Source organism: Henckelia pumila, unplaced genomic scaffold, assembly GCF_033568475.1.
Source record: "Henckelia pumila isolate YLH828 unplaced genomic scaffold, ASM3356847v2 CTG_80:::fragment_1, whole genome shotgun sequence".
NCBI classification, from domain to species: Eukaryota; Viridiplantae; Streptophyta; class Magnoliopsida; order Lamiales; family Gesneriaceae; genus Henckelia; species Henckelia pumila.
In genome coordinates this window covers 1022948-1299475 of record NW_027331883.1, presented here as the reverse complement: position 1 = coordinate 1299475, position 276528 = coordinate 1022948, and the positions used below count along the sequence as shown (strand labels likewise).

General features: G+C 36.5%; 30 protein-coding genes across 47 annotated transcripts; 14 read left to right on the top strand and 16 right to left on the bottom strand.

Annotated features, from left to right (window-relative positions):
* Positions 1 to 7867: 7867 nt before the first annotated feature.
* LOC140873654 (uncharacterized) lies at positions 7868 to 11621 on the top strand. Its single transcript, XM_073276855.1, has 5 exons — positions 7868 to 8282; positions 9038 to 9116; positions 9426 to 9494; positions 10683 to 10854; positions 11026 to 11621. Exons 1-4 carry the CDS (start codon positions 7963 to 7965, stop codon positions 10788 to 10790), a joined length of 576 nt encoding a protein of 191 aa, XP_073132956.1. The 5' UTR covers positions 7868 to 7962; the 3' UTR covers positions 10791 to 10854; positions 11026 to 11621.
* Positions 11622 to 11694: 73 nt separating this feature from the next.
* On the bottom strand, positions 11695 to 17076 carry LOC140873653 (uncharacterized). 2 transcript variants are annotated; one of them, XM_073276853.1, is made up of 14 exons: positions 16579 to 17076; positions 15718 to 15792; positions 15503 to 15610; positions 15194 to 15226; positions 15003 to 15095; positions 14747 to 14872; positions 14492 to 14635; positions 13972 to 14388; positions 13754 to 13888; positions 13388 to 13606; positions 13042 to 13317; positions 12744 to 12881; positions 12322 to 12627; positions 11695 to 12200 (listed from the first exon to the last, which is right to left on the bottom strand). In XM_073276853.1, exons 1-14 carry the CDS (start codon positions 16765 to 16767, stop codon positions 11976 to 11978), a joined length of 2484 nt encoding a protein of 827 aa, XP_073132954.1. In that variant the 5' UTR covers positions 16768 to 17076; the 3' UTR covers positions 11695 to 11975. The 2 variants fall into 2 exon arrangements, with proteins under 2 accessions (XP_073132954.1, XP_073132955.1); XM_073276854.1 differs by lacking the exons at positions 15718 to 15792; positions 16579 to 17076 and having other exon boundaries at positions 15011 to 15095; positions 15503 to 15606.
* Positions 17077 to 18098: 1022 nt separating this feature from the next.
* On the bottom strand, positions 18099 to 19935 carry LOC140873630 (AT-hook motif nuclear-localized protein 22-like). Its single transcript, XM_073276819.1, has one exon. It carries the CDS (start codon positions 19516 to 19518, stop codon positions 18670 to 18672), a length of 849 nt encoding a protein of 282 aa, XP_073132920.1. The 5' UTR covers positions 19519 to 19935; the 3' UTR covers positions 18099 to 18669.
* A 9131-nt stretch (positions 19936 to 29066) lies between these two features.
* LOC140873709 (PGR5-like protein 1A, chloroplastic) lies at positions 29067 to 32363 on the top strand. Of its 2 annotated transcripts, none has more exons than XM_073276927.1 (11): positions 29067 to 29371; positions 29868 to 29983; positions 30063 to 30159; positions 30261 to 30361; positions 30673 to 30729; positions 30831 to 30907; positions 31209 to 31260; positions 31473 to 31583; positions 31662 to 31759; positions 31919 to 31994; positions 32119 to 32363. In XM_073276927.1, the coding sequence occupies exons 1-10, from the start codon at positions 29179 to 29181 to the stop codon at positions 31986 to 31988; spliced, it is 972 nt and encodes a 323-aa protein (XP_073133028.1). In that variant the 5' UTR covers positions 29067 to 29178; the 3' UTR covers positions 31989 to 31994; positions 32119 to 32363. The 2 variants fall into 2 exon arrangements, with proteins under 2 accessions (XP_073133028.1, XP_073133029.1); XM_073276928.1 differs by having other exon boundaries at positions 32100 to 32363.
* Positions 32364 to 33013: 650 nt separating this feature from the next.
* Positions 33014 to 34295, top strand: LOC140873770 (expansin-A18-like). Its single transcript, XM_073277013.1, has 3 exons — positions 33014 to 33164; positions 33462 to 33771; positions 33983 to 34295. The coding sequence occupies exons 1-3, from the start codon at positions 33014 to 33016 to the stop codon at positions 34293 to 34295; spliced, it is 774 nt and encodes a 257-aa protein (XP_073133114.1).
* Positions 34296 to 35474: 1179 nt separating this feature from the next.
* Positions 35475 to 38774, top strand: LOC140873661 (B-type cell cycle switch protein ccs52A). The gene is made up of 10 exons (XM_073276863.1): positions 35475 to 36125; positions 36594 to 36716; positions 36794 to 36898; positions 37076 to 37255; positions 37352 to 37414; positions 37524 to 37718; positions 37988 to 38089; positions 38182 to 38244; positions 38343 to 38411; positions 38512 to 38774. The coding sequence occupies exons 1-10, from the start codon at positions 35607 to 35609 to the stop codon at positions 38563 to 38565; spliced, it is 1473 nt and encodes a 490-aa protein (XP_073132964.1). The 5' UTR covers positions 35475 to 35606; the 3' UTR covers positions 38566 to 38774.
* Positions 38775 to 40677: 1903 nt separating this feature from the next.
* LOC140873671 (protein STAY-GREEN homolog, chloroplastic-like) lies at positions 40678 to 42592 on the bottom strand. Of its 3 annotated transcripts, XM_073276879.1 has the most exons (5): positions 42246 to 42592; positions 41959 to 42135; positions 41702 to 41869; positions 41013 to 41218; positions 40678 to 40902 (listed from the first exon to the last, which is right to left on the bottom strand). In XM_073276879.1, the coding sequence occupies exons 1-4, from the start codon at positions 42375 to 42377 to the stop codon at positions 41060 to 41062; spliced, it is 636 nt and encodes a 211-aa protein (XP_073132980.1). In that variant the 5' UTR covers positions 42378 to 42592; the 3' UTR covers positions 40678 to 40902; positions 41013 to 41059. The 3 variants fall into 3 exon arrangements, with proteins under 3 accessions (XP_073132980.1, XP_073132979.1, XP_073132978.1); XM_073276878.1 differs by having other exon boundaries at positions 40678 to 41218; XM_073276877.1 differs by lacking the exon at positions 40678 to 40902 and having other exon boundaries at positions 41077 to 41549.
* A 1446-nt stretch (positions 42593 to 44038) lies between these two features.
* On the bottom strand, positions 44039 to 49191 carry LOC140873670 (uncharacterized). Its single transcript, XM_073276876.1, has 13 exons — positions 48983 to 49191; positions 48751 to 48865; positions 48574 to 48652; positions 48359 to 48434; positions 48002 to 48085; positions 47795 to 47899; positions 47323 to 47403; positions 47128 to 47192; positions 46037 to 46106; positions 45882 to 45959; positions 45343 to 45440; positions 45068 to 45203; positions 44039 to 44550 (listed from the first exon to the last, which is right to left on the bottom strand). The coding sequence occupies exons 1-13, from the start codon at positions 49040 to 49042 to the stop codon at positions 44404 to 44406; spliced, it is 1194 nt and encodes a 397-aa protein (XP_073132977.1). The 5' UTR covers positions 49043 to 49191; the 3' UTR covers positions 44039 to 44403.
* Positions 49192 to 95369: 46178 nt separating this feature from the next.
* On the top strand, positions 95370 to 101252 carry LOC140873604 (probable trehalose-phosphate phosphatase F). Its single transcript, XM_073276785.1, has 12 exons — positions 95370 to 98089; positions 98538 to 99043; positions 99144 to 99284; positions 99372 to 99443; positions 99566 to 99691; positions 99785 to 99841; positions 99948 to 100049; positions 100146 to 100223; positions 100393 to 100462; positions 100537 to 100607; positions 100709 to 100801; positions 100981 to 101252. The coding sequence occupies exons 2-12, from the start codon at positions 98777 to 98779 to the stop codon at positions 101032 to 101034; spliced, it is 1131 nt and encodes a 376-aa protein (XP_073132886.1). The 5' UTR covers positions 95370 to 98089; positions 98538 to 98776; the 3' UTR covers positions 101035 to 101252.
* Positions 101253 to 101410: 158 nt separating this feature from the next.
* LOC140873651 (flavin-containing monooxygenase FMO GS-OX-like 4) lies at positions 101411 to 105215 on the bottom strand. The gene is made up of 7 exons (XM_073276851.1): positions 104468 to 105215; positions 103722 to 103792; positions 102721 to 102873; positions 102535 to 102617; positions 102309 to 102444; positions 102052 to 102225; positions 101411 to 101764 (listed from the first exon to the last, which is right to left on the bottom strand). Exons 1-7 carry the CDS (start codon positions 105057 to 105059, stop codon positions 101564 to 101566), a joined length of 1410 nt encoding a protein of 469 aa, XP_073132952.1. The 5' UTR covers positions 105060 to 105215; the 3' UTR covers positions 101411 to 101563.
* Positions 105216 to 106013: 798 nt separating this feature from the next.
* Positions 106014 to 109185, top strand: LOC140873747 (cation/H(+) antiporter 15). Its single transcript, XM_073276984.1, has 3 exons — positions 106014 to 106311; positions 106650 to 107645; positions 107742 to 109185. Exons 1-3 carry the CDS (start codon positions 106087 to 106089, stop codon positions 109023 to 109025), a joined length of 2505 nt encoding a protein of 834 aa, XP_073133085.1. The 5' UTR covers positions 106014 to 106086; the 3' UTR covers positions 109026 to 109185.
* A 93-nt stretch (positions 109186 to 109278) lies between these two features.
* Positions 109279 to 111939, top strand: LOC140873748 (uncharacterized). The gene is made up of 5 exons (XM_073276985.1): positions 109279 to 109658; positions 109914 to 109991; positions 110098 to 110182; positions 110932 to 111020; positions 111484 to 111939. Exons 1-5 carry the CDS (start codon positions 109308 to 109310, stop codon positions 111625 to 111627), a joined length of 747 nt encoding a protein of 248 aa, XP_073133086.1. The 5' UTR covers positions 109279 to 109307; the 3' UTR covers positions 111628 to 111939.
* A 398-nt stretch (positions 111940 to 112337) lies between these two features.
* Positions 112338 to 114506, bottom strand: LOC140873664 (autophagy-related protein 8f-like). 2 transcript variants are annotated; one of them, XM_073276866.1, is made up of 6 exons: positions 114409 to 114506; positions 114031 to 114082; positions 113884 to 113939; positions 113181 to 113233; positions 112633 to 112751; positions 112338 to 112478 (listed from the first exon to the last, which is right to left on the bottom strand). In XM_073276866.1, the coding sequence occupies exons 2-6, from the start codon at positions 114065 to 114067 to the stop codon at positions 112369 to 112371; spliced, it is 375 nt and encodes a 124-aa protein (XP_073132967.1). In that variant the 5' UTR covers positions 114068 to 114082; positions 114409 to 114506; the 3' UTR covers positions 112338 to 112368. The 2 variants fall into 2 exon arrangements, with proteins under 2 accessions (XP_073132967.1, XP_073132968.1); XM_073276867.1 differs by having other exon boundaries at positions 114031 to 114072; positions 114409 to 114505.
* A 560-nt stretch (positions 114507 to 115066) lies between these two features.
* On the bottom strand, positions 115067 to 117678 carry LOC140873715 (uncharacterized). The gene has a single exon (XM_073276936.1). It carries the CDS (start codon positions 117552 to 117554, stop codon positions 115281 to 115283), a length of 2274 nt encoding a protein of 757 aa, XP_073133037.1. The 5' UTR covers positions 117555 to 117678; the 3' UTR covers positions 115067 to 115280.
* Positions 117679 to 118207: 529 nt separating this feature from the next.
* On the bottom strand, positions 118208 to 120300 carry LOC140873771 (uncharacterized). 2 transcript variants are annotated; one of them, XM_073277016.1, is made up of 2 exons: positions 119481 to 120300; positions 118208 to 118901 (listed from the first exon to the last, which is right to left on the bottom strand). In XM_073277016.1, exon 1 carries the CDS (start codon positions 120220 to 120222, stop codon positions 119503 to 119505), a length of 720 nt encoding a protein of 239 aa, XP_073133117.1. In that variant the 5' UTR covers positions 120223 to 120300; the 3' UTR covers positions 118208 to 118901; positions 119481 to 119502. The 2 variants fall into 2 exon arrangements, with proteins under 2 accessions (XP_073133117.1, XP_073133115.1); XM_073277014.1 differs by lacking the exon at positions 118208 to 118901 and adding an exon at positions 118985 to 119270.
* Positions 120301 to 121639: 1339 nt separating this feature from the next.
* LOC140873631 (protein arginine N-methyltransferase 1.6) lies at positions 121640 to 127209 on the top strand. Its single transcript, XM_073276820.1, is given in 15 exon segments — positions 121640 to 121900; positions 122087 to 122157; positions 122160 to 122323; positions 122614 to 122739; positions 122923 to 123087; positions 123208 to 123326; positions 123407 to 123507; positions 123910 to 124181; positions 124962 to 125198; positions 125275 to 125348; positions 125746 to 125839; positions 125917 to 126066; positions 126154 to 126228; positions 126329 to 126428; positions 126529 to 127209. Coding segments are annotated over 15 exon segments (2100 nt in total). The 5' UTR covers positions 121640 to 121685; the 3' UTR covers positions 126666 to 127209.
* A 948-nt stretch (positions 127210 to 128157) lies between these two features.
* Positions 128158 to 131567, top strand: LOC140873776 (probable pectinesterase 68). Its single transcript, XM_073277023.1, is given in 6 exon segments — positions 128158 to 128776; positions 129133 to 129190; positions 129193 to 129327; positions 130107 to 130313; positions 130620 to 130855; positions 131229 to 131567. Coding segments are annotated over 6 exon segments (1101 nt in total). The 5' UTR covers positions 128158 to 128468; the 3' UTR covers positions 131386 to 131567.
* A 1544-nt stretch (positions 131568 to 133111) lies between these two features.
* Positions 133112 to 142739, top strand: LOC140873619 (asparagine--tRNA ligase, chloroplastic/mitochondrial). Its single transcript, XM_073276807.1, has 15 exons — positions 133112 to 133529; positions 133645 to 133713; positions 135361 to 135471; positions 136263 to 136367; positions 136887 to 137024; positions 137885 to 137965; positions 139236 to 139313; positions 139429 to 139497; positions 139676 to 139750; positions 139863 to 139946; positions 140138 to 140224; positions 140875 to 140970; positions 141057 to 141131; positions 142103 to 142229; positions 142443 to 142739. Exons 1-15 carry the CDS (start codon positions 133164 to 133166, stop codon positions 142556 to 142558), a joined length of 1677 nt encoding a protein of 558 aa, XP_073132908.1. The 5' UTR covers positions 133112 to 133163; the 3' UTR covers positions 142559 to 142739.
* Positions 142740 to 143596: 857 nt separating this feature from the next.
* Positions 143597 to 151527, bottom strand: LOC140873609 (protein transport protein SEC16B homolog). Of its 4 annotated transcripts, none has more exons than XM_073276795.1 (14): positions 149206 to 151527; positions 148811 to 149128; positions 147810 to 147938; positions 147604 to 147726; positions 147310 to 147480; positions 146931 to 147056; positions 146693 to 146827; positions 146002 to 146129; positions 145816 to 145924; positions 145616 to 145745; positions 145431 to 145540; positions 145168 to 145320; positions 144761 to 145059; positions 143597 to 144489 (listed from the first exon to the last, which is right to left on the bottom strand). In XM_073276795.1, the coding sequence occupies exons 1-14, from the start codon at positions 151108 to 151110 to the stop codon at positions 143961 to 143963; spliced, it is 4365 nt and encodes a 1454-aa protein (XP_073132896.1). In that variant the 5' UTR covers positions 151111 to 151527; the 3' UTR covers positions 143597 to 143960. The 4 variants fall into 4 exon arrangements, with proteins under 4 accessions (XP_073132896.1, XP_073132894.1, XP_073132893.1 ...); XM_073276793.1 differs by having other exon boundaries at positions 145431 to 145745; positions 149206 to 151278; positions 151387 to 151514; XM_073276792.1 differs by having other exon boundaries at positions 145431 to 145745.
* Positions 151528 to 153134: 1607 nt separating this feature from the next.
* Positions 153135 to 154025, bottom strand: LOC140873694 (zinc finger protein ZAT6-like). The gene has a single exon (XM_073276899.1). The coding sequence runs from the start codon at positions 154023 to 154025 to the stop codon at positions 153135 to 153137; it is 891 nt and encodes a 296-aa protein (XP_073133000.1).
* Positions 154026 to 155210: 1185 nt separating this feature from the next.
* On the bottom strand, positions 155211 to 157644 carry LOC140873721 (protein NONRESPONDING TO OXYLIPINS 2, mitochondrial-like). Of its 5 annotated transcripts, XR_012148090.1 has the most exons (5): positions 157422 to 157644; positions 157137 to 157255; positions 156549 to 156595; positions 155823 to 155856; positions 155211 to 155492 (listed from the first exon to the last, which is right to left on the bottom strand). XR_012148090.1 is itself a non-coding variant. In XM_073276945.1 (4 exons), exons 1-3 carry the CDS (start codon positions 157580 to 157582, stop codon positions 156588 to 156590), a joined length of 288 nt encoding a protein of 95 aa, XP_073133046.1. In that variant the 5' UTR covers positions 157583 to 157644; the 3' UTR covers positions 155212 to 155492; positions 156549 to 156587. The 5 variants fall into 5 exon arrangements, 4 of the variants coding, with proteins under 4 accessions (XP_073133046.1, XP_073133044.1, XP_073133045.1 ...); XM_073276945.1 differs by lacking the exon at positions 155823 to 155856 and having other exon boundaries at positions 155212 to 155492; XM_073276944.1 differs by lacking the exon at positions 155211 to 155492 and having other exon boundaries at positions 155518 to 155856.
* Positions 157645 to 160215: 2571 nt separating this feature from the next.
* On the top strand, positions 160216 to 166839 carry LOC140873616 (O-fucosyltransferase 29). Its single transcript, XM_073276803.1, has 9 exons — positions 160216 to 160731; positions 161703 to 161793; positions 162466 to 162542; positions 162734 to 162822; positions 162958 to 163147; positions 163714 to 163895; positions 165107 to 165209; positions 165406 to 165734; positions 166239 to 166839. Exons 1-9 carry the CDS (start codon positions 160465 to 160467, stop codon positions 166600 to 166602), a joined length of 1692 nt encoding a protein of 563 aa, XP_073132904.1. The 5' UTR covers positions 160216 to 160464; the 3' UTR covers positions 166603 to 166839.
* Positions 166840 to 167996: 1157 nt separating this feature from the next.
* On the bottom strand, positions 167997 to 171440 carry LOC140873796 (uncharacterized). Of its 4 annotated transcripts, none has more exons than XR_012148092.1 (3): positions 171362 to 171440; positions 168294 to 171278; positions 167997 to 168212 (listed from the first exon to the last, which is right to left on the bottom strand). XR_012148092.1 is itself a non-coding variant. In XM_073277051.1 (3 exons), exon 3 carries the CDS (start codon positions 171092 to 171094, stop codon positions 169106 to 169108), a length of 1989 nt encoding a protein of 662 aa, XP_073133152.1. In that variant the 5' UTR covers positions 171095 to 171120; positions 171224 to 171278; positions 171362 to 171419; the 3' UTR covers positions 167997 to 169105. The 4 variants fall into 4 exon arrangements, 3 of the variants coding, with proteins under 3 accessions (XP_073133152.1, XP_073133153.1, XP_073133154.1); XM_073277051.1 differs by having other exon boundaries at positions 167997 to 171120; positions 171224 to 171278; positions 171362 to 171419; XM_073277052.1 differs by having other exon boundaries at positions 167997 to 171098; positions 171224 to 171278; positions 171362 to 171419.
* A 1226-nt stretch (positions 171441 to 172666) lies between these two features.
* Positions 172667 to 176691, bottom strand: LOC140873795 (pentatricopeptide repeat-containing protein At4g39952, mitochondrial-like). The gene is given in 3 exon segments (XM_073277050.1): positions 172667 to 173484; positions 173588 to 174717; positions 174720 to 176691. Coding segments are annotated over 2 exon segments (2364 nt in total). The 5' UTR covers positions 176140 to 176691; the 3' UTR covers positions 172667 to 173484; positions 173588 to 173773.
* Positions 176692 to 178919: 2228 nt separating this feature from the next.
* LOC140873751 (uncharacterized) lies at positions 178920 to 188687 on the bottom strand. Of its 2 annotated transcripts, none has more exons than XM_073276990.1 (11): positions 188511 to 188687; positions 187477 to 187552; positions 187286 to 187387; positions 185997 to 186113; positions 184119 to 184466; positions 182829 to 183136; positions 181860 to 181959; positions 181708 to 181767; positions 180042 to 180128; positions 179775 to 179915; positions 178920 to 179470 (listed from the first exon to the last, which is right to left on the bottom strand). In XM_073276990.1, the coding sequence occupies exons 4-11, from the start codon at positions 186072 to 186074 to the stop codon at positions 179141 to 179143; spliced, it is 1452 nt and encodes a 483-aa protein (XP_073133091.1). In that variant the 5' UTR covers positions 186075 to 186113; positions 187286 to 187387; positions 187477 to 187552; positions 188511 to 188687; the 3' UTR covers positions 178920 to 179140. The 2 variants fall into 2 exon arrangements, with proteins under 2 accessions (XP_073133091.1, XP_073133090.1); XM_073276989.1 differs by lacking the exon at positions 188511 to 188687 and adding an exon at positions 188054 to 188429.
* Positions 188688 to 189594: 907 nt separating this feature from the next.
* On the top strand, positions 189595 to 194712 carry LOC140873707 (protein GET4). Its single transcript, XM_073276925.1, has 12 exons — positions 189595 to 189866; positions 190047 to 190126; positions 190270 to 190348; positions 190589 to 190670; positions 191387 to 191543; positions 191998 to 192088; positions 192333 to 192416; positions 192659 to 192705; positions 193500 to 193628; positions 193796 to 193880; positions 193974 to 194054; positions 194500 to 194712. The coding sequence occupies exons 1-12, from the start codon at positions 189819 to 189821 to the stop codon at positions 194515 to 194517; spliced, it is 981 nt and encodes a 326-aa protein (XP_073133026.1). The 5' UTR covers positions 189595 to 189818; the 3' UTR covers positions 194518 to 194712.
* Positions 194713 to 195230: 518 nt separating this feature from the next.
* Positions 195231 to 198557, bottom strand: LOC140873712 (probable methyltransferase PMT18). The gene is made up of 6 exons (XM_073276931.1): positions 198299 to 198557; positions 197039 to 197734; positions 196730 to 196940; positions 196337 to 196634; positions 195767 to 196234; positions 195231 to 195653 (listed from the first exon to the last, which is right to left on the bottom strand). The coding sequence occupies exons 2-6, from the start codon at positions 197726 to 197728 to the stop codon at positions 195428 to 195430; spliced, it is 1893 nt and encodes a 630-aa protein (XP_073133032.1). The 5' UTR covers positions 197729 to 197734; positions 198299 to 198557; the 3' UTR covers positions 195231 to 195427.
* A 1656-nt stretch (positions 198558 to 200213) lies between these two features.
* Positions 200214 to 201661, top strand: LOC140873792 (uncharacterized). Its single transcript, XM_073277047.1, has 2 exons — positions 200214 to 200493; positions 200949 to 201661. The coding sequence occupies exons 1-2, from the start codon at positions 200278 to 200280 to the stop codon at positions 201189 to 201191; spliced, it is 459 nt and encodes a 152-aa protein (XP_073133148.1). The 5' UTR covers positions 200214 to 200277; the 3' UTR covers positions 201192 to 201661.
* A 521-nt stretch (positions 201662 to 202182) lies between these two features.
* Positions 202183 to 214065, bottom strand: LOC140873663 (nuclear pore complex protein NUP98A-like). The gene is given in 14 exon segments (XM_073276865.1): positions 202183 to 203116; positions 204312 to 204371; positions 205116 to 205296; positions 205406 to 205525; positions 205907 to 206045; positions 206926 to 206986; positions 207102 to 207189; positions 208394 to 209082; positions 209172 to 209399; positions 209534 to 210112; positions 211715 to 211879; positions 211882 to 212013; positions 213490 to 213558; positions 213980 to 214065. Coding segments are annotated over 13 exon segments (3159 nt in total). The 5' UTR covers positions 213506 to 213558; positions 213980 to 214065; the 3' UTR covers positions 202183 to 202415.
* A 16464-nt stretch (positions 214066 to 230529) lies between these two features.
* LOC140873693 (uncharacterized) lies at positions 230530 to 232556 on the top strand. Its single transcript, XM_073276898.1, has 2 exons — positions 230530 to 232143; positions 232224 to 232556. Exons 1-2 carry the CDS (start codon positions 230530 to 230532, stop codon positions 232554 to 232556), a joined length of 1947 nt encoding a protein of 648 aa, XP_073132999.1.
* The last annotated feature ends 43972 nt before the right edge of the window (positions 232557 to 276528 follow it).

Here is a 276528-nt window from a genome sequence, read left to right as displayed (position 1 = left end):
AGTGACAAACTGTCGAGTATAGAGCTGACCGGCTCTATAATCAGGTATAACAAGGTATAGGCTCAACGTGTATATGCACATGACATATGAGTATAGAAAGCGGTAAATCATATATCATGCCATATAATAATGCCAAATAAATGCAACATATAAACATGTATACTCGCTGGCAATCTCAGTCAATGTGTACGTACCTCTAGGCTAGTTCAAGTATAGTAGATCCTAGGTTCCAAGCTTATATTCAAAAGTTCACCGTATCACTACACCAGTTCTATAAGCCTTAACTAAGCTAATAAGTACTCCCAAACTTAAATAGATTCCCGGACCATACCTTCGTCCGTAGATAGCCCTTTGGAGTTGCTAGCCCCGGATGACTATAACCATACCTTGGTTATTTCAGAACCTCTATTATAACCGATAGGGCCCTCAAGTGTATAACTCACTCTATATAACTGATCGAAGAAGGAAACTCGGAATTCGTATTTGAAAATGAACTCCGGAGACCCCTATTTATAGCCAAAATTTCCGGACACGAACGTTGCGTCCATTTGGGTTCGTTGCGTCCGTTCCTGCAAGTTTGACACTTGTCAAAACTCGTAGCTTAGTCATCAAGCCACTTCATGCCTGCCTGTATCTCAAGAAACGTTGCGTCCGTTGAGGAACGTTGCGTCCGTTCTGCCCCTCCATCGTTGCGTCCGATGGCCAACGGAAGCTCCGTTCGTCAAATCATCTTTCTAGTTTATTAAGCGCCAAAATTGGTTAATTACTAATCCTTAATCATGTTTAACATATTATTACCTTAAAATGGGTTCTGGGTTACTATATTCTCCCCACCTTTAGACATTTCGTCCGCAAAATAAAATCTAAATAAAAATCAAGATAACAATATAAAACATCAAACCATGTTTTATTACAACAACTGTAATTACATCTTCACATGGTAATCAAAAGTATAAGACAAACAACTCAGGATATTCTGCTCGCATATGGCTCTCGGTTTCCCAAGTTGCTTCCTCAACGCCTCGGCGCTGCTACTGTACCATCACAAATGGTATAGTCTTATTTCGAAGAACTTTTTCCTTCCTGTCTAGGATACGGAGTGGTCGTTCAACATACGACAGATCTGGCTTTAGTTGAATATCAGTAGACTGAATCACATGTGATTCATCAGCTATGTACTGTCGTAGTAACGACACATGAAAAACATTATGTATATTGGAAAGAGATGGCGGTAACGCCAAACGATAAGCAACATCTCCAATCTTCTCCAGTATCGGGAAAGTCCCAATGAAACGAGGTGATAACTTGCCTTTCACACCGAATCTCATCACCTTCGTGAAAGGTGATACTCGTAGAAACACATATTCACCATGCTCAAACTGAAGTGGCCTACGGTGAATATTAGCATAACTGGCTTGCCGATCTTGAGCAACTTTGATCCTTTGTTTGATCAAATCTACCTTGTCTACAATCTGCTGCACCAACTCAGGACCCTCGACTTGTCGTTCCCCGACTTCATCCCAGAATAACGGAGTACGACACCGTCGACCGTACAATGCCTCGAAAGGTGTCATATCAATACTACGATGATAACTGTTATTGTAGGCAAATTCGATCAAAGGTAACTGATTCTGCCAAGATAAGCCAAAGTCCATGATAGAAGAACGTAGCATATCTTCCAATGTACGAATCGTCCGCTCTGACTGCCCGTCAGTCTCTGGATGATATGCAGTGCTCAAACTCAGAGTGGTACCCAACGCTTGCTGAAAACTACCCCAAAAACGTGAGGTAAATCGCGGGTCTCTATCACTAACTATGCTCACTGGAATCCCATGCAATCGCACTATCTCCTGGATGTATAAGTGTGTCATGCGATCATAAGAATACTCCCGGTTGTAAGGAATGAAATGTGCTGATTTTGTCAAACGGTCAACAATGACCCAGATAGCATCACACTGACATGAAGTCATAGGCAAGTGAGTGACAAAAACCATAGTCACGTGCTCCCACTTCTATTCGGGAATCTCAAGATTCTGCAGTAATCTATCTGGTCGTCGGTGTTCAGCCTTGACCTGTTGACAAACCAAACATCTCGAAATAAATTGATAAACACTCTGTTTCATCCCTTTCCACCAGAATCTGGTTCGCAAGTCCTTATACATTTTCATACTTCCAGAATGAATAGATAATCGACTCATGTGAGCTTGAGAAAGAATATCGTTTTTGAGCTCTGCAATATCAGGTACCACCACCCGATTCGATAAGCACAATAAACCATCTGCCTGATAATGGAATCCAGATGTATTAACTCCATTGGCTAGACGTGTCAAACGCCGAGTCTTAACGTCATATATCTGAGCATCTTTGATCCAAGAATACAATGATGGCTCAGATAGAATAATATACAATCGAATCTCACTTCTTCCTTTCTAGTGCTTGAGCGTAAAACTCAATGAACAGCACTCTTGAATCATATGAGATACTTTACTAGTCTGAAGTGCAGAAAGTCTCACCTGCCGACTCAAGGCATCAGCTGTAAAATTAGCAGAATCTGGATGATATTTGATTTCACAATCATAATCCTTCAAGAGATCCATCCAGCGTCTCTGTCGCATATTCAACTCCGCCTGAGTGAATAAATATTTCAGACTCTTGTGGTCCGTGAATATCTCAAATTTCTCGCCATAAAGATAATGCCTCCATACAATGGCGGCTAACTCGAGATCATATACTGGATAATTATTCTCATGCATCTTCAACTGTCGAGAAGCATAGGCAATAACATGTCCATGCTGTGTAAGAACACATCCTAACCCCTGACCAGAGGCATCAGTATAGACAACATAACCTCCTGATCCAGAAGGTAGCACAGGTGCAGTAGTAAGACGTCCACACAGTTCGTGAAATGACTCCTCACAATTCGATGACCATATGAAGAAAACATCTTTCCGAGTAAGCTATGTCAAAGGCCTCGCCAACTGTGAAAAATTCTCGATGAACCGACGGTAATAACCAGCTAGACCCAAGAAACTACGAATCTCAGAAACCGTCGTCGGACGAGACCAGTTCAACACTGCCTCTATCTTACTAGGATCAACAGATATCCCTCCACTAGAAATCACATGACCGAGAAACACTACCCGATCAAGCCAGAATTCACACTTGCTCAATTTCGCATACAGCTGCTTATCTCGTAACGTCTGTAAAATAATCCTCAGATGCTGTGCATGCTCATTCTTGTCATGAGAATAGACAAGAATATCATCAATGAATACGATGACAAATATATCCAGATATTTTCGAAATACCTTATTCATCAGATTCATAAAGACTGCCGGTGTATTCGTCAAACCAAATGACATAACCAGAAATTCATAATGCCCGTATCTGGTCCTAAAAGCAGTCGTAGAAATATTTGAGTCTCGTACCCGCATCTGATGGTATCCAGATCTCAGATCTATTTTAGAGTAGACAAAAGTACCCTGTAATTGATCGAACAGATCATCAATCCGCGGCAAAGGATACTTATTCTTGATGGTGACACGATTCAGCTGCCTGTAATCAATACATAATCGTATCGATCCATCATTCTTCTTGACGAACAAAATAGGTGCTCCCCACGGAGAAACACTCGGACGAATATATCCCTTATCAAGCAGATCCTGCAACTGCTGTTTCAATTCTCTAATCTCTAACGGTGCCAGACGATAAGGTGCTCGGGATATAGGTGTAGTTTCTGGTACTAGATCAATACCAAATTCAACCTCTCGAACCGGAGGAAAACCAGGAATCTCATCAGGGAATACATCAGGAAACTCGCTGACAACCGATAGCTGATCAATACCTGGACTACTCGTGGACATATCAATTGCATAAATGAGGTAGCCCTCCACACCTGACTCCAAGACATGACATGCCTTCAGAGCCGAAACAAGTGGCACCGGAGGTCGTGCACCCTCACCATAAAAGTACCAGCTATCACCCTCATCAAACTGTACCAGACGCTGATAACAATCCACAGTAGCGTGATACAAAGTCAGCATATCTATTCTCAAAATACAATCAAAATCTGTCATCGCTAATATCATCAAATTACCCGATAACACATGACCCTCAAACTCTAGAAGACAATCCATCACTAGACGCTTAGTTACTACCTCCTGCTCCAGCGGAGTAGATACAACTAAATCCATATCTAATGATACATAAGGTAATCTATGTCTCTTAACAAAACGGCTAGAAATAAAGGAATGCGATGATCCAGTATCAATTAAAACAAGTGCAGGAATACCACATAACAAAAAGGTACCTGCCAACATGCGATCGCTTTCCTCAGTAGCCTGATCCTGAGACAGAGCCTGCCCTTGTGACTGTGGACGGTAACCAGAAGAAATCTGTGGTGCTGGCTGCTGACGTGGAAAAGTAGAAGTCTGAGATCCAACCTGTAATCCCGATCCACTAGCAGAACCCATACGGTGAGGACAATCTCTCCGCAGATGTCTCTGCTCACCACAAATATAACAAGCACCAGTAGCCTTTTGACATGAAGCTGCAGGATGCTTCCCACCACAGTGACTGTAAAACTCCTCCTTCTTCTTCTTTTTCCTGAAACGGAATATATACCTCGTGAACCACGAGAACCAGATGAAGTAGTAGTAGTAGAATAAGAAATAGGTTCAGATTGCATAACAGATTGAGCCCTAGGCTCAAAAGATCCACTAGGCTGTCCTGGCATCATCAACAGTGCCCGCCTATTGCTGTTCTCCACTTGACGACAACGGTTCACCAAAATCTCATAAGATGTCGGATCATCACAGACAAAAACTTGTGAGTAGATATCTTGATTCAAGCCTTGCAGAAAGATATCATACTTGGATGCATCACTGTCATTAATATGAGGACTAAAAGGTAGCATATCAAGAAATCGTTGCTGATATCGATCAATAGTCATTGATCCTTGCCTCAGAGTTAGCAACTCCATGGATCGTGTTTAACGAACAGCTGGAGGAAAATACAGTTTCTGAAACTGCTGACAAAAATTCCCCCAAGTCACCTGTCCTCTCTCAGTACGTGTCTGAGTAGCTTTGGCATCCCACCATAAGCATGCTCGATCCTCTAGAACGAATTCTAGAACTTCCAATTTCTGCTCTTCAGTACACTCGAAAGCTCGAAACGCACTCTCGAGTTTAGACATCCAGCCTCTTGCCTGTTCCGAATTCTCGCCTCCTACCAAAGGTTTCGGTCCTACATGCATGAACTTATTGATATTGTAGAAGCGTCTACCCTCATGAGGACGATACTGATCATCATGATGACGATGATGATGATGATGACCACCTCCCTGGCCAACACTACCGTGACTCTCGTTAGCCATATCATGAAAAAAATTGCACATTAAAATCTCAAATGCGCAATAATTACTCAAGACTAATTCTAAATCCCAAGTACTAATTCCCAAAATCTATGCATGCTCTGATACCAAAAATGTAGTGACCCTGCATGGAATCACCTACTAACTGGCAACTAATAGCATGCATTAAACTTAATACAGCAAAATACTTAACAGAGTAAAACGTGCGGAAACATAATCCATAACTTATATATCAGCTTAGTAAAATATATCCAGGCTTAATATTGTAGTGATACAACCATATCGAAAAAAACTTAAAAGTAAACATTATACAGCTATATCGAATCCTGCTGTATAATAAACTCCTCAAGGCTCCTGTTCCCTAGTCCTGCCTTGAACTACCAGCTCCGTCCATCATGCGACATGCCCCGTGGAATAGGGTGTCCAAGATAACAACTAGGACGTGAGCGCTAACGCTCAGTACATAAACATGAGTAAACATATGTATATAGTGCATGCAACATGATGACTGGTAAAGAGTCATCTGAAAAGTCATGCTCAGTACCGGCGCCACATGAGTGCTGCCATCGCACGGATCAACCTCTGGGTGCAACCACACTCGTCTAGTACACCAGAGTAGTCAGACATACATGTCCCCACCGTCGCGGTACTCTCAGTGACAGACTGTCGAGTATAGAGCTGAGCGGCTCTATAATCAGGTATAACAAGGTATAGACTCAACGTGTATATGCACATGACATATGAGTATAAAAAGCGATAAATCATATATCATGCCATATAATAATGTCAAATAAATGCAACATATAAACATGTATACTCGCTGGCAATCTCAGTCAATGTGTACGTACCTCTAGGCTAGTTCAAGTATAGTAGATCCTAGGTTCCAAGCCTATATTCAAAAGTTCATCGTATCACTATACCAGTTCTATAAGCCTTAACTAAGCTAATAAGTACTCCCAAACTTAAATAGATTTCCGGACCATACCTTTGTCCGTAGATAGCCCTTTGGAGTTGCTAGTCCCGGATGACTATAACCACACCTTGGTTATTTCAGAACCTCTATTATAACCGATAGAGCCCTCAAGTGTATAACTCACTCTATATAACTGATCGAAGAAGGAAACTCGGAATTCGTATTTGAAAATGAACTCCGGAGACCCCTATTTATAGCCAAAATTTTCGGACACGAACGTTGCGTCTGTTTGGGTTCGTTGCGTCCGTTCCTGCATGTTTGACACTTGTCAAAACTCGTAGCTTAGTCATCAAGCCACCTCATGCCTGCCTGTATCTCAAGGAACGTTGCGTCCGTTGAGGAACGTTGCGTCCGTTCTGCCCCTCCATCGTTGCGTCCGATGGCCAACGAAAGCTCTGTTCGTCAAATCATCTTTCTAGTTTATTAAGCGTCGAAATTGGTTAATTACTAACCCTTAATCATCTTTAACATATTATTACCTTAAAATGGGTTCTGGGTTACTACACAAACGGTCCAGATATGGTGTTTATGGAAATTTTGAAAAAGTTGCAGGAAATTCTCAGTTCATTCACGACCAATTTTACACAAAAAGGGTACAAGATTAATTATTTCAAGATTTTTAGCAGAATCACTGCATTATCAATAAATTTATTGAAATTTTATGAATATTAAAAAGGATTGAATTATAATGGTATGATTAAAATTGACAAATACATATACCTCACATTAAGTAATATTAAATCATAAAATAAAATTTACAATCGCTATGCAACATTTCAAATTTGCATAATCTATCCTATTTTTTGGATGACGAGAGAATAGAAATGTTGCATAATCTATCCTATTTTTTGGATGACGAGAGAATCTGCAATCGCTATTTTTCAAAGATACGCTGAGCAAAGTGTGAACAGAGACCCCTGCTTAAACTTGTTTAGAATATTGCTTTTGAGCCCTCAAACTTAGCACAGTGATCAGAAAATTGTATTATCGAGTCTATGTTTTAATGATAGCACGAGAGAGTAAATTTAATTAGATTTGTGTTTTTTAGTTGATAGATTTTAAATCCATAAATTTTATTATAGTTTTATTGTTTCGATGAAATTGTATATAAACAATAAATCAAAATACTACTTTACACATTAGTGATATCAAGATAGACTGAATTTTAAATGACAATATTATTTGGTCAACTTAAAACACATTTTAGTCAACATGAAATATTATATAAACACGTTATCTTAACGATAAAATAGAATTAAAATTATCGAATTTGAAATATAACCATTCAAACGTAACCTTACATCGTTTTTATTTATTAAATTAATATTATCGTATTGATTTGTTTTTGTCAAATTGCATTAAATTATCGGATGACATAACATAACGTACTAAATTCAATATTATATTATGTTCTCAAAAAATAAAATAAAATCAACATTATAATACAATACCGGGCCACATATTCGTAAATTTCCCTCGAACTTCCTAAAATATCCAAATTCGCCAAACCATTTTCAGCTCAGTCCCTTTTCAAGTCTCATCATCTCTCGTTCGTTTCAGTGTATGGTGCTCGCCCTTCACTATTTCGGAAATCGAAAATTTATAAACCGAAAGAAAGATGGAAATTCTTGACTGTCTTCATCTCCCCAAAACGATGAACTTCCAAAAATTCAAGCAAGCCCACGTCTCGTCTCATGCAATTTCACCCAAATTTGACAAATTTGCTGCCAAAAGAACTCAACACACAACTCCAAGTCCCATCTGTGCGCACTTTGAGCAGAGGCCGAACGCCAGGGCCCTTTGTATAGGAGCTGCTGGAATTGCTTTGATTTCCCTCGTGGGACCCTCAAATGCTGTGGAGTCGCCATTTTTAAGTGAACCTTCCAATGCACTTTCTTTGCCCACCTGGGCTATTCATGTTTCCAGTGTTGCTGAATGGTAATGATGTTTCAGTTTGTAAAGAATCGATTTTTTTACAGTTACCTTTCGTTGCGCATTTCGCCTTGGCTCTACGCCAAAATGTGGGCAGGCTAACTAAGCTTGAGCTTTCTTTGAGTTCTCTTGATGGGGCCTCACATTGCTATTGGTGGTGTCTAAGAGCCGAGTAGCGGGAGCCCTAGAACATTAGTTTTATGTCGAGAATTTGGTCCTTTATAATATTTCAAGCTAGATTAAGTTGCATATTTTGATAACTGGTAACTGAGGAAAGCAGTGGACTTCCGCTAACATTTACTTACTCAATTTGTGGGTGGTGTTGTTCTATACGGGATCCATAATAAAATTTGGGCTGACTTTTAGCTCGAGGGTCTCTCCCACTAGAAAGCTTCGTTTTTGGCTGAGCTCTCATTTCGGACCAATGGTCTAACACCTTTACTTGTGAAAGTAAAATTTTCAAGACGTTGATTTGTTGTCTCAGTGAAATAATTTATAGTCATATGTAATGCCGGACGTACTTGAAGTGTTTCTGTGCTGTCTTGTTTCTGTTTACCGGTTTATTTCAACCTACCTTTACACGCATTATCCCCATGATAGATCTAAGGGTCCTCATTTATCAATACATGCGGGTCCACTAAAAAATAATGGACCTCACATTTATTGTTAAATGTCCACCGTTAGATCTACCTCAAGGCAGTGCCTGGTAGAATCTAACTTACCCTGTTTACCATATGACATGAATTTTCTTTCCATAAAAGGGTCACTGCGATGGTTTTGGTATGGCAATACGGGGAGAAATCTGGGTTTGAATCTTGGAAGGGTCTCTCTTGGGGAATGGTGAATTATGCTTCCCTTTCTTGTAAATTTAATTTTGTTTGTGTGGAGATTCATGCATAGTATATCTTCAATTGTATTTTGTGCCTTAGATCTGTAATTTTGAAGCCTTTGGTTGCATTTGGACCCAATTCTTAGTCTATTGCACTGGTGAAGTTCGATTTTCTGATAAAGATATATAATTTATTGTTGTCCTCCAAGAAAAATATGTTTTCGGATAAAATAGTAGGTTTGTTGGCAATGTGTTTTGGTTTGAATGATGTTTGAATTTGTTATTACAGATTTTGACGTGCATTTTACCTATTTTGTTAGGTACCCCTATTAGGTGGTGCCTTCTGCGCCTGTACATGGCATTTCTTTTATAACTCAGAGTCACTTGAGGTAAAAATTTTGCATTGGCTTTTAAAAGAAGTTACATAGCATCTGTTGACTACATGAAAGATTGCTGAATGAAGGTTTATACTTACTAGTTGCTATCCATCATTATACTTGATCAGTTACATGAAGTTCGACTGAGTGCTTCCAACAGTTTTTAGGTTACGAGAAAGAGAGAAGTAATGAAATTACAAATGTAGAGGTTAAAGATCTTTTCAGTGATGTTTGCAAATATTAGAAATTAGATTTCTACAAGAGCTAAAAGATTGGCCTTATAAGATTAAACTTCAGAACAATTGCTTATTAACATCTGGAAAATGAGAATTCTAGCAATCCTCCATATCTCTCTTGTATATTTTTTCTTCTCGTTTGGTTTAAGCATATGATGATTATGAATGAAACAGTTGTGTTTTCTACTGTTGGTCCCACAGCTAGACTTCTTCCATAACATCAACTACTCAGTCTACTCTTTCAGTGATTCCTGAATCATCTGATCAAGGTTTTGGCTGCATAACCAAAGCTTTTTCGCATCTTGATGGTGCTTGGAGGCTTCAGGACCAAGTTTAGGAATCTCAAGTTGCTTCTTCAAAGTTTGTGCTGGCATAATGTCCCTAAGAATATTTCCACGACTAATATGATTCATAGTTCGGTGTCATTGATCTAGTAACTAGTAAAAGTGTGCTACATTTGATGACTGGCGTAGGGGTTCTATGTGTTGCCAGAACTGATATGCATCGGAAAAACAAAATATTGTGACGTTCATGGGGGCAATCAATTGCTTTAAAAACAATTCTTACTATGTTTAGTAAATCATACACAACGAATCGGATTATTGCCTAACAATGTATGCCATGGGATGGTGCACAGAAAGTATCACGAACCAATGAGCATTATTAAATATTGATGCTGTGCATTCCTTCAACTCCAATATTGGTTTGATTCAGTTAACTTTCCAGGCCTACAAACCAAGAGGGATCATGTCCTAATTGTGGAGTTACCCCGCTCAGGCCTTCACTATGTGTTGGACAGAGACAGTTGCTTGTTTATAATCTAGTTAATATTTACATGATCAGTACTCTGCATTCTAGACCCCTTTACTTTTGTTGTTGGATATTTATATACCAATGTTCTCATTGTGAAATCCCTTTCGTCAATGGGTACTTAAAATTGTGAAATGTCTTCTACGTTTTACAGATCTTGGTAGCACTTCAAGCGGCTTTGACTGTCATTGGTAATGTGACAATGTCCATTGCTGCATACAGAATCTACATCTCATCACAAGAAAGCTCCAAGAACTCCTGAAACCAGTAATTTCTACTTACAGATGCAACTACAGAGCCATTATTCCGATCTTGGAGTCTCGATGGTAATTCCTCTTTTTGGATGACACGGCTCACGTTCAGGGTTGCATGAAACTACCAGCAACTAGCCGGCATGTTATTCAGAATATTGTTACTCTTTGATCGTTAGGTTGTGAAGATAATTTCTCTTTTTCTGCGTTTTTCGGAAGATGCATGACAATGATTTCCATTTCTAGGAAGCTATCTCATGGAGAGGCCGGAAAATTCTTTGCCATTTGAATGCCAATGAAGGTTAAGCTGTGCTCACAGAAACAGAGTTCCTACACAGTGGTTGCTGGTGAGTTAGCCAATCAAGTCAATATATTTATTTCCAGTCTTTGGAGAAAAGTTTTGCTGTAAGATTATTAGTTTGACAAATGGACTTAACTCTAGTTGTCATAATTTGGATTTGGAACTCAAGAAATTGGCGAAGATGGTCATTTACATTGCTAATTCCATGTAACTTCACATGGAAATGTTATTGGAAATATATTTTGGGTGTCATGTAACTTCATATCATCTCCAATGCTAGAAAAAAATAAGCCTGACCCTTGCCTCGTTTTCTCGCAGTACTCTGCTGTTTCTTTCGTGTCCTACTAGATTAGTCATCCTACTATATATCTGGTCTTCTTAATCCACTGGCTTATCATCCGTCAGTGGTGAAAAATGTATTTTTTACGCATCGGAGAACATGATATGAAGTTACATGATTGGTATAAGTTTTCTTTTGAATTTAAGAATGGATAATAGCTGATTATTGATGAAGACCATGATATTATGTTGTAAAGGCAGTTACTAAGACTGCGATTGAATAGCCAATTATTATTTAATTCTCTTTCAATTCCATTATGTGCAAAACAATATGATACACGCAATAACATAAATTGCAGTCACTCAAAAATGATATAACCTTTAGGACGTTTTTCCTTGGCCATTTATCACGTATGATTACAAAGGTTTCAAGATTTGTACATTCAATCACAAGTTTACACAAATTTGTGCAAGAAAAACCCATATTTTTTACAAGGTTTTTATTAACATTTCATATGCTTGCACAACAATTCGTATACATCTTTTTACTATATTGATATTGACTAGATATCGATCAATAAATCGAGTTGACGACATTGCGCGTGATTCCTCGGTTCTACCAAGGAAGAGTAGCCCCTCTTCTCAATGGAGGCGATGAGTTAAAAATTTCTTGTCCAAGCTCCCTGACCTTCCCGATTAGTATTGTTTGCTCCGACTCAAGTTGAACCATGTACTCTTCTTGAGTATCATGAAGAGTTTCAAGCTCGCTCAACGATTTGGATACTCCTTCGAGATCGTTCTTGTTGATCAGAGATTGAACCTTGATCATCATTTGTTTCATCTGATCACACCCAAGAGACATACAAATTCTTTCATGTAAGTAGTGAGTATCCTAAGTTCTTGGCATGAAATACTACAAGAAAATGGATGAAAGTTGGAGATGAAATACTAATGGTTTCAACCTGCATGGAAATTTCACGATGCAGATTAGTTGGGGACAGCGCAGAATCAATGCTTGATCTCTTCTCTGATTCGGGTAATTTTCTTGTAATTTGAACATGGATTTCTCCCCTTTTCACTCCTTGAAGAGGTATCCATTTTTCAGCCATCTGGTTGGGAGACAACATCTGGTATTCAACGACGCAATCTCCTATACTGGATCTTGGTAAAAGAGTGTTGTGATCTTTCACGTGCAACACGAGGGGGCTACCATCATCAAGGAATTCGAACGTCTGATGCCATTTTGGATTCAGTGTTTTGTACATAACCTGCAAAAAGAGAAATGCCAGAGAGCATGAAACCAAGACTTGGCCTTCCGCAAAAAGATTACCCCACATGAATCTTCAAAAAAACGAGCTATCTGAAAACAGGGCAGAAGAGGGACCTTAGTACGTCGTTTTATGTTCCCGAAGTGGATCCTCACATAGGGATCACTGGTTCCCCGGAGATCGGCAGCGACAAGATCTCTTGCTTCGATAAGAACCAGTTCGATCAAACCATTGGCTAAAGTTGCCTGTGAACCCTGAAGAACATCAAGAAAATACAGTTCAAATCAAACTTCCAGTAGAATTCATGGCCTGCTAATCAGCTCACTACTGGAGAAGATAGCTTCAACCTCAAATCTAACGTTCTTTTCATATATCTTGTTTCATTCGCAGGCAAGAATGAATGTCCACAAGTACCTTGGAATTTTCGTTATCTTCCACTTTAACTGCCTCTATCTGAAGCTGTAGCTCTCCCGATTTCACTTTCTCGAGGGGTATACACACATCTCTCGTACACCCTTCTACAAGTCCTTCCAAGTTCACCCGAGCACTGCCAATGCTCTCATCACTAAATGTCTCTTCAGTATAGCATTTGATTTTCAGACACTCCCCACCTACTAACTCGTCAAACTCAAACTTCTGATTCCAAATGGGGTTGGAAGTGTGCGAGACGGTTCTTGTTCTTTGAGTAGCCTAGAGATCAATAATTCGTTACATTGAAAACAATCGTGTGATCGAGGTTAAACGTTCATCTCAAAATTACCTTCCCATACTGCAATTTAACATAAGGATCAGATTTCCCAATTTTGTCCTTCACAAGAAGGTCCTTGCCCTCTAGAACGGTGATGTAAATTCTCTTCCCAGTTTTGTATAAATAGTTTGGAGTCCTATATAGTGGTGGATGAGAGCTTGAGCTGAGACTAGACAAGCTATGTGAGCCATCGGAAAACTGCCACTCTTTAAGTACAATCTTCACCGTAAGCTGCAAGGTGTTTAGAATATCATTAGCAAAGTATGGCTAACGGGATGCACTCGAACGAAAGAAATGGTTGAAGAGGAGCCAAGAATAGGCTATTTATGACAGTATCACTATGCAGTTGGGTGGCAAGAAAATGTGATAGAAACATACGCCTCCAATATTACTACCCTCAAATGGGACTGTCATTTGGATTTCTTTCCCACATAGCTCAGCGTGCTTGGCAATCACAGAGGAATCAGAACCAATGGCCCAAAAGATAGTCGAATCGTCTGGCACATGTCTCATCTGCATCGATTGGGAGAAAAAAGGCCGTATAAAAGAGTGCCCCACCGAGTGAAATCAACAAGAGATTCAAGACAAAGGTATACCTTTACTTCACAGCTTGTAAGGTAGTCATATTTTACACTTCCTGGAGTGCATTCATAAAGGTTGAATTTGATGACTCCTGCATTATCATGTAGAATCAGGTTAAATGTCGAGCCCCACATAGGATTAGATCCCACCCTCGTATCCGTTTTCCTTGTTAGTTCATCCAGTTCAATCTCAATAAACGTCTGAAGCTCTTTGTTGGATCGATCCTCCACATGGGCATCTATTGAAGAGCTTGTTTGTTTTGCGGAAGAGCTGCTCCTCCAATTACTCCTAGAAAGTTTACTTGCAGAGACCACTGTTACATATAATACACCACCTACTGCTTTCTTTTGTAAATCTACGGCTGACAAAGCAAGACATTGACGTCGAGGTTCAACCATCCGTTTATTCAATGTATCTGTAGCAGTTTTAATCTGTAAAGTAAACAACACGACTAATTTCGTGCACGTGGGAAGGATGTAAGAAGAAAAAAGTTCTAAATTACATTATGACAATGATAGTTGTTAAAAGTCATACCAGCCACGAAGAAACGCCTGGTAGCTCTGTTGCTGGAAGAGACTGGCTTACACCACTCCCAAAGGCAACACCTATTCTTACATCAGGAGTTGATACAAATGAGTATACAATGGCTTTCCCTTCTAAAATGGGCACCAAAAGAAGCTGCATATTCAAAGTAAAATAAGCGAAAAAGTTTGAACGAATAAGGCCGCCTGGGAAATGAACATTCTTATTTAATCAACAAGAAAACAAGATGATAAATTTGTCACTTACATCACCCTTAATGTGGATGCTATTCACGATTATTCGAGCTGTTCCTTTAAGTGGCTTTGCCAACTTGGCAGACATCAAGATATTTACATCAGTTGTGTCCCAGTTGAAACCCAAATGCATGACTCGCTGTTTCACAAGACAGTGTCTGTTATGCTTCAATTCTTGCATCAGAAGAGCAAAGGAAAGATTCCAAGAGGATTCTTTCAAGTTTTCACCAAATATACAAACCAAATTGAAGCTTGAAAATAAATCAAACCTGATCACCTGAAGTTGTTGCCCATCGGATTCCATTCAGTCCGAGTACTGGAGGACAAGAACCAAGTGAAAATTCTTGCAACTCAATCTTTTCCTACGAAGTAGAAGCATGTTGTCAGGCATGATTTTGCACAATATAGAATCATAATCAACGAGTTCTTCATATGATGAGAATGGAAAATCAGAACTCACAAATAGCCTTGATTTTCGATGCTTCAAGCGTCGCTGCACAATTAATAGAGGATTAGCATACGCAAATATCGAAAAGCTAAGACACCGATTTTAATCTTTCTGGCAAATATTTTCATTGTCAAGTCAATACATATTTCTGGCAAATATTTTCATTGTCAAGTCAATACATAAACGACTAAGGAAAAAGATAATGTTCAAAACAAAACCAAGTAAAATTTTTTTTTTCTTCAACACGATCATGAACGGATATGCTTGTGAAAAAAAGAAGTTACAGTGACCTTAACTGCTATGAAGCACAGAATAGTTTACCTCAATAATAGATGAAAATCGCGTAGAAAGCTTGGGATCTATATAGTTCGACCATACATCAGTTAACAGCTTGTTCAACCATTCACATTGTTGTAAAGGCGTTGCTGGCTGAACAGATACAAAAAATAGAAGCCTCAATGTAAATGTGGAAAAGTAAATAAGCATGTATAAATAAAAGCTAGATGTTTGTAGAGGGAAATTAAGAAGATAGTTACCGAAGTCTGCAAAGTTAATTGCATCCATTTCTTATTCAAGTCCTCCTCTAATATTCGGCGTCGATAGCTTCCATACTGCAAAAGACAAGACGAAGCTCTAAACATTCAGAAACAATTTGAAACCCAAAGGAGTTGAGTGACTAAGACTTGATGCATTTCATTACAAGTGATTCACATTACTCTGCTGTGAAATTAGTATTACTTCTAGAAATGCAATATTCATAAAGGGCAGTGAAATTAGTACATCATCTAAGTAGCATTCTGCTGTTAACTTACCTTTGTTATGAATAGTGTGTTTGTTTGGAAATATTATTTGTTTTGTTTAATGTACTGAAATAGAACTAAATGGAAGTGAAAAAGAGCATGACCCAATCCATAAAATGAATCTTTCTCCCTAATGCTTCTTCCCCACCTCTGACACATATCTCCTACCATATTCTTACAATTCTAGAGTTCGGATTTCCTCTAGTTAACCATTAACAATTTATGTCACGAGGGCAAGGGCTGATGACTGATCCAGAGTGGGCATAGGAACCTAAATCGGATGATTTTTTCAATTTCAACAATCTTTTTATAAAGTAAAGTTTCTCCACCACTAGATCTTCATCTAATCCACACTGTTAATTCGCCACAAACCCAATTATTTGCATTCAGCATAAGTGAACAATTCGGGTCAATGGATCTTGAGATGTTACAAAACAGCACAGTATGGTTGACCAAAATCAATTTCCTTTTTTCCAAAATTTCGGAAACAGTGTATTGCAAAGTAATAAATATTTCTATGGAAAAACCGACAACAAGTAACCATATATCACGTGGAAAATCAATCAGATTAAAGAAAAAAAAGGTAATGGAAATGACCTGAATTGTAGCCCAGACAGCCAGAGCAAGAGCAAGCCAAGTGAAAAGAGAGAAAAGCCACTTCTCAAATGCCCAAAGAAGAAGCAACAAAGGAACCATGAGCAGAACTGGAGGCTTTTCATCCATCATCTTGATCAAGATTTCCTCTGCCTCAAACCAGCCAAAAGATCTCATTTTTACTCTGCCCATCTGCTTATAATAACTCAAAAATCCGCGTAACTGGAAAATTCGCTAAAATTTTATCGTCTCTCGAAAATTGATCATAGTCTCGAAGGCCAAAAGGGATGCCTAAATCTCAAAGAAGGAAGCACAAACGATACAGTTTACTTCATGCAACCATTAATTAGAGCCGGTAGGCGTTACGGTTGGTTGATAATGAAGAAAAGGGGACTTCAAACATTTACTCATTGTTTGCGCGTTATCAAGTCGGCCAAAATACCGGACAGGTTAAGAAACCATCGTGATCAAAAAAATCTCAAGGATCTTTTATCCCAGGACGATTTTTTGACGCAGCGAAATCGTCTCACAAAAATTTTTATGATTTTTCTATCGAAATATATTTTTACTTATTCAGCTGTTAGTACATGACGACGTTTGCTATTATTTTGTCTTAACTTATAGTTGAGATTATTGTAAAATTGTTTTGGGTTGACCACAACACATTTACTATAATTTTGTCTTAACTTATGGTTAAGATTATTATAGAATTGATTTGGGTTGACTCAAGCTTGATTTGATCTGATCCCATTTTAACTTAATAGGTTTTTTTTTCCATAATGATGTAAGAATTAAACTTTTTATTTTTTAGTGTCCACTAGATAAAGGAAAATGCTACGTGTATATGGAAGATTACACAGTGGATTACCAATAACATTTGAAATTACAAAATTATTCCTTCATTTTATTTGAAAAAAAAAAACTTTTCAAAAATATAAATCACCTGTTAATAGATAAACCACCGAGCTTATTATGCACGACAGACTTGCACGAGAAAATGTTGTTATGAGAAATGGAATCTCACAATTTGTCAAAAAGTAATTTTTTTGGGAAAAAAAAATTAGATATAATACTAATAACTACAACCGCTATAAATGAAAAGTCTGGTCAACAACAAAGAAAAGTTCAAAGGCGACCAACTTTACTCAATTCCACCATCGCATTCGCACCTCTATAATTTACCAAATTTATATTTTTTCATTGTTTTTTAGGTTGATGAGATCATAACATACAGATATGTATTTAATTTAAGTGTATGAAATCAATATATTTTTATGACTCCAAATGTTTAAATTTATTTGAAACCATTAGACGTTGCATTAAGATATCACTCTTTATGTTAGTTTAAACCGATCCGTTCTCATATTTATTGAAACTATAGCCAACCATGTCTTGATATTCTCATTGACGATTACTTTTCGCAAATACAAGAAGTTTTGGTCCAATAATCCATCTCTTTACTTCGTATGAACGAATATAAAGATTTGTCAAACATGACCAGAGTACTTACTGGCTTTGTTCTTTATCTATTTATTTTTTTCCAAAAAGAAAACAATTAATTTGAACAATACTACAACTTATTTATCCGAATTATTGATAGCATCACACTGAATACATGTCTTGCACGTTGCATGTACTGTGATTGACTGGAGTCGATATATAGAAAATCACACATATATGTTGATGTTCACGAACAGTCAATCGAGAGTCAATAATGCAATGTTTTTACAAACTACAATTTATCATGAAAATGTTTGAGGAGTAAAAATGATCCGATCACCAAAGAAATTTACTAAATGTAAACAATCTTCTTGTTGAAAAGAATGAACCACAAGAAATTAACCTCCACAAGTTCATAAACACTAAGTTCATGTACATAGTGTTTGGGAGTCCTCAACTTTTTCATAACAAAATATTGAAATTTTGTAAAAAACAAAAGCTAATAAATGGTTTTTAGAAAATCTCCCAACCATTATCATGATGTGCTAAGTTTTGCTAGAATCGACAAATTCTTGATAATACGTACCAAATTAATGGTTAAACAAGCTACAAAATGAAGCCAACAAATTAATGTCAACTTTGGATGAATTAGAGCTAAAACGGTGAGTGGCCGGAAGCCCAAAATGGCTCGTTCGGAATCTGATCGGAGGTCAGAAGATTTGGTGGCATACCTTGAAACAAAGAAGGGTCAGCCGAAATTTGGCGCTGCCGATTCTGTGGCGGCGCCGCCGCCACCTGCACACCGAAGCTCGCCTGCGGCGGAGAGGTTCCTTTCACTTGAACAGCATTATCTTCTTCTTCTTCTTCATCATCATCAAGCGGCAATCTTTCGTACGCAGCATTGCTGAATGAAGCAGCCATTACAATAACCGGCCCCGACGCAAGCAGCGGCCCCACCACGCTGCCGCCCACCACCTGCCCCTGCCCGCCGGATAAATACACGGTGAGCCCGGTGGCTGCAGGCGGAGCAGGCGGCGGCAGAAACGACCCCGTCAACGACAAGATCTCGAACCGACCCTGTAGAGTCACCACCGACCTCGGGGAGGCCGGCTGCTTCACGGTCACGTTCACCACGTACCCACTTCCGCTCATAATGCAAACACCCTTCTGGCGGCGGTGCGCGAACTTGGAGACACTGTCGATGATGTCGCAGCCGTCGGATATCTCCATGACATGGTTCCGCAGCGCGTTGCCGCCGTCGCGGGTGACGATCACCGGCGCCTTTGGTTTGTTTTTCGAACCGGCCGGTCGTCCCCGAGGCCTTCTTGATCCGGACACGTCTCCTCCTCCTCCTCCGCCGCCGCCGCCGTACTTCCCGGCGGAATCAGTGTTTCCCTCCTCGCGACTCCGCTTCTGTCCCATGTTCAGGCCGCTGGTTTCGCTCTGCTCGTCTTCGGAGTTCTGGCTGTGGCGGTGGAAACGATGCTGGAAAAAGTTATCCATTGTTTTCTCACTTTGCTAGCGACTCGATCTTAACCAAAAAGCTACAAATATATTCTACACAAGCGACTCCGATAAATGAATTCGATTCGAAGCTCGAAAATTCAAAGAAAACACAACCCAAAAAAAAAAAAAAAGCTAAGCAGACTTTGGCTTCTTCCTCTCTTTGCCTACTAATTGAAACTTTTGTTGATTTCTTTTGACTTGGATGAATCCACACAAATCGAAAAGAAAATGGAGCTAGCTATATCTTTAGGTGTCACCCACCAAATTCTAATCTAGATTTTCAAACATTTAATTCCGATCAAAGTGGACTTTAATTCCTCTCTCTCTCACACACACACACATACCATGTGTACGTCTCGTCTATCTATTCAAACCTCTCAACTACAAGCGCCCCAACTTGCATGGTTTTTCGTCCGTATGTTTGACAAATGTCTCCACCTCCTCAAACAACTCACACATTTCCTTTTGTCTGCCGTGAGTTTTAAGCTTCTAATTTCTCTTTAGCTCGGTTTGCCAAGCTTGTTCACACTGATGCGTCCAAAACACAAAAATTCTCGTGAAACGATATCAATTTTATAGTTTGGTTGATATTATCTTAAGAGTGTTTTCAAAGTAATTTCAATGGATCAGAGCACAACAGCATATCAAATGATTTGATCTGTCGTGCGATATGGCCCGTCCAAATCAAGTGGGTAGCATAAACTGATCCCAATTTTAGTTATCGGTTGGATTTCTAACCTAATCCAATTATTTAAAAAGTTCACTTTCTATTTTAAAAATATTATTTTTTTAGTGTAATTATATAGACCAAATTAATCCGTAGATTGAGAAACAGGATTTAATAAAGTTAGTAGAGGGAAGATTGCAATTTACGAATTATTGTTTAAAAAAATTAAATAACATAATATAATCTATTGACTAAAAATATCATTTAAAACTACGTCTATCAACCAAGTTGATTAAAAATCTTCAACCCAAGACAATGGAGAAGGGTGACAAAGAGCAAACAATTCACGAATCTTATATGCCTTGTGTCTCTATTATGTAAATCATCCTTGTCGTTTGTTCCAAATATACAGATATGTATCTAAATTTAACAATATTTATTCTATTTGTTTTTAATATATTATAATTACCAAACTATCGGAAAGAGAACAAAATTTATACAAGTTGTCAAGTACTCATTCATATATATAAGCATCTCAATAATATTGAAAATTTTACAGAAATTATCAATTTTTTTTTAAAAAAGTATTGGTTTAAAATTGAAATTTGATGGTTTAGATTATTAAAATTGCGGAGAAACAAATATACAAAACTAAAATTATAATTTTTCTAGTTACTGTAATAGTCAAGAAACTTGCTTTAAACATTTATGTTTTTTTTTTCCGTGTAATTAGAAACAGCCTCTATATCTACAGTCGAGTTGGATGAGCTGCACTCGGAATGGGAATAAGTATAACAGCAAAAGGGAAATTTTCAACGGTATAATAAGGTGAAAATATGGCAAACACAACACGTTTTCCACCTAAAAACACACCACAATTTACGACTTACTTATGACAATTCAATTTATATTTGTTTTTTGAGCGTGAAATAAACTTTAATTCAAATGATCCTCAACCAGTTTTAGGACAATTCAATTTATAATTATATGACTGATGCCAAATGTCTTGCACGATAATAAATCTAAAATTTAATTTTTACACCTACGGTATACATTTTTTCATATAATAATAATCTATAAGTTAAAGTAAAAATAATGATGGACAGAGTAATTTTTCAATCAAATATTTGAGTTTGAGTTTTTTTATTACTTACATGTTTATTTTCCTTATAAACATAAAAGAAATTATTTTTTTTTCATATATTTTTGCTTCCTAACAATCTATGTTCATTGCGTTGTCGAAATTCAGTTTCAATCATAAAATATATATGATGAGATAGAAGCTTAATATGTTAATTAATAAATAAATCCAAATTTGTGAGGCTTAAGATACAAGGGTCCAAGCCCACAAAACACTCCTAAAACATCTATAAACAGATGTGCATCTCTTATATCAAAGGTACATTCTCATTTTTGCACATTCTCATTTTTGCTCTCTAACTTAAGCTCTCTTATTTTTGGAGATTATCATTGTGTTCTTTGCTGACTTGAGCGTCGGAGTGCCTACGCCGAAAAACCACCTCCGACGAATGTTCGTGACGCATGTGACGATCTACGAAGTTACAACTTACAAGTCCACGCTTACGAAGGTTCAGCTTACTGACCCCACGCTTGCAAGGTCCAGCTTACGCACCTTACGCTTGCAAGGTTCAGCTTACGCACCTTACCCTTGCAAGCTTCATCTTACGCATCTTACGCTTGCAAGCTTACGGACCCTACGCTTACGAGATTTCGCTAACAAACCAGTTGGATAACTTGGATTTCATACTTTGATTTACGTAATTTGAGTACTTGTATTTTTTGGCTACATCAATATATATATATAATATATATATATATATATATATATAACTAACTGATAAGGATATTGTATGCATTAATATACTATAGATAGCAAGTTTGTGTAATTGTGTATATATCTATGTATATAATTTACAAATAAGTTCATGACAATTTTATATAAAATATGCGATTGGAAACACGATAAAGAAAATACAACCACCATTTTCCCCATCTAACTCTCGCACAGAGGGGTGGGAAACAATACCGAATTTCAGTATATATATGTTATCATATCGAAAAATTATCGAATTTATCGAATTTTCGGTACGATACGGTAAGGATATGAAATTGAAAATTTTTGGTATATACCGATACACCGAAATATTATATAAAAATTTAAAAACATATAATATTTTTAAACAATAAAGTTATAAATTTTAAAAAATATGAGTTTATTTTTGTATAAAACGTTATATACCGATATCGTCTTGGTATATCCTAAAATTTCGGCATAATCGACATTCTAGTTATAAGTACTGAAATTTTGAATACGATATTGGTATTATAAAATTTTCTCATACCATAATTTTTTGTACCATACTATGTGTCACACCCTTCTCACGCATTGCTTTGATACAAAACTACTTCAAATTTACTCAAATGTCCATTTTTAAATTGTCAATGGACCTAATAATTGTGATTTACCCTAATTTCAAATCGTGGGCTTGATTACTTTTAGGCCGATCTGGCCAAGTCTATAAAAAAAACCTCATTTCTACAATAAAAAAGCCATAAATACTTAATTTATTGGCTTCACAATGTGTCAATCAATAAATAAATTGGGACCAAAGTTTAGAATGGATAAGATAACGAAGTCGTCCAACTACACAATGATAATTATTCCGTGACAACAAAGAGCTAGAAAAGGTGGCAAAACTAAATTAGGTTTGCGCATATGACTTACAAGTACACATCTGACATCAAATCTTCAAATTCGAAACGAGTTATTTTGAATACGAGATTCAATATTAACAATATCGTTTTTCAATAGAAAATTGTTTCGGAATTGCCCCAATTAGACTTATCTTCTAAATGAAATCCAACGTAGAGGGGAGTAGCCACATGTCTTCTTGCCCGCGATCCGTGGTTGTATTCAATGAAGCTTATCTTTTTACTTGATAATAATTAATGGTCTCCACACCACAATATTAATTGATGTAGTTGGTTCCTAGCTCCAAGAAATTAATTGTATCAGTTAATAAATAATTTGTCTGTTCAATCCCAGCTGCATTGATGTTGAGTCGACGGAACTTAAGCTAATTGGATCCTACAAAAGCTAGCTAGAAGTATGTGTATATATCGAGATAGCAATTTATGCATAGAGGAAACATATATATATATAATCACAACTATTTTATAAAAAGTATTTGGTTTCTTTGATTACACCAATGTAATATTTCATTTTTAACCACAAAAAATACTCTAGATTTCCAACTATTGTTGGGCAAAGAAGACAAAGTACCTTACCCCCTATTTTTTCTGGATTCCCTACCATGTTTCGTCATAAAAACCTGTTTTTCCCCGAGTACAACAATCTATCGACTTCCATTCCACGAAATCGCGATTATTATATAATTATATAATACTGTATTAACCCTCAGAATAACTATTTTAGTAATTTTATTATAAGGATACATGTTTTCGTTTTTCTTTCAATAAAAAATATTATAAAAATAACTAATTAGTGATTTTCAAATAAAATAATAATAATAATTTAAAATTTTTAAGAATTATTAATTAAGTTATAAATAATAACCCGACATATACATAGAAATGTCAAAATGGATCGACTTGACTCAACCCGTTCCGATCAACCTTAGTCGGTCATCAAACGGGGTGATCAGACGGCCAGACCATCACTGTGTGTATGAGTTGGAAAACCTCAAATATTTGATGAAATTTACTATTCATTTCACTAAAAAATCTGAGCATATATACGTACCAAATGATATATCAAACACTATTATTAAAAAAATTAACACTCACAAATCTATTTTTTTTAATTTAAATATTAGTGAGGATAATTATTATTTTTAAAAAAAAACTTAAAAAGTTATATATTTTTTTAAATTTTCCCACAATAACGATAAATCTTAAATTATATTATTTTTCTTAACGATAAATCTTAATTATATTATTTCCCTTATATCAAACAATCAACTATTTTATTTAAATACTTTTAGCGTTCCTACTTTGATTTCGAAATTATTAGAGACAAAACTAATAAGCTACAAAACTACTTATAAGCTGTTTTGTGGAGCTTATAAGCTTAGCCAAACACGCTATATATAAGCTTCTAGAGCTTAAAAGATGTTTTATGAGTTTATAAACAGTTAAACTTATTTTAAAAATAAGTTGTTAAAGTGTTTGGGTAAAATTATTTTAAACAACTTAAATATATTGATATGTTTGATATTATAATATCTGTTTATTGTAAAATTACCAAAAATGATGTAATATTGTTATGAAGATGATGTTTCGAGTTATACATATACGCAAATAGTTTTAGAATAAACTTATATTAAAAAAATAAATAATATTTTAATTTAGAAAATTTTATGTGATTTGGAATTTTTTTAAAAAAATAATATTTAATATTTAATGTGTGGAGGATATGATGTGAATTTATGAAAAATATTCAAGTATATTTTTGGAGATATATAATGATAAAATAAGATCTTTTTTAACAAATTAAGGTCACCCTTACTTTTTTAGAATGATAAAATAAGATTCTTTCAAAAAAATTAAGGTCACACTTACTTTTTTTAAAAACAGCTTATAAATGTTAAACAATTTAATTTGACAGCTTATAAGCTGTTTGAAAAAAATTTTACCAAACAAAATTTAAAAGCTTATAAGAGCTGTTTTGTAGAGCTTATAACTCAGCCAAATACCCTTTTAATTTAATCACACATATAATCTTACTACATATGCATAATACAATATTTCAAATTTCACACCATCGCGTACGAATTAAATCAAATGTTACAAATAATTATTTAACAAGTAAACGAGTAATAGAAAATTTTGATTTTTTTAATAAGTGGATGGCTAACCCAAAACGAACCACCTGGTGTATTCATTGGAGAGACTTAATGACTTTTTTAAGATAATAGACTTTTGTGAAGTTGATTGATTTTTATTGACTTTTATAGAATTCTACAGAGTTATGAAAGATTTTCATAGATTTTTGTGAATTTACTTTGAAAGACTTTTACAGACATTTGTAAAGTTTTTAACAGATTTCAATGGAATTTATAATGAAAATAAATAAGTTTTACCTAAACATAAAAAATTAATTAATTAAAATACATATAATTAAAATCATTCAAATTTGTTCCATATAATTATCCTTTATATGTGTGTGTATATACGCATTTTTGTGTGCCAGTGTGTGTTGATCATGTATATAGTTTCGTAAATTTTTAAAAATACATTAAAATTTTATTAAAGCACAACAAGCATACACATATATAAATTTTAATGTTCAATAAGCGAATAAAAAACCAAATTTGATTATTAAAAATAATTTATTATTACTTTCAACTGTTTAAAAAATAAACAATGTTGTAACTTTTTTTTACTTTTATTATAATTTAAATTAATGGTATAATTGAAATTTTTAAACAAATATGAGCGAAATTTTACTAAACTTTACTAATTGTTATAATTAAAAATCTGTAATGGTATTAAAAAATCATTTCCAAAATTTATGTCGGTCAAAATTCAAAAAAAAAAATGAAATTTATGGATTTTAAAATTTTTAATTTTGATTTTAAATTTTAAAAAGTTTCGAAGGAAATTTATATGGAGTGAAAAAAAAATTGAAGGGAAATGAAATTAGAAATCCATCCAAATCTTTGGGTACAAGCAAAGATAATTCTTAACATTTTATGATTGTACTTTATCTTTTAAGGTTTGTACTTTAATGACTTTCATGGAGTCATTAAAAGTCTATCTAAAATTTGAATACCTATGGACTTTTATAGAGTTTTTAAAAGTCAATGTTGAATACCACATGACTTTTTAAAACTCCATGAAAGTTTATTTTGAATACCTCTAGATTTTCATAGAGTTTGTAAAAGTCTAAATTGAATACCTCTTGACTTTTAAATTCCACAAAACTCTTTAAAAGTCTTTATTTCTCCAACTTTGAATACACCCCACTTATAAACTAATAATCATAATCTAGCTCATCTCTTTTCTAAAAGAATTGGGTCGACGAGGCTGATCGAACCCAAATTGACTCATGTCAATACCATTCACAACGACTTTATTGGACTATAACACGTCAATTTATATGGATATCATATATTATTTGATATATCTCAAAAATATTTTTTTGTTCTTTGATTAGGCAATTTCAAAAAATAGATTTTTTCAAATATTAGTTTTGAATTGTTTTTTCACTTCCATGCAAGCCAAATTAACCAAAGCACGATCACAAATGCGAACTATACACGTGCCACGACTTTGGAAGACACAATAAAGCCAAAAATTCACGTGACAAGCACGTGAAATGGCTATTATCATCTATGGTCTACATGCCCCCACTAAAGACGATACTAGAAGTCTAGAACTTTCACAAACCGAATTTCGATATAATATAGATATATACACACACGTACACACATATAGAAAGCGTATATTTCTCATGTGCTTTGTAAAGTGTATAAAAAAAATTGTAGATATCATATGTATTGTTAAATATATATTTTTAAATGCATTCGTATCGAGATTAAAGCTAAATGTGAAGTTCAATTAAAGAAGTAGTATTTAATAGAAAAATAGATTGTAATATTTACTTTCTATTACTTTTGAATAGAGGTGAAATTAAGTCGGGATCCGTCCCGTAATTTTTCTACCTAATTTTTGTCCCAAAAAGAATCGGGTAACTTTTTTCTCCGATCTCGTACCCGACATATTTCGGGACCTGAACATTCGGGATCCCGTCGAGTAGAGAGAAGAAATACCAAATTTTTTTTCATGTTTAATATTCGTTCAAAAAACAAAAAATAGTGATTATTTTATTTTAAAAAATACTATTTAGAAAATTATATTTCTAAATAACAAATAAATATTCAACTTATAACACATATATTAAAATAATTCGGATAATGTTTCAAGGTTTTGTTAAAAGAAGAACATCATATCATACTGTGCATCGGATAGTTATTAATAAAATGTTCGGATACAAATTACTAGATAATTTTGTAAATTAATATAATTATAAATATGAATTAATTAAATTATTAATTTATTTTAAAAAAATACACAAAAATAAAATGTCATTTCGTAATACTACAATTAGATCGTTCCAACTAGGGATGCAAATGAGCCGAGCTACTCGTGAGCCGATCGCGAGTAGCTCGGTCAAAAATCGACTCGAGCTTGGTTTGACCGAGCTCGAGCTCGAGTAGCTCGAATACACATCGAGCTCGAGCTCGAGCTTTCAATGTATATATATATATGTATATATATATATATTATAATATAATATAATATAAATATATAAATATAATATATATAATATTATATTAATTAATTTATTTATTTATTCATATATTATTTATTTAAATATTTATTTATTTATTTTTCGAGCTCGAGCTCGAGTAACTCGAACTATAGTCGAGTTCGAGTATAAAAATAATTACTCGATCGAGCTCGAGTTCGAGTAGTCAATTATGAGTCGAGCTCGAGCTCGAGTAGTATGATACTCGGCTCGGCTCGACTCGATTGCACCCCTAGTTCCAACAATAAACAATTATGTGAATTAAGTTCATAATTAATTGTTATATGGGTTGAAACCCAATAATATTCAGTTTAATTTATTAATAAAATATATTATAATATTATTTCGATACGGGTAGGGATTCCGTCGGGATAAGGTTTTATTCTCGATCCCTCGCACGATATTATTCGAGAGGGGAAAAATCCCCAAGAAAGTAATTCCATTTATTTTTTTCTAATTCAATTGTTTAGGGATTAAAATAATAAAGAATTCAATACTAGTTGCAAAACTACCCTCGATTAATCTTTTGTGATAAACTCGGTTTAATTTTATTGCATCTTAACGAATAAATTGTATTTTTTGGTCTCGATCCGTATTTTGGTCTTCGTTGGATAATTCACGATTTTAATCAACTTATTATTATTTTTTTAGTTCAATCTACTCTAATGAAATGCTAATGCGAGAATCACAGCGTTGTCCGGACTTGCAACTAACAAATGTTAGTTCTTTGTGTTCTGTAACAACGGGCCATTGGGATATGGATTTAATTAAGGAATGCCTTAAAGAGAGGGATCAACAATTGATTTTGTCTGTAACAAACCAGCAACTATTATATATCACTCGACACTTGATCTTCTCTCCCAGTGGCAAGCAGCGCATAATCTAGTTTTGAATCATTCCTGTACAAATAGACATCAACATCGGTTTTGTTGGCAGACTCCCATGGTATTTTCTAAAATGTAATGTCGATGCAACAATTTTTAATTGTAATGGGAACGCAAGTTATGAGTGTATTATCAGAAATAATGTTGGACCAATAGTAGTAGCAGCTATTCATGGTTGCTTGCCAGGAATTAGTAATCCTTCGATTGCGGAAGCTTTGGGGATTAGATAAACTCTTAGTTGGATTAAAGATTTGCGTCTGTCATCGATTATTGTTGAATCTGATGCTCTTTTGATAGTTGATGCTTTAAATTCTACCGTTTTTGATTCTTCTACAGTTGGTTTGATAGTTGAAGATTGTAATGTTCTTGCACGGAAAATTCAATCTATTTCTTTTGTTTTTCTAAAAGATCAGCACATACGACTCACAAATCAGCTAGAGTATTGTTTCTTTTAACGTAACCTCTTTTGATTCTAATTAATATATATCAGTTTGCTTCAAATAAAAAATTAGCAAAAATAAATAAATATATATGGAAATTTAAAAGGAAAAAAAATGTAAAAAAAAATTGAAATAGAAAGAAGCAACGAAATCACAAGATTTTATTTGGAATCACGACAATATCTTTGTTTCCGTCCACTCATTCTTCCATCGCCTTATCTTCTTCTACAATCAGCTTCCATTTGCTCGGATGCACTACTTATTTTCAGTCCCCTGCTCTCAATTCCGCTACTTCCGCCGCCGCCGCCGCAAATGGCTTCCAAACTTGGGTTCAGCGTGGCAAAGCCGAGATTTTTAATGGCCCACACTAGGAAACCATTCGTTTCTGTTTCTTCCTTACCGTCTTCTGCTCCGGGAGCTCACTCGATTCAGTTTGGTGCCGCCAAGTTGTTGCTTCGACGTAGACTACTGGATGTCTCCGCCAAGGCCACTACTGATAAGCCAGGTTAGGATTCTGATCTCGAGCCAATGACTTTCGTATTAGTTTCTATGCGTTGGTTTTTTAGAATTATTAATCGGAGAAGAATATGATGCCACTTATTGCTTGGTACCTGTATGATCTTTGTGAAAGAAAACAGCTGGTTTGTGAAAAAATAAATTAAGGCAAGAGATGAATTCAGTCATGGAGATGTGTGTATCCAGTATCCCAGCCTGAAGCACCATCTGTTGTTTAAAATCATAGGCTAGTAACCACTGAGCTTGAAAAGTTCTATTTGTTAAGTTTTATCAAAGAAGACACTTCCCATGTGCAGTTTGAACAAAGTGTTGTTCTTTCTGTTTCATTGGTCATCTTCAGGACTTGTATCGACAAAGCACTAGCATGTATATGAAAATATTTTTAGCAAGCCACAGACTTTTTCTTGATTTCTTATTCTGCTGGCAAGATTTGGACCTTGGAATGCTTGCGATATTTTGGTTATTGAATCCCATGTACCCTCCAGGTCAGGCCCAAGAAGATGATGTGGTTGACAGCAATGTCTTACCCTATTGCAGCATTGATAGACAACGAAAAAAGACTATCGGGGAGATGGAACAAGATTTTCTCCAGGCACTTCAGGTGATGATTGAAGTTCTTTTCCTCCTATTTTTACTTGTCGAATTTATATTGTGAATTCTGATCCGCTGCTTTATTGCAGGCATTTTATTATGAAGGAAAAGCCACCATGTCAAATGAGGAATTCGACAACCTCAAGGAAGAACTAATGTGGGAGGGGAGCAGTGTTGTGATGCTAAGTACACAACTTTTATCCCTTTCTTTTATTTTTACTTGCTATTTTGTCATGTTTGAATTTGAATCAGTTGTGTAATCTGTAAATGGATTTGTTGTGATGAAGGTGCCGATGAACAGAGGTTTTTGGAAGCTTCAATGGCATACGCATCTGGGAACAAAATTTTGTCAGACAAAGAGTTTGATGAACTTAAACAGAAACTTAAGGTTTGTTAAACTTAAGAATGAACTTCAGAAGTGAATAGTATATTTTAATCGGTGATGACAACAGTGCTTATTATTCGATTATTATTTCTTAAAAAATCATTTTATCTAGAAAGTAAAATATGTTCTTGCGTCATATCTTAGTACTTGAACGAGTCATCATCTTGAGATAACCTATATTGTTTAGCTTCCATCAAATTATATGACTATCCGGCATATCTTTTGAGCATTCAAGTGATGCTTTATAAAATCTCACTTTTTTCCTGACTTCCTTACGTTTCCTTCCATTTATCATGTCCATATACATCTTGTAGATAGATGGAAGTGAGATTGTGGTTGAAGGCCCTCGTTGCAGTCTTCGTAGTAGAAAGGTTAGTTATTTTGCCTTGCCTTCTTCTCTCCCACCCCCAACACCCCCCAACCCCTGGTATTTCCCCTGTATTTACCCTTAGTTTTCCACTTTATCTTGCAGGTTTATAGCGACCTTTCTGTTGACTACCTTAAAATGTTTCTTTTGAACGTACCGGCAGCGGTTGTCGCCTTGGGATTGTAAGTGACCAAACATTGGCATGAATGTTCATTTTATTTGCAAAATTGATTTTCATTGATCCAAAGGAAACTTTAATCAAGTAGTTTATGAATTACTAGATGATAGCTAGCATTGGCAAATAATTTTTGCTAACAACAATGGATGAAGTTTGAGAAGATGACTTTTTATTTACAGTGTTTTTAATCATTTTATTTGATATGCAACCAAGATCAACCTTTGTGTTGTGTCATTTGTTTTTTCTCTCCGTGAAGAACATAACATACTTGTTCTAACTGACTTATTCCATGCTGTCCTATTTAGGTTTTTCTTTCTTGACGATTTGACGGGATTCGAAATCACCTATCTTTTAGAGGTAATAAAAGTAAAATTTACTTATCCTTTTGTATTCTTGATCACAAAATTGTTAAACGGAAACAGCTCTTTCTGTCTGCATCTGACAGCATTGTACACTGTGTTCCTATTTGGCACAAAGATTCACTTGCTCAAACTGGAATATGAACTAAAACAAATTTTCAGATGCTTGGGAAAGCATAATTAACTCTAGAGCATTCATAATCTTTGCAGCTGCCAGAGCCATTCAGTTTCATTTTCACATGGTTTGCAGCTATCCCCTTGATAATATGGTTGTCTTTCACTCTCACAAACTTCATTGTGAAAGATTTCTTGATCTTGGTGGTAAGACTTTGAATAAAGATATGAAATTTGCAATCTCGCGCTGTAAATTCTTGAACCTATGAAACTTAAATATTTCAGGGCATCTGTCCAAACTGTGGCACAGAAAACAATTCATTCTTTGGTACCATATTGTCTGTATCAAGTGGGGGTGCAATCAACAAAGTAAAATGTTCGAAGTAAGTTCGATGATTCTACGCCTTTCTCTAGCTATGACAACATTTTTTTCATGTCTAATTTCACAGTTCAACTGAAAGTCTGGAACTGTGCTCGGGTCTAGTTTCGGACTTTAGCTAACTTGTTCCCTTTTCCCATTGTGACTGTGAAACATGGTTTAGTTGTGCGACGGAGATGTTGTATGACTCGAAGTCGCGGTTGATCACATTGCCTGAAGGAAGTGAGGCATGAGTTCTGGTACACTCCTGCTGCCTCTCTTGATTATGCTTTTTTTTTTCTTCAAATTTGAAACCTGCATGAGATTTTGTACGTGCTTCGTTCGATTTATCTAAATAACCGAAGATGTTTGAATTTTACGCAGAATACAGTGGGTTTGAAGTGTATCACATGGATGTGGAAGAGGAGAAAATGTACAAATTATGTATATGTGAGGATATATATTTAGAGAGGAGTTTTCAGCTCAAGAAAGATGAATAGTTTTGTGTGTTTATATGTAGCTGTATCTTTTGCGTATTCTCATAAAGAAGCAAATGAACTTAACTGAACCAATTGTTCGAGTTTTAACTTGAAGTTAATTAATTGTATTATTGGTTTACCATATATAAATGTCACAATCGAGTAACATTTTATAATATTATTTTAGTCAATAGCTCTTGGTTATTTTAGAGAACTTAAAAACATAATTTATTGGATTACGGTAGAATATTGAAATGGAGATTACTAATATTTAAAGATATTAATTCATGAGATTACTTTGTCGAAAATGAAAAGTTCAATTGAAAATAATGACGATTTTTTTTTTCCAAAGAAAGTAATTAATGTGACTGTATAATTTTCAAAATGAAACCAAATTAAATATCCGAGCAAAAGTTTAAAAATTGAAACCAAATATATAGCCATAATTATTGATAAATGGCTCTAAATTACGCATTTATGAAAATGGATAAAAAAATGTGAGCAAGCTACCCCAGTACCTGCCTGCACGTATGTTTCAATACTAATAAATTTGTCTAAACGGCGTCGTACACAATATTAAGACATTTCCTAATTATACTCTCCAAAGTCAATATTTACGTTTTTATATGTCACATAAAATATTTACTATTCTACTTTGACTTGAGCAGCGACATGTTCGTGCAGGTCACTAAGGTTGTACTTTCTTTTTTTTCTATTTTTGATACGTATAAATATTACATTTTCAACTCAATTTGGACAAGAGAAGAAGAACTGAGGAATTAATTAATTAATTAAAGACCATGGCTTCTTTGCTTCATACATGGCGTCTGTTTAGCTTCTTCTTGACGTTGGCCGCCGCCGCCGCCGGATACTCGACACCGGTTTTCCAACCCAGTGCTTGGAAACCTGCTTATGCTACATTTTATGGTGACAATTCCGGAAACGGAATGGGTGAGCTATTATTTTTCATTTATGTTATATAATTTTGTTCTCCTGCACACTGGTGTGCAGTAGATCATGACTATTATGTTATATACAGATATAAATGTGTGTGTTTGCATATATTAATATACGAAAAATACAATATATACATAGAAAATTACATTTTTGATTAACTTTTTAAAAAATACATTAAAAATAATGATGTAATTTCAAGTATTAATGTAGCATCACCGCAAAATTGGTGAAGTATTCTAGCTAGTATCTGTTTATTAAAATATTATTTTTTGATCGGGTTGGTCGGGATAGGCGGAGCCTGTGGTTACGGGAACGTGTACAGCAGCGGGTACGGGTCGCAGACGGCTGCGTTGAGTTCGGTGTTGTTCAACAACGGGTACGGTTGCGGGCAGTGTTTCCAGTTGATGTGCGTGAACTCCAAGTGGTGCTACAAGGGCTACACCACCATCACCGCCACCAATCTCTGCCCGCCCAACTGGGGGCTGCCCTCCAACAACGGTGGCTGGTGCAACCCGCCCCGCACCCACTTCGACATGTCCCCCGCCGCTTTCTTGAAGATCGCGCAGCCCAAAGCTGGCATCGTTCCTGTCACATACCGAAGGTAATATACATATATACAAAGTAATTTATACTCATCTCTTCCACACTTTATGCATTTGACATTCGCACGTTACATATGTATGTCATTTAATTTGTTTTTCATAGTATATATATAATATGGTCAAATTAATGGTTTAATATGCATGGGGGCCGGGTACTATTCAAATATTAATGAACTTCGTTTGTTTGTATATATATATATATATATATAGAGTGCCATGTGCCCGAAGAGGGGGGCTCCGATTCAACTTCCAAGGCAACGGGTACTGGCTGCTGGTGTACGTGATGAACGTGGCGGGAGGCGGCGACGTTTCGGGCATGGCGGTGAAGGGGAGCAAGACTGGTTGGATAAACATGAGCCACAACTGGGGAGCATCGTATCAAGCATTCGCAACACTTGGGGGCCAATCCCTTTCTTTCAAGATAACCTCGTACACTAACCATGAAACTGTGATCGCTTACAACGTCGCACCTGCAAATTGGCAAGCTGGGATGACTTACTCCACCTATGTCAATTTCCACTAATTTAAGTTGAGATTCAAAGTATAAAATTTGTGAATAAATTAAAATAGAGTCATATTTTCCTCGGCTTTAACTGAAGGAGACTTGAGATTATACAATTCGGAGGGATTGTACTTCTTGTCAAGGGTGGTAACTTAATATAAAATTTCCAAGAGTCAATTGTTGATTTGGATACTGGGAAATGCTTTTTCTTTTTATCCAATAACTTGTCCACTTTCTGGTTTTGGTATATTAAATTTTCAAAGTTTTGTTTTGGTATACTAATTTTTAATTTTCAGTGATTTTTGTTCAATTGTTGACGTGATACGTCATCATTTTTCGATGTCACATCAGCAGTTGGACCAAGATATCCGAAAACTAAAAGTTAGTGTATCAAAACCAAAATTTGAAAAGTTAATGGACAAAAATAAAATTTCAATTTTGTAATCATATTTAAATTCAACTATTGGATATATGCTCGTATATGACTATTAACTAAATTTAGCCTACGTTAGATTTTGTGGTGTATAAAATGTGAGTTATGTGACACCTTAATTAGGATTTCGCGAACTTGAATGGGATGTAACTTTGAACCTAAATTTGAACAGCATCCAAAATTTTTTTAGAACTTGATTAGTTAAGAAGCCTAGCTAGAAAATCGTAGGTTACTTGGAAATACTTGTTCTAATAAATTTTTAATACATATTAATTACTCAATCATGTATTTGCTTGATTTTATTTTATTTTCAAGAAAACTACGCACATATTTAAGCTGAAACAGATCGAAATGAATTTAATGTACCATATTTTATTTTCAAGACATACAATTTGGATTTGGTAAAACCGATTTTCATCCTTGCTGATTTTATTTTATTTTTTTAAAAAAATCTCAAGTAATATGAATATCGGTCTAATTGGATACCCAACAATAAACAAATAATTTAGTATTTTAAATATTTTATATTTGCATTATTTTATAATGTTGTGATCTTGAAATAATAAAATACTTTTTCGTTATTTATACACAAAAACTTTGTAAAAGTAAAGATATATATATATATATATTTTGTAAAGATATGTATTTTCTAATTGAAGCGCGTTCTGTTATTTTTCCCGGTAAACATTCTATTAATAAATATATTCTAGAAATAAAATTATTTGTATAGTTTAATAATGTAATTACCATTATTCGGTAATTTTCGCGCAAGTCTGAAGCGCGTTCTGTTATTTTTCCCGTAAACATTCTTTGCTCTGTCTCCAAGGCATCCCCCGACCCACCACCGCATCTCTTCCCAGCACCAGCGGCGCCGCCGTCGAAGGTGCCACTTCTCTCGAATGTCCCAGAAGAATATGGAAACCCCGAGCACAAGTACATCCTCCACAGACCCAAAAACTCCCATGAGAATCACCGCAGCGGAGCTTCTCAGCTCTTCCTATCATCGCCCCTCAACCTCCCGCACGATTTACAGTGACCGCTTCATCCCTAGCCGTTCCTCTTCCAACTTTGCCCTATTTAATCTTCCTAATTCCAATGCCGATGCTTCTTCTGACGATTCAAATTCTGCTTACACTACCCTTTTGAAGTCTGCCCTTTTCGGACCCGAATGTGCTGGTGTTGCTAACGGGATTCAGCCATCGACTCCGGAGAAATCTGGCCACACGGGTCGATTTGGTGCTAATAATAACGGTAACGTTTGGCAGATTAGTCCTCCTAATTGCAATATTTTCAAGTTCAAGACTGAGACTCGGAAATCGCTCCATTCTCTGTCGCCGTTTGGGTTTGATGATCAGCTTCCTGGGGTGTCTCATAGCCCTATTAAGGTTCCCAGAAAAGTTCCCAGGTCTCCCTACAAGGTTAGATTTTTATAATTCCTAGGGTTTTTTATTCTTGTTTTTCTTTTTCCAGATTTCTTGTTTATTAGAATCTCTTGATTTGGGAAAAAAAATCTCTTGATTTGATTTTTCTTAACGATTTGGGATTCGGAGTGTGGTGCTGCGATGAATTTATGGTTTCCTCCGCCAATGGGTTTGGGGTTTCGTTGAGGTGCAATAGCGTTTCTGTGTCTGTTTCCTTTACCTGAGGTCAACTGAATCTGGGGGGCGTAATTTACTGTTTCTTGTGAGATTTTAGCTTTCCGTGAGGTATTTTTCTCATGTAGCGATTCAATGCTAGCTTCTATGTATTGTTTTGACTATTTTAGTTGCTTTTGGAAGTTGACAACTTATGTTTTCCTTTTTAGAGTAGATTTTTGTTGGATACTATTGTTGGGGTGTCAACTTGAGCTGCTTAAAACTTATAGGTTGTATGAAATTTTGTTGTAGGTTTTGGATGCACCCGCACTGCAAGATGATTTTTATCTGAATCTCGTAGACTGGTCTTCACACAATGTGTTGGCCGTTGGGCTGGGAAACTGTGTTTACCTATGGCATGCTTCTAGCAGCAAGGTTAGACTTGTTCCTTCACTCTCTTTTTCTCGCCATTACACTCATGGAATGAAGGTTTTTAATCAATAATTGTGCAGGTTGTGAAGTTGTGTGACTTGGGAATTGATGACAGTGTCTGTTCTGTTGGATGGGCACAACGTGGTACCCACCTTGCAGTTGGCTCTAGCAATGGCAAAGTCCAGGTATGTGATGAACAATATCGTGTCTCTTGCTATATACTGTATAATCTTTTGCTCGGAATTGTTTTGCTTTGCATTGAATTAAAATGCCTTTTGAAAATCCAAAACCAGTCATTGTTGTTTTGTCTAGTATTTATTTCCACATTTCGATGATAACTGCAACAATATTATGCCATGCAGTTATGGGATGCTTCTCGTTGTAAGAGGATAAGAACTATGGAGGGACATCGGTTGCGAGTTGGTGCTCTTGCGTGGAGTTCGTCTCTGTTGTCATCAGGAAGCCGGGACAAATGTATTCTTCAGCGTGACATACGAACTCAGGACGACTATGTTAGTAAGCTAAGTGGACATAAATCAGAGGTCAGGCCCTTTATGAATTTACAACCTACTTTTAGAAGCCGTTTTATTCAATTATGACTAGCTGCACTAGTTTAACATCAATCTTTTGTGTTTTAGGTTTGTGGATTGAAGTGGTCCTATGACAACCGAGAATTAGCATCTGGTGGAAATGACAATCGAGTTAGTAGTCATCTTTCTTTGAATTTGAGTATCTTTTGTTCTGATTTTGCTTGGATTAATGTTTGTTGATCCGAATAATTCAGATTGGATTTACCATTTTCTTTTGTAGCTTTTAGTATGGAACCAACACTCAAGTCAGCCAATACTAAAATATTGTGAACACACTGCTGCTGTAAAGGCTATAGCATGGTCGCCTCACCTTCATGGGCTTCTTGCTTCTGGAGGTGGCACGGCAGATCGATGCATTCGTTTCTGGAACACAACTACAAATTCACACCTAAGTTGTGTGGATACGGGTAGTCAGGTAGTGTTTCCTGTATCTCCGAGTGAATTTGGTAGCCTATGAACTGTTTGATGACAATGTAATGTCCATAATTTATTAAATGATTGAAGAACTCCAATTTTAAGGGTTGGGTTATTTCTCAAATTTTCATTAATCTTTGTCGAATAAAAGAACAAGGGAAACTGAAATATTTGTATTTTCTTAATCTTGTTATTGTTTGTATTTTTTATTTTTTTTTATAGAAAAATGGAAGTTTTTGAAAATTTCTGCCATAAATGTAAATATTTCAGGTGTGCAACCTTGTGTGGTCCAAGAATGTGAATGAACTTGTTAGCACTCATGGTTACTCGCAGAATCAAATTATTGTGTGGAGATATCCTTCGATGTCAAAGGTAACCAAGCAAGAACTATATGGGATCTCAATTTTTGTACGTATCATATATTCTTAGAATAATTTGAATCATTTTTCCGAACAAAAATGCAGCTGGCAACTCTCACTGGCCATACATATAGGGTACTTTATCTTGCTCTCTCTCCAGATGGACAGGTATGCAAGTGAAACTGCTACTCCCTTTATCTTTTGTTTATATGATTTTCTAATGTACTACTCAGTGATAATTTTAATTCGCTGAGTTCACCTTGCAGACCATAGTAACTGGAGCAGGAGATGAAACACTTAGATTCTGGACTGTATTTCCTTCTCCCAAGTCTCAGGTGAGTTCTTTATTTCTCCCAAATAAATGTTATTCTACAAGCTTCCAAAATATCCCTTCTCTAGACACTAATGTTATGAAAATACTATACTATATTACAGAACACTGAGACCGAAATTGGAGCGTCATCTCTTGGAAGAACTCGGATTCGCTGATCCGACGGAACCCCTGATGGTACCCTAGCACAGGATTACTTATTCTTTATAAGCTCCATTCATGTCGCATTTTTTGCCGTGGAGAATGAAAAACAATATGGAGAATCAAACACCACCTGATTACACGAGTCGTGATTAAACAAAAAATTTGCTGAAGGTGGTGGCAAGATTGAGTCGATTGTTCTCACAATCAAGAAAGTTGGTAAATATGAATCAGACATTGTTGAATGAAAGGTGGTGATAAAATTTGTACAGTGATTTTTTTTTTTTTTTAGTATATTTTTTAAAATTTATTTTTGAGGGGTTAAAACAAAGGGAGTGTTATTTAAGGCTGAGAAATGACTTCTCCCTTCTAATGAGAGGCCACTGTGTTAGTATCAAATACATTTATCTGCCTCATTTGTAACATATTTTCGACTACTTTTTTAATAATGTTGATTATTTTTATTGCTCGATTCATATACTTATAAAAATGGTCGAAGTTGATTACTGTGAAATTTTGCTTTCCCTTTATTACAATCGAAGCAAAACAATTTGATACAAAAATGCTTCAACAAAGTACCAAAGAACGTGGATAAGTGATGAGGTATATAAATTAGAAAGGAAAAATAGTTTTTTTTGTTTCATTAACTTTTTCATTTTTTGGTTTTGGTTTGCGATGTTTTCATATTAAGTAGGTAAAGATTGAGTGGCTTTGATTTTGCAACGTTTTTTAAAACCATTGCAAATTTACGACTGAATTCCTACGGTTTAAATCGTAGCAATTTTTGCTACGGTTTAAAAAACCATAGCAAAAATTAGCTGCAGTTCTACTAAAACCGTTGCAATGTGTCTAGATTGATGATGAACATACACCTTGGCTTCCAACGGTTTTTAAAAAACCGTTGCAATAGTTGCAATGGTAGATTGAAATTGCTACATTGCTATGGTTTATTTCAAACCATTGCAAAAAGGTTTTTTTAAAAACCGTAGCATAATTTTGCTATCATAGAAGAAATTTGAGTTGTGTGAGTCTGCCGCAAGAGTGTATTGCGGCTCCGATGAAGCTAGTTTGTGTTGGGACTGTGATTCCATGGTTCACTCGGCAAATTTCATTGTATCCAAACACACAAGAACGCACGCACACACACACACTGAAACACACGCGCACACTGGCACGGATCTACATACACAGACACACACGAACAAACACCAAAAAAGGCGCTAAACACACTGCACACAAATACATACACACATATATGTATGTATATACACAATAAAGAGACCAACATATGGCAACATATATGAGAAAAGAAATAAATAACGTAATTTATTTAACTTCAAAAACTTACAAATCTGTCGAATCGTCGTTAAATTTGTCTAGAACAATGTTTCAACGAAAATCTGGGGAAAACAATAAACACATTACAAGAATAATGCGACGGTGTTTAAATAAGGGACCGTCCCAAATTAAAAGGTGGTTCAATTATTGATGATGTGACGTCGAAAAATAATTACGTGGCATCGTAAAATGATGATATGTTAAGCTGTTACGTCAGCAATTGAACCAAAATAATCGAAAAATTAAAAATTAGTTCACCAAAACCAAAATTTGAAAAATTAATGAATCAAAACCAAAAAATGGAAAATTCAATGGACCAAAAAATGGTTTTCCCAATTAGAAATTATAGAAATGATTTAAATTTGACTTCTGGTTTAAATGATGTCTTTATTAAGCTATTTTTTCATGAAAAATATATATACAATAAAAAATAAATTTGGCTACCCCGAACCCGGATCAAATGGGCAAGTCAGGCAAACATCAAACAATAACAACAATAATAATAATAATTTGTCACCTACAGGGCATAGGCGAGTTGGTAAGGCCTGAGGTGATGTGGGAAGAAATTCCCCAGCGTTGCAGGTTCGATCCTCCTCCTGGGTCCCCTTCGAAGTCAACCCTTTTAAAATAATAATAATAATTTGTCACTAAATGTTAAATATTATATCTGTATTTGTAATTTTTAAATTAGTAATTATTTCGTACTATTCAGTTTTGCGCTTTGTATCGTGCAGGAGAAAGTGAAAATATAAGCATGAAGATTGAAGCCAATCAAGAAAGCAGGTATAATATTATATAGAGTGAAATTAAAAAAAACTATGAATTTCGTTGTATAGTTGTGAAAATTAATATTTCAATATTTGAGGCGATCATCCATGTCATGACACCGTGACACACTGCTGCCAACCTATAAACAGGAGCTATACGAATTTTGCTTCCATGGAATCAGTCGAGCTGAAGGGAGTGAATGGCCGGCAGAAGCAATTTTCGATAGCCGCGCCGCCGCTACTTCCTTGCTATATAAGTTTAGCAAGTGATCAGCAAAAATTGCAGCAGATACATTTGCATATATATAGTTCACAATGTTAACTTGATGCATTATGTTATCTGAAGCTAAGTTGCTTACTCGACGTCCGACGAACCATCCCAAATACTAACAAACTGATCAGTGATTCATGAGCTATAGTTGAAGATATCCTTGAGTGAGCCCCAGCACTCCACCTTGTTGAATTTTGGCTTGTTTGAGTGGAAGTAAACCCAAACCAAAGCATCTTCAAGCTCTGGGTATTTCTTGAACAACCTCTTGTCTCCATGCACTAAAGCCTTCAACACCTACTCAGTTTTTAATTTGGGAAAAATTGCTTTTTTGGTCCGATATGTTTGTCACTTTGCGATTTCAGTCCTCTACATTTTCAGATTTCAATTTTAGTCCGGTATCTTTATTTTTTTGACAATTTTAGTCCTTTTTCCGATGTGCCGCTGATGTGGCACCAATGCAGTGCTGTTGTGAAGCTGACGTGTACAGTGTCACGTTAGCATTTTCGAAGAAAAATGACCGAAATTGCAAAAAATCAGAACATGCAGGACTAAAACTGAAATATAAAAACATAGAAGACCAAAATCGCAAAGTGACAAAGATACAAGACCAAAATTGCAGTTTTTCCTTTAATTTGTGAACAAAATTAGCCAAGAGCAACTTTAGTGCACTTAAGTGTCGTTGAATTTCTTTGCTGTGATTTAATTAGTTTTCGGTACATTACGATCTTTATTCTTGTATTGTGAAATCTAACAAAAGTACTATGTTGGTTTAGTTACCATGGGAAGTTCTTTGGAGAAAATGAAGTATCTGAGGCCAGCACAAAGATCCAGCAAAAAGTGGCCACCACTAATGTGACAATGGACATGAAGGGAAATGTCCCCTTCATTTTTTTTCCATTCGGCCACCACTTCATCTCTTTGAAATTTATTGTACCACCCTTGTAACTGCATGCAAACATTTTGATCAAAATCTTTGATTCTGTTTACCAAATTAATGCATACGTAATGACAATCGGCACATAGGTAATGCATACCTGGGAATTGTTGATGGCATGAGAAATGGTAAGAGTGAGTTTAGAAGTGATATCACTATGTGTAAGTGTGTAAATTCTTGGAAGTTCCAATGGGTGCTTCTCTTCTTCATCAACCCCTAGAAACAATACTTTCAGCTTAGATGCTTCAAATGTAGCTGGCCCAATTAATCTAGCAACCTGAAAATTGAGAAAAATAAATACATATTTGAGCAAGAAAACAGAAACAAAGAAAATCCCTTGATTCAATAATGATCAATAAACCCCAAAATGACTGAAGAGAAATTTACTGGGACAATGGAATACTGATTCATTTTGGCCCTCCTTGTTCTGTGGTACCGAAGGGAAGAGGGATTTTCCAGAGTGAAAGAAGAGGTTTTTAGCTTTGATGGGATGATTGAAGCACTTGTCAAAGTTGCCATTTTCTAATGAGAATTAAAGAACCAAAAACTGAAGAACATGAAAAGGGCTAGCTGATATATCTCTCTTGAAACTTAATGTTTGTTACTAATATATTAATCCCTCAAGTTTGAGCAAGACAAGAAAATAAATGAGGCTGGCTCTTAATTGGCTAGCTGCTTGATCAGCAACTTTATTGCTTTAGTACTATTTTTCTTTTCCTTGTTTGCTTTTTTTTTCTTTTTATTGCTTTGCTTAAACGCCTGAAATGTTTGGGAATCTTGGAAGAATGGCATTTTGTAATGGTCGCTTTTGTTTTGTATTGGTGTGACCTCCTCAAAGAAAGCGTGTGAGAGAGAGGAGCGAGGGAATGATATACACGAACATTATAAAGGGAAAGTTTGGTCCTTGTCATGAGGTTCTCCCACTTCTTTAATTATGGGGAAATTTTATGATTCGATGCACTCTTAGAACAATGTCACGAGGGTAACATCGAATTTATCTCGTGTCAATCCAACTAGCGGAAGAATTTGAATATATGGAGGTTAAGATCAAACTAGGAGAGCTCAAATAATATCTCGCCCCGGAGAAAATAAGTATTAAATATTTGATGAAATTTACCGATTCGACAATACAAAAAGTTGAAGATGGGGTAAAGGTTTTGAAGAATCTTGATGTATATATATTACTAGAAATAAGAAGGCCATTCTGCGCAATTCAGTTCGAAGTACCATATATGTTTTTCCTTGAAAATAGAAACTAGTCTATCAACTAATCATGCTTAGTAGCAAGGCTGTGTTGTTAAGAGCTTCCGATATTATTTGTTAAACTTGCCATTACCAATCTTGAAATTCAATTTAGTACAATTTGGGTTCATAAATTCAGTGCTAACCCATTTCTAATTTCTCATCTTAGAAATTTCAAAACAGTTAAAACACTAAAATGTGTTGATTCCGAATACGAGTTTTTCTTAGCTTGAACTATCATAACAAAAGAAAATTAAACACTTGTATCAGCTATAAATTTTCGTTGATTGACAAAGTTCTATACAAATCTCGAGAATTGGACTAAAGATTTATCAGCGGTGATTATTTTAAAATTCAAACAAAATACTGGATATATATAGTTCGAATGAACCAACGAAGCAGAGAGAGTGATTATGCTAATTATGGAACTTAGTCATTTTTTCCAAAATCTAATTTTCCATCAAAATTCAAAAAGTTAATCCACCAAAATAGATTTGTGACGACAAATATGAAATATAAAATCAAACTATTACCAGAGAAACTTGTCAAATAATAAACGAGTTTTGAATATAAAATCTAATTTGGAATAATAGATCCGTAGTGAATTGTATTGCAATATGTGTAAAGGTGAAATAAGATCTATCTTTTTAAAAATATATTTTATATATACAAGCCTATTTTTGGCACTGACAATGACCCTACGTGATTTCACCGGGATTGGTTATTTAATTACTAACATAAGTAGTATGGTAAGATTTTATATACTAAATATTATTATAAAACGAGTTTTGAATACTAACATCAGGTAGTATATAAAATCTTACCATACTACCTGATGTTAGTAATTAAATAACCAATCCCGGTGAAATCACGTAGGGTCATTTTCAGTGCCAAAAATAGGCTTGTATATATAAAATATATTTTTAAAAAATAGATCTTATTTCACCTTTACACATATTGCAATACAATTCACTACGGATCTATTATTCCAAATCATCCTACATTTTACTACAGTACATATACGGCCAGCAGCCATTTTATCATCATACATAATTTGTGCTTAAAAATCACGAATATACGAAAAAATGAATATAACTAACAAAGAAATTGCAATACATATTAGCTCAGATAACTTGAACCAAGCTAAGTACAATCAAGTCCCAAGAACACCAACAAAATTTAACTGCTGAGAGATCAGAAAGGATTACAACATCAGCAAACTGACTCTTATTTTATATATGGGCTGTTGGAGGATCTGGCGTAAGCGTCGGCACATTTATCATGAGTAACTCCGCGACATACCTTACACATTTGGAGGTGGCCATATCTTTCCAAATAATTCCTCCACTCGTTTCGATTGATCAGCATACCCATCCATTCCAGTAGCTAGAAGCCCCACCGCCGCAGGACCCATAGCTGAGGAGAAGCGATATTGGTCCCACTTAACAAGCTGAAAATTATTCAAGCATGACAGAATGAAATAGAGTCAAGTTATTTGATCAGGAGTAAAACTGTTTGATAAGGTCAAGGGCAATGCGTACTCAAAATTATAAACTTGAACAAGTTTAAATATTAATTTTGAGCTGAATTCAACCTCGAAGTATTTTGTTTGGTAGATCAAGAGCAGTCCATAAGTTTTAATATATTTATTTTCAGAATTTGAGCTAACGGACTCACAGCCAAATTTCAAGCATTTCTTTAATAGAACTCGAATTCTCGATAATCAAATTCAGTTCCGGACATTGAGTCGAGCAGAACCCAAGCCCAAATTCATTTACTTATGGAGCTTCGAGATGGCTTAAAGAAGTTGAGCTCAAACTCAAAGAGTAGAAAATAGTTAATATTTGGCCAAATTCGATTCATTTGCACCCTAGTTAAGAAGAATAAGAGAGGGAGGCGAGAAAATAAACACTACTCAATTGAGGCAATTTCTCATGGAAATTAAAAGATCAGAATATAAACCAAACCTCTTCATCACTGAAATTATACGAGGCAGCTGATTGTGGAGATAGCCGCCTTATGAGAGAATATTTCTCATCAGGAGGTGTCACAGAATCCTTTAGAGACTGCAATATCTTTAAAGGGGAAATAATGTAGTCAACCCTGCAAGCAAATACAAATGAATATATAACTCCGGAAACCAGAAATAATGTAATCAACCCTGCATGCAAATATACATGAATATATAACTTATGTATCCAGACCTCGAAAAAGAATGAAACATGGTCAAAAGAATAATTACCCTAAAAGGTTAAAGACATCCTGCTTGTTACGAATAGCTGCTGCCATCAATTTTGATTTATGTCCATATTTATGAATGTAATTGTAGGCCTTTGTCACCTAGATGGCGAAGGATATAAACCACACAAAGCATTAGCAACAGTTCATGTCCACTTTCTCTTTATAAGGAAAAAGAAAGAAAATACGAACATGATTTACCTTTCAGCAAGTTGAGAAAAGTAAGGTGAAAAATTAAGCAGATAGGTAAACTTAAACATGAATAAGCATGACAATGATTGACACATTATGCATTTTTATTTCATGGTTTGTTTAACGTTCAAGGCTTTAATTTTTGAACTGTATGCTGAGAAAAAAAAGGTAGAATGTGCTCTCTCCGTTTCTCAAATGTGAAGCATCCTTAAGGTTCTAGTCATTGGTTCAATGAATGCCATCGGCATTGCGGCAATCAACACAGTGAAATGCGGCAAACTTGATAGCATATAGAGTAGGGACCATTAGTACGTAAAAATTATACGCAAAGTAGCAGCTCATTCAACTGACCAAAGCCAACCCAGGATCTTCTCCTCTTCTAAGTGCATCTCCTACTTCCGGGTCACCAGCATGGTTCCGCGCCCAGTCCTAACACAATGTTATGACCACATCTTTATTATTAAGGTAAAAGATGTCAATGAGCACATTACAGAGAATGATATTACCCTAAGTCGACCAACAAAAATTTGAATAACAGAAGCTCCAGCTTGAGCTGCAGCTGCAGCTTGACAAAAGCTGCAGGTTCAGAACAAAGATAGCAGTAAAAATGTTTAGTCACCAGATTTACAGCACTTCAAAGAGGAAAATACTTCCAGGACCATTTTTCAATAGTATAGACCGAACTGGGAGTACTGACATGGTTTTTAAGATATAAATTTAAGCAGAGTTGGGGCATATTATTACCTTATAACAATCTAAATGTAGAACAAGACTTGGAAAAATTAGGAAGTCATATAAGCAACTGATAATCACAGATACTGCAGACTTTACAAAAGTATAACATAAGAAATGAATATTCTTAAAAACTCCTGGATGAACGTGTCGAGTAAGCGCAGAATTATTTTCAGTTTGGTGAATAGATAATTTATAATTACAAAAAGCAAGACGAGCTGAAACAGCAGTCTTGGATATTACCAATACCACAAATCAGAACCTCAGGACTAGGGAAATGATGCTGATATTCCCAGAAATAAGTTTGTGGACCTCTCATAAAAATTTTAATGTTCGCTTACTTTATAAATGAATACTACCATTCGCAGTGTACTTATCGTGGTTGGTGCACAAGTAAACAGTATTGTTTTACGTAGAAAAACCACCAAGCATTTCATAAAACAAGGAAATAAAGATCACCACCAACTCACAGCTAAGAGCTAATCAAGAGAGAAAGGACGACAAAGTAATTGAAGCTCCTTTCCAACTCAAGTTACAAACTTTGAGGCTGTTCTTAGCAATTGAAAAGAGGGTGCATTATCTCTGTCCAAGGAATTACCAACAAAAGTAAATGTTTTCTCCTAACCCATCCCCAACCCTCATAAGAACCAGAACAATAAATTCAAGGATAAACAAGTTAATAGGAGAAAGAGCAAAAGAATAACCAGATGGCAAAAAAAAAAGCATCAAGCATTGCGGACAATCCAGAAAATACATAACATCAAAAGACTACTGTAGTCATTTTTTCCATGTCATGCAATATCCAAAATCTTTCACCAAGACAATAAATTCTTTGAATAAAATAAGGTTAGAAGTCATGTCATACCTGTAGACAAAAGTCATATGAGTCTGTATGCCCTCTGCCTCCAGTAACCTTGATGCTTCAATCCCCTAGCAAAGAACAAACGGAATAGATACAAAGGTGAAGCAGCATGACTTGCAAGAAGGAAATGTTCATTGAGAACTCCTGCATTCTTCGTCAAAAGACAAATAATGTTGACCTATGTCCTATGACACTAACCTGCCAAGTTGAAGGAATTTTGAACAACAAACGTTCTGGAGGTACTTCAATTTCTTGATACAGTTTCAGAAGGTCGTGTACCTGAAAATTGATTTAAAAACAAAATAACTGATGAAAGGCGCTGGGACATCAATACACAAAGCATGGCAATGCATTCAAAAGTATTTGGCAGCTACATCAAAGGTGCCAGCCGGTCAATCCTACGTCAGTAGAAAGTAAATTTAGTGACAAAAGTTTCACCCCTCTCCGAAACTTGACAATCAAATATAGATGAATAAGGCAGTGACACCATGATGTCTCATGACATGGATCAAAAACAAATGCACTGATGATAACAGCATATAATATAAATTATTAGAGCCTCAGTAGAATTCATAAAATAAAAAAATTATGATGATTTAACTACATATACAAAATAAGAAAAATAGGAGGTATTAACAAAATCTGTTGAAATTTTCAAGAGTACAATCACCTTTCTAACTATTCCATTCGTATCATAGGCAAGACGAGCGTCTACTTCAGTAGACACACGACCAGGTACAAGCTTTGCAAGATCGCCCCCAACATTTACTAAAGCCTAATAATTCATATATCAATCTTTATGATCGTCCAATCAAATCTTCATTAAAGATAACAAGAGCATATCACTTTCATGAGATTCCAATTTATAGAAAACTACCTTGTTAAAGAAGCAAGACATGCGATCATCGGACTTTCCTGAGGCATAACAATGTGGATCTGCCAATGCAGAGTCAACTGCACTCTGGACATTATGACAACAACAAAGGAAAAAAAATTATAGAAATGTTTGTGTGCAAGTGGAATATACTTGCTCAGTATCAAAACCCTTTTTATATCACCCTTCAAAAAAACTAATATCTTACCAACATATACTACTACAATTGTCTACAATTTTAATCTAATCGAATACAACATAGACACAGTCGCCCATACACGACTCTTAGAAAATATGCTTCAGCCTTCAAGTTTGTTTGATTCATAGAAAAATAAAAACAAATATAAACGACATAATTACCCTGAACTTCGTGTCGGGAAGGCTGCAAATACCCAAAAGTAGCGAGGAACTGACAGTGGCAGCAGTCGGAGGAAACCTATGGCAGTATCGTTTTCAAATCATCACCTCGTTCAGATGAACAAACTCAGGATCATATCCCTTGGAATGACACAATCCCAAAGAAACTTGCACCCATAAAGAAAATTATATTTTTAAGAAATAATCAGAAATCTAGCCTCTCGAAATCATCGAATACGACTGTATCAGGAACGATCTCACTGAAACTGGTCACTGCATCCAACTCCGTGCTCAACCCTATAAGCATTACAAAAAAAAACAGCTCAACGATTCAATTTGCTACAAAAAAAATGCATAAAATCAGACGAAATGTAGATCAGATACTGGAATCTAACCAGTGTCAAGAGACGAAGATAAGTTAATAGAAGCTCGAATCAAAGGAAAAACACTCAGGGGCTTCAAATTGAGATTTGGTTTCGCCGGTTGAGCTGCTAATCGGAGTTTCCTCCCCTGTTCCGATCAACAAAAACAGTAAACAACAAAAAATGAGACGTTCACCAACAGAATACATACCTTTAACAATCCAAAGCCTGGAATTCAGGAATCAGGCACAAAAGCGAGATTTACCTTGAGAGAGGAAGAAGAAAGGAGAGCAGAGGACAGCGGAGATTGCAAAGTAGCTGACATTTTCAATTTGTTACTATGAAATGAAAATACCGAGGTGCGACTGTGCGAGTGAGAGGATTTTAATACGGAGCTTGAATATGATTTTTTTCGTTCAATTTCAAGAACAAATTATATAAATTAATTAAGCCAAAATGTGAAAGAACAATTTTGGGATCAGGGAAAAACACCAAAAAGTAGTATATAACTATATATCCTGCAATGATTGAAAAAGGACCAAATGATAAGTTATCATCTTATCTCCAATTAGTCAACAAAACCAAATATTTTTGTTGATTTAACTCATTTTAAACTATCTTAAAGTTCGTTTTGCATGAGATCGTGAATTCGTAAATTTAGGGTGTTTGATTTTTCAGATTCATGAAATTTAATTTAATTAAAAGAATCACACTTCCAATTTGACAAGATTTTAATTTGCTGGCATGAAAAAAGTGTCATTTCAACTTCCACGAAATTTGTAATTTGGATGGACATACAGGTTTATTATAAATGCATTCCAGTTTGAACAAAATAACACTGGAACATGAAAAGGAAGAAGAATTATTACGAGTAGAACAAATATTATACATCAAATCTTATTATAATCTCAACTATTCATCGCGTATATATATAAACTTTGCTAATCAAATAAAAATCGAACCATTATAATTAACCATGTTGTAAAAAAAAACTTTGCTAATCAAATAAAAATTCAATCAAGATGCGCGGAAACACATAAAAACCAACAAATCTGTATTAAAATTCTCAACTAACAGTATAATAAAATTAACCAACCAAAAAAAACCGAACTACTATCAAATCACGACAAAAATTAACGTAACTCAACCATAAATCTAATCTAACTATAAAACTAGAAAAAATTGTAGAAGTTCAAAAAATGCACGACGTCCCTTCCCTTAATAAGGGGAACGACATGCTAGCTCCAGGTAGTTGTACGAATTTAGCTTTGCGAAGGATAGATCTTTAATGTTAGGCATGCAGTCGTTTGTCAAGACGGCGAACCCGACACAACAGCCTGCTGCATCAGTCATGAACCCGGTGCTGGTGTTTTGTGGAACGAACTCTTTTTCTGCTTCTGAAGAATTGCTTGCATCAGAAACGGATGGTTTTTTTGGATTGCATGAATCATACAACACTGTGTCTATCAAACATGTCGAGGGACGAGAGCGATGGAACGGTGATGGTGATGGTGATGGTGTTGGAATATCTGGAGATGGTGATGGTGATGGAGATGGAGATGGAGATGAAGGTTTTGGTGATGGGGTTGGAACGTCTGGAGATGGTGCTGGGGTCGGAACATCAGGTGATGGGGCTGGAACGTCTGGGGACGGTGCTGGGGTTGGAACATATGGGGATGGGGTTGGGGTTGGGTTCGGACTTGGGATCGGAACATCAGGTGATGGGGCTGGAACGTCTGGGGACGGTGCTGGGGTCGGACTTGGGATCGGAACATATGGGGATGGGGATGGGGTTGGGGTCGGACTTGGGATCGGAACATCGGGTGATGGGGCTGGAACGTCTGGGGACGGTGCTGGGGTCGGACTTGGGATCGGAACATATGGAGATGGGGATGGGGTTGGGGTCGGACTTGGGATCGGAACATCGGGTGATGGGGTTGGAACGTCTGGGGACGGTGCTGGGGTCGGAACATATGGGGATGGGGATGGGGTTGGGGTTGGGATTGGTTTCGGACTTGGGGTCGGAACATCAGGTGATGGGGCTGGAACGTCTGGGGACGGTGCTGGGGTCGGACTTGGGGTCGGAACATATGGGGATGGGGATGGGGTTGGGGTTGGTTTCGGACTTGGGGTCGGAACATCGGGTGATGGGGCAGGAACGTCTGGGGACGGTGCTGGGGTCGGACTTGGGGTCGGAACATATGGGGATGGGGATAGGGATGGGGTTGGGGTTGGTTTCGGACTTGGGGTCGGAACATCAGGTGATGGGGCTGGAACGTCTGGGGACGGTGCTGGGGTCGGACTTGGGGTCGGAACATCTGGGGATGGGGATGGGGCTGGGGTTGGGGTCGGAACATCGGGTGATGGGGTTGGACTTGGGGTTGGAATGTTCGGGGATGGTGATGGGGTTGGGGTCGGAACATCTGGGGATGGGGTTGGGGTCGGAACATCGGGTGATGGGGTTGGAACATCTGGGGATGGTGCTGGAGTTGGACTTGGGGTTGGAACATCAGGCGATGGGGTTGGGGATGGTGTTGGGGTCGGACTTGGTGTCGGAACATCAGGTGATGGGGTTGGAACGTCTGGGGATGGTGCTGGGACTGGACTTGGGGTTGGAACATATGGAGATGGAGATGGAGATGGCGATGGCGATGACGGTAGGACTGACGGTTGTGGAGGCGGCAGAACATGACGATCATTGTTGCAAATATTCTTTGCGACTTGCAGCAGTTTACGTTCTGTGGGATCCAAGCTGTTAACAAAACAATGTTTCGTGATCTTTCTAACTTGCAAGCAACAGTACGCACGTCCATCGACGTGAAGTTCAGACACTCCACAAGTGTCCAACAGTTGAGTCACTGATTGACAGATTTGATGCGGCTTCGGGGGCCGGGAAGGGGGTTGAGCCGGTGGTTGTGTTGGTGGAGACACTGGTGGTGGTGGAGGAACATCAATCCACGAATCATCGCAGATTTTGGTGGCAGCCTTGATGAATTGTTGTTCACTTTTGCCCAATCCCGAGAGACAATCGCCTTGAATATTTCTAGCTTGCTCGCAACAATAAGGACGTGCTCGAACTTGAATTAAGCTTGATCCAAGGCTAGTCGCACAAAAATTGAGGAAATTATCCCTCGCTTCACATTGATCTGATCCATGGCTCTCTGCTTGAGAGAGTGACAGAAGAATAAACAACAAGAAGAAAATCATAATGCCTTTTGCCGCCATTCTTGTGATGCTTTTGAAACGGAGAATGAATATTGAACGAATGAATGATGGTGGGATTTATGACGCAAGTAATTAACGAAGATGGGAAAGAATGAGGGTGCATGGGATATATTTATAACGAAAGTATGTAGTAATTATTACATGTTAAAATTACTAATTTATATTTTTTGTTCTTCTTATTTTGATTTGATCAAGCTTGAAATTTGAATGATTTCAACTATATCACCAATGATCTTTTTGTTATTTGTGTCAAAGTAAATCGAATTAAGTTGTCTTTTATTTAATTTGGACTTATTTAAGTTGATAAAAGTAACTTCTTATACGTGTAATTAATTTGTACTTTTACATAATCTATGAAAAGTGTGTAATAATAATTATTATTACATGTTAAAATTACTAATTTATATTTTTTATTCTTCTTATTTTGATTTGATCAAGCTTGAAATTTGAATGATTTCAATTATATCACCAGTGATAATTTTGTGATTCGTATCAAAGTAAATCGAATTAAGTTGTGTTTTATTTAAATTGGACTTATTTAATAATTTTTCATAGATTATGTAAAGTACAAATTTATTACACGTATAAGAAGTTTATTTTTTATTATTATTATTAAAATATATTGACATTTCACTTTTTTAAAGTGCTATTATTAACTTATTGTGCGAAGATATATGCCATGATTGATATTATCAAAAATCTAATTTCAATCCGATGAGATAAACGGCCTTATGAAAATAATTCTACCAACAAATATTTAACTATTTGCTTCCTCCACGGATTGTGGTTAAATATAGTTCCAAATTTCAACGGCATTTGATAAAAAGTTTTTATTGGTGATTGAGAATTTGTGCTAATCCGTACAATTTTCAACTTCGTCTTCTCTCTCTTTTTTTTTTTTTTTTTTAAAGCAAAGAGATAATATTAAGAAGACAAATCCGGTACAATTACATACGAAATAATTGTATAATAAGAATCAAAACAAGAAAAAATTTAAAATGTAATCGCCAAGCATATTAATTTATTTATTTGACATTATAATATATAAATTTTTTCTACATATATAAATATCCTATATTTATGTCTATTTCTATATTTTTTGAAATTATATATCTATCTATATTTTACAACTATATAAATATAAATATATACAAAAACTCCAATGATACCGTTTCGTAATACAAACCTTTGATCCGATTACACCCATAAAAAAGTATTTCGTAACACTTCAAATATTGAATGGGTCGAGCCATCTCACATACTATAAAACCGTCTCACAAGATATATAATCATGAATATAGATTTTGAATTGTTAATTTACATAGATGTCTTTGTCTTCGTTAAATAATAAATAATGTTTGTGTACTTTTATAATTTATTTATTTTCAAAAAAATATTTAACTTATTTTTAACTTACAAAATCTGTTGTGAGGCGGTCTCACAGATCAATTTTGTGAGATTGATTTTTTATTTGGGTCACCCATGAAAAATTACTTTTTATGCCAAAAATATCACCTCTTATTTAAAATACAAGTAAGGTTCATGTGTCTCATTGATAAAGATGTGTGAGACCGTCTCACAAGAGACATACTATTTTTAACTTGTCTTCATTAAATAATAATTAATGTTTCCAAAAATAACTTGTCTGTTACATACTCCCTCCGTCCCATATATAATGTCTTCTTTGGATTTTCACACAGATTAAGAAAAATTTATTGGGAAATCAAATTTTATATAAACTTCCTATTTTATCCCTATTTAATGTATTAAAAAATGATTGCACAATTTTCAAGGTGTAGTTAATAGGGGTATGTTAGGAAATGAGTGTAAAAAAATATTACTAATTATGGTATATGACTATATATTTGGGACAAATAAAAAAGGAAACATGGACATTATAATTGGGACGGAGGGAGTATTAATTAACGTAATCTTAATTTAACTAATTTAGGAAACTCAAATATATATGAAGTTAGTTGTAGACAATCAAAATTTTAGTATTAAAATGAATACTAAATAATTTAGAGGAGATATATATAAAATTAACAATATAATTAATTTTCCATGCTTGGATTTGTCTTAAATATATGCTTAACCTATTTGTCTAGAATAAAAAATATTTATCAGTGTTGTTAAAAACACATATTACAAAATTTAACAGTAATATATAGCAAAATTTCATGGTATGACTGTATGTATGTATCTATTATATCAAAATTTTATATATATATATAGGGAGAATTATAATTTTGGTCCTATAATTTGCATATTTTTCATTTTTGGTCCTGTTAAAAATAATTTTGTAATTTTAGTTATGTAAGTTGCATTTTTATTTTCATTTTTGGTCCTATTAACATTAATTCGCATTTTTAGTCCTGTAACTTTCATTAATTTTTCACTTTAAGTCCTATTAACATTGAATTTATAATTTTAGTCCTGTAACTTGCATTTTTTTTCATTTTTGGTCATTTTTGCATTGAATTTTCACTTTTTTGTCTTGTAACTTCTATATATTTTTTCTTATTCATATTATCGATGAATTTATATTTTTAATTCCATAAATTTCTTACTTTTTTATATTTTTATTTATAATATATTATGATTTACATATTTTAAAGCTTTTAAAATTTAAATAAATTAAATAAAAAAAAATTCAACTAAAATTATTCAAAACAATTTAACACTAAATATCATCTTATAAAATACATAATATAAATAAACGTATTAATATAATGTGAATCATGTTTTTTTGGGTTTATTTTTGATATATAATATGAAATCAAAATTTTTTAATTCAAATTTTATATCCGACCAAAATTACAAATTACATGGTATAAAAATAAAAATTCTCTTTTAATATGACTAAAAATAAAAATTAAGTGTTAACAAGACCATTGAATTTCCCTTTAATATGATTAAAAATAAAATAAAATTATATGGTTCGATTTCATATTATATACAGAAAAACTAAACCGAAAAATGATTCATATTAAATTAATATTTTTATTTATATTTTGTATTTTATAAGATGATATTTAGTGTAAAAAATTTTCGAATAATTTTTAGTTCAATTTTTTTTTATTCATTTAAATTTTAAAAGTTTTAAAATATGTAAATCATTATATATTATGAATAAAAATATAAAAAAATATGAAATTTATTGAATTAAAAATATAAATTCATCTATAATATAACTAAAAATAAAAATATATGGAAGTTACAAGATAAAAAAATGAAAATTATATGTAAACTTGACTAAAAATGAAAAAGAATGCAAGTTACAGGACTAAAATTGTAAATTCGGTGTTAACAAGACTTAAAATAAAAATTCATGAAAGTTACAGGACTAAAAATGCGAATTCAATGTTAATAGGACCAAAAATGAAAAAATAATGCAAGTTACATGACTAAAATTACAAATTTACTTTTAACAGGACCAAAAATAAAAAATGTACAAATTAGAGGATCAAAAATGTACTTTTTCCTATATATATATATATAACTACCGTTTAGAATCAACGTTAAAATAACACAAAAATATCGATAAGTTGGAATTTTTTTTAAAATAAAATGAATTAATTACAATTATGGTATTTTTGAGTTTTTCTCCGCCTATGGTTGGTGGTAGGGATAATTCCTAAATATATCCCTGTATCTTTTCCATTTTCCGTATTATATCCCTTTCACCTTTCATGTTCCAAATATATCCCTGATTCATTAAATAGTTTCTTAAATTTGTCCTTAAAACTAAATAATGCTCATTCTACCCTTTATTTCCCTATTTAAAATTTAAATGTTTAATCTCATCATGCTTCCGTCAGTAAATTAAAGCAGAATACCTCTTTGACCACACTGTTGCCGGGTTATGTCCATCGGGTTTACAGGTTGTTCCTCACAACCAAACCACGCGATCGCAACCGATGGTTCCTGACACAGACTCCTTCAGCAGCAGCTAACACAACTCTATTTCGTTTCCTACCTTAGGGAGTATAGTAAAAGCTTAATTTTTTTTTTTAATAAAATAACATGATAGAGAAAAGCTTCGGAAATTTATTCAGACAACATATTATTACATAAATCAACCTCCTTTGAAGAGGAGGAGATAACTTGTTTAGCTACTCATAGTAGCCCTGTTCTTGAAATACATAAAAGTAAAAACTTAATACAATAGAAAGAGAAATATTACAATGTTTTATTTGTAAGAAAACTGACGAAAATGATCGATGTCTTCAACTTTCTTAAAATCCTGTATTTATAGCCGAAGTTCCACTCGTTTCACCGAGAAACTTCAGGGAATCTTACAGCTGTCTTGAATTCTTTGTGTCATTATTGATGGCATCTTTTGTTAGTGGGAGTCACATGCCCGATGACATATTTTACTAGTGAAGGAGTCACATGCTTGACTTTTTCTTTTGGATTTATTCTCCTCACATGCCTTCTTTATTGTTTTCGGGGCATATTTTGCTTTTGCAGTGGGCCCCTGGGAAAAAGCGGTTTTGGTGGTCTCTGTCCACCTTTGCTTGTCTCGGAAAAATCTTTTCGATTCGTTCGGAGTTTGAAGGTTTTTCCGAATTCTGGCTGCTTCTGGTTTGGACATTTTGGGCAGATATTCTCTGACCATCTTCCGATATGAGTCATGTTACAAAATTTTCGACGAGTTTTTTTACTCCCCGGCAGCTTGTTGTTCCACAAAAAGTTTCTCTTCTTTTCGAAGAGTTCTTCCGCAAAAGCCGTAGTTTTTCCTGTCATTGTGTTTAACAGGAATGATCCGTTCACAGAATTTTGATAAAATTTGAACAGAAACTTGACCTTATCCATCTCGGTGAGACTAACCCAAATACCCCATGCCCTTCTGGTTGAAATTTCATTTTCTCCAAATGTGGATTCCAATGGTATTTCTTCAGATATAGGATCCTTGATAAATCTTTGATTATTCATGTCAGGTCTCCTTAGCTTAATGAAATGAAAGGGCTCGTGTGATCCTTTCCCTGTTGGTTCTGGAGCTGTACTAAAGAAGTAATACTCGAGCACATCTCCTCTGGACAAATGATGATCATTATTTGCCCGTGTTTCTTGGACTGCTTCCTGAATCCATTGTGGTAGTTGTGATATTTCTTGGAAGCCTGGTGAAATTGTATAAACTGAGTCTAGAGCCCCAAATTCATACCATAGCTTTACATTCTTAGGATTGACATTGTTTTTTAGCCAAACCCTTGGATATATTCCTGCAACATCAACCCTGCAAGTGATCGGGTTGATTTCACTTCTTTTACTTAATTTCTCCCATCTTTGTTGATAAACCTGAAATGGAGAAATTATAGCTGGGTTAGTATCAATCTTAGATTTGCCCTTGTCAGTATGGGGCCTAATATTGATCTCTTCCTCTTTTACCCCAGATGCGGAGGGTTGACTTGATGAGTTATCCTCATCAATTGTTACTTTATCTAGATCATCAAAAGCTGATGATAGATTAGCGCTTGTTTCTTGAGTATTAGAATCCTCAACATATTGTTTTACAACTGGTGGCTGTATTTCTTGTTCTTGTAAAACCAATGGTTTTAACATTTCTTGTTTTTGAGAAACCAGTGGTTTTTCTATGGCACGCATAATTGGCCCTTGAATAGCAGCCCATAGTTGAGTTTGAGCTTGCATACATCCTGTGATTCGATTGGACACTTTGATCCGATTAGCTTGTTGTAACCTGCCCGCCATATCGGCACTTATGACAAGCTGGTTGAACTCGGTTTGAAGCAACCCAAGGTGTTCCCTGAGATGCCTCTGCATTTTCTTGATGAAATCTACGTCACTGCCTTCCATCTCTTGTTAAGAAATCTGCAAGAATATTTTCATGAGATTTAATAATAACAATATCAAAAATATAATTTTGACATAAAGCTTCTCATCTTAATAACCTAGCCTTCTCAGGTTTAGATTCAATCTTATTCCTTAGGAAAGCTTTTACCTGAGTGTTATCAACCTTTAAAGTGAATTTTTTAGCAAGTAAAAATAATGGCCATTTTTTGAAATCCCTTTTAACTGCATAAAATTTCTTTTCGTTGATATGTCATCCGATAGCCTCAGATTCTGAAAAAAGACCGCTACAGTATCTGCATGGTATTTCTCCATCCGGAGTTATCTTAGTAAGAACTGCTGCCCACCATTCGTCACTGGAATCTGTAAATAACACCAGATCATCTTCATCCACGGGTATAGACATTTTTGGTAGATTCTTACATATCTCCTTTAATTGGTTCACTCCTTTAGTATGTTCATCGGTCCATATAAACCTTGCATCTTTTTTTAACAAAGGACTAAACACCTTTCTATACACTGCCAGATTGTTTATGAACATCCCTGTAAAATTAACTACTCTTAGAAAACTTTGGAGTTGTTTTACATCTTTGAGTTTATCTGAAAAATTCTTTACATTTTCCTCAATATGGGGTTGTAGAATTATTCCAGTTTCATCAATCTCAATTCCAAGGAATTCAATTTTCCTTGTTGCTATGACTGCTTTCTTTTCAGATAAAACCAGTCCTTTTTGTGTACAAATTTTAGAGAAAATCTCTAAATGTTTAATATGTTCATCTATGTTTTTTGATGCTATAAGAATATCATCAATATAAACAAACATGAAGTTGAAATAATCTTTAAAAAGATTATCCATCTTTCTTTGAAATATTTGGGGTACATTAGCCAATCTCATAGGCACAACTTCCCAGATATAATATCTTTGTGGTGTAGAGAAGGCTGTGAATTTCTTACTGCCTTCTTCCATTCGAATCTGGTAAAATCCAGACTTACAATCAAATTTTGAGAACACTCTAGCATTTTGTACACAGCTGATTAGATGTTCTCTACTGGGTATGAAGTACCCATCAAACTCCAGGATTTTATTAATACCTTGGTAGTTAATAACTAACCTGGGTTTTCCTCTTTTATTTCACCATGATTTCTGACCAGAAAACCTGGGCTGCTATATGGTGAAACTCCTTCTTTGATTAGACCAAGGTCCAAATATTCCTTGATAATAATTCTTATATCCCTTTGATCTGTTATGTTGATTGGGATAGGCTTATATCTGACGAATTCATACTCTTTGCCTTCATTTAGAGTAAGAATGAATTTGAGTTGATTTCTATCCCATTATGCCAAAGGATGCTCGATGTAACTTTCTTTGAGCCTTTTTTTGACATCTTCAAGGGATACCTTATTTTTTAACTCTATATCTCTGTGATTTAGAGTTACTTTGAGAAGCTTCATATCCTCTGTTTGGAGTTCTTGTTATGTTGTTATTTTCAACATGGTTTCTCCAAACCTTCTTGGATCTTTCATTTTTGGGTGAAAAAATTGTCTTTTATCACCACACTGGCTGCGAAATATTATCCGTATTTGTCGATAAAAAGCAACCTTGAGTCGTTGAACGATAATTTTATGATCACAAATTGTAGTGAACATAAGTCTTCTCGACTCATTGTCTTGTGTGTACTTCTTAAACATTTGTAAGAAGTTATTTTCTAACAGGATATCAGCTCCTGTATCATGAAAATAGATTGGTGGTGTCTTTACCTTGTACCAAGGTGTTTGACCTGCTCCTCCTATAAGGATCTCTGCTTGTTTTATTTCTTTGCAAAGAATTAAAATTCTTCGAGAGAAATCTCGTCCAGCAATTTTTGGAAATTCTTCTTCACATTCTTCAGGAAAGACTCCTCTTTTTGCTGAACAAATTTCTGCTCCCGAGTCAATATAAGCTGCAAAGTATTCAGCCTTATATTGTTCATACAACATCCCTATTGGAATGTATATGGAGAAAGGACTTGTTGTCATTTTTTAAAGGGATTACTAAATTGCCCCGCCATTTTTAACAGACTGTGTTGTAACTCAGTAATCCGATTAAGACTATTCACCTTTAGTTTTCCCAAGGCCTCAGAAGGTAGAGTATAGTTACTCATTTCCACTTCTTCAATGTGTTCTAGTAAATCATGTTCATGACTTACTAATTTCAACAATTGCTTCTTCCTCTGTTTGTAAACAAAGTTTTCGAATCTGATTAAGAGATTGTTCCTTATCCAATTCTCTTGGTTTTCTATCTCGTAAAATTCTTATTGAATCCTCCAAGTCTTTTCTTTTGCCATAAACTCTATTCATTTTTCAAGGCGTTTCCATGGTTTATGGTCCCCAGAAACTCTAGGCCAAGAATGAGCTGATCCACTTCTTTTCCTGGAATTCCACAGATTTGAACTTTCAATTCTCTAATATTTATTAATCCTTGGTAAGTTTCTGTTACCTGCTGCTCTAAATAGTAAATCGAGTTACAAGAAAATTGGTTCCTGTGACTTGTAATTTTAAATACTATTTTGACTTCTTTCCATCCTTCTGAAGATCTAAGTTTTCCTATTATTGAAAACTCCTTTTCTTCTGGTGGAATTTCCTGAATAAGAGATTTTTCTCACCTTCGACTTATCATTCGATCACCTTGGAAAGATAACCTTTGGAGTTCTATTTTTAGATCTTTGTATAGAACCGGTTTATCTTGTATTTGAATGACTGTTTACTGAATTAAAGGAAACTTGATTCTTTTCGGGTATATTGCTTGAGCAACTTTTCCAAAGATTTCTGGAATTTCAATAAACTCATTTCTAATAAATAATTTAGAATGGTGCGTATTAGAAAGAGCATATGAAATTTGATAAGTAATAGAATATGGTCTATTACCTTCCTTCATTAATCTTTTTTCCTTGAAGTTTTGATGCAACATCAAGGCTCGACTAAAGTCTCTGTCAGCTAAATTGTAGGCTATTCTTGGATAAATAACTCCTACAATTTTTTTTGCACGTAGATTTCATGAGATCGTACCCAGAACAGCATCTTGGATATTCCACATTCTTTTATCACATACTACGATATCTATGGGTGAATCTATTCCTTCTTTAAAAGTTATCTTGATCATTATTTGGATTGCTCCAATATGAATCCAAGACATCGTTCTTGCTACCTCACATTTTAGCTTTTGCAATTCCTCTCTTACTTCTTCAAAAGGAATTAACTGCATCTCTATTTGATTACTTGTTAACTCCATCGGGATTGCCATTTCCCTTCTGGATATTTTGTTAATCAAATGATGTCTTCTTTGTCTTAGCCCTAGGTTGCCTAAGACTCTCTCTACTTGTCCTGCCGAAAATCCTTGGTACTTCTGTAATGTTGGATTTTCTCTCATAATCCTTTGGACCATATTATGAGATATCGTGGTTTGACTAAAAAATCCGACCAAACTCTCATGTGTTTCGTGTCGAAACACTTCTTTTTTATTCTGATTCTGATTCTAATTCATCTTCAGATTCATCTTGGCTAAACAATATCTCTTCTTCGTATATACTTTCATTTGAGGGGATATCTTTAAATTGATATACTTGGACTAGATTTGAAAGAATACCGCATCATCCATATCTGGTGTTGTTTCAAAGAGTTTAACTCCCTTTTTCTTGTTTTTTGGACAGTTTGTAGATATATGTCCTCTTGCTCCACATGTCCAGCAGTTGCAATCCTTGAAACTTTCACTTGCTCTCGTATGAGTTCTTATGAAAGTTCTTCTAGATGGTGTTCTTCCCCTGCCTTGTGATGAGTTTGTTGCTGGGGATGTTCTTGTAGGTCCACTTCTTCTACCTGATCTATAAGATCTGGCCTTTTGTTTGGACCAAAATGTTCTTGGTTTCCAAGAACTTTTTATTCTTTTATTGTAGGGATTATTTTTGAATTTTTTCCTTTTAAATCCCTGTTATTTATTCCCTATAACCGTAGGGAGATCATTTTCTCTACAACATAGAGGAGTATGCTTGTTAATACCCCTTATTTTCTTATAGTTCTTCTGTAATGCTGTCATATGACACCATTCCGCCAATTTTCCTTTCAAAAAAGAGGCGCGTCTTGCCAAAGTATCAAGATTACCTGGAGCGTATTCTTTTATCAGCATTTCTCTCCAGGGGCTTGACATTTTTGCGAAAAATAGCTGAATGGCTACATTTTCTTCAACTCCCGAATTCCATCTGTATTTGGTGAATAACATAATATATTCATCAACTAAACAGATATCATGTAACTCGAGGCTATACAGAGCTTGAGTATATCTTCTCTTTTTCTCTGTATCTTGATTATTGAAATAGTCTACCCCTATGAATTGTGCTTTAAAAAGGGTGGCCATTCTTCCTCCAATCTCGCCAAGTGATTCTCCTGCTAACATTGATTCCTTGGTTTCTAGCATGGTCATTTCCCAAGCTATCTTGACAGATCCCATTAGACTCATTTCCAGAAGTTTGATAAATCCTTCTTTATTGAGATCTAAAGTTCCTGCTGCTATTCTCATGGCTGATGTCCAATCATCTATGAGATCTTCTCTGTTTTTTAAGTCCAGAACATCTAGGTTTAACATAATCCCATAAGGATGTATCGGGTCTAAAACGGTTTTTTCATAAGGAGTTTGATGTATTGGTATATTACTTCTTCTTGATCTGGTTCCTGCTGGATGTGAATTTTCTCCAACATGGAACTCACTATGTGGTTCTACTGTTTTAACCACATATCTCGGGGGATTCCCTATGGGTTGTTCACCCTCAGAAAAATTCATTTTTAGATCTATTATTTTAAGATTCGAAAAAGAATCCGCAAGATCTTGTAGATCCTCGAGATTTAATCTTTTTAAAGTATTCATCAGATAGTGTTTTTCTCTGATATTGTCTTTATAAGATTAATCATCAATTCATCGTCAGTTAAAGGTTTTTGAACCATTTTGGTTTTACCTTTCTGATGTAACAGAGGTTCGGTACCAAACGAGAGTGGTAACCTTTCTCCTGTATTTCCCTTTCTAGAACCTGAAGTATGTTATAGATTTATAATTTTAGTTTGAAGATCCTTTAGAGTTACAAAAATTTCTTCTTGTTTTTTAAGGATTTCTCTAATCTGCCGAGGTATTTCATACAGCTGATTACTGTAATATTGTACCGTCTTTTGAATTTCTCTAAGATCTCCGGAGAGTTTAGAGGAATCTGGTGTGATCTCTAGAAATTGAGAATTAGAAATCATATTTCTTAATCTCTTCAGAGAGTATAAAAGACCTAAGTCTCTTTAAGTTCTGTTGTAAAGAATCTATTATAAATAGATTCACTTGTTTATGTGATTTCATATAAATGAAATCCTTCTGGTTCAAACTCTCGTTTGAATCCATGATTTGTTGAAAATCTCTTCCTCAACAAAGAAAAGTATGATTTAATGAAAAATATAAAGTCTGAATAAAATTACCTAGACTCTGATACTATTTTCTGAGCCCAGAGGAAATATTAATTATAATTGTTAGAATAAGGGTATTATAGGCAATTTTTAGTTTGAGGGACATATTAAGGAAACTATTTGTTAAATAAGGGACATAATTAGGAACGAATTAAGTGTTAGTATATTTTTGGGAAAGTTAGGAAACTTTAAGGACGTATTTGGGTTTTATCCCCGTTGGTAGTGTAAATTTTTGTGGTGTATAACTAGTAAGAGTAAGGTATTTTATGAGACGATTTCACGAATCTTTATTTATGAGATTAGTCAATTATATATTTATATTCATATTTGCAATAAAATTTAATATTTTGGACAAAAAAATAATATTTTTCATTATTGATCCAAATAGAATATTTGTTTCACAAAATTAACTCATAAAATCGTTTCACATATTTTTTGACGTATGAACGTATAATGCCGAAAATTTTCCAAGCAGGGATAAATAAAACTTAATTAATTGAAACATGCATCATATGAAACAATTCTCCATAAGTTTTAATTTGTTTAGTCGGTCCAATAAATTAAAAAAACTAAAAACTTTAACTAGCAATCATAATTATTTATAATACTATCTTTTGTGAATTCGTAATACGTGTCGATTTGATTAATAATATAAGACATAAAAAATAATAATTTTTATGAATAAAATAGTTTATCACACAAAATTGATCAGTAAATATGATAAGCGGTTTTGTTATTATTTAAATTGTCCTTTTATGAGGTAGGTGGAAGCTGAAAACTTGAGTAACGAGTCACACGTGAAAGAGCTAATCAGGAAGTCAAAAAGGACATGATTATAATATTTTTTTCCAGCGTAAAATAAGAAACATTCATGTGCTCCACGTCAGCTGCTTAGCACATGCCATCTTCAGCAGTTGAGCGCCACGTAAGCAAACCTAAGGGCATCCACAATAGCAAAGAGTCTCAGAGAGCTTTTTCGTGCTTCTCACTCCGCCACATCAACGCCACCTCAAAAACATAAAACCTCATTCAATTCTCCACTATAACAAAAAACTCAAACAATTTTTTTATGGACCCCACACTCAATTCAAAATTTTAAAATATCAATTTATTTTATATATTTATATATACTTAATTTATATAAATAGCTTATTTTTATAAATGATATTGTGTATTTTTTATCGTTAAAGAAAATAAATATAATTTTTATAAATATTTAATAATTGTACTTCATAAAAAAATAACTATAATTTTAATTCAATTTCAAAATTTTTGTAACGTTATACATATTTTTATTTTTTAAAAAAACAACTAACAATTTATTTTATACATTTATTTATTACAAATAATTAATATTATTCATAATATGATAGTGATATTGGAAATATTTAACATTGAAATTCATATTATTCAAAATATAATAGTGACAGTGGAAATATTTAGCATTGATAATAATTATTATTATTATTTCGATTACATAATATATTATTACATACTACGATACATGGAAATTAAAGAAATATTGAAAACAACCAAAACACAGATAATATATGCTTGTTTTACGGATTGATATCGTGGTGTGCCCATAGATGCTCAAAACCAAGTCTGCTCGAAGTTGATGATGCACTTGGCTATCACGTAACTCGCTATTTCTTCGAAGGTATTCTTGAAATTCTTGGGTAGATCCTTGAAATATCTGTGCTGGAGGATTTCCTTCATCGTCTAACCAATTGAGTGTTGCATCACCTTCATCTTCAATAATCATATTATGTAAAATAATGCATGTATATATTATATCCCTCAAATTATTCTTGTACCAAAATCGTCCCGGGCCTTTGATCATTGCCCAACGAGATTGCAGCACTCCAAATGCACGTTCAACAGCAGATTCCTGTCTTTCTTTGAACATCTTTCTTTTGGGATCCTCAGGACATGGAAAACTCTTGACAAAAGTTGCCCATTTCGGATAGATTCCGTCAGTTATATAGTATCTTTTTGTATATTGTGACTCATTCACCATGAAATTTACATGTGGTGCATTTCCCTGTAAGACATTATTGAACAAAGGTGATTCGTTAAGCACATTGATATCATTACGCGAACCTGCGATCCCAAAAAATGCATGCCATATCCACAAGCCCGCCAATGCAACCGCTTCAAGCACAATCGTTGGAATGCCATGATCGCCTCGAGTAAACTGGCCTTTCCAAGCAACTGGATGTTATGGATTATACCGAAGCGAACATGACGATAATAGAAATTGCGGAATAAAATAATCAATAAGAACACCAAAGATTTACGTGGTTCACCCAATATAAGCTACGTCTATGGAGCTGCTGCAAATCTTTATTACCGGAGAAATATTACAAGTGTATACAAAATACTATATCTCTCCACACCCAAGCCTCGAGTATTACCGAGAAAATATTTCTCTAAATCACACAAGAAATCACCGAAAAAAACAACTCTTTTTTCCTCTCTTTATTTTCTTCTCTAATGTCAATACAAAAGAGAAGAATGAGATACAATAACTGAAATAAGGGAGCTCTATTTATAGGAGGTCTTCTCATTCAGTTTTGATAATCTTTCGATGTGGGATTTTAATATGGGCCTCACCCTTAACAATTCTCCCACTTGAAGACTTGATTTCAATCATGGCTTCACACAGTCAATGCAGCAGCTCATGCCTCCTTGCTTATACTTGCAATCCAACTGAAGTCGAACATAACTTCAGTTTGTCAGTGGTCACCACCTTTGTGAACATATCAGCTGGATTTTTACTTCCAGGAATCTTTTCAAGCATCAAGATTCCATCTTCCAAAACTGATCTAATGAAATGGTATCGAACCTGTATATGTTTCGTCCTAGCATGATAAACAGGATTCTTTGCCAAATGAATAGCACTCTGAGTGTCACATTGTAATGTGCTATCCTCAAGCTTCTGACCCAATTCCTCAAGGAATGATCTCAACCAAATCATCTCTTTGCTCGCTTCCGTGACTGCAACGTACTCAGCTTCAGTAGTCGAAAGTGCAACAATCTTTTGCAACTTGGACATTCAACTTATTGCCGTACCACCTAATGTGAACACATATCCAGTAGTACTCTTTCTGCCATCTAGGTCACCACCCATGTCGGCATCGACATATCCTTGTAAGTCCTGATTAGTCCTCCTGAAGCATAGAGATAAACCAGCAGTACCTTTCAAGTATCTGAGAATCCACTTCACTGCTTCCTAATGTTGTTTTCCCGGATTGCTCACAAACCTGCTCACAACTCCCACTGCATGTGCTATGTCTGGTCTGGTTCATACCATTGCATACATGAGGCTTTCGACAGCAGAGACATAAGAAATCTTATTCATATAAGCATGCTCCTGCTCCGTCGATGATGATTGAGCTTTGGTTAGTTTAAAGTGACTAGCCAGAGGAGTACTCACAGCTTTAGCTTCATTCATGTTGAATCTGCTAAACACTTTTTTTCACGTACTCTGTCGGAGATAACTTCAAGACTCCGTTCACCCGATCTCTTGAGATCCTCATTTCAAGGATTTGCTTTGCAGCTCCCAAATCCTTCATTGCAAATTCTTTTGATAACTCTCTCTTGAGTTTATCAATCTCCTCCAGACACGATCCTGCTATCAACATGTCATCCACATATAGCAGTAGAATGATATAAAAACCATCAATCTTCTTCATATAACAACAGTGATCCGCCTCACACCTCAGAAAACCGTTGTTATTCATGAATCCATCAAACTTCTTGTACCACTGTCTTGGAGCTTGTTTGAGACCGTACAAGCTCTTCTGAAGTTTTCATACCATTTTCTCTTTCTCTCGTACTTCAAATCCATGTGGCTGCTTCATATAAATTTCTTCATCAATGTCACCATGAAAAAACGCCGTCTTTACATCCAACTGCTCCAGATGTAAGTCTTCCTTAGCCACTAGTCCAAGTACAGTTCTGATAGTTGTTAACTTCACCACTGGAGAGAAAATCTCGATATAATCAATGCCTTCCCGCCGTTGAAAGCCTTTCACAACAAGTCTCGCCTTGTACCGCTTGCTACTGTCAACTTCTTCTTTGATCCGGTACACCCACAAGTTGTGTAATGCCTTTTTGTCTTCCGAAAGTTCTGTTAACTCCCAAGTCTGACTGGATGATAGTGAATCCATCTAGTCTTTCATGACTAACTCCCACTTGATTGAATCATCATTTTGCATCGTTTCATCAAAAGTCTCTGGTTCACCTTTATCTATCAGCAAAATATAATGAAGTGCAGGGGAGTACTTATCATGTGGTCATATTATTCTCGAAGATCTCCTCAGTTCAATCACCGGAGTTTGTGGATCAGCTTCTTGTGCAGTTTCTTCTTCCTGGTTACTATCCTCCGATTCATTCATAGGAATATCTATCAATGACACTTCATTTGTTTTCTTGACTTCAGGACATTTATCTCCAGCTGGAATGTCTGATTTGTCTTTGTACAAAACTTGCTCATTGAAAGTGACATCTCTGCTCCGAATGATCTTTCGATTTTGGTCATCCCAAAACCGATAACCAAAATCATTATCTCCATAACCAATAAAGAGACATTTCTTTGATTTCGGATCAAGTTTCATTCTACTGGCTGAATCGATGTGAACATATGAGAGACAACCAAACACTTTCAAGAACGAAAGGTTTACTCCTTTGCCGCTCCAGACCTCCTCTAATATTCTGCAATCAAGTGGTACCGAAGGTCCTCTGTTGATCAAATACGCTGCAGTGTTAACTGCATCAGCCCAAAATGATTTCGGCTGTCCAGCGTGCAATTTCATGCTCCTGACACGTTCATTCAGAGTTCTGTTCATTCTTTCAGCCACACCATTCTGTTGAGGTGTAGCAGGAATGGTTTTCTCCATCTTGATCTCGTTTAGTGCACAATACTTCTTGAACTCAAAATCTTCATATTCTCCACCGTTACCAGAACGTAAACATTTTACTTTCAAGTTGGTCTCATTCTCCACCATGGCTTTCCACTTCTTAAATGTTTCGTAAACATCAGATTTATTTTTCAAAAAATAAACTCAAACTTTCCTGCTCGAATCATCGATAAATGTGACATAATATCGTGAGCCGCCAAGGGATGTCACAGGAGATGGCCCCCACATGTCAATATGAACCAACTCCAATTTTGATGCTTTTGGTTCCTTACCGCCTTTTGAAAAGCTCACTCTTTTTTGTTTTCCAAGAACACAACTTTCACACAGTTTGTGTTCGACAGTTTTTTAACTCCGGTAGCTTCCCTTTTGATATCAGCATCTTCATTCCCTTCTCACTCATATGTCCAAGTCTACAGTGCCATAGACTTGAGTTAGCTCCACAACTGCTAACATTTCTCTGCAACTGGAAGTCATATAAAGAGTTTCAGTTTTTGTTCCTCGAGCAACAATCATGGCTCCTTTGCTCACTTTCCAAGAGTCATCACCAAAGGTCACTTTATGGCCTTCGTCATCAAGTTGTCCTACTGAGATCAGATTCCGGGTCAACTTTGGTACATGCCTCATTTTGTTGAGCTTCCAGATAGATTCGTTTGACATTTTCAAACTGACATAACCCATGCCAGCTATTTCCAAAGGTTTTCCATCAGCCAGGAAAACTTTTTCGTAATTACCAACAGTGTAATTATTGAATAGCTCACGATCACCAGTGGTATGAAACGAAGCTCCCGAATCCATAACCCAAGAATCAACCGGGCTTTCCATGGATAGTACTAAGGCATCATATACATTCTCAGTAACAACATTTGCATTATTCTTGGGTGATTTGCAGTCCTTTTTCATGTGACCAGTTTCACCACAGCTCCAGCACTTCAATTTCTTTTCAAATGTATTTTTGTCTTTTCCAGTTCTTAATTTGGATCTGCCACACCATCGGTTAGAACCTTTTTCGCTACTCCTGCCCCTACTTCTGTTTTTGAGATTTAGGGCAGATCTCGATGATGTTGCTTCTCCCGAATCCATCCTGCGAACTTCTTCACCAAGGATTTGATCTCTGATATCATTAAATTGTAACTTTTATTTTCCAGCAGAATTGTTAACCGCTGCCCGCATCGGTTCCCAAACATTTGGTAAAGACGAAAAAAGAATAAGTGCTCGAATCTCCTCATCAAATTTGATTTCAACCGATGTTAGCTGGGAAACAATCGTGTTGAATTTATTTATGTGTGTCGCCACCGAAGCACCTTCCTCCATCTTCAAATTGAATAACTTTTTCATGAGGAACACTTTATTATTTGCTGATGGCTTCTCGTACATGTCCGACAAAATGGACATCATCTCCTCCGTAGTTTTTGCCTTCGCCACGTTGTGTGCCACGTTCTTTGTTATGGTCAATCGTATTACCCCTAACACCTAGAGATCAAGGAGCTCCCACTCATCATCCTCCATCTTTTCTAGCTTCACCTCGGATAGAGGTTGATGTAGCTTCTTGCTATACAAATAATCTTTAATCTGTAACCGCCAGAACGTGAAATCTGTACCGTCGAACTTATTGATTCCAGGTCCAGATCCGTCATTTTTGGCCATCGCTTCTCCTGCCTTAATAAAATTTCAAAAAATCTTTTTTGATGTGGAAAATTAGACAAAGCTGCAATGTAGTAGCTCAGTTCTAATTTACAAGATTAATTGGTTAATTATATTTTATTAACAAGAGCACAAGTTAAGATCAAGAACACATGACATGAGTAGCTCGGGTCGGTCATGGTTGTTCAACAATAGCTCGGGCATTGAACAATAGCTCGGGCTTGGAGCTAGGGCTCGGGAATGTGTTTGTGCTTGGCTCGGGTCGGGGCTTAGGGTGCTCAAGAAAGTGATGTGCAAGGCCAGGGTAGTGTTCGGTCATGGGAAGAACACATGGTATTCAGGTCGGGAATGGACACGTGGCTGGAACTAAAACACGATTAGTGTCCTGCTAGGTGTCATGCACTCGATTGACACCTGTCCCAGCTCATCCTCTATAAATAGGAGTTGAGAGTTCGGTCATTTTTACACCATTTCATCTCACTTCTTAGTTCTACTCGGATCAAAGAGTAGCTCGGGAGCTCGGGAAAGAGTAGCTCGGGAGTTCGGGAAGGAGTAGCTCGGGGCTTGACCAGGAGCAGTTCAGGTCGGGCTTGACCAGGAGTAGTTCAGGTTGGGCTTGAAGGGAGAGGTCAGGTCGGGTCAGTCTTGAGACCAGGTCGGGTCGGGACTTGGACCTAAGGCAGCTAGGGGTTGTCTTCTTCCAGCTTAATTCATACTTCGGTGTTAGGTACGATAGTACTGTTCGAGATATCCTGACTGAGTATGCATGTATTATGTGACTGCATGATTTATATGTCATTGATTTATGCTGCATTCATCTGCATATTGAGCTATCTCCTTAGAGATGTATATTAGTAGGGTTGTACCCTATCCTGTTAGTGGATGGACTTCCATCAATTTGGGTCCGGCAAATCCACTGGTATATTGGTATGGGAGCCACCTCCTGCAGCAATGGCACATCGTGCTACATACCAGCACCCGGTCTGTCTTTGTTATCTGATCTTTGACCTCGAGTTATAGGGAGTTCACTTTGCATGCATGTATACTCATACTCTCATACTGAGCGTTTTATGCTCACGTCTCGTACTTTGTGTTTCTGGACACCCTATTCCATGGGGCAGGTTTGCGATTGGACGAGGCGGGTGGTTCCAGGAGGGGCTAGGCAGCGGTTGGTCAGCTGGAGCTTTGCTTAGGTTTCTATTTCTGTTGTTATCGGATTGATACAGCTTTTCGTTATGGTTGTATAATCTAATTGGATTTTTATAAATTCCTTGCCTTGGGATTGTAGTATTTGTAATGTTTCCGCAGTTTATTCTGATATCTGTTTAATTAAGTTAATTGCATGCCTAAGTTCTGTTTAGTAGGTGATCCGGGTAAGGGTCACTACATTTATGGTATCAGAGCATGCATAGTTTTCTTGGGATTTAGATTCTGCATAAGATAACCGTGAGGTAATTTGTGTAGACGACAGATCATGACTATCAGAGCAGCCATGGCAGTGTAGGTGGATGCTGGGGAGACGATGACGGAGAGCGTCGTTGTGAGCGCCATCATCGTCGCCATGATGATCAGCATTTTAGCGTATGCCGATTTCTTCCAATGGGTCCTAAGCCCTTGGTTGGAGGTGAGTCTCCGGAGGATGCGGAGAACTGGTTAGACCGCATGGAGACGACTTTTCAGACGTTCCGTTGCACTGAGGAGCAGAAGATAGAGATGCTAGGATATCTTCTGGAAGGGCGAGCCCGAAAGTGGTGGAGGTTCATTTCTGCACCGTTCGTCACGGCGAGAGGGGTTGCTACTTGGGCTGAGTTCTGCACAGCTTTTCAGAAGCTGTATTTTCCTCCTGCACTCCGTCAGGCGAAGGCAGGTGAATTACTGAGTCTGCGACAGGGTGCCATGTCTATTGACGAGTACCATCAGAAGTTCTTTGATCTTCTATCCTATTGCCCTGAGATTGCTGACAGCTCGGGGATGAAGTATAACCTGTTCCTTCAGGGTCTCAAACCTGAGATTCATGACCGTGTGGAGGTTGGAGATGACATGTCCTACGAGGGTTTGGTGAGCCGTTGTCATCAGGCAGAGGACAGCATTCGGAGGAACCGATCTTTCTCTCAGTCCAGGCCTGCTAGTTCTTTGGGTCCCCGTGCTCAGTCTTTCAAGAAGTCTGGATCTACTTCTTCTTCCTCTGGTTCCGCTGGTGTTATTCGTTTTGGGAAGAAGGAGAAGTATGATCATTGTGGGAAGAACCATCCGTCAGACAAGTGCCGTAGAGCTTCTGGAACTTGTTTCCGTTATGGAGAGGTGGGTCATCTCCGAAGAGATTGTCCACTATCTGGGAGAGGAGGTTCTGGTTCTGGATCAGGTTCTCAAGCCATCGTTCAGCAGAGGTCGCAGGAACAGCCTGCTGGGAGTTCTCACTTGACGCCGCGGGCTTCTGGCCAGGTGTTTGCCTTGAGGCACGACCAGGCCATGGAGAAGAATGAGAAGGTCATCGCAGGTACATTTCTGTTATATGGTTTACCTGCTCTTGTACTCATTGACACTGGTGCATCTCATTCCTTCATTTTTGCACGTTTTGTTAAGAGGCATAAGTTACCTTACATTGCACTAGACGTAGTAGTTTCTGTTTCTACTCCGAAGGGTCAGTCTGCTTTGGCCAAGCGTCTAATGATGGGTTGCCCTTTAGAATTCGAGGGTAACATTCTGATTGCGAATTTCATGGTTCTTGCGATGGATGACTTTGATTGCATTATGAGAATAGATATGTTGACTACCTATCGAGCTTCAGTGGACTGCTATCAGAGATTAGTACGCTTTCATCCGGAGGGGAGTGATAGCTGGTTTTTCTATGGTGAGGGAGCGCGACCCCCGATGCCTTTGCTATCTGCTTTGAGAGCCTGTCGAGCTCTAGAGTCTGGCGGGAAAGGTTACCTCATCTATGCAGTTGATTTTTCCGTTGAAAGCGTAGGGATAGAGAGCATTCCGGTCGTGAATGAATTTCCAGATGTATTTCCAGATGAGATTCCGGGTTTACTTCCTGTTAGGGAAGTCGAGTTTGTCATAGAGTTGATGCCAGGTACTTTGCCTATTTCTTGAGCACCATATCGTCTGGCTCCGTCAGAGATGCGTGAGTTGAAGAATCAGCTACAGGATCTTTTGGACAAGGGGTACATTCGTCCTAGTGTATCTCCTTGGGGAGCTCCTGTTCTCTTCGTGAAGAAGAAGGATGGGTCGATGCGGCTGTGCATTGACTATCGTCAGTTGAACCGAGTTACTGTGAAGAACAAGTATCCTTTGCCTCGTATCGATGACTTGTTTGATCAGTTGCAGGGTACTTCAGTCTACTCCAAGATTGACTTGAGATTTGGGTATCATCAGATGAGAGTCCGAGATCAGGACGTAGCCAAGACAGCATTTCGTACTCGCTATGGGCATTACGAGTTTCTAGTGATGCCATTTGGTTTGACTAATGTGCCGGATATATTTATGGATCTGATGAACCGTGTATTCAGGGAGTACTTGGATAAGTTTGTCGTGGTCTTCATTGACGACATTCTGGTGTATTCGCGTAATGAGGACGAGCATGTTTCTTACTTACGGGTGGTACTGCAGACTCTTCGGGACGAGCAGTTGTACGCCAAGTTGAGTAAGTGCGAATTCTGGATGGATCGAGTGGTCTTTCTTGGCCATATCATATCCAGGGAAGGGATTTCTGTCGATCCGAGCAAGATTGAGGTTGTGCTTAATTGGTCACGTCCGACGACAGTTGCTGAGATCCGTAGTTTTCTAGGTCTAGCAGGGTATTATCGTCGTTTCATTCTGAATTTCTCTCAGTTAGCTCGACCTTTGACGCAGCTTACCCGCAAGGGTATGGATTTCGAGTGGTCCTCCGAGTGCGAGGAGAACTTCTGTGAGCTTCGACGACGGTTGACTTCTGCGCCGGTGTTGGCATTGCCGTCAGGATCTGGAGGGTATGTGATGTACACTTATGCTTCTCTTCAGGGGTTAGGTTGTGTCCTGTCTCAGAATGGGCATGTGATCGCATACGCTTCTAGACAGCTAAAGCTTCACGAGGATAATTATCCGGTTCATGATTTGGAGTTGGCAGCGATTGTGTTTGCTTTGAAGATCTGGCGTCATTATCTGTATGGCGAGAAATTTGAGATCTTCACCGACCACAAGAGTCTCAAGTATTTGTTCACTCAGGCAGAGTTGAACATGAGGCAGAGACGTTGGATGAACTTGCTTAAAGACTATGATTGCGAGATTAAGTATCATCCGGGAGCTGCTAATCTCACTGCTGATGTCTTGAGTCGCAAGGTGCGTCTTTCCGCACTGTAGACTTGTTCGATGTCTAGTGCAATCGAGGAGTGTTGTTCTTCAGGGTATACCTTCAAGCACAAGAAAGGTATGCAGTGTATCAAGATGTTTGCAATTTTATCTGAGCCAGCTTTGTATTCGTGAATTCGAGATGCTCAGATGTCTGATTCGAAGACCCAACGTTTGGCTCGCCTAGCCAACGAGGGTAGTACGTCTGGATTTCACTATCAGTCAGATGATTTTCTGTGTTTGTCTGGTAGGCTTGTGATTCCAGAGGATGAAGAGTTGCGAGATGATATTTTGTCTCAGGTGCATCGCACTAAGTTGAGTATTCATCCAGGGAGCAACAAGATGTACAAGGATCTACGTACTCATTTTTGGTGGAAAGGAATGAAACGCAGTATGTATCAGTATGTTTCGAGATGCTTGGTTGTCAGCAGGTCAAGGCAGAACACCGACGACCTGGAGGTTTGCTTCACAGTCTGCCTATTCCTGAGTGGAAATGGGAGTTGATCATGATGGATTTTGTGACCCATTTGCCAATGACCTCGAGGAACTGTGATGATATTTGGGTGGTGGTAGACCGACTCACCAAGTCAGCACATTTCATTGCCTATAGCCGAGAGTATTCTATGGATCGTATGGCGCGGTTGTACATTCAGGAGATCGTTCGAATTCATGGAGTGCCTGTGAGCATTGTCAGTGATCGAGACCCCAGGTTTACTTCTAGGTTCTGGGGTAGTGTTCAGAATATGATGGGTACTACTCTCAGTTTGAGTACTGCTTATCACCCGGATACAGATGGTCAGTCAGAGCGCACTATCCGTACTTTGGAGGATATGCTTCGAGCGTGCACTATGGACTTTGGTTCAGCCTGGCAAGATCATTTGCCTTTGATTGAGTTCGCGTACAACAACAGCTATCATACTAGTATTGGTATAGAACCTTTTGAGGCGTTGTACGGGCGACGTTATCGTACTCCACTCTTCTGGGAAGAAGTGGGGGAGAGACAGGCTGAGGGACCAGAGTTATTCCAACAGGCAGCGGATGTTGTTGATCAGATCAAGAAACGGATTAAGACTGCACAGGATCGTCAGACCAGCTATGCTAATACCAAGCGTAGGCCTTTGCAGTTCGATGTTGGGGAGAAATTATTTCTGAGAGTGTCACCTTTCCGCAGAATTCTCAGATTTGGCCTTAAGGGCAAGTTGTCTCCCAGATTTATCGATCCATTTGAGATTTTGGAGAGCATTGGCGATTTGGCTTATTGTCTAGCCTTGCCACCGTATCTGTCTAGTATCCACGACGTGTTCCACGTATCTTTGTTGCGACGGTATGTGGCGGATCAGTCTCATATTTTGCAACCGTCTGAGGTTCAGGTGGATACCGATTTGATTTACTTGGAGAGACCTATTTGTATCCTGGATCATAAGGATAGGGTCTTGCGTAATAAAGTCATTCCTTTGGTTTTAGTTCAGTGGCAGCGTCGAGGCCCTGAAGAAGCCACTTGGGAGCTTGAGAGCAGGATGCGTTCAAAACATCCTGAGTTGTTTTGATTCTATTGTATTCAGTTTTATCTTGTAAAATTTTCAGTTTGAATAAAGGAACGTTTGTATCTTGTTTTACATTCAATACTTAAGATCTTATTTCGAGAACGAAATATCTTAAGTGGAGGAGAATGTAGTAGCCCAGTTCCAATTTACAAGATTAATTGGTTAATTATATTTTATTAACAAGAGCACAAGTTAAGATCAAGAACACATGACATGAGTAGCTCGGGTCGGTCATGGTTGTTCAACAATAGCTCGGGCATTGATCTAGGGCTCGGGAATGTGTTTGTGCTTGGCTCGGGTCGGGGCTTAGGGTTCTCAAGAAAGTGATGTGCAAGGCCAGGGTAGTGTTCGGTCATGGGAAGAACACATGGTATTCAGGTCGGGAATGGACACGTGGCTGGAGCTAAAACACGATTAGTGTCCTGCTAGGTGTCATGCACTCGATTGACACCTGTCCCAGCTCATCCTCTATAAATAGGAGTTAAGAGTTCGGTCATTTGTACACCATTTCATCTCACTTCTTAGTTCTACTCGGATCAAAGAGTAGCTCGGGAGCTCGGGAAAGAGTAGCTTGGGAGTTTGGGAAGGAGTAGCTCGGGGCTTGACCAGGAGCAGTTCAGGTCGGGCTTGATCAGGAGCAGTTCAGGTCGGGCTTGAAGGGAGAGGTCAGTTCGGGTCAGTCTTGAGACCAGGTCGGGTCGGGACTTGGACCTAAGGCAGCTAGGGGTTGTCTTCTTCCAGCTTAGTTCAGACTTCGGTGTTAGGTACGATAGTACTGTTCGAGATATCCTGACTGAGTATGCATGTATTATGTGATTGCATGATTTATATGTCTTTGATTTATGTTGCATTCATCTGCATATTGAGCTATCTCCTTAGAGATGTATATTAGTAGGGTTGTACCCTATCCTGTTAGTGGATGAACTTTCATCGATTTGGGTCCGGCATATCCACTGGTATATTGGTATGGGAGCCACCTCCTGGAGAGATGGCACAACGTGCTACATACCAGGGCCCGGTCTGTCTCTGTTATCTGATCTTTGACCTCGAGTTATAGGGAGTTCACTTTGCATGCATGTATACTCATACTCTCGTACTGAGCATGTTATGCTCACGTCTCGTACTTTGTGTTTTTGGACACCCTATTCCATGGGGCAGGCTTGCGATTGGATGAGGCGGGTGGTTCCAGGAGGGGCTAGGCAGCGGTTGGTCAGCTGAAACTTTGCTTAGGTTTCTATTTCTGTTGTTATCGGATTGATACAGCTTTTCGTTATGGTTGTATAATCTAATTGGACTTTTACAGATTCCTTGCCTTGGGATTGTAGTATTTGTAATGTTTCCGCAGTTTATTCTGATATCTGTTTAATTAAGTTAATTGCATGCCTAAGTTCTGTTTAGTAGGTGATCCGGGTAAGGGTCGCTACATGCAAAGACAGAGCATACTCAGAATTTTAAGAAATTTTTCACCAAGGCTCCCGAACACCGTAACCTGGCTTTGATACCAGTTGTTATGGATTATACCGAAGCGAACTTGACGATAATAGAAATTGCGGAATAAAATAATCAACAAGAACACCAAAGATTTACGTGGTTCACCCAATATAGGCTACGTCCACAGAGCTGCTGCAAATCTTTATTACCGGAGAAATATTACAAGTGTATACAAAACACTATATCTCTCCACACCCAAGCCTCGAGTATTATCGAGAAAATATTTCTCTAACTCACACAAGAAATCACCGAAAAAAAAAACTCTTTTTTCCTCTCTTTATTTTCTTCTCTAATGTCAATACAAAAGAGAAGAATGAGATACAATAACTGAAATAAAGGAGCTCTATTTATAGGAGATCTTCTCATTCAGTTTTGATAATCTTCCGATGTGGGATTTTAATATGGGCCTCACCCTTAACACTGGACAATTCCTCCATTCCCAATACATACAATCAAGACTACCCAACATTCCGGGGAAACCATGTCTCTGTTCATGCATTTCAAGCAAACGTTGGATATCACTATTGTTGGGTCTTCTCAAATATGTGTCCCCAAATACTTCAATCACACATCGACAGAAGTTGAACAAACATTCTATGGCAGTTGTTTCGGCAACCCGTAAATACTCATCGTAATGGTCGGCAGGGGCTCCATATGCCAATTGACGGATAACTGCCGTACATTTTTGAAGTGGCGACAAGCCTTTTCTTCCTGTTGCATCTCTCCTCAGCTGAAAATATTCTGAATGATTTTGCAAAGCATTGACTATGCGAAGGAATAATTCTCTTCGCATTCAGAATCGCCGTCGAAATATATCATCGGGATATACTGGCTCATCAGAGAAGTAATCATGAAAGAGACGATCATGTCCGCTTTCACGTTCTCGGTTGAAATACCTTCTTCTTTGTGTTCCAGTGGAAGAACTTTCATGTAGCTGAAGCATCATTTCTTCATGCTCGAATAACATCAATGTCATTTGATCTAACTCATCTTTCGCATTTTCTTCCAATTAATTTTTCCAGAAATTGCACAAAATAGATCTCCTAGAGGAATTTGGATTTCGAGACATTTTTAATAAAAAATAAATTGTAAGATGAATGAGAAATAGAAGATTTCATGTGTATTTATAGAAAAACATGCAACGGCTAGTTTAATTAAAATATTGTAAAAACAAAAACTTGTAAAAAATTTCAATGGTAAAAACAAAATAAAGCAACGGTCTAAAAATTAAAACAAAAAAAGGCAAAACAAATATATATATATATATATATATAATATATATATATATAGAGTTTTTTTATGGTGCCCAACACTATATGCCCACTTCATGCCCACCATGTACAATAGATGAGTTGACTTGTACATGGTGGGCATGAAGTGGACATATAGTGTTGGGCACCATAAAAGAACTCTATATATATATATATGTATATACATATTAACGGTAATAATATATATTATTAAATAATAAAATAACTAATATATATAATATTTAATAATAAATAATATATATATAAAAAAGAAAGTAACAGATACATATGAATTGAAACAGAAAAAAGACAAAAAAGAAGAAGAAAGAAACGATAGAAGAAGAAAAGAGTGTGTTTGTATATATGAGAGCAACCAAATATAAAACTTCTCCCAGAACTCCACCCAAATAGGATGTACATATAGTAAATTTCACTTGAACTTCACCCAAAACTCAACCCAAATATAAAACTCTACCCAGAACTCAATTAAAAAAACCCAAATATAAAACTCTACCCAAAACTCAATTAAAAACCCAAATATAAAACTCTACCCAAAACATAAAACTCTACCCAAAACTCAACCCAAATATAAAACTCTACCCAGAACTCAATTAAACACTCAAATATAAAACTCTACCCAAAACTCAATTAAAAACCCAAATATAAAACTCTACCCAAAACTCAACCCAAATATAAAACTCTACCCAAAACTCAATTAAAAACCCAAATATAAAACTCTACCAAAAACTCAATCCAAATATAAAACTCTACCCAAAACTCAACCCAAATATTACAAATCAGTCTTAATATTTATTATATGATCGTGAACATATTCAACATTAATTAATAATTAAAATTATGATTACATAATGCTTTAGTAGATGATAAGAAATACATAAATTACAAACGATATTAAAAAGAATTAAAATACGTATACTCTATTCCATGCTTTCGTTTAAGCTTTGCGCATATTTTGAGATGTATGTAAAGTTGTTCCGGTGTCATGTCACTAGTATCTTTCATAAGAATTTCATAATCCTTATGAAGGGCCTCAGCCTCTCGGGTCGCTACCTTATTTTTTTGAAGTTCTATTTTCTCCATGTGAAGTTCTTCTAGCTTTTGCCACCTAAGGTCCATTTTCTCTTCCCATTTTTTGACATTTACAACTTTCATTTTGCCCTTCCTCTTTCCAGCTTTCTGCCCCATTGGACGAATACAAACTTCACAATCATCTACGTCAATGCTCGTATCCAGATTGGATGAGGTTGTATGTCCCTCCGACTCAGAGGTTAGAGCCTTCTTATTAGCATGATGATGTTGTGGAACATATTTTCACACTCTTTAAGAATTCTCCATACATGTTCATGCTTAAAAGGCTTAGTGTTATGATTTGTTTTCCAAATTTCATGAGCTTTCACAACTATATCCTCATCTCTCCATCCACTCGGACGATGATTGTATAAATTATTGTATACACCAGAAAACTCATTAAAAATGTGATTTTACCTTCTTCCAGTCTCTCCTTAGATCTGGTAGCGCGATGTTTGTTGTAGTAGTTTGTAATTCGTTTCCAAAATGCTTGATCCTTCTGGTCATTACCGATAATAGGATCGGTGCTAATAGTGACCCATGACCTTGCAAGAAGCTTGACTTCATCAACTGACCAAAGTGCTCATTTTCCATCCATCTCATTGTCTTTATAGAGAACAATGTTGTCGAGTCCTACTTGTGTTGAAAAAGTAGGAAATTGAGAACTTGGAATCGAGGATGGTGTTGCGGGTTCTTTGTATGAATCTGTAGTCCTTGATTCATTCGAAGGTATGACCGGTGGTGATTGTGGAGAAAATGAATAAGGGGGTGCTGCCATTGCAAATTGACTACCCATAGCTTGCCAATATTCAGGTGGACACACATAAAATGGAGCTTGAGGACGAACGTTGCTCGGAAAATTAGGCAAGCTTTGAGAGCCTTGAAAATTAAGCGGATATTGTGAAAGGTTTGGAAAATTGTGAGGTATTGTGTGGGAGCAATAAATTGGCTATTAGGACAACTCTGGGAATTTTCTGCTGTATTTTTTTCGATATTTTCGGAATGCAAATAGTTTCTAAAAGACCCGAAAAAGTTTTCATCCATTTCAAATAAATTGATGGAGTGATTCAGGTGATTTTGTGTGTGAAAGAATTGTAGCATGAAAAAATGAAAATGTACAGTGTATTTATAGGAAACTTTGAACGACTATTTTTAATTAAAAATATATATTTGCATATTTTTTTAACTTTACATGCAAATTGAAAATACAAACAAAAGGTAATACATGTGTCCTCATGACAGATATATATATATAATATTAAATTAAATAATAAAAATATTAATATATATAATATTTAATAATAAAAAATACTAAAAAAATTAAAGTAGCGAATACAATAAATTGAAAAAAAAAAGACGAAAAAGAATAAAAAAGAAACCGTGGAGGAAGAAAAGTGTGTATGTATATTTAATATATAATAACGGTTATATTTGTATATATTTAAGTAATAAAAAAATTATAAAAAAAATAAATAAAAGCAAAGGGCGCTCTTGCTGTCAAGAGCGTCCTTTTCCTGACAAAGGAATGGGAGAAGCTCTTTTCCTTGTCAGAAGTGGGGACAGTGGAGCTCCCACCGTGGATGCCATAAGACTTTAAGTCTTTTAACATAGTTTTTTTTAAGGCTAATAATAATATCTCGTCGCAAGGCTCATTTTGAGTTGTGGGTGTATGTCTTGATTTACAATGCAGTTAAGCCAAATTGGTATGTCACCAACAGACCAATCTAAGGTAGTGTTTTCAACTAAGGCTGACATATCGTATCGAAATAGCGGAATTTTGGCATATCGTATCGAAATTTTTTCGATATACAGACATTTTTTCGGTATACCAAATTTTTTTCGGTATTTATACGGTATCAATATGAGTTTTGTTCGTACCAAAGTTTCGGAATGTTACTATCGGTATCGGTATGAATTTTTTTCATACCAATATTTTTAGTAAGGTATACCGAAAAACCACTCCTATTTGCAACCTCTAAAAATAAGTGATTATGAAGATTATTTCATTAATTTGTGAAGAGAATCTTCATAATCAATTATTTTTAAAGATTGCAAACACTACCTAAATAAGAGGAAACTCAAAATAGTTAAAACACAATGTCTTAACATAGTTAAAAATATTTATATGTTAATTTTTTTTTTCATACGTGAATCATGAATAACAGATTATAATAAAAAATAACAGGACATATATAAATATAGAACCATACAACGCGTGTGTTTTTGGAAGCTGGCATTTAGAATTTTTTGGAATTTGATGAAGTCGATTTTTTACCTCGGGTTCGGTCTGGTAGAATGGATCCTCCAAATCCTTTAGAAAGTAGGTCGGGTCGGGTATGGCGGAACTGCACAAGCAACAGTTAGGTCAAAGGGACGCCGAAAGTGTTTTCGGCGTGACCCCTCCGATGCCTAAGTCAGTGTTTTGAAGGCAGAGGGTATGATTAATGCGAAAACTGAGAGATATGAGTGCGTGAATGTAGAAGTGAGTAATGAATAATGAATAATACAACCATAACAATACCTGTATTTATAGGAAAAATAGAGTAAGTTACCTAGTCGAATTATAACATGTCCTGTACTGGGACTCTTCATCCATTGGACCGCCTTCAAGTTTATCCCCATCTCATAAATATCTCGAGATGGTCAAACTTATCCACAATACATGTAAGAGAAGTCCATCCAGCCCATTAGGGGCCAGCCCTGGTCGGCCCATAAATAACAGCCCAGTTTAAGTAAAGCCCTAACAGGTGTAAAACTGGGCTGGACCTTACTTAATGATTATAATTCAATAATTGGGCCAACTCTCATAAACCCATAACGAACGGATTCGGGTTAAAATAATTTCACCGGGTATCAATAGTACCTCCCGAACTGGTCTAAAAGAAGAATGAGTTTAGACTAAGAATGGAGTCCGGTCCCCGCACTGTACATGTGTCCCTAGAACAGTCCAGCATTTTATTCATGAAATGTGTTTCTTTTGGACGATCCAAATCAGGATCCGCGTGATGTGTTTTTCATGAACGACTCAGATGTCCCCTAACGGTTCATTTATCGAAGCCAAAAACCTTGACTTGTCCCGTCCCAAGCCGTAGATCCAGTAAAAAATCAACGGTCCAGATCGATTCACCATCTCTATATATATGAATTGGTAAAATTTTGTTTGTTACTTTTTAATTTTGTACTGTTACACTGCAAGAATTTCGAGAGCCCTCCCGACCTGGACTGCGCAATCCCGAGCTGCCTTTACCGTTTGTATCAATCCCGGGCTACAACTCTCTCACCTGTAAGTCCTCCCGCTTTTACACTAGGTTGATTAACATGTCTTCCCCCGACGAAACTTCCGTTAAAGAAGTAGTATCTTTTATCGAAGCACCCAACTCTCCCTCTAACGACCCCGAGCCCTCTGATTCCAATAATCCAAGCTCCGAGCTGGATTTATCGGAGACTCGTATAGAAAAGTTAAAGCGACTACACAAACTTAGGTCGGATGAGGCCCGTTTATCTGCTAAGGGTAGACAATGGTATGAGGTCTTGGCCTCCCACCTGAGCCCTGACCTGGGTCTTAGTATTAGAGAGAGATCGGGAATGCCTGAGGGCTATGAGCTCATAATCCCGGGCCGTAAAGACCGAGCTCACAAACCACCTACTGGTTTTTTAAGTTTCAGCATAGATCAAGTAAGAATGGGTTTGAGATTCCCAATCCCGAGCTGCGTATCTCAGCTCTGTCAATATTTTTGTGTGTTCCCAAGTCAATTGTCCCCGAACTCGTTTAGTTCGATCTTACCCCTAGCTGTTCTATTTTGTTTTTTCAGAATTCCCTTAGACATAGGAAATTTTATTCAATTCCTTCAAATTAAGAAGACTGCCCCGGGCCATTTTTACATTTCCATGCGACCCGAATACCCCTTTTTAAGGGGAAAGCCGAGCTCTCACAAAGGTTGGACCAATAGATATTTCTATGTTAAGCCTACCCAGGCCTGGGAGTGTCGAGGTAACTGGGCTATGAATTTTAACACTCCTGACCCCCCGGCTCTACCATCCCATAATTTTACCAATTTTCTCAATACCATGTCTGTTCAAATTTTTGACATCGAGAACCTGATCGGGGATGATTTGCTCTGCCATTACGGCTTCAGTGGGAAAGGAGTAGAGATCGAAGAGGATGTAGGTAGTACCCCTGTTCCCGTACTACCAATATTTAGACTAATTGAGACACACAATTTATTTATTCATTGCACTTTTATTTGTTTAGACGACAGAATCAGATCCGCCACCATGCCTGCAAATTTCAGAGCTGCCTTGAAGAACCTGAAAAGGAAAAAATCAGAGGACGCGGAGGCTAGCTCGAAACCCGAGGCTGAACTGATTGCACCGCCTAAGAAAAAATCCTCCAAGGCTAAGGATCAAGGGCATACTACGGCTTCCGAACTGCCACCACCACCTTCCTCCTTATCATCCCGACCTCATGGCAAAAGCCCGGTAGAGGAGTTTGGATCTCTTCAGGACATGGAGCGCCGGGGTACGGCGGCTCAGCCCGGGCTACCTGACCTGTCCTTCTTCTCGAAGCCCGATCCCCAAGGGACCCTGGGCATAATGTAAAACTTGATCTCCCGAGGTGATGTAAAAATTCTACAAGCTGTAACTCATCTTGAGGCTGAACAAAACTTTGCTTTGGCCTTCATGCAGGTATGTTACTGTGTTTTAATTCCTAGCTTATACACCGAGCTAGTGTTCATCCTTTTATATTATCACAGGCTTTAGCTTGGGGCGGGGAGATCACCAGTCGAGCTTCCCAGGAACGAGAATACCATGCCCTGAATCAAGAAGCCTTCGTAGCTCGGATTTCCGAACTCACGCGAAAAACCCGTGAGATGAAAAAAGAGTATGAAGAGGAACAGCTCGGTCTTCGTGCTGAAGCTGAGTCCTGCCGCACAGCTCTGGAGGCTGTCAACACCAAATGTTCCGAGCTGGAGGTGGAGAAGATCGAGCTGGAGGTCCAAGTGCAGGCCTTGAACCAAGAACTGAAAGCTGCCAAGGAGCTTGGAAAAAAGGAGTTTTTGGACTCCGCGGACTTTGCTAATGCAGTAGCCGAGAAGGCGGCAACCTTTTTTGACGAGGGCTTCAAGGGATGTCTTGCCCAATTCAGGGCTAATGGATATTCCGAGGCCGAGCACCCCGCTTCTTTCCTGGATTGCTCCAAAGCTCTTGATGACATGCCCGAAGAGGATTCTGAGGAGGCTGAGCAAGAAAAACCCTCGGATCCCAAACAAAGCTCTAAGCCCTAAGACGCCCCCGCCCCCTGATTATTTCTGTAATACCTGTTTAAAACATGACCTATGTGGTAGACCCTGCGCGGTCATTTAGTTTTGTTGTTGCCCAGATCAGGCTGATACAATGTTATTCAATGAAATGTTTTTGCCCATCTCTGCTTGTTATGCATGTTTTTGCCCAACTCAGGTTTTTAATATGCTTGCTATGAATGCAAATAACAATTACGCCACGATTTTTTACCAAGTGTAAGAAGTTACACACCCGTCCTATATGTGACCGAACTGATTAAATGATGAAATCTTGAAGACATGACCTTCATGTGCCTGGACCGGGTTAAGAGCTTGGCGGGAACTCATGCAATATACTTTATTAAAATCCCGACCTCATACACCCGAACTGTCCAATATATATAAGAAACCATAAAATTGATTGAAAATTTTCAAGGGTCCAGGTACATTCCTGGAAATCAGAACCCCTATGAATTTTTTATCCGTGTTGTTTAACCAGTCCTGCTTGACCATTTAATAAGACTGATGAAGTTTGTATGACAACCCTGTTTGGGCTATGATTTCCCTTGATGTGGGCCCCTGAGGTGAACTTTGAGTGTCAGACCTGCCTGGGCCTTTAGTTCCACTGATGTGGTCCTTGCGTGCCACTGAAGTGGACTTTGAGTACCAGACCTGCCTGGGCTTTTAGTTCCACTGATGTGGTCCTTGCGTGCCACTGAAGTGGACTTTGAGTGCCAGACCTGCCTGGGCTTTTAGTTCCACTGATGTGGTCCTTGCGTGCCACTGAAGTGGACTTTGAGTGCCAGACCTGCCTGGGCTTTTAGTTCCACTGATGTGGTCTTTGCGTGCTTTAAGTGCCAGACCTGCCTGGGCTTTTAGTTCCACTTGATGTGGTCCTTGCGTGCCACTGAAGTGGACTTTGAGTGCCAGACCTGCCTGGGCTTTTAGTTCCACTTGATGTGGTCCTTGCGTGCCACTGAAGTGGACTTTGAGTGCCAGACCTGCCTGGGCTTTTAGTTCCACTGATGTGGTCCTTGCGTGCCACTGAAGTGGACTTTGAGTGCCAGACCTGCCTGGGATTTTAGTTCCACTGATATGGTCCTTGCGTGCCACTGAAGTGGACTTTGAGTGTCAGACCTGCCTGGGCTTTTAGTTCCACTGATGTGGTCCTTGCGTGCCACTGAAGTGGATTTTGAGTGTCATACCTGCCTGGGCTTTTAGTTCCACTGATGTGGTCCTTGCGTGCCACTGAAGTGGACTTTGAGTGCCAGACCTGCCTGGGCTTTTAGTTCCACTGATGTGGTCCTTGCGTGCCACTTACGTGGTCTTGGAGTGCCAGACCTGCCTGGGCTTTGTAAAAAATGTCTAAAAGTACTAATGCGTTATATAAGAAAAATTGGCTCTTACTGCGCGATTGTTTTTTTAAAAAAACAAAATTTACACAAAACAAGACTGACCCTGAGATAAATAAAAACAGGACTGAATTTCATAACGTAAAAAGAAAGAAGAAAAAAAAAACCCACTGGTTAAGGACCAGCTTGATGAGTTATAGATATTGTGGTGAACCCGGGCTGGCCTGCTTAGGGATAGTATTTTTTCAAGTGCTGAGCATTCCAGGGCCTTTTACCCTTCTTGCCTTGGGCATCTTCCAGATAATATGCCGCAATTCCAGCTTTTCCTATTACTTTGAATGGGCCTTCATATTTGGCCTCCAGCTTTCCTCTTTCCCCTGGATGTTGTATCTTGCGCATAACCAGATCTCCCTCCTGAAAAACTTTAGGGTATACTCTTTTGTTGTAAGCCTGGGTCATTCATTTACGATAGGCTACGAGCCTAAGTGCTGCGTGGGACCTGTGTTCTTCGAGTAAGTCCAAATCCATTGCTCATAGTGCTTGATTGTTTGCTCCATACGCCATTATCCTCGCACTCTCTTGTTCAATTTCTGCCGGGAGAACTGCTTCCGTCCCATAAACCATACTGAAAGGAGTTTCACCTGTACCAGATCGAGTTGTAGTTCGATAGGACCATAATACAGAAGGGAGTTCGTCTGCCCATTTACCCTTAGCTGCATCTAGCCGTGTTTTGAGAGCTTGGACAATCGTCCTGTTGGTAACCTCAACCTGTCCATTCCCTTGAGGGTATGCAACAGAGGTGAAAACTTGTTCAATCTTCATCTCTTGACACCATGCTCGAACTTTAGAACCACAGAACTGCCTCCCATTGTTCGAGGCCAACCTGCGAGGGATTCCGAAACGGCATACTATATTTTTCCACAGAAAATTGAGCACTTCATTTTCTGTAATTTTAGCTAGGGGCTCGGCCTCCACCCATTTAGAGAAATAGTCAACCGCGACCAATAAAAACTTTCTTTGCCCCGTGCTAACAGGAAATGGTCCTACAATATCCATTCCCCACTGATCAAAAGGACAAGCAGCTACTACTGCCTTCATGTATTCTGTAGGTCTCCACTGTAAGTTAGCATGTCTCTGACAATTATAACATGAATTAACCAGAGCTGATGAGTCTTTTCGTATGGTAGGCCAGAAGAATCCTGCCAGAAGTGCTTTTCGAGCTAGGGCAAGACTGCCCAGGTGACTGCCACAAGATCCCTCATGAATTTCTTGCAACACATAATTGGCCTCATCCGGGCCCAAGAATTTTAACAAAGGCTGAGAGAAGGATCGTTTGAACAGAATTTGATTGATCATAACAAAGCGGAGGGCCCTTCTTTTTACTTTCCTTGCTTTTTTATTATCACTTGGCAGTTCTTTTGTAGTTAGATATTTGTGTATATCATACCTCCAATCCCCTTCTGGTACTTGGGCTAGCATGTCATCCAAAGTTTCCAGCTGGAACACGAGCTCCCGACCCGTGACAATGGGATCCGGTCAATCGCTCAAAACGCTGGCTAAACGGGCCAAGTGGTCGGCCTTGATGTTCTCTGTTCGGGGAATTAACTCTAATTTCAGATCTGTGAATCCTTCTTTGGCCTTGTCCAATGCATTGGCATATTTTCTCATTTTATCGTCCTTGACTTCAAACTTTCCATTGCTCTGTTGAATAGCTAATTGGGAATCGGAATATAGGATAGCTCGGGAAACCCCCAAATTCCGCGCTGCCTTTAGTCCGAGTAACAAGGCCTCGTATTTTGCTTCATTATTGGAGGCTCTGAAGTCTAGTCTGATTGAAATTTTAGTCTCTTCACCCCAAGGTGAGATTATTACAATTCCTGCTCCACTCCCGGACTTGCATGATGACCCATCTACAAAGATCTTCCATAGTTCTTCTTGTTCTAGCTGAATTGTCTCTGCCAAGAAATCAGCTAGGGCTTGGGCTTTTATAGCTGTTCGAGCTTCATATTTGATATCGTACTCACTTAATTCTGTGATCCATCTGACCAGTCTACCCGATACATCCGGGTTAGCTGCGATCTTTCCCAAAGCACTATTGGTGAGTACAGTGATAGGATGTGAGAGAAAATAAGGCCTTAATTTTCTTGCTATGATGATCAAAGCTAGAGCAAGCTTTTCCTGAGTCAGGTAATTGAGCTCGGGTCCCCTCAGGGCGTGACTGACAAAATATACGGGCTGATGATTCATTCCGTCCTTTTTGACAAGGACCGAGCTGACTGCTCGGGGTGTAACTGCCAAATATAAGAACAATTCTTCCCCTTGGATAGGTTTATTCAATACGGGTAATTGTTTTAAGCCAGCCTTCAAGTCTTGGAATGCTTTCTCACTTTCTTCATTCCATTCAAAATTCTTCGTTTTCCTTAATTCTTTTAAGAAAGGGAGGCTTTGATCTGCCGATCTACTTATAAACCGGGCCAGTGCTGTAATTCTTCCCGTTAATCTCTGTACTTCCTGTATATTCTTAGGGGAGCTCATAGAAATGATAGCTTGAACTTTTTCAGGATTAGCTTATATTCCCCTTTGCGTGACCATATAACACAAAAACTTTCCAGCTCGGACTCTGAAAGTACACTTGTTAGGGTTTAGCTTAAGCTTGTAGCGCTTCAGGGTCTGAAAGGTTTGAGTTAAGTCGATAATAAACTGGTCCGTAGTTTGGGTCTTGACCAGAATATCATCTACATAGACTTCGATATTCTTCCCAATTTGTTGCTCGAATACTTTATCCATCAGCCTTTGATATGTGGTCCCAGCATTTTAGAGCCCAAATGGCATAACTACGTAACAATATGTTCCTGTTGACGTCACAAAACTTACTTTATCCTTGTCCTCTCTGGCTAATGGGATTTGATGATATCCTTGATAGGCGTCCAAGAAGCAGAGCAGCTCGTGTCCTGCTGTCGAATCGACAAGTTGATCAATTCTGGGTAACGGATAACAGTCCTTTGGACAAGCCTTGTTTAGATCCCGAAAATCCACGCACATGCGCCATTTTCCTGAGGACTTTGGCACCAGCACTATATTGGACAGCCAGGTCGGGAAGTAGATTTCCTCGATGTGTCCCGCTCTGAGTAATTCGTCCACTTGTTCCTTTAAACCGCATCTTTTTTGGGACCGAAGTGCCGTTTCTTTTGGATAATAGGGCGACAACTTTTTATTATATTGAGTTTGTGCTCTGCCACTTCCCGATGTACCCCTGTCAGGTCGGAAACCGACCATGCAAAAACATCCTTATTTTTTTCCAAGCATTCCAGTAACGGTTGCTTCAACCGTGTTTCCACGGTGTGAGCAATTTTCACCACTCCAGAGGGAGGTGATATCATGATTTCCTCAATTTCTTCTTCAGTGGTGACAGATGTGTCCTCTATCAAGTTGACTTTCTCCATCACAGAAAGTCCAGGTCTGCCAACATTATCAGTCCTGGCAACCTTTTGCTCTATTCTGACCTCCTCTACATAACATTTGCGAGCTATGATTTGGTCCCCTTCTACCTCACCAACCTCATTTCCCACCGAGAATTTTATTTTCTGATGCAGGGCTGATGCCACGGCCATGAAAGCGGTCATGGCAGGTCTGCCTAGTATGGCATTATAGGCAGACGGAGCGTCAACGATAATGAAACTCACAATCCTGGTTTTGCGGATACTGCTTTTACCCAGAGTTAAGGGTAAATGCACTAACCCCACAGGTCGAATGGCATGACCTGTGAAACCAAAGAGTGATGTTACGACTGGTTTTATCTTGTACTGCCCCAAATCCATTTGACTTATTGCTTCCTGAAATAGAACGTTGACAGAGCTGCCTGAATCCACAAATATCCGGGCTACATCATAATTTGCGATCATAGCTCTTATTACTAGTGCGTCATTATGGTTGCTAGCCACCCCTTTCATATCTTCCGGTCCAAAAGAGAGGTCGGGCCAGTATGGACAATCTGATTGTCAATCTCCATATTCATTAACTTTCTGCTGCTAGTCTTCCTAGCTCGGTTGGAATCACCATCAGTAGGACCTCCAAAAATCATGTTGATAATTCCTCGAGCGGGCGGGGCTGGTCTCTGATGAGCTCGGTCATCCCTGAGCTGTTCTTGATTGGGTTGGTTGAAATCTTCATAGGGAGGAGCAGTCCTGACTCTTTGTCTTAACCTTCCTCCCTGTCCCCTGTTCGGGCGATACCTTTCCTGACGGGTCAATATATTTTTTAATTCAGAGTGTTGTTGTTAGGAACCTTATTGCCCTTTGGACTTTTTGGTTGTTCCCTCTTCATAGCAGCTCTAGAAACCCGTATTTCTTCCATGTTGACATATTTCTCCGCTCGGGCGAGTAGTTCCTCGTATGTTTCCGCTGGTCTTTTTATTATGGATTTGAGAAAATCTTTTGTATCCAGCCCTTGCATGAAGACACTGATAAGCAGATCTGGTGTCGCAGTGGGTACCTCAAGAGCCAAGGCACTAAACCTGCGGATATATGCTCTCAAATTTTCATGCTCCCTTTGCTTGATTGCGAAGAGACTGAAAGTAGTGGTAGGATGCTTTTTGCTACTGGCGAAGTGGTGCACGAAGGATTTGCTAAAATCCTTGAATTCCTTGATCTCTCTGGGCATAACATATTGAACCATTGCTGGGCTGGTCCTATGAGAGTAGTAAGAAAAGCCCGACACTTAATCTGATCAGAATATTTATGCAACAGAGCTGCATTCTCGAAGCGCGCTAAATGGTCTTCAGGATCTCCCTTGCCATCATATTCTCCAACATGAGGCAATTGGAACTGCTTGGGGAGGTCGGCGTCCAATATCTCCTGAGTAAAAGGAATGTTTCTTGTTGTAGTAGCTAGGTACCCGGCCTGTTTTTTCCTTAGCTGCTCTATCTCCTCTTTCAGCTTTTTGATCTCATCGAGGTGGGCGTTGTGCTCAGGGTGCAGAGGATTGGCCTCTCCTCTTTCTGCCAAAGCCCTCTGAACATCCTGGGCTATTAATTCCTCTAAATTTGGGTGATCTCCATTCTGATTAGCCATCGAAACTCTTTTCCTTCAAATTCTCACAGACGGCGCCAATTGATGAAGTCGATTTTTTACCTCGGGTTCGGTCTGGTAGAATGGATCCTCCAAATCCTTTAGAAAGTAGGTCGGGTCGGGTATGGCGGAACTGCACAAGCAACAGTTAGGTCAAAGGGACGCCGAAAGTATTTTCGGCGTGACCTCTCCGATGCCTAAGTCAGTGTCTTGAAGGCAGAGGGTATGATTAATGCGAAAACTGAGAGATATGAGTGCTTGAATGTAGAAGTGAGTAATGAATAATGAATAATACAACCATAACAATACCTGTATTTATAGGAAAAATAGAGTAAGTTACCTAGTCGAATTATAACATGTCCTGTACTGGGACTCTTCATCCATTGGACCGCCTTCAAGTTTATCCCCATCTCATAAATATCTCGAGATGGTCAAACTTATCCACAATGCATGTAAGAGAAGTCCATCCAGCCCATTAGGGGCCAGTCCTGGTCGGCCCATAAATAACAGCCCAGTTTAAGTAAAGCCCTAACAGGTGTAAAACTGGGCTGGACCTTACCTAATGATTATAATTCAATAATTGGGTCAACCCTCATAAACCCATAACGAACGGATTCGGGTTAAAATAATTTCACGGGGTATCAGAATTGTTCCGGAAAATGTTAGTTGTAAACTTGCAATCAAAATTAAAAGTTAGAATAATAATTTATTTATTTATTTATTTTTGAGGAGGAAGTTAGAATAATAATTAATAACAAAAACATGGGTAAATATTAAAATGATTATAATAATACGAATATATGGCCCGTTTAATTTATTCAAATTCGTGTAGATAATTCAACAAATAATACCCAAGGTCGGCGATTAAAATGTATTTTTCACTTCTTGATCAAGTAAAATTTGAAATCAAATTAAATAAACAATAAACAATAAGATAAGAAGACAGAGAAATCGATGCCCCAATTACGTATATTTTTTTCAATAAAAAATTTTAGCTCATAAAAGATGCAAAAATTACAACTAACAACGATCGAAAAGCATAACAAATCGATAAATTAGCTACCAAGGCTCTGTTCGGCGTTGTAATCCTCCATTGATAATAACAAAGTTTGATTAATGGAGCGAAGTAAGTGAACATTTGGTTAACGATCATATGTTTTTCGATGCTTTTAAATTAAATTTTTTTTTTGGTAAGTCTACGCACAAAGTTTGTGCAATGCGGTATACCTTATTTGCAATATAACATATAAGTCCGAGAATTTACTTAATGTACACACAAAAATAGCTTTTAGGGATTGATTTCATCAACGTAAAAATGAAAATGACAAATTGAACGAGTCCTGAATTCTAGATAATCTATTCGAGTACTGACAATCTCCAATGGGTTGTTAACTTGTTATTTTGATTTTCTTTTCTTTTTTGGGTTAACAAAAAAATCTTCGAATTGATTTTGTGCCTATTTCAAAGTAAAGTACTCTGCGACACGCATTCAAGTATTGAGAACTAAAATATATGACGTTGACCCTGCATTTTTATTCCTACTTTGTCTCTGGAGTTCTAGTAATAGTACTTGCTTTGTTGACGAGATAGTGTGTGAAGTACTCTAGGATAACCTTTTTCTATGTTCCAACAAAGGTTTTATTTTGTCTTTTTCAATTTTTTGTTAGTAAAGATTAAATTTGATACACAATCTTTCTTAACGATAACAGTGGACGGGTTTGGTCTAAATCGAGACCATCCCGTCTTAGAACTCGATGAATTCAAAAATATTAGACTTATTAAATACGCTAAAAATTACGTTATTTTTATTTTAAATTTTTAGTCACTACACTATTAAAAAAATAAAAAAATATGAATTTACTTTCAACTTTATATTAATATTATTTAAGAATAATTAATTATCACAATTTAAAATATATCGATTTATAATAAACATGCAATAAAAAAATGATGATTATACGAAATATATTATAATAGGATAAAAATATTTTAATCATAAAATATCATAAATAAAAATTATATATTAAGTTGTTTACTTTAAATATAATAAAAAATATAGATATTTCAATAATATATATATATGCATATATGTGTATATATATATGTAATATTATTTAAATAAAGATATACATGGGGTGGGCCGATTCACTAAATTTCGAGACTCGCCCCGACCTGTGTATATATATATATATATGTAATATTATTTAAATAAAGATATATATAGGGTGGGACGGTTTACTAAATTTCGATACTCGCTTCGACCTGCTTGTAGACCCGCGGGTTTAAAATTTGTCTTTATTTTTTTAATTAAATGTTAAAACGATAAATGAATTTTTGTACTTGACTGTTTAGTTGGTTGTGCTGATCAAATTCCGACAGATTTATGATGAAAAACAACTTAGGTGTCTATTTGCCCTTGAGTAACACTCTTGTGAGACGATCTCATTCGTAAGACAGATCATTTTAGGTTTGTGCAGGTCTTTTTTGATAACGTCTCACGGGTCTATATCCGTGAGACGGATCGATCCGACTCATATTTAACATGAAAAATATACTTTGAATATAAAAAATAATATATATTTTTTCATTATTTGGGTCGGGTTGAGATCCTTCTCACGAAATTAACCCGTGAAACGATGTCCCGAGATTTTTTGTCTTTAGGTTTTACTTATTTTAAGGCATATATATACCTCTAAGAATCTTTAATATTTATGGAAAAAAATAATCCTGTAAATTAGTTTATATAATCCTTTGATCCTCTAATTGACTAAAAATGAAATATCCTCTATATATAATCCTTTGATCCTCTAATTGACTAAAAATGAAATCTCCTCTTAAAATTAGAAAAAAATGTGAAAAACCAAATGTCATAAAAAAAAACTATTGACTATGTAAGACCAGTAGATGAAAAAAAAAAAACCCTTGTATACACCATCTTAGAGCTCAGATGATTAAATAAATTTTTTTTCTACTATATAATAAAGTGTAGCGGTCTCTGAGAATTTCGCTTAGATATATACGCAATAAATTTATTATAATTATAATCTATTATGTGTGTATATTGCAATTACAAATGCGCGTGAGGGACCGGATATTGATATTATTTGGAAAATATACGGATGAAATCATTAATTCACGTGTATAGATTTTTCAATCTAAATTAATTATTATCTTAATTAAGCACAATTCATTCTACACTTCTACAAATACAAAAACTTTGTTAGTGATAGGGAGATATCATAACATATTTGGGAAGTGAGACTATCATATATTTTCTATAGTATATTATAATGCATAAATTTTGAGGCCATATAATTTAATTTTTTTTATAAATAAAACATATTTCCACAAGATTACAAATGTATTTCATCATCATTTAATTTAACAACAAAACAAAAACTTCTCTCAATATAATTTGTATTTATAGAAGCAAAAAAATATCTCCACAAGATTTCATCCATCCTCATATTTATTTTCCAAAATTATATCATAAAACAGTATCTTTATAGATTTTTAATTTATCTAGACTATGTCTCATTGTATCAATAAACAAACACTCTTTTTTCTTTATTTATATTTATATTTTTGAATTTCAACATTTTATCGTACACATAATCTCTATGTATTTCACAATAGATTATTAAATACTATTAAATTTTTTTAATATATATGTACGTATTGTGTGCCATGAACGCTAGCTATAACACTTTAGTCGATTGATAAATAGTATCGTACAAATCAAAGTATAGTATTTTTTTTTTTGAGGAAAGTGAATAATAATATATTATTATTATAGGAAAAAGACGTGGGGAAGACAAAATATAATAATTATAAAGTATTGGAGTATAATATAATAATATAAATGAAAAGGAAACATTATTATCATGGGAAAAGACGTGGGGACATAATTATAAAATCGCAATATTTTATTGAATTGTAATGTTTCCCAACTCAAGACCGGTGTTGCCTTGTTTTGCACGTCTTTTTTCTCAGCCATCCAATTCTATAAATTCTTGGCCTTTTCCACTTCCTTTTTTTCCCTTCTCTCCCTCTCCGTTGCTTTTTTCTGTTTTCTGTTACGATATTCAATTTTTTTTTTTTGGAAAAAAATAGTTTCTAGGGTTTCTCATAGACCAGCCCTTGGTTTTCTTTTACAGGTAAACACCATTTTCTCCTTTCTCTTGTTTTCTTCGTTTTTCGTGTCCCTTTTATTTATTTATTCAGATGGAATCTTTCGATTTGTTGGCGTCTCTTAAGGCTTGGAATCAGCTGTTGGGATCTTTTCTTTCTTTTTTTTTTTCTGGGTATTTCAGGTGTGGGATTTTTGAATATTCTATTGAATCCATATTTAACAAAATACATACACGTGTGTATATATGTATATGTGGGTTAGTGTGTATGTATGAAGTCTGCTTTATGTGATAAGTCTTGCAATGGGATCTGCTTTTGTGCAGTTTGGATTTGTTTCGTGTGGAATCATGCATCAGAAAGTGGTCAAATTTGCTTTTTTTTGTTTTTTTCTTTCTGGGTTTTCACCAGAATGGTTGATTAATTGATCTGGTTTGGCGATTATTTTTCTTGACTGATCTTTTCTGCGTAAGTTTGGGTACTCGGGGCCCATTACATCGTTTGCAGAATCGAAAACCTGGTCTTGAAAAAAAGCTACTTTTCGAGAGGTACTAGCTGTTTGGTGGTTATGTTGTCGGCTAATTGTGTGATTAGATGTCTTAATCAGTTTTTCTTGGTTTGATGGTGAAAGCATATTTGATTGTATGTGTCATTTTCATCCCATTTTCCGTTGTTTTCCATGTCAAAAAGAGATTGATCAATCGAGTTATTTTGATTAGTTTGTCTTTGGCATACATTTTCTGCCCCCTTTGAGATTTAAATCGCCGTTTCGATGTGTTCAATAAGCCTGGCTTTTTCTTGAAGGAACATGTTTTGGGCTACTTTCTTGCTAGCTTAATACTTTTTTATGCTTGGGGGTGGGTGGCATATGATGTTGACTGTTAATTCTTTGCTATACCTTAATCTGAATTGAGTTGAATAAAATTTTTTAGATGTATTTTAAGTTTTTTTTTTTAATATTTGAGAAGTTTCGTGATAGGCTCTTAATGTTCTTGTACAATATTTTTTTGGGATTATATATATTTCAAGAATTGTTATTGTATATTTTGTATGTGATGATATAACTAAGTCTCAGTGTCACAGTTGGCAGTTGATGGATATTTTTTTGGAAAAAAAAAATTAATTTCTCTAGCAAATGGACGTGAGAAAGAAGTAAGGGCCATCACTATGCATAGTCATGGAAAATTTTTATTTCACGGTGATGGGCCAACCTAAAATTATCATAGAGAGGGGGCACATATTGGCTGCTTTTTCTTCTTCTTTTCTTTCCTTTTTTAAAAAAAAAAAATGCGCGAGGCGTGTTTTTATAAGAAAATTAACCTACAGTTTTTTTAGTGACTGCGTTAGGCATGCGTTTATGGAACAACATAAAATCATACAAGGGAAGGGGTTCATATTAGCTTAGAGGAAATATATTTTCCATTAATAAATTATTATAGGGATTCGGGGGTTTATTTGTTTAGTTTAAATTCTACCATAAATGTCATGTTTCATCAGTATATGATACTATTTTAAGTTAAAATATATATTTTTGTTTTTAAAAATTTTATGATATAATGTATTGTTTTAGAATGAAATATTAATAATAGAATAATTTTGAAGCATAACAAAGATTAGATATGAAATGATGATTGTATCAAGGAATGTGGATGTAAGTTGAAAATATGTTTTTGGGAAAAAAATATTTCCGGAAAGATATCAAATATTGCCTTGATTTATCTTTGTGTGTGTGTGAGGCTTCTTTTTTTTTCTTTGGAATATCTTGGAGTAAACAACGTCAACTACTTTCTTGATCTGCCATGCATGATAGGTAGTTGTGGAGTCATTCATACCCTGGCGATAAGGTGGAAAGCACTTGAAAAATGAGTTTACTTCAATACTTGTTTTTATTTAGATAATTAGATTTTTTATATGATCTGCCAAAAGTCGTTTAAGATTTAGGAAGTTGATTCGCATATCGCAGGAGTTATACATTAAAATTTTATCCTTTTATGGGATCTTATGCAAGTTAAGAGACATATGAGCATTAATGAAAACGGTTATAATGATTCTCCTTATTGACAAAGGGATTTCTATTATGCCATTTAAGGAGAAAGTGAAGGTGTAGATATGTATAATCTAGTTTTCTTATGAAAGGAGATGGCCCTTTTTATCTTGGAGATTTTATAAAACAAATTTAATTTACTTTATTGTATATATATCTTAGAGATCTAAAATATACTTTCCTCTTCCTAAAATTGTGTGTCTTTGTTATCACATGTTTGGGAAGGTTCCAACTTCCACCTCTTATATATTAAATACTTTGAGAAGCAAAAAGGGATTTCTTTTTGTATCACTACTGTGATGAGACTGAAAAACTGTGAGACGAAGCTAACGTGACAATAGGAGTTTCTTTCATGTACGTTTCCTTTCTTCTTTTGTTTGAAAATTTTGAACATCGATACAAAATTAATTAATAGATCCGAGAGTCAGTTGTGAAGGACATAACGTAAGCGGTATTATAGTCAAGTCTATTCCGTCATCTTTGTGACCAAGGAGAGACCGACGCAAGCATTTCTTGTATCATGTGTGATGTTTGCTCTTACGTTTTTGTTTCAATAACTTTCGGACTCGGCAAAATTTGTTTTGTTCCTTAAGATCACGTGAACATATTATCTCGCAGATTGCTTTTCTCGTCTATAAATAAGGAGGGAGACTTGGCATAAATAAAACACACATTATAAGTTTGCAGTGATCAGTGGCAAGCAAGAGACTTTCAGAATATTGGCTGCAAGTATACATTTCACTAATCTTTGTTACAATTTCTTTGTTTTTCAATCTCTTTGGGCTTAGCTTGCTTTCGACAGAGATACTTGTATGTATCAACCAGAAATGCTGTTCTATATATTGTGTTTAGTTCTTCATATAAGCATATCGTTCTAATTTGTTCTTTCGGATTGAAATGAGTAAGATATGGTTAAAATTCATAGATTCAAGGTGAAATATGAATTATGATGTACACAAGATATCTGCCTTAATTACTTTCGCAACTTGTGTGAATCTGAACATTTATTGATTTAAATGAGAATCTTGACTAGTTATCTAGCATGATAGCATAATGTCAATTTTTATGTGTTCTTTGTGTTTTCAAGTGCTTGTGCTTTGCTGTCAATTTTGTGTTGATTGGTTCTGTCTTTATCCAGCAATAACTCACTGATAATTAGCAGCGGTTCACATTTCAGGAAAAGGTGTTCCATCCACATTACATCATTCTTGTATAATTTTTTTCAGAAAGATGATTGTTTTCCTCGTTTAAACGTGTGCCTGCTTTCAACTCCTATATGGACTGCTCCTCCCGCTCGCCTTGCATCAGTGACAAAAATACATTGAAGAGGTGGTTTTTCATTGATAAAACAATCTGATAAAAGAGAAATCAGAAGTCATTTTTTGCCAACTCAAGTGGAAAGTATATAAAAACCTGATGGATTTGAAGTCATCAAAAGCGTCTCCTGTTCTTGCTGATCCTACACCAGTGAACAAATCGAGGTTGGGGATCCATTCCAGTCTCTTGCCATCATTCTCGACTAGTGTCCCTGCAGTTCCAAGAAAAAAGCCCGGAAAGCTAGATGATGTCCGATCTAACGGCTGGCTCGATGCAATGATATCTTCATCCCCTCCTCGTAAAAAGGCTGTCAAAGATTTCAACAGTTCATCAGATGAAGCGGATATTGCTTACTTGTCTTGGATGGTTTTGCTTCTTATTCTTCTAAATTAATGATGTAGCGATTATTATTTATCATTTCGGAATATTTATTGATGCAATTTACCGCATCCTTTTCTTCTGGCAGATTAGATATCCATCGGCTCTCAACTCCTTCCAACTAATAAAGGATGTTGCGAGGAATAGGAAATTAGTGATATTCTTGGACTATGATGGAACTCTTTCCCCCATCGTCGACGACCCTGATCAAGCTTTTATGTCTGAAGAAGTAAAGAAGTTCTCAGCTTTCAAACATTGTTAACTTAGTGAATTTCTGTCCATTTTCTTATATAAAATAAAACAATCTTATTTTCAGATGCGTCTAGCTGTAAAAAATGTCGCACATCATTTTCCAACAGCCATCATCAGTGGGAGAAGCCGGGATAAGGTTCATATATACAGAAATTACTCTGTACAAGCAGTTAAATTTAGTAGTTTTAGTCACATATATGTTTCATACTAGTGAAGGTGTTGATTCAAGATATTATCCTAATTCAAATATTTTTTCAGGTTTATGAATTAGTAGGACTTACAGAACTCTATTACGCCGGTAGTCATGGCATGGACATCATGTTCCCGGCCAAAGACACGGTGTCTGGCAACGATTTAAACTGTGTCAAGGGTACTGATATGGAGGTTTGAATTTGATAGCCATCGCTCCCACTTCTCTTTTTTCCCTTGTTCTATGACAGACTACCTATACATCTTTTCGATTTACACGTTCTACAGGGCAAGGAGGTAAATCTGTTCCAGCCCGCGAGTGAATTCTTGCCCATGATCAATGAGGTAAATTTGTGCTTTGTCTGATTAACAGTGCTATGTTAAAAAAAAATAGTAATGTTTTAACCAATGAATATATTGTGTCCCATATTTTTCATCTGCTGTTTTCCAGGTGTATACATCCCTTGTTGAGATAACTAAAGACATTAAAGGTTCCAAAGTGGAAAACCATAAATTTTGTGTCTCTGTACATTATCGTAATGTAGATGAAAATGTAAGCATTTGTTTGAGCACAATTCTTGATGTTATAGAACTTCAACGCTCTGTGAATCATTGTTTTTATTAAAATATTTCGAATTTGACCTTGCAGAGTTGGCCAGTAATTGCACAGTATGTTCATGACATTTTGAAAGAACATCCTAGATTAAGACTAACGCATGGACGAAAGGTATTTTACGTCGTAGCCTTCTATAATTTTTTTGAAACGTAAATCTTACCTTCAAAATTTGTGGAATTGTTCCCCTATACACGCCCCAGACCGATTCTTTGTTTCTGAAGAGAATTCACTTCGAATTTTTTTTTTTTAAAGAATCAATTTTTATTTTCTGCTTTGATAGGTATTAGAGGTTCGTCCGGTGATCGAGTGGGATAAAGGGAAAGCTGTGGAGTTTCTTCTGAAATCGTTAGGTTGGTAACTTCAAAATGATATACAACAAAATTGTGATCATAGATTAGTAAATTTACTCCAAAAGTTCTTACAGGATTTAGCAATCATAGAGATGTGCTTCCAATATATATTGGAGATGACCGAACCGATGAAGATGCTTTCAAGGTAACTCCCTACTTTGACAATGGTTTTGAGGATATACCATCTTTGATGCTCATCACTCCCTGAGATTCGACACTGATTTAATACTATGATTTACTTCTTAGGTACTGAGGAAGGAATATCGAGGACACGGGATTCTTGTGTCTGCTGTCCCAAAAGAAAGCAACGCTTTCTTCTCTCTGAAGGACACTTCAGAGGTGAGATTTTAGATCAATGTCTTTACCAGCAGTTCTTTTAAGTTTAAGCAACTGGAAAATCTTCTGATCTTATGCTTAAATTATCATGCAAACAAATAAGTAATGCTCTAAATTTGTATCTCTTCGTTCCCTCTTAAATTACTCGTGTCTTGACTGCAAGAACTTGAAACCACGTGCAGGTTCAGTATTTCCTTGAATCCCTCGTCAGAACGATGCAACAAGATGATGCATAGAAACAAGGCGAGAGCATAGAGCCATCTTCGTATGATGCATGTTTAGTATATCTTCGAAGTTTTTTCCAGTTTATGTTACTAGTGCTTGTGTTACATGTCCTAGGCTTTCGGTAGTTTCTTTAATTTATTACTCTAGAACTGGTTGGTATAAGGGATTTTCTTTCGCTATTGTAAAATGCTTTCTTGGATGAAGACATAAAGTATGACTATATATTTTGGCAGCAATGAATTTACATTGTCAACCCAATTATTATTTTATTCTGAATTACAATATTTTTTGTTTCTCTCTCTAATTGTCAAGATAGAAAGTTTATGGATGCCATCTTTTTTCCCCCCCTTTTTTTGGTGAGCAAAACAAGTTTAAGAACCACACAAACATGACTTTTCCAAGTATAGTATTTATTTACAATGCAAAAACATCAACCATATAATTTTAGAGGAAACGCGATAAATAAATAAAGACGGAAAAACCCAAATGGGGGTGTCCGAATCAGAATACGCAAATAAATCATAGGGAAACAAGATGTAGCTAAAAAGAGATATGGAAATGGGAAATGTATTTTTCGAAATCCTGATGAGCTAGTGAGATCAAATCTTCGTCTTCCCACTCGTCACGGTACGTCTCAGGTGCACTTCTCTTTTTCCTGCTAGCCGCCAAATACATTGGCTCTCTCCATTCTTCTGTTGGAGGAGAACCACTCTGGCCGGCTAACCAGTCATTATACTCGAACTACAATCAAGAATTGATATGTTAACGAGGGGCACACAGAGGAAAGACATTTTGATATTCTAAACCTGGGATACGATGGTTAGCTATGATGATTAATAAAATCTTCAACCATAAAGCGCTGTGGGTTGTACACAGCCAGAGTCCTGGTACCGGGAAAATTTCAAAATCTTGCATACAAGAGGCTTATTTGAAAAGCATCTGTGTTTGATGCATGGACCGATCAATAGAGAATTTAGTTTGTACCATAAGACTGCGTCTAATATCTACTAGGTGTACGAGTAATTTACCTGAAGGTCACCGACTCTATGAGTGAACCGCTTAGCAATGCCAGATGCTTCCATCGATGAGTAAAAACCTTCAACATCAGCCAACATTTCGGTTATTGTTGGGAGGGGAATTTGACCTGATAAAACTCCAGCTATCCACTTGCATTGGTATTCAAACATGGGGAAAGGTACAACCTGAATCCGATTTAACCCCGAGGTTTAAAATTGTGAAAATACATGAATCTAGAAAACAAGGATAGCATAAGAAATTATCAAACCTTCCATGGCAAGCCAACAAATGAAAGCCATGGGGCTAATGCTGGTGGGAAAATGTGCTTGTACAGTGGACCGACACGATTGTCATCCACAGTCACAATTCCGTTTGTTTCAAGAAAAGGGAAGGTATATTTGTATCTGGAGGGGAAAAAACGAAAACTGGTTAAAACAGACCTTCTTCCGTCTCAGTTTTGAATTAGAATATCTTTTCCCATTTTCATGTCCCACCCTGTGCAGTGAAGGATAACATCGGCACACACTTCTTTTCCATCTTCAAAAGCCACAGTACCATCTTTACAGACATAGCTAATCTGCATCGTTTGACATGCCAAATTTCTTTGGTCAATTGAATACACACCATCATGAATTCAAAAGTCTTTTGTTACACATACGAGTGGGACACATTGATTGTACCATCGAATGGAGCCAAATATTTTCATGACCCGAAAGTTTTCCAAGTTCTTCAATTTGGACTGATCTGGATGCAATGTGAACTTCTTTAGCGACTTCAGCAATATCTCTGGAGATATCATTAGCACTTGCAGAACTCCCAATCAGCACCACAATCTGCAAAATAACAAGACAAATGAAACCCAATTTCTTCCCACGAGATGTCACACTGACAACCACCAAAAGCACCATTACTTAAAGGAAATAGGCAGTGCTATGGCTATCATCCTTATTTGTTAGTCACTCTTGTAGACTACAGATTTTTTTGGAAAAATATATATCCATCCTAGATACATACCTATTAGGCTATTTCATTTAGAACTCAAGGATAATCATATTTTAGCCTCTGATCTTAGCTCTATTTCAAATTCTATAGTTTTCAAATTTGGTCCCTTGACATTTCAAAATTTGAGCAGGTCTTTGTCATCAAAATCCGTCCAAAATTTGGCAGCCCTCCTAGAAGTTTGGCAAAATAATCTAATCTTTTGTCCCTGAGTTTTACCCTAAAAACAGATTCGTTAAAGCGCTTAATAGAATTGGTCCCTCGGCATTTTGAGTTCGAACAGTTATGGTCCTGAGGGTCAATTTTTTGTCAAATCATAACAGCCAACCTCTATGTGTTGCTTAAAGTTCACGAATTTCCAAAACGAACACTCTGTGTTCATCAACAGGAAAATCAAAGTTTAGAGCCTTTTCAATATACATCCTTGACCTGACTCGTTTGAAGAGTACAGGACTTTCTCTCATTTTCTGTAAATTTCGTGGAACCGACAGCAGATTTAAATAATCAAATCCACAGTTCGCTCAGCCTTCTTATAAATCTAGATATAGTTAAAAATCTTCCTATGATTCACTTGAATTAAGCAGTTAAGCTGTGGCTTCATCTATCTTAAAGTAACGGAAGAGAGGTAATGAAATATTACGGACAAATATTGTAAAAAGTAAAAAATGAACCTGGCACATACTTGATTGCGATAGGGCTCGGGAACACGATAATTGTGACTATGAATTTGTTTCCCTGGCCACCCATCAATCCCTGAATGTTTTAAAATGTGATTGACAGTCAAGATTCCAAGCTGAACTCAAACATTAAAGCATATCGAAAAGTGGGGGGAAAAAAATCTGAAACCACAATTGTATATTCATTCAAAAGCTTATTCGAAGTGAAAGAACGCCTGTGACTGCAATTACTTGTGACAAAATTTTTAAATCTCCTAATATTTTCTCTAAATCCACACAAATTGGTTCTCTCTGTTTCTAGCAAATTAATTTTCAGATATGTAGCAAAAAAATGTTTCCTTTAATTCTGATAAAATCAAGAACTAAAGATTAGAGAAGGTGAATATATGGAAAAGAGTTATATTATCATGCTGGTAGGGAAAATAAAGCACTGTTGAAAAAGCATACTCAAGTTTCAATTTTTTTTTTCACAGCTACACGTAACACAGCATTTAAACACCCAAGTCCTCCAATAATAGAATCTAAATAAACGCCATTATAAGAAGTTAAATAACGCACAAATATGCACTTGCAGCTGAACATATAAGAGTTCTAGTGCCCCACCAGCAAAGCAGATTCCTGGATTTTTACTAAGTTACTCAAAACTCTGAAAACAAGAACATCAATCAAATTAACAAGAATCAAGCAAGTGCATATACTGGAAAAAACATAATCATCAGTAAATATTTTATCTTGTGCTAAATGAATGTACCTGGTATTTCAGCAATCCGAGGCTCCGTATAATGTCCGTTGCAAATTACCACAGCATCATAAACTTTATCATCCTCATGACCATCACCAAATTCATTCCTCTTTCTTGATCTCACCATCCATTTGCGATCTTCCATCATCCTCACATGACACACCTCACTCCCAAACCTCACCATGTCCCGCAACCCAAACTCATCCGCGAAATCCCTCAAATACTCCAACACCTCCGCGTGGCCCGGGAACCTCCGAGCGTACCTCCCGGGCTTTTGGCTTGCCGAAAACGGGAAGGCCCTGAAACCCATTACTTCCCGGGGGAGGTTCGTGCGGAGGGATGCATAGAGGCTGGAATGGACGATTTGTCGCATCGGATCGAGTCCCATAAGGTCGGACTCCATCTCGGGCGTGTAAGCCCACGTGCCGCCGAGTTGGGTCTCCCGCTCGTAAACTACGACGCTATGGCCTTGGAGTACAAGCTCACGGGCCGCAGCAAGACCAGCGGCGCCGGCGCCAATCACAGCTACCGTTCTGGAGGCGATCACTGGCATTACCGGGAGGGAGAACGGGACCGTCGCGGTGGGGCTGTTTATTGTCATGAGCTGCTACTTTTTTACCCGATGGATGATGAGATTAAACAAGAAAATGCTCCTTCACTCCGATGATAATTTATGGCCATTCAGTGGTGAAGAATCGATCTACTCCACCACTCTCTTCTATATCTTATCTCAACGAACGATACATTGTATACTGTAGTTTCATATGATCGAATTGATTATCGAAACAATCCAATAATAGTTTATTAATAACTAAATAATTATTTAATTTGATTGGCTTGGTTATATTTTATTTTATTTTAATTTTTGATTTGTAAACCCGCGGCCGCTATTTTTAAGTGCACTCTGGGTAAACTTTCGAACTAACGCAATAGTCTGCAAACTACGTTAGTCAGATAAACCACACCAGGCTCTGGGTAAATCTCCGGACTAACGCAATATCCTACAAACTACGTTGATTAGGTAAACCACACTAGCAAGCCCTATGTGACAGGCTAGTCCAAGAAATTATTGGCAGGGGAATCGAACTCTTGACCTATGGCCAAAAGTTCACATATTCCATCAACTTGGACACCCTTGAGGGCGGCTTGGATATATTTTAGTTTGTACACAATCCCATATAACAGAAGACAAAAAATAGAATTTGTTTGCGTCAAAATCGTTATGGTACATTGTAAGCATAATAGTAGATTAAATTTGTCTAGAAAAGTATTGACCACACAAGAGTCAGTGCCCTCATTAATCGGGCCACCACTCGAATGAACCTAACATTTTTCAAACACCAAAACATGCAGCTTAAAGATTTTTTCGCAGTTTATGTTTCATTTTTCTTCTTTTCGTAATCTAAAATCTATTATTCCCAATCCGCATCTTCTTGGAGTGATGATGCACTAGTTCAGACAATACATTAACGTGAAATAAAGATTTGGCGACCGAGCTTTCGTTTTTGGACATATTTATGCAAGGTTAGATCTATCTATATGTATATCATATAAGGCCGGGATAGAAGAACAGCAAGAACAAGAGGAGGGAGAGGAGTGTTCAATTTTTTATATACAAATTTCGAAAAATGTCGTCGGATCCATTGGCGATAACCGTCAACAAAACGGAGGATTCGATAGTTTGCTATGCTCCGACCATGATAACCACCAACGGGATTTGGCAAGGCGATAACCCTTTGGATTATTCTTTGCCACTCTTCATATTGCAGTTGGCCCTCGTCGTCGTTGTAACTCGTATTCTTGTTTTCGCCTTGAAGCCATTTCGCCAGCCTCGTGTCATATCAGAGATTCTTGTAAGTCTAGCTGTTTTAACTTTGGTGTCATTTGCCTCGATCGTGTTTACTCAATTTCATCGATGTGAATGAATGGTTTCGTGGGATTGCGGATGTAATTGTCAATGCGAGTCTGTTGTGGTACTTGCGTAACGAACTCTCAAGAGTTTCCACATTACAATGAAATGTGAAAAAGAAAACGTATATGATAGGATTTTTTTTGTTTTTTTTGAAAGCGTATATGATAGGATTAATTTGACATATGAAAGAAAGTGAAGATAGTTAGACAAGTACTAGGGGATTTGACATCTTCCATTTCTAACAGAGATATTACATTGTTGTATTTCGAATTGTTGCAGGGAGGTGTGATCTTGGGTCCATCAGTGCTAGGACAAAGCACCAAATTCGCAAACACGATTTTTCCTTTAAGGAGTGTAATGGTTCTTGAAACTATGGCAAATGTAGGCCTTCTCTATTTCCTTTTTCTTGTCGGAGTAGAAATGGACATTGCTGTGATTCGGCGGAGTGGCAAGAAGGCTTTAGTCATTGCAGTAGCGGGCATGATCTTACCGTTTCTTGTTGGCTTGGCTTTCGCTATGATTCTGCATTCAGACACACATGTCCTAAAGATGGGCACTTTCGTGCTCTTCCTTGGAGTTTCGCTTTCTGTCACCGCTTTCCCTGTGCTTGCACGTATATTAGCAGAGCTTAAACTCCTCAACACGGACATAGGAAGAATCGCCATGTCTGCGGCTCTGATTAATGACATGTTTGCATGGATTCTCTTAGCATTTGCCATTGCCATGGCGGAGAATGAGGCAATGTCATTGGCTTCAGTTTGGGTGATACTGTCAAGCGTGGCCTTTGTTGTTTTCTGTATTTATGTGGTACGTCCGCTCATTGGATGGTTGATACGAAGGACCCCAGAAGGAGAATCCACCAGTGAATTCTACATCTGCCTTATACTCACCGGGGTCATGATATCCGGTTTCATCACAGATGCTATAGGAACACATTCTGTTTTTGGAGCTTTTGTTTTTGGCCTAGTGGTACCAAATGGACCTCTGGGTGTAACCCTCATCGAAAAGCTTGAAGACTTCGTTTCAGGGCTTCTGCTGCCGCTTTTCTTCGCCATCAGCGGCCTCAAAACGGATATTACTTTGATATCAGGAGTGAAAACATGGGCCACTTTAGGCCTTGTCATTGTTCTTGCATGTGCCGGTAAGATCGCGGGAACACTTCTCGTGGCTCTTTATTACAAGATGCCGTTCTACGAAGGGCTTACTCTAGGTTTTCTGATGAACACAAAAGGACTTATAGAGATTATTGTTCTTAACGTCGGCAAAGACCAAAAGGTATGAGATATGCAGCTAATATATCATCATAATAAAATCAATTTCTATGTAAAACCACTCCTTGCTGATTTCTGTGATGTTTCTACCATAATGCAGGTCTTGGATGATCAGGCTTTTTCTGTCATGGTAGTTGCAGCAGTGGTTATGACTTCGATAATCGCGCCAATTGTCATCAAGATCTACAGGCCGGCGAGAAAATTCATACCCTACAAAAGGAGAACGATTCAGAGAACGAAACGGGACGGTGAGTTTCGTGTCCTCGTGTGTGTTCACTCTCCAAGAAATGTCCCAACAGTCATCAACCTCCTGGAAGCCTCTCATCCTACCAAGAAATCCCCCATTGGGGTATACGTTCTGCACCTTGTCGAGCTCACTGGCCGTGCATCAGCCATGCTTATAGTGCACAACACTAGGAAATCAGGACGCCCAGCCCTCAACCGCACGCAAGCTCAATCCGATCACATCATCAACGCGTTTGAAAACTTTGAGCAACACGCTGGTTTCGTCTCTGTCAACCCCCTCACCGCCATATCCCCTTACTCAACCATGCACGAAGACATTTGCAGCGTCTCAGAGGACAAGCGAGTCGCCTTCATCGTAATCCCTTTCCATAAGCAACAAACGGTGGATGGAGGGATGGAAGCAACCAATCCTGCATTTCAAACAATTAACCAAAATGTATTAGCCAATGCTCCTTGCTCTGTTGGGATCCTTGTGGATAGAGGACTCAATGGATCAACAAGATTGGCTGCAAATCAAGTAGCTCACCATGTAGCAGTACTATTCTTTGGTGGAGCAGATGACAGAGAAGCATTAGCATATGCATGGAGAATGTGTGAGCATCCCAGGATCAGTCTCACAGTAATGCGTTTCCTTCCCGGAGAAAGCACAATGGAACCAACTCAGGAAGCTCGACTAAATCAAAGTGGCCGCCAAATCTTGACAGTAGTCACCGATATCGATAGAGAAAAACAGCTAGATGAGGACTACATAAACGAATTCCGGGCAAGAACTATGAATGATTCCTCAGTAGTCTACACTGAGAAAGTGGTGAATCATGGAGAAGAAACAGTATCAGCTATAAGATCAATAGACACAATCCATGATTTGTTTATAGTAGGTAGAGGACAGGGCACAACATCCTCGGTGACAGCTGGACTTACGGACTGGAGCGAGTGCCCCGAACTCGGGGCCATTGGAGATTTATTGGCTTCATCAGATTTTGCAGCCACATATTCAGTGCTTGTCGTGCAACAATATGTGGGGATGGAGGCCCATGGAGACGCCATAATCGCCACACCCGACAGCCCGAATCATCACCCAGATCAGTATAGTTTTACACCTCCAAGAAACCAGTCTGTGTTTCACCCACAACCCTGAAATACATGTACTGAAAGCAGTAGAGGATTAGAGATACATAGAAACTTCAACAAGTTCTTGCTTTGTTTCATTTCATTCATTCTTGATTTTGTGAATCTGTATAGATGTACAGAGTACTTTCATCAAGAAAGTTGCGCTTTACAACCTCCACATTCCTGCTTGTAATTTTTTGAATGTGACACAATATAATTCCAATCCAATTCATACTCAACAGAATAATTTATTTTTAATAAAAAAAAATTCAAAAAAATTAAATAAAGAAAAGATTTTTTTGGGTACAAAATGGTTAACTCAACCGTTGTTTTGGTTTCATCACCCCATCTAATGGAGGGTCTGGCGGAGCTAGAGAGAATCCAAACCCGGATCCTCCACCGGATATCGGACCTCGAACGCTCTCATTTACCCCAACAATTCTCCCAATCTCTCTCACTCGCTCCAGCCACCGCCCCCTCCGCCGCTGCAGCTGCCGATGCCACCACCGAAGACCGCCTCTCCGCCATACTCTGCGCCAACGGCGTTCGAGACTTCGCATTCAAACGCGTCCCCTCTGATTACTACAGTTGGCCTCTCGAAGCCCGCCGAGATGTCCTCTCTGCCGCCTCCATTCATCATCTTTGCAAGAGTATTGTTTTGGTACTTGCTTTTCCTGCATTCCTTTTGTTTCTTTTATTCCCCACTAATAAATCAGATACTTGGGCAAAGGCTATTCAATTGAAGTAACATGTATTTAGCTTTTTAATTTATTTCACAATCTCGTCATTTCTGGGCATGCTTCAGATTTTACAGACCTTTTTTCATGTAAATATGTAATGCAGTTTTGTAGCCTTTGTTCTTAGTGATTTCTTAGTAGTCTTTGTTGCGATTCAGTCGTGAATTTGTGTTGAACAGGTAAACACTCAAGCCCCTTCCAATGTTACTGATTGTAGTGATCGGAATTATTCCAAGTACTATGTAGTCGTTGTTCAGGTGACAAAACATATCCGGTGACCTTAATTTCTTGTGAGATCCATATCATGTTATGAACAACAAAACTCATGATATACGGACCCTTTGTGTTTCTCATTTGTTGCAGTATACTGCTCGATTTAATGCTGAGACTGTCAAGAACTTTTTGTACACACTCAACGATGGCAAGATTTCGAAAAAGAAAATCAATAGTAAGTTAACAAATCGCAGCAGCGTTTTGAAATGATGGTGTTTCAAATTGCTGTGCCATTGCACATCCGGAGTCGCTTTTTGTTTTGTATGTGTGTGTGTCTGGAGTGGAGAAGATCATGGACTCATAGTGTGGCGTGAGATTTTTTATTATGGCAAAAAATTGTGTTAGTTTTGTATCAGTGCGGATGCTTTAATAACTGTCCATGAAAGTTAATCTATTTGAAGAGGTTTTGTCAGGTTTGTGGGGTTCATCTAATGTCAACGCATTAGTTCCATTTTCTGCTTTATTGTGAGATTATTTTCTTTATCCTCATTTTTTTGCCTGGTTTCACTGACACAGCCAAAAAGTATGAATTTTTCTCCGTTGTCAACTTTTTGGAACTCATTCCATGACAGCAAAACAATTTTGAGCATTAAGACTTATCTGAATTGATTGGATTATGTTTTACCCCTCGATTCTTGCTTGTGTTCTTGTTTTTAAAAGATGTGTAGTTGTATGAAGTAACTTATGCCTAAACTGGAAACTGGGTGAGAAAACACATTTCTCCCATTATGGGCCCCTTGAAATTAGTTTTGTTGTGAAGATATCAATCTATTTGAGCTGTGACTTGTCAGACTTGACATATAGATGTGTGTCAATTTTTTTTTTTTGTGATTTGACCGCCTCAAAGTTATATGCACAAAAAAAGTTCTTGAAATTATTTTGTCAATCGATCTGGGAAACAAGATCACCTTCAAACTTTTGCAGTGAGGCTTGCTCCAGAAGAAGCATCGGCAAAGTTGACTGGTTATGAACACAATGGAGTGACCTGCATCGGCATGAAAACTGATATACCGGTTAGTAAAATTTTTGTTCTTGTTGTATGGAATTCAATATATTTGACAAGCATGTGAAAGTGGTCTATTTTTCTTTAACATGGTTGGTGGATTTTGTGACTGCATTCATTACAACTTTGGTATCTGTCCTGTGATGTTAGCTCTCTTTATGTGGTTGAGCAGAGCATAATAAAATGATTTGCTTGTATCTATAACCTTTTGATGTAATAATTATACTTAGAGAAATGAAGTTTATATATATACATGGTTTAACATTGCAAAAATGTACTGTTAATGGCTTTATGGTACCATTTACTGTTCATCGAATTTCGTGGCTAAATTTATACTCACAAGTGTATCCGAAACTTGAAATCATCAATAATTGCTTTGATGTAATAATTGTAATTGCAACAGAATGCATGTCTTTTACAACATCATGTTTTACTGTACGTCACTGTGGATTAACTTATTAAAATATGTTCAGGTGATTTTGGATGAAGCGATTGTGAAGCTCGAACCAGATTTCTTCTGGCTGGGAGGCGGAGAAATTGATCTTAAGTTGGGGATCAGGACTTCAGAATTCATTGATTTTGTAAAGCCATTTGTGGTCAACTGTAGCACTAGTTGAGAATTTCATCTGTTACTTCTTTGATGTCAGACAGTGCAACCTTTTTTGTTTCCATGGAAACAACACCGTCTGGTGTCCAATTTCCAGGTGTAGGAAAATGTCCGAGTTGGTATGATCGTTTCGTTCAGAGAATAACTGCAACTCGATAAATTTGCATGGCCATTCTTCTATTCAAGAAAATTTAATGGAATGGTTCAATGATTTTTGAGTACACGGATGTTACCAGGTTACCTTTATGTAGTTGTTTTGTTAACTCGGTCACTGTTCGATGTTACTAGGTTACCTTTATGTAGTTGTTTTGTTAACTCGTCACTGTTCGGCGTCCCAAAATCTGTTTTTATCTCGATGATCTTTTGTCATTTCACAAGCTTCAGATTGATGGTTTTTTGCTGCCTAGTTTATAATCAATCTCATTGAGCATCCGGATTGCATTCATTTTTAGCTATCAGCTTTCGTATTGCTACATAACCATCATGAAATTGAAGATCTGCATTGCTCTCCTAGACATTTGACAGCAAAGGGAAGTCCAATAGTTCCTTATCGAGAATTAAACAAGTAGAGTGAAAACAATATATCCATACTAGGAGAATCAGGATTACAGTCATCGTTCATGGTGACACTTGGAAACTATACACAGAGATACTTTATAGATATTATATGCAAAAGAACACGATTATCAGCGCAAATATGATAGCAGCATGTATAGTTAAATAAATCAAAGCTTGATGTAATCAACGGCAGCTATGGTAGAACTAGAATCTGGTCCCCAAATGTGTTCTCTCCGCTGTAGGTTACGTAAAGGAAACCATCTTCATCCTGCTTTTCCTCGTATACAGTTGACATTAGAGCACCTGAACAAGGAAAAAAACAAGCAGCACAACACCAGTAACGGACTTGAGCTATCATACACACCACTCAAGTCAAATTGCAACTGCCAACAGCCAAATATGTGTCGTGTGTGCGTGTGTATACGAATATATGTGTGTGTTTTACATAAAGGGCTACCTGTTGGCGGCAACACGTTGTCCATGAAAATGAAAATTGCCTTTTCTGCACTCAGTTTGATCCTTTTGCGTATCACATAGACAAACTGTCCAACAGTTAAGTCAGCTGGCACCAGATACCTGCATTGTCTCGATTATAAGCAAAAAAAGTTTACATGATTGAAATGAACTAAATAATCAGGAAACTAGAGGAAATGAATTGACTGGTATGCATGATATATTCACTAAGCCAATCAATCCAACAAATACAAATGAATAATGAGCTACCAAAAATAAAATGGATTCTTGATCGACAATGTCCTGGATTATATCAATCCTTGTGCCCTCCCAAACACACATCTATAAGCTCATCAGTGAAGCCACAAAATTCACTTAGGGGGCGAAACAAAAACGACAGAAATTTTGGAGGGAAGGGAAACACCATCGTGTGAACTATATTTTATTTCCAACAATTCTATGTACAACTCATCACCGTTTTAAGTTGAGAAATCTGAGTGAAAAGCAGAATCATAATTAAGAGTAATTGCAAAAGATAGAGCTGATGCTAACTTTTTCTTGTCAATAATGGGGATAGCACTGTTTTCTGCCTTTTCAACAATCACCTACATCATAAAAACACAAGTCATGGATCAAATGTTTAAAATTCTGCAGCTTCGTATATAGTTCTTTGATCTTTCAATGGCGCTTGAGTTTTCAGACTCTTGAAAAAAAACTCCAAAAATCTTGAAACATCACCATAAAAAGATATTAGAACCTACCATGCATTCCAATTTACAAACCAAGGTATACTTCACTCAAGTAAAGTTCCAGCTTGAACAGTCATACAGTAACCTGCAGCCCACCCCCATGGCGGAATCCTCATCGATTAAATCATATTTTATCTTGATCCCAGATACTGACTAGAGGTTACTTCACAATTACAAAATTTGTTTCCAACACATGCGATATTAATGATCGAATCATTTGTATATCAATCATTTGAAGTATGCTGGCTATAAGCATTTTGATCATTTATCTTTTCATATGCCTCAAACCCAATGAAACCCGAAAATATACTGTCAAAGGAAATCCCTTCCCCCTTAAAGCTTAGAACTCAACCTAGAGATTTGAAAAACTTGATAAGGTCCAAAACATACTCGTAATAGTGGAGAACTATAACATGATCGTGCATATAAAAAATTGATCCGAAGTTCCAAACAAGCAACCAAAGCTACAACTATCGGCATTTCAAAAAAATTGTCTGAATTCGCACCGGAATTCTATCTGGGTATTTCTCCCTGATTCTAGCAGCCTCAGCACGCCTTTTCGCTGAAACACAATTGGATTGAAAATTTATCACGCAAGAAAAAGAATGGGAAATCCAATCATAAAGTTGAAGAGACAAAATGAAAGCACAAACCAAGGTCATGCTCTTCCCTGAACGAACGCTTTGTCATCCCACCTGAATTTTACTGATCAAAATTTCAAATTTCACATTCTTAAATTCAACACAGTACAGCTCTTTGAGAATTAGCGGTGGAGTGCACCAAAATATAGAGACAAACAAACACACACTAGAAAACCCTTCAGCTAAATTCCATCAACCCATCTACAAATAACCAGTTAGAGATAAAAATATGCTTCAGAAGGAACCAAAAAAACCCAAGAAAGAATTTTTCAGGGTAAAAACAAAAGAAATCCAGAAAAAAAGAACATAAAAATTTAGCAGATTCAGAATTCAAATAGCATTCCAAGAAAATGAAACTCATACAATAGCAGATATGAGAAAAGGGAGAACCTTTTTTTCTCCGAAAGACGAAGGTTCGGAAGAGGAGAGAAGTGAAGAGCAAGTCTCGGAAGTGCTTGCTGAACACAGTTTTTAATGATAGATTTTGGCCTTTTACTGACCTTTTGTTTTTTAAGTGTTGAATTGTATTACCTTCGATATTGACATAATTTCGTTCCATATGGATAAATAATCGATCATTAATTATCAATAATCCGCTTTGTGTTTTTTTAAATCCAGATTTTGGATTAATTTCTGTTTAATTTAATTAAAATAATCCCACTATCATTGTTTATATATGTATATATGATTATTCACTAAAATATCGTAAATTGTGGTTTTTTTTAAAAATAAACTAACCACATATGTAAATAATAAATCAGTAAAATATCATAATTGTGGTTTTTTCTAAATAAATTAACCAAAAACAGATTCATTAAAAACGTCAAATGCCCAAATGTGGTGTGGTTTTACTTTTTAGTCAATAAAACCAAACTTGATTGCGTAATTGTGGTTTTTCTAGAATATCTGACAAGACAAACTCATAGAAAACATAACAGATTAATTGTGGTGCGTAATATTTTGGCATAGTCGGAGATCTATAAGAAAGGGTGATGTTATGTTGCACTTGAAATTACATAAATATTTTTAATGTATTTTGGAAAAATAATCAATGTGTACATATAGCATTTCCCATTACAAAATTAAATATATTGAATAATACCAGCATCCACACGAGTCTTATGCATGAACTAAGTAATGGTTCAAGTAGAAGTAACTAATGGAATAGTGATTATGATGGAGACCTATTCACAGCGCCTATACTCAACTCTATAGTTCTCTGGAAGAGCTAAACAAGAAGATAAGCCTAATATGGTAACATTTTACTCGATACGCAGGTACAAGTCTGGTGAAGTACTAAAATTCGAGTCACTACTCGTAGGAGTTGAACCACAAGACAGAGGATGATCTTTCTCTTTGATTGCTGCACGCCATTCGTTGATGCAAGCCAATCGTTCTGGATCTGAACTTGGAAGTGGTTGGCAACTAAGAATTTCTAGGATCTTTTCTGATTTACCAAGAAGAATAATACCCATGCGCACGATTTCCTCCCTTTCTTCGATGCCGCTGTGGTGACATTTTATCGATATGGCATGCTGCAGGTTCGTGAGACCAGCCCCTATGACGTCGGTGATCATGGCGGTGAGTCTTTCGAACATGGCTTTGCTGCACTCATTCGACTTGTGGCCAGCAGTTAGCAAAAGGGTTTGGCACACTCGATACATAGAATTCGCGGCCAAGAGCTTGCCTGGCCATTTTGATGGGCTGTCCTTGAAACAACCTATTATATCCATCTTTCTGTACTCTGAGAACTTGTTCTTAGCTATGTCCGAAAGTTCTGAGATAATGTCTCGAGGGGTTTTTCCTCCACGCGACATATCGCGGAGTTCCACATCAAGCCACTTGTAATGGAGCTCTAATTCGGCCCACAGGATTTGTGCTGTTTTCCTGATATGGACAAGGTCCCTTTTTATGTCGAGACTATTTTCCACTATTCCAATGTAGATGAGGCCTTCATGTACGCATTTTATCAGCTCTTTCACAGAACGAAAGTCGACGTTGTTAACTGCGACTGCAATGCTTGTTAGTGTCACCACGGGTAGAGCCCAGCTGTTGGGGGGTTCTTCAGTTTCGAGAGACGGAACCTGGTTGCTGTCAAAGTTATATACCCCCTCGAATCCTCGTGATGTGCCGAGTTTCTCTAAAAGTTGTATGAGATACCGCGGCTGCTTCTTTCTCCCCATTCTGATCCAATGTCCAGTAGCATCCCTATCACATCCCATCATCAAGTCCACAAGTTCTTCCTCTCCTTCGAGATGCAAAACATAGCGGCTGAGATCCAGCTTGCAACTGTTGTTAGTCTCTGATTCTGCATCAAAGTCCGGATTCGTGCCGGTGCATCTAAACAAGCTGACAAGTTTCTTGCAGCCGTGGTGGAAAATCAGTAACAAGAGCACAAAGTAGACGGACGTAAGCCGGACTGATTTGCTCGACACCACCACTGCTTTCTGAATCCAAATGCATACATCCAAAACATTGTTCTTCGTATTATGTGCTAGCTTTCGACCCTGCCGGCTGTAGATCCTCAGATCCAACGGACTCTCTTTCAGATGATGCAGCTTATTTATCCAGTATTTTTCCACCCATAAGCACTTCACCCCGCAGGCCCTCCTCGCTTTCTTGGGACACCTGAATTTGATGGCTGTGAACCATCTCATAGCCGGGGCCATCGTGCCCACCCCTACCGCAACAGCCTGAGTCGCAAGTATCAAAATACTGGACCACTTGTAATCCGACTCTCCATCACAAAATCTGAAGGACCGTGGCCTAAGGTAGCTACGAAGCATCGCTTCCGCCAAAATCAAGGCGCTCAGCAGGCAGAATGCTCCCGAGGCCGTGCACGTTGCCAACCGCCCCATCACGAACTGCGGATTACATGTATGAGCCATCACCCAATATCTTTCAAGATCATCTATCAGTCTCTGAGTTATGGTATCATTGGCATGGTTAATGGATTCTTTCTTAGCTATTTTGTACTTCTTATCATACTTAAGATCAAGATATAACTTAGTGGCAGGAATCGCCAAAGCCGAAGAAACCACTATCCCAAAAAGAACCACCATAAGAAACATTACCACAACATGTTCTATGAAGAAGACGTAAATCACTCCGGTACCCAATTGGATGCAAACATTAACAATAACAGTAACAACAAGAATCCCCAAAGCCACCACATTCATCATAAGTTCTTTATCTCGCATGCTTCCCAAAGAAGGCAAAGAATTACCCATCACTACGCACATGAAAACAGTGCTGCTAAGCTTGGTTAGCTGATCGTGGGAGCGGGGCATGGAGGTGTTAAGATCAACAGAGAGTTTCACTGCCACGGCGATGATAGTCAAAGTTGTGGCATTAAGGGCAAAGAATTTGCAAGGGAACCAGAATTTCCGGTACCTGAAGCCGTGGAAGGCGTCGATCGCCATGGCCACCGCGCAAGCTGCGGAGGCTGCCACCACATAGAGGCCGATCCATGGTATCGGCTCGTTGAACTTGGAGTCATCCAAGTTTCCATTGATGGTGCAGCCAATCTTCTCCATGTCCGTTCTGAACTTGGTGAGTCTACACTGATCTTGGTACTTGATGTCTCACCTTCTCCACCAGGCAACCTTCCATTTTTTACGACAAGATAAAGAGATATGTATGAAGTGGTCAAATTTTGTGCAGTCGTAGGATGCAAGAAAATTAAATTTTTGTTTTTTTAGAAATTATTTTCTGTAAGTTATTTTATTATTCGATTTTTTATTACTGAAATGGCTTTGGCATTATTCTATGATAGATTTAAGGGTATTCATTTATCAATACATGCGAAATCCACTAAAAAATAATGAAGCCAAAAAATAATGAACCTCACATTTATTGGTAAATGTCTATTGTTAAACCTATCTCAAAATAATGCATGTATAAGTAAGATCTAACTTATCCATTTTTACATAGAAGAGACGAAATCAATGGCATTGATTATAATCCAACCAAGGGCAGAAGACTTTTTGGTGGATGCGTAGCCATAAGTTATCTAATTAATTATTATTTTATTGGGAAAAGAAGGTGTCACGCATGACGCATTCGATTGTTAATTTTTAGGGATGAATTTGACCGCAACAAAGGCTAATTCTCGTGACTTTGACTTTGATTATGCTCATAAGTCATAATTGTATTATCATAAGTCATAATGGCTGATAGCTAGTGGCTCGGGCTCTAACTAAAACTCTGCCTACTTTTGATTCCGAGTTTAAGACCTCAATTTATACACGTCTTTTGAAATGGTTTGAAAATTACGAGTTTGAACATACGAATCCGCAATACATATGCGTCTTTCGTCGTTCATTGTCTTATATGAGTCATATTTTTTGGGCCTTCGACCCTCTGATTTTCTTGATTGTATTGGATTGAGGTGGCTATGGGAATGCAATATGCATAGCCGACGGCTCATACACCACAACGAGACCGGCCATACTCCTGGTTGGATTCTTGGGAGGCGGTGCCGCTGTAGTTGGATTCAAAGGGAGTGCAAGCCCAAGGCGTCAAAGCAGGTTTTCAGGCACCATCAGTCATGCTTTTGCAACACAAGACTTGTGTTTGATACCCAATACTTCATTCACACTCGATATTCTTCTTATATGCTTACTTCTGGTTATACCTCAAAGCATAGATGGTATGGCATTCATGACTCCCCATAAGCATGTTAGCAGCAGAGTAAGAACAAGAGGACTTACTCTAGATGATATAGTAACTAACATGCATGCATAGAACCAGGTGACCGTGACTCGTTAGTAATCAACAATAAACCTTCAATAGGACGAAGCTGATCCCGTGGTCAGAAGCTCAAGACTCGATGCTTAGCACGAAGCACAAGGTGAGGAGTCTTATGAAAGTGAAACCACCCCCTACGGAAAAGTATGATAAAATCTAAATATTCAAACAAAATTTCATACAGATTACCAAATATATACTATTGAACAACAATAAAACCAAAAACTTGTGTTTCTCTACATTCAGGTCATATTCTAAAAGCAACTAGAGCCTTTACATGGCACCAAAATTGGGGCTTCACATTTAAGGCGCGCCTCACCGAATGGCAGAGCGTTGGCTTATGTCAAGGGGCTAAACTGAACCTCGCTGAGTCTTGACACTGGGAGCACGCCTCGTAGGCTTAAACAATTATGATCCAGTTTATACCCACAAAAAAAGGAAGATCGTGTCCAAACACACAAAAGCGAAGTGGATTATCAATAAAGCTGTCTGTGATAACAATGCTGCATTGAAGAACAGACAGGATTCATTCATTATCAAAAAAAAAAAAAGGATTCGCTGAACAAGTGGGATAAAACCTATTTCATCAAGTTTCTGCACATGGAATTCAAGACATATTTCCTCATAACCAGTGTCACATTCAAGAGTGGTTCATCATCATATAAAAAAACCAATAATCCAACATTCAATACATATTAAAGTTTAGCACATACACTTCACTGCAAACAAATTAGCTCATCTCTTTCTGGAAGAAAACCCTCCATCTCTCCTTGACTTCTCTACAATCAACGCCTTCTCCCTCTCCTTCTCCGTGCTCTCTCTCTTCAACCTCTCCTCCCTCAACTCTTGCAAACTCTTCTTCCCACCATTACTCTTTCTGTTATCCTTCAATTTCAAATCATCTTCAAAGTCCTCTTCATTATCGAGATTTTTCTCATCGATGGCTCTTTTCTCCATATACCACGGCAATTTTACGCCTTTCCCTGCAACCCCATACCCCATCCTGTATTTCTCATCCTCCGGGCCAACCGCCCTGGGTTCCTCCTGCTTCTTGGCCTTCTTGTTACTGCTATTATCACTATCCCTCCAAAATTTGCCCTTTTTTACTTCACGTTTACCAGCACCAGCTTCAATCGGGTCGAAAATCCTGATCCCTTCAAACAAATTGATGTGCCTTGGATCAGACTCCGGTTCTTTTGGGAGCTCCGCAGGGATTTCGGTCGCGATGGAGGATGGCTTATCTATGTCAACTTGAGCTGATGAGCTGGATAAGCCGCGGGCTTGGCGGAGCTTCTCCAGCCGCAATTCCGCATCGCGTTTCCGGCTTTGCTCGCGCTTAAGCTGCTCTTCCTTGGCAGCCGCTTCCTCGTCGCGCCGGACTTTCTCTCGATTCTCGTAGTTGTAAACGTTCCACCGTTTTTGAGGCAGGATGTTTAAACCACCATGGCCTCCCATGATTTGAGGGAATGGAATTGAGAAGATCTAAAAATTGATCCTGAATATGAACCCTAATAATTTGATTGGGAATTTCTGGTAAATTGTAGCTTTATTTCTTTTCCCACAAAATAAATTCGAATTTTTTATAGACCTTGCCGGGTCTAACTCGGAACCATTGATGGTCAACAGATTTGACCCAAAACTGTGATCAGAATAATCATTAGATAGTTACGTTTTATGAGTGTCAAACCCGTCGACTCGTTGGGTGAAACGTTCGACTTGACAGGTCGGCCTTTTTTATTAAAAAAAAAATATATACATTGAATTCTTAATATATTATAATAGATAAACTCATTGGATAAACTACATTTGATCATTTTAATAGATTTTCAAATTTATCCTTATCATTTTTTCACATATTCAATAATTAAAAGACAAAAATAATTTATCATTCAAAAACTCTCGCTTTATCTTCTCACCATCTCATTATCTTAATTTATGTGCTTCGGTATATTAGTATAAATGAAGTGTGAGCGAATCTGATAAATATAATGAAAATTTAATAGATTTTTTTTATATAAAATGTTGAAAATTTAAATATTATATATTTTTTATTGAATAAATGACAAAAAAATAGTTTTTTCACATATTCAATAATTAAAAGACAAAAAAATAATTTATCATTCAAAAACTTCCGCATTATCTTCTCGCCATCTCATTATCTTAATTTATGTGCTTTGGTATACTAGTATAAATGAAGTGTGAGCGAATTTGATAAATATAATGAAAATTTAATAGATTTTTTTATATAAAATGTTGAAAATTTAAATATTATATATTTTTTATTGAATAAATGAAATAAATTTTTTATTTGGATAATGAAATATTTGATAAAGTTTGTATAAGTTGATTTGTGCAAAGTCTTATTTTTATAATTCATTTTTATTATTTAAAAATATTTTTTTTGAAAAATAAAAAAAATGATCTGGACCCGAAATCGATGGTTAATTAAACTTAAACCTGAATGATCGGTTCCACGAACCAAATCGTAACCGACCATGACCGGGCCGGTTAAAGGTTAGTCTTTTGTTGAATCGGACCCGGCCCATGGCTAGGTCTTGATAAGATTAGTAACCTGTAATCATTACTTTTTTTATGATTTTTTTTGTACATATAGACTAAAATCCGAACTAACTAACGGAATAATCTACAAATCATTTTAGTGAAATAAACCGGACTAACGGCCTAAGAAGATGTAGAGAAAATTGAACATCTGTTTATAAATAAGCGTTCATAAATTTCGGTAACTCGGTCGAGCTTTTTGGCCAAATAAGATTATATCATTATATCATTATATTATTATTATTATTATTTAATTAAATAAACCTTTTTAACCCGGAAAACTGGGGCAATACGTACAATGAGAGCTCCAGATTGACACTTGACCCAGGCTCATACAGACTGCTGGTTGGAGTGAAGCTATGTTCCAGCTGAAATTGAATCCACTCACTGGAGATTCTGAATGGGTCTTCATCGGAGAAGAAGAAGAAAACGACAGTGGAAATCAAACAACCCCGAAGGCCCTCCTCGCCACCACATCGTATCTCGACATGCTCAATGATACTCGCCGCAACAGAGCTTTCCGCCTCGCCATTGACAAGACCATCACCAGACCCTGTCACGTCCTTGATATTGGGTACCACTATGATTACAGTTATTAGCAGAAACTCGCTGAAGAACGATAATTCAACTATTTTATGCCTATAATCTTCTTCTTTCTTGCCCAGTGTTCAATATTTGCAGAATTTACTGATGGGTGTTTCTTATGAGGATTCTTGTTATCACATGGTCATTATTTTCATCTGGAAATGTGTTTGAACAGTGCTGGAACAGGATTGTTGTCGATGATGGCTGCTCGGGCCATGGGCCTTGCTGATTTAGAGGGCGGTGTTGGCTCTCTCTGGGTAAGGTGACAGCTTGTGAGTCTTACCTGCCTATGGTAAAATTGATGCGGAAGGTTCTCCGGGCCAATGGCATGGACGGGAAAATTCGTGTCATAAACAAGAGATCCGATGAACTGGAAGTTGGCATAGATATCCCATTCCGTGCAGATGTTCTTGTGAGTGGAATCATCTTTGGAAGTAAAAATTTTGAATTCCTTGAACTAAATATGAAGATACCCGTATTTTTTAATTATGGAACTGTTCCACAATGTTTCAGAACCACGTGGTTAGAGTGACTCCCTTTTCCACTTCCTATCACCGATTTTGAACCCATAGCTGTGCATCCATGAACCAAGTGTCTGTCCTAGTTACAAGCAACTTTTGAGAGTTCTTTGGAGTGTTTAATGTCTGGTTGAAGCAATGTTTTTCTTGCTTTATATCTTAGTCAATTTGATGTAATATGCAGGTCAGTGAGATCCTAGATTCAGAGTTATTGGGTGAAGGGTTAATTCCTTCTCTACAACATGCACATGAAAAACTCCTGGTTGAGAATCCAAAGACAGTACCTTATCGAGCAACAACTTATGGTCAGGTCAATCAAGCAACCATATCATATTGTTTGGGATCTTTTCTATGAATTATGTACCAACAAGTATATGTTACATACTCTGTTGTTTTAATGGCTAGTTTCATCATCAACCGGCTCTCCCTTACTGGTTCGTTTAAGTATTTACGTCTACTTACTTTGTTTTACAACTTTCTTGACTTCATTCAGCTAGTTGAGTGCTCATACTTATGGGAGAAGCATGGTCTAACTAATAGGGAGGCAAAAACTTCAGATGGCATTCATCTTGTTCCTAGCGGAATGGCTGACATTTTGTGTGTCAAGCAACAACAATTTGCAATGCACTGCAATTCAATTGAAGAAGAAATAAAGCTGGTAATCATTATGTGCAGTGTGCTGGCAAAAAAATCTATCTTTTTTTAAATCATATTCTTTTGTGTATTCTGTCCAGATTATATTCTCCTGCATTTTACTCAGTCTGGTATTTCCATATAGCTTTCAGAACCCTTTAAAATTTTTGATTTTGACTTTTGGAGAAGACCAGAAAGTTCTAGGGAAACTGAGTTGCGCATAAAGGCTTCTGCTGATGGTACAATTCATGCTATCATCTCATGGTACAGGATCTGGTTCATAGATGTTTGTCTTATTAGCATGTACTTTTCATGTTCAGTTATGAATAATTCTCTTCTGTCAGGTGGACACTTCAGCTTGACAAAAAGGGGACGATTTTTTATTCAACTGGCCCGAAATGGATAGGGTGTCCGGTCACAAAAGAGATACAGTCATCCTTTCTTGGTAAATAAAATTCAATGACTAGTCTTTGCATGTCACAAGTCCAATTTGGAAATATTATTCAAGTGAATTGATTTAAGTAGCAGTGAAGCTCAACCTAGGACGGAAGAAATCCAGAAACTTGATAGGATGCCTATGTGTTATAGTTAAAAGGTACATAATGATTTAAAATAGGCTAAATAGCCGAACCGTGCCTCAGCAACTTTGTGAATGGGGTAAAAAAAAAAGTGAAGAAAAAAAAAACTGGTTTTTTATTCAGTTGTTCTTGCCTCAACATTGTAATTCCTGATGTAATCCTGTCTTTAATGCTCATTATAATATTTCTTCAGAGATTGACTACTTGCGGTTGACGGTACAAAGTAATCATCTGATAAATGTTTCTTATCTGTATTTTGCTTATCTTAGGTTCTGAGAATTGGTGTGACCATTGGAAACAAAGTGTTTGGTTTGCCCCAAGTACTGGTGTTTCTGTATTGAGAGATGAAGAGGTTAAATTACATGCTGTTCACACTGAAACACATATCGCATATAAATTCATGACTTCACCCCACATGCAAGATGTGGAACGTCATGACTTTGATGCTCGAGATAGTCAGGTTCTTTTGTCACCGGAAAGATGTGCATTATATGGAGATAGCAGTTGGAGATGTTTGATGCTTAATGCTATTCGCAGAGCTGTAAGATTTTTTTTTTCTCTTGACTGGGTAAAAGCTTTAGTATGAACAGTTAAGACAATATAGCAATTTGATTCCTGAAAGCCAAATTTCTAGTGTGTCCACCAAATTTGGATAGTTTTCAAACAAGATTATTTTGCTTCTAGTTTTGGCTGTTACATTTAATAGTTTTCAAATTTTTGAATTGATCTCTACTCTTTGCTTTTTGAGTTTGGGTCATCCACAAGCACATTCATCATCATCCTATGTTTCATAGTTTTGGGCTGATTTCGAGACACTTGTATGAACATTAATTGCTCTTGTTTGAAAATTTTGTGATTAGCATTGATGCTAATAGAATAATTTTCCACTAAATTCTTTTTCGCTGTCATTTATAATGAAGGGCAATTTTTTGCATCTTAGCATGAAAGTACTGTACCTGGCTCACATTGTAACTTGTTCTGTTGCTTGAATTTTCCTAGCTTCCCCTCCATTTGGTGACCTTGACCTCTGACATCATTAGCTATACTTTAAGTGCGCACATTGTACTAGTTTTTCTATAGCAGTAAAGGTATAGCCAATAGTATAGATGTAACTCAAATATTTTATTAACAGCCAAAATGCCACATTTCATCCTTTATGTCGCATAGGGAACTACAAAGAACAACATGTGACAATCACTACTCCCTTTAAGTTGATTTTTGAAGCATATTAAACTATTGCATTCTATTTATGTTATTGAATTTCAAGATTAAGTTTTCATCTATACTTAACTTCAACTTTTTTTGTTTCCATTTTCTTTAGATGCAGCACAGGGTATTTTCCTTGTGTTTGGTTGCAGATGATAGCATTTTCTTGACAGTTGCTGTTGCCCATCTTTCTAAGAATTCAAATGTGATTCCATTGTTTCCTGGACTTGGGAAAAGGGGTTCCCAATATCTGCAAGCAGTTGCAAAGGCAAACGGTTACACAATGGATCGCATTGAAATTATTAAAAAAAAGGACTTGCAATTGACCCTGCATGAGCCTCATCAGAGAAAAGTAAACTTATAAACATGCATATCTCCAATGGCAGAATTATTGTTCCGGTTTACTTAGTGGCACAAATGTTGTTCAGGTTGACTTAATGGTTGCAGAGCCATTCTATTATGGAAACGACAGCATGCTTCCCTGGAATAATCTAAGATTTTGGTATGTCTTATGTTGATTTTTATATTTCCAGAAAAATGTGCCTTTGAAGCTTACAATTGATTTGGGGCCACCCTTTAGTCTATTGTTCTATGCAACTATTTTTTGGAAATCAGAGGAATAAAAAAGTGTTGTCTTTTACCTATCAAATAATTCTCTCTCCCTATCTTAGCTCCTCTATTTTACCATGAATCAATCATACTCTCTAGTGTCATCTTGGGTTACTTAAAAGCTATAGTTTGTGCATGAGATTGCTGGGCTAATTGAGCTCTAAATCAAGCGCAAGCTCTGCAAGGATTTGAGATTGAGCTTGAATCAGAGAATTTCTTTAGTTGGTATGGCTTTCTTTTAATTCTTCTTGGCTTGTGCTCACCCACTTTTTCTTGATTATTTTATCCAGGCAGGATAGAATGATGCTTGATCCCATTCTATCAACAGATGTGCTGATAATGCCATGCAGGGGTTTGTTGAAAGCTTGTGCGATGTACCTTCCTGTAAGTCGGTGATCAGAAGCCTTCAATATTTTCTCTTGTAAAATGAAAAATAATTGATACGAGTATAATGCTTTAAGGACCTCTGGCAAAGCCGCCGTTGCCTGCAAAAAATCGAAGGATTTGATCATTCAATGACCAACTCAGTATTGGGTGCATGTGGAGATTTACCTGCTTCAGAAGAGAGCCCTTTTCTACCTTTCTTTGTCTGGCAGTGTGGGAAGGTCAAGGTAGCCTCCCAATAATTCCCGATTATGGATCAGGATCTGTACTTTTAAGATAATGTGAAACGCTAATGTTTATTTTGATATTTTCAGACACTCAGCGAGATCGCTACTATATTGGAGTTTGATTTCTCAAAACCACTGAGTCCATGTTCAGGAAAAGCTCGGGTATCTTCTCTTCATATTTCTCATTGCACTAAAAATGGTTCCATAAAAGACCCCTTTTACGGAGCTGCTTTAAAATTAGCTAAAAAAGGTTTATTAATAGGTTCGATTTAAAGAGGCCGGGATGTGCCATGGATTCGTGGTTTGGATTGATTGGGTGATGGACGCAGAGGATAATGCATCAATTATATCAACAGGACCAGGTTTGTTCTAAGAAATTAGTTGATATCCCTGTCATTCATCTTCACATCGAACCGACACATCTTCTTCAACAAAATAAATCCTCACTTTCAAATGTACCAGATGAAAGACATTGGAAGCAAGCTGTGAAGCTTTTACATAAGCCCGTGGAGGTCAGCGGTGCTGATATTTTGACTGAAATCAAAGCATTCTTTGATCCAACTGATGGCGACCTTACGATACAGCATGTATTCTCATGAATCAGAGAGAACTTTTTTTGCTGGGTTTTTTACCGATTTGGTGGGCTTCTTTGATTCAGTCTTTCGCATACGTAAGCTTTGCTCAGTACAGGTATCCTCTCACAAAGGGAATCACTAATATGAATCTCGTCAAAATTTGCTTCCGTAGCAAAAGCTCGGTTTGTATTTGGACACAACTTTTGGTGAAGAATGATAGAACTTAGAAGCCTCAGTTGATTATGCTGCAGCTCCTTGAATTGTTTTTTCGACAACATCGCTCTCGAGAAATACAAAAAGCACATTCAAGTTGGGCTGAAAAGGAATACTTAGGCTTATATTTCATGAGCATTTCCAACTCAGATCAGAACAAGCATTAGTTTTCTCGGTTATTGGGGATTTTGTATCACCATAAGCCGTGTCTTTAGTATTACAACTCATGTTTTATTTTGGGGCATGGATTTGTATACTTAGATTTTGGGGGGTTCGACTTTGGTTCCCGTTTGCCCATTTCTTGACTCAAAACCGAACGATTCTGCTTTATTGGACTAGTTCGACGATTTTGATTTATGGTTGGAAATTTGAATCAAACCGTCATCTAATATGCCATTAATTAATAGAATCCAACCAATTTCGAGTTTCATGTCTCATTATTTTAGGGGTATTTTTTTTTTTGAATTTCGGTCAACCATTTTTTTTTTTAAATGACCTCTTTCAGTGTATTTCAAAAAAATGTTTGACCAACGTTAATTCCCCAATTTTTCCGTTATTATTTACTTAAATATTCACTCTTTTAAGTACCGTGAAAACACGATAAATTCAATATTCACATCTAATTAAATTTTGAGTTCTTTATGCAACGAACTAGTATGAGTTTATCGGTGATTTTCGTTCATTCGGTACTTGTAATGCTAAGGCTTCATCTAGCATATCATTTTAACTGGTTTTTTTTTTAGAACCGTCGCGTTACCCACAAAATGAAAATAACCCTGCCAATATTTTGTCTTATTGCACATCGCTCCCCATTTAACGTTCACAAAAAATGGCATTATTATATATACACAGCATTCAAATAAATATGAATAGGACCCATCCCATTGTTAGATGTGTGGTCACGTGATCTCAATGATACAATACAAAATTGCATTAGGCCATACAACTTTTTATCCAATACACACACAAAGCAGGCACATATTTATTTATTTTCTGAAATGCTACCCACTTAATTAGAAAAAGAAATCATATTTTAATGTTTACATGTCATTTTTCATTAGAAAATAAATTAGTTAGTTATAGCCCATTAGGCTTTAACCCAAGTAGCATCGTAGGTGTCACTTGTTGCCTGTTGATATCCACTGCAAGTTCAAGCCTAATCCCCTCATCTTCCACCCTCGTTAAACAAACAGTTGTATATATATAGTCTTGCTGTTTGGTGTGAATGATAAGACGTTGATGAATTAATAATATTTGTTTTGTTCAATGCTTGCTAAGTTCTATGAAAAATCAGTGTTATTAATTTATCATTATCTTATCCAAGTATTTTATGCATCATCTCGTCCACGAGCCAAACGATGCTTACAAGACTGACATAAAAAAATAAAATCTGGTAATGGGAGGGAACACAAAAATATGACCGTTGCCCGGACTGATCACCGCATATATATATATAAACAAGACTTTTGCACTTAAAATCAAGTCTTTCAATTCAACACATGCATTCATATATTCCTTCATCAATCCATTCTCATCTATACTACTAATTCTCCACTATATTATTATATCCTTTTTCTTTGGCAATTCAATACCGTATATTTGTTTTTAGTTCAAATGTCTCATTTTACACGATTTCTCTTTGCAAACTATAATTCTAGAATTACTATTATTTTCTTCATCTTCTTTGTTGCTTCTAATTTTTTATGTGTCATAACAGGCTCAAGCCTTGATAACGGCCACCGCACAACCAATTCTAACCGCCGTCGCCACCACCACCAATGGATAGGCCCGACCGGCCACCGCCTCATCACCGTCGATGTTAATGGGTTCGGTGACTTCCTGTCGGTTCAAGCGGCTGTAGATTCTGTCCCAGACAACAACCGAAAAAATGTCCTCATTCTTATCAGTGCTGGCTATTACATGTAAATCACACCTTAATTTAATTTATTTTTATTAATCTTGCTTTCATTTACTAACCATATATATATTAGTGACTTCATATATAGTAGTGCTTCTAAAAATTAGTCGATGAAACCCTATAATTATTTAGTGAAACGTATAAAAAAATTCCCAAAAGAGGTATTTAATTAGCTTATAATTACATTAATGTGTTTGAGACTCTAGCACATTATACATAACATAGGGAGTCTATATCAATGAATCCCTTTATAAAGTTTCCTAAATATTTTTCCATTTATTTTTTTATTTCTTGAAAAGGTTGTGCTAGATATATATAGTTTTGTGTGTTATTCATTGGTGGCAAATATTTATATGAAAGAGAGAAGGTGGTGGTTCCTGCGTCGAAACCTTACATAACGTTCGAAGGCGCGGGGCGAGACGTGACGTGACGGTAATAGAATGGCACGATCGAGCCAGTGACAAGGGACCCGATGGCCAGCAGCTCCGCACTTACCACACCGCTTCCGTAGCCATTTTTGCGCCATATTTCACGGCCAGAAACATCAGCTTCAAGGTATATACATATAAGTGCGTACGTGTAGATGATTTTTATAGAAGGTAGCTAGGGAAAATCATTTTTAAAATTAATACGGATTACTGCATTTGGCATGTACGTACCACAATAATATTACTATATATTTACTATATTTTAGAAGATTATTATCTTTGAAATTTAAATTTTGGATGTTGATAGGACCTATATATAGCTGAATCGACGCCATTTAGTTATATATATATAAAGAAATTGGAGGTGGAGTCCCAAGAAAATTAATTTGAACCAAGACTTTGGTTTCTTTTCTCGTGTTTTCGAAGTTTTGTCTTGACCGGAAATGAACTTTTCAGACATATATATAATATCTGGTTTTGGTTATTAATTTTATTTTTTTTGAATATATAAAGAGACTTTATCTTTTTAAAGAAGACAAGACAAATGTTTTCAGATTTTGTTTTATGTATTTAAGCTAGCTATATTTCAAAAACGTCCGAAACCCTCATCTCGTACATGTTCCACTCTGGAGGAGATATGTATGCATGTGACTCTTTGATAAGTCTCCATCTATCCATCCGTATATGTTTTTAACTTACCAGGCCCATTCATAAAAATACTTCCATCAGTAAAAGTGCAAACTTTTTATACAATTGCTTAAAAATCCTTTTTTTGTCTCATGCAATGAAGTAATTTAGCACAAACCACTTAATTATCAACAAGTACGTACTTAGTTAATTATTGTGACTTATAAATCTTGTGTATTATAATTATTTTTGTTGATGGATACACATAAATGAAAATAGAATACCGCACCGGCGCCGATGCCGGGCATGCAAGGATGGCAAGCAGTGGCGTTGCGAATATCGGGGGACAAAGCCTTCTTCTCCGGTTGTGCATTCTACGGCGCTCAGGACACTCTTTGCGACGACGCGGGTCGCCATTTCTTCAAGGACTGCTACATCGAGGGCTCCATAGACTTCATTTTTGGCAATGGAAGATCTATGTACAAAGTAAGTATTCCCCATTCGGACATGCATGCATTATTAGTTAAAACAGGTAGATTCAGTACTTTGGAATTATTATTATATACATATAATTTAATAATTCCTCAACAAGCTATCTAATTGAAATATTAATTATATTTTCGAAAAAAAAGTGGTCACGGAGAGAAGCCTTTTTGTCCCTCCTGAGTGTTCGATCTCTTTAATTTGCCCCTCCTGAGTGTTCTACAAAATTATGCGTGTTTTCTTATTTTTTTTTTTAAAAAAGGAAATCTGATTTAAATTGTTGATTATAGAAAAGTTTTGTTGGTGCAGAACTGTGAACTCCACTCCATAGCAACAAGATTTGGGTCCATTGCAGCCCAAGATAGAAACTCCCTGGATGAGAAAACTGGATTTGCTTTTGTGAACTGCAGTGTGACTGGTTCAGGCCCACTCTATGTGGGCCGGGCTATGGGCAAATACTCCAGAATAGTATTTTCATACACTTATTTCGACGACGTCGTTGCTCACGGGGGATGGGACGATTGGGACCATCAAGGCAACAACAAGTAAGCTACTATCAAATATCAATGTCATTGGTGTATCATACACCATGCATTTGTATTCTAATCAATAAAATTAGAGGTATTTTGAGATGTTCACATGAAAATTAGTCTAAAAAAATTAAATTTAATTTGACGTAATCTGGTCGAACCAAAATCGTTTTTATATATAGGATGCTGAATTTTAGTTAATTATATAGATAATTTATTTATTTTTCGTGATTAATCTGAAAAAAAGTTAGTAATGATTATATCGATATGGAACTTATTATTTAAGAGGTGAAAATAAAATTAAATAAATGTTATTTTTATATGATATTTTATTATTATTAGCAAACGCTCTCTCACATTTCCTTTTCCAATTCTACAAAATATTCAGGACTGCGTTTTTTGGAGTGTACAAATGCTATGGGCCTGGAGCTGCAGCAGTACGAGGAGTATCGTGGGCCAAAGAGCTTGATTTTGATACGGCCCATCCCTTTCTTGCCAAAAGCTTTGTCAATGGGAGGCATTGGATTTCTCCCTCGGATGCTTAGGCCCAAACTTTTTAATAACTCGAATTCTTTATTTTATTTTTTTATACATTTATTTTGATAGCTTCAACTGGATCTCCCGTTAGATGTTACACAAAAACGTAAATCTCATTTTATAATTTTATTACACTAGGATTTAAATATGTTTTTGTACCTGTGTATCAACCCATAAATTACAATGCCTGTTTCTTATTCTTTGTTATGCATTGATAGTTGATACTATCTCCCTCTTATATTTAATTGTTCGGTTCTCCCAAATCTACATTCTGAATTTTTAATTTGGTAATATTTGTTCTTGATTTCTTTTAAAATTAATATACATCTATTTTTTAACAAGTAGAGGAACAAATATTCAGGTTGCAAAGATTAACTCCAAAATGGTTTTTTTTTTAAATTTTGGAAGTTAACTCCAAAATGTTATATGCATGTGCGCGCGCTAAGACCATCTCCAGCAGCACACAAAAATAATGTGCTGCTGTAAATTAAAGTTGAAATCTGCTCCAGCAATTGACTGCATTTTGGTGTTTTTTTTGAAGTTGTGAACAGTGCAACTCCAAATTAACAGTATAATTTTTTTTTTCATTTTCTTTCCTTTTTGTTTTGCTATTTTATGGTTTATTTGTTTATATTATCATTATTTTCGTCATTTTTTTTGCTTTTTTAGAATCTTTATATTATTTATTTTTTAAAAACATTAATAATATTTTACATATTACTTTTAAAATAATTCGTAGCATATATGATAAAAAAAATTAACATAGGATAATTAATATTTTATAACAAAAGTACATAATAAAACGAATTTATATAACATAGGATAATTTTTAATTAAAATTACCACATTAATTTATGTAATAAAAATAAATTATAAAATATATTTAAAAATAAAGAATATCATGGAATATTCTTTTGGTGTAGAAATTTGGTGAAAACTGTTGGAGAAGAAATATTATTTGCACTAATTTTAACACAATAATTATGTAATATTGCACCATTTTAGTGCTAACTGATCTTAATATGATAAATTTTGTGTAGAATAACAAAGTCCTAAGCCTCTGGGCTCTACTTGGTGGCCTAATTTCACATGAAATTGGCGAACACGATGGATGAACATTTCTTAACATATCCATTTGAGTTTTGAACCTAATTTTTGTGTTTATTTATCGATTATAAAATAGTAAAAGTGGCCTAAAAAACAATGAAAACAAATAAAAAATTTCTTTGACTTTTTATTTTGGCATTGGGTTTCCAAAAATTATTTAATCATCAAATTAATTTATTATTCTATTTATCTTCCTATTAACTCTCCATACTCTTATATTATTATTATATATTATATTATTATATCCGTAATATTGTTAAATTGTGTTCGAATGGAATGATTTAATTATTTAAATTAGTGCCATTACAGATCTAAATCCATCGATCCAAATATACCTTGATTTATTGTAGTTTTCATTTAATTATTTTAAATTTATTTTACGGATGGAAATCATTAATACTCACAGAATTATATATATTTTTGGTATACGAGTTATGTTTATGCATAAAGTGTGTTTGATTTATTTGTTATTTTAGCTTAGAAAGAAGTATTTATTATTATTTATTTTTAAAATTGAATAGGGAGTAAAAGCACAATTTAAAGTTGTAACAGGGGCTAAACGGTAATTATGGATTTTTAGCCAATGAACTGGTCAGTGGTCACTGGCTCCAATAAAAAAGAACAAGATTATACATATGCATACGAACGGATTGTGCTCCACTCACGGTGAAAATAAAAGATGGCGGCTGCTTTCTCGCCGGCGGCCACCACTCTCCGCCTCCTCAATTCGCGTTTCTCCGCTGTGACTATCCCCTCTTTCGTTCACGGTCTCAATCTCACCCACATACTCTTCTCTTCCACCACCAACAGTGCCGTCCCCCGCCTCCGTCACCGTGGTAGCTTTTGCTCCGTAGTTGCTTCCGCCGTCTCCTCCCCTAAATCAGAGCCTTTGAAATTCGAGAGAATACGTGAATTTCGCAAGAAGTTCAAAATTATGGACATAAAAGCAGGACCTGACGAAGGCTTAAATAAGCTGGGGGATACTGTTGTGGTCATGGGATGGGTTAGAACCCTCAGGGTTCAGAGTAGTGTGACATTTATTGAGGTTAGACGTCTCATTCATTTCAATTTTTTTAATTTGTGGTTCATTTCCGAGTTATCTCTCTCTGTGGTTTTTGGTAGTCTACTTGTTTTATGAATGGGTTTTCTATAATGACCAGGTGAATGATGGCTCGTGTCTTTCAAATATGCAATGTGTGATGAGCTACGATTCCGAAGGGTATGATCAGGTAGTGTCATCATTTTCAAAAGTCTGACAATTGTTCATATTTCTGCTTGTACAGATTGTGCTGATAAATATATTGAAGTGATCAATATTCAGATTATGTTTTATGTGTTACTTGAAAAAGACTTTGAACTGACGCTTTGGTATTATTTAAATGTTATGATGCTGGTTTATTTTTTATCACACGAATATAATACATTGATTAGAGTTTTGCTTTGTTTGGAAGTCAAGTTTTACTCAACCATAGCATTTTCGGACAAGATTTTGCTTAAGTTCAAGAAAGTAATTTGACTTGTATCCTGAAAAGTTCCTCATGCAAAACTCTATACTTAGGCAGTTGTGGTTAACAAGAAAGGATCTTTTGTGAAAGCTGGAGCTGAAGTTGTTATTTGTTGAAAAAACATTGTTAACCTCATAAAAGATCTTGATTCTTCGTCAAGAATTACCCCAAAATGCCAACACATCGCTATTAGAATTTGTTTTCTGAAGAAAGAATGCGAGAGGAGTAGATTTCTTCCCCCCCATTGCTGTTTCTTGCTTGTTCATGACGGAAGATGAGAATTTAATGTTTTTAATTTTGGAAGCATCTATGGTCGTGACTCGTGCAAAATGGTGTTTGGGAAACCAGTTGTTCTTCCATAAAAACTCTTAGTTCTCATGACTGCGTGTTCCTTTTGAGTTCTCAAACGTATAAAAGTTAATGCTCTTTTGCGGTTTGTAATTACCAAATCCATTTAAGAAGTGAATGTTTATGTACTTTGAGGTGATCAATTGATGGAAGGGTGTCCCTTTTGGTTCGACAGTTGGGATCTGTCCCTCATTCGATATAATCACCATGGTGATTCTAGCATAACTGATGGTAACTCACGTCCATTGGAGTTCTACCTTGATTCACAATAGAAGATGTGGGTTGACTAGCGGGAGGGAGTACCTGTTGAGAGCTCTTCATATTGGTCCCTTGGTGATTGATTGACCCCACCCCTTTTTGTTTCTTTGCCTTCTTTAAATTTTAACTTGTGCCAGTTTGATTTGGTTAATTGCTATTAAAAGTTTCTTTTTATTGTGCTGCTTGCGTGATGCTACCTGTGAATTTAGGAACAATATTTTTTCTCTCCAAGACCATCCCATAACGAGTGTAGCATATCCAAAAGAGTTGGGAAATGGTATTGATGATTAGATCTTGGTATGCACTCTAAGTTATGCGTGGATTACTAGATGTCTTAAGAGTGTTTCTAGGTTGAGACCCATTGTGCAACTCTTTTATAGTTTTTGGAGAATATACTTTTCCCTTCCATTTTGACCTCTTGTTTTCTACAATACATTGTGATTTCAACCACAAACAATCTAGTGTCCTCTATCTGAAGATCTTTTTGGGGTGGTCAATAGACTAAAATTTACCACAAAATGTCAAAAACAAATAAAAATCATATCCAATGGAACTTTCTCATATGGAGCAGTCAGTTGACCATGTTGAAGACGAAGGTAAACATGTTACAGTGGGTAGGTATCTATAATCTATTGCTATATCTTCGTCTGTTGACCTAACTTCTTTCTCCCATTAATTTTGAATGTTCAATTCCCCTGTCTGAATGAGATGGATTTGTATCAGCTCTTGTCAATTCGTCATTCTGATTTGAAAACTTCTTACTAGGTGGAGAATGGTGTGATATCAACTGGTGCTTCAGTGTGGATACAAGGTACAATAGTAGGTAGTCAGGGATCAAAGCAAAAGGTGGAATTGAAGGTTGAGAAACTTGTAACGGTAAAAATTTATCTCAGTTAAATATTATTTTGCAATAATGTTTGCCTTGATGTCATGATTTTCGAACTAACTAACTAAGCCAACTCTTGTGTCTAGTGAACTTAATTATTAAATAAATATCGATATTATAAAAGTCCTTGCTAGAATGCATGTTCATGTCGGTGCCTTCGTTTACTGAACCAAGTTGGGATTGATTTGTTCATGTTTTCAGCTTTGTGCTTTCTTATGCATAGACCTGGGTTTGGTGCTGTTTATCCTTGCTGGTCTTAGAACCTGCAATCGGCTAGAATAGATTTGAAATTTTACAAATTACAATATATGTGTGAAAAATTAAATTTTCTTACAGTGTCGAAGACTCAAAGTATAAAATTTAATAATATAAACTTAAAAATTTGTGGCTTCAGAATATGTTCTATTCTTATGACGATGCTCTATTAGTAAAGGAGGAAGCTTTGATAGGGGTTAATCATAGGTTCTATTGAAAAAGATAAAGAGCAACTATTTTTAAATTTCTGTGAGAAAATTTTATGATTTTTTCCCAATACATTGCAACAATTTTAGGTAAAATGATCTCAAAATTTCTTCCAAATCCAAGATGATCCAAAAGCTACTTTAATTAATTGCCATACCAAGTGCACAACATGAAGGATGTCAAATGTAGATGCCAGACAACCAGTTTGAAGTAAAATACACGTGTTTCTACCTAGATGTTCTGCATATAGTTATGTATTTGTTTCATAAATATAACTATTCTTTTAACTTTTTTCTTCAATTCACCAATTTTTTTGCAGGTTGGTCAGAGCGATCCTTCTTTTCCCATCCAGAAGAAAAGGGTTAGCAGAGAGTTCTTAAGAACAAAGGCTCATCTTCGTCCAAGAACCAATACTTTTGGTGCGGTAGGACTCCTCATTTCTATTAAAGGGCAATTGTCCTTGTCTTATTTAATTCATTCCATAAAAATGAAATTTAGCGTTGCAAACATAGAATTTCTTTCTCTACCCATCAGATCGAGTGCGCTATTGTTATGTTTTCCTTGAAAACTTTCTCACCTCAACATGCATTGTGAAGACCATGAAAGGAGTGACTTGACCCTCAGGAGCATAGAATAATTATTTTTGTTGGTGTTAAATGATCTAGCCTTGATAATACAGTGTCAGCTGGTAATGAGTTTTCCTTTTGACCAACTTTTGCGACCCTCAATCTGTTTCCCTTCAAACCACATTAACGTCGCCTTTGTTCCATGTCATTTCCAGTTAAGAGCCATTTCATAATGGGCTGCATCTGTCTGTCTGTCAGGTGTATTCTTTTTGCGCTTATTTTCACGCTTCTTACATTGCGATGATCGGGACTATATGAATTTCAAGTTGTATAATTTCTTTCAGGTAGTAATATGAATTCATTTCCTATTGATTCAGGTTTCGAGGGTGAGGAATGCCTTGGCCTTTGCCACACACAAATTTTTTCAAGAAAATGGTTTTATTTGGCTCTCAAGTCCAATAATTACAGCTTCAGATTGTGAAGGAGCTGGTGAACAGTTTTGTGTAACGACCTTGGTATGCTGTTTCTACCATTACCATATGAGTTAAGAAGTTTTTTCTTACTCAAATTTCGCATTTTACGCTTATCTGTGAATGGCTTAAGTTGCCAATTTTTTTTTTTTTAATCAGAAACACAAATATTATTAATACTTAAAAAGATTAAAAATAAGTTGCCAATTTTGGATCTCCATAGTCCTCTGCTACCAGAACATGAGCAGTATTTTTCTGATATTTCTTAACTTTGTCTTGATATTGAATAAGGTTGTGGTCAGCAGATGGGATCACCACGTGTTCCAAAATGCAGCATGGATTTCATTGTTGCTGTTTAAATATTGTTAACTGCTGAATCTACTTCGTGGCCATTTTTCATCCTTTGCAATTAATAAACTTACTTTTCCACGGAAGTTCGTCTCTGTATTCCTTGTTTGTTTTTCCTATCATATGGTAAAAGAGATTATATTACTTGTTTGAGACATTTTTCTTTCTAGGTCTGTGGTCAGTTTCTTTATGCATAATAGCTTCGCGATTAAATATTGCTATTTAATTATTGTTAACTGCTGAATCTACTTCGTTGCCATTTTTCTTCCTTTGCAATTAATAGACTTACTTTTCCTACAGAAGTTCATCTCTGTATTCCTCATTTGTTTTTCCTATTATATGGTGAAAGAGATTATATTACTTGTTTTGAGACATTTTTCTTTCTAGGTCTGTGGTCAGTTTCTTTATGCATAATAGCTTCCTGATTAATAAAAATTGTGCCACAGAGTATCTTTGTCTTTTAGCAAGTCCACTTCTACTGGTTATTATTGTTTTCATGCGATGCATCTTTTTTTTTTTGCTTTTCGGGTAATAACTAATAATTGTTTCTTGAACAGGTTCCTAACTCCAGGGAAGGCACAGAATCTCCAGTGAGTGCAATCCCCACAACAAAAGATGGTTTAATTGATTGGTCACAGGTAAGTTTTAGTTGCTATTGTTTTTTCTTGTCCTCTGCTGAAGTTAAGAGTGGCCTTTAATTTGGACGATGACCACGACCATGGATAGTTATACTTTATGAACAACTATGACAGTCAAAGCTGTGTTTCTTGGGCGCTTAGCTATATTTCGATAATACAACGCAAAATGGCCCGAACTAAGGTGCATCATCCTGCATGTGCATATTTAGAAAGTACCACCTGTTAACTCACAATTTTTGGTGTTTGGATGTTGAGTTCAAACTACTGCCATGGGGATGGCTGTGATGTGAAGTATCATCAGTGATTCAGTGGCAGTGACGATATAAGAAAAGATTGTGACACTGGAACTCAGTGGTGGTAGTGAGGGTCCGCATTTCTTGAGGGAGAGCTTCTTTACCATCTTTGTCCCTCTCGATGTAAATTTCCATATCAAAAACCTTTATTCACCATCTTCTCGGACAAACCCATGAAAGATTTGCGCTCTGTAGGGGATGGGTGAAAGAAATAATATTTTAAAGAAAAAGAAAATATGTAATTAAAATAATTTATACGTGTGTTAAAATAATCCAAAGGTATTACAAATCTACAGCATTTTTGTAAAATCCAAATGATGTTTCATTTGCTCCTTTCAACTAAAAGTCTTCATATTATCCCACGTCATTACATAACCATCAGAATCATTTTACTTATCATTCCACGATCAATCACCCGTCAAACCATCAATCTAACGTGCAGTTCTTTATGTAATTCAACCATATACATCAAGCTAACTAATTCTCAGATGTTTATGCTTTAAACAATTGAATCAAACCTTTTTTTCTCTTAAGTGATGAATCGCTTTACTATTCTGTTAACCCAATAAAAAAACTGTCAAAATTATAAGCACGTGAATGTTAATTCTATTGTCCTATTGTTTTTGTTGTGTACTTAAACTTAGGCTTGATATTGGGCAGAACATGGTGCTAGAGTAATTTTTTTGTTTTTTATTCAATTGACGATATGTAATCAGGAAAAGTTGTCTCCCCTTTCCTGCAACATTTTACGAAGAACTTAGTCTTTTCTATTTTTTAACATTTACTTCTACCACAGAAAGTTAATATCATGCCCTACAGAACTAGTTCGCACTTCAATCTCTCAAATAAAGCAGCACATAAATTTCTTTTTCTGTATCTGATTCCTTGGGAACTAATTGATGTGATATAGAATTTTATAAAGCTTGTCTATTAGCCTTCTGCAACTGAAGTTGATTGATTATTATCTTGTTTGGCAGGACTTTTTTGGAAAACCAGCATTTTTGACAGTGTCTGGACAACTCAATGCCGAGACATATGCTACTGCTCTTTCTGATGTATTTTTCTTTTCTCGTCCTCAAGATCTAGAATTTTAATTATTTCTGGAAATTTTTGAAGGTAAATTCCCTTTTTGTTGTATTTCAAGTCTGAGATAGACTTGCTTTCGTCCAGGTGTATACTTTTGGTCCTACATTTAGAGCAGAAAATTCCAACACTTCTCGACACTTGGCTGAATTTTGGGTATAATTACAACTCACTTTTGTTAACTTGTCTGCGTATCTTTCGATATCCTTTTACTTTACTTTTTTTTTTTTCTAAATTTCGAAGTCGATTCTGAAAGGTAGCTGATTAAGGTTTACAGAGAGAGAGAGAGAGAGAGAGAACATTAAATTTTGTTGGCTTCTACTTTCTTTTATAGATGATAGAGCCAGAACTTGCATTTGCTGATCTAGAAGATGATATGGCCTGTGCAACTGCGTATCTCCAGTATGTAGTATGTTCTTACGACAACTACTTTAAATTTATTGTTTATTTAATTGTGGTTACCTTGCCTCTTGTTTCTCTTATGTTGGTGGACTAAATTAATTTTCAATACTACATCAAAGGTACAATACATTTTAGAGAACTGCAAGGAAGATATGGACTTCTTCAATACTTGGATTGAGAAAGGCATCATTGACAGACTAAGGGTATAAAATTTAAACTGACGTAGATATTAATCATATTGTAGTCAATTATCCTTCTTTTTTTTTGGGTTTTTGCTGAAATAAATATAAATTAATTAGATTTTATTGTTTTCAGGATGAATTTGCTACGCTCTAATTTTCGCACCATTTATGTTTGTGCATGTAACTGAATGTTGCTTCAATTTGCTGGACAGGATGTCGTTGAGAAAAACTTTGTGCAGTTGACTTACACTGAAGCTGTTGAGCTTCTCCAGAACTCGAAGAAGACATTTGAATTTCCGGTAACTATACAACCTTGGTACCATATCCGAGAAAGATAGTTCCTGTTGTACATATTGTTTCTTACACCAGGACATGGATTTCGTATGATTGTTGGTTGTTCTGCTATGATTCGTCTTAGTTCCTTTTTTTTAGTTTATGAGTTGAATGTGATTGATGTTAAAGTGAGTAGAGCATATAACCCTTTTTCCAAACAAAATTTTCACAGATGTAGTTCGGTAAAACAATTTTCTTGGATGACTTTGATTATTACCGCTAGAGAAAGGGAATGGCATACCATATATTTTGAAGTAATATAGGTCATTCGACTTCCCTATCTAATGAAAGGTTAGAACCATGTCACTGTTGATTTATTCTTGATTAAGATACTTGGCAAGACCTGTATAGTTTCCAATTTTTTAGTTTCTTAAGAGCATCTAAAATCAGTTCAAGAGTTGCGCACTGGTGCAGCTTTTTCAGCATATGAACCTTTCATTTCGTATATGTTGACATCATATTGCTTTTACCATACTTGTTAACACCACAGTATAGGTTAGTTGAAGTATTATTCATACTTTTTTCCATTTAGTCTCATGATTTTTATCACATGATATGCTGTGCATTGCTCCCTTTGGTGAGGACATGATTAAATGAACTCATTGTTTTTTATTAGGTAACGTGGGGATGTGATTTGCAAAGTGAACATGAACGCTATATCACCGAAGAGGCATTTGGTGGATGCCCTGTAATTTTACGAGATTATCCCAAGGCATGGATATTTTTCTCAATTACATTGATCTCTAGTATATATTTACATTGCTGATTAATGAATGGCTGTTTCTATATGACTATCAGGATATCAAGGCATTTTATATGCGGCAAAATGATGATGGAAAGACTGTTGCGGCCATGGATATGTTGGTTCCTCGGGTATATTTTCAATGGAAAATTTTCTTTCAACATTACATTTTGCATCTGAGCATGTAACATGTTGCATTATTTGAGTGAGATGTTATTTATGTATTTATCATTCTCCATTTCTTGCTGTGCATCATCTTGAAGGAGTTATTAACTTTGGTGTGGTAGATTAGCACTCATCCATTTTGTATTCATTAATAACTATGGCATACAAGGGACCTTCGTGGGTTTCTAAATCAGTTGGAAAGGTGTTGTTAACAACGTTCCATTATTTGGGCTATTTAGATCTAGGCCCAGGTCCGTAACAGAGTCCAAGGGAACATTAAAAAGTCACTGTCACACCAGTAGATTAGATTACAGTGATTGTGATTTGTCAATACAAGCAGGCACCCTATGAAAAACCTACAGACCGAGTGTTCCAAATATGAAATGAATGTATCTCAAAAGGAACTGTACTTTTTTGTGAAGATTATTCTTCATAAATATTAGACTATAAGTACAGAAGCACTTATTTATACAGATTTGGCTGGTTCTACACGTCCTTGGAGATATATTTCTGGATATCTTCCTCTGGACAGGAAACCTCTTCACTTGGAGGACCAAATAGTGTACAGTTTTTGCTAGCAGCACTGGGGCATAACTTTGGGCTGCTGGTCATGAGATTTGTTGAATGTTGTGGCTAGAGCTATAACTTGAATATAAGAATTAGACAAGTGGGCAGCAAAATATTTCCATGGAACAAATCATGTCATGGTTGATATCCGATTTATCAAGGAGAAGGTGGAAAACACTACTTGTGATTAACGTATGTGTATACTGGTGGTTAGGTGGCAAACTTATTTTTATCATCTCAGTTTGTGCCATTTTATGTTGATAGGATTTGGGCGTGGAATGGTTTCATTAAACAGTCCAATACACTCTTGTAATGTTGTTATCATTCTTTATTATGAAATGATGGGTGCTTGACATGCTTTCTTTGTCAGGTTGGTGAACTTATTGGTGGGAGCCAGAGAGAAGAGCGCCTTCCATATTTGGAACAACGGTTGGATGACCTGAAGCTCAACAAAGAGAGTTATTGGTGGTATCTTGATCTGCGACGATATGGTTCAGGTGAGAAATGTGTTTCCTAGGTTACAGTAATCTCTTGCCTCAGTTAAATTGCCCACGACATTTATTTACTATGGAAAGCCCGAAAACTTGAAATTTACAATAACTGTAAAAATTTTCTAGAAGACACTATCAAGAATGTTTGTGCTGCTTCCTTTGGGAGATTGAATTTCAATAAATTTAATCGAGTCATCTTTGATTTCTTTCTCTTTCCAGTACCCCATGCCGGATTTGGATTAGGCTTTGAAAGGCTTGTGCAATTTGCCACTGGAATAGATAATATAAGAGATGCAATACCTTTTCCTCGGGCACCTGGCTCTGCTGAGTTTTGAGGTCCCCTAATATATAGTTGCAAAGTGCAAAAATAGATTTTGATAATTTTTCCCTCATTGTAATATACTTTCGATTAAATTATTAAATGGATAGGAACCACAATTTGGATAAATGTCTCACTTGGTGGTTTTTAAATTTTTTTATTTGTCCTTGAGTTTCTATTGCATCACTGTTACTTGTTTTGTTTAATCTATGTATCAACATGTACAGTTCGAAATGTTATGAAAATTCCGATCAGGCAATATAGGAAAGTCCATTAGGTATGAGATCATGCATGAAATGTCCGTCCAGAATCTTGTTCCGCAACTTAGCATCATCTGCGTCTATGAGATCCTTTGGGCATGGCAGACATTTCGGAAAATGGACTTCGGAAACAATTAATTCTTGCGAGCTGTGCTGATTTATTAAATTGTTTTGAACTTTTGTGGTGATAAATTATGGTGTATTACATATTTTACCGTTGGTCGAACATTCGGAAGGGGTATAGTGCCTTGTGAAAGTAGAAAAGCTGAACATAGTTGGCAAGAGTGTTTAGATGAAGAAATTTACCTAATAAAAACTACTTCTCAATACAGATTCGTGAAATATGTGGAACTATTCTCGGTTTTAAAATGGAGACAATTTAATACGTAGGTCTCATCTTATTTTTAATTAAGTTAAAGAGACTCACTTTGTTTTATTGAAGTCAAACGGTCTCCACTTTAAGATAACAATATTGAAGATCGAGAGACCAATTCTCAGGAGAAGATGGCTCATGTGAGACAGCTTTTAAATTGTCTACTTACTCAGTAGACATTTTAAAGTAAGTTGACATTTTAAAAGTAAGTAGACATTTTAAAAATGTCAACTAAGGTCGATAGACATTACTAACGTACCGATCTTCAGTAGAGAATCTACTAATTTTCTTTACTAATTGAAAAGTAGAAAATTGTGTTCTCCAAGAACTGCATCTCAATCGATATTTAAAAAAAATCAGCCGTAACTTGTTTTAAAAACAAGTTTACATGAATAGGAAAAAAAATTGTTTGGAGAATACGAAGCAAAAGGGCTTTTGTCCATTCAACAATTTATGGCCAACAAACAAGTAAACTGTACAGTTAGCATAGTTTCTTTCCCACGTGCCAATTGTATAACGTTTAATTTTACAATCTTCTCTCGATAGGTACAGTAAACAGCTAGGTGAAAACTGACTTATAGCATACAACTGTAAAAAAAATAATAAAGAAAAAGGGAGGGGTAGAGAGAAGCCAAGAAAAGATAAAATTGACGGAAGTAAATGGGAGAAAAGAGAATTAAAGGGTAAACAAAATTCCATCTCCTTCGGACACTCCCACAATTTTTGACATCCGAGCAGCACAGCTGTTGTGTTGTATAACTTGAAACGATCTATCTCACAGGGCATTAGAGTTCCACTTCGTGAAGATCATCTCCAAAATTACCACCATGTTTTGACGAATGTACTATAGGAGGGTCACTTGGCATGAAAGAAGACGGGTCGATGCCCAATACCTCTGCCAGAGGTTTTACTTGAGGTTTTACTTCAGGCCTATACGGAGGACTGAACGAATCATTTAATCTTCCACTCCACGATGCTGTACGCCGTGAAGGTGTCGAAAAAGAACCATAATCGCTTGTACCATTGTTCGAGATGTTGTTCATGCTGGCAAATCTTGGAATGTTCATGGATGATGGAGGTGGTGCAGGTGAATGGAATGTATCGCTTGAAGGAGAGGTGGAAGGATGTTCATGAGTTGATGAATTGTCTTGCATGCCATTTACAGGAGCATCGACTGATGGGTCAAACGAGGTCACTGGCGTTGGCACAAAGAATTTTGGGTTGGGGCTGCTCGCTGGTTTGACGGAAGGAACAGCAGGCGCCTGGAATGAATTTCCCGTGTTCCCACCACCTTGGTTAAAGGTGTCGACATACCTGCCAGAGGACAGAGCACTCGTCAAGATGTCAAGTTGAAGCAGAGTAAATGCAGAATTTTGGCAGTTCACATGTAAATAATTTCATTCACGTTGCATATCTGCTCATTATCGCAAGGACACTAGATTAGCTGTTTAATTACCATATTCTTTCAATCTATGCGTCAAAGATGATCTAGTCTCGCACTATGCCTATTCACTAAATGTAATAAGTACTGTCAAAGACAACCTAGACTTGTGTTATGCTTCACCAAGCAACTTCCTGGATTTACCTAGATCGGACGCCCATCCTTCCTCGGGCAGAGTATTGATTGGAGGTTGGAGGAAGTGGTGGAATTCCTGAACTATTATCTGGAGGACTTGTGTTTCCATGTTCAGGATTTCTGTTCACATGAGAAATTTCATTTTGCAGGGCAGTCTTTAAGTTATAATCCGATGTTCCGTTCTGGAAAATTGCGGTAGTCGGTGGTGGTGGAAGGGTCTCTTCTTCTGCCGGAGGTGCAGCACCTTCCTCCACCCATCTCTTGAGTTTATCGTCATAATAAAACTTGTTCGTATCACCCAATTTAGCCTACAAGATATTGCAACAGTAGGAAATGACAAAAAAAAAACAATTTCAAGATATGAATTACCAGTCACCGGGCTTATTAATGTCAGCCAAAAGGCCTAAACTAATCACCTGGCGGCCTTGACGGTTGAGAACTAAACCTACGGTCTTCTGTAGTAGCTGGGTTCCAAAACCAAAACTACCAAATCGAGATCTCCTGCCTATTGCAGATACTTTTTCTTGCTCGCCAGCGGAATTTTCTTCCTTCAATGACTGAGCCTGATCCTACATGATGTAAAAATGTCAAAATACTTCAATCGCAAGACCCACAAGCCAGTAAATAAAGAACAGGTGTATCCATAGAAAAAGAGTGGTTACATATGATTGAAACAAACCTGCCTTGGACTTCTACCGAAGTCAGGTTCTGAAACACTTCTGGCATGCATTGACATCCTGTTGCTATCAGCTGCCCATTCACTAATAGGCTCCATGGATTGAGAAGGCACTAATGATGACATAGCCAATGTTGATTGACTAGTTGATACCCTAGGCCCGATTGTTTGATGATAATTCATGTTACCTTGAATAGAGCCACCAGCCGTTGGCGCAGGTGGTGGTAGACCCCCAACAACACGGTGGGCAGTACTATCAAAAAGGTTGAGCAATTTACCGACCAATTTTTTAGGGGCCAAGTTTGTGGAGAAACCTCCCTACATAAAAGAAATTTCGATTACAGGTATCCACAAACTATAAAAGAGAGAAACAAAAATGGCAAGAAACCTCTTGATGAGCTTTGATCCTCTCTTCCAAAGATGAAACTAAATGTCTAAGAGTCTCGACCTCTGGGTTTCGTCCTGTCTTAAGTGATTTTAGTACCGCTTGACAGTACCTATATTAACCACCAATCTCTGAGAAATAGAGGTAATAATTGATGAAAGATAACAGAGTTAAAAGCAGTGTAAGTACTTCAATGCATCAGATATCCTCCCAACTTCTGTCAACATGTAAGCATATACAAGCTTATATGGTTGAAATGGAAGTAGGACGAACTGGGAGTTCCCAAGTGTTTTTGAATACTCGTATACCTCTGTCCTCTGTACAAAGAAAAAAAATGCATGTGGGTCACAGCCAGTTAACTAAATAAACATGTATCATAGACTGCGCAACGTTCTGCCTCTGAAACCATATCCACAAGAAACTACAGGAAGTTGAAGGCTAAGGTTCAGTTCCAGTACTGCCCAACATAAACCAGTTTATCAAGTTTTTACTCAATTAGAAGTATTCACGTAAAATGAGTCAATACACTAACTAGAAGTATTCTCGTAAAATGAGTTAATCTTCTCCACCAAACGAATACACTAATTATAAGTGTTCTCATATACTGAGTCGCGGGGCCCTAGAACTGCTTCTGATAAATGTACAGAGAGTGCCAACAATAGTTGCTAATGAACTCAACAAAACAAGCTGTTGTGGAGTAACACACAAATAGAAATTCCTGAATCCAATTCTCCATGCTTCTATCAGATTCTGATCCATCATTTCTTTTATCTTTATTAAAGTAGAAATTCTGTCCGGGTAAGCCCAAAGTGTATTAGGCAGGGATAAAATGTTTTTAACTCTTGGAAAATGCATACTTTGTAAAAAAGTTGTTCCAAACCTGTATAGCCTCTGGACTGGCATACGTCCGTGGAAATTTCCAGTGATCTGCACCGACAAGACACAACCTTGCACTGTCTGAATATGGCTCAAAACTTGCTTCAGCAACTAGATAGCAAATGTGAGCAGCAATTATCTAAAAAACATTCAGAAGGTGAGCAACATAAAGTTAGAGGGAATTGAAGGAATTCTCAAGGTAGAGCAAAAAAGTGTGTTCCAAATGATAGACCAGAACATACATCACTTCTTTCCTTCCACAAACAATCTCCAAGATGAATGAGCACAAGTTCATCATCTTTTGTTCTATTTGCAGTTATCATTGCTAAATTGTCCTCCCAGTCATCCAGCATGCCATTCGCGAGAAACTGAGTATTGGCAAAAATCATCACAACACAATCAGTCACCTTAAGACTCAAGCTTAGGACAATTGCCTGTAAAACTTAAACTAAAGAAAGAAATTGAGAAACAAAGAACCGATTAAACAAGACATAAAAGTGAATATCCTGACATATATAACACCACAATAATCGCTTCACACAAAAAACCTTCCAAGAGGAAAAATATTGCAACAAAATGTAGCCACCCATAACTGTATTTAGCATAGAATAACGCATCTACCTGTGGTGGTTGCTGAGGCAAATTTGCCACACCAGCCATGCTACTAATGGCTGTGGTATCTGCAGAAAAGACATCAGCAGGTTGCCCAGCAATTAGCAGGCATAATGTCCGCAAAGGTGACCCTGCTACCAATTGTTGAAGTGCCATTTGCTTTACAGTTTCCCCGTAGAACTGCAGGGTTTGTTTTCAATTACAACGTTGAAAAGAAAAATGGAAATCAGCATACCAAGAGAAGATTCAATCTGTTACATTAACCCCAGTGAGAGAGAGATGAAACATGTTACATTGACAGACCTGATCACCAAGTTGTGCAGCAAGAACAAGCGCAGGGCCCCATAACTGACCCTCTTTTGCACATTGCAGAGCTTCTTTCTTTCTTCCGAAAACTAAAAGGCTTTGAACCTCAGCAGCAGTGGCCTGATTAATGAAGTGGTACTTATTAACAGATAGATGCATTGCCCCCAAAAAGTTATAAATATCATTGGTAGGCCATGTAATACCTGCATTTGTCCTTCCGATGGCATTTGCTGCAAGCACTGAGCAACAGCACCGTACTGACTACGCTGCATGTCGTTTCTCTTCGCAGATGCAAAAAGCTTGGCAACAGCTGATTCAGGACCATCACTTTCCTGTTACACCATTAAATTATAAAATACAGAGCCAAAAATTTATTATACCTAGGACAAGGAAGAAATGGATTATTAACTATTTTCATGAAAAGAATAATAGTGTTGCAGGAACTTGCGAAGGAGTGGCATGCACCCATCTAGCCACTAAGGCAGAATGCAGATAATTCACTAAATAGCTATAATCTACAAACCTATGGAGCATTGACATGTTCATATTATCAAATGGTTTAGAAATAACTCAGCATGCATAATTATTTAGCAAACGATTTGGCCATTTTGGACAGTTGATGTTTCAAAATGACCAGAGCATGTCAAAGAACAAAAATGGCAATATGGAAAATGACGAGACACCATGAGGTCCATGACCATTTTGAAACAACTCAATGTTCATGTTCTGTTCAGTTTTATCTAAAGGAAAAGTTTATTGTTAAGAAGCCCTTTCCAAGCATAAAGAGCACAGTCATAATAGAGAAATATAAAACCATAAAACATACTCGAGCACGATGTTCAATCTGGATCAATTACAAACGCCTTCCCAATTCAGAAAGTTACTGTGAACAACATTTCTTCAGAATTTGAGACACAAAAAAAATTTCATCATGTTTTCCCAAGAGATTTGATTGTGTATCAAGAGAGTAGCGTGAGATAAAAGGATTGATGAAAAAGAATTCTTAGTTTGAGTTCTCCACCTCCAAAGGGCTTGACCAATTTTTTATTTATTTTTTTTTTACAGAATCTTGACCAATTTTTGTTATGCCTGACTCTGAGTGATTGTATATCAAAGAACTGACTTCAGTTATCAGATAATTAAGCAAAATTAAATTAGTAACTCCTATAAACCAAGTTCAGTCGCTAAAGAATGAGCAATCTACCTTCGATACAGCATCTGTACCATATGGAGATCGAAGTTTTCCATAATATTGACAACCCAGTTTAAGCAGTGAGAGAAGTAACCTCAAATTTTCAGCCTTCCTATAGTCCATATCAGCAGATTCAGGGTTAGCTATTCTCTCGTCTACCCATTTGTTCAACTCCTTGATGCCAACATTTCCACCAGTAAGAGGACCCGGGGTAGCTTGCCTACAAAGAGCCTGGAAATAATAGCAAACACCCATTCCGTTGTTTGATGCATTGTTTTCATTCACGACTTCTTGTAAGCTGAGAACTGATATGGAACCAGTCGTAGTATTCTTCACAAAAATGGAAAAGTTTCAGCACAGAATATAAGTGAAGTTGCAGAAAAAAGAAGGAAAATTCAAAAACAGACCTGACTTCCATAGCTAAAGTTTCCGGTAGAACTATTATCTTTCATCACAATAAGCTTCCCACCAAAACCAAAAGTAACCAAAGCATGCGGAGGACGACCTGCAGAAGACCTTCCAGCAGCAGGAGCATATGAAGTTTGAGTACCCTGAATCATTTGCTGAGAAAAATTGATTGAATTCTGATTCATGGTGAAGTCACTTGGGGCACCATTTTGGCTATGTTGATTGATTCTAGAGTCATTGAACTGTTGACTTAAGTTTCTACCAGCAACAAAACCTTGTGACCCAAAACCCATGGAAAAGTCGTTTGGACCTTGTGCCCCATTCTCATAATATGAACCTGTTACTCCATGATTAAATGAATTCTGTGGGCTTCCGTGAGCAACTTGAGACAAATTCTGTGTGTAGCTATTTGTCATTTGTTCATTTCCGTACTGTGAAGTAGCTCCGATATTACTTACCGTTTCAGGCTGCCACATTTTTGAGCTTTGCTGATTGTAGTCGCTGAACGATCCAGACCCAGTCCAGCTATGTTCCTGACCTTGGCCACCAAATGCTTGATCTTGGTAATTATTACCTTGACTATGCGTACTATACATCCTCTGATCATTGTTCTGAGAAAATGTATTGGTTACTGCATATCCATCCTGATTCATCTGGTCCTGAACTTTGGTAGACGACTGAGTAGATGCTGTGTAGGACTCTAACGGGAACCATCCCTGAGCAATAGTATCATAATACCAGTCCGGATATTGGGGATCAAAAACCATATGAGGTGGGTAACCATTATTATCTTGAGAAGCCGGGTAAGAAACTCCTGAGGTATCACTACTTACTTGTGAAACCTGGTTCCAATTTGATGTGGTTTCTTTTGCATCACTCACCTGAGAAGCTTGATTCCAATCAGTAACATTCTCAATTTTACCACTCTCAGGCACAGTTCCAGCAACAGACTGAGCAGTTTGCTGGAAGTAAGAGATCTCAGCCTTTGCATTAGATAATCCCCAAGTAGAAGATAAATTAGAGTCAACATGAGCTTGTGCACTTGCACCAGTATCATAACCATCTACCTGATACCACTGTCCAGTGCTTGGTTCATACTTCCAACCAGGATACATACTCTCCCAGTGCTGACTGCTGTTTAAGTCCTGCACATCCGTACTTTGATTCGCACTTATACTAAAATCATTTTCCTCATTGTACTGCCCATAACTATTAGAATCTTCCATGTGAAAGGATTTATCATTCCCAATAGTAACATTTGGCCCAGGGTCCAAATTATCCCCCACATTGCCCCATGCATCACCAGCATTATCGCCACCTAATTCAGTAAAAAAATCTGAGTATGATCCAAAGCCAAAGCCATCGCCATCATTCTTATTTGAATCGGAATGAAAAGCACTCCAATCCATTTCCTTAACTCCTGGTGCCCCTGATTCACCGCTGCTCTTACTAACCACAGTTGCATCCGAAAGACGCTCGCCACTACTCTTACTCATGAATGTTGTATCAGATAAAACTTCAGTAATCTCGTCCTCAGTCTTTGGTTCACCTATCAAATTACCAAACTCAAATGAATTCTCCGACACTAATGGATTTCTACTATACTCCACAGCTCCCTCGTCTTCAATCTGTTTTGCTGTCTTTATTTCAGAGATTAAATTATCCACATTGTTACTGATACTATTGCTAGCATTATCATGTCTAACATCACAACTATTATCAAACTCATTGATATTCAAATTCGAAAAAGCCTTTGATTCATCAGATTCATTCCCATCCGATAAAACACGGTCTGCAGACGTGGAAGTGATCCCAAAATCCACGTCATCGTCATCATTCACTAATTTATCAAAAAAATCCTCGTCTGTATTATCCTCCACCAGAAATGGAGGATTTGAAGCCATTTACTCAAACCCTTACCTTTCGAATCTACAAAATTGCAGCTCCAAAAATCAAGACCCTAAATGATTCGAGCTAACATCACTCAGATCCACCGAAAAATCCACTAAATAAACCTTATCCAATCTGAATCAAGCAAGATCTAAGTTTTCCTCGTCACCCAAATTCATAAACTACGCAATGAAAAAAAAACCCTTAAAATTGGGTAAATTTCCGGTTCGATTCAATGAATAAAATCTAGAAGGGGAGAGGAAAATTCATCAGCAGAGAAATTGGCTTACAGATCAAACAGAGAACCCGGGAATCAGGAACAGACGTATAGATACATGTGTTTGTATGTATGCAGAGAGCGAAAATGGGGAGAGAGACGAGTCTGTGTGAAAATAAGAAGAGAATACAAGACAAGCCCTTGATTTGGCCAAGTTACCACCCACCCACCACCCCGCCTAAAAATAGTGGGTTTTTATTCCACGTAAATAATAATTAATTAAATTAACAATGTGATTATGTTTATGATTATGATATTATATATAATTTATTTACATAATTAAAATTTATGAATATAAATAAATGTAATCGAACGCATGCCCAATTACACAAGCAAAACTTATTTTCTTATAAAATAAAACCATTTTAAAAATTCAAAAGAAAATTGTTCCCCCAAAAATCCGATTACATTTTATACTTTAATTATCAAAAAGGTTGACTAGTGCATTTTGTAGGGGGAAAAAATTGATTTTTGACAAATTGGTTTAAATGCAACTATGATAGAAAGGACATCTTAAAATGCAATTCAAACACAATTCGGAAAAATTTTGCGAGACGGATTTTTGATCCAATTCAACCAGTAAAAAATATTAATTTTTACATTAAAATTATTACTTTCCACTGTAAGTGTGGAAAGAGTCGACTTTTCTTATAGTTATAGATAGGTGACATCACTGGAATTTGAAGTGATTTTCACTTTTCCATCTATGTATTCTATAATATTATTTTTTTTTAATCAAATACTTTAAAACATTTGGAATCATTTTTTTTAAGATTGAATGAACTTGAAAATTTAATCTTCACTTACATTCATGATAGATTGACTTAAGCTATACCTTTTCCCACTTTTTAAAAATAAGTAAATAAATAAAGGATGTAAGGTCACACAATTGATTGAATTAAAATTTAATATTGTCAAACTAAAATGAAATTATTCAATTAGAACATTCAACTCTATGAGTTGGGAAATTATTGGATTTGAATGGACTGTCGTGAATGCTTATTAGGTGGAGGTGGTGTGATGGATTTTGTGCACAATTAGGTGGCATCAATTCATGCACTATTTTATATTCTATTCTATTTTTACTCATTAGTTAATTTAATTTCCATCCGCTACCATATATCTCTTTCTAGAGATTTTGACCTAATTCATAGCATACCATTATTTTACATTTGGGTTATGGATATGGATTATTAAATTACTAATAAAACTTATATATGTATTTTATAATAATAATGAAAAATGTTACTTTTGGTATATAGTGAAAAATCGCATGACTAATAATGCAATAATATATAAACTAAGCTAGTTAGGTAAATCATATTGACAAATTTCGTTCAACAGACTCGTTTCGTTTGAAAGAAAGTGTTAACAAAGATGATCAAATTTTTTACAATTGATAAGTGTTCATTTAATCCACTAACTCGAATATCATCGTGAATTTATATTTTAGCCCGAGTTCTTGCACTCAACCAATGTTCTTTTTTTTTTTAATTGGTAAATAAAAAAAATATTACTATATTAGCACAAATACTTTGAAAAATTCCACACGAAATACATCAATCATCCATACAATATATAGAAGTACTATAGAACCGAAGCCAATGGAAGCAATTGTCTCCATCAATCTATCATAAATTTTCTTATATATCCGTATACATATATATATATCCAAAAATAACATCACCCTCTATAATTGTTTCAGTATCGACCCTCGTAGAAAAAAATGACTGGATTCATGTGCATATTTGCTAGCACATATCAGTACGTAAATGAAGCGATCCCCACCTGTAACCACCTATCCAACTTCACATCTCCTAATTCACTCAGCTTTCTTAGCTTCCTCTCAGTACATGATTCTTCTTCGTTCCGGGAATCCATAGCCTTGATTCTTTGTCCTTCGCATTTTGTTATATCGGCGTCGTTTCGTCGACCGAGCTGGGGAACTGGCAACTTAAGATTGAGATCGATAATGTGATCATTAGATGCTTTGTAAACTTGTTGGTCATGACCATACTCGAAATCATGGAGATTTGGGATGTTGAAAGAATTGTCCGATGAAATGGAAGTGAGCCAATGACACCGTTTGTGCCCGCCTAAGGCCTGTCCCGACGAGAAAACTCGACGGCAAATGGTGCATTCGTGCATCTTGAGAGTTTTTTTGGCGGAGGCGTTGGACGTTGGGGGAGCGACGGTCGTCGTCTCTGATTGCGTCGTCAAGAACTCGCAATCTTCTTGGATCGAATCTTGATCTACATTTTCTGGATCAGAATTGGATGCAAAACAGCCTTTAACTCTCTTATGACTCGCTCTATGTCCCCCCAATGCTTGGTGGGAGCTGAAGACTTTCTTGCAAGATTTGCACTGGAATGTGGCATTGATCTCCAATATTTCTTTGGCCTTGTTTTCATCTTTACCATCACTAGAAAAGGCAAAAGATTTGTTGGACGACAACATCACCAAACAATTTGCGAGATCTTCTTCTTCCCTATCCTTGTCCGAGGATGACATCTTGAAGTCATCTTCACTTGCTTTGTAGCACATCAAACGATTCGTTTTGGCTCGAAGGAAATACGAATGCTCGTTACCTTCATGTTTGATCTCGAAGTTTTGGTCTCCACTATGGGGTGGTGGATTACTTAGAACACTCATTTGTTGATTCTTTTACTCACTAGATTTTCCACCGTATGTTTTTACTACTAAAGAATGCCAAATCGATGAGGATTAGACGTGTATTTATATCATAGTATATAGATATCATATGTGTGAAGGTACTTAGAAGATAATATCGGTGTAAGTATATATCTTGAAAAGTTCTTGCATGCGCTAAATGGGGAAACATGTCCAAATGATGCCATGTAATAAAGGTTTGATGATATGGCAAAATCTTGACCATTGGTGTTTCACATTGGACTCTTACAAGTGAACATTTATTGCGTTTTTTTGTTCTTAAATGCATGTGAGAATAGATTGAGGGGAAGTCCTAGTTTATAGTTGAAGTTTGTTACTTGTGGATGAGACTGATGGACTCACAGAGTTGGTTTAAAAAGTGAGAGTGAGTAAATGTGTGACAAGTGGACATTAAGTTTATGTGGTCGAGAGATTATATCTATTAATTGTGGTTTTAGACTTTTAGTTCTCAAGGAGTTACTGTCACACACGCACACGTGCACACACACACAATATGTGTGTATCACTGTATCAGTGTGTGTATATAATTTGGCTTGTATCTTAAATTATTGTTTTATTTTTTTTAAACCTACAATGCTTATTTTTTGCAATTATTTTGATCCTTTAAGACAATTATCGCTTTTTGAAGAATATTTTTATCTTCAACATTTTATTTTTTTTTAATTTTGATATAGTTTCGAGGAGTATTTTTTTTTCCTGGAGACAAACATATAAATGTTAATTCTTTTCTTCGTTAAATTAATTCCCATAAACTGGTATCATCAACACTAAAACACACTCGTATTTATGCGAATTACGTGATTGGATAGTTCTGCGAGTATTTGACATATTAGCCAATATAGGAATTTATTCCACCACAACTCAATAGTGGTAGATAAAGTATCACTATTTGGCAAGTGCCAATAAAATTAAATTAAAAAATATTAAGTCAGAAGTTCGAGATCATTAAAGTTCAATAATGTCAAGTATTATTTCCTCAACTTATCATGAACATTTTTAACTCATTCAAGTATTGATTATCTCATTGAAATTGGAATTAATTTTAAAATGATTGAAAAGGTTTTTCTTTTTTAAAAAAAGGTTTATTTGATTAAAGAAAAATAATCTTATAACTTAATAAATATGATGCATTCGGGAGATGAAACTGAAACCCAACTTCGTGAAAAAGATGGAACTAAGATTTAAACCAAAAAAACGTGTGCTGCCACGCAGAAAACAAGATACCTCAAGCCATTCAAATGGGTGGAATTTATTAATTCTGAAAATAACTCAAAATCAACTATGTTGCCTTAGGGACTTAACCGATTGTTTAAAGATCAACTGCAAGTGTGTGCTGGAATTTAGAGAAGAACCGCCTTTTCCGATTCACACGAGAATAATCTCCGACAATTTGCCAACAAAGTTACCTTGGAACCGACAGACCTAGCTCTAAGACAAGAGGAAAACAAGGAACTAGTATCAGAAATTGGACAAACATTCCATTCGAATACGTAAACCATACAGATTCTTTATGAACTATATATGTATGTGTAAATCAATAATGAATGCGACTCAACAAATAACAATGATGTTTGTTAAACAAAAAAATAATAAAATTGGAACCGAGGAAACATAATCAGAAGATTCCAGTTAATTGACATATCGACCATATGATTGTATAAACGCTTGCTCCATTGACATCTTATCAAGTATAAAAGAAAATTATAGGTGTTGAAAATGTATCAAAAATCAACTTCACAAGAGATCACTGAGCCACACCTCTGGAAGTTTTATCACGTTCCATCAGTTTCATCTGGAGAAAGGAGAACTATTGTCACCACAACAATCAAGCCAACCAATGCATGATCACTCAAAGCAGAACATTATGAAACCAAATTCATGAGCCTGAATTTGGTGTATTACCTTACTAGTCTATTCGTGATCATTACTATATATTAAGGGCATCAAAACAGTCATAGAAAAATGAGGGAATTTCATAGCTTTCCAATTAACTATTTCGAAACTGTGAGAACCTATGAAGTAGGCACGAATGATAATAGGGAAATGTCACATGATGAGCACAGATGCAATACCTAAGGCAAAAACCATCCACCAAATTATTTTGCTCCGGAAATTCAAACTTCGTTACACATAATTGCGTGTGCTGTGATCAACTCCACACAAAAGAACATCTCCTCATATAATATCTACAAAATCCGAAATATAATTCTCTGGTAACAGAAGCTGGACATATGATAGATTTCTGCTGGTATAATGGATTTCAGATTGTTGAAATGCAATTTACAGCAAATCACCATAGAAATTCCATATTGACCGTAACAAGGGGGTATCTTAAAATCACAAAACCACAAAAATTCCACCAATACATACATTTTATGGAAACGGAAAATTTTATACTTAATAGTCTGAGTCATGTTTTTTTCCACAAGATCATTAACCAAGTGTCTTCACACAAGAATAGTGCATCAAATCATAAGTGAAGACCTTGTAAAAGTCTGGTATTTCTTTAAAGCATATGGTAACTCATGTGCCTGCAGCAACCAAACACTCCAGTCAGATAGCTGATCAGTGCCTTCCACTCAATAGAGATGCCCCAAACACATCGATAGGGTAGTTGTTGAAGAGATAGAGCAATACAAATATCAAAAAAAGGAAAAACAATCGAGCACTGCTAGTCTCGTTTTTCCATAAACTTAATATGATTTTGCAATAGTGAGCTTTATAAACTGAGGAAAAATTCTGAAAATCCATAATTCTAGAAAAATGTTTTCCTGCTATAAAGCTATTGGCTACTTGGACTAAAAACTTTAAACAACCGAAGAAAACAATGTTCGTCAACTACATCCGAAAAAAATAACCAATCTAAACTCCCGTGTGTGTTAAAAAACAGGCAAAGAATTTTGTTGCCCAATAGAAATTTATGAGAAATTTTAAACCATAAACACCGACACCTCTAAACCCAAATAATGATATTAAATACAATCAATAGAGCATAAATATAACAGTTTTCACAAACAGGCAGAAAAAAAAAAGAAACATACTAGAGATCTGGAGAAGTGCAGCAGAGTGTACCCTGTGATAAAGCCCTGCAACTCCGAGAAGATGAGCTCAGACATGACGTCATCCTAGCCACTGCTACAGCGCTGTGAAGAGGCAGCATTGATGCAACGCTCCCCAACTCCGCTGGTGACCTAATCCGAATTTCCAAATTTAGTGAAATGGAGTTGAAATTAGATTAAAATTCTTTTTTAAAAAAATGCGCACAAGAGATTTCTAATTGAAATGATAATGCTACAGTTCTCGGCAAGAGAAAAAATAACCATAATCTGACACACATAATGAAAAATATAGAAGGACCTGGAGAGAAAGAAGCGGCGAATGGGTGAGGATTCCGATTTTGAAGGGAGAGACGATTTTGAAAACGACGCCGGGGAAACTCCGAGTTTTGACTTCGAAATGGTGGATTTCATGGCAGAGATTGAAGATCTGTTGAAAATTCGGCTGCATTTCGTAGCCATTGCTGAACGAAGGGCTGCAGCAGGGGTTTAGGGCTTTGTAGATTTAGGTCAGCCAATTTCCATCCATGATCCAAGGGCTGTAAGAATATTTTCATCATATTCCAAATTTTAATAATTATGATTTAACAAAAAATAAAAAATAAATCTTATTTCTCTAGTACACTCATTTTTATACAATTTTTTTTTTTGTTTTTACAGTAGCAATAAAATAATTCTTCTATAATTAAGACTGATAGGATTGTTGATGTAGTTCTCAAACTATTGTCGTTTTATCTCATTCGCCTCAATTATAAGGAAGGCCCATTCATATAATATATTTAGTACGGGCTTGTTTGGTACAAGTATAAATAATAATTATATAATTTATCATGTTTATTCCGGTTTTGTTCATGGCGCCCGCAGGATACTATCCTGCGGGCGACGTGTAACCCCATGATTTGTTAAAATCAGTGGGTTTCATATGGGGTCCACTGATTTCAACCAATCAAAATTCGCCACGCCACCCATAGGGCACTACCCTGTGGGTGGCATCGACTTAACCGTCTAATCCTTCGTTCTTCTCGTCATACTATTTATCAATCTATTAATTATTTATTTTACATCAATCAAATAATTAATTATTTATCTTATATCAATCAAATCATTGAATTTAAGTTACTATATTACCCTTATAAACAATATTATTCATATTTTATTTATTTTTTAAAAGGACAAAATGATAATTTATCATTTTTATATAAAATTCAATCAGTCAAATCACATAAACTATAATCTATCAATCAAATCAAATACTATATCAAATATCATTTTTCATTTATTTTATTTTATATTACATGATATTACTTATCTAAGTACTATTTATCCTATCCTCGAACCAAACGGTACCTTAATGGAACAAATGTTAAATTTTGAATCTTTATTAAATTGGTTTGAAAATTTTGTCCAATATTATTTTGAGTAAGCCATTTTTTTTCAAATTTTCTTTTATAACGATAAGTCTCACTGTTGCTATTTTGTATATCTATAAATAAAAATTATTTTTTTATTTTTTTTTATCAATTTTCATCAAATCATAAAAACGACCCACCGAAGCATTGCTCGGAGTTGCGATTAGAATTGTGGTGAAAATTCCTCTGGTCTTTGTCGCTCCTTCCGAGAGTTAAGATATTTCTCTGGAGATCATCACATAACATAATTCTCTCGGGAGTAAATCTTATGTTCCACCACGTTTCAGTGACAGGTAGCTGCCAACTCTGTAGACATAGCTATGATTCCAAATGCCATGCGTTGTTTTGGTGTCCAAGTGTCAGGTTGTGTTGGAAAAGTGCGATTTTCAGGTCCTGTCTTAACTAGACCCGTAACTTGGAAACTCTGGATGTTTTACTATGGATGAAAAGAGCATTGAGTAGAGCAGACTTCGAGTTGTTTGCCATGAGAATGTGGGCGGTTTGGCAAGAGTGGTTGTGAGTAAAGCGTTCAAAAAACAGCATCACGGAGCAAATGGATGTGAACTGGAGCGAGACACTTTTACGGGATTTTCATTGTGCTATGGAATCATTAAAACCTGCCCACAACAGAGAGTCACATGGCAGCTCGCCACCATCCATTGATCTGCCGTCCAGCTCCTTGAGAGTCGAGGTAGACGCAGCAATGAACGTTGCTCAAGTGGATTATGCGATTGGTGGAGTGGTGCGAAACCATGAAGGCTACATCATTTTAGCCTTTGGGAAGCAGATTACCAAGCCGTCATCAGTGACATATGCGGAACTCGTGGCTATCAAAGATGGTTTGCAACTGATACATGATCTAAATGTGGAAGCTAATGAAGTGAACTCGAATTTTCTGTTGACAGTGCAAACAGTCATCAATCCAGAAGAGGATCTCAGCTCCATTGGTGCAATTGCTACAGAAATGAAAGAACTTCTAATGCGCCGACGTACAACAAAACTAGTGCATATAGTTGCACACAAACTTGATTCTTTTGTTATTTTTTCCCTTGATCCCTTTGTTTGGTCTCAAGAGAGTTTTCTTTTTTGATTGGTAAATTTTGTGACAGACGATTTCAATTAACTTAATAAAATTACAAGTTTTATCATAAAAAACAATAATGTAATAATGTGCATAGATAACTCGATCTGTGATGTGAATATAATTAGTTATTTGACAATTGTCATGAACTGATAGCCATATATTTGGTGGCGGATTGAGCACAAACACAACCAAATAGAATCAAACCAGAAAATCAGGATAATAATATTATTATCATTATCATTTGATATATATTATATATATATATATATATATATATATATATTTGAAAGAATATATATATATATTTGAAATTGAATAATTATTGGAATATTTCATCGTTCATTAAATTAAATATATACATAAAGTAGGTCGACATCTTGCATAGATCTATCGAGAGAGAGTTAAAACATTATTCCAAAATTTAAAATTGATCACCTGAATTAATTAATATTCATTCACTTCTTAATTATCCGAATTAATATTTGAAAATGATATTCATTCCGTTCTTAATTACCTGAATCAATTTGTCTTAACTTTCATCATTTAATTAATTATAGATATAGATTTTTGACCATCGTTTTCATCTGTACGCATCACAATTCATACATTCACTCACTCACACACACACACACACACACACACACACACATTGTCGCTCCGCTTCTCCCAAAATTTTCACTTTCTCATCTCACTGTAGAAAAGGGGGGAAATCACGATTAGGGTTTGTAGAAAGGTCCGAAATTTGTGTATATAATGCACGCTTAGACTGCATAACAGCATAAATCACCTTCACGGCGTGCTCTGTCCAGTGTGAAAATCTAATGTGTGTACTATGACAAAGGGAAGGAAGAATGGGCTTGGCTAATTATCTGGCCTCTGCAGTTCTGCAGCAGCAGCAGCTGCAGAAGCAAAATCAAAAGCAACACGGGTACTTTTCCCATTATTTCTGCCTCTGGAAATGGCGGCGACCTGCGGACGCGGTGGTGATGCCGTGGACGATGGTTTGCGGGCTTCTGCTTTTTGCGGTGGGTCTCATTTCGCTCTTCACAGGGCACGTGGCTTCTGATCTGGAGTGGTATTCTCAACGACTTGTTAAGCGGACGTGGTACTATAAGACGGTATGGACTGTGGATTGCTGTTTCGCTGTTTTTTTGTCCAATTATTGTTCTTTATTTGCTGTTTTTTGTGAATTTTGTTGTGTGTTAAACAGCTGAAGCGTGGTAAAAGTTGTTCCAACGTAGAAGATCTTAGTCGAACGGTTACATTTTGGAAAAAAACCCTTTACTTTGTCCATATCATAATTGTTTTATATGGTTTAACTTCTTTTAATTTAACTCTTCATGGTTGGGATGTCAATTACATGATTAGGAGCTAAAATGGAGAATTTTATGCATGAGTTGTCCTGGAAGTTGGCAACATATAGAAAAGGGAATTCCAGTTGATTCCATTATTTAATGAAGGGAATTCCAGCTCATTCCTTTTTTTTTTTTATGAAGTTCCTTGTTTCTGTTTCTCTAACTTGGTATATTTTTGTAGAGTACTTATTTGTGTAATGTGTTTATTTTTGGATATGGATTGAGTTTTTACTTCATTAAACAATCGAGGTTATGCATTTTTATCTTACTTTCTGTCACTGTGTTATTCAACTGGAAATTAAGGCTTAGAAAGATTGAAAAGGATGTTTGACAATTTTCTGTTCAATATGAATGGGAAGTGAAACTAATTTTTTCTGACTGTTCTACAATAATTACAAACACATTTCAAAAAAAATTTGTATGTTGTTCTTTGTTTTTCTCTGCAAATTCCGGTTGTCTTCTTTTTACTTGATAATTTGTGAAGGTTTATCTGCTAGCCACACCCCAGATGATATTATTTTCCTCCGTAATCAAATGATCTCATCAATTATTCTGTTGCATATTTCTGTCATTGGCATTGATAGATCTTTTGATATTGTCTTACCCTCCCTTGATGACTTAATCTAATTGTTCAAGAGCCAGCAGAAGCACAATCTTGTGATAACTAATGTCTTTGGGGTTGTTCAACAAAATAGCTGGCAAACTCAGAGCACTTATTGTTTCATGCAATGTAGGATAGTGATTATCGTGCCCCAATTGATATATGGAAATCAAAGTTTTCAAATTTCTATTATGGCTGCTGCGACAGAGGTCCTCATTTTGCAGGTTGGTTGACTATTTTTTCTGGTAATCTGCTTGTGCTGATCATTTTGCAGGTTGGTTGACTATTTTTTCTGGTAATCTGCTTGTGCTGATGCATTTTCTTGGTTGGTTCAAACCTGTAACCAAATCTGTTTTTTCAGTTATTATGCTGTTATCATCTCCCTTGAAGCAGGAATTATGTTGCTTTTAATGGTTCTTCTATCAGTTGTGGCAGTGGAATTCTGTTTATGAATTATGTTGTCACTTCTGTTGCTATAACAAAGTTGAGATGCACATTAATGTAAGAGTCAAAGAGAAAGCACTAAACGACGACAAAATGTGGAGTATCATCTATAAAAATACATTTGAGTAGTTCCAGCTTTGCTACAGTGCACTGGGCCGTTTTATTTTATTGTCTAAGAAAATTACTGTAAATCCTCCGTCGAATGCATGCTATTGCCATGGTCCCCTTGCACTGGGCTGTTTATGACATTTGTTTTGGCTAAGTCTTCTCTCCATTTCATGAAAGTGAAGGAATAACATTTCAAAGATCATACCCTTGAAATTCTTTAAGGCATCACAGAGCAACCATGGATGTGATTACTTTAATTTTCTGTTGTCGCCTTCAACTTGCTCTCTAGGTTACTTATTCTTATTGGAAGTAGTACCATTCAGGAACTAATTTTTTGTTTATAGCTGCTGTACGTGAACGACGTTCGAATGGTTACTTACTAATTGCTACCAGCGGAGGACTCAACCAACAAAGAACAGGAGTAAGTGTTTTCTTGTACTCGCTCGATATTTCTTTGATAAGCACCCACATTTATAAACAAGTACTGATATGCTTTCTTCTCATTTTTTTTGCATTTCAGTTATCTGACTTCTTATCCCGTGAAGTCATCCTGTTATATTGCCTTCAGTTATATGCATTTAAATCTAAACTTGTATTGCATTTTTTTTTCAGATAACTGATGCTGTAATTGTTGCAAGGATCTTGAATGCTACTTTGGTTTTGCCAGAATTGGATCATCATTCATACTGGAAGGATGAAAGGTTTGGTAAACTGAAATAATCTGGTCTCTGTTGCCTTTAAACCTATTATTACAGAACTTTAACCTAAACTTTAGCATGGCCTATGTTGGTTCAAGAACAATTTTTTCACTCATCCTAGTTTACCTTGGTATGCAGTGATTTCTTCCAGATTTTTGATGTTGACTGGTTTATCTCGTACCTCTCAAAGGATGTTCCGATTGTTAAAAGAGTGCCGGAGAAGTTCATGAGGTCAATGGAAAAACCACCATATACCATGCGAGTTCCTCGAAAGTCGGAACCTGAATATTATCTGGAACAAGTTTTGCCAATTCTTTTGAGGAGACGGGTAAGATGAAAACTATTTGAAAATTATTAACAAATCATTCTAATTCCTTGTTCTAATGTCCTTGGTATTTTATTGTTGTGCCCATAATAAAGATACACGTTTTTTTTTGGTTGAAGAATAGCCACTTGGATGTCTGGTTGCCAATGAATGAAACCAAAAAAAAGTGCTTTGTTTGTTTGCCTGCTATGCCTCTTAAAAAATTTTATTTTGTGATTAATTAATTTTATTTTGGAACATTGGAAATGTGTTTGGGAAAAGGAAATCAATCAGAGCCACAGGGTCTGAAAATGTGAGGGGAATTTTCTTCTTGCATATCAGCTATAGTATCGACTACGTTTTTGTATGGCTTACTGGGAAATTTTTTGGGTAAATAGTCGAGCTGTCTTTTGTAGTATAACTTCATAGTAAAAACTTCTTTGACATCTAAATTTTAGTACTAAATGAATCTTTACTAGCTCCACAAGTGTATTTAGAGTTTCTAGATATGTTAAAGTTGTGCCTCTTAAGCGGAGTGCAAGCTATTATTAGCGGATTTGGTTGGTTGGTGACCTGTAAAAATTTTGCAGGTGGTTCAGTTGACGAAGTTTGATTACAGGCTTGCTAATGAACTTGATGAAGACCTGCAAAAGTTGCGATGCCGGGTCAATTATCATGCCTTGAGATTTACCAAATCTATAAGGAATCTGGGCCAGAAGCTTGTTGTGCGAATGCGTAAGATGGCAAATCGTTTTATTGCTGTTCACTTGAGGTTTGCAATCTTTCTCTATTGTGACAATTTTGGTTGTGAAGTTTAAACTGCAAGATGGATTAAAAACTGCAAGTATTAGCGAGCTCTGTTTGTGGTCCTGAATTGTCTGTAAAGATTCAGGATTTATATTCAATCCACTGTCATCCTTCCATTGAAAATCTTGCGCATTCTCTATATGTTTAACCTGGTGATTCTGCTCTGTGTCATTAGAATCCTAAAATCGGTGTCGTTATGCCTTAAGAGAGCAAGAAATTATGTTTCTGCTCGGCACTTAAGTACCCGTCATAAGTCGAAAGCCATATTGTTAAGATGACAATAAGTAATTAAGAAATCAATGCACTAACTGTGTTGGGAGAACACCTATCTTCTCTTATAATATGGGGACCCTGAACATCTTCATTTCACCAACCATTATTTACAGCAAATTAGATTATGCTCAAATTTTGCAATATGTCATGTTGCATTCTTTAATATGACCGTAAACTGTAGAATGTATCCCATTAATTATGAATTCGGGCGTAGTTAATGAATTGTGTGCTGTGATCCTTAGTTTTTCTTGATTAGTATGTTAAGATATGCATATTAAAAATTCTTGCTTTTCACCTGTTGTGCTGTCATTAACTAGTTACACGAGGTAGTCTGTGCCAGTGAATTGAGGTGACAGTGCAATTCATATTAACTCCTTGGTGACTAACATTCTTGGCTGAACTTTGATCCCATTGTTGGAACTGTCTCTTAATCTTGTCATCTTTAGAAACACCATCTCCTCCGCTCTGGTGTACCCTATTGCTTTCCCCTAACTTGATTTCAGAATTAGAGAGGAAAGTGTTGTCAGTGAGAATCTTTTTCTCAGGTGATTTCGTGCCTGATACTGCTACATTGTTCAATTCGTTGGAGAACCACCTTCTTTTAGCTGTTAAATCTAAACATATTCCAGTCCGTGCAAATATTAATGTGTCTGCAGAGTGATATGGAAAGAAGGATCCAGAAAGGCCTTGGACTTTTTTGTCCTCAAAGGTTCCTCAGTGGTGGAAAGCTCAATAATAAATTACTTGAAATCTGCATATTGTGTGCTATCTCCTTGTCACCTTAATATGAAATATTATACTTCTCTAGATTCTATATGTCCACTCACTGCCCTTTATCGCTTATACCAGAATAGTTTGCTATCGTGTCAATTTTATTTTATCGGCTTGGTTTGTTACTTGCAGGTTTGAACCTGACATGTTAGCGTTTTCCGGGTGTTACTATGGTGGGGGTGATAAAGAAAGGCGTGAGCTGGGTGAGATAAGAAAGCGGTGGGAAACATTACCAGTAAGATTATGATTGATGTATATTCTTAAATCTTATGCTAGTTGCAAACGTGCAATGCAATAACAGATGCATTTTCCTGAATTACAATTGTTGGTGGTTGTCGGTATTTAATGATTATTGGATGTCAAAGCAAAAAAAATAATTTAGCATTCATTTTGATCGGGACATTTTAACAATGTTTCTGCTTTTTCTGTAGGAAATAAGCCCTGATGAAGAGAGAACACGAGGGAAGTGTCCTTTGACCCCACATGAGGTGGGTTTGTTGCTGAGGGCCCTTGGCTTCGAAAATAGTACCTACCTCTATATTGCATCTGGAGAGGTATACGGCGGAGAAGAAACTTTGAGGCCCCTTAAAGAGCTCTTTCCAAACTTCTATACGAAGGAAATGCTAGCTGGTGAAGAGCTGAGATCTTTTCTTCCCTTTTCTTCTCGTTTAGCGGCCATTGACTATACTGTCTGTGAAGACAGTGATGTCTTTGTCACCAATAATAATGGGAACATGGCAAAAATCCTAGCGGGTCGAAGGTAACAACATGGGAAAACTACTTTCTTTCAAGTTGGAAGTATGATATGCCCTTTCTGCGTTACTTTTAAATATTTGACACGTAACATGTTATTAACACCTTTACTCAAGTGAAACAAAAGGTAAAAATTTATTGAGCATGAAAAACTAAACTTGAACATTAATCTCAAAATTTATTAAACCGCAGCCACCTCTATCGATCTAGTGGCAGAACCCTCTTTGAACTGGGGATGTTAAAGCAAAAAAGCCCCACCCCCCAATGTAATAAAAAAAAATTATAAGCAGTTTAAACCAATTTCGCAGAGTAGACCCTTGCGTGGTGGTTTTAATATTTATTACTGGCTCATTAATGTATCCTGATAATATATATGCTAATGCAGCTAATCAAAACAACTTCTTGTTTAATGGGAGAAATCGTGTTAATCATCACCTCTGTGGGTTTTAGAAGTTATCTATATCTGTATTCTCCACGTAGTTGAAATTACTATCTTCTTTTCTTGTTGAAGGAGGTACATGGGTCACAAGAGGACCATCAGACCGAACACCAAAAGGCTTAGTACGCTGTTCGCTGCACGAGACAAAATGGACTGGAGTGTGTTTGCAAGAAAGGTCAAATCACGCCAAAGAGGATTCATGGGAGAGCCGGAAGAGATGAGACCTGGGCGAGGGGAGTTCCATGAATTTCCATCTGCTTGTGTGTGCCAGAAACAAAACTTGGATAGATTTGTCAATGTTTCCATGTCAGAGTTCATAGATAAAAAAAATGGTACCAGTGAAAGAAGTTTATCAAAAGGAGAAAAGGAAAGCACGAAAAATGGGTCCGTCTCAATTGCAGAGGAAAACGAGCACGATGATTTTTTATCTGATTAGACGAAACTTCAGAGAGGTCAGCTCACTGCTCTATTCCCTTTTCAGCAAGCATTGTAATGGCAGTATCATTTCCACTTGATCCGCATAACAGACAAATGAAATCAATCTTGCTGCTGGAATCTTTGGTTGGAATACTGGTTCTGAATGAAAAGCATGCATGTAAAGCTCACCTTTATCTTGTAGTTGTATAAACTCTAATGTTCCTTTATATATGTGTAATTGTTAAGTTGCTCTCAACTCTCGAGTTTGTGCTTTCACTTTTCCCTGTGATATTTATAGTTATATTTATTCGATATTAAGCAGGAGAAATTGAACCGAACTAACTGAACCCTATAAGAATAATTGATTTTTTTTAAAAAAATAAAAAGTATACATAGGCTTTTCAAGAATTTTAAAAATTAAGATTTTCCAAATATTTTGGTGATGTAATATTTTTTGGACAAGATGAATATGGACGAAAATTGTATGTTTTTTGTTTATCCAATTGGGACATAAGTATAACAAAGTTTAAAAAGAAGGCCGAAACAAACTTAATAATTCAGGTCCTAATAAATTTAATTTTTTTAATAAAAAACTAAATTGGTTTGATTGATTTTTGAAATCCAAAACCAAAATAAAACTGATTTTCTCAAAATAATAGATAATTTTTTTTGTTTTTTAAAAAAAGAACTTCCGAATTAGTCGAACCTAATTTTTGAATTGATTCGGTTTTATGAATTCGTTTGTTTGAAGCGAAAGTTTCGTTATGCGGCTATTACGGCGAAGAAGCAAAAACACTGATCAAAATCTTGATATCCAGAATATTTCCCTTCCGACAATTACTTTAAAAAAAAAAGATATAGATAAGCAATAAATACGAAAAATTTAATAACTCTTTAATATTTAAAATTTTATATGAATCTATTCTAAAAAAAAAAATTTATATGAATCGTTACTAGATTAGACATTCGTAGAAATACAAGTCAAGACAAAAAATAAAAAAAATCACTTCATTTTTTTTCCAAAATATCCACAGAATTATAATTATAATTCATAAAATGCACCACCTTAAAGATGATTTTAAATGGTGTCCGTGACACAGACTTTGCATGCGTAACGCAATATATACGAATATTCACAATATTTAAAAACAACGATTTCCTCATATATTTTAACTATATTCTACTGTAATTTATGTGAGTAATTATTTTTTTGGATAAGTTATAATTAACTAAAAATGAGGGTGATAAACCAAATTTTAAGTGGTGACACCAAAGCATGTACTTTAAAGTTTAAAGGCCTCACACTTTATAAGATAGCAATGAGATAATTATTGATAGATAAAACGATAAAATCTAAGGAGTAGAAGAAGAAATACGGATGAATAATATTTAAACACGAAACCTATACATCCAATCACATAAAACATGGTCTGAAAAGGACATTCATCGTCACAAACTACTGTAAAAAATGAAGGAAATGCTGCTGGAAATAAGTTACAATCACATACCATAATTTTTCCACGCTCAAAATTATACTATAAAGATGATCATTTTTGGCAAGGGAAAGGATTACCACATCACGGTAGTCGCAACAAAACTGGAGGATGATCCGAAATTTCGAACTCGAACCTGAAAATATGTTCATGTCATGGCTTATAAATTCCATGACAAATGAAATTGGTAAAATTTTTACTATGTATATTGTATTACATGACATTAGGTAGTTGTGAAGGAGCCTCGTTCCCAAGTCGAGAGCACATCATAATTGTCTGAGATTGACACAAATTCTAGATCGAATTGAAGCAAGATTCCAGCGTCGCACCATATTGCTACTCTCTATGATGATATTATCAGCAACTTGGAGTTGATGCTCTGAAGTTCCACTGCCCAATGCAAGCATGAGTCAAACAACTCGTTAAGAAGAGGCTGGCTGTACACAGTTCTTGTTGGCCTTGACAAGTCTCGATGATCACAAGGGAGAAACACTTGAATGAAGCTATTAAGCGCTGAAGAAGGATTTTCTGATGAAAGTCAGAAAAGATTATTTGAAAACTCCATCATCACCTCCCTATCATGGTAGTTATGCTCTTGTGACCTGTGGAAAGCAGGTGTATCACGCCTACAACAAACTAAAGAAAGGAAGACCTGGTGTGAAAACCGAGAAAGTTGATCACACGATTGAAACCTGCCAGGACATAAATTGTTAACTAGAAGACTGCCATAGAAATGTGGCGTCGCTGCTGCTGCCAACACTGAGACAAGCCCATTCAGCAAATAACAGATGGATTGCTTCACACTAACAGCTTCTACATCCTCAAATAATGACAATGACAGCCGCACATAAGAGAAATGTCTTCGACACTTTCAACCTCAGGATCACCATAAAGCCTAGGATTGTTAACTCTGTGTCTCAAATCATATGATAAGAAAGTAAACATATTTTCCTGTTTCCGTCCATGCCACAAATTGGTGCCCAGTAAGGATTTAACAATCAATTGATGAAAGAAGTCTACCTTTTCCCCTCAGAGGAATAATTGTGCCCAACAATTGTCAACGGTTGCTAGAATCTTCTTTGGTTTACAAAGTTCTACGATAACCTTTTCCCACGTGGATTCTTTAGGGTGAAGAAAAGTTTTAAGCATCACTTCTATAACTTTTGATGCTCCAACCATTCTTCGTCGTTTGTACAGCCTTAATACTAGCTCATCTAGAAACTCTCTGCAATCTTGCAATGGATAGCACTTCTCCTTCAAAGAGGTCAAGAAAATATTGCATGTAATTGAGTCAGGATCACACCCTTGATTTAGCATGTCAGTTAAAAGATCGATTGCATGGGAAATGCTACCTTGTTTGCATAAAGCCGTAAGAAGTATATTGTAGGTGACGACATCAGGTTTACAATTAGGTGCTTTGCACAGCATCTCATTGAATAAATTCAAACCCTGTTTTACTGATCCAGCAGCACAGAGACCATGAATCATTGAACTATAAGCAACAACATCAGGGGCAAATCCTTTAGCCAAAAATTGCTTCCATATCATCAGAGCCTGTTTCAAGTTCCCATTCTTGCATAGCCCATGAATAAGAACACTGTAACAAACTTCATTATCCATGTAATCCTTCTGAGCCATCTCTTTCCATACATGAATTGCCTTGTCGCAGCTTCCTACCTCAAAGAAACCCTTCATCAAGGAGCTGTAAGTGAAAGCATTTGGCATGCAACCCAAGTCAATCATCTCGTACAGAAAAAGTTCAGCTTCATATGGCTTTCCTTCTCGACATAACCCATCAATTAGAGCACTATAAACAACCGTATTGGGCTTACAACCCCGTTCTGTCATCTGCTTCCATAATTTAAATGCATCTTCAGATTTTCCTTCTTTAAAAAACCCACTAATAAGAGTTGAATAAACATACTCACTGGCCTTGTAACCCCTTTCCTCCATGGCCTTCAACACATGCACGCCATCAGAAGCTCTTCCCTGCTTAACAAACCCATTTATTATTGTTCCATAAGTAACATCATTTGGAATATGTTCATTTGACAACATTTGCGCCAAAAGACTGACTGCCTTGTCAAGCTTCCCTTTGATACATAACCCATGTATAAGTGTGTTGTAGGTCACTTCATTTGGTGTGCATCCTTTTAGAAACATATTCTCAACTAGCCTTCCAGCCCGGGTTAAGTCACCCTTTTTGCAAAGCCCATTAATCAAGACATTGAATGTCGCTGCACTTGGGTAACACCCTTCTACTTGCATCTCATCTAACAAAGCCACGGCATCATCAATTCTATCATCCTTGCACAAACCATCCATCAATGTGCAATATGTGTACACATCTGGCACACACCTTAAAAGAGGCATGTCCCTAAACACCTCTAACGCTTTACTGACGTTTTTTATTTTACACAGTGCTTTGATTACTAAATTAAATGTCAATACATTTGGAGAGATGTTCTTTTTATTGTTAATGACATAATAATAGAACTCAAGTGCACGCTGATACAGGCCCTCTTGAATAATCACAGTAAGGACGGAGTTAAAAGATTTAACTGTTTGGCTGCACTGAAATTCATCTACCATTCTATCAAACAACTCGGCAGCTTTAAGGGGCAAATGTGCTCTCCCATAAGCTCTAAACACAAAAATGAAATTCCTCTCAAGAAATGTTCTCTTTTCTCTTTTCATAAGTTCAAAAACCATCTCCAAGGACCTAAAATCACCAGACATGGCATGGTGTTCGATAAGCGAATAGAAAGTGGAGTCACCCTGCCTGTAAGAGCCGGATTTCCGCCCATGTTCGAATATTTTATGAGAAATGGGCGGGTCTACTCGAATATGAGAACCCAGTTCCTGGGTATGGGCAACACTACTACTAGGAATCTGTAGTTCAAATGAAAATTCAGGTGGGTTGGAGCAATCAGATTCAATGTCAACGGAGGAGCTCAGAGAGTTGGAGAGCTTCAAAGTAGGCCAATTTCTCCCTCTAAATCTAGAGACGTGTTGCATTCCTCTGTATCACCAAAACATACCAACTCCAGCCCACATATTTCGAGAATCAATAGGGTTATCAAGATAAGAGCGAAAACACACAAGCACAGACGATTTATAAACAAAGAAACTCTGGAGTGAACTGACCTCGAGTTTTTCAAGAGAAAGGCCGGGCCTTTGTAATGGTGGATGTGCTTTCATTCTACAGAATAACATGCGCTACGAATGATTATGAATACATGGGAGAAAATAATAAAGAACGAAAGATTTGGAGAGAAACCTGACCGTATGGAACAAAACTCATCGGTGAAAATCTTTGAAGTCCCTTTGAAGAGAAACCTGGTATGATCAATTTCAAGAGAAGAGGTTGTCCAATGGTCGTCTAAAATAATAATAATAATAGATTTAATAATTTTTTTCCTCTTTTATTAATATATAATCTTATTAACTACAATTTAAAAATTTTGTAATCATTTTTTGAATATATTAAATAAAAATAAAATAAGAAGTTTGTACATAATTTATTTTTCAATTATTTTTCTTAATATATGTAAAAAAAAGAAGTAAGATTATATAAGCATATATAACTAGATAAATTATACATTCAAATAAAATATATTTTAAACAAATTATAAATATATAATAAAATAATAATAATTTATCAATAATATAGTATTATAATTGTATTAAATTAAAATATAACTAAAATACGTTCTAACATATTGATAAAATATAATGAAATAAATATGTGTCGCCAAGTCAGATCATATTGTTATCGGACGATTAAAGTTAAACAACCCTAAAAATCATTTTATTTTTTAAAATCTGATATTAATACATTAATATAAATGGTGGATCATGAAAAACATTTCTGAAAACTAAACCGGTAGCCAATGAAGTATGATACATATATATCATAATAAATATATTTTTAATTTATTTTTAAAATTTTAATCGGTAAAATAATCTCCAAAAAAAAGTGTATATCTAATTGAATTTAAAAACAATTTAAATTAGGGATAAAAGTAAAACTGACTTTTTAGACCAATCATTTATCAATTAAGTCATTACCGATTCACAAATTTATTAATAGTTCGTATATCAAAATATTTTTTACTCCTTTTCTTTTTATATTAAGAGTAGATCTACATTTTAAAAAAAATTGATTTAAATCCATAATTTAAATGATTTGTTTTGACAAAATAATTTAAATGATTTTTAATCTGCAAACCTTCCATTGGATAAGAATTTTTACACCCCAATTATTCTTCTGTTATCAGGATGAAAAGAAAAGGGGCTAAACAGGCAATGAGTAAAAAAAATAAGGAAAAAGTTGGGTATTCCAATTTCCACATGCCTTCAAGTATAACTTGTTCTAAAATGTTGAGTAGGTTCAAAATTTAACACGCATACATAACTTGTTCCAAAATATATTATAACTTATAATATAACTTTTTTATACATTAAAGATCAACATATTACTTGTTACACTATTTTTCCTAACTTATGTCATGTCTGAGGTTCCATCATCTGCGCTGCATGAACTTCTGCAAAGTAAGTTCTAAAAAATAACGAGAGAGAGGATTTTTTTAATTATTTATTTTAATATAACAGACTTTTCAAAACTTCATTAAGCCCTAACATCGTTTAATACAATATCCTTTAACCACACAGAACCAGAATAGACACTCCACACAATCTCATGATCACAACCGAAGACAAACTATACAAACTTTCCTAGTGTATGAGCGGCCGAATTAGCTTGACATAGCATATGAGAAATATCGACAACAGCATCATCCGTAAGAAATCCTTTGATCTGAGCAATTGCAAGCACTTCTGGGATTGCCACCAAAGAGTCGGAGAAAACCCGAGTGAGGCCAATATCATATTGCTTACACAACTCAACCCACGAAAAAAAGCCATTAACACCCCTCCAAATGCAGAACCTGAACCACGAATATTCATTAACGTCGTGACAGCAACTATGCTTCCAAGATAGTTTCGAATAATAGCCCCTATTGAAAATTTTGGTTTTTCTCATCAACCCCGCATCAACATCAATCTAAATTGCCCCACAATTGGTTTCACCCACCTGCCCTGAACCACGTCACTACAAAGAGTACTCTGCGGCTTATAAGCAGATTGTGCATTATGAAATTCCTCAAGCAAAGAGGCCCATCTCACCTGTTGGAGGGGCTGAGAAATCATTGAAACATCATGCTTTCTACTATAAATCTCCCTCCAAACAGCCCAAGCGGTAAAACAAAACAACCCCAAAGCAAAGAGGATAATTCCAATGCTAGTGCCACTAAATAAAATAACCCTTTCTTTTGAGTGCTAAAAATATTACCCGTGACAGTTGGAGTATCTTTTGCAAGAGAAGCATGGAATGATTAGAATATATCCTGAGTGAAAATATCAGAGCAGATAATACAAAACATGATAAGGATATCAAATATCAGAGCCATGAAAATAGATGAGAGGTTAACAAAAAGAATAGAAAATTACCTGAACATCATCTCAATGCAACAGAACCATGGAAGTATGTTTGCTTCATGTTCTCTTTCTTAATATTATGCAGGCAGCTGTGTACCAAGATATTGGTGGCAGCCTGACAGAGAACTAGAGTAATGCATTTTGCAACCAAAGATCCTAGTCGAAATTCGTGACAAACATTTTGCAGTCATCTGTATGTTATAAAGTACTCCAACCTAGCGACTTTCTCAACCCTTTATCCTTGATCATCAATCTTGCTCTTTCTACCTCTTTCCACATCCCCAAAGAGCAATATAAGTCTGAGATTAATACGTAATACCCATCATTTTCTGGGTCAGTTTCAGTCGCTTGCTTGGCTATCTTTATACCCATATCTGTATTATTGTGCAGTTTGCAAGCAGTCAACAGAGAACCCCATATGACTCCATCTGGAGTGATAGGCATTGACAAGATGAGAGCTTCAGCCTCCTCCAAATTACCTGAACGTCCAAGAAGATCTACCATGCAGGCGTAGTGCTTCAGTGTTGGTATGAGGCTATGTTCTTTCATTTTGTGAAATAGTGCCTTTCCTTCGTAAGTCAATCCGGAATGAGCACAAGCGGAAAGAACTGCCAGAAATGTGAGCTCATTTGGTATAACATTTGATTGTTCCATCTCATCGAAAATCTCAATCGCAGATTTCCCCATTCCATGAATTCCATAACAGGAAATCATCACATTCCACGAAATAACATCTCTCTCATTCATTGAATCAAAGATTTCTCTTGCCATTTTTATCATCCCACATTTTGAATACATATCAACCAATGCCGTGGCAATAGTTGTATTGCACTCAAATCCTTGTTCATTGATGTAGTTGTGTATTTCTCTTCCTTTTTCTGCTGCTGCAATTCGGCCACAAGCAGATAATGAAGTTACTATTGTTGCTATATTAGGCTTCAGGCCTCCTGAAATCATTTTGTCAAAAAGAATTAAAGCCTCCGAAAAATGTTCATTATGAATATAAGACGAGATCAAACTATTCCATGAGGCAATATCCTTGTGAGATATGTTGAACAATGTAAAAGCCATGGCTAGTTTCCCACATTTTCCGTACATGCTAATAAGTGAATTTACAACTGTGATATTCCAAACATCAAATTTTTCATGATATGGCAATGAATAGATTGGCCCAAATGGATGGACTTCAATCTAGAGCAAGAACAAATCACAGATATTAGACTATTCAAATTAGATCCAATTCCTCGGTGCTGCATTTCAGTAAACAACTTTATGCAGCTACTTTCTAATCCCGCCTTTTCATAACCAACTATCATCAAGTTCCAAGAGTCATTTTCCTGATGATGACCTCTATTAAAGATCTTCTCAGCCATTGCCACGAGTCCAAACTTACAATACATTGATACTAATGCATTGTCAACAATGGAATCAAGTTCATAGTTTTTCCTCAAGACAAAACCATGAAAGGCCATTCCTTCGGACACCTTCATGGTATTAGAGAAACCACAAAGCAAGCAACTAATTAACTTCCCATCTGGAGATACGTCGCATGCCTGCATTCTCATAAATATCCGGAAGCATTCCTGAATGGACCCCACTCTTGCATGCACACCAATCATTGATGTCCATGAAAACAAATCTTTATTGGCAACTTCACAGAATGCGACATTTGCATCCTCAATGCTTCCGCATTTTGAATACATTGACAGAATGGCAGATTGAATGACAGTTGAGGACACTATTCCATATTTCAGGGCCAATCCATGTAGGCACCTACCTTCCAACAATGCATTCAAATCCCCACAAGCTTGGAAACCTCCTTCTAACGTCCGAAAATTTGGTCTCTCACCAACCCCATGCATCTTACAAAGACACTCTAAACCCTTCTCACCCTCATTCTGCACACACCCAATCGCTAGTGCAGTCCAAGCAACAACATCTTTCACAGGAATTTCATCAAATGCAAGAAAAGCATCTCTAACAGATCCACATTTCGAATACATATAAACAAATGAAGACCCAACTGCAGAGTTTTGATAAAAAAAATTGGTTTTTGACACCATTCCATGAACACTCGCGCCTATGAAAAGAAACTCAAGTTCCGCACAGGCTGAAATAACCATTGGAATCGTAAATTGATTGGCCATTGTCCCGGAAAGTTGCATCTTGGAGAATAATCCAAGGGCATGGAAATAATTTCCATTGGAGAAATGGGCTTTGATAATGGAGTTCCACAGAAAAGGATCCTTGAAACATAAGTGATCAAAGACTTTAGCAGCAGAATGGGGCTGTTTAACAGAAGCATAACATGCTATCAGCTTTGAGGCTATGAACATATTCTGTGCACGTCCCGTTGTGATAATGTAGGCATGGGTACAGTTAAGTGTGCTGAAATCTGTTATTTCAGCAGACAGGAAAGTATTGATGCGTTCTTCAAGGCAAGTGGATCCGGTATTGACGTAAGATGAGTGGAGACATTCATAGAACTTTGGGAATTTGGATACTTTGTCACAACTGAACAATCGAAAAGTCCTTCGTGAAATTGGAGATAAACGATTCAACATGGACAATAATCGAGAAAATCAATGCCTTCCACTCAACAGAGATGCCCCAATCACATCGATTGGATAGTTGTTGAAGAGATGGAGTAATACAAATACCAAAGAAAGAAAAACAATCATGCACTGAAAGTACCGTTTTTCCATAAAATTAATATAATTTTGGAATAGCTTTAACAAAGTAAGAAAAAATTCTGAAAATCCACAAATTCTAGAAAACTGATTTTTCCTGCTAGAGTGATGTTGGCAACTTGGACTAAAACATTGTAACACCCAAAGAAAATAGTGTTCATCACCTACATCCGAAAAAATTACTTCTCCAATGTACAAAAATGTACATGTCTAAATTCATGATTGTCTTAAACTTCTATCTTATTACCAGAAATATTAAGATTGGCTTTGTAATTTGCATCCAATCTATTATTTTCCGGCTTGAATTGATCCCCTCAACTCACCTGGAATTGAGCCACGCTTTCCTTCATAAATCATAACCCTAGCCCCGAGCACTCCAAACAAGAACAATCACTTCTCTCGGCAACTCCTACGCTCAGAGGTTTTGTGTTCGTATATACGATGATAATTAAAAGCGGAAATTAGCCATTTTTAAAAATAAAAAAAAGTAATTTTTAATTTTTTTTTCTTTTATTAAATACTAGCAATGCGTGTGTAACGTAATAAATGCATTGTTCAAAAAAGTAGACAATATCCACTAACATACAAATATAAAAATAATAATGAATAATGAAATCACCACGAACATGGTTAAAAAATAAAATAAAAAAAAAGATTAAAATACAATGACGAAAAAATACTGGACGAAAAAACGTTAAAAATATATAAACTATGTCACTAAATACCATTATAGAATATTCGGGAGGTTGTGTGAATATACAACAAAAATTTATAATATCTAGTTTTTAAATAGTGTATAACTTGTTGTAAACAATGACAACATACTTATGTTTCAAATTTCGAACTTAAATTCAAAACTTTCTTGTGCTCCATATCTATTACCTACTACCTGCAACAACATAGAAAATAACGCAAATGAGTGAGAACAAATTATAGATAGCAAAATAATTAAATCGACAAACACAATATCAAAATCTTTATTGAAAACGTTTTACCCAAAACAATAATTTTAATAAAAACATAAAAATTTCAAATAATAAAGTGTGAAAAAAATAGAATATAATTAAAAATATAAAAATCCCAAATAATAAAGAATGAAGAAACGCAATCAGATTTAAAATTTTGAAAGATTTCGTGTACATTAATATGTGTATTAAAAATGTTTTGCACAAAACAATAGTTTAATTTAAAATATCAAAATTCTAAATAATAAAGTGTGAAGATCAACATGATTATGATATCTTTCAAAATTCCAAATAATAAAGTGTGAAATGGATTAATGTACACACCACTTAAACACAAATTCAAATATATATACACACACACCAACTTAGCTTTGACTACTTTTCATACACCTGCCATTAAAAGTTTGAGAAAATGAAAGATGGGAAACAAAAAAATCATCGAAGTGTAAGACCAAAAAAATAATTTTCCCATTTTATAATCCACTGTACAATTTTACAATCCACGTAGCATACAAATTAACATCTTCATCCATACACCTCTATTAATCTGATGAAAAAATTCATGAAGAAATGAACGTAAACATAGCATAGAGACGATCAAAGCGATGACCTTTGGTGATTCTAAACGGCTAGGGCCTAACCGTTGATGCGTTGAGAAGAAGATCAAAAGATACCACGATCTGAAAACAAATCAAAAAGAGGAAGAAATGAATGCAAACGGATTTGAGGTAAAAATCACGAGGAAAAATAACTAAAATCAAAGCATAAAGATAAACAATCTCCATAAATTAAATTAAGTAAGTGTATACTTGTAATATTCTCCGAGACTACACCAATTGATTGAAAATCAGTTTGTTAGAGTCTTAGTACTTTAATAAAATATAATAATAATAATAATAATAATAGTAGAAAGATATATTAATGCCTATGTCAATTTCAATTTTTCAGTATAGACTTGTACATAATAATTATTTTAAGGGTTTTACCTCCTTGAAAATGATAATGAACGTGTAAAATGCAGAATTTGATAATATTAAAAAACAAAAAATGAAATCGTTTAATTGATATTAATTGGTGATTTGGGAATTAAAATCGGAAATTTGGATTTGAACATATATAATGGGATTCTATTTACATGAATTCTCAGCAAAATTTGAAAAATAATAAGCTTCAGATTTTTTAAATAGTATAATATAATATAAAATTTTCAAACTTTATACTGTCCTTCTTTATCAATGGCTTGGATTCAATTGATCTGAAAAGAGATCCGGAGGAGCGTCTGATAACATGGACCGAAACTCTTCCTTGCGGTTTTGTCTATGCATTCACTTCAATTTTCGTTTACCATATATATTCTAATAAATGCATGTCATGAATACTGCAACATCGAAAGCATCATTATGTTCAACTTTTGTTGCATTTTTTTATTATTTTCGTGTTACAGTGATTGCTCGAGAACGGTACTTTAGGCAAATTTAAGGTGAAGAGGACCTAAGTCCTAAAAGTTCCTGTCAAATCATTAAAAAAAAAGAATTTATTTTTATTTTTTTATTTCGAGGTATGACTACCCCCCTCGATTATTTTTAAAAAAAATGACCTCATGCAGTGTATTTCAAATACACTAAAAGAGGTTATTTTTTTTAAAAAAAGGTTGACCGAGGTTAAAAAAAAAAAAAACCCTGAATCAAATCCATCCCACTCAAATCCCAAAAGAAGAATATACAAGCTGTGAGAAAGATATATTCCTACAAAAAAGTTAAACATATTACGATGCATACATGAACTTAGCATGTGGGAATCAAGGATCCTATGAACAGTAGATTGGGATGAGGATTTTGCCGGATCACTCGACGTCTAGATTCTGAAAATTAGTTGTCAAGACCTTGGCAATCATGTGCACATGGAGAAATTTACACCCACCATGGCTTCTCTGTTAACTCTTTCGAAAGCACATAGCGAAACCTCGAATTATAAGGCAACCACTTGATCTTGTGCGAAGCTCTTTTATTTGGTCTGCTATCACAGCATTTTTGTATTGAATCGCTAAGTTTCTTGTCAACATTCCCTGTGATCCATGGCAGTATTTCATCAACTGGTACGCCGACTTCCTTTGCATACTTTTCAACGAGTTTGGGCAGAAGTATCTTTCTGGACTTCTCTACGACTATATTGGCTTGAAGGAACTCCCTTATTGCCGCTTCCAACTCTACTTTGATATTGGGTGCTGTATACACGTTCAACTGGAAGAGGGAAATAAGATTTAATGATTTTACACATGCTTCTGTTCATGCCTAAAATGCGTGGAAGGATGCTAAATATATGAAGACACAAAAATTGAGGAAGCCAAATCATTACGGCTCAACTTGATAAACTTTGTTAGTAACAACTTCAAATTCATTTTCACTTTGCAAATAAAAACTATTAGGAAATCTATTCTACTAATTACAGATGCCAACAAATTTCCCCACAAACCAAAGAGAAGGAATTTGATACCAGACTACCTTTGGAAAAAAAAATTGATTCCAGACAACAGAAGCAGATTACCATGGGATCAGAAGAAGCTCCTGTACATAGTGCAAAACAAACGAGTGGTTGCAAATCTTGAATCCTGTATTTTGACCTGATAATTTTTCTTTCCTCTCCAGATTTCTTCCTCAAAGCAGTTGATAAAACAGTCTCCAGCCACTGCGATGGAGATAAAAAGGCTCTGTGATGCATATACTTGCGTGTCGTATGAACTTGTTCAATTGACATGGTAGGCAGTTGCAGTACATAATTTTTTTATTTATTTAAATGAGATCAAACCAATACCTGTCCTATTCGAGGTGTCCGATAACAAAATATTGACTGCTCAACCATATTTGCGCTGATCACATGACCACCAACATTATAAGCAGCCTGTATCATGCCGACCCTTGTGATGAGTTAATATGCATACGTATAAACTGAAAATACGATAAATTGAAAATCACAAAAATCCCAATTGAGCAAACAATGCCATAGACAGAACAGGCAGTCTCCATGCAGACATTTGAAGACAGAACAGGTAGTCTCCATGGAGACACTTGAAGACAGAACAAACACCGTCCATGCAGACAACGAAAAACAAACATTAAATCAAAAGAAAATGCTTAACAGTAAACATTTTAAAAAAGCATATAGTCTCTATCTTATTTTATCCTTCTCTGGACTCCGATCCTTCATATGGAAATACTATATTTCATCTCGAACAGGCCATTCTCCATGCAAGCACTCAAATATATTTTGTTGTTCCCTTTTCCCTCTTCTCCCTTAATGACTCCCATACCCCTCTCTTAGCACTCTAATACACCCTGACCTCTTTCTTTGTGTGTCCGACCATTAACACATCCATACTGTGGTGACCACTCGCCGCATTGCTGGGGAAGGAATATTTATATGGTCTATGGAAATAAAGTTTAGCGAAGAAGGAGAATAAAAACAAAAAGGGAAAAAGGGAGAAAAATTTAAAAAGAAAATATGTTAATTTATTAAGGGTTTAAAGTTGTGTTAACAAGTCCCAGGGAGGGGCAGGTGACTATGACTCTCATGTGGAAAGTTTTGTGAGTTTTGAAATAACTCATAGAGTTAGAAGAAAATTCCCCTTCCCTTTCATTTTAATTTTTCACGGCAAAAAACAATTCAATGTTTCTTATATTGTAGCACATCGTGACGCGCGACTACCCTCATTTGAGAAGCAATAGTTTCTTTTTCCTTCTACCTTTGAAACATTTATTGCTACAAATTGAGCACAATAACAAGTATATTAAGTAGGTAGCAACAATTGTTGAAATCATATCAAGGGAAAATTGCGATTGATCGAATGTGTTGAGAATCACGATCAAATCAAGGAAATCATTCTAGATCTTTAGGAGATTTATTTGAATATATATTCTGTAATTAGTGGGATTGTATATAGCTGTATATTCACATTACCTTATTTATGTTTTTCCCTAATTTATAGGTTGTATTGTATCTAAAAGGGGTTGGAATATCAATAAAGAAATGATTCCTGTATAATCTACATGGTATCATAGCCTGGGTTCCACCGTTATGTGTTGGACGGCCCATAGTTGGCCTCACCCGTCCCATAGTTGACCACCCGTTAAATATCTCCACGTTCCAGTCGTTTCATTCTTGGGCGTGAGAGGGGTGTGTTGGTGTCTTAGTTTGCGTTCCACATCGGTTGGCTAAATAAAATAACCTGGGAGCCCTTTATATAGACAAGGGCAAACCTCCCCTCTTGAGCTAACTTTTGATGTGAGTTAGGTTCAAGTCAATTTCTAACAGAATGTTTATTATGCCAATTATTTGAGAATGTTCTAGTAGTATAGCAGCTATATTTCTTCTCCTTAAACTGTAAATGGACACTCTCACGGATTAAGATCAACTTCACAGAATTTGCAAAATAATTGGACTGTGAAAAGCACAAAATACACGAGGAAAATGGCATCCAGACCTTGTGAAACAATGCTAACCTTCTGAGCGAGTTGTGAGGTATCCCAAAAGCCAAATACGCCTTCATGAACAGAATACAGTAAAATTAAAAAGGATAAACTTTGGGGATCTGAAATGACAAACAAGTACTATCTGTGTGAGATTGAGATTTACATGCATAACCAAGGAATTGTATAAGTTGATCCAAAATGCTATTTGAGCATTGGCATCCATCTTCCGCACATTCACTTTTTCAAGCTGTTCCACCAGAACTCTGGAATGTAAGAGAATAGCCAATGATAAACTTAATCTATTGAATGCAAAGATTTCAATGTTTCAGTATGGCTTTATGAAGGTTCTATAAATATGAAGTTCCCATAGGTATACTCTCCAACCATAGTTGTTCGGAAATGAGCTCCTTGCCCCTAGTAGTGATATACAATTTAAAAGGTTCATATAGAAAGTTGTAACTGTGCCATATTTAACAACAGATTCTATCTTTTGTTCTGGTTTTGTGCTATTCAGGTGTTTCTAAAGGGATGACTAATGTCTTTCGATCCAAAAAGTCTACGTCGGACAAATTAGTCCTATATCAACTTAGAAGTTCGATATGATGTTTTGCCGATGTATCAATTACCATACATCGAAATGGGCAGAGATGCCGACAAATGCTTCTAGGAAGGCTACATCAAGGGTACTCTATTTGCATGAAAACACAAGTATGACCAGAACAAATTCCACATGATTTCAAGGAGCGGGTCCTCAAAAGAATTAAGCATACCAATTACTTACAGGTTATTACAATATTTAGATAACACAAATTGCATTGGCAACCATTATATCAATATCTCACACTGAATTGTGCACGAAATTCAAGTATCTAAATGGCCAGCAATTGTCTACAACTCAAGTCACAAAAAAGTAGTTTAGGGATAACTACATGCCATGCCATTATTTATGTGCTTTAGGGGTTGTGTACTCTGTGTGTGCAGAGGAACACATTGGCTCTCATTCATTTGTCCCGGAGAGGGTTGACATGCAAATATTGGGAGAATAACTGTATGTTTTTACTAATTGGTTTTTACATTACACACTAATAATTTTCAGAATTTATGAAAAGTTTGCAGAGGAAGAGGTACCTACCTGTAGTTGCTGATGGCATAAGATGCACGAGAGAAACGACTCTTATCTTTTGATATCCAAGGTATTTCAACCGTTGATTTGGTTGACCAATCTTTCCCCTCTCCACCATTCCATCGCGGAAGTACAGCACCTGTAGATGACTTCGATGATGGGTGAGATTGCTTTTGTTCTTCACTAGCTGATGTACTTCGAAGCAAGCAGTAAACAGCCGCCATGCACCTAACCATTTCCTCTGCCAACTTACTGGGGCATTGATAGAGATGATCTTTTAGAGTTCGCGGTGCATAATTTTTACTTGTGGTCGGTACCTGTAGCATAATCCAATGTAAGTGATCATGGCTAGAAGTGGTTACGAAGGTTTATGAAACTGTTTTTATTAATTACGAATCCACGACGAAGGGATTTCCAATTAGTTGTTCAATAATTTTAAATTTTTCCTACAATATTCTAGTTCGCATTCAATCACTACAATGGAACTGTTTACCGCTTGAATGGAGCCAAAAAAACAACAATCATACTCCATCTATTGCTTTTCTGTTCTAGGACATCCACCGATGACATCCTACTTCCCACTGTTAAAATTTTTTCCCCAAAAATGATGTAACTCGCAGCTCATACTTCAACATTGCAAACTATAAAACTATTGATTGTGTCAAACAGTGAATGATCCAGAAACAGGATAAAGTTCTCACTTAAGACAACTACTTTTGTATTTAACTTGAAAACCATAAAATGGTAAAAATACCCAAAGTTCTAGAACTAGAATGAAGAAACCCATTCATTCTTCATCCCTCATTATAGGCTGAAATCAGTCACAAGGGCTCACAAAATGTCAACTAAAAAAAATTCTAGCCATCGATGGCCCCAATACTAGAAATAACAAAGAATTATTGTGTACATGAAAAAGTCCAGTATCAAGAAAAAATTAATTATGATTTCTATTCCGCATAAATTTTGATTTATACAAGTTCATGCGGAATCCAGTTATGAAGTCATAGTAATTCTATTAGAGGTACGACTCAAACCCAAAAATTTGCACCTTCTCAGGGTCTACATATTTCTGATCCCAACAATGCTAAATTTCAGATGTCGCAAGTAGCTTGACAGAGGGAATGAGAGTTATTATTATTCTTCAATAAAATGAAGTCAAAGCTCAAAGGAAAAATTAGAACTCAAGAACAAATGGCTTTTCATCATATAGTTTTAACTATATCATTAGTGTGAAACAATAGAGCTCCTCTTTATTTGATTCAAACTCATAAAATTGTGGATGCAAAACAAGATACTAACCTTGATCGAAAAACTTTTCTCGACATGCATGCTCTCTTTTGCATTAAGTAGTGAGATATGTCTTGTTTTTGACTGCAACAAACTTCTTTTTCCTGAATCATTTATAGTAGCCAGAGAGTGGAAGTTTCTTAAAGGGAAATTTTTTGAGGAGCAGAAGGCACTTGAGATGATACTTGGATGTTTCCTTGATTCACTCTTTGCATGTGCAGGAGAGGTAACAACCGAGTTATGCTCTGAAGCTGGCCGACTAACGTGTTCAAATATGCCCCTGTAGAGAGAAAGGACATGTTGTTCGCGCTTTGCAACCTCTTCTTCGAGCAATTCTATCTCACCTATCAACTCTTTTGTCTGAAATGAGCAAAAAGTTAATGTTATTTCTGTTCCATAAATAAATTTAGTCAAAATAAACATTAAACAGTTGTCAAATGGCATTATGCCATTCAGAGAACTATAACCTGGTTTGTCGATCTAGGGTATGGAAAAGTCAAAAAACTTGAATGAAGTGCTAAAGAGAAAAGATGCCTAATTGAATGATTGAATGTCTGTCTCCCCCAAAATGCAACAGATGTACAGTGACTACATAAGGTGAATAAGGACATAGGTCTCTCTTAGTCTAAAAAGCAAACCTTGGTCATGTGGAGAAGTTTTTCCTAAAATTCTGTATCATCAAGGTCCAAGGACTGTTTATAAAATAAGCTTGGTCTTAGTATCAAATGCCCTTCGGTCTCATATGCATTCATAAGGCCAACTTGACCATCAGATATCTGTCAACCGGGTGATGTCAGAGATCTATCTATCAGATGACCATGCAACTCTCGGTAGGTTAGCTGTAAGGTGCAGGCAGAAAATTGACTTTATTCAAAGATCAGATCTCAGTCATTCTTCCACAAAATTGTCATACCAACCTGATGAAAAAGACATTTTTTTTCAAGCTCAATGTAAACTTTAATAGCACCAAGAACCGGCACTCATCAAACATATCATTTAAGTACTGAAGGGGGAAAACACAGTGGCGGAAATATGTTCAAGAAGGAATCGGTCTATGACAGGAGAATAAAGACTCTCTGAATTCAGAGAATAATAATGAAATTTGAGTAGGAGCCCTCCAATAGCATAGATTCAAATTCTGGAAAGATTATTCTTCTGCCATTTTGAGATAAAACCTAGCTGAGTCTGAAATCACCTTTGCGAGCTTCATAGTCAAGGACCAACTTTCAAAATTAGGAGTCTAGTTCAGGCAAACAAACTTGTTACTTCACAGTTCAAACAATAACTAGGATTTTAACACCAGATACACGGTCGCCAGTAGAAAATTGAATTCTATTTCAGACTATCACTTTCTATTTCTGAACTAAATAGTTAAAAAAACAAGTTTAAGGATAGCAATGACATATATATAGAGGTCACTTCTTACAACTAGATCAAGATCATATTTCTGTACATACAATTATGCTTATTAGCAAGACAAAAATAGCACGTGAAAATAAGTTCTTCGTGTTGAAACATTTGAATGAGTCAACGTCACTTATCCTACAATTCTGGATGTGACTAGCTCATACATCTGAAACTGAAAGTGTTATTCTATGCAAACACAATACCTCCATACACCTTTCATGAGTCCATTATTAATAAATTCAAATAAGTCCATGCCGCCTTCGCAGCTTCTCATAATTTAGGAATGTTAGCCATGGGAACTAGTTAAGAAGGTTGGAATAGGAAAAGGGGGGAAATGCATCTAGAAAAGACTTTACCTGAAAACATTTGTTGCATGGCCAATAGAGAAAATAAAAAAAGGCATCGAACTAGGATGGATGGATCTCAATCAATTCACAACAGAAATTTAAATAAAGAATTAATTGGCTCACTGACTCAAGTTACCTGAGCAGCAAAATGACGATGCCCAGGAGATAATGTACTAGAAGCTCTTCCCATTGCCCTCTCTAGAACCCCACGCATGGACCTCTCCTGCTGCAGGCGTTGTTGTAATTGGTCGATCTGCAAAAGTTTCTCCCAAAGTTCTCAGATGCCCACCATTTAAATATTCTAGGTTATAAACAAGAGATGTATCTCTAAGATGGCCTAGTAAACACAGGTAGCAAGCATGCAGTATGCGTGTTATTACATCAGTAATAAAAAATGGTGGTAAGACAAAAGGGGAGCTATCAAATCCTCAACAGTTAGCCATGCTGATTCCCACCCATTCCTTCAAATGCAAATGAAACTCAAAGAAAAATTTATTAATAGAAATCTGCAACATGCTTACACAAACAATGTTATTAACTCTAAGAAAACCGAGATTGTGAGCATTCCAGAACAGAGAAAAGGGAAAGACTGAATGAGATGACATTATCTGCCACATGCTTAGACAGTTGGGAAATGGCACAGGTTTCCAGAGTTCACCAGTTTCAGTCCCAACTCGTAATTGATATTGCTAAGTTTAGAGTGGGGCCTAGTATACTTTCAACAAAACCAATACCAGGAAAATCGACATCCTAAAATATAATCCTTATAAATCTTTCTCCAATAGCAATTCATAAGGAACTTTTGCACATTAATATGTACTCGTGGGTACCATATCAGATTTGAAACTGCAAATCAGGCCCTTGTTTTTATTTTGTAGGCACATGTATCACAAAGTGAAGGGATTCAAAATTCTATAGGATCTTTCCTATTTCCTCTGAACTCTCTATTTGATCCTTTGAGCCGTATATGAGCATGAAATTATCTTCAACTCTAAGAGGACATATGATTTTTGCGCTGGTACAGCTGCAAGGTGACATTGTACACCTATCTTTAAATGGATGGATAATAACTGGATCATTTATGTGAACTAGAGTCATCATGGACAATGCAGGTCACGGTGCAAACTAAATTCTACTGGTAAAGTAAATTGACCAATTTAATCACTGGCATATAATTTGACTGAGCTATCAAAATAATTTTATTTGGTAAGATATGATAAATACAAATCATATACCTACAAAAACAAAAGGAAGATTCTTGAATGAAAATCAACAAACAATTTTGGTAATCAGAACAGATTGAGGATTCTTTCTTGATGCCTATCACTTTAGTTGTGAATCCTTCTATTTCAAACAAATTTTACTAAGACTGCTCCATTGAATTCTAACATTCGTGGTAAAGCATTGATCTGGAAAATCACTTACATCTTGTTCCAAGGAGGCTCTTTGATTTGAAATGTCATCCTTGATGCTAAAGTTCTTGTGAAGCGGGCTTGCCTTACAACTACTGGTACAAGGCACAGTATCCTGTGGATATGGACATTCAGTTAATCCTATTTCCAGTTACTTCAGCTATTATTTCCAACATAATCCCAAAATATACATAAGATACTAACGGATGACTGATGGGAGTCCTTCCTCGTGAAATAAGAATCTCCAACTGTTGGGGGAATGGAGTTCTTCTCGGAAGCACTGCAAAAAGGATCAAGAAAAACATGTTTGATACATTTCTTCATGATATAAAACTCAGGCTTAATAATTATGTCTACTGAAGGAAGCATCTTTCTATGTGGCTTTAGTTGACTGTACAAGATTGACGCATTATTCATCCTCTAAGTTTTTTTATGATGAGCGTTTCCTTAATTTTTCATAGAAAATCCCGGTTAAACAAATCGGTGATGGAAGTACATTGCTTGTTTAACAGTCTTCCATGGCATGTATTGAAGAAAGTCCCTTCATTTTTTTTAAATACTCCCAGGTACATAAATTAAGTGATAGAATTGTTTCCTCTTCTCCGGTTCTTACATCAATGAACCAAACAATGTGTACACATTTCTAGTGTCACTCCAAGAAATTTTTGTGTCCTTTATTTATTCGATAATCTTCCGATTGCATTCTGATTTGCAGACTAAAAAGCAAAGTTCAAGTGATCAGAAAATACAAAGTTCAAATGAAAAAAGGACGGTGATAAACCTCTTGGAACGCCTATGCTGTGCATAACTATACATACGGGCAGAAGAATCTCCATTGGCTCTCTCCTTGTCTTCCTCTACAATTGAATTATTATTTCCTTTATTTCTCTTCGACATACTTAAAGCAATTCAATAGTTTTCAGATTCTTCTCCTGCCAATTATGCTGTGTCCCCCCGCCAACAACTTCACATACACATGAATGATATAAATCTAAGCACTCCAACACACACACGCATGGCCAATATGACTAAGCCACAGCTTAGTAGATATAAAATCATAAATACACCCGATAACAATTATGATGACCCCATAAGAAGAACTGGAAGAATCAATCGAATGTGGGAATTTAAAGAAAGAAACAATTCATTAACGTGGGTTTGTGTTAAAATGTGTAGGCATTGAATGAATTGGTGATGAACATTTAAAAGAAAGTGGAAAGCATGCATCAAGCACTTACTTCAAAGAAGAGCTGGGACCGAAAACTGAAATCTTTCAGCTTTGGGTTGTTGAGAGCATTCAATATGAACATTAACTTCGTCTGCCACTTCTCACCAAACAATCGCATTGTGTGTAATTGTAGACTGTTAAGTGTACCTTTCTTCCTTCGCAATTTGATGGGCTAAAAAAGCGTCGTTTTTTGCCACTTAAATCAAGGTTTTTTGTGAAGGAATGAGTCATCATAAGGATCAGCAAATTTCAAATTTATGGGAGAATTAAAAATATATTTACGTCTCAATTGCAATAAAATGAGATTGTACCAACCAACCGTCTCGTTTCAATTCGAGCAAAAAAATAAGAAATTATGTTCCTTTTGTAAGCATTTGATTAGTATTGAGATGTTATATTTTTATCAATATTTTTTTGGGCGGTTTTTTGTATAGCATAAATTACATGCGATTTATTTGATTAGCTTGACATGTTTTCATTGTCATAAAAAAAATATAACAAAACAAAATGATAAATTGTACAATAACTCTTGGTAGCATTTTTGAAATTTTAAATTAAATAAATTATGATTTCAAAAAAAAAATTAAATAAATTATGAGAAATAACGATATTTATTAAAACATAAACAAAAAAAAATTATAACAAAACCAGGGTCCGAGGTTTCTCAGTCCAGGGCTTCAGGCCTTAATTAATGAAACGTAGAAGCAGAGGTTCCAACGATGGCCTCTACAAAATGTACAAAAGAATTTGGGCCGGAAAAACTCTGGCCCTTTAAATAATTAAAAGTAGGAGCCTGGGTTCTAATTTCTAACCCAGCCCTACCAATTTTAAAATTTGGGCGGGGCTTCGGAAGCCCAAAAACAAAAGCATACACATACATACACAAAATTATATTATAAACAATTGGTTTTTTCGGGAAAACAAGCTTATTGCAAGTTTCATTTTTCCTATATATAATTAATAGAAAATAAATTATATTTTATTTCTTTTGAACCAAAAATTATATTTTATTATAAAATTTAATGCGTGTATATAATATCTAATCGATTTATCTAATTCTTTGCAGCATGATAATTTCGTAATATCTATACTATATATTAATATTAATGAATATTGAATTTCCAGTCAATAATGTTTTCGATTCTTCACTTTGTATCTGAATTTGTGATTTTTATGCAGATTCATCGATGTATTTAATTTAAGATTAAAAAAAATCGGCGTTGTATTTAATTTCATCGTCTTTCTCGACTCTGTACAATCTCGTTCAGTTTCGGAGATTCATTCGACCTCCATAACCAAAAACTCTCTGAAAAGAGAGATGTCGCGGGAGAGAGCTAAGCGGATTACTCTAGCACCAGTTCAGGAGGTATGCCGATCACGGTTACCTGCTTGTTAATTTACACTGCAAGATCCTCGGTTTTTTTCCATTTAGCTTTTCTGATTTTTTTTTATTTTTTTATTTGCTAAAAATGTGCTGCTACCTATTCTCAGTTTTCGATTATAATTTTCCTTTCGGGTTTCAATTTCTTTTGAATTTCAATTGCAGAATATTGAGAAGATCAAGCAAGTTGTTGAAGATGGCAATTACTATGGCGCTCAACAGATGTACAAAACTTTCAGTGCGAGGTATCTTTGTCCTGTTTATTTTCACCTTTGAATGTTTATGCTTTGATGTCGCCTGTGGGAAGTGGTGCTTTTTGTAATAAATGTCCGGTAGAATTCGATTTATTTCTATAGTAGCTTAATTTTGTCTCGGTTTATACCTGCAGATATATTTCCGCGGATAGGTATTCTGATGCCTTGGATATTCTTCAGTCTGGTGCTTGCTTAGAGCTAGAAAATGGGCAGGTCTGATTATTACTGCTTTCTTATTTTTATAACCGATCTATTAGTATCTTTATCTACATAATGAACCTATGCCACAAGAAATTTTTACTGATCAATGAGCTGAATTGACTAGGCCATTTTTTTCTATCATATCTAGGGAATCAAAGAGCTTTCATGGATTTGTCTTTTTTGGTAAATTGTAGTTATCTCACATCTTTCAAAGTAGAAAAGCTGATATGCTATGTGCGCACTAAATTTTAGGTTACTTGTGGAGCTGAGCTCGGTCTCATGTTCGTGGAAACCCTTGTTAAAGGAAAATTTCCATATGACGACGATGCTCTTGGTCAGTTATTCTTTTAGTTTGGATTCTTTTGTTTTCAGAAATGTCATTATTTGTTAAAATTCGTACGAATTTATTCAAAATATTGAAACACATTCTTTATATTTTTTCAGCATTGTCATATGTAAATGCTATCATCAGTGTCAATGTGTCATATTACATTTTGGTAATCCTAGGTGTGGGGAAGTTCATATTTTATGATATTTGTCTCGTTGATAGATCTTTCAGCTCAGCGAATAGAGGGTTAACCAAAAGCTCAGTCTGGCATGAGCAAACCTGGCTTTGGAATACCTGGGTTGATTAACCCGGATTGGAATACTGGGCAGGATCTTTTTCCCCCTCTCGGGTCTTTCTGGGCAACTGGGTTTAACTAAAGCAAACCGGATAACTGTTCCTGCATGGTTACTCATTAAAGGAGACATATTTTAACATATCATGTTACATGTATAAATCATAGAAATTGAAGTTAACTGAGAATCAGATTCTAAAATAATTGCTCGTAATTTTCGTCATACTATTAAGAGATATTTATGGGTTTCCAGAGATCTGTTTCTGATATTTGACACCATTTTTCATGGATAATTGTCCTTTGTGGCTTGATTTATGAGTAAGTAATGTTTGTTTGACATGTTACTTGAATAATCTTCGCTGTTTTAATTTCTGATAGTTAAGTTCAAGTACATGATTAGTTTCTTATATTCTAAGATTATGAACTATAGATCGTATCAGGAAAATATATAAGAAGTTTCCTCAGATACCAGTCCCACAAAATTTGGATCTTGCCGATGATGATGACATACACCAGCTTTCTGAAGCTCTTGGAGCTGCCAAAATACGTGTGGAGGGTTGCTCATCTTTTTTGAAGGCTGCTATCAAGTAAGATATTCTTTTAAATTTACTCTTCTTTCCTTTCATCTTTCTCACTATTGGTGTGATAGTTTGGTTAGAATGGCATGGACAAAGGTTAAACATATGGAAAATGTGGAAGCGCTTGTTTACTCAATCCAACAGGCAAAAAAAAAGTGGATGAAGCGAAAGTAACATGAGAGGGGGTGATGGCAAGGGTGCAAGAACGTGTGTTAGTTCATGTTTGACAGTGGACAAGGGTTAAACATGTAGATTTCAAGATTGTGAAAATTGATGTGGTATTTATCACAAGTTATACCCTCTAGCTAATTCCAACTCGTTGTACTTTGGCTCTTGGGAAGTTCAAGGATGCTATTATGCTGGGAATGATTGAACACATATCCCATCGTTTTTACTTTTTAATGTTCATACTTTTTGCCGACCAGCCTAAAATGCACCCACAAATTTGTTACAATCTTTTCAGGTGGTCTATTGAATTTGGAGCCCATAGGAATGGGTCTCCTGAACTGCATGATATGCTGGCAGATTATTTATATTCAGAGTCGCCTGAGTTGGTAAAGCTCCTAACATACTTGATCTGTTTATAAAATGCTACACCTTATTCTTAGGGTGACATGATTCTAATGCTTTCTTTTAAATCTATTTTCATCACACTGTTAAGCTAATCTCTATTAGATGTTTTCCTCTGGTATATGAAAAATGGTAGTTAATTTATTTACTGGACATACTAGAATACTTGTTGATTGTCACAGTTATTGCCAATCTGCTCATCATGCTTTAAATACCGTTTATTGTCAGGAGATGGCCAAAGTGTCATACCATTTTGTCAGAGGGAAAAGTCCAAAGAAGTTTGCCGCTACTTTAGTCAATTTCATGGGCAAGGTGTGACCCTCAGCTTCATATTTTTTACCATTCTTTTCTCCGCTGCTATTCATGTTCCAGAAGCTTGTCGCTTTGTCAAGTTGTTTCATTGTTTGAGTCAATTGATTGCAATAGTAGCTTTTGTTCATTCAAGAAGTATTTGTTCGATGAGGCGAATATTTGGATCATGCCATGGGACACTATCTGAGAACTGCATTGCGTCTTTCTATTGGAATCAATCTAACTTCCAGTTTTTAACACAGTGCTATCCAGGTGAAGATGATTTAGCTGTTGCTCGTGCAGTTTTGATGTAAGTTATTCTTGGAAATAGAATAAATTCGATAAGGAAATTATAATTAAGCTTTTCTTAGGTCTCAACAAATGTTATTAGATTATAAACTTTGAACCACATCTTTTGGCTTGTCGTTTAAGTTCTGTAGTCTCCCACCACCTCTCAACTGATTCATGGAGTGCATTCCACAGCTTGCGATCTCAGCCTATTTAGTTATTCAATTCATATAATACAGTGATTTGTGTGGTAGGAATTGTTTAGTCGTCCCTTGTCGACAAAGTAAATGCAGCTAGAAAAATTGAAATCTTCTCTTTTTACTTGGTGATGTTCGAATTTCCTCCTACCTTTGATCAATTTGTTTCTGACCAACCAGGTCTGACCTCAAGCACAATTTCAATGGCTCAAAGAACTAAACCTTGGTAATCCAGTTTGTCAAACAAAATAAATATAATAAAACTAATGGCAAAATCTAAAGAGCTCCAGCATTAGATTTTAACAGAAACAGCGTAACTTCTAATATGCCTGACCTTGAGTTATTAATAGCCTGTATTGTCAAAGATAAATTAGGTTCATCAAAATATGGACAAAACAATCTATTTAGAATCCAAGGAGATGGCAGGGGCATACTTGAAACCCAAACTTTTGTTCTTAAAGAGATTCCTATCGCCTCTTTTGTGTTTTAGTTGTTCATATATGTAGTTGCAATGTAAAATGTTTGTGAGCTCGTCTTTTGAATTACTCATTTTCATTTCCACGGAATTTTTGAATTGAATAATCTCTTCTTTTTTTTTTTTTTTTTTGAATCCCTGTAGGTATTTATCGTTAGGTAATTTGAGGGATGCTAATTTTCTCATGGATGACATGAAGAAGCAAGTGCAATCTCGAGAGGTTGATTTCCCTCGATCAGAATTGATGCAATTCATTATTTATCTTCTACAGACGTAAGTCAACTCTGTTTATATCCCAGCTTTCCGAAGGGTGTCAGGTTTTGGAATCATTGACAGTTGTGAAAATATCAGTGACAATGAGTTAGAGTGAGTCTTTTCAGATTGAATTGATGAGAAGAAGCGCTCCAATGCTTCAGCCTTCATTCCTTGTTTTAATGCAGGTTGCAGAGAGATGCTTTGCCTCTTTTCACTATATTACGACAGCGATACAAGTCAAGTCTAGACAGAGAACCTATATTGAATGAGGTATGCATTTCCTAGTTTTATCATGGTTGAGTGTCATTCTCTTTATCCTGCAATACCTTGACGTTTCGGTTGTCGGTTGTCCTCTTTGAATAGCTCCTTGATGAAGTTGCCTGGAAGTTTTATGGAGTTCGACGCAGAAATTCCATGCCAGGAATGTTTGGGGATATTTTCAAGGTATTAACTTTTGATCTGTTTTTCATTAATAACAGACTAGTCAAGTGGGAATGTGGGATGCGCTGCGCTCTGTTTGTGTGCTATAGATTATTTGGTTTGATGGTTGTTGTCTATGCTATGTTTTAATCTAACCAATTCATCAAAAGCTGGCAATTTTTTTCAATAAAAAAATAGAAGTTTATTCCGGTAAATTCAATAACTGTATAGAATATTTATGCTATTTTGATAGATCAATCATTGACACACTAGAGAGACCTAAACAAAACTTCTAGCATAGCCTGCGTATTATGTAGCAATGATATTATCAGACAGTAGTTGGTAGTACATTATACTTCTCCTATAAGCTTAAGCAAAAAAATTACATTTGAATGATCATCTATTGTACAGTGTAAACAATAGGTGTTTTTCCCTGAAGGCTTGTAAAATCTCATTTGCTACTTTACAGATGATGGCAGAGGAATAGGGGGTCGAGCAAATTGGGCATTATGATGGTCTACAAGCAGTTCGGTCCTGATTTCAAGATTTTCTGAAGAATATTTTATATGCTAGCTTACATGTGTTCCTATGCTTTTTCTTTAGTGGAATAGTGTATTGTCTCTCAAATTACTTATACCCAGTTTACAAAGAGAAATATAAGGCTCAAGTGCCTCTTTTTTCACCTGAACTGTCTCCTTATTTTGTTCTTCATTCATTTTTTCAGACATATTTCATCGAAATAGAGTAGTCCGATGATACTCATTGATGGAAAATCATTGGTATCTAATGATAAATAAATACAAAAATAATCATGCGCGTAAGGTTCAGGTCATAGCTTCCAGGTTATCTCACTATCAACATGTTTAATTTAAGTCAAATTTGAACAAACTTGCATATAATCTGTTTCTGTTGTCAATATAAAGTGGCATGAAATCCAATTGAATCAATTATTGATACAAACAAACTCAACCTCAAGCTCGTGCTTGCCGCCGAAAACCTACAAGATCGTCGCTATATTATAAGTGGACTCAAATTTCGTGGAGTTAATCTTGTCGGTCAAAAGAGAGAATTTCAATTCTTTACACTGAATCATTTGGTGCACGCATTATATAGGAGACAAAGTGATGCAAAAAACTATGTTGTACCAGAATTATGATGAACTACACCTTGTCTAATAAATAGAATAAGTTAAATAAATAAAAAGCATAAACGTGTAACATCCAACATCCTCAACATATCTATACAGGTGAACTCAAAGTGGACAACAATAGTGTCCTTTTCTCATACGGTTAGGGCCTTAGGGGGTTTATGACTAGAACCCTGGATCAAGCAGACGAGTTAACTGCCTGTAACGAGGAGCGTGGACGGAAAAATGGAAACATAGAAGGATGAGGCCTTCACTGCTTTTGCTTGGCTTCACCTGTCCAGTAAGTTTTCGTGGCAACAAGTATTTTCTCCGGATTGAACGGTCCGCTTTCGTGATCCATTATTCGACTTTGCCATTTCATTCCATCTGTTATACTTTTGATCTTCAACAGAAGTTCCACACCATCTCTGAATATAACAGTGCCTTCAGGCCTTAGGATTCTATCCATCTCAAGGAGAATGTAAGTAAGGTCACACCTTCAAGAACAAATAACACCAAGAGTTGGTCAGCAAAATCATCAAAAATCACTTCCATTGCTTTAATACCAAATGAAAAAGAAACAAAAGAAGAAGCAACATTAGTATATTACCTATCCTGGTATATGCTGAAGACACCACCCGCATGGATTAGATCATAAGTTCGTGGATAGGTCGAGAATGCTTCACACCAGTCCTGGTATGCACCAATGAAGCCTCGTTCATATATCACCCCCAACGTATCAGGTTCGGAATTGGCCGGGACCACATTCATAACCCAAACTGGGTATTTCGAAAGGGCTGCTGCGAATCCACCCAAATTAGCATTCATGTCCATGACATTTCGGTATAGTACTTGTGGTATTTGGCTGACTATGCGTTTGTAATGTGCCAATCGAGTTTTCCAAATTTCGTTGTCCTCTTGAAACTTCTTCTCTGTGATGCCTGGGATTGAGTTACTGCTAATTCTAGGAGGAACAGCGAAAGCTCGCTCCGGCCATTTCTTTAATGCACCCCCTGCAACCTCATCCGGACTACTTACCTCAGGAAGTGGTGTTATGCAAGTTTCCATATTTTTGTACCTTGTAACCAAAAAAATGAGCTTGTATGAAATACATATAATAACTTCATTCCCAATTTATTACATGAAATGAAATGTTGGGGTTGGGGAGGTATGTATGTACCAAGCTGCATCAGGATTATCAGATTTGCACATATGTGGTTTATGATATACTGCCCTGTTCTTGACACATTCAACATGGTTGATTGGCTTTTGCCAGATCGAAAGATCTCCCTTTTCGATGACTTTTTTCCAGCAGATGCGTTTGGCTACATCCTCGATCGAATCTTGCTCTTGTTTCAAATCATCTTCCGTTCTCTCCCAACCTCTCCAGTATTTCTTCCAGTGAATCGGCGGACCTGAGAGTATCCAGTACCCACCAGGCCTAAGAATCCTGTCTACTTCAATTAGATACAGTCCATCTGCAACCAATCCAAACCAGAAATGATAAATATGCATTCTACAACACCAACTTTTAGTCGAAAGAGATCAAGTTCGACCAAGGAATGGATCTAACCATAGTTGTACCAAGGAATCAGACAGCGAGAGCAGTGAGCCATGTCGAAAGCTCGGGCAGGATATGGGAGTCTCTGCGAGCCCATGATGCCGATCATTGCTGGAACGCCTCGTTCCAATGCAAACCACACCTGCGCTTCGTGGGTATCTCTTGGAGCAAAAGACATCCCGATAATGTTCCTCTTCAGCAGATAAGCACCCCAACTTGCTACCTGAGGAACCAACACCACAAAAAGAGTTGAGAAGTTCGTAAAACAGAAGATACAACTATACAACACGATCAGTATTGTGAGATTCATAAACTCCTTACCCCGCAGCCCGTATCAACAGCAGTTCGAATGGTTCCATCAGTAAGAGGGATAAGCGCATTAATATCGTCGATATAAGCATCCGCACCTCGCGGAAACATGGTTCCTCCTCCGGGAAATCTAAAGCGATCTCCTTCAACTTGGATCCAATTCTGAACAGCTTTCTCAATGCTCAGTTCTTTGTGGGGGATATTGGCATACCACGCATAATCCCGGCTCTGCGGCCACTTGAAAGGGTTCTTGTAGTTTGGCGGAGCGGGTATCAGGCAACGCAGGAGTTCTTCCTTCGCAGGGCAATGCCTCTCTCGGTACTTCAACATGTCGCGATCGAATTTCCGACCCCTTTGCTGATCTTGGCAGGGAGTATATTCGCTATATGACATGTCGCATGGTGGGAATGCCTCAGATTTATCAGAACTGTTTACCGACAACTGATGGTGGCTCTCAAAGTCTAATGAATCAGCTGATATCGACGACGACGATGATTGAACATGATCGGAGTCGGCTTTATCCTCACAGCCAACTCTGGAGAAGGCTTCGGATTGGGCTAGTGGAGCTCGAGTTGTACTCTGCCAACCTCCCAAAACATAAAAGAAGACACAGAGGCCACTTACGACCAGTATCCAAGTGAGACGCTTTCTCTTTAGTTCAAGTTGGTGAGGCTTTGGCGATCCACTGTACTCCTTTCCCATCTAGACCTGAAAACCAATCCACACTCATGTCTCGTGAAACTAATTCATCATATGCTCCATGCTAAACATTTGCAGCATCAGAAAACATTCATGCTCATTTATATCATAAGAACAATCGACTTCACTTCATGATTCGGAGTAAATTTATATTGAAAATTTGAATTAAATGAAAGGTAGTGGTGGATGGATCTAACAGGGGCAAGGACTCGATATATAATTTTTTATATATATATTTCTTTAAAAGATTCAAACTTTACCCGTCCCATCTCACCCAAGCTCCCAGAATCAATTTCTGATCGAATAGCTTTGCTGTATTCGACATTAAATCAGATAAAAACTCGAAGATTTCAACATAAACAAGTAGATGCAGACGACATTGAGCATACAAGAAATGCATTGCATGCGACCTATCTCCTACATTACAACCCCATTTTTACAAACAAAAGAATCCTTTCAAAGAATGAAATTACATGGATCAGTCAAATCAAGAGTTACAATACATATATATCCAAGAATTAGAAAATGGACAGAATGAAATATATATAGTTGGGTATCCATATATAGACATACCTCTCCTCAGAGTCGTTGCAAAAGCAGAAGAAGATAGGTAAACGTACAGAAACAGTACTGTTTTTAAGCAGAATCTACAGACATTTCATCAATATATGGTTTGAAGATCTAGCCAGCTAGCTAGTTACACATGTTTTGCCAATAATCTGAGATAGCTTTTGTGCGGTGAAAAGATTCTTGGCAAGCACATGCACATAAAGGAAACATGTGAGTTCCCAAAGGCAGAAAGAGTGGGATTTTTCTGTCGTTTTTTTGATAATGTGATTATAATACTCCAAGATGTACAATCCAAACAAATAATATATATATATAGAAAAGAGAAAGAAAGACAAAGTGATACGTATAAGTGATGTTGTGACAGTGTATGTAGTTTTGTAGAAGAAAAGGAGAGAGAAAGCTCGAGCAAAATAAGGAGAAAAGAGGCAACAAAAGGAGTTTGTTTTTTTTAATAATAGGGGCATTGACATCCTCAAGTTTGTCGCCACAGAAGCCTCAATTTTCTCATCACGTCCTGTCTTGATCTGCCCAATACTGACCGTTGACTCCGACTTCTACGGAGACATTTAATTATCTGTATTTTTTTAATTATTATTATTATTGTTGTTGAATACTAGACATGTTAGGATCGGAATCCGAACCGAATTAAAGACAGTGTTTGTCAAAGTTTTTAGGTGGTATTTTTCGACTTTTTCTTAATAAAATTCTATCAAACACTGCCTAAATTAGTTCCAGATTACGGGTGATGAAATCAACAAGCATAATTTCCCCGGTTGGATGGATCGGATCCAAAAGGCAATCGGGTTAAATTGGATTGAAATCATATTGGACGGATTGCGATCAAATTGGAATCAATTTTTTTTCAATCAACCATTATGTATCTAAAGAAATTAGATACAAGTCCGGGACAATTCCTAATTAACAATTAATAAATAAATTAAATATACGTATGTAACGTATCGTGAACTAGTTTTGGTTATTGTATTCAATTCAAATGGATCGGATTAAAATGGTTTCGGATTCATTTTCAAATAACTCAATCCGTTATTGATAAAAAAAAATATTGGAAATATTTAAGGAATTAACCTCCATTTAACTCCAAATTTGAAATATAACCTCCACTTTTTAATTGATTTATTTCATATCACAACACAATATTTCATAAAAATTTATTAATGTCAACGCAATTATCATTTCAAGCAAATTATTTTACAACTCAAAATATTTTTTGAAAAAATTCACTAAAGAGAAAATTCAATGTATTCTACCCGCACAGCGGCACTGGCACAGTACTCATTCAAGCATGCACAAATGAATATTAAAAAAAATCTATTTATTTGTTATAAAAATTACACGAACCATTTTTTTTAAAAAAAGTTGAAGATCCATCACAAGCAGAAGCTCTGGGAATTCGAGAGGCTTTAAGCTGGCTAAAAGAATTGTCCTATCAGCATATCCAAATTGAATCTGATGCAAAACTTATCATTGATGCTATGAACTTCTGTGTTTGATCGTTTCAGTTTAGGTTTATTAGTTGTTGTCAATTTCTTGCCAAAGGATTTCAATCTTGTATGTTTATTTTTGTTAGGCGATCAGCGAACCAAATTACTCATATTTTGCTAGGGTAATAGGTTCTTTGACTGATTTAAAAGGGCGAGCTACTCCTTCGCCTTTTCTTATTTTGGATGTATTTTGTTAGATGTTATTTAATAATACTTGCTTTCAAAAAAATATATATATGTTTAAACATATTTCTATTTAAATTTGTATAATGAAAGTACATGGGTGGTAACAAAATCGCATACATATAAAAGTAATATAAGTAATTAAATATTTAATTATTTTGTATGAACAATAATTAAGTGTTTAATCATTAACCCTATACTCAGAAGCTATACACTGTTTAAAAAAAAAAAAAAATAACCCTATACTGTACATTCACCGTGGTGGAGGAAGAGGAATACTTCACAGGAAACCTGAAAATGTGGCGCCGTGGCGGAGCAAATTGGAATGGAGATGGAGTGTTTTCAATGATGATTAGGTATTTCAGCTCCAGCTCCAGGAAGCGTGCCCCCAATTTGAGGAAAATAAATCCTAGGGTTCCTCCCCAGGAAGCCGCCTCCATTGCCCAGGGCCTCCATCAAGTCATCAAGAGCAATGGCCCTCTCACGGTCTCCAACACTTGGAACCACGCCAAGGTATTATCAATCGATTTGTCTCTTTGTATCGTAAATGAAATGGGAATGCTGAATTTTGCCACTTAAGAGTTCATGGTTTGATGAAGGGATTTTCAGGTTTTGTTTGGAGAAAAAAGGACTTCAATTTATGTGTTTCGTTAATGAATTTCAGTTCTTATGAAATGAATAAGTAAATTTAGCAGAGACATGTTCAGATTAATCGTACCTCTGTGCAAGATTCTGAATTTGGACATTATCCTCTTGATTTATCAATGGGGATGAAACATCGCATATGGTGTGGCCAACTCGGGCAACTAAAAATGTTCTGACAAAGCTCGCAGTTCTTTCTCTTGGTTCTATTCCGAATGTACTTTTGACAAGATATAGCGACTCAGCTTCCTGATTTTTCTATGAATAAGTGAATTGAACCTTAGGTACTCTGTCTTCTTAGTAACATACACTTGTGAATAATACAGGATGCGGGGATTATTGGATTATCGAGCAAAACACACATGAAGCTAATGCTTCAATGGATGAGGGGCAGAAGTATGCTGAAGCTAATGTGTAATGGAGTTGGCTCTAGTAAGAAATTTCTTCTCACTTCTCTTCCTGAGGAACCTCAACAAAATCAGCCCGATATCTCCATGGAGCAGAAGCCGAAAAGCAGAAAGCCGAAAAGCAGAAAGCCTTCAAAGTTAAATAAAAAAAGAGCAAAATAATTTTCTGGCTCAATCTAACTGTGTTCAGAGGATTCACAAGGTCACAGCGCTGTTGCGGTCATGTTCCTGGTTAACATGCTTTCCATCACCATGACTTCATGTTGGAATATGTTCTGGTTTAGATCTTTCTCGGAGCCAAATAATTGCTGTCACTATCGACTCTTCTGATGAAGATTCTATGATGGTGAGGTTATATAAGCTTTGGGTGCAATTTATTTGGCTCTTAGTTTTTGCTTATTTATCACCCAAAAAAAATTGAACGTTTATCTGATGTTGCTCGATTGTGGTGCCTTTCGAATAAGTTTTGCAAAAGATTATCCAGTGTTTTTATCATGCTTTTCTGTTTGGCCCTTGCAGTGAAAATCGCGAGCTCGACTTTCGACTAAGTTTTGCAAAAGATTTTCCAGTGTTTTTACTTTTTAGCATTTTTTTTGGTTGTTTGGCCCTTGCGATGAAAATCGCAAGCTCGACGCATGTAAGGCAGGCAGGTTGGATTTGTCTGAGTTCGGCCTGAATTACCGAACAAGGACTAGGTTGAGTTAACTATAAGCATGTGCTGAGTTAATATTTGGTTTGAACATTTGAACCGATTAAAATGAGCCAAATATAGATTTTGATAGGCTGTTTCTGAGGAGAATTTGATACCTTTTTTAAAATCAAATATACCATTTTGGTATATAAATGCATATAGTGTTGGTAATTATTATTTTTCAATAAATTTTAGTTTCTAACAAAACTAATATTGGATTTCCTAAATTCAAGAAGCGTATTTTTAAGCGCTCACTTGTATATTTCTAGCTTAACTGATATTTTTATTGGTGTCCCAGTACGTACAAACTCATTGGTGTAACGAATCAGATATTATGGTAGCCGTTACTCGTAGGGATAACCTGCAAGTTTTTAGACCTTAATTCCAAGCATTTTGCGAAGTATACGTGTTCACGTGCATAATTCGGATCCATCAGGTATATATATATATAGTTAAGGGACAGAAATTCCAACATTCTAGTTTAGCACTTGATTACTTAAAACGCTGTCAAACCATGTCATAACATTTGGAGACGAATCCAAGGGGGAAAAAAAGAACAGAAATGAAAAAACACACACTCGAACTCGATTAAGACACTGTAATTGCTCAAAATTATACAAATCTGCAAACTTGTCTCCCTATCCAGGAAGGGCGCTAAAACTTGCATGCACACGGTGGATACGTCGGTTTTTTTTTCATCTCATGGCATCGAGCAGATTATCATCATTTTCATCTTCATTTCCAAGCTTGTATGTGCTGAAATGGTTGACCCTGAACTTCCATTCTCCTTCGATTGGATTATAGCTCACAAACTCAGCACCTTGATCTTTGGCTTTTCTTTTAAGCATTTCTTTATACCTCTCGATCCTCGGTCCCTCGGTGCATTGCTGACCAGTCTTCTTGTCAAAACATTTTATATTAAGAAGCGTCACCTCAGCAGGCTTATTGAGACCTTGTCCAATTGGAGGTTTCTTGCTCTCATCCATATATACGATCACCTCTCGATTATTGAATTGAATAAGAGACTCGAGATCAAGCTTTCTCACATCTGTTTCCCCAAAGAACTTGATACTACCAAAACCATGTCTTCCAACAACGAAGTCCTTTACATTGCGGCAAAAACCTGGTTCCGCTCTTTCCTTTGCAGCTAGCTCCTGAATTCGTGGTTCCGTATAATAATCGGAGTGACGAAGCTTAGGCATCAGTGCCTCAATATCGGCTCCATGCTCGAACACAATAGCTGCTTCGCCAGCTCTATGGCTTCCGAGAGTGATATAAGAGTCCCCTTTGTCTGTAGAACGACCATCAAGGACCACATTTGTTTTTGGGTTCCGTTTGACAGGATTAACTTGCTCATTAGCCACACCATTTTCCACAGAGTGCTCAGCGGGGGAAGCTGAAAAGCAACCAGATAGCCACTTCAGTCTATAAGAACGCAGAACAATTTGTAGAAAAGACATGAACAAGTACCATTTGAAGATAACTCCTCGCTATGACATAAGAGCTCTATCCAAGCTACCAAAGAGGCCAGATTTTAATGTACAATTTGTTCGATGTATTCATGAAGTTCCCTATGGTTTTCACTTGTAAGCAAGACTAAACCTGGAGAACCTTTTCTAACTACAATAAAAGACGACTCCTTAGTATGATATAAGAGCTAAAAGTATGCTTGTTAAGTTCTCTAGTTGTACATCTGTTAAGTCACTTTTAGGGCGAGAGTGGACATGCTGCTCAAGTCATCTACCGCATTTCCATTTCATAAATATAATGGAATTTTATCTACATAGTTTCTGAAGTACTAAGCCACAAGTATGGGAAGCGAAAAAACAGTGCGTGTGACTGAAGTATAACACATGACAGTCATCAATGGTTCAAAATTAAAGTAATTTTGGCGCATTACAGACAGACTTGAGATTCTATATGGAACGGTTTCTCATGTCCAAGTCAAACAAGGCTTCATTTAAGATCCTGTGCTGAGCTTGCAGAGCAATTGATTCACATTTTGGCGCAACAAGTATCAGCATACGTATGCATTTCCAAGTTTTTATAATCCCATAAAAATATAGACAGACAAGGAACAAGTCCAGAGCAAAAATAACTAGCAACAAACATGCCATCAAAATGAAAAAGGGGATAGTGCAAACAAAATAAGGCTCTTTACCGTTGGCATAATTTAGAGATTCATCTTTACAAAATATTTTTTCTTTCTTCTTTTATCTCGTTTTAAGTGCAAACAAAATAAGGTACTTCACCCTTGGAACAGTTTGGAAATTCATTTCTATTGTATATTTTTTCTTTCTCATTTTCACTCTTTCGGCAATAAGAGATGGTGAAACAGTAACAATACCCTCTTGCAAATATTCATTCTTAAAACAGATGAAAATTCTAGTTTCTTCTCTTCTAATACTCTTATATGCTCCACGAAACAATCCAGTCACTGAAATTCATCCAAGTATGCAAACAAGCAATGCTAAAATTAACTGCAGAAACAGTTCTTTAATGTGGTGGTGTTTGATTTTACCTTTAACCAGTCAGGCTTTATGCAAATTTTAATATCAAACACATGAAAGATATCAGCAAGAGGCACTCACCATCTTTATCCCGGACCTTGTGCCCATTTATTAGAGTGGAAACAGCGTTCTGAAGTTTACCTGTAATGAATTATTAGGGAGACATGAGATAAGTGAAACCGTGAAGGAAATATTATCCCAGAAGAAACTAACTCGATTTGCTTATCCTATCTAACTGAGTCAATCAACAGCCAATGAAATTCAAACAACAGTATTTTATCTACATGGCCTGGAGCCATGTTGCTTACAGGTTATTCAATTCTTCAAGTACACATGGGTATCATGGCATCTTCCAAATAAACAGGAAGACCTTAATTGCAGATACTTGATTCTTCCAAATCAATACAGGGGCAGATATCCCTATATAGATATTCATTAACTAGCCACCAAATTAATGCTGATTGCACAACCTTGATTGCTTTTGTTGAGCAATCTGCAATTTCGAAAGCGTCGATGCTTCATTATTATTAAAAAATATGTACCGACTATTTTGAGTGAAAACCTCATCATAGCATCTAAATTGCTCAGGATCAATAATCTACTAGGGAGTAATGGAATGCATGAAACAAATTCCAGTAATCACTCGAGGTACCAAAATTGCCTTCAATAAATACGTGTTTGAATCTAAGTAATAACAAGCAGCACTCCCCCATTGTAAAACCATTATCATTTTTAGTGGGAGACAAAAATGTATCACAATGGAGTATAGGTAGAATCACAGTATGCATATTGTTCATTTTTTAAAATGCCGTGATATGCAATATAAGTAGTTAGAAAAACGCCAGTGTGGAAATCCATAAATTAGAGCAAAAAATTATGGTGTACCATTTTCATATGCAGGAGTTAATGCGGCCTTCAATTGTAATGTTTTCTCTGCACTTCCTCTAGCAGGCCACTGATCCAGTGGACGAATTACAAGAGCTCTGGGATTCTCCCTTGGAATGAAAAGAGCGTCTGCTTTTGGCGTGCTGGGTGTTTCTTCGTCACCATCATTGAAAAATGGAACCTGATCATAAAAAAAGTAAGAAGTTAAAAACACTAATAACAGATCCCAATTAAGTACGCTGCAGTGACCATATTTTAAGCATTCAAGAATGTCACGGAGTCACTATCACCTTTGGACCATCACTTTTAGGGTGATATTTCCTTACAGGTAGCCTCACACGCCTTTGGGAAAGGTGTCGAGTTGTCAATAGAGACGATATTCTCGCAGGAACTGGTTTGTCAACAATCTGCTGAAAATTGCAGTTAGTAGATGAGAAAAACTTTTGGATGAACAAGTTTTCTATCTATTTCTGTAAGACACCATTTGGTTTGAGTGATAGGATAAGTAATTCATAGATAAGTAATATAATGTAAATTAAAAATAAATAAAAAAAATAGTTAATACATTATTTGATTTCATGGATAGATTATAATTTATTTGATTTAATTGATATAAAATTATTAATTAATAAATAGATAAATAACATGACGAAAATAAGGCAAAATTAATTGGGATAAGTTATACATAGATTAATAATACATCAAACCAAACAATGCCTAATAGTATAAGGAAATGGATTAACAACAATCTATAAGACTTTTCTAGCAAAGCACATGACAGGAATACTCACTGGCAAGCTGGAAATTCCATACTGAATAGAAGGAGAAGTGCCTGTGCGTCCAATTGATATCTGTGGCATTGCTGGAAGAGTTCCAAAAGGATTTACAATGGGCGATGGTTGTGCGCCTACAACACTCTGAGGAGCTGGCCTGTGGAGCAGATGCAATCCATAATTATTCAAAGTCCAACACAAGCAATAAGAACTTAGTTCAAAGACCATAATTAAAAATAGAGGACAAGCCCTAAGTTTCATCAATAAATCTTAGAGGCCTTTTTCTAACTTTTACAATTTTTTTTAAAAATCCTAGTTTAAATTAACAGGATCTAAGCCCAGGTTTTGAGGTCATAAAACTTTATGCTTTGACAATCAGCCAAGTCTATGATTAATTTCTTCCGAAATACCAAACAAATAACACAAGTTCAGAATAAAAACAACTGAAGCACAGTCAACTGTCATTAAGTTTTGAACTTGGTAGTTCTGCCAAGTATTATACTGTACACCTGAAAACTCAAAACGGACAGGAAATGGATTTTTGAAAGTTAAGAGTTAAATCAGCCTTCCAGATGTACGAGGTAATAAATCCATTTAAGCTTTTGAACTTGGGCTTGGTACAATATGCCTAAATTCACAAATAATCCCCGTTACATATCACCAATGCAAGAACATAAAAATGTGGATTCAGGTGTCAAAATCAAACCAAACTAAAATTCCTCAGCTCAAAACGTATTGCTTAAATTCATGTCAGATTGATTCGTTCATTAACTTATAAACACATGTTTTGTTAATATCTAGATTTGACATTACGATGAGATTGTTGATATTTCTTTTGATTATGTTATTTGATCTTAAATGATTTAACTTGTTGGCCACTAATGGAATGATTCGGTATTTATAATCCAACAGTCAATAGAGGTCACAGATGTGTGTGAATGTTAAGTGTACGAATCAAACTGTTTCAGTTTTCATCATGCGCAGATAATTGATTGTAACTAGAAGAGAACCAAAATATGAAGGAAAATTTGACATACAGTTGTCCAAATGCACTCTGGCTAAAATTACTAGGGGTGCCTCCAAAGCCACTTGTTCCAGCTGTATGCACAAAAGATATCCATTAAATTAACACTCATAATTCCAGGAGATAATAAAAAAACAAATAAAACTGCCACAGGCAATTCAAAAGCTCAATACTGAATTACAGATCCACCTGCTTGAGACTGTCCAAAGTTGGTAAAACTAAAACCAGCAGAACTCTGAGGTGGTTGCGCCAATTGAAATTGACTAGAAAGAGATGGCTACAAATAAAAAGAAACATAAATTATTTAGAAAATTAAAAATTTAAAATAAAAACTATCTCAACACAGATGACGAAACAGTGGGATATTGAAAACATATAGGTCAGAATGATATTTAAAAAAAATAAATAAATACTCACAAATGCATAATGGAGATGACTTCGGTATTAAAAAAACAAGTTCTCACTAACTATCTATTAGAAATAACTAGAACCAATCAGACCCATTTTAGCATCCACGTCACCCTAAAAGACAGATTCCACAGAAGATAAAATTTCCAAGCATAACATACAGGCGTGCTGTGCACACAAAGGTAGGCATGAATTAAACTAGACCTTCTAAAGACAAAACTAAAATATAATCTGGTCAAATCAAGCTCAACAAACTTATCTTATTTGATAACCCGGAAAATTTTTGAAAAGGCATCATGTGATGGAGCCAGGAAAATAACTTTAGAGTGTACAGTGGCATGGGTTTATGGCCATCCTTCATGATTAATAATAATGTTTTTAACTGATGTTAATTGATCCCAATGACAAAGAAAGTAACATCATAAATGCAAGGTAGATGCACTCTCAGAACACAATTAAATTGACTAAATTCGCTGCACACAACTAATTCTTTTAGAGAACCAACATTTAGATAGACTTCCATCAATATTCAGCACAATAATTTCTTCCCACAATCGTATGTTTCTTCTCTTCCTTCTATGATCAAATTAACGTACCGCAAGATGTTCCTCCATGTTTTGAAAAAATGGTGATAAATTTGTTGTATTTTCTTTCCTCATTTTCTGTCTACAGGGAACTTCTTTGCACATGGGTTTCCATTAGCGCACAGAGAAAATAATTACCAATGTTTTCACTATATCTTAGCAATAGGCATGTTCTATTCGTTTTTACAAATATTATCTTCATCTGTAAAAAAATCCCCTATTAACATTTTAAACTCCCATTACATGATTTTTCTGCGACTTGTATCAATTTCTGTATCGAGATTTTTTAACATGCTGTTTGCCATTGATAAAGAACTAAAAACTGTCAGACACATGGCTCGTCCCCAAAAAACACAGAACACCTCACTCACAAACAAGTCACATCTTCACCAATAAAACACTGCTACAAAGTTGATGCATGTATTGTTTGCTTCTGAATGATACTTAATATTGAAAGCAAATTAAAATTTCGATGCATGAATAACTCACAGTTGTTTGGCCAAATCCCAGAGGGTTGGTGTTACTTAGAAGTGATGGAGTGCTCGAGAACATATTGCTGCCAAAACCAGTCGAGGGTGTACTAAACAAATTTGTCTGATTGAAGCCAGGGGCACTTTGGCCAAAGGGGGAAGAGGTCTGCGTAAATGGAGAACTTGCTGGAGTCAGAGTGGACATATTTGACTGGAATAATGGGGAGGACTGAGTATTGGCAAAACCCAGGCCAGTATTAAATGCAGATGAGGTTCCCTGTGATGCTGTCGGGCCAAAGATAGATGGTGATCCAAAACCTGATGTGTTGGAGTTACCAAAAATAGAAGGGGAGGTACCAACTGCAAATGTTTGGGTGGTAGATCCAAATAAGGAGGGCGTTGATGATGTTGTCGAACCAAAAGGATTAGATGTATTCGATTGTGCAAAGGGGGAAGAACCAAATGTGGAGGAGGGCGAAGACCCAAACCCTACGGGACCAAAAACTCCGGTGGTTTTTGGAGCAAATGGATTGGAAGGTGTTGTAGATGAAAAAGGAGTAGCAGAGGGCTGAGCAAATGGATTGGAAGGTGTTGTAGATGAAAAGGGAGTAGCAGAGGATTGAGCAAATGCAGGAGTAGATGCAGAGCCAAAATTTGAGGTATTAAATCCAAGCGCACTAGTAGACTGTCCAGCAGGAGCTGGCCCTCCTGGTTTTTAACAAGAAAAGATTATCACCAATGAATGTAAGAAGTTCTTTAGGAATCCAAGAAATAACAAGTGTCAGACAGATGAGTACCTTTATCTCCTAACTGGTAGTCCTCCCATCTAAGTTCTTCATGGCTTTTATCCTTGTAGACTGGCATGGCTGATATAGATTCTAGTTTGCCAGTGGGCTGTGTACCAGTGGCTCCATCTGTCTCAGGAGTAGATGAGTAGGGAGCTAATCTACTTCCCCCGCGTTGCCCTCCAAAAGGAGACTGGCCAAAACCAGAGCCACCAAAAGTGGAGGTTGTAGTTTGTGCTCCTGCTTAGGAGTTGCATGAGAGCAAAAGATCAGTTACAGCCATGACGATTCCAAATAACGAAAATTCACAAGTGCACATGAGGTAAATAAGATAATCCAGAAACCAACCATCAGAGAACATGAAAGCAACTTACCAAAAGAAGCATTTTGAACTCCCAAGGATGTTCCAAATGGGGCACTTCCAAATGCAGCATTTGATTGACCAAATGCTGGACTGGATGCAAAGTTAAAAGGACTACTCGAAGCACCAAAAGCAGAAGTTGTTGAGCCACCAAAAGCAGGAGCTGTTGAGGAACCAAAAGCAGGAGTTGTTGTGGCACCAAAAGCAGGAGTTGTTGTCGCGCCGAAAGCAGGAGTCGTTATGGAACCAAATGCTGGCGAACTAGAAGTGCCAAATGCTGGAGTGCTTGATCCGAAAGGAGAGGTCGACACACCAAACCCACCACTTGTGCTACCGAATGTAGGGCTTGCAGTAGAACCAAAGGCTGGAGTGCTGGTAGCACCAAAGCCAGGTGTACTCGAAGCACCAAATGCAGGACTACTTGACGAACCAAATGCAGGCTGACTAGGAGCACCAAATGGTGTTGAGGAACCAAACAGATTGCTGCCGAAAGCTGGTTGTGTTTGCTGAAATGAGCTTCCAAATGGACTTGTTTGAGTTGTATTAGATCCAAAACCACCAAAACTTGGCTTCTGCCCGAATACCGATGAACCTATAACATCGACACAAAATATATAACATAACAAGGAGACAGTTACAGAAAGAAATATAAAAAATCAAGGAATCTTGGCATGAGTCACCATAGTATGCCAGATCTAAATCAACACTCCTTTGACATGGTTGAAAGTGTCTACCAGAATAAAAAAAAAGATACATGACAGGAGTTTGGCACTCAGATCGAAATTTTCTAACAAATTTGAAGGCAATGTCCTCAATGTTCGAGCCTAAACTGCATGTCCTTCTATCACACGTGAGAAAAAATAGTGATACAAAAAAAAAGTTCTAAAAAAAATTTGTCAGACAAAATCAAATTCATGATTTGCAGAAACAATTAGTCCGATATAGCGAAGCAAAACTCTCTGTTGAAAAAAATGGTGGTGACTACTCCAGAGATATTAGCATTCTTATATCAATGCCGCTTGCCACGAGCCAAAAAAGGCAGCAATATCAAAATAAAAGTTCTGATACATGAAAAGAAAGAACAAAAAATCCTTTCTTCTTGACATGTCAGCCAAAACAACTTGTCTGGCTTGGTTTGCATGAGTGTATTCGTGAAACATACAAAACAAGGTGCAAAAAAAACAAAAGGAGGGAGGATGGGCGTGTGTCAAGATTAATAGTCTCCAATAAGTTTTTCTTACTTTCAATCATCATCAATTATAATTTTTAATTTCATTGAAATTTTGCCACATAGAAAATTTTCTAGTTCATTAAAGTAGATTTTTTTATTGATTACTAATGATCAAAACAAATGAAATAAAAAAATGTTTCAAGGAAAATTTTGTTAACCTCTTTCAGGATATGTTTGAAAATCTTGGAGATATCGTCAAGATATGGTTAAATTCTCAGGAACAAAATCAAATCATGCCACCTCACAAAAACTATGGCATCAACAGCTAATGAAATGATGGAAAGTTCGGAACAAAAAAGGACAAGAAATATATTATATCCAAATTCCAAAACATCATCATCAATCTCCCAAGAGCTGGTTACAAGGTCTAACAAAATTCTCGAAGTGATGGAGAAGTCATGGCTTCATGCTAAATATGTGTTGGAACTTCTGGAATATTATTATGATCACATTAAATATCGTTCAATTATGATAATGAACAATTAGAAAAGACACAAAATACATAGCATGTATGGCATGTTGGTTTTTGAAACAATCGCATATGTAGAACAAAATTCAACAAATTCCCACAGTAAGACATGGATTTGCTTGATTGAATAAAAGAAGCACATGAACTTGAACAGACTACATAGCTTGTCCAAAGCATATAAGGCAAAATTTGGAAGTTGTGGATCATGTCTACTGATATCCCATGAACTCGTCCATTGAGAGAAATAATGACTAGGTGCCACACCTCTTCCAACATCAACCTTGTTCCCTTCCCCCTCTGCTAAGTCTCTTTTTACTCACCAAAATATGGAGACAGGCCATTGCGTATCAACAGGAACAATAAAAATCTAAACCAAATTTACAATGTGGCTACCAACTAATGACATTGTTTCATTTAGAAAATGTTCAATGAAGTAAAAACTAAAGCTACAAGCGGTTCAAACAATGTCACAGGTGGGATATTTGTGCACTTACCACCAAATGCGGAAGATGAGTTTCCAAAAGCCGAAGCTGAGGAAACCCCAAATGCAGGAGTTGAACTTCCAAACGCAGGTGAAGAAGAAGCACCAAACACAGAAGTCGAACCTAAAGGAGAAGAAGACTGAGCACCAAATACACCAGTAGACATGCCCCCAAAATTGAAGCTCCGGTCTGTGAACCAAAAGGGCTTGTGCTTCCAAAGGGCTTGGGAGCAAAAGGATTGTTACTTGCATTAGTAGTCTGCCCGAATGCCGGTTGTGACCCAAATGGACTACTGGATGACTGCCCAAAAGCTGTCAGGAGACCACAATAATTAGCACATGCAAGTTACAAGTTGGAACAAAAAAATCTACAGTTTCATAGCTTACAAAGGCACTGAGTTTTAAATTACAAATGCAGTTTATGCTTGTAACATCGAGGAACTAGCCATGGTTAAGATGCTCATAGACAACAAATGTCAAAAGCTGTACATGTATTAGCTAACTAGCCAACAATCTGTGAAATACAATTCTAGCCTGAAGCCCTGAACCCGTGGTATAATTTACACAATACAAAATGCTATGATAAATCAGACCTCCAATTTCCAAATGAATATCAAGGAAACCCTATGTCATTTAGCTTGATAAGGATACCTTTCTTCCTAATCCAAATATTGATTTGAAATGTAAACCAAAATTCAAGAATTAGTGCAACAGAACCACATGACACATTTAACCTTGCTGAGAGTTTACCGCACAGTACCAGAAATGACACAAAAGGTGAGTAAAAGTCAAGAGTAGTGATTTCTTTAGTATTACTCATAATCTCTCAGAAAGATAAATTGAAAATTGCAAAGCAGTTCAATCCAAAATCACTAAGACAATGGTTTTCCAAAATTTTGGTTTGGTTTCAAACCAAACCCCAAAATTCAGGTTCAAACTTTTAATCCCTGGTTTGAACAAAAATAAAAAAATGTCTATGCGGTGTGTTTAACCAAATAATATGCCTCTTTTATGCATTAAAACTATGAGGTATGGTACATGAAACTTATGTAAATACATTAGAGTCCTTCAGGTTACATGATATTCAAATTAAGAATATACTATTGTAAATTTAATAGTAAATACTTTTGACCCTATTTTTATCACATCTTGATTGTTATCTAACCAAAATTAAAAGAAACGTGTTAATTTCTCCAATGGTATGAGATACTAGTATTAAATGCAAAAAAAAATGTAAAAAAGATGTAAAAAAGATAGGCAAAAGGAATAAATTTGGTTTAAACCGCGATCTGAAACAAAAATCTAAACCATCCAAACCAATCTGGTGTAGTGTGTACACCCCAATTCACAATCATCAAAAAAAGAAAACTCAAATTGGAAATTAGAGGTGGTCCTGATTATGCTTCTACTTTCTAAAGTTTCATATACTTCAAATCAAAAAATTAAATAACCCGACGCTGTCATGCATTAACCTTGCACAAACTTTATGATAATTATTTGAACAAATTCTGCTTCATTTTAAGCATAGTAATGCATATAATTCCATTTTGCAAATCCAAAATGTCAATCACCCAGCCAGCACCCAAAATTCCAGATCTTCCTTTGCTTTTGATGTCAGAAAACAAATTAAAAATAAAAAGAGATCTGACATTTACATACAGTTCCAAACAAAGTGAAACATAAGGGATATGAAATAAGTCGCATTCTCACCGTCAGAGCAACCATTCACGGCAATACAGAAGTTCAAAGGACATACAAAAAATAAAAACCATGGGAACTTGAACTTACGGTTGCTTCCGAACATTGTTCCCCTGTTAAACAAAACCACTAGCGGGACTTGTTGATCGTAAACCTAAACTGCAAAGGACATAAAAATAAAAGACTGTCAAGTGCCAGCAAATCATCAATGTTAGGCGTAATAACATAAATATACAAAAACGAAACTCGTTAGTAGACACGAATAGGGAGAAACGAGCGTGCCAGATAGGTCTCGTTCAAATCATTCGAATGAATAGACAAAACCTAGTATGAAATTTTACCAAAAGGTCCAAAACCATTAACCAACATAGATTCCTCCAACCCTACCCTAAAAAATATCGATTGACAAACAATAACGATAACCGTGTGTTCGAGAGGATGTGAATAGGATTGATACCCAACCCTAATCTAATTCAATTGGATGCGCACAACAACGACGATTGCGAACCCAGGTGTTGTAGGATCATGTATATATTTCAACGAAATTCAAGATTACAGGATAAACTGCAATAGAAATTACGCATTTTGTGCCCATATCGGCGTACTTTAGAAGAAAAAGGAGACGAAGCCGATCCACCAGATGAAGCAGCAACAGCAGCAGCGAACGTTGCGTAATAACAAGGCTGGGGAAATAGCGCACAGTTGACGCTTTAACGATTTTATTGTTATATATATCCACACCCCAAACTGCGAGACCGGACTGAATATATTTAATCTAATTTTAAAAATATATCTTTTTAACCCAATTTTACAAAGGGAAAATTGCCATTAAATTCCTGTTACCAAACTTCAATCTTTTCCAGTGTTTTAACTCCCTATGACATTGTTTTATCGGTAAATTTAACTTAAATCCCTAATTGAAGTCTGAACTTTGTGTTCAGTCCCTAGTTCAAAACTTATGTATTATGACTCCCTGACAAAATGAACTTCTTTGTTTTAACTCCCTAATGAACACCAAAATACCAAATTGCCCTCATTTTTAATTCAAAACCTTAAATACCCTCATCTACATATCGTATCTAATTCCTCTCCATTTTTCTATCGATAGTTCGAAAAAATGTCACGACGAAGGAAGAATGAAGATACCACCGTGATCTAATTTCTCTCCGTTTCTCTGCCGATATTTCGAAAAAATGACACGATGAAGAAAGAACAAAGATACCCAAGCACACAAAATGGGGAAATAATAGATGAAAAAAAGTGTGAAGGAATGTAAAAAAAATCGAAGAAAGGTACGAAGAAAAACAAAATATTTTTCAATTTCTATCGTTTGTTTCGTTCTTGAAAAATATTTGGGGGTTTTCAAATATTTGTTGTTTATTTTATCTTATTGACATATTTTTCCCCAATTTATAGGGTTTGTCGTTGATGATGTTAGTCTATCTATTTTCAGTTGAATTGATTTCGAGGTAGTAAATCAAAATTTGTAGTGTTTTGTGCAATTTAGTTTTTATTTGTTTTTAATCTTTTGTTACAAAATTTTTTGTGATTTTGAAATTATAATTGGTTATATTAGTTTATTGATAATCATTTTTCCTAAATTTTTGGTTTTGTATTTGATATTGCAATTCAATAGATGTTTAATTGCATTGAATTGTCTTTCCAAAATTTTTTGAAATTCATAAATGGGGTGCAGTGCTTTATTAGTATGCAGCAAATTGAAATTTCTTGTGTTTTGTACATTTCGATTTTTATTCACGTATTTTTTCTTTTATTTTGGTTCCTATTGTATGTGTACTACAAGAGATTTAAATGGATGTTTTTTTTCCTTTATTTTTGGCTCACTAAATTGAAACTCGTTGAGATTGATATTATTATTTATTTGGAATTTTAAGCATGTTTTTCAAAAATTGAAAAGAAACACACACACACACACACATACACACACATATATATAAGACATACAATATGTAGTTGTGTTTATAGAATTTTGTTTCTGATTTTTATTATAGGAATGGCTGTAGAAGAGAAATCGGTTAATGATCATCTTATGGAGAAGAGTGGAAAGAAAAATTTCTCACGATGTTCCCCTCCTGGATTAAAATACATTAATAAATTTTTTTCTTGAATGTGTAGGAAAAAGTTCTCAAGAAGTTGACAACACATGATAATAATAAAAAAAAAAACGATACACCCAAACGATTATGGAGTTTTTCTTGCAAATTTAACATCTTTCACAATGGGTAAAGTACAAGACTTGAGTGAAGATTTATTTAAAAAATGTAGATATATCATTTTTCCCATGAATGACAAGTGGCATTGGTTTTTGTTGGTTTACAAATGAGATGAAGAGGTATTTAGACTCTGGAACTCCATTCATGATTCATTTGCAGTTGGGACAACAAAAGTTTATGTAAGTTACACCATATTTTATTTAAATACAAATTAAGTCTGAATTTTGAAAGTATTATTTGTTGTAGGTAAAATTTTTGGCTGGTGTCATACGTCACTTCTCGGGATTTCAGATAGTAAGTGAGCCAGTGCTAAGAAAACCTTGTCGTCAACAAAGAGCAACCCTCGATTGTGGCGTTTATTCATGCATGCATGTGGATGGAGTTCGTAGCTTGTGACACGAATGATAACTGGACATATGCAAAAGATGTCCAAATGGATACTTATAGATCCCGTGTTGCAACCACAATATTATCTGATGAAAATGGGTTGTTGAAAAATAAGTTTCAGTAGTTAATAACTTGTCATTATGCTTATGGCTTAGAAGTTATTGTAGATGTGGTGATTGAAAATTGAAAGTATATGTTGTTTTGTAGGTTTTAATTAAATTATGTGATGAACATAAACAAATGGTTGTGGACGTATCTGAAGTTGGTTTAGATTGGTGTGTTGTAACGCCCAAAATTATTTAATTTTGATCCGAGAATATTTAATTTGGGAATATTTAGAGTTTTGATTTAAATTCTAATATTCTTAAATTATTTAGGATTGAAATTGAATGAATTGAGAAATTGAGGATTGAATTGCAATTTTTGAATAGTTGAGGGGGCTAAAGTGCAAAATCCAAAAATTATATGGACACTTGTTATGGAAAATTGTTATGTACGTGTGATTCACTATTTCCATCAGACTTATCAAGGAATTTTCAGAGAACAAGAAAGGAAGAACCGAGAGCAGAGATTCCAAGCTTCATCTTTACCTTCAAATTCATATATCTTGAGCTACGGATATCCGATTTCAATTCCGAAAAATGTTCTGGAATTCTCGCAAGACAACCTTCGATTTGATGTAAGTTTCTTCTTTGTTCATCAATGTTTGACAGTTCGAAAATGACAGGGATCAGAAGCTGGTATTGATTTGATGTTGTTGAGCTTCTATCTTTGATAATCTTGAAGTTGAGTTGAAGATTGATTTGTATATCATGTTCTTATGAATTCCAGCTATGATTCGATTGAATAACTGTTGATATGTTGAGGATTATGCTGGTTTTGAATTGTATATAGCTGATGTTGTTCTTGATATGTTCGGAATCGCCGAAGTGACACCGATATGCCGTCAAACTATTGATTTGAAGTGATTTGCTATTGTTTTTTTGGATTCCGAAGTTGCTGAACTATTAGCTGATGATTCCTTGATTGTTATGATATCGTTTCAGTGCTTGAACATGACATTTCAATTCATTGATCTTAACTTCGAAATCGATAGAAGAAGGAACAAGGTTTGAGACTATTCTACATTCAAGTTGTATGGTTTTGAGCAGAATTGAGTCAAGGCTTATATTGGTCATCTTGTACAGCTTTGAACAGTTAGAAGACATCCTACACTTCACATTTGAAAGGTAAAAGTGGACTACTATTTGATTGGAATTACAACTCGAGATGGTTTGTATCGAGTTCCCCTAAATCACATACTTATTTGCTTAATTTCTCTTATGTGCTTTCCTTTGAGTTGTTGAATAAGTTTTGATGGTATGAATGCTTTGATGACGATATATGTTGCATTCATCTTGAAGACTTATTCCTTGATTTTGAAATGAACGGAAACGTTCGAATAGACAATTTGAGGAATCGTATATGTATGGCCTTGGGTGGTTGTTTTAGCCTAGCGTCTGATTTGCATATATGATGGCTTCAAAGTCTAGAGAAGTGAGATAAGTAGCCCCACCTCGATCGGGAGAGTCGGTGGATTAGTTATGATATCTACTTCTCGGGATCCCAACCGACGAGATAAGAGATGAACCTTGTTTTAAAACATGCATCGTATTTACTTTTATATCATGAGTTTGATATATGATTTGTATTGCATGTTTAGTTGCTTTTACTGGGAAATATATTTCTCACCGGAGTTATCCGGCTATTTGTTGTGTTGTATGTGTCATGACGATATGCGGAAGTGGATCCGGGCAAAAGCGGAATTGAAGAACAAGGGATGAGAGATTAGCGTGATGATCCGGTATAGAATTGAAGTTGCTGTCTTATATGTTTAGAATAAGAGTTGAGGCTTTGAATTAGTAGACTTGAACTTTAGTTAAAGTGTTGATAGTTGATCTTGTACAAACACTTGAAATGGATGTTCTACTCTTGCCTTGAGTTGTTAATGTATATATATGTTGTTGACTTGATATGATTTATATACCATGATGATGCTTTTGGGAGTTGATACAACATGTTTAGAACTTGATTCTTACTTTGTGCATGTTTTAGTAGATCAAAGGTTCAAGTTTAACAGCAAGTTTTAGAGCTGGTTTTGAGCTGCGTTTTGTGGGCAGGAAACTGCCCAGGGCCGCGCCCGAGCTGCAGAAAACAGCAGCCCGAGCGCAGCCAGGGCAGTTGGCTACAGTTTTGACACCAACAGGGTGCGCCCCAGCCTATTAAAAAAAAAAAAATTTCCAGCTTTGAATGCTTGGTGTTTGCTTATCTTTAATTCATGATCTTGGATTAATTTTGTGAATTTGAGAGATTAAGAACCGGGTCGTCACAACAGGTGGTATCAGAGCAAGACAATTCTGGACTTAGATAGACAGTGAGTGTGGGTAGATCGACTCTTCTGCCTTACTTATTTATGTTTTTTTTTTTATCATGCTATGATTTAATTATGTGATTGAATTACATGTTTTAAATGCTAGCATGATTTACTTTCAAGTATTTTATTACAAGATGTTATATTTATTTTATTTGAAAGTATGATTACGATGATTAAAGATGCATGCCTACTGGAATATCTGAACTGATTAGAGGCATGGATTCTGATGATTTATGATACCTGATTATCTGAATTGATTGGAAGCATGTCTTGTTGAGTACTTTGATTCTTATTTAAAAATTGAATCAGAACCGAGTCTTGATCAGAGGTAAGATGATCAAAGGAGGACTGAGATAATTTGATGATTTGGTATCCTAACCATTTTGATAATAAGATATGTCTCGAAGACCAGGACGACCTCCTCTGAGACCTCATGTTCCTATTTCTCTACCAGAACAGACAGTTCATACTCCACCGACAGTTGTCACACCGATAGTGCCTGCAACTGTAATCCCGAGTAATGAACAGGGCAGTACATCACGGGATATGACAGATATGACTGCAACTCCCATGGAAACACTACTGAAACGTTTTCAATCCTACAAGCCGCCAACTCTGAAAGGTACCGAAAATCTTGTTGAATGTGAAGGATGGCTTGATGATATGGAGATGTTATTCGATTCACTAGACTACGGTGATGAGCGAAGAGTCAGACTTGTTGGTCATCAGTTGCATGAGGTTGCTAAAAGCTGGTGGTTCACAACAAAGAAATCTCTGGAGCGTCGAGGAACTGTTCTGACCTGGAATGTCTTCAAGACTGAATTCTATCAACGTTTCTTTCCGATATCTTATCGAAAAGACAAGGGTGCCGAATTTGCTAATCTGAAGCAGGGAAACTTGAATATTGAAGATTATGTTGCAAAATTCACTACATTGCTAAGATTTGCTCCACATGTTGCAGACAGTGACGAGGCTATGACTGATCAGTTCATTAATGGACTGAATCCTGATGTTTTTACACTGGTGAATACAAGGCGACCGAATAATTTTGCTGATGCCTTGAACAGTGCCAAAGGAGCAGAAGCTGGCTTGATACAGCAGCGAGGAGCTTCGTATATTGCACAGCCTCCGAGACAGTCACAACCTTCAGCTTCAACTCAGCAACAGTCGTCTCGATTTGACAGTGGTGGCAGTAGCAGTGGCAAGAAGGGATATTTGCAAGCTAGAGGAAAACAATTTAAGAAATCTGGAAGCAGTTCTTCAAGTTCCAGTGGTACGAAACAGAAGTCTGGGGTATTCTGTAACACTTGTGGTGGAGGACATCCAACTGATCAGTGTCGAGGTGTTCTGGGAGATGCCATATATGCCATCAGACTGGCCATTTTGCGAGAGTATGTCCTCAAAGAGGTGCTGGACAGGCACGAGGTGCAGAGTCATCATGATCAGTGGCTCAACCCGCGAGGCAAGCCTCCTCTGTCCATTCCTTTCAACCATCACCACCTCAGCAACAGTCGAGGCCAGGAGGAAGTCAGGTAGGCAGTCAGCCACAGAGACAGCAGGCTCATGTTTATGCATTGACGGAGGAGCAGGCACAGGGAGCACCGGATGACGTGATTGCAGGTAACTGTTCTCTTTATGGTTATCCCGCATATGTCTTGATTGATACAGGTGCATCCCATACGTTTATATCTGCCAAATTTGTTGCATTACATGCTTTGCCTGTTGAAACATTACCTGTTGTAGTATCTGTTTCTTCTCCTTTGGGGAGGGGTCTTATATCGATTTAGATAGTTAAGAATTGTATACTACAGTATGATGGCAATGAAATTGAGATAGATTGCTTCGTACTTGGTATGTCTGATTTCGACTGTATTATTGGGATTGATATGCTGAACAAGTACAGAGCTACCGTAGACTGTTTCCAGAAGATAGTGAGATTTAGACCTGAAATGGCTGGAGAATGGAAATTCTATGGTAAGGGTTCACGTGCCAAGATTCCTCTTATTTCTGTATTATCTATGACCCAACTTTTGCAGAAAGGAGCAGAGGGATTTCTTGTTTATGCAGTTGATGTGTTGAAAACTAGCCCGAACCTGGCTGATTTGCCAGTGGTTAGTGAATTTGCGGACGTTTTCCCTGATGAGATTCCAGGATTACCTCCGTATCGAGAGATTGATTTCAGCATAGAACTGATGCATAGAACTGATGCCAGGAACTGCACCGATTTCGAAAGCACCTTATCGAATGGCACCAGTTGAACTAAAAGAATTGAAGGAACAGTTAGAAGATTTACTGGCCACGGGATACATTCGACCCAGTGTTTCTCCTTGGGGAGCTCCAGTACTGTTTGTTAAAAAGAAGGACGGTTCAATGAGACTGTGTATTGACTACCGGCAACGGTAAAGAACAAATACCCTTTGCCTCGTATTGATGATTTATTTGATCAGTTGCAGGGTTCTTCTGTGTATTCCAAGATCGATCTGAGATCTGGATACCATCAGCTGAGAGTTAGGGATTCTGATATTCCTAAGACTGCGTTCAGAACCAGGTATGACCATTATGAGTTTATAGTTATGCCGTTTGGTTTGACAAATGCTCCAGCTGTGTTTATGGCTTTGATGAACCGTGTGTTTCAGAAGTATCTCGATGACTTCGTGATTATTTTTATTGATGATATTCTGATATATTCAAAGAATTTGATTGATCATGCTGAACATCTGAGAACAGTATTGAAAACTTTAAGAGCCGAGAAACTGTATGCTAAACTGTCGAAATGCGAGTTTTGGCTGAAACAGGTTGTCTTTCTTGGACATATTATATCTGGAAATGGTATTTCTGTGGATCCAAGTAAAGTCGAAGCAGTGATCAGTTGGTCGAGACCAACATCTGTTCCTGAGATCCGGAGTTTTATGGGATTGGCTGGGTATTATCGTCGATTTATTAAAGATTTTTCCAGTATTGCAAAGCCGATTACTCAGTTGACTCAGAAGAATACTCCATTTGTCTGGTCTGATGCTTGTGAATCCAGTTTTCTGGAGTTGAAGAAACGATTGACCAGTGCACCAGTCTTGACGATTCCTTCAGGTACTGGTGGTTTCACTGTTTATTGTGATGCATCTCACCGAGGTTTAGGTTGTGTTTTAATGCAGCGAGGTCATGTGATTGCTTATGCCTCGAGACAATTGAAGCCTCACGAAACCAGATATCCGATTCATGATCTTGAATTGGCCGCCATTGTATTTGCTTTGAAGATTTGGCGACATTATCTGTACGGGGAACAGTTTGAAATCTATTCGGATCACAAGAGTCTGAAATATCTGTTTTCTCAGTCAGAGTTAAATATGAGACAGCGGAGATGGCTTGATTTGCTGAAAGATTTTGACTGCGAGATTAAATATTATCCAGGAAAATCGAATGCAGCAGCTGATGCATTGAGTCGAAAGGTATGTTCTTTATCCTTATCGACGATTGGTGTATCGAATTTGATTGAAAATTGCTTTTTATCTGGATTAGTATTTGATACAAACTATCAGCCATTACGACTCTATCAAATGCAAGTTGAACCAGCTTTATTGGTAAGAATTGGAGATGCTTAGAAAATTGATCAGAATGTGCAGAACTCGATTGAGAAAGTCCGATCAGGGCATGTATCTGAATATCGGGTTCAAGATGATCTTCTATACGTTCACAATCGCCTTGTAGTGCCTGATATTTCTGATGTACGTCAACAACTACTGAAAGAGGCGCATTGTAGTCGTTACAGTATTCATCCTGGTGGTAGGAAGATGTATAACGATCTGAAAGCTCATTATTGGTGGAAGCAAATGAAGACTAATATCACTAATTTTGTAGCTCGATGTTTGAATTGCCAACAGGTGAAGGCTGAGAGAAAGAGACCGCCTGGTTTGTTACAGAGTTTGTCTGTACCTGAATGGAAATGGGATCATATTTCCATGGATTTTGTGACTAGATTACCTCGATCTTCTAGAGGTTGTGATGCTATCTGGGTGATTATTGACAGATTGACGAAATCAGCGTGTTTTATTTCATATCGTATGATGTATAGACACGACCAGATGGCAGAAATTTATATCCGTGAAGTTGTCAGATTGCACGGAGTGCCGAAATCTATTGTATCAGATCGTGATCCTCGATTCACATCACATTTCTGGCATAGTTTGAAAAGTGCTTTAGGTACTCAGTTACATTTGATCACAGCTTATCATCCACAGACTGACGGACAGTCTGAGCGTACTATTCAGACATTGGAGGACATGTTGAGAGCTGTAGTGCTTGATTTTGGCACTAGTTGGCAAGAATCACTACCTCTTTGTGAATTCTCGTACAACAACAGCTATCAATCGAGTATAGGAATGACTCCTTTTGAAGCTTTATACGGAAGAAAATGTCGATCTCCTTTGTATTGGGATGATATTTCTGAAGTACCTGATACTGGTCCTGATATGATACGTGATATGAATGACCAGGTGAAGCTTATTCAGAAACGAATGAAGACAGCTCAAGATAGACATACGAAATATGCCAACATTCGACGTCGACCATTGTCTTTTGAATAGGGGGATCGTGTATTTTTGAAGATTTCTCCGTTCAGAGGCACAGTTAGATTTGGCAAGCGAGGGAAATTGTCTCCACGCTACATCGGTCCTTATGAAATTCTGGAGAAAATAGGCAATCTTGCCTATCGATTAGCTCTTCCTCCATCGTTATCTGGAATACATGATGTCTTTCATGTATCGATGCTTCGTAAATATCTTGCTGATGAATCTCATGTGCTTCAATCTGATGAGGCTGAACTCAACGAGACTTTGAGTTATTTTGAAAAGCCAATTCAGATTCTTGATCGAAAAGAGAAGCAACTACGAACGAAGACTATTCCACTTGTGAAAGTCCAGTGGAGTCGTCATGGTATTGAAAAAGCGACTTGGGAGACTGAATCTGATATGAAGCAAAGATTTCGTGAGATGTTCCAATGATGTGAGTCTTCTTTAGTTTTCTGTTAACTGATATTTGATATATGATCTGTTGATATTACTTCAGATTTCGAGGACGAAATCGTGTCTTAGTGAGGGAGAATTGTAACGCCCAGAATTATTTAATTTTGATCCGAGAATATTTAATTTGGGAATATTTAGAGTTTTGATTTAAATTCTAATATTCTTAAATTATTTAGGATTGAAATTGAATGAATTGAGAAATTGAGGATTGAATTGCAATTTTTGAATAGTTGAGGGGGCTAAAGTGCAAAATCCAAAAATTATATGGACACTTGTTATGGAAAATTGTTATGTACGTGTGATTCACTATTTCCATCAGACTTATCAAGGAATTTTCAGAGAACAAGAAAGGAAGAACCGAGAGCAGAGATTCCAAGCTTCATCTTTACCTTCAAATTCATATATCTTGAGCTACGGATATCCGATTTCAATTCCGAAAAATGTTCTGGAATTCTCGCAAGACGACCTTCGATTTGATGTAAGTTTCTTCTTTGTTCATCAATGTTTGACAGTTCAAAAATGACAGGGATCAGAAACTGGTATTGATTTGATGTTGTTGAGCTTCTATCTTTGATAATCTTGAAGTTGAGTTGAAGATTGATTTGTATATCATGTTCTTATGAATTCCAGCTATGATTCGATTGAATAACTGTTGATATGTTGAGGATTATGCTGGTTTTGAATTGTATATAGCTGATGTTGTTCTTGATATGTTCGGAATCGCCGAAGTGACACCGATATGCCGTCAAACTATTGATTTGAAGTGATTTGCTATTGTTTTTTTGGATTCCGAAGTTGCTGAACTATTAGCTGATGATTCCTTGATTGTTATGCTATCGTTTCAGTGCTTGAACAGGACATTTCAATTCATTGATCTTAACTTCGAAATCGATAGAAGAAGGAACAAGGTTTGAGACTATTCTACATTCAAGTTGTATGGTTTTGAGCAGAATTGAGTCAAGGCTTATATTGGTCATCTTGTACAGCTTTGAACAGTTAGAAGACATCCTACACTTCACATTTGAAAGGTAAAAGTGGACTACTATTTGATTGGGATTACAACTCGAGATGGTTTGTATCGAGTTCCCCTAAATCACATACTTATTTGCTTAATTGCTCTTATGTGCTTTCCTTTGAGTTGTTGAATAAGTTTTGATGGTATGAATGCTTTGATGATGATATATGTTGCATTCATCTTGAAGACTTATTCCTTGATTTTGAAATGAACGGAAACGTTCGAATAGACAATTTGAGGAATCGTATATGTATGGCCTTGGGTGGTTGTTTTAGCCTAGCGTCTGATTTGCATATATGATGGCTTCAAAGTCTAGAGAAGTGAGATAAGTAGCCCCACCTCGATCGGGAGAGTCGGTGGATTAGTTATGATGTCTACTTCTCGGGATCCCAACCGACGAGATAAGAGATGAACCTTGTTTTAAAACATGCATCGTATTTACTTTTATATCATGAGTTTAATATATGATTTGTATTGCATGTTTAGTTGCTTTTACTGGGAAATATATTTCTCACCGGAGTTATCCGGCTATTTGTTGTGTTGTATGTGTCATGACGATAGGCGGAAGTGGATCCGGGCAAAAGCGGAATTGAAGAACAAGGGATGAGAGATTAGCGTGATGATCCGGTATAGAATTGAAGTTGCTGTCTTATATGTTTAGAATAAGAGTTGAGGCTTTGAATTAGTAGACTTGAACTTTAGTTAAAGTGTTGATAGTTGATCTTGTACAAACACTTGAAATGGATGTTCTACTCTTGCCTTGAGTTGTTAATGTATATATATGTTGTTGACTTGATATGATTTATATACCATGATGATGCTTTTGGGAGTTGATACAACATGTTTAGAACTTGATTCTTACTTTGTGCATGTTTTAGTAGATCAAAGGTTCAAGTTTAACAGCAAGTTTTAGAGCTGGTTTTGAGCTGCGTTTTGTGGGCAGGAAACTGCCCAGGGCCGCGCCCGAGCTGCAGAAAACAGCAGCCCGAGCGCAGCCAGGGCAGTTGGCTACAGTTTTGACACCAACAGGGTGCGCCCGAGCGGCGCATTTCAGCCTATTAAAAAAAAAAAAATTCCAGCTTTGAATGCTTGGTGTTTGCTTATCTTTAATTCATGATCTTGGATTAATTTTGTGAATTTGAGAGATTAAGAACCGGGTCGTCACATGTGTTGTGGTATAATTTAAAATTTTGGCTATATCAGCTTCTATTATACGTAATACCACATATTATTGATTTTGTATTCAATTAATTTGCAAGTATACTCGATATTTTTGATATTGTTCTTAATAAAGTAGCATATGTACCTTAATCAACCATATAGTAGTTTATAAATCGAGCATCGTGTTCATATATATGGAGTACAATATTTCGTCGATCTAGCACAACTTAGAGTGAGTCATCTTAACCATGCTCGTTTTCAAATCGAGCACATCGTACACATGCATTGAGTACAATATGTCGTCAATCGAGAACAATGTAGAGTGAGTCCATATTAACCAAGATAAGGAACACAATTGATTTTTCGAAAGAAGTTTTAGTGTGATAATGTCGAGGTACAAAATGGATCATACTGAGTACTGTAGTTTTTAAATCGAGCACATCGTACACATGGATTGAGTACAATATGTCGTCGATCGAGCACAATGTACAATGAATCCATATTATCAAGATAAGAAACACAATTGTTTTTCCGGATGAAGTTATAGTGTGATAATGTCGAGGTACAAAAAAGAACAAATTGAAAACATTAGTTGTTAAAGCGAGCACACCGTACACATACATTGAGTACAAATTGTGGTCGATCGAGCACAATGTAGAGTGCGGCCATATTAACAGTTAAGGAACACAATTTCTTTACGAATGAAGTTATAGTGTGATAATGTCGAGGTACAAAAAAGATCAAATAGACTACGTTAGTTGTTAAATCAAGCACATCGTACACATGCATTGAGTATAATATGTTGTCGATCGAGAACAATGTAGAGTGAGTCCATATTAACTAAGATAAAGAAAAAAATTGCTTTTTCGAATGAAATTATAGTGTGATAATGTTGAGGTATAAATCATAGTCAGTAGACATCCAAAAACTTCAAGATATCATGGACACATGAACTTTAATAGAGATGAATCTATATGAGATACAATATTTCACTAAACTGCAGAAGAAAGTATACCATGATATAGTACCATCACTTGATGTGATATACACCAACATCTAAAATGTAAAAGATCTTGTTGCAAGGTAAGTTCCAGCATACAGATTCAAATAATTGATCGAGCTAATATCATATTTTGTGAGTGACTATTAGAAAAATTATGGAGTATACAATGGATCATATTGAGTACATTAGTTGTTTAATCGAGCACATCGGACACATGGATTGAGTACAATATGCCGTCGATTGAGCACAATGTAGAGTGAGTCCATATTGTACAAGATAAGGAACACAATTGCTTTTCCGGATGAAGTTATAGTGTGTGTCCAGGTACAAAATCATGGTCAGTAGACATCCAAAAACTTCAAGATATCATGGACAAAAGAAATTTAATAGAGATGAATCTATATGAGATACAATATTTCACTAATACAACAGAAGAAAGTATACCATGATATAGTACCATCACTTGATGTGATATACACCAACATCTAAAATATAAAAGATCTTGTTGCAAAGTAAGTTCCAACATACGGATTCAAATAATTGATCAAGCTAATATCAAATTTTGCGAGTGACTATTAGAGAAATTATGAGGTACACAATGGATCATATTGAGTACATTAGTTGTTTAATCGAGCACACCGGCCACATGGATTGAGTACAATATGTCGTCGATTGAGCACAATGTAGAGTGAGTCCATATTTTCCAAGATAAGGAATGCAATTGCTTTTCCAGATGAAGTTATAGTGTGATAATGTCCAGGTACAAAATCATGGTCAATAGACATCCAAAAACTTCAAGATATCATGAGCAAAAGAAATTTAATAGAGATGAATCTATATGAGATACAATATTTCACTAATACAACAGAAGAAAGTATACCATGATATAGTACCATCACTATATATATTTTTTTAAAATTTTTTTTTTGGTATATACCGGTATACCGAAAAAAAAATTTTACCATACCGAAATTTTCGATATATCGATTTTTTTGGTAATTTCGGTAATTTTTTCGGTACGGTTTTTCGATATTTCGGTATTTTTTCCCCTATCTGTAGTTATAAATTTAAATATGACACCCAATAAAGCAAATTGTGTTCTAATAAATGTGTTCAAAATTAATATGTACGATTACAGACACCACTTAAACCAAATCTAAAGAAATTTAACATATGAAAGCCAAATTTGTCTCCTCAACCCATCATTTTTTTCTTCAAAGTATACCAAATATTTTAATATTTTTACTTATATTTGCACATATTGTACCCAATACAGATAATTATGTACTCAAATCTGAGTTCCAAATCGATATGTATGATCTGAAACTTCACTTCAACCAAATAAAAAAAAAGTTCACACATGCAATATCAAACTTTCCACAAACATACAACACTAAACAAAATAAACATTCAACTACTTAACATGGATCAGAAACACAACAACAAATTGTCAACCGATACAAGTTTAGCACAAACAACAATCACAACTCATTTTATATTATTGAGAACTTATAGGAATATAATGCAACCGACCATAATTAAGCAACATGACATTAAGTCAAACCAAGTCTCCGAAAACATAAATTGTCTGCTTTATATTTAGATGCATAAATTCTCCATCCACAACTCTTTTCACTACAAGTTGCAATGATTTTTTCGCTACCATTCTTTCTCTACAAAAATGATCGTCTTGTAGCAATAACATAATTTTTAACACATCTTCTAAATTCAGTAGCATCCTTGAATGTTAGATCTACACCACGTATACAATTAATTCAAGCATCTAGTGTATTGCACAACGAGGCTTGATCGGCTTCATTACCACTATTTGATTGTCTGTCTTCTTCATCATCCCTTACCAATTTGATATAAACTTGTTAAGTGCGACACAAATAAGTGATTAACATACACAATTAAAAATATTGGATGTAAATAATATTAGTATTGTCAAATAATTCATATCATGTGCACTTCTGCTAAATATGCGTTCAAATATATATTAGTCTTTATGAAACAATAATCTACAAGAGAAATGTATTTATATTATAATACTATAATATTTTCATATTTTGCACAATTTCAACTTACTAGATGTAAAATTTTAAAAAAAATCAGAATACAATATGAAGAGAAATCTAATATATTTTATCTCCCAAAATTTAGGCTGCTGAAATGCTCGTTTTTACTCTCTGCCCTCAATTTAATCATGGTCAGATTCATACACATATGAAGATGAATCATATTTAGGACATCATCGTCGTCGTTTAAAGTAACGTACATCTTGCGTTGTGGAGTTAAGTATTGTAGAATCATAGATTTTGGACTAATCTCAACACGTTTCTTACCAAGCCTCACAAATACATCTATCAAACTACAACCACGAAAAATTATAATCACAAACAACTGATTCGTGCGCTTACAACTACTCAAAAATAAAAGGTTGCAAGACCTATTTCCAGATTCTATTTTGAACCTAACACACACAACAAAAAAATACAAAGTTGATTGTGTTGGGAAATTTAGTTTTGGTATTTATAAAAGAAAGCCAAACTATAAACTGATATTCAAGAAATGATGATGTCAGCACTAAACTGAAATGCAAAGAAAGATTCAGTCTACCTCGACTAAAACTCAGTTTACCTTGCTAAACTGAATTCATCAGTACATCTTTACTCAACTGATCATCTCAGAGAATAAAGCAGTTTACCCTACTAAACTGAATCTATCAACAGTCATGTTAAGTGTACCATTGCTCAACTGATTGTGCAAATGTATTTACAGATAAAGATAGTCCGTACTCTGACACATCTGCAGAATGTAGTGCCGCGATACTAAGAGAATGTCAGCATCAGAGATCGTTGATGATAGTGACAAATCCAACGGGAATAATTTGAATCCTATCTGAAGAACATTTTGAAATTATGACCGTTGCAAACCAAAGCTTATAAATAGGGATCTTGATCAAAGTTCAAGAGTTGACACACTGCCACTGCAAGAATTTCAAAAACATCTTACGCTCAAGACTTGATCAAGAAACTCGAAAGCTCACACATTGATAAGCATCATTCTGACCATTGAAGGGTCGATCTTTGTGCTAAAAGATTTCGAGTTGTATTTACTCTACTGTAAAATCAGTCTAGTACTGAAACCAAGGTGATATACTAGGATTTCTTATTTAGGCAGTGTTAAGTCCTAAATCGGATTGGGTTTGTGCAAATTGCTTGTATAAATCAAAGTCTTCTAGTGAATCCTTCCGAGGTGGAAGTAAGGGTGACGTAGGAGTATTTGAAATCTCCGAACATCCATAAACAATTTCTTGTGTCATTTCAGTTTACCATTCATCCTCATACTTCATACTCCTAAACTGATTTACACCAAGTGTTTTAAATCTGTAGCTTGACATCTTTGCGCACACATTCTATTTGCCAAACTACATTTGACACTAAGATAAACCTTGAACTCATTCTTAAATCGATCGAGTTCCATTGTACTTAGCTAAAAACTGCTTGAAAGTATATTCACCCCCCTCTAGACTTTCAACCGATCCTATCAAGTGGTATCAGAGACAGGTTATTATCTTATTCTTAAAACACTTGAACAAAATGACTTCATTCAGCAAAATTCCTATGTTCTCAAAGGAAGATTTTGATGACTGGAAAATTTGCATGCAAGCACATCTATCAGCACTAGACGATGACATGTGGTTTGTTATCACTGATGGACCTCTTGAGATCACAAAGGTCAATACTGCTGTAGCCCTCTTTGGAGGTGCTCCACAATACATTGAGAAACCTAGAATCGAATGGACTGCGGAGGACAAAAAAAAAGGCAAATCTGGACAATGTGGCTAAGGATATCTTGTATAAGACTCTTGACAAGAATACCTTTAGCAAAATCAAGACATGCAAGACTGGAAAAGAGATTTGGGAAAATTGATCCAACTTTGTGAAGGAAATGAACAAACAAAGGAAAACAAGCTATCTGTAGCTACTCAAAAATTTGACAACATCAAAATGAGACCAGGAGAATCAATGGCAGAGTTTGATGAAAGAGTAAGTAGCATTGTTATTGAGCTCAACGGATTGGGCAAAACATATCCCAACAGGGAAGTCATTCTCAAAGTAATTCGAGGCCTTCCTAAAGAATGGGATGTGAAGACAATGACCATGAGAGAATCGAAAGACCTGAACAAATTAGAACTGCATGACCTGTTTGCAGATCTAAAAGCATATGAATTCAAGTTACAAACTCGAGAGGAAGATCAGTATACCTCACAATTGACCAAGGCCTTGACTGCAGTAAAAATTGAGTCACCGGCCAAAACAGAAAAGTCAGCAGAACAACTGAGCAGTAATGCCATGTCCTTGTTTGTAAAGAAATTTGGCAAATTTATCAGAAGAAACCAAGAAGGATCACACAGAAGAAGTTTCCAAAAGAAGGATTCAGTTGAAGAACCAAGAAGTTGTTTCAACTGTGGAAAAACAGGACATTTCATTGCCGATTGCCCCAAACCAAAGAACTTTGACAAAAGGAAAAGTTCAAGGAATGACAGACATACCTCAAGACAGAAGCATGAAGCATTGGTTGCAAAGGACAACAAGACCAAGTGGGCAGAAACAGACAGTGACTCAGAGGAATCAAATGGTTCCTCTAGCTCAAGTGATGATGAAGAAGAAGTCAAATGTCTTATGGCAAATGATCATGAATCTCCATCCACCAGTGAACAGGTATTTGATTTTAGTCCTGAGGAATTTACCAGAGAAGAACTAATCAAAGCTCTTCATGATATGGTAAATGAATATCATCAACTGTCCTTAGCATTCAATGAAGTTAGAGCCAAGCAAAAGGATCTGCAAGACAACTCAACTGAACTCTCCTTTAAACAATTAGTTGAGATAAGCTGTCTTGAAACAGATATTGCTGAGCTCCGAACTGAGAATGAACAGCTCAAGATCGATATCAAGAATCTTACAATCGAAAAACATAATATGGATGAAATAATAAAATCATGGAATAAATCTTCGAGACTGTTGATAGAAATGAATGATTCACAAAGACCAACCCATGACAAAACTGGTCTTGGATTTGGTAAGCCAGTGGAAACTGGTGAATCAAGCACTCTACCTAAACTGAATATGTGCAAAGGTAAATACATAAAATTTGTACGATCAGTTAGGGAACATGAAGATGAAAAACCTATTCTGATGACTTGGCAACAAATAGAGCAGATGAACAGAAGAAGATTTGGTTTTGGCTTCAATCCTCATGAATCTAAGGCAGAGATTGTTAAAAGTCCTGAACAGACTAATGCATCTCAACCTAATCTCATGAGAGGAAATAGGGGTCATTACCATAATCAACATCCCGTTCAAAAGCGATATAGAAATATCAAGGATATTGGAAAAGGCAAACAACATATAGTTTCACAAGCACATTACACTCCACTATCTAGAGCATCTAACTTAGTGCATACCTATAGGAACACACAAATTGGCAAACTGGTTAAAGTATTTCAGGTTTGGGTTCCTAAAGGATTAATCCCTCGTGGACCCAAATAGATATGGGTACCAAAAGTTATTCAACTTTGTGAATGCAGGAAGCAGGTATCAATAAAAGGGAAGAAGAATCATGGTACCTAGACAGTGGATGCTCGAGACACATGACTGAAAATGATGAGCTATTATCTGAGCTTGTTGAATTCAATGATCCCATTATCACCTTTGGTGACAACTCAAAGGGTAAAACCGTGGGTAAGGGTAAGATTATCCACGACAACATTATTATTGAAGATGTCCTATTGGTTGAAACTCTCAAATATAACTTACTCAGCATTAGTCAAATGTGTGACTATGGGCACTCTGTTGAATTTCAAAAGTTAAATTGCATTATTAAGGATGTCTCTGGTAACATTATTTTGACAGGAAATTGATATGGAAATACTTATAAAGTATGCTGGAATATTCAGTCTAGCAAACCAGTTTGCCTAGTAGCCTCCAATTCTAAGCGCAACTGGATTTGGCACAAGCGACTGAATCATCTTAACTTCAAACCAATTGCCAGTCTGAGTAAGCTCGAGCTAGTAACAGGACTGCCCAAAATTGATTTTTCAAAAGACAAAGTCTGCTCAGCTTGTCAATTTGGGAAGCAAGTTAGATCATCTTTTAAAAACAAGGGTTATAACTCATCTTTCCGATGCTTAGAACTGTTACATATGGACTTATTTGGTCCAATCCCAGTAACAAGCTTAGGGGAAATGAAGTATACACTTGTCATCATTGATGATTACTCACGTTTTACCTGGGTTATTTTCTTGAAATCTAAAGATCAAACTACTTCTCAACTCATAAAAATCTTTAAAAGATTTTTTAACGAAGATCAAGTAATATTGACAGAATCAGAAGTGATAGAGGAACTGAATTTGTCAATCATACTTTATCTTCATTTCTAGAGCATTATGGAATCAAACATGAATTCTCAGCAGCTAGAACACCACAAAAAAATGGTGTTGCAGAAAGGAGAAATCGTACTCTTAAAGAAGCTGCGAGAACCATGTTAGTTGACTCCAAGATTTCTCAAAAATTTTGGGCAGAAGTTGTGAACACTGCTTGCTACACTCAGAACAGATCAATGATATGCAAGAAACTTTTTAAAACCCCATATGAGATCTGGAATGGCAGACAACCAAATGTATCATACTTTAGGATCTTCGGGAGTAAATGCTTCATTCACAACAATGGAAAAAATTATCTGACCGCATTTGATGCAAAGTCAGATGAGGGTATTTTTCTAGGGTATTTCTCAATCAGTAAAACTTACAGAGTTTTCAACAAAAGAACTCTAAATGTTGAGGAATCAATCCATGTTATTTTTGTTGAAGATCTTACTATTGATGTTACAACTAATACTCATCAACTCTCAGATCTATTTCAAGAAATACATTTGGACAACGATAATCAGGACGAAAGTGAAGACGAAGCTTCACCACTGTAAGGCCCAGGATTATTTGATTTAATCCGAAATTAATTAATTTTAATCTGAGTATATTTAATTTGATAATTTTGGAGTTTTGAATTAAATTCTAATATTCTTAAACTATTTAGGATTGAAATTGAATGAAATGAGAAGCTGATGACCAAATTGCAATTTTTGAAGATTTGAGGAGCTAAATTGCAAATAGGAATGAGTTATCAGAATTGTGAGTTATTACTCAGCATGTATACGTGTGAGTTGTTAAGGAATTCAGAAATTTGAAGAACACTTAGAACAGAAAACCGATATCTTCCTTTCCTTCTTGGTGTTTCAGTTTCAAATCGCCATATCTTTTGATTCGGTTATCCGATTTTGATTCCGAAAGATGTTCTGGAATCCTTGCAAGAAGATCTTCGATTTGATGTAAGTTTTCTCTTAGTTCATTATGGATTATGAATTCGAAAATGGCAGAGATCAGATGTGGTTATGACTTGATGTTGTGGAGTTTTATTCCTTGATTATATTTAAGTTGGGTTGAAGAATGGTTGTTGGATCAGTTCTTATGCTTTCTCAGCCACTAGTCGACTTATATGCTTGCTGATATGATGGTTTTGAGTTGATATGCAGCTGATATATGTGTATATATTGTGAGATTTGATATAGTTGGGTTTCGGATTGCCGAATTATATCGATATGCCGTCGAACTTTTGATTTGAAGTTGTTTTGCTTGTTTATATGTGAGCTGCTATTGACATGGATTGGAGTTGATATTTCATTGGCAATTATGTTGTGTTTTCAGTTTGTAAACAAGGGGGATCGAACTCGAACCTTCAGCTTCGAACCGGGATCGAATGGGGCCAAGATTTATGAAGTTGAGCCTTGAAAATCAAGTAGTGTTTGAGCAGATTTTTTATACAAGGTTATGTTGTATGGCTTGACCAAATTTGGGAGCAGATTTTGATAGCCTTGAAGAGCTTGAAACCAAGACAAGAAAGGTATAAACCAACATCGAACCATGAGATATATAACTCGAGTTAGATTGACTTGAGTTTCCCTAAACCACATACTTATTTGTTTCTTGTTGGAATTGATTTATTTTCAAGTCCATAGATATATGTTCTTGATTGTTTAATTGATAAATGAATTGTATGAGATAGATGATGGCATAGATAGATAAGTCTATTTCCTTTCCTTGCTAGATTAGCTTGTCTCTTGTAGGTGGCTTAGATTAATGCTTCTAGAATTGGTTGCATCTTGATAAGCCACTAGATCTTAAAGAGTTGAAGGAGGATGTGCTATGTCTTAGGAAGGCAGATGTGCCAAATTACCGAATGTTTGGACTTGTATCGATATGCGTAGGAGTAGATCGACTCCTATGACCGAAGATCGATATAGTGGACCAAAGTTTGGGAATAAGAATGTACCGCCACCTCAAATGGGAGAGTAGGTGGGAGATTTGTTGCGTTCTTATTCAAACCGGGATCCCTAGATGAGTGTTGAGAAAATAGTCAAGTCTTGGTCTAGAGTTAAGACTAAGAGTCAAGATCAAGAAGTCATACAAAAACAAAAGTAGAGTCAAGACTAAGACACTACTTAGATTTGATAGATGACTTTGTGTGGCTGAATATGTTATGCTTTGAATATAGCATGTTTTTGTGCTACGCTTTGATTTATAGCATGCCTTTGTTATATGCTTTGAATTATAGCATGTATTGTGGTTCATGAATATCTTTATGAATTAATTATGATAGTAATTACACTTGAACTTGATAGCATGTTATATGTTGCTTATACTGGGAAATGTATTTCTCACCGGAGATATCCGGCTGTTGTTGTGTTTGTATGTGTGCATGACAATAGGTAGTTCGGGATCAGGACAGAAGCGAGCATGAAGAACAGAGATTGAGAGTTAGAGTGGAGATCCGAGTTTAGATGTTCATTGTGCTGTCAATATTTAGTGTAAACACTAGAAGCATGATTATGTTGTAGCTACTATTACCAAGACTTATTGTCTATCATGTTGTTGTGTTGTTGATGTTCATAGGATATAAATGATGATTGTAAATTCTTAAGACAACATGTTGTAGCCTCATGATTCTAGTATGAGACTTTATTCTAGTATATGGTGATCTTGTTCCTCTTTAACTATATCATGTTATAATGCATGTTAGCCTATGATTATGTATAGATTATACATGAGATGATGCTAAATGGAAAAGAATGTAAGGGACTCACCTTTGACAGCAAAAGATCTTCTGTTTATTTTCTGCACATTGAGCCCGCTCGATCGGTGAAGATTGACCGATCGAGCGAGGCCCTTATTTCTGAGGCAGAGAGTTGAGTATTTTGGGCTCGCTCGATCGGTGAAGATTAACCAATCGAGCGAGGCCAAAATATTCCCAACCCGAGAAGTTGGCTTCAGGGCTCGCTCGATCGGGTGTTTTTCACTGATCGAGCGAGGTGCTCTATTTTAAAAAAAAAATTTTTGTTTATTTTATTTAGTCTTTGATGCTTGACTAATTATTATGATTATTTGGTTAATTGTATTGAAATGAGAGATTAGTACTCGGATCCTCACAATAGGTGGTATCAAAGCAAGAAAATTCTGGACTAAGATAGATAGTGAGTGGGGTAGATCGAGTCTTATTCCCTGCTTACTTATTTGATCATGCTGAGATTTATTTACATAATTGAATTATATGTTGTAAATGCTAGCATGGTTTACTTTCAAGTATTTACTTATATGATGTTGTATTTATTTTATTTGAAAGTATGATATGATGGTTAAAGACACATGTTTCTTGGAATATCTGACATGATTCAAGCATGTGTTATATGGTTTATGACATGTTACCCGACTATCTGAATTGGATTGGAAGCATGTTTTGGTATTCTTACCTTGATTATTTATTTAAGATTGAATCAGAACTGATTCTTGATCAGAGGTAAGATGATCAGAGGAGGACTGAGATAGATTTAATGATTATGGTATCCTAACCATGTTGATAATCAGATATGTCTCGACAACCAGGACGACCAGCTACTAGACAGACAGTGGCAGATCCTTAGCCTGAACAGGAAAATGAAACACAAACATTTTCAGAACAGGTGAATGTAGCCCCGACAGTGCCACAAACACCAGAAGCACCGAGAATAGAACAAGTCATTTTATCCGATGATTTGATGAATGTTACAGCTTCACCTATGGAAATACTGTTGAAACGGTTTCAGCCTTTTAAACCGCTGATTTTGAAAGGGACGGAAAATTCAGTAGCTTGTGAGAGTTGGCTTGATGATATAGAAATGCTGTTTGATTCTCTTGATTACAGTGATGAACGGAGAGTCAGACTAATAGGCCATCAATTGCATGTAGTTGCAAAGAGTTGGTGGTTTACAACCAAGAAAGCCTTGGAGCATCGAGGTACAGTGATCACCTGGAAAGTCTTCAAAACTGAGTTTTACCAACGTTTCTTTCCAGTATCTTATCGCAAAGACAAGGGTGCTGAATTTGCCAATCTGAACCAGGGGAATTTAAATGTTGAAGAATATGTTGCAAAGTTTTCTACCTTGCTACGCTTTGCTCCACATGTTGCTGATAGTGAAGAGGCAATGGCTGATCAGTTCATTAATGGACTGAATTCTGATGTGTTTACTTTGGTGAACACGGGGAGACCGAATACTTTTGCTGATGCGATTGATCAAGCAAAGGGAGCAGAGGCTGGATTACTTAGACAGCGAAGAACATCGATTGTCTCACAGCCACCACTACAGCCACAAAAATCAGCTCAGTTTCAATCTCCATTTCCCAGATATGAGAGCGGTAGCAGCAACAATGGGAGGAAAAAATTTCTGAAAGCTCAAGGGAAACAGTTCAAGAAAACAGAGAGTAGTTTCCCCAGTTCTAGTGGAAGAATTGTAATCAATGTGGATGAAGACATCAGGCTGAGCAATGCCAAGGAGTCTCTGGTAATTGCAACATATGTCGTCAGCCAGGCCATTTCGCAAGAGTATGTCCCCAGCGAGACTCTCGAAGATCACAAGGTATGGAGTTTTCGAAATCTGAGACTCAGTCAGAAAGCCAAACCTCAGATGATGTTTAGCAGGTAATTGTTCTATTGCCTAGTTTTATATTGCGAGATACCTATCCTTCGCATATGTTCTGTTTGAGCACTTTGTCATGTTTCCTGCATTACCTCTGAGCCATTATGTTCTGTAGTTGTGATCTCTTTACTTAGGAGGGGAGGTCTTATTTCTGTCAGAATTGTCAGGAAAGGTATACTACAGTTTGAAGGTAATGTGAGAGATAGAGACTGTATTGTGCTTGATTTGTCAGATTATGACTGAATTATCGGTTTAGATATGTTAACCAAGTACAAGGATGTCGTAGATTGATTCAGAAAGTATGAGATTCAGAACTGAATTGATAAAAGGATGGGAATTCTACGATAAGAGTTTGAAATTTTGAATTTCTTTGATATCTATCTATCTATCTATTTGTGAATCGATGATTGCAGAAAGAGCAAGGGAATTCTTTATTATGCAACAGATATGATGAAAGCTAGTCCAAAATTGACTAATCTGTCAATGGTTAGGTAATTACTGATATGTTCCAGATGAAATTCTTGGATTACTTTCAGTCTGTGAGATTGACTTCGATATGTAACTGATGTCAGGTATCTTATTGACTTCGAAAGTACCTTTTAGAATGGCACCAACAGAACTGCAAGAATTGAAAGAAATACAGACCAGTGAGATTTTGGGCTAATGATCAGAAATTGAATAAGGCCACAATGATGACTTGCTATTGTTTGCCTTGACTAGCTGATTGATTTGAGCATTTACAAAATTTATCGATTCTAACAGATGAGAAATGAATGCAGATGAGAAATGAATGCAGATGTGATAGAATTCTTGGTTCTAAAGCTTAGACTATCAATTAATTAGACTGAGCGAGATTAATTGAATGCTTTATGAACATATATGTAGTTCAGAATCGAAAGAAGATTAAATTCCGTTGAATTTTATTCTGAAAACTATCTATATTGGTATGAGATTGTGGTATCATATTTGATAGTTCTTACAGATAGCATGATATGTTGTATTTGACGTTATACAATATGATGAAATAGCTAGGATCTATACAAGCAATGTTATTCCTTGCTATGAAAAATTGCCAAAAGGGTTTGCTTCTGGAATTGATATGACTCGATGATGTTGCAAAGATGTTGAAATCTAATGTGTCAGAGTACTATTTTGAGTTGTATGGTACTGATGCGCTATTGATCGTTTTGAGTTTGCGATTTATCTAAGTAGATTTCGACAAATAAACGAATATGCAATATTGGTTATGCTACGGATAGGAGAAGATAGCTGTAAAAGAAGTTAATGACATGATGAGATGTCAGGAAGTATTAAAAATCTATTGTCGAGTTAGAGACTTTAGATTTATTTGATAGACTGTGGCATCGATTGTCAGATATTTTTGAGTAATTGGTTGTATGTGATTCCATTCTACCATCCTCTTATCGATGGATTGTCTGAATTGACTATCCAAAAGTTGAGGAGATGCTCAGAATCCTAATACCTGATTTGGTATTAGCTGACTAATATTGCCAATTGGAGATGGTAATTTCTGGAACAGCGCTATCAGATTTTTTTTTATGTGTCGCAATGAAGGTAGAGAACGAGAAGCTTTTTCAGAATAGAATGAAGATAGTTGATGATCGAGAAGCAAAACATACGCGGATTAGACACCGATTTTGTGCTTTGAACAGGGAGATTGAGTATGTTTGCAAATTCTTTGATTTCGAATGTATTGTTTGATTTAACAAGCGACGACTATTATATCCGAGAATTGTTGAATCCGATTACACTTTTGAAGAAGTAGGAAATCTTGTCTGTCGACTTTTATTTCCTCCATTTCTATCTCATATTCGCGACATATTAGAATGAGACTGCTTATGTACTTCAGTCAGATGAAATTAAGTTTGACGAGACATTAATCTATGTCGAGCAAATGATATGACTATTTGATGAGGAAGAAAAGCAACTCAGATTTGAATCAGTGGATTCGTCGTAGAACTGAAGAAGTTATTGAGAAGATGAATCTGATATGAGACAGTGTTATTCTGAGTTATTCTCCTGATCTGAGTTCTTATTCAGTATTTCTCTTATTCCTTATCTTATGTGCGTATCGATTGCAAGAGATTTCGAGGACGAAATCAGATCTTAGAGGGGGAGAATTGTAAGGCCCGGGATTATTTGATTTGATCCAAAATTAATTAATTTTAATCCGAATATATTTAATTTGAGAATTTTGGAGTTTTGAATTAAATTCTAATATTCTTAAATTATTTAGGATTGAAATTAAATGAAATGAGAAGCTGAGGACCAAATTGCAATTTTTGAAGATTTGAGGGGCTAAATTGCAAATAGGAATGAGTTATCAGAATTGTGAGTCATTACTCAGCATGTATACGCGTGAGTTGTTAAGGAATTCAGAAATTTGAAGAACACTTAGAACAGAAAACCGATATCTTCCTTTCCTTCTTGGTGTTTCAGTTTCAAATCTCCATATCTTTTGATTCAGTTATCCGATTTCGATTCCGAAAGATGTTCTGGAATCCTTGCAAGAAGATCTTCGATTTGATGTAAGTTTTCTCTTAGTTCATTATGGATTATGAATTCGAAAATGGCAGAGATCAGATGTGGTTATGACTTGATGTTGAGGAGTTTTATTCCTTGATTATATTGAAGTTGGGTTGAAGAATGGTTGCTGGATCAGTTCTTATGCTTTCTCAGCCACTAGTCGACTTATATGCTTGCTGATATGATGGGTTTGAGTTGATATGCAGCTGATATATGTGTATATATTGTGAGCTTTGATATAGTTGGGTTTCGGATTGCCGAATTATATCGATGTGCCGTCGAACTTTTGATTTGAAGTTGTTTTGCTTGTTTATATGTGAGCTGCTATTGACATGTATTGGAGTTGATATTTCATTGGCAATTATGTTGTGTTTTCAGTTTGTAAACAAGGGGGATCAAACTCGAACCTTCAGCTTTGAACCGGGATCGAATGGGGCCAAGATTTATGAAGTTGAGCCTTGAAAATCAAGTAGTGTTTGAGCAGATTTTTTATACAAGGTTATGTTGTATGGCTTGACCAGATTTGGGTGCAGATTTTGATAGCCTTGAAGAGCTTGAAACCAAGACAAGAAAGGTATAAACCAACATCGAACCATGGGATATATAACTCGAGTTAGATTGACTTGAGTTTCCCTAAACCACATACTTATTTGTTTCTTGTTGGAATTGATTTATTTTCAAGTCCATAGATATATGTTCTTGATTGTTTAATTGATAAATGAATTGTATGAGATAGATGATGGCATAGATAGATAAGTCTATTGCCTTTCCTTGCTAGATTAGCTTGTCTTTTGTAGGTGGCTTAGATTAATGCTTCTAGAATTGGTTGCATCTTGATAAGCCACTAGATCTTAAAGAGTTGAAGGCGGATGTGCCATGTCTTAGGAAGGCAGATGTGCCAAATTACCGAATGTTTGGACTTGTATCGATATGCGTAGGAGTAGATCGACTCCTATGACCGAAGATCGATATAGTGGACCAAAGTTTGGGAATAAGAACGTACCGCCACCTCAAATGGGAGAGTAGGTGGGAGATTTGTTGCGTTCTTATTCAAACCGGGATCCCTAGATGAGAGTTGAGAAAATAGTCAAGTCTTGGTCTAGAGTTAAGACTAAGAGTCAAGATCAAGAAGTCATACAAAAACAAAAGTAGAGTCAAGACTAAGACACTACTTAGATTTGATAGATGACTTTGTGTGGCTGAATATGTTATGCTTTGAATATAGCATGTTTTTGTGCTACGCTTTGATTTATAGCATGCCTTTGTTATATGCTTTGAATTATAACATGTATTGTGGTTCATGAATATCTTTATGAATTAATTATGATAGTAATTACACTTGAACTTGATAGCATGCTATATGCTGCTTATACTGGGAAATGTATTTCTCAACGGAGATATCTGGCTGTTGTTGTGTTTGTATGTGTGCATGACAACAGGTAGTTCGGGATCAGGATAGAAGCAAGCATGAAGAACAGAGATTGAGAGTTAGAGTGGAGATCCGAGTTTAGATGTTCATTGTGCTGTCAATGTTTAGTGTAAACACTAGAAGCATGATTATGTTGTAGCTACTATTACCAAGACTTATTGTCTATCATGTTGTTGTGTTGTTGATGTTCATAGGATATAAATGATGATTGTAAATTCTTAAGACAACATGTTGTAGCCTCATGATTCTAGTATGAGACTTTATTCTAGTATATGGTGATCTTGTTCCTCTTTAACTATATCAGGTTATAATGCATGTTAGCCTATGATTATGTATAGATTATACATGAGATGATGCTAAATGGAAAAGAATGTAAGGGACTCACCTTTGACAGCAAAAGATCTTCTGTTTATTTTCTGCACATTGAGCCCGCTCGATCGGTGAAGATTGACCGATCGAGTGAGGCCCTTATTTCTGAGGCAGCGAGTTGAGCATTTTGGGCTCGCTCGATCGGTGAAGATTAACCGATCGAGCGAGGCCAAAATATTCCCAACCCGAGAAGTTGGCTTCAGGGCTCGCTCGATCGGGTGTTTTTCACTGATCGAGCGAGGTGCTCTATTTTAAAAAAAAAAAATTTGTTTATTTTATTTAGTCTTTGATGCTTGACTAATTATTATGATTATTTGGTTAATTGTATTGAAATGAGAGATTAGTACTCGGATCCTCACAACCACCCACAAGAACTCTTCAATCTCCTGAACCGGAACTAATTGATCCAGTAGTTGAGGATCTTAACATTGATCAAACAGTTGATACTCACCAAACTCACACAATTGAGGATATTAGATAACAACACCATGAAACCACAGAGCTTGACCAAACTAACATAACTGATAAGTGCATTTTGTGTGCATTATTTCTTGTTATTTTTATGTTTATTTTGTGTGCATTCATTTTATTTTATGTATTTTTATGTGTTTTAAGTGCATGTGTGTATATTTCACTCATCGTGTTGATTTTGTAGGAAAGTGGATTTTTGAAGTGTGAATTATGGAGCAGCTTTGGTAGAAAAATCATACTTAATTTAGAGAGATCCAAATCCGATCTCCACTGTTCAGAATAAATTTCAAGATGTTTTGAAGCTGCTGTCCAAATTTCAGGTCAATCCGACGTCTAGAACTTAAGATATGAATTTTTCAGGATAACTGCGCGCTGAAAACTGGAGGCAGAACTTTTCAGGCTATGGCGTGATTTTTCCTGCACCATGGCATGAACTGGTAAAAATTTGAGAATTGAGACAGAACTTTTCACGCTATGGCATGACTTTTCTGCGCCATGGCGCGACGCGGACTGAAAAAATATTAATTTTCTAACATTAAAAGTTGCAATTTTTTTGGGGCTTTATTTTATGGGCTTTTTGAACCCATATTTAAGGGAGAGAGTTAGAACATGAGAAGGGGTGGAGAATTTAGGGTTCCGAAGTTCCACACATCAGAAACGCAAAGGAGGAGGCGGCCATCCAAGGAGAAGAACGTGAAGAGGGAGGAAACTTGAAGAACTCAAGAATCGCAACACTAGTTTTCTCTTCTTTCTTTTATATTTGTTGGGATTTAGGGGATCCTACCCCAAAAACTTTGTTTTGATTTCTTCTTGAAGATTGAATTTTGTTTTTATGCATTCTTGATTATATTACTGTTTTTATTGATTATTTGGAGATTGATCAACTTCAAATTGATTTTATATGTTATAATTGATACTGAAAGGAGATTTTATAACATGATAGGGTAATATAGTCCATGGATCTACAACTTACATAGACATATGAGGTTGGATACATGTTGATAGTCATAGTCCAATAGGTCGAAAGCTAGAGGATTCCACAAATCGTAATGCAATTGCAATTGTTAAATAACACAAGGACACTTGGTTATTGAAATTTGTTAATTAGATTAATATAACTCGACAGAGTATATTGATAGATTAGGGAATTCCGTCAAAAGCATGACTTGAGAACTGAATTTCAATCATTAGAGAAGAAAAAGGGGTAGGTGAACCGAGATCCTAACAATCGTTTATTTATTTTCTGAACTTAATTTATTTTTTTTGCTTTTGTTTCATTCTTTTTATTTTAGTTATTAATTTATTCTCTTTATCATTTTAATTAACTAAAGAATAATACTTGAGTAATTTTGTCACAAATCAATCTCTGTTGGACGATACTCGTATTTTGTACACTATATTATTACTTGACTCGTGCACTTGCGATTTATTCGAGCTTAATTGATAGACATATTTTAGTTGATTTTCTGTGGTAGTATTTGCTCGATCAATAACTAGTCAAGATCCAGAAGCTCAAGTAATCAGTGGAAATCAGTCTAATACTAGACTGAAATGGTCCAAAAAGCATCCACTCAATTCTGTTATTGGTAATCCTTTAGCACCTCTAAGGACTCGAGGACAAATTATTAAAAAACTTCTTCACGCAGCCTTCATATCTCAAGAAGAGCCAAAGAAAATTGAAGAAGCATTGGCTGACACTGTTGGATAGATGCAATGCAAGAAGAGCTAAACCAATTTACTAGAAATGCAGTCTGGGATCTCGTTCCAAGATCAACACATCAATCAGTCATTGGCACTCGATGGGTCTTTAGAAACAAGATAAATGAAGAAGGAACTGTGGTTAGAAATAAGGCAAGATTAGTAGCTCAAGGATACAGACAAGAAGAAGGAATTGACTATGACGAAACTTATGCACCAGTAGCTAGACTGGAAGCAATAAGAATATTTCTTGCTTATGCTTCATTCAAGAACTTCAAGGTTTATCAAATGGACGTTAAAAGTTCTTTCTTGAATGGAAAACTCCAAGAAGAAGTGTTTGTTGAATAACCACCAGGATTCACAAATCATCAATTCCCAGATCATGTGTATCATTTAAATAAAGCTCGTTATGGACTGAAACAGGCTCCTAGAGCTTGGTATGACACTCTAACCAAATTTCTTCTTGAACAAGAATTTACTATAGGCACAGTTGACAAAACATTGTTCAAATTTACGAAAGATTCTCAAAGCTAATGCAGGAAAAATTCGAGATGAGCATGATGGGTGAACTGAATTTCTTTCTTGGATTACAAGTTCGACAAATGGACAGTGGAACATTTATAAGCCAAACTAAGTATACCAAGGAATTAATCAAAAAGTTTGGTATGAAAAATTGCACGGTTACAACAACTCCCATAGGTGAATCAATCAAACTTGACGAAGACAAAGGGGGAATATCAGTTGATGCTACAATCTATCGAGGTCTAATTGGGTCATTGCTTTATTTAACAGCCAGTAGACCTGACATTGTTTTTGTAGTATGTTTATGTGCAAGATTTCAATCAAATCCTAAGCAATCCCACTTCATAGCTGGAAAGAGGATACTGAGGTATCTAAAGGGAACTCAAAATGTTGGCCATGGTATGCTAAGCACAACTCCTTCAATCTAGTTGGATACTCAGATGTTGATTATGCTGGATGTAAACTGGATAGAAAAAGTACCAGTGGATCATGTCAATTCCTTGGGGATAGACTGATTTCATGGTTTAGCAAGAAACAGACATCCATTGCAACCTCCACGACGAAAGCTGAATACTTAGCTGCAGGAAGTTGATGTGCTCAACTGCTCTGGATTCAACAACAGTTGAGGGACTATGGAATTGAAGAACGGGATTCACCAATCTTCTGTGATAACACCAGCACAATTGCAATTACTTACAACCCTATTCTTCACTCAAGAACGAAGCATATCGAAGTTAGGCATCATTTTATCCGAGATCATGCACTCAAGAAGAACATTCGACTGAAGTACATTTCAACAGAACAACAGACAGCAGACATCTTCACAAAACCTCTCCCAGAGTCTAAGTTTTCTTACTTTCGAAATATTTTAGGACTTATCAATTTAGAGTAAAATTAATTTATCTATTTTGTCCAAACAGTTTAGTATGACCTAAACTGAATTATTTGCAGGGTTTTAAACTAACTTTCTAGTTGTTATTTTAAGTATTGATAAATTCTTCTCTATCTTAAAAGGTTTACGCATATTTTAAGGGGGAATTTCTTTTGTAGGACATCATATAGACTTGCATCAAAAAAAAAAAAAAAAAAACAACAACACAAAATAAAAACTCATTTTATTAATAAACTCTTTTTACAATATCTATTTCTATTTCCATAGCCATTTTCAACAGGCGAAGATGCTCCTCTAATGGGCCATCTTCCACCTCTTCCAGACCATGGAAAAGGGTTACCACCCTTAACTCCTTCTTCAAGAGCAGAAGTCGTATGCCTTCCCGGCCAAGGACATACGCAGCATCATTTATTCCAAGCACTTGCTTGTATTTCTCCAGACGTAGCACCTCATCAGGATCGAGTGCATCTGGACCTCTGAACTGCATTTGGATCAGCTTTGCTCGCAGCCGAGCAACTTTTTCTTCGATAAAATCATCATGAGCAATTTTCCAGCTCTCCATTTCTTCTACTCTAGTGTTTATCTGAACTTCTTTATTTTGTTTATACATATATAGACTAGAAGTCCAGTTATCAAAGAGTTTTTTCACATTTATTATATGTTAAATTAAATTTAATTATTTGGAATTTTGAGAGTCTCTCACGTATAAATTTTCACAAAATAAGGCACTGTTTATGACAAGAAAATCTCCGAAATACTGACTGCATGTAATCATCACCTCATAGCATAGTTTCTCGTGCCCTTTAGTGGTTCAGTTTACCTTCACTCAATTAACTACGTTGCACCATACCAGTTTAGGAAAATCAGTCTATGCACCATATCAGTTTAGGAAAAATCAGTTGATGAACAAAATCAGTCTAGATAAATTAACTATTTTTATTAAAACTTCAGAATCAAAAAGGTTACAATCACACACTTTTTATCTCCCTCATCATGAGAAAAACTTCATAACTCCAGCTTGTCACCCATGCTCGAAGAGAAACAACAGCAGGATCAGTTAGCTCATCAGTTGCAATACGAACCAACGTGATGTACTCTTTACTAAGCATCATATAGAGAATATTTTTATCCTTAAAAATATCTCTGAGTGCAAAAGTATCCAGTGCTATCATGTAATACATTGCCCTTTGACCTATCTCCTCAGCATCCTCAAATTTTCTCGGAGGAAATTGAGCATGATGATACATATGAAGTTCTTCAATTTTTAGCCAGACCTTCATTACTTTTTCAAAAACACGTTCTTCAATCTTCCTCTTCTCAGCTTCAAAATATTTGTTACGACATGCTTCACATACCACATACGGATTTTGATCAAAACCAAACAAAGGAATATTATCACTCATTTATTCTATATAGCTATTGTATAACAAGCTTCACCTTTTTATAGGATTATCTGTAGCGTGTTTAGAGGGAAATACGTGTACTTTCTCCCGCCTTACTGTACTATTAAATTTGAATTTTAAATTCCTCTGAAAGCCACGTCACTCCTGTGTCGTATTGACCAAGTCTTTCATCTCATTTTACAAACAACTAAGTTCTTCAAGGAACCCTAACTTCAGTCTAACTTCTCTTCTGATTACTCTATTGATTCGCAGGAAAGAATATCAATAGCTACCTCATCTGCAGTTTACATTCTCAATGCTCTCGCCGTTGATTTTGAATCCCTATACGGAATGGACAAACCAGAGATATCCAAGGTTTGCACTACTTTGGAACAATCTGGACTTCGCAAATTTTTAGATATAAAAAATTTGAGCATCTAACAAAACGATCTATTGTCACTATATCATCACTGTAAGCTCGGCGATGATGGAATTTTATTGATTTCTCTCGGAGGACATTCTGTTCAGATCAGTGAAGCATTCTTCGCCAGCACTTTCAGTTTACCTACCTCAGGTAACACTGATTTCAACATTATCTCAACTACTGATATCACCGAGATGCAGCATTTATTTTCGAGCTCTAGTCAACCGATTTCTTTATCTGGACTCAAAAGAGATCTTAAACCTGAATATCAAATGTTAGCTGATATTTTTGCCAAAAGTATTTTGGCCAAAGGAGGATCCTTTGCTAGGCTAACTGTTAGAAAGTTTAAAGTAATGACGGCTATCATGAAAGGTGTAAAGATCAATTGGAGTAACATTCTGTTCAATATATTTGTTCAAATGATGACACCTACAAAGCAATCATCTGGTTATATTCTTCAAGCCAGTCAACTTCTCGAAGCCCTGAGAATTTCTCTCCAAGCTTCATCCCAACTGCACAAGTTCATAATTCTGAATCATGAATATCTCACAAACTTTCCATCCAGAGAATCGGCTGACTCAACAATCGCAAAAGTGCAAAAAACATCAACGAAGAAGTCTACCAAAAAGAAAAGAAATTTTGTCATTGATGATAGTGATGAGACTGACAGTGAAGAAGTGGTTAAATTGCCTTAAACCAAGCGAACAAGAACGTTACAAGCAAAGTCTGTGACTTCTCCCTCTAAACTGATCATTCCTATTATTCCTAAACCAGCTAGTTTGGTCTCAACTGAAGATACTCATCTCACTGATAAAACAGCTGAGGAATTAACAACCAAAACTAATCCAAAGGGAAAGCAACCTTTGATGATTGAACCACTTCGGAGTCGTCAATCATCGCTAGAAATTCCAATATCCGAAGATTTGAGCACTATTGTTAAAACTCAGAAATCCACCCTGCAGTCTATCTCACCAATTATTGCTCTGCCTCCAGCAAGACCAATCGGTGGTCTATCCTCAAAACAAATCGTTGAATACACTTACTCTGGCTTGGAATTGGTAGCAGGAAGTTCACAAATCGCTTCATCCTCAGATCCTGACAGACCATCCAATGTCATTCAACTACAAATTGACTTGACCATGGATGAAGTAATTGAATATGCTGAGAAACACAATGCTAAAATATTTGATACTTGGCATCAATACAGGACTTCTACCTTAGCCAGGCACTTCACCAAGAAAGCTGAGCTCTCTAAGTTTGTCAAAACTGAAGAGATTGTGCTAAAAGTAGTCAAGACTGCCAATATTCAAGAAGCTTTGATGAGAAGAAAGTATTTCTATGATCTTCTGCGGATAAAGAAGCTAGGAGAAATTGTTGAGGAATTCCAACAAAATTATGATCCTCAGGCTAGAACTTCTTATGAAGACAGAGCTGTATTCACTCAACTACAGACTGATCTCATCAACATCCAAACAGAAGTCAAATTCTGGGAAACTGATCAAAAATTGGAGATTCCAGAAGCATTTGAAAGGAAGAAACACAAAAATCATTCCTCATCAAAATCCAAACACAAGAAGAACAAGAAAAGTCATGCCTCAACTGAATCCTCCAATCAGTCTATTGATCAGGCATTTGATGAACTTCAAAAAGAAACTTCAATTGCTTTGGATACAACCATCGAGCAGCAACTACACCCTTCAGATTTTGATAAAGCTCTACCTGAGCTTCAAATTATGAACGTTGATGAAGTTATCTCTCACATTGAGGAAGAAAATAACTCAACTCTGATGATATCAGCGCTAGCTACAGACGAATTTGTGTCTCCCGTTCTCCTTCAAAAAGAACTTGAAGAACCTCAACAACTCTTCTTGGAAGAACAATCTTCTCCAATTCATGATCAAACAGACGAGTCACTCACTTTAACTCAGATGGAAATCTCAGAACCACATCTGTCTCAAGTAGATGAGTTATCAATCCCCATCGAATCAGTTATGACAAAATCTAAGGAAGTCACTCAACCCTTGGACAATCCATCTCCACTCAAGGACACACCTACTCCAACCGAGTTTGCTGCAGAGGAAGCACCTTCTAAACTCACTTCAATTGATGATACTTTTATTTACTCAGTGCATCTTCAGGACAAGGAGTTGCAAGAACCAATGAATGAATCTTCCCCACATGATCAAATTATCAAAGATTCATCTCCTCCTGCCAAAGCTATTGAGACAGAGACTTCATCTCAAACTCTAGCAATGGTTGTTCAAAAAGCTCCTGAATCATCAACTCATCTGGATAAGGGCAAAGGAAAGATTGAAATGTTCGCAATTACTCCGTCCTCTCCTCCTAAAGGACAGAAACAAGATTTTTCCAAATAATTCCTTTCAGTCACTGACAAAGGACTTCACTCTCCAACTTCCACAGCTGAAGATTATTGGTATCAAACACTTTCTCAAATTGAGAACTCAGTTTATGCCATGTCTAAGACTATAACAAGTCTTAAAGAAAATCAACAAACTACAGACAGCAACATCTCCTTTTTGAGACAAACAATGAATGCTGAGTTTGAAAAACTTCAGGAAAAACTTGCACTACTGGATAAGCTCCTAGTAGATACAACTCAATCAACTAGCTCATTGTCTCATCTGCAAAATTCTCATCAGTCTTTGGAGACAAAAGTTGACAACTTGAATAGCTTTGTTCAATCATTTCACAACTCAGTTCAGTCCAATTTCCAAGGGATCTCTCGGCAGCTGAACTCGTTAGCAGACTTATCTCAGAATATATTGCGAGCTCAACATGAATCTCAGGCTCTACAACACTCTCATTCAGCGGCTCATCCACCAGCTCGTAGTTCAGCATTTCACAGACCATCCTTTGATCGGCGATAATTTGCTTTTCTTACATCAAGAAATTTATATTATCTACTCTTATATCTTTCAGTTTATCAAAAAGGGGGAAAGAGTTCTTACGAAGTGTTCTTACGAGTTCTAGTTCCTATGATTAAATCTGCATAACAAATGAATATCAGCTTATGATATGACAAACTGAAATGTTTTGATAAACACCAAAAAGGGGGAAATTGTTGGAAAATTTAGTTTTGATATTTATAAAATAAAGCCAAACTATAAACTGATATTCAAGAAATGATGACGTCAGCACTAAACTGAAATGCAAAGCAAGATTCAGTCTACCTCGACTAAAACTCAGTTTACCTTGCTAAACTGAATTCATCAGTACATCTTTACTCAACTGATCATCTCAGAGAATAAAGCAGTTTACCCTACTAAACTGAATCTATCAGCAGTCATGTTAAGTGTACCATTGCTTAACTGATTGCGCAAATGTATTTACAGATAAAGATAGTCCGTACTCTGACACATCTGCAGAATGTAGTGCCACGATACTAAGAGAATGTCAGCATAAGAGACCGTTGATGATAGTGACAAATCCAACGGGAATAATTTGAATCCTATCTGAAGAACATTTTGAAATTATGACCGTTGCAAACCAAAGCTTATAAATAGGGATCTTGATCAAAGTTCAAGAGTTGACACACTGCCACTGCAAGAATTTCAAAAACATCTTACGCTCAAGACTTGATCAAGAAACTCGAAAGCTTACACATTGATAAGCATCATTCTGACCATTGAAGGGTCGATCTTTGTGCTAAAAAATTTCGAGTTGTATTTACTCTACTGTAAAATCAGTCTAGTACTGAAATCAAGGTGATATACTAGGAGTTCTTATTTAGGCAGTGTTAAGTCCTAAATTGGATTGGGTTTGTGCAAATTGCTTGTATAAATCAAAGTCTTCTAGTGAATCCTTCCGAGGTGGAAGTAGGGGTGACGTAGGAGTATTTGAAATCTCCGAACATTCATAAACAATTCCTTGTGTCATTTCAGTTTACCATTCATCCTCATACTTCATACTCCTAAACTGATTTACATCAAGTGTTTTAAATCTTTAGCTTGACATCTTTTCGCACACATTCTGTTTGTCAAACTACATTTGACACTAAGATAAACCTTGAACTCATTCTTAAATCGATCGAGTTCCATTGTACTTAGCTAAAAACTGCTTGAAAGTATATTCACCCCCCCTCTAGACTTTCAACCGATCCTATCAGATTGATATGCACGTTTCAATAATGGAAAGAATTTTCAGATAATTTTAAAATAAGTAAACAATTTTTTCATTAAATAACTAAACAATAAACTTTAAGGATAAAATTGCATTCCTGTAAAGATGAACACATCTATTTGCAATCAAGAAAATTTTAAATTTAAATATTCTGTAAAAAAGAACACATCTAAATAATTTTCAGACAAAATTTAATGCTTCAATATTGAACAATTTTTAGTAATTATTAAATGATTTAAATTATTTTCATAACAAAACTCAACCATAAAATTTGAGGATATATGCATCAAAAAATCTAAATAATTTTAGATTAGCCATATAGAATTTAAATAGAAATTAACTAAAATAATGATACTCTAAAAATACAAATCTTATCTTTAAGATAGAAACTATGAATGCAAACAACTTCTCGATGATCAATGCCTACAAGTTTTCGTCGCTCTATATAAACTAAATTTTTTTCACGATTATAAATATTAAGGAATTATTAAATTGAAACAACAAATAAATCACAAACTCACCCATAAAACTTCAATTTCAGATAGTAGTTCATAAAGCTTGGGAAAGACACTGGCCTTCGAATCTCTTCCAATATTTTTTTGTTCGATTTTTAGAGTTCAGAAACTCTACACTTCAAGAATCTTGTCTCCTTCCCGATCACTGGCTTCAAGGTTGATGGATTTATTTGCATGTCATCTTCAATGTTTAGGATTCTTGAAGTGGGTGATGTTCCAACGAAAGAGGGATAATAATTGTCTGATGGAATTGGGCATGTATTCTTATTATATTTTTATTATTCCAACAAATAAAAAAGATAAAAGTGGATTTCAATTAAGAATGAAGTCAATTGGGTAATCTCATGTCCATAAGGGAGTTAAAACATATAAAAAAGTTGTGTCAGGAAGTGAAAAAAGATATTTTCTGACTTAGGGACTGAGAAAAAAGATGAAAGTAGTTTTGGGGATTTTATGACAATTGCCCCTTGTTTTATTCAATTTTATTGTTTTTTGTGTCACATATCATTATTATATTCATTTTTCTAGTTTCTAGTGTCTTCAATTAGTTTTTGTATTATTTTATTTTTTTTATTTACTCATGTCTTGTAGGCTTGTAGCTATAGCAACCAAATCTACCATGGAAATGGTGGAATTGCATGGTCCGAAAAAATTTCTTATCATTAATATATTCATCGTCAATCATTTTTTTTCAATTTCAAGTTGTTAAACATTGGTGAGGAAGAATAAAAATTATTTATAATTTATCTCTATTTACGACTTCCTTCAAACTCATTTAATGTCTGTCAACATTTTAAGAAAATGTCCATCATAAATTTTCTATATTGTAAGACACAAGAGAAAAATTATAACAAACAGAGGACCCTTAGTTTCAGTGATGAAGTGAATATTTTGAAAAGTATGTCAAAACCATAAAAAATAGGAGCAACAACGATATAAAAAACAATTTTTTTTTCTAACCCAAAAAAATTCAATACCTATATAATGTGATCAATTGTTGTGTAATGGTATGTGAAAATTGATATAATGTAATAGCAATAAGTTTTTTGGCCATTTATTTCGATACCTATGTAATGAGATCCATGGTTGTGTAATACTATGTGAAAATGGATATAATGTAATAGCAATAAGTTTTGTGGTCATTTGTTGCTCAAATTTTTGGGTTCATTTACGGTCTAAATATACTTTGAGGAAAAACCAACATTAGAAATAAATATGATTGATTATTATGATGTGAAAATACTATCCTGAAAAGGAATTTAACACTGATGAGAATTTACAATATTAATCATCAAATATACTCATGCAGTGCACAAGAAGATGATTGAGTATTAAGATGGATGCTAACAACTCAACATTCAGAAATTTGGCATTGATCAGAAAATTTTGGATCGAATCCCTAATATCTTAGTACAATTTAAATGAAATCTAGAACTTTCGATTAGTAAATTGAGTATTAAGTTGCTAGAAAATTAACCACTCAGTCCATAAATTTGGCACTATTTTGAGAAATTATGGTATGCGGCCAAATGTATCTGGATATAATTTGAGTAAAATCGAGCACTTTCAACGAGTACTAGAACACTATATGCGCGATTAAGTCATATGTATTTCAAATATATTTGAAATTATTTTAAATCGAAGACAATTCGAACCTAATTTACCTTCATTAGGCAAGGTCGATTTTAATGACCCAAAACTTTATAAGATTCATCTTACAAATTTGGTTAGTCGATGGATAAATATTATATTAAAAAACTGTCAAAGTCTAGAAGTACATCTAATTACGCAATTATACATAATATTAGGCAATGAATGATATCACCACATATGATCTCACTGAATAATGAATAATTTATTCATCTTCTACATTTGTCAAAGTAGTGCATGTGGCACTAAATGACCAACACTAACGGAATTAGACTATAATTAATACGACAATGAAAACTCATCATATGCATCATAATGCGTGTTATGTACGAAACATTACATCTTTATGTGTGTGCAAAGAATGAGTCTCTCATTCTTAATTTTCTTTTTTTTTTTTTTTGTGCCTCATATATATGAGATTGTTCCAAATATATTTGGAATTATTCCAAATCGATGATAATTTGAACCTAATTTACTTTTTCTTTGTAATATCGATCTTAGTGATCCAAAATTTTATCCCGAAAAGTAGAACATTATATATGCAATTAAGTCATTTTTGTACTCTTCTTTCTCATATGTTGTGACAGATCTCATAATCATACATGCTCTTTTAATAGTGGAGTTCAAATACAAGCATCGTCTTACAAATTTGGTTAATCGATGTCTAAATATCATACTCAAATGTTGAAGTTTAAAAGTACATCTAATTACGCAATTGTAGAAATTGAACAATGAATGATATCACCACATGTGATCTTATTGAATAATGAGTAATATATTTCTCTTCTACATTTGTCAAATTATTGTACATGATATTAGATAACCAACACTAATAGAATTAGACGGACTATTCATACGACAATTAAATTGAATCATAAACATCATAATGTGTGTTATGAACCAAATCATAGCATCTTCATGCGTGTGCAAAGAATGAGCCTCTCATTCCTATTTTTTTTTGTGCCACATATATACGAGATTGTTCCAAATATATTTGAAATTATTCTAAATAGATGACAATTTGAACCTAATTTACTTTCACTTGGCAAGATCGATCTTAGTGACCCCAAATTTATCCCCAAAAATAGAACATTATACATGTAAACAACTCGTATTTGTAATCTTCTTGATCATGTGTTGTGCCAGACCCCATGATCATACATGTTTTTTAATACTGGAGTTCAAATACAAGCACCACCTTACAAATTTGGTTAATCGATGTATAAATATCATATTCAAATGTTGAAGTTTAAAAGTACATATAATTATGCAATTTTTTAAATTGGACAATGAATGATATCACCTGAAGTGATCTCATTGAATAATGAGTAATGCATTCATCTTTTATATTTGTCAAAGTAATGTACATGACATTAGATAACCAACACTTATAGAATTGGACGAATATTCATACGACAATGAAAACTCATCATAAGCATCATAATGTGTGTCATGCACAAAATCATAACATTTGTGTGTGTGTGTGTGTGTGCAAATAACGAGTCTTTCATTTTTAATTTCCTATTTTTTGTGTCACATATATATGATATTGTTCCAAATATATTTGAAATTATTCAAAATCGATGATATTTTGAACCTAATTTAATTTCACTTGGCAAAATCGATCTTATTGAACCAAAATTTTATCCTGAAAAGTAGAACATTATATACACAATTAAGCCGTATTTATAGTCTTCTTGCTCATGTGTTGTGCCAGACCCCTTGATCATACATACTCTTTTAATACTGGAGTTCAAATACAAGCATCTTCTTACAAATTTGGCTCATCGATGTCTAAATATCATATTCAAATGTTGAATTTTAAAAGTATATCTAATTATGCAATTGTATAAATTGAACAATGAATGATATCACCACATGCGATCTCATTGAATAATGAGTAATATATTCCATCTTCTACATTTGACAAAGTAGTGTACATGATATTAGATAACCAACACTAATAAAATTGGACGACTATTCATACGATAATGAAAATGAATCATAAACATCATAAATATGTGTGTTATGAACCAAATCATAACATCTTCGTGCGTGTGCAAAGAAAAAGTCTCTCATTCATAATTTTCTATCTGTTTATGCCACAAATGTCCGAGATTGTTCCAAATATACTTGAAATTATTATAGATCGAGGAATATTCGAGCCTAATATACTCTCACTTGGCAAGGTCGATCCTAGTGACCAAAAATTTTATCCCGATAAGTAGAACATTATATGTGCAATTAACCTGCATTTGTACTTTTTTTGTTCATGTGCTGTGTTAGACCCCATGATCACGCATGCTCTTTTAATAGTGAAATTCAAATACAAACTTCGTCTTACAAATGTGGTTAATCGATGCCTAAATATCATAGTCAACAACGGTTGAAAATTAGAAATACATCTAATTACACAATTGTAGACATTGAGCAATGATTTATATCACCACATGTGATCTCATTGAATAATGAACAATGTATTCATCTTTTACATTTGCCAAAGTAGTACAGATGACATTAGAACAGTACTAATTTAATTGGGCGACGATTAATACGACCATGAAAACTCATCATAAGCATCATAATGTGTGTTATGCACAAAATCATAACATCTTCGTACATGCGCAAACAATGAGTTTCTCATACCCAATTATCTATCCGTTTGTTCCAAAAATGTTCGAGATTGTTCCAAATAAATTTGAAATTATTCTGAAGCCTTGAGAATTCGAATTTACTTTTTTTTTTCACTTGGCAAGATCGATCTTAGTGGTTCGAATTTTATCCCATGAAGTATAAAAAATTACAATCAAAGAAGCCGCATGTGTACTCTTATTGTTCGTATGTTGTGCCTTAGTAAGTCGAAATTAATCCGAAGTACTAACCATTAATTTGATCTTAATTTATGTTAATATATATCTTGCGATCCTTAACTCCCATTATCAAATCAAACCCGATATATATACAAGACTTGACGCCTTTCACATATCCTTTGTTTTCAAGGACCATACATAAAACCAATCGAATATATCATAAATTATTTTTAGTTGGAATGTTCAATCTTACTATCTTAGTAAGACCAATTTATCAACCCGAAAAGACGAACAATTATGTTAAATTATATAAAGTATGTACTATTGTTGGGATCGGTTCAGAGGGTAAAGGGGGGGGGGGGTGAATACACTCTGAAACTTTTCTTCTTCTTCTTCTACAAAATGATCAAGTGAGGTTTAGTTCACTTAATCTGTTTTCTCAACTTCTAAAACGGTTTGAACAACTTAAATAGTGCGGAAATAGTTCAGAGGTTTTAGTGATGCAAAGTTTATAATGCAATGTATGAACAGAATGTAAGATAAATAGCAGTAAAGACTAAGGCACGATTTATGGAAGTTCGAAGGCTTAATCCTTCTACGTCTCCCCTTCTTCCACTTAGGAAGGAATTCACTAGAAGACTTTGGTTATTACAACGTCTTGTAATACACCCACTTCAGACTTAGGACTTATCCAATGCCTAATCCGAAACTCCTAGATTTACACAGATAAGATTCTCAGTTCTTATCAGACTGGTGGAAGCTTTCAGAGTAGCTTCAATTCTCTTCAACAGTGAGTATAGTTGAGTTGAGCTTCTCAAACTGCAGAGCGGTCGAGAGGCTTGAAAACCCTAGGATGATCCTTGACGATCAGATATGTGAACTGTAGGCGAGGGTTTATTTGAGCAGCAAATGAATGATCTTGTAAGTGTGCTCAAGTATATCAGATGAGGACTTCTGATATTATTCAAGTGATTGAGTTGATTGAGATTTTTCTGAATTGCTTGTCTCTCTTTGTTGTCTACCCCACTTGTCTTTTTTTGAGCAATCTTCCCTTTATATAGGTCAATCATCAACCTCTTTATTTTGAACGTTCTGATGCTGCATTGAATGCACATTTAATGCTCATAAATGCATTGATGATTCTGCATGAAGATCGTACACTGCAGACAACTTCCAGGGTCCAAAACTGGAATAAACGGTCGAATGCTTTATCTGTAGTCATTCTGTGTTTTTGCCATTTTGGTGCAACCTGTTGTCTCGATTGCAGGAGTCAACATATCTTCTGACACGCCGGTTCTGCTTTTAATAAAAGATCTTGCAAATAACATCTTGTCACAGGTACTTGTCTTGCAAAGAACATCTTGTCACAGGTACTTGTCTTGAGATATCCTGAAAAGCAGTTGGCATTCTACCTGTAGAGATATTTGTCCTCTGCTGGTTTGAATAACCAGTCGATAAGCTTGTGACTTCAACCGGTCGAGAGACAAAGGCGGTTGACAAGCTTCCGGTAGATAGATTTATCCTCTGCTGGTTTTGATAGCCAGTCGATAGGCTTGTGACTTCAGCCGGTCGAGAGCAAAGGCGGTTGACAAGCTTCCGGTAGTAGTAGATTCCTGAAATACAATGGTTGGCAGCACATTCCTATACAATGAGTTGTTGTTTGTTATCACCAAAATATCGGATTCAACAATTTCCCCCTTTTTGGTGATGACAAAACTTAAGTGCTCCAAGAACAATATGAAAGCATTAAAATGAACTTCATTGAGAGAATGAATTTCATTAAATAAGCAATTTTATTATACCTACAGAAAAAAAAAATAAGATGCAGCTGCGATAAGTAAAGAAGAGATAAGTTGTTCATCTTTTGAACCAACTGGCTCCTCCTGACCTATCGCCTTCTTTTCTTCTTCTGTCGGCTTCTTCTTTTCTTCTGGACTCTTCTTCATGTCTTCTTGCCTCTGCTGCTCTACGTTGCTCTTCTTCCCCCTTTTTGGCATCACCTTGGTTGAGTCGAAGGATGACCTCAGTGAGTTGAGTGCCAAGGCAGGCTTGCATAGTGTCTATTTTTGCATCGATTTGAGCAAGTAGAGTGGCTTGCATAGAGTCCATCCGATCATTCAACTGCTTATGAAGGCGGTTTTCGGATCGGATAACTTGTTCGGAGACGGTAGAGAGCGTGTTGATTTGAGTGCGATGATGATTAGTGATCTCTGTGGACAGACGAGCAAGGTCTCGAGACACGGTCTCGAAATGCCGAATCATCGTCTGGCGTGAATTGTCGACCGATAAGGATGAGTTTGTTATGTCTTGAGAGAAGGACCTAACCGTTTGCATGAGCTCATGAAGCCGATTTATCAAGGTATGATCTAGAGCTGCGGCCATGGCTTCAATTAAAGAATCATCAGTCTGAAGCATTTGCCCTTCTGGGTCATTTCTTGGTGAAACCGGGCTAGACTCACGATGATGTGGTGCGGGTGAACTGGCTGGAGAGCTACCCGATGGACCTTCCAATAATGGTACAGTTGGAGATGTAATAGTTTCGACTGCAGCCAATATGGTTGGTGGAGTACCAGGATCAGCACTTGGTTCATCCATAATGAGATCTTCCATAAACTTTTCAGTAGATGGAGACGGTTGAAGTGCTGGATCAGCATCAGTCACTTGCTGTTCTGGAGATGCAGGTGATACAATAGTGCTTGATATCTCCGTTGGGGGCACTGTTGCTTCACTACTGCAAGGAGCCTCTGTCACAGAGGTGACAGGTATCTCTTGTGCAACCACTTCTAAAACATCTTGTGAATGACCGGGAGAAGTGTGAGCGGTCGTCACTGGAGAGGAGTGAGCAATCACAACTGCTTCCGGTTGAGTAACTGCTTGGACTGCGGTTGAGGAGGGGTCGACCGATGAAGATGCTGCCACACTCGATCTTAGAGCAGATGATTGAAAGAGGTCAGCAGTGATGAGATCGGTCAGAATCCCATCTGAAGAAGGGAGAGCATAGACGTCTTCTTCACCCTGATCTTGAGTGAGAAAGGTTTTCATCATCACTTGTGCTTCCAGCACATAAGCTTGTAAACAGGCTGCTGAAGCTGGTGTTTTGACATTGTTGAGAGCTTGGAAGTGCTGAAGTAGTTGAGTGATTTGACGTAGACTATCCTGTAGTCCAGTCAAAATCACAAAGTCATCGGCAGCGGTAGGACTCTTGGATTTGAAATTCTTGACACGCTCATTAATTAGCAGAGATAGCAGGCTTCCTCGAAGCTTCAAGTCTATGAGATGTCTTCTTCCCAGAGCCTCCACGATGTCTTCAGTATCAGCAAATAGAAGCATCTTCTGCTCAATGACGTTTAGAGATTTCCATTTAGGAAATATTTGAGCGAGTGTCAAGTGAGTGCGGGAGTGATGCCATCTGTCAAAACGTTGTAGATGACGCTTGACAGTACGGAGCACGTGAGAGATGATCATATTGAGTTCTATCGTAGCTGCTGGTTGAGCCTTGGGTGTGTAGATCATCACACCTTTCCCTTTGTCTTTGGGATCAGCTTGAGTGACCTCAGGAGCTGATGAGGCACCTTCCCGGATTATCACACCCTTTGTAGGACGAGGAGCAGTAGAAGCAACAACGGTAGTAGTCTCGACCGTTGGCAGGGTAGGAGCAAGTCCAGAAAGAGACTTTAGCTTCTTGTGCTGCCTCTTCTTCTCGCCTGCAGGCGTGGATGACACAGCTGCTTTGGAGACCGAAGGGGATGACTTGCTGAAAGCTTGAATCAGTGGAACATTCTCACGTGATTCATCTTCAGAGTCAGATTCGATGATCAGTTGACGCTTGGCAGACTTTTTGGTATGGACTGGTTTGGCCACGACCGGAACCGTTGAAAGCGGTTGAGGGATAGCAATAACCTTTGCGGTTGAGGGCAAGATGTCGACCGCAGTCTCTTTCTTGTTCAGGAATTTGAGAATCGTAGACTTGTTGAGCCATTTGGTGGGATGCAGAGGCTCAGTCTTGGAAAAGTCCACTCCAAGGACGCCCAAGATGTGGCAGATTTGCAAAGCAAATCCCTCGGATTGCCCTTTGCCCCTGATCATTTCACATAGAATATTGAACAGAATGTCTGACCAGTTTATGTTGATCTTGGAGGCAATACAAGCCATGTATTGAAATTTCTCCAGCGTCACCTTGTCGTAAGATCCAGCCTTGGCCAGAAGATTCTTGGCCACGATATTAGTCAGTAGCCTGAATGGAGCTTTGAGAGATGTCTTCTGGGCCGGCAGTTTGATCGGAGCATCAGTAGTTGAGAATTCCTTCAACCAATAAGAGCAGTTACCATCTGGAAGATCCGTGCATTTTGTCAAACCCCTGGAGGGCAGATCAAATGTGCTGGCGAAGAACTTCTGATTGAAGGAGTAGACCTCTGTCTTGATCAAGCATTTGATAGTCCCATGCTCGATTTGAGCGGTTGCGAAGAACTCCTTCAAAACAGGCAAATCGCAGATGGCGCTGCATTCCAGAAATTTCTTCAGTCCAGAGACTTCAAGCATGGTGAAGACCTCAGATATTCCTGCGTTGTTTGCCTTAACAACGGAATCAAAGTTGATTGCGAGGCAAGTCTTCTGGATCGACATGATAGCTGTAGATAAGAACTCGAGCAGAGAGTAAGCAAAATCTAGAGAGTAATTCGATGATGCGTTTAATACAATATGAAAGCTTTTAGCAAAGGTGAAAGATTGATATACGAGTGTAAAGAAGTATATATAGGAACCTATGGGCCATAGGGTGACGTCATGAAAAGTATTTTTGAAATTCAAAAAGTTTTGAAGAGCATAATCACGGCGCCCAATTAATGTCATTTGGTTCAAAGCACCAAGCTGCTAGTACGAAGCCTGTCAGAGACTAGTTAAAGGCGGATGATATGCCAATATTTATGGCAACGTAACAGCTAATCTATTAATGTCATATTGACAATCATTCCCCCTAAACACATGCATACTAACTTAAATCTACTAAGCCAAGAATATTTCGAAAATATGAAAACTTAGCGTCCGGTAGAGGCTTGGTGAATATGTCTGCTGCTTGCTGATCGGTAGAGATGTATTCCAGCCTGATTTCCTTCTTTAAGACATGATCTCGGATAAAGTGATGCCTGACATCAATGTGCTTTGTCCTAGAGTGCATCACTGGATTGTGAGTGATGGCTATGGCACTTGTATTGTCACAGTAGATTGGAGCTTCACTCGATCGAATCCCATAATCATTAAGCTGCTGTTGAATCCAGAGTATTTGAGCACAACAGCTGCCAGCAGCAAGGTATTCTGCTTCGGCGGTCGAGGTAGCAATTGATGTCTGCTTCTTACTTGACCACGAAATTAGTCTATCTCCAAGGAATTGACATGTGCCACTTGTACTTTTGCGATCAATTCTACAACCTGCATAATCTGCATCTGAATAGCCAATAAGATTGAGATTTGAATCTTTGGGATACCAAAGACCCACATTAGTAGTTCCTTTAATATATTTAAGTATTCGTTTGGTAGCAATGAAATGAGATTGCTTAGGTGCAGCTTGAAATCTAGCACATAAACAAACTGAATACATGATATCCGGTCTACTGGCAGTCAAATAGAGCAGTGAACCAATAAGGCCTCGATATATGGTTACCTCGACCGGAATTCCCCCTTCATCTTTATCAAGCTTAATTGATGTACTCATGGGGGTAGATACAGTTGAGCATTGTTCCATTCCAAACTTCTTTACCAATTCCTTGGCATACTTGGACTGATTGATGAATATTCCAGTTTCAAGTTGCTTTACTTGAAGTCCAAGAAAGAAGTTTAGCTCGCCCATCATGCTCATTTCAAACTTCTCCTTCATCAGTTTAGAGAACTTTGAGCACAACTTGGGGTTAGTTGACCCAAATATAATGTCATCAACATAAATTTGTACTAGTAACACATGATCACCTTTTACAAATTTAAACAGGGTCTTATCGACCGTTCCAATTTGGAAATCATGTTCCAGTAAAAATTTTAGTAATGTGTCATACCAAGCACGCGGTGCTTGTTTTAATCCATAGAGAGCTTTGTCAAGTTTATAGATATATTGAGGATGAGTAGGATTGACAAAACCTGGTGGTTGTTCAACGTACACCTCTTCTTGAAGTAGACCATTGAGGAATGCAGACTTCACATCCATTTGATAAACTTTAAAATTCTTGAAGGCTGCATAAGCAAGAAAGATGCGGATTGCTTCTAGTCTTGCAACTGGCGCGAAGGATTCCTCAAAGTCTATGCCTTCTTCTTGTCTGAATCCTTGAGCAACCAGTCGAGCTTTGTTACGCACAACAGTGCCATGTTCATCGAGCTTGTTACGAAACACCCATCTAGTTCCAATTACATTTTGATTTTTCGGTCGAGGAACTAGATGCCAAACATTGTTGCGGGTGAATTGATTCAACTCTTCTTGCATAGCTTCAATCCAGCTGGCATCTGATAGAGCTTCATCTATTTTCTTGGGCTCTACCTGAGATATGAAAGCTGCATGCAAGAATTCATTAATCATTTGACCACGTGTTTTTCGAGGAGCAGAAGGGTCACCTATGACCAACCCAGGTGGATGATCTTTGTTCCACCTAAAATAATTCCCTAAAGGGTTGTCATCAATTGGTTGATGAACGTCCTCGTTTACTGGATCATCATTGGCTGGAGGATTGTTATCAACCGGTGGATCCACTTCTGGCCTTGTTTGATCACACCTGGTAGAGGGAACTGGATCATCCTTCTTTGGAGGATATAGATCACTGTCACTCTCTTCCTGTAGATTTGTGTTTTCCAGTCTATGACTCAGATCATTTATGCTCCCTTGAGTTTGTTCTGTACAAAGAGTAGATTCATCAAAAACAACATGAATGGTTTCCTCGACCGTTAGTGATCTTTGATTGAACACTCGATAAGCTCTGCTAACGGCTGAGTAACCAATAAAAGTTCCTTCGTCTGCTTTGGCATCGAAGGCTGTCAAATGGTTTTTGCCATTGTTGTGGATAAAGCATTTGCACCCAAAAATTTTGAAGTAAGAAATATCAGGTTTTGTGCCATTCCAGATCTCATATGGAGTTTTGTTAAATCGTTTATTAATCATAGATCTGTTTTGAGTATAGCAAGCTGTGTTAACTGCTTCTGCCCAAAGCCTTTGAGAAACATTTGAATCAGCAATCATAGTTCTGGCTGCTTCTTTTAAAGTACGGTTCCTTCTTTCAGCCACCCCATTTTGCTGTGGGGATCTAGCAGCTGACAACTCATGCTTGATTCCCTGATCATCTAGATAAGTCATAAGAGTGGTGTTTAAAAATTCAGTCCCTCTATCACTCCTGATTCTATCTATCACAGTAGATTGTTCATTTTGCAAGCGTTTAAAAAGCTTAATCAGGTGAGGTGCAGTTTGATCTTTTGAAGAGAGAAAGATGACCCAAGTAAATCGAGAAAAGTCATCTATAACAACAAGAGCATATCTCATTCCCCCTATGCTTCTTACTGGTATAGGACCAAATAGGTCCATGTGAAGTAAGTCTAAACATTTGGAAGAAGACATACACCCTTTATTTTTAAAGGTTGCTCTCACCTGCTTTCCTAGTTGACAAGCAGGACAAACTTTGTCTTTTATAAAATCTCCTTCGGGCAGACCAGAAACCAAATCATGCTTCCTCAAGTTAAAAATGGACTTAAAATTTAGATGATTTAACCGCTTATGCCACAACCAATGTTTATCATGATGAGCAGTAAGACAAGTAGGTGAAGAAATATGTGAGCAAGACCAGTTTACCTTGTAGGTTTTAGGTCTCGTACACCGGTCATAAGAGTCTCACCTTTGTCATTTTTTATGAGGCAAGTGTGTTTGTGAAACTCGACCGAATGATCCTTGTCACATAGTTGACTAATACTTATCAAATTATAGCATAGTTTGTCAACAAGTAACACATCTTTAATAATGATGTTACCATGGATAATCTTACCCTTACCCACGGTTTTACCTTTGGAGTTGTCTCCAAAGCTGATCTTTGGTCCTTTGCACAACACCACTTCTGTTAGAAGTTCTGGATTCCCTGTCATGTGTCGTGAGCAACCGCTATCTAAATACCAGGTAGTGTCCTTGATAGAAGTGGTTTTCTCGCCCGTTTGGACTTTTAGTACCTGCAAAGAGTGAATAACTTTTGGTACCCATATCTAGTAGGGTCCAGGTCGGATTAGCCCTTTCGGGACCCACACCTGGAACACCCTTACAGGTTTGCCCGTGTGTGTGTCCAGAAATCTGTGCGGTCGATAGGCAGTAAATGTGTGTGCTTGTGAGGTTGCTGTGTGCTGCTTGCCTTTTTGATTTTCATCAGTTAGCCTGTACCTCTTTTGAACTGGCCTGCAATTAAAGTACTGGTAAGGTTTCTCCTTTGACCATCTTTTCTTAGAGTAGTTAGACTCATTCCATGGCCTTTTGAAATTAGATTGGTTTCCCTTTCTTCTTTCATTAGGTTTTGGTTTGATCCAAGTTCCTCTTTGATTAGAGGTCTGGGGATCCACATATCCCAGCCCTCTATGCTTAGAGCTTCGTTCGTTAGATACTTTCTGATTTTTGTCAAAGCTGCACTTATCGTGTTCATATATCGTGCTGGACCTGACAAATCTTATTTTGTTAAGATTGCCTTTGTCCAGGCTTGACTGAATACAGGATTCCATAGACTGTTCATTTGTTCCAAACCCTAGACCGGTTTTATCATGTACCGGTCTTTGGATTTCTTGAATCTTGTCAATGGTTACAGAAGATTTATTCCAAGCCTTAATGGTTTCAAGTAGTTTTTTATTCTCAATCAAGGTAGCTTGGAATACTCTTTTCAAGGTGTCGTTCTCAGTAGCCAGCAGACTTAGCTTGACCTTAAGACCATCAAGCTCTTTTTGCTGCATGCAGCTTGATTTGCTTGACTTATCTTTTAGGTCAGCTCTTTCTGCCTTTACTTCCTCGAACTCCTTGGATAATGCTTTGTATTCATTAGCCATTTCGTGTAAAGCAGTAACTAAATCACTGTGAGTAAATTCAGGTGAGCCAAAGTCAAATACCTCCTCAGCTTCTTCTTCGATGTCGGCCATAAGGCATTCCACTTTTTCATCATCGCTGTCATCTGAAGAGCTTTCGGTATTGGAGTTGTCAGAGTCAGACTCAGCCCACTTGCTTTTGCTTTCGTCTGCTACTAGAACCCTTTGGTCTCTTCCTTTTCTAAACGTCCTTTTATCCTCCTTACCCCTTCTTCTTTTGGAGAATTGCTTCTGATCATTGTTCTTAGGCTTGGTGCAGTCTGCAATGAAGTGGCCTGACTTGCCACAGTTAAAGCAAGTAGGACCATCCTTTGTATGGTCCGATTATGATAATTTTTAAATTTAGAATTGTTTTTATGCATAAATCTACCAAATTTCTTGACAAAGAGTGTCATGGCTTCATTGCTGATTTGCTCAGCTGATCTCTTTGGAGCTTCCTCGACCGGTGGACATATCACGGTTGAGGTTAAGGCCTTGGTTGGTTGAGAAGTAGATGGTTCATCTTTTGTTCTCATGTTGAGCTCGAACTCGTAGGCTTTGAGATCTGCAAAGAGATCATGCAGTTCAACCTTGCTTAAGTCTTTTGACTCTCTCATGGCCACTGTCTTGATCTCCCATTCTTTGGGTAAAGCTCTCATAACCTTCACAGCAATTTCACGGTTAGTATAAGTTTTTCCTAAAGCAATAAGATCACAGATGATACTACTGAACCGTTCATCAAATTCAGCCATGGTTTCCCCTGGCTTCATTTTGGCGTTGTCATATTTTTGAATGGCCAAAGTGAGCTTGTTTTCCTTTGTCTGGTCATTCCCTTCACATAGCTGAGTGAGCTTCTCCCAAATCTCCTTTGCTGTGGAACATGACTTGATTTTGCTGAACATATTCTTATCCAGTGTTTTGTATAGGATGTCCCGGGCCACATTGTCAAGATTGGCCTTCTTTTTGTCCTCAGTGGTCCACTCAGCTCTTGGTTTCTCAATCATTTGTCCTGCACCATCGGCTAGAGCTGGGTTGACCTTCATAATTTTGATAGGACCGTCTGTTATGACATATAGCATGTCATCATCCTGTGCTGCAAGATGTGCCTGCATGCGAATTTTCCAATCATCATACTCTTCTTTAGAAAACATAGGAATTCTGTTGAAAGAAGTCATGATTTTAAAACTTCAGATCAGCAGTTGAGAAAGGAACCCGCTCTGATACCACTTGTTGGGATCGGTTCAGAGGGTAAAGGGGGGGGGGGTGAATACACTCTGAAACTTTTCTTCTTCTTCTTCTACAAAATGATCAAGTGAGGTTTAGTTCACTTAATCTGTTTTCTCAACTTCTAAAACGGTTTGAACAACTTAAATAGTGCGGAAATAGTTCAGAGGTTTTAGTGATGCAAAGTTTATAATGCAATGTATGAACAGAATGTAAGATAAATAGCAGTAAAGACTAAGGCACGATTTATGGAAGTTCGAAGGCTTTATCCTTCTACGTCTCCCCTTCTTCCACTTAGGAAGGAATTCACTAGAAGACTTTGGTTATTACAACGTCTTGTAATACACCCACTTCAGACTTAGGACTTATCCAATGCCTAATCCGAAACTCCTAGATTTACACAGATAAGATTCTCAGTTCTTATCAGACTGGTGGAAGCTTTCAGAGTAGCTTCAATTCTCTTCAACAGTGAGTATAGTTGAGTTGAGCTTCTCAAACTGCAGAGCGGTCGAGAGGCTTGAAAACCCTAGGATGATCCTTGACGATCAGATATGTGAACTGTAGGCGAGGGTTTATTTGAGCAGCAAATGAATGATCTTGTAAGTGTGCTCAAGTATATCAGATGAGGACTTCTGATATTATTCAAGTGATTGAGTTGATTGAGATTTTTCTGAATTGCTTGTCTCTCTTTGTTGTCTACCCCACTTGTCTTTTTTTGAGCAATCTTCCCTTTATATAGGTCAATCATCAACGTCTTTATTTTGAACGTTCTGATGCTGCATTGAATGCACATTTAATGCTCATAAATGCATTGATGATTCTGCATGAAGATCGTACACTGCAGACAACTTCCAGGGTCCAAAACTGGAATAAACGGTCGAATGCTTTATCTGTAGTCATTCTGTGTTTTTGCCATTTTGGTGCAACCTGTTGTCTCGATTGCAGGAGTCAACATATCTTCTGACACGCCGGTTCTGCTTTTAATAAAAGATCTTGCAAATAACATCTTGTCACAGGTACTTGTCTTGCAAAGAACATCTTGTCACAGGTACTTGTCTTGAGATATCCTGAAAAGCAGTTGGCATTCTACCTGTAGAGATATTTGTCCTCTGCTGGTTTGAATAACCAGTCGATAAGCTTGTGACTTCAACCGGTCGAGAGACAAAGGCGGTTGACAAGCTTCCGGTAGATAGATTTATCCTCTGCTGGTTTTGATAGCCAGTCGATAGGCTTGTGACTTCAGCCGGTCGAGAGCAAAGGCGGTTGACAAGCTTCCGGTAGTAGTAGATTCCTGAAATACAATGGTTGGCAGCACATTCCTATACAATGAGTTGTTGTTTGTTATCACCAAAATATCGGATTCAACAACTATTATCTTAATTTTTTGTATCAAAAATATAGAACACACATACAAATTGGTTTCACTGAAGCTAAAAAAAAATATTAAATCACCTTTATTTTAAAAAATTTCTTCATACTAATTAATTATTGTCGCACTTACATCAACCCCAAAAGCAGCATGACTACATAATAAAAATCATTCAAATGTTTTTTTCAGAAATCCATGCTCATCAGATAATATACTCGCAGCAACACGAGCTCGACAAGTCTCCATATTCACTGTCTTTTCATATCTCCACATTTCATCTGTGTCACAGACTAAACACTCTAGTGCAATCACAAAATAAATTAACAAGTAGTTTCAAAAAAATTTCAAGAACGAAAATAAATTTTGGACAAAAACGGATTTACCATAATCATTAAAGCGTTTCAAATGAATAATTAATCTACTAAAATGAACAACAATAGAAACAGAAACCACATAAAAAAAAATCAAGAACAATAACATAAAAATTGAGGATAAACATATGAAACAAAGAACTAAAAAATAAGTTATGAAAACTTAAAATACTATTAAAAGATTTCAAGTAAATATCCCACTGCGACAAACGAATAAATAAATAAGTAAGTTCTTATCATATAGTATTACACAACCATAGATCTCGTTATATAGAAAAAATATGGTGAATTTATTAATGATAAAAAATGGGGAAAATGGTTGATAGTAGATTTATTAATGATTAAAAAAAATTGATCCATGCAATTCCACCATTTCCATTGTGGATTTGGTTGCTATAGCTACAAGACATGGGTAAATAAAGAAAATAAAATAATACAAAAAATAATTGAAAACATTAAAAACTAGAAAAATGAATATAATAATGACATGAGACACAAAAACCAATAAAAATGAATAAAATAATGCAATAGAGAGCTAAAACAAATATTTTGTGTGTCAGGGAGTTGTAAGAAACTTTATCTGACATACGGACCGGAGAAAGATTGAAGTTTGGTAATGAGGATTTAAAAAAAATTTCCCCTTTTTAGGTACAAGAATATATATATATATATATAAATTTTAAATTTTGATTGAAGTTTGATTTGATGAAAAACAAATATTTATATAATATTTTGTATTTAATATTTTTTACAAAATAATTATTAATTCTTTGTTAATATTCATATATCGTTTATAATAAAAAAAAATAACTTGTAAAAATATTGTAATAAATAGTTTTTTTTTTCCTAAGAAATGGAAAAGCATAAAGTTATAAAAGAAATTAAAATAAAGTTATCAAATTTTGATAATTATAGAAATTTTTTGATTTAAAAATATTTTATTTTTTCATAAAAATATAAATGTAATATAATGATGTGAATGGATGGTATGGTATATATTTTGTATAGATGGTATTTTTGTAAAATTTCAAAGTGTATTTTAATTTATAAGTAAATTATATAAATTAATTAGTAAAATCATTTTATTGTCTTTTTAATTTAAATTATATGAAATCCTATTAATTTTATAGAAATTCCACTATTTAAATGAAATTCAATCAAATATAAATTTATTATCGAATCCCGATATGTCAAACATGGAAAAAAATATTTTCAATTCCAAATTTCATCGAATCTCGTACTTTCAGACACTTTAAAAGAGAGGGATCTAAGGTGAAGTCGAGTCAATTGTCAGATATGCCCCTGAAGATTTGGATAATTTCCAAAAAAAAAAAAAAAATTGTTCAAAAAAAAATTCAAGTAACCGTATGTTACGATTACAATTTAAATTACAATGTCAACGCTTATGGCTATAGCACGATTTAGTTAAAAAAATTTATAATATTATGAAAAAAATGAAAAATAATGCAAAAAGTGTATGAATGTGTTTTAGCTCATAAATGGAAAAGTAAGTTGAATTCAAATAATCTAATCGAAATCTAAATCTAAGAGCCCGTTTGGATTTTGTAGAGATTTTTTAAAATAAGTGCTTTTAAAAGCTACAATTTTTGGCTTTTAAAAAAGCTCTAATTTTGACTTAAAGCACTTAAAAATCTAAGCACTTTTTTGGTCAACCAAACACCTTGTTAACTGAAAAGCACTTAAAAAAGTGCTTTTTTGGCTTAGCTTTTGAAACCAAACGAGGCCTAAATCTAATCTAAAGTTATAAAAAGGGTCAATAACACTGGTGGTGTTATCAATTTTATTTACATTCTAAAACATGCGAGCCTCGGTAATAAAAAATATTCTAAAACCAATATATTCATTTAATCTAAAATATTGTCTTCGCTTAATCAAACTAGAGCAACAAATAAATACAAACTAAAACAAAAATAATAGTGGGTTTGTTGCACAGCGAATTTATGACCAAGGTAGTGTTTGAGAGTAATTATCAACTTTTCTTCAAAATTTTGTGAAATTTCGTTAAAGAAAAGAATTGTTACTTAAAAGCTCTCACAAACATTACCTAAGAACTTATAAAATGACATATAATGTAATGACATATAATCTTTGTCCCCATTTAATTTAGTCAAAACTCTCTACAGTCCTACTAATTTTTAAATGAGCAACTTGGAAATAGGTACCCAAGCCAAACAAAAGTTTGAGTTTAGTACCTAGACATGTTTTTTTTCGAAAATGCCCTTGTCTCAACTTTAAGCATCATTAATTTCGTAATTATCAAGTGTGGAGTCAAATTCAGAATCTGATTCACTTGATTCATCAAGGTAATAAATATTTTCATCTTCTGATGAACATTCAGTTGTTTCAATGGGATAAAATTCAAGAGTGTATAATTCTTCTAAAAGTTTAACTTTGTTTTTCTTTTCATTTCGTTTTGGACATTCATTTGCATAATGATCTTCTTCATTGCACAACCAACATGTGAAATTCTTTCTTTTACCTTTTGGGCAATGTGGTTTTTTATTATCAAACTTTTTATAAATATTTTTTCTATAAGGTTTTCTGAAGAAATTTTTTTTGAATTTCTTTTTATTATAAGGAATGCATTTTCTATTAAATATTTTATAAGGTTTATTAGGTTTAGTTTGTTTTTGTCGTTTTAGATGTTTGTGTGGCATGTTTGTTTTACAACCATACTCTTTTACTGTGAATTTCATTTTGTCACAACAAAGTTTATTGTTTTGTTTGTAGGATTTAGATATTCTTTTATTTAACGTTACTTCATGACATCTCTTTGTTATTATATCTTTGATAAATTTAATAGCTCCTCCTAAAGTTTTGGCATATGGGCTACTTAAAAATTCATCTTTACTATTTATTGGTATATTCGGTATTTTATTAAAAATACTCAATTTATAATGTTCCTTCTTATCAGCATCTATTAACTGATAATAGTTTGTTTCATAATCACAAATGAATTCTCCTAAATAACATAAATTGCATAATTTGATATTATCTAGAATAAAAATTGCTCTATTTTGTTCTATGTTCTTAGCTACTAAATTAGAATCATTATTTGATACTCCTAAAAATTCTTGATACAAGGCATCAACAAATAGTTCAAAATATCGATGTTCTGTCATTCCTTGTGGTAGATTAGTAATTACTAGGTTTTCTGCCCAAGTTCTTACTGCTCCTACCAATGTCATTTTTATCATTCCATGAGTTAAAATTTGTACGTTCTCACTTTTATCTAATAAAGGTGTTAATTGGATTTGTACTGATAGTTCATTTGTCCAATGATCTATCCTTGATTTTCTTTCTTTCGCAGTAGAACATCCTAAATCTAAAATGTTTTGTTTTAAAAATCCTCATGTAGTAGCCCGAACCCAATTTTAGTGAGTAATTGCTAATTAATCCAATTAACATGATTAAGGGATTTCAATTGGATTAACAGAGCCCGTTAATGGACCCAGAATGATAAGAAGTGGTCCGGAGGGTCAGGTGGAACAGACGCAACATCCGGGGATCGGACGCAACGTTCTTGCTATCAGAAATGCGTCATTGCTTACGTACTTGATGGGACACTGGAAGCGTCAAAAGCAACGATGGTGAACGGAAGCAACGTTCGTCAGGCGGAACGGACGCAACGATGAGGAACGAACGTTCCGTTCGTTGTCTATAAATAGAAGTGCCGAGATTCATTTCAAAGCACACCATTCACCTCTTCTCTCTTGATTCCTTAGTCTTCTAGCTCAGATCTAGGAAATTCTAGGCGTCTCATTGGGAATCAGGAAGTGGCATAGCGATCCAGGCATCGTAGCGGAGCTGTGGCCTAGTTTTGAGGCAAGCGACAACAAAGGGTTAACGACGGACAAAGTTATAGATTTTGCTTCCTAAAAATATTTAGGAGTATGCAATAGCCTAGTTAAGGCTTTTAGAGCACTATAATGATATTAGTATCATTTGGCAGTGTAGTGCGGATTATAGGTATAGACCTAGAGCTGGTAGAGCGCGCCTAGTATTTGAGGTACGAAAGTACTGTTCGAGATATCCTGACTGAGTATACATGTATTATGTGACTACATGATTTATATGCCATGATTTTATGCTGCATACATTTGCATCTTGATCTATCTCTTTTGAGATGTCTGTTAGTAGGGTTTTACCATATTCTGTTAGTGGACGGACTTCCATCGATTTGGGTCCCGCGTATCCACTGGTATTTCGGTATGTGAGCCACCTTCTGAAGCGACGGCACAACGTGCTACATACCAGGGCCCGGTCTGTCTTTGTTATCTGATTCTTGACCTCCAGTCAGTAGACGGTACACTTGCATGCATGTATACTCATACTCTCGTGCTGAGCGTTTTATGCTCACGTTTCATACTCTGTGTTTCTGGACACCCTATTCCATGGGGCAGGTTTGCGATTGGACGAGGCGGGTGTATCCAAGAGGGGCTAGGCAGTGGTTGGCCAGCTGGAGCATCGTCTAGGTTTATTCTTTTGTATTGGGTTGATACAGCGTTCGATTTGGTTGTATAACTATTTGGGTATTTACAGATTCTTTTCCTTGGGATTGTATTAATGTTATTGTTTCCACAGCTTATTCTGGTTTACTGTTTGATTAAGTTAATTGCATGCCTAAGTTCTATTTAGTAGGTGATCTCGGTAAGGGTCACTACATTTATGGTATCAGAGCATGCATAGTATTCTTGGGATTTAGATTCTGCATAAGATAACCGTGAGGTAAATTTTGTAGATGGCAAACTATGATGACCAGAGTAGCCATGGTAGTGGAGGTGGACGCTGGGGAGATGACAATCGTGAGCGTTGTCGGGAACGTCATCATCGTCGTCGTGATGAGGATCATTTTAGCGTGCGCCGATTCTTGCAGATAGGTCCTAAGCCCTTGGTTGAAGGTGAGTCTCCGGAGGATGCGGAGAACTGGTTAGACCGCATGGAGACAACTTTTCAGACGTTTTGCTGTACTGAGGAGCAGAAGATGGAGACACTTGGTTATCTTCTGGATGGGCGAGCCCGGAAGTGGTGGAGATTCACTTCTGCACCTTTTGTTGCGGCGAGAGGAGTGGCCACCTGGGCCGAGTTCCGCACAGCTTTTCAGAAGCTATACTTTTCTTCTGCACTCCGTCAGATAAAGGCGGGTGAGTTACTGAGTCTGCGACAGGGAGCCACGTCTATTGACGAGTATCAGCAGAAGTTCTTCGATCTGTTATCCTATTGCCCCGAGATTGCTGACAGCTCTGAAATGAAGCACAATATGTTCCTTCACGGCCTTAACCCTGAGATTCATGACCGTGTGGTGGTTGGTGATGACATGACCTACGAGGGTTTGGTGAGCCGTTGTCACCAGCGGAGGATAGCATTCGGCGGAACAGGTCTTTCTCTCAGTCTAGGCCTGCGAGTTCTTTGAGTCCCCGTGCTCAGACTTTCAAGAAATCCGGATCTACTTCTTCTTCCTCTGGTTCCGCTGGTGTAGTCCATTTTGGGAAGAAGGAGAAGTGCGACCATTGCGGGAAGAACCATCTGACCGACCGATGCCGCAAAGCTTCTGGAGCTTGTTTCCGTTGTGGAGAGGTGGGTCATCTCCGGAGGGATTGTCCACTATCTGCGGGAGGCGGTTCTGGATCAGGATCGGGTTCTCAAACTACCGTTCAGCAGAGGTCGCAGGGACAGCCTGCTGGGAGTTCTCACTTGAAGCCGCAGGCTTCTGGCCAGGTGTTTGCCTGGAGGCATGATCAGGCAGTGGAGGAGAACGAGAAGGTCATCGCAGGTACATTTATGTTATATGGCATACCTGCTCTTGTACTTATTGACACTGGTGCATCTCATTCCTTCATTTCTGCACGTTTGGTTAAGAGGCATAAATTATCATGCATTGCACTAGACGTAGTAGTATCTGTTTCTACTCCGACGGGTCAGTCTGCTTTGGCTAAGCGTCTAGTGATGGGTTGCCCTTTAGAGTTTGAAGGGAACATTCTGATAGCGAATCTCATGGTTCTTGCGATGGACGACTTCGATTGTATTCTGGGGATAGACATGCTGACAACCTATCGAGCTTCATTGGACTGCTATCAGATATTAGTACGCTTTCATCCGGATGAGAGTGATAGATGGTTTTTCTATGGTGAGGGAGCTCGACCCCCGATGCCTTTGGTATCAGCTTTGAGAGCCTGTCGAGCTCTAGAGTCTGTCAGGGAAGGCTACCTTATCTATGCAGTTGATTTGTCCGCTGAGAGCGTTGGGATATAGAGTATTCCTGTTGTGGATGAATTCCCAGATGTATTTCCAGACGAGATTCCGGGTTTTCCTCCTGCTAGGGAAGTCGAGTTTGGCATAGAGTTAATGCCGGGTACTTCGCCTATTTCTCGAGCACCGTATCGTCTGGCTCTATCAGAGATGCGAGAGTTGAAGAATCAGTTATAGGATCTTTTGGACAAGGGGTACATTCGTCCTAGTGTATCTTTTTGGGGAGAGCTCCTGTTCTTTTTGTAAAGAAGAAGGATTGGTCTATGCGGTTGTGCATTGACTATTGGCAGTTGAACCGAGTTACTGTGAAGAACAAGTATCCTTTGCCTCGTGTTGATGACTTGTTTGATCAGCTGCAGGGTACTTCGATTTACTCCAAAATTGACTTGAGATCTGGGTATCATCAGATGAGAGTCCGAGATCAGGACATAGCCAAAACTGCATTCCGTACTCGCTATGGGAATTACGAGTTTCTAGTGATGCCATTTGGATTGACTAATGCGCCGGCTATTTTTATGGATCTGATGAACCGTGTATTCAGGGAGTTTCTGGACAAGTTTGTCGTAGTCTTCATTGACAATATTCTGGTGTATTCGCGTAATGCGGACGAGCATGTTTCACACTTGCAATTGGTACTGCAGACTCGTCGAGATAAGCAGTTGTACGCCAAGTTGAGTAAGTGTGAGTTCTGGATGGATCGAGTGGTCTTTCTTGGTCATATCATATCCAGGAAGGGGATTTCTGTTGACCCGGGCAAGATTGAGGCTATGCTTAATTGGTCGCGTCCGACGACGGTTGCTGAGATCCGTAGTTTTTTGGGTCTAGCAGGATATTATCGTCGCTTCATTCTGAACTTCTCTCAGCTAGCTCGACCGTTGACGCAGCTTACCCGCAAGGGTGTTGATTTCGACTGGTCCTCAGAGTGTGAGGAGAATTTTTGTGAGCTTCGACGACGGTCGACTTCTGCGCCGGTGTTGGCATTACCGTCAGGATCTGGAGGGTACGTGGTTTACACAGATGCTTCTCAGGGTTGGGTTGTGTCCTGACTCAGAATGGGCATGTGATCGCATACGCTTCTAGACAGTTGAAGTTGCACGAAGACAATTACCCAGTGCATGATTTGGAGTTGGCAGCCATTGTGTTCGCTTTGAAGATCTGACGTCATTATCTGTATGGCGAGAAATTTGAGATCTTTACCGACCACAAGAGTCTCAAGTATTTGTTCACTCAGGCGGAGTTGAACATGAGACATAGACGTTGGATGAATTTGCTTAAGAAATATGATTGCGAGATTAAGTACCATTCGGGAGCTTCTAATCTCACTGCTGATGCCTTGAGTCGCAAGGTGCGACTATCCGCACTTTAGACTTGTTCTATGTCTAGTGAGATCGGTGATTGTTATTATTCAGGATATACCTTCAAGCACAAGAAAGGTATGCAGAGTATCCAGATGTTTGCGATATTATCTGAGCCAGTTTTGTATTCGAGGATTTGGGATGCTCAGATGTTTGACTCAAAGACCAGCGTTTGGCTCGTCTAGCTAACGAGGGTAGCATGTCTGGATTTCACTATCAGTCAGATGGTTTTCTATTTTTGTCTGGTTGTCTTGTAATTCCGGAGGATGTAGAGTTGCGAGAAGAGATCTTGTCTCAGGCACATCGCACTAAGTTGAGTATTCATCCGGGAAGCAACAAGAT

Bases quoted from the DNA above. Each gene is read 5' to 3' on its own strand.
- LOC140873654 (XM_073276855.1), top strand. From the start codon at position 7,963: ATGGAAATTCTTGACTGTCTTCATCTCCCCAAAACGATGAACTTCCAA. The intron at 8,283-9,037 runs GTAATGATGTTT...TTTCCATAAAAG, and splicing joins GTTTCCAGTGTTGCTGAATG to GGTCACTGCGATGGTTTTGG. The intron at 9,117-9,425 runs GTGAATTATGCT...CTATTTTGTTAG, and splicing joins AGGGTCTCTCTTGGGGAATG to GTACCCCTATTAGGTGGTGC.
- LOC140873770 (XM_073277013.1), top strand. From the start codon at position 33,014: ATGGCTTCTTTGCTTCATACATGGCGTCTGTTTAGCTTCTTCTTGACG. The intron at 33,165-33,461 runs GTGAGCTATTAT...TGGTCGGGATAG, and splicing joins CAATTCCGGAAACGGAATGG to GCGGAGCCTGTGGTTACGGG. The intron at 33,772-33,982 runs GTAATATACATA...ATATATATATAG, and splicing joins GTTCCTGTCACATACCGAAG to AGTGCCATGTGCCCGAAGAG.
- LOC140873671 (XM_073276877.1), bottom strand. From the start codon at position 42,377: ATGGCAACTTTGACAAGTGCTTCAATCATCCCATCAAAGCTAAAAACC. The intron at 42,136-42,245 runs GTAAATTTCTCT...CTCAATTTTCAG, and splicing joins ATCAGTATTCCATTGTCCCA to GTTGCTAGATTAATTGGGCC. The intron at 41,550-41,701 runs GTAACTAAACCA...CACAAATTAAAG, and splicing joins TCTCCAAAGAACTTCCCATG to GAAAAACTGCAATTTTGGTC.
- LOC140873709 (XM_073276927.1), top strand. From the start codon at position 29,179: ATGGCTTCCAAACTTGGGTTCAGCGTGGCAAAGCCGAGATTTTTAATG. The intron at 29,372-29,867 runs GTTAGGATTCTG...TGTACCCTCCAG, and splicing joins GGCCACTACTGATAAGCCAG to GTCAGGCCCAAGAAGATGAT. The intron at 31,584-31,661 runs GTAAGACTTTGA...TAAATATTTCAG, and splicing joins AAGATTTCTTGATCTTGGTG to GGCATCTGTCCAAACTGTGG.
- LOC140873609 (XM_073276792.1), bottom strand. From the start codon at position 151,110: ATGGCTTCAAATCCTCCATTTCTGGTGGAGGATAATACAGACGAGGAT. The intron at 147,727-147,809 runs GTATTACATGGC...TTCATTAATCAG, and splicing joins CATCGGAAGGACAAATGCAG to GCCACTGCTGCTGAGGTTCA. The intron at 147,481-147,603 runs GTCTGTCAATGT...CAAACCCTGCAG, and splicing joins CTGCACAACTTGGTGATCAG to TTCTACGGGGAAACTGTAAA.
- LOC140873748 (XM_073276985.1), top strand. From the start codon at position 109,308: ATGGTTAACTCAACCGTTGTTTTGGTTTCATCACCCCATCTAATGGAG. The intron at 109,992-110,097 runs GTGACAAAACAT...CATTTGTTGCAG, and splicing joins ACTATGTAGTCGTTGTTCAG to TATACTGCTCGATTTAATGC. The intron at 111,021-111,483 runs GTTAGTAAAATT...AAATATGTTCAG, and splicing joins GCATGAAAACTGATATACCG to GTGATTTTGGATGAAGCGAT.
- LOC140873747 (XM_073276984.1), top strand. From the start codon at position 106,087: ATGTCGTCGGATCCATTGGCGATAACCGTCAACAAAACGGAGGATTCG. The intron at 106,312-106,649 runs GTAAGTCTAGCT...GAATTGTTGCAG, and splicing joins GTGTCATATCAGAGATTCTT to GGAGGTGTGATCTTGGGTCC. The intron at 107,646-107,741 runs GTATGAGATATG...ACCATAATGCAG, and splicing joins ACGTCGGCAAAGACCAAAAG to GTCTTGGATGATCAGGCTTT.
- LOC140873653 (XM_073276853.1), bottom strand. From the start codon at position 16,767: ATGGGCAGAGTAAAAATGAGATCTTTTGGCTGGTTTGAGGCAGAGGAA. The intron at 14,873-15,002 runs GTTTGATTTATT...CTTGTGAAACAG, and splicing joins CAACAACTTCAGGTGATCAG to CGAGTCATGCATTTGGGTTT. The intron at 13,607-13,753 runs GTATGTTTCTAT...AACACCTTGCAG, and splicing joins AGGGTAGTAATATTGGAGGC to CTTACGGTGAAGATTGTACT.
- LOC140873712 (XM_073276931.1), bottom strand. From the start codon at position 197,728: ATGGGAAAGGAGTACAGTGGATCGCCAAAGCCTCACCAACTTGAACTA. The intron at 196,941-197,038 runs GTAAGGAGTTTA...TTGGTTCCTCAG, and splicing joins CTGTTGATACGGGCTGCGGG to GTAGCAAGTTGGGGTGCTTA. The intron at 195,654-195,766 runs GTAATATACTAA...TTGTTCTTGAAG, and splicing joins TTCAGCATATACCAGGATAG to GTGTGACCTTACTTACATTC.
- LOC140873796 (XM_073277051.1), bottom strand. From the start codon at position 171,094: ATGCAACACGTCTCTAGATTTAGAGGGAGAAATTGGCCTACTTTGAAG.
- LOC140873616 (XM_073276803.1), top strand. From the start codon at position 160,465: ATGGGCTTGGCTAATTATCTGGCCTCTGCAGTTCTGCAGCAGCAGCAG. The intron at 161,794-162,465 runs GTTGGTTGACTA...TTTTGTTTATAG, and splicing joins CAGAGGTCCTCATTTTGCAG to CTGCTGTACGTGAACGACGT. The intron at 163,148-163,713 runs GTAAGATGAAAA...AAAATTTTGCAG, and splicing joins CAATTCTTTTGAGGAGACGG to GTGGTTCAGTTGACGAAGTT.
- LOC140873630 (XM_073276819.1), bottom strand. From the start codon at position 19,518: ATGGATAACTTTTTCCAGCATCGTTTCCACCGCCACAGCCAGAACTCC.
- LOC140873670 (XM_073276876.1), bottom strand. From the start codon at position 49,042: ATGTCAGCTACTTTGCAATCTCCGCTGTCCTCTGCTCTCCTTTCTTCT. The intron at 48,866-48,982 runs GTAAATCTCGCT...TGATCGGAACAG, and splicing joins TTTCTTCTTCCTCTCTCAAG to GGGAGGAAACTCCGATTAGC. The intron at 45,204-45,342 runs GTAATTATTCTT...ATTTGCTTGCAG, and splicing joins GATGTCTTTAACCTTTTAGG to GGTTGACTACATTATTTCCC.
- LOC140873619 (XM_073276807.1), top strand. From the start codon at position 133,164: ATGGCGGCTGCTTTCTCGCCGGCGGCCACCACTCTCCGCCTCCTCAAT. The intron at 139,498-139,675 runs GTATAATTACAA...TTTCTTTTATAG, and splicing joins GACACTTGGCTGAATTTTGG to ATGATAGAGCCAGAACTTGC. The intron at 139,751-139,862 runs GTATGTTCTTAC...ACTACATCAAAG, and splicing joins CTGCGTATCTCCAGTATGTA to GTACAATACATTTTAGAGAA.
- LOC140873661 (XM_073276863.1), top strand. From the start codon at position 35,607: ATGTCCCAGAAGAATATGGAAACCCCGAGCACAAGTACATCCTCCACA. The intron at 36,126-36,593 runs GTTAGATTTTTA...ATTTTGTTGTAG, and splicing joins TTCCCAGGTCTCCCTACAAG to GTTTTGGATGCACCCGCACT. The intron at 38,090-38,181 runs GTAACCAAGCAA...ACAAAAATGCAG, and splicing joins GATATCCTTCGATGTCAAAG to CTGGCAACTCTCACTGGCCA.
- LOC140873721 (XM_073276942.1), bottom strand. From the start codon at position 157,582: ATGGCTACGAAATGCAGCCGAATTTTCAACAGATCTTCAATCTCTGCC. The intron at 157,256-157,421 runs GTCCTTCTATAT...AATTCGGATTAG, and splicing joins CGCCGCTTCTTTCTCTCCAG to GTCACCAGCGGAGTTGGGGA.
- LOC140873792 (XM_073277047.1), top strand. From the start codon at position 200,278: ATGTGGCGCCGTGGCGGAGCAAATTGGAATGGAGATGGAGTGTTTTCA. The intron at 200,494-200,948 runs GTATTATCAATC...TGAATAATACAG, and splicing joins ACACTTGGAACCACGCCAAG to GATGCGGGGATTATTGGATT.
- LOC140873664 (XM_073276866.1), bottom strand. From the start codon at position 114,067: ATGACAAAGCGTTCGTTCAGGGAAGAGCATGACCTTG. The intron at 113,940-114,030 runs GTTTGTGCTTTC...ATTGTGTTTCAG, and splicing joins CAGGGAAGAGCATGACCTTG to CGAAAAGGCGTGCTGAGGCT. The intron at 112,479-112,632 runs GTAGCCCTTTAT...TTCCTTGTTCAG, and splicing joins CAACGTGTTGCCGCCAACAG to GTGCTCTAATGTCAACTGTA.
- LOC140873693 (XM_073276898.1), top strand. From the start codon at position 230,530: ATGCAAGACTGGAAAAGAGATTTGGGAAAATTGATCCAACTTTGTGAA. The intron at 232,144-232,223 runs GTTTGGGTTCCT...TTGTGAATGCAG, and splicing joins AACTGGTTAAAGTATTTCAG to GAAGCAGGTATCAATAAAAG.
- LOC140873651 (XM_073276851.1), bottom strand. From the start codon at position 105,059: ATGACAATAAACAGCCCCACCGCGACGGTCCCGTTCTCCCTCCCGGTA. The intron at 102,874-103,721 runs GTATGTGCCAGG...GTTATTTTGCAG, and splicing joins CCGAGCCCTATCGCAATCAA to ATTGTGGTGCTGATTGGGAG. The intron at 102,618-102,720 runs GTACAATCAATG...CAAACGATGCAG, and splicing joins ATATTTGGCTCCATTCGATG to ATTAGCTATGTCTGTAAAGA.
- LOC140873707 (XM_073276925.1), top strand. From the start codon at position 189,819: ATGTCGCGGGAGAGAGCTAAGCGGATTACTCTAGCACCAGTTCAGGAG. The intron at 189,867-190,046 runs GTATGCCGATCA...TTTCAATTGCAG, and splicing joins CTCTAGCACCAGTTCAGGAG to AATATTGAGAAGATCAAGCA. The intron at 190,127-190,269 runs GTATCTTTGTCC...TTATACCTGCAG, and splicing joins TACAAAACTTTCAGTGCGAG to ATATATTTCCGCGGATAGGT.
- LOC140873751 (XM_073276989.1), bottom strand. From the start codon at position 188,169: ATGTCGAAGAGAAATAAAGGAAATAATAATTCAATTGTAGAGGAAGAC. The intron at 181,768-181,859 runs GTAAATCTCAAT...CTGTTCATGAAG, and splicing joins ACAATTCCTTGGTTATGCAT to GCGTATTTGGCTTTTGGGAT. The intron at 179,471-179,774 runs GTAATCTGCTTC...TCCCTCTTCCAG, and splicing joins GAGCTTCTTCTGATCCCATG to TTGAACGTGTATACAGCACC.
- LOC140873694 (XM_073276899.1), bottom strand. From the start codon at position 154,025: ATGAGTGTTCTAAGTAATCCACCACCCCATAGTGGAGACCAAAACTTC.
- LOC140873604 (XM_073276785.1), top strand. From the start codon at position 98,777: ATGGATTTGAAGTCATCAAAAGCGTCTCCTGTTCTTGCTGATCCTACA. The intron at 99,692-99,784 runs GTTTGAATTTGA...CACGTTCTACAG, and splicing joins TCAAGGGTACTGATATGGAG to GGCAAGGAGGTAAATCTGTT. The intron at 100,224-100,392 runs GTATTTTACGTC...CTGCTTTGATAG, and splicing joins GACTAACGCATGGACGAAAG to GTATTAGAGGTTCGTCCGGT.
- LOC140873715 (XM_073276936.1), bottom strand. From the start codon at position 117,554: ATGGAGAAGATTGGCTGCACCATCAATGGAAACTTGGATGACTCCAAG.
- LOC140873771 (XM_073277016.1), bottom strand. From the start codon at position 120,222: ATGGGAGGCCATGGTGGTTTAAACATCCTGCCTCAAAAACGGTGGAAC.